A 260,213-nucleotide genomic window follows, 5' to 3' on the forward strand; every position below is an offset into this window, starting at 1 on the left:
CTTTTGACCACAGCCTCCTCTGTTCCTGTGTAGTTACCTCATAACATAAAAGTAGTCACAAGCAGTCATGCATACTCAAGGTTAAAAACGGTTTCTCACAGTAGTGTTATACAACCTGTAACTAGATGCCAAACCCCCAAAGTGCACTGAATCAATAAAAATTCCTCTTGGTCTGCACTGAATAAAGTGATACTGAAGTGGAGTCGCCATATCGTTTTATGTACCCACATCCCTCAGTACTTTCTTGCAGGTGACAGAGTTTCAGCATTCCTTCCCTTATTTCCAGCCTGCAAAGGAAATAAATGGTGACAGACAAATCTCAAAAGAATTAAAAGCTCAATTTCTGCAGTTTTCTGTTTAGAATATTTATTCATATTGTTTTGACCCAGAAAGTAAGATGAGAATTTCATGAGAACAAGCATTCTCATGAGTTTTCTGGGATTTAATTACCTTCTGTTTGAGTACAAGTTTTACATGTCGTGACATGACTTTAATAATGCTCTGTGTTTATGCTTTTTAGAAATGCATTTCTTATATAGTCTTCAGCTACGTGCCATGTAAATGGATGGCCTCAGTTTGCATGTTAAAAGAGCCCTTTGATTATAATATTTTGAACCCTTTTGAACCCTTTTGTTTTTATATGTTTTTTTTGTGGGTTTTTTGTTTTTGTTTTTGTTTTTTTTTTTAGAAAGGAAACTAGGACTGGGGCCTCTTAAGTGTCCTAGTTTGGACATACGAAAAAGTGTGTTATTCCAAATGCATGGAGGCTGAGGAGAAAGTCCCATCTCTCCAAGCTATTGTTCTCTTCTCTGAAAACTATTGTTTGTCTTGTCTGTAGATGACGATGGTAGTTACGGCTTGCGTTTTCATTTCATCGTGTTATTGTTACTCAGAACATTTAGAGACTGGAGCTAACTCTCCAATAACAATTGATTGCTAATTGCAAAACTATAAATTCATTGAAGAGCCAAGACCTGGATGTTTTGTATCTAAGAAAGTTGCCTGCATAGTGGATCACAGGTAAAAGATGGCTATCTTCTTCAACAGTGATGAGGTTTGAAATACTGAGTGCACCTTTTTAAGCAGAGGTAAAGTTGAGGCTGGAAATGACTGAGGTATTAGTATGTTTTGTCTTGTGTAGCTCCAAAGTGGTTGTTTAAATTGCAAGTGAAGTTAGGAATTATAAAGGTCTTAAAAATGAAAACAAAATTAAAAACCAAGTTAACCGATACTTCAAAAGCTTTTACTTTGAGGGAAGATTTATGTAGGTTTTTAGTTTATTCAAACTGCTTCACCTATCTTTAGAAACACTAATAGTACTTTGGACTTCTGTAGCACCTTTCTTCTGAGAACCTCGAAGCACTTTGCAGGCATTAATTTAATTAAGTTTCACAGCACTCCTGTGAGCTAAGTAATGTTTAAATAAGATCACTTCACCCAGTGCTGAAACAGAGCCACCCCTGGGGTGGAATGTGGTAAGTATTCAATAGTACATAGCAACACTCCACAACAGTTCAGGACACAGTGTGGAGAAAATACTGTATCCCACTGAGACTGCAGGGTGAATCGTGTTAGACAGCATATCTCTTTGCCTGTTGCTTTTCCTTTTTAGTGGTAGATTGCATTCCACCATCTTTTTGATGACTTTGAGCATCCAGGAGCTTGCTTCTAGATCCCCCCAAATGATCTTTGCCTAATGATCCTTGCCTGACAGCTCAAAGGGCTGTGATGCTCTATTCAATAGGTTGTCCCCCCTAATAAACACAGTCCCTCTTACTTTCATGCCTTGGTACTATGATACTGGTTTAAAAAGAGGAGGATATCATCTGTAACCAGTTGTAAGAGTGGCAGCACTTTTTTCATCTGCCTCATTCTTGTAACTGATAACTACTTTTATATTCAAAACTGGGCAAATGCATTGAATCAACAAAGTCTGAGACCCAAAACAATGCATTTTTCCAAGGAATCTTAGCTTTCTGTATGTTCTCTGTATGACATCCAAGCTGGAAAATATAGCTGAGGTGAGGAAAGGGTGAAGGGATTTTTGCCAGTTGTGCTTAGCTCTAAGTTCATGCCTTGGTAACCCAGATTGGGACATTGATAGGCCAACAACACATTGGTTATTAAAAGCAGATGGACTTTTTTTTCTATTGTCTGCAATGATGACATTATCTTGAGATAAAAGGAAATTGCTGCAATAACTCTTACTTTCTATTTATTTTCCATCACATTTTGCACTATATGTTTTTGTTTTACTAACCCACAGAGGTGCTGAGTGTACCCACTATGAAAAAAAAATAAAAAATAGAGTACTCTTTTGTTTTTAACCTTCTTTGTATGCATTTTTCCTTTGCAATTGTCTTTCCTTTTCTAGCATGATACTGAAAATCTCCTGTCTTGTAAGGAGTATAGGGGAATATAATGAGAAATTTTGTTCTGTCATAGCAAAGGCACAGGTGGTTTCCATTATAAGCTCAGCTGGAGCTTCCTTCCATGCCAGCAGCTTCCCACAACTGAACTGCAGTGCTCATCTCTGCCCTTTTTGGTGGGAAATGTGGAGAGGAAGTGGAGTACAGCTCTGACAGATAAGGGATTACTCAAATGGCTTCTGTCACAGTTTGGGGATTAGGTTTAGTTTTGAATCCATTTATTTTGTGAGTCCTGTTTGTACTTGTGACAGTCATGAATGAGGGCATTCTGCTGGCAAGCATTTGGCATCTAAGGAGGAGGGTTGGATGCACAATGTCTGGAAGGGTGCAAGAAAGCAATCTAGCCATCTTGGTATCTCCTGTCTCTCACCTGCTCAGAGCAACAGGGCCTTTGACAAACACAAGTGTTGTCTGTACCTGTGCTATCTCCTCTTGGCCTGCTGCGGGAGGAAAGAGTACGTGACTGGAAATCTTTTTGGAACAGAGTCTGACTGGGGGAAAAAACATAGTTTTCCCAGCTATAACCGCTTACCCAAAAAGGGATAAATTCCTTTTTGAGTTAGGAAATTGGTGTGCAGAGTTGATAGACTTACCAAGGCATTTACAGGATCTATTAGAAAACAGAGAGGGGAGATGCTGCTCCATGAGGACAGGGAAGACAAAGAAGGGGGAGGAGACTGATTCAAAGGATAACATTTAAGCTAGAGCCAAGGTGCTTCATGGTAACATTTTCTAGAATAGAAGAGAGGTGAATATGATAGAGACATAGTAGGAAAGCTTGAATGGTGTTCAGTAAGTCAGGACATGTATTGCATTTGCGGGGTCCCTGTGGCAGGGAGGAAAGATGACTCTGACTCCATGTTCTTAGAATTCTAATTTATTATTTTAAGGTACTATATTATATTAAAGAATACTATACTAAACTATACTAAAGAATACAGAAAGGATATTTACAGAAGGCTATAAACATAATAATGAAAACTTGTGACTCCTTCCAGAGCCCCGACACAGCTTGGCTGTAATAGGCCATTAAGTCAAAACAATTCACATGAAACCAATGAAACAACCACCTGTTGGATAAACAATCTCCAAACACATTCCAAAGCAGCAAAACACAGGAGAAGCAAATGAGATAATATTGTTTTCCTTTTTCTCTGAGGCTTCTCAGCTTCCCAGGAGAAGAATCCTGGGCAAAGGGATTTTTCCAGAAAATATGACAGTGACAGACATGTTCAATTAGATCAGTTTGCTTTCAGAGCCCTGTCCAGCCTGACCTTGAATGTGTCCACTTATGGGGCATCTACAGCTTCTAAATTCTCAAAAAACTAAGGGCAGAAGGATGCAAAAAAATAAAGGGGATGTCCTTCTACATGGCCTGTAAATTGCAATACACCTTCCTGCAGGATGTTGTGGAAACCCAAAATGCAAATGAACTGGACGAATTTATGGAAGAAACATCAATTGAGAGCTAACAACTTTCCTGTGCTTTTATTTAAGTAATGTTTGAAAGATTATTTTTATTCTTAAAGGTAAAGAAGGGTTTGATTTTAGGCAGAAACAGAAGGCAGGGAGAGAAATGGAAAGCAGAAGTTACCCAGTTTATTCTAAAAAATTGGATCATGCTTAACTTTAAACTTGTGAGTACTGACACAGAAATAAATGGAAAAATGTGTGTGCTAAAATGTAAGCATAGATTAAGTTTTTCCCAGGTTTAGTGCCATGGCATGTGGCACCATGTGAACATTGCAATTGCAAGTCAACAGATTTTTAAATTTTCATTTTCCCTTCACTTCAGTGTGAAAATAAGTCTAGTCATTGCCCAGAGATGTTTGGGGTTTTTTTCCCTCTATTGGTTAATTAGGAATTGGAATCAGTAGATAAGGAACAAGATGTGTAGCTGTTTTGGGGCATATGAAAGCATTTCTTTCTCTTCCCACTTACTAGGAGGACTTATGTCTTACTGCCTTCCTGCCACGACTGAGCATTATCAGTCCAGCTTACAAAGGTGATAAAATATGCTTGCTCTGTACTTTCTGGAGATAGATTATAAGTGCCCACTGGATTCTTTTCAGGTTCTCATCACCATGCTAAAAGACTGCTAAGGAGCATAATCATAATCATGTTCCAATTAGATTTGGGTAACTCTGAACTGATTTGTGAATTAAAGTTCTAAAAAGAGTTTTAAAATGCTGTTGTTCCATTTTGCTTAATTGACAAGTTGTATTTTTAAGCAAACATGTTACCTGAGCAACTTCAAGCAGGCTTTTGGACTCCAGAGTTTACTTTAATCCTGAAACTTAATTTTGTAGGAAGAAATAATCCCCAAGTTAATTAAAAGTGGATAAATGAAAATTATTAGATATGAGAGATTAATAAAATGTTACAATGGATTTGTTTATTTACAAAATGCTTATGGTATTACAGTTCTAAATGCAATCTTTGCAATACAACATGCATTTACCATGAAAAGATAGGAATCACAGCTTTTTAATTCAGCAAGTGACTTTTAAGGTCATCAACAAAATAAAAATTTGCCTTCTATCCACAGAGAAACAGCTGAAATAATTAATCATGATATTTTGGAGCCATTTTTATTCCTGTGTATTCATTCACAGTGAAGGAAATAAGCAGAATGATATCTTCAAACTTTAAGAATTTTTCCCAACTTAATTTTCTTTATATTCCAGAAATCGCTGGCCTCTGTGTCCCAGGTTTTGAATGAACTTCCAGTTTATTTACACAGCTGTTCTTAAATTTGGTTTTCTATTTCAGTGATGGAACAAATCTTTCTAATTGTCTGCAAGAGTTCAGCAGATGCTTCAAACCAGAAATATTGGCTTAGCTGGCAACTGGTCTGACCTGTGGCTTAGGTACCGGAGAATGTATGGCCCCAGCTCCTTGCTTCTCTGGTCACAAACTGCAAACTGGGCAGTATTCTTGTTGCTCCTTGAGAGATATTGTTTATTTTTATTTTTGCAAATCAAATGTAAACCAGGTGGCGAAAGACTAAATAGCCAAACTGTAGTCAGGAAGTGGTTAGAAACAAAGCAACAGTAGCCTGTTGATTCTCAGCCGGGTGACCCAAGCGGGGGACCTGGTCCCAGTATCTATGTATATCTAAATTACTGCTCCTTCTGTGGAGCAGCTGCCAGGAATGACTTGAGGATTTGAGGCTGTGGTAAAAGATGATGTAGATGTGGGTGTAACTATGTTCCTGGTAGTGTTCTTGGTTTGTTGATGAACATGGTAAAATGATATTTTTCTGAAATGTTATGTTTATACTGTGAATTCTGCTACCTCAGTTCAGCCAGTGTCCCACAGAGAGCTTGCATTGCTCTGTCCCTGCCTGCCATTTAATCTTGCAAGCCTGGCTGAAGGTTTCACTGCCAGCCACAGTCTTTGGTCAGTGCCATCCATCAGAGGTGACGGAGAATCACCATGGTTCAAAACTGGTCTTGCCCTTCCCTCTTCCACCGATGCAGCTTGGTGCAACTGTATTCCCATACTACTTGTTTTCCTACTTCACGTGCTCAAATGGTTTTTAGGACACTGGTATTATATACAATTGGTATTTTTAGACACTATATAGTGTGTCCTTATCTCTCTACATGTGGCTCTTCTGACTTTGCTAATTTCTTCTTTATTGATAAAGTGTGTATCTTTCTTAACAAAAAGCTTATTCTACCATTTTTACTGTGTTATGGAACTGAAGTTGAAGGCTTCTGGGGAAATATGTCTGCCAGTGCCTTCTAGTGAGGAAAACATCAGCATCCTTCCTAATCAGCAGGAAACCTTTTGGTATAAAGTTTCAATGTGCAGAGTAGCAAATTTGGTAAACAGAAGTACTGTTATTTTATAAAGAAGATTATCTTGCAGTAGAATGACTTATTAAAGCAAAACTTTTTGCATAAGCCAGGTCATCTAGCTTTCAAACTCACTGTGGAAAAAAGAGAGAGAAGTCCACCAGACTACTACTTTTCCTTTGGAGAAAAATCTGCTGAATCTGCAAAAGCACAGTGTAGTGAGTGTCATTTCTCTCTCCTTTATTCCATAAGTGCTCCCTGACAAATGAGGAAACTGTCCATGTTGGGCATAATTTGCTCGGATATGTGCTTTACCTAGACTTAATCCTTCTAGTACTGGCAAATTGAGCTCACTATCCAAGCAATGGCAATTTCAGTAGACAATGTGTGTTATATTCCAGATCGCTATCTCGTAGTTTGTATGTCACTAACCATGAGATTAAGTGCTCTGTAATGTGCGTATTACAGCTATTTTTTACTTCCTCTTGTGTTTTGTTTGATGTAAAGTAGAGATGAACAAAAGCAGATAATGATTTCAGAGCCAATGCATTGCATATGTATGTGCCTGGAAGGAAAAGCAAGAAAAATTTGGACCTAGAAATAAAGGAAAATTTTGGGCAGAGAGGAATAGCTTCCTTACAGATGTGATTCATTCTTCATTTGAAATTTTTACTTCAAAAAGCTCAACTTGAAGTTAAGGGTTTGTTGAGTAAGTTATTGGGTGAAATTCTATATTCATTATTATTCCAGGCATCCAACTAGATGGTTGTGTTGAGAACGTCATAGTCGAAGCCCTTTTGTTCTTTAAAATCTGTGAAAAGTGAGGGTGGCTTGCATATGTTTTCATGTTAGCGAGCTTTGTTTCCTGAAGTGGTGTGCCCCAGTGAACAGCAGCATTCTAAAGGCTGCTCAATAATACCTAGTATTCCTTTAAAATAGACAAATTCTGCTCAGTTTAGCTCCAGCAGGTTTTCTTTTTCACTGACACAGAGGTGCTCTGTGTTTGCTGTGCATGTGCCTGATGCATAACTACATGGTCCTTTCCCCACTGATCCATTAAAGTGTCACTTTGGTGGTGCACCTGTAGGGTTGTGTGGTAGCAGCTGAAAGAACTCCGCATCATTCTTACACTTCTGAGGATAAGGACCTTCCATTTAGTCTTCATCCAGAGCTATAGGTTTAAAAAAACAAAAACCCCAAAACTTCATTATTTCCTTTTGAAAACGAGCGCCTGTTTGCAAACCCTTACTGGGAAGTTTTTGCTCCATAGATTCCTGTTCTCTCCTTTTTTCTGTGGGCAGCAACCCACTGAAATTGGTTTCTACCTTTTTCCTTGAAATTTTCTCTATGCCTTGAGAGCAGCTGAGGGCCAGAAGGGTGAGCAGAGGGATTACAGCTCTCCTGGTCACATCTCATGGGGGCTGTAGAGGTGTCCTCTGTGCTCAGGACACGTGGGGTCTCCAGTGCTGGCACTTGGTCTGTACATGTGCATGGAGGTGTCTGATCCTGCCAGGGTGTTGTTCATACCCACGTGGGACAGAGCTTGTGAGCCGCATGCTCTGTTCTGCAGAAACACGATGGTAAAAATTGGGCATCTCAAATGGTGTTGATTCTCCTCTCTTCAAATGATGCAACTTTCAGTACAATCTTTTTACAAAACATTTACAGTCAGGAAGGAATTTTAGAGGTATTGATTTGACCCTGTTTTTTAAATTATGATTGTTCTTTAATGTGTGGCATTTTTATAAAGCTGACTGGTGGCAAAATTGTAGGGTTATTTTTTAAGTTTAATACCAGCCTCTAACTTCCTCATGGACTATTTTCCTAATCATATATGTAGTTAAGTGTCATGGTGTGGCTTTTGATTTTGAAGGGTTTTTTGGTTCTCCAAAATTTCTCATCTAATGTTACTTTTATCCAGGGAAAGTCATAAATGCAATTTTTTTTCCCAATGAATAGAAATTAATGGTGAATTAATTTACATAAACTTTTTCACACAACTTCATTGACTGAGATGTGGATTGTAGGAAGCCAAGCTGAAAGTACATCTATTTTTATTTAACATGAAGGAATTGGACTTATTGAAATGGGACATTTGGATTTGTTGAACTAGAACATATCAAAATTATAATTTCAAAATGGTTTCCATCCTGTTTTTTTATTGAAAAAAAAAAAATAATCATTTTTAATCTGCTTTGAAACCTTATGTAACCAGGACTGTTGATTCATGTTCTCTCCTCACCCTTTTTCAACCCTCATGGCTAGTTTCTCATGAAGAGAGATAAATTTCTCAAAAATATATAATTTCATACAGTTTTCGTAGAAGTTTCCAGATGGGCATAAAGGAGAAGTTCAGATTACTAGAGGGAAGGCTCAAAAATAATGAATTTTGGTCAGAAGTGTGGTTTAATATGAATTTGAATAAGTATGGCTTTACCTCAAAAGCAGCCTAATTTGTGGTTCTTGCTTGGGAAGAAATTAGTAGATGTGAAAGCTGCTGTCAGGTGAGATGAGAGGAAACTTAGGTGGCTTTAGCTGGGCAAACTGTGGGAGAGGAAGTATGTAAATCTGACAAAATAATCAGATACGGGAATCAGCATAGGAGCTTTTAATTCCTGTTCTTTGTAGCATTGCTGATCTGAAACTTAATAAAAAGGTTCTTTATTTGCCTTATTTACATGTTTTGATATAGCAAATACCAACATTTTCCATAAGGCAAGCATTCCATTTCCAGAATTGAGTTGCAATTGCAGACTTTGCATGGCTCCAAGTATTTAGTGATACACACACACACACACACACATATATATATATATATATATATATATATAATGTGTGTTTTTATATATGTGTGTATACATATATGTATGTCCAGTACCAGTATTGAAACTTAGCCTTAAAAAAATTCTGATTTTGTTGATCTGGCCTCTTAGTGTTGTATTCAGATCTCAGAAGAACTGCCTTTGCAAAGGCAGTTTTGCTCCTTGGCAAGTCAGATTTCAAAGAAAAAAAGCTGTTTTTACAGTCATCCCTAATTTTAGTGTTTGATATCTGCCATGAGCCAAATGTATGAGTTTTTAATGCAAATAGATAACTTGAAGTAGGAAGAATGAAAGACACTAGAAAGTTACCTGGTCTTTTTAATACTTCCAAGTGTTTCAAGTTGATTTATGGCCCTTATTTTATCTCAATATGTTCAACAATCAGCAGATTTACCATGTAAACCTCTGCTTTGTCCTCTTTGTTTTTCTTTCTCACTGTTGCAATTCAATATAATGAGATGCAAGTTGTCCTTTTATCTTCTTCCTTCTTTTAAGTTAGCAAGAAATGAACGTGGTAAAAGTTTTGTTAGCAACTTGTAAATCTTTAATGATTGTAAAAGATTATGCTATCTACTGTTTACAGTTTTAAGGAAAATGGTCTAAGGAGTGTCTTCCAGCTATCAGATCAAATATAAATAATGGTGATGGTGCAGAATTTGGCAGAGTGAATGTAAGTATGTACATGATTACCTGATGATATATGACTGTATAGGTATATTTACATCATGATAATAATCTTTTTCAGTTTTAATCTCAAGTATATTATCCTTTAAGTTTTCACCAGTAATCTAAGGAATTTGAAGAAAGCTGACTTTAGAAAGTTTTCTTTTTTCTTATAGATAATGTCTGTTCGTAATGTAAAAATCGCACAAGTACAGCACAGTTCACTAGGAAAATGAGCTTAGTGTTCTCAGTTTGGTCCAAGTTGGACAACGCATTACTTGGCACAATCAAGGGGCCTCACTTTAAGAGAACTATAAGACTGAATATGTATAGAGTTTTTATTATTTGAGTGAGCTGAACTGTACACTTAGAGCTGAAAAACCCTTGTGCTGCATCCCACCTTCTTTCAATTACACTGATTTTATAAGCACTGGATTTACAGCAAAAAAGTCTCCCAGAGAAATGCTGTTCTTTCTTATTGTGTATAGATGAAAGGATACATAGTTCTGCCTTTTATGTACTGTGTTTGTATAGACAAGAAAAGTTGTGTAAGTTTCTTAGAAACATTTTGATAAAAATGTTAGTGCATATTTTAAACAGAGGGTGTTTTTCAGAGAATCCATGTGAGATATTCAACAAAAAATAATTTTGTTTTGTTGTCTATTGCTCTTGTGACTTGCCCATTGAACAAAATCTACTTTTAAGTGAAAATGCCCTTTTCTTTGTCCAATCTTAATGGCTCTTTGAAAAAATGTTTGCTTCTATTGGGGTACAAGTCTTAAATTATGCATTCAGTTCCTGTGAAATCTTCTGTGAAGAAGGATGAGACTCATGCATTAAGAAATAAGCTGTTCCAGTCCATGGAAAGTGTGTCCCGTGCTGAAAGACTATGACAGAATAAACTGCCAGTAGAGAGCTTCCCATTGTGGAGGTCTACACAAAGTGTCTCAGCTACCAGTTGGAAAGAACTAGTTCAAAGACAGGATTTAGTCAAAGCATGACAGAAGTCCTCAGTCTGGTGTGTCTGATGCTTTGCTTGGTGGTGTTGAGCATGAGGGCCAGAATTTTCAGACAGTGATTGCAATAAAAGGATGGGATTATTAAATTAGGCCCTTGCAGTTGACTCATGGGTTGAAGAGGAGCCATTGAATATCATTTCAAGAGGGAAATGAAAGAGTCTGTGTTCTGTATGCAGTTCTGTCTTGGACCTAAAGTTGAAATGCACCGGGCATTTTAGATGGCTTGAGCTGAGGTTAAATAAATAAACTGTGTAGTTAAGTGCAGTTATCAACTACTCAGTCAAACAAAAAATAAGGCAGCCTTTTTCATATACTCTTGGCCTTCTTGGAGGTGCCAGAGGAGGAACTTCAGTATTAAGGGTGTTGAAAATAGCTAGTAAAGCAGAAGCCAATGCTAATAAACAGTTTTGGAAGTACTATGAGTGGTTTAAGCATAGTCTGGATTATTGTTATTACTGTGTTAAATCACAGCAATCAAATGGCCAAGCATTGCTTTGAATGATTAAGTGGAACGGCTGTCAATGAAAAGCCTTCAGGCTGCAAAGCAGACACAGGGATGGGTGTGGTCGTGGTCAGCTCTCCCAAACATTACTTTGGATGCTGTTGTAGATACAGGGCAGGGTGTTACATGATATTTTCAGGACCTGGCAGATTTTAGTTTGGTTTGGATGTTTTTTATGTACCTTGGCAGGCATGCATATCCCTGCAGCCATACAGCACTCTGCATTAATGGCTGAAGTAACACCTACTGGTGAGGCAGAGTCAATCAGCAACAGACTGCTGTTGACTCATGACTTCAGTTGACTCATAATCACATTGAGCTTTGAGGGTCACTTTTGTTCCCACCCTGAAGGCCAATGCCAGTTCCTGTCATGAATTTGAGTACCCATTGATTAAGAAAGTAGATGATGTGCTTTGTGGACAAATGAGCCAGGGCCTTTAAGGAAGATATGGCAGGGCCTTGTATCATTTCCATCAGTCAGTTAATTAAAATTATTTATTCCTGTTCATAATAGTCTACACCCAAGGTTTTAGGTAGATTGCACTAATAATAGACTTATAGAAGCATAGAATCGTCTAAGTTGGGAAAGACTTTTTAGATTATCAAGTCCAACCATTGAGCTCAGTGTGTCATTGAGTCCAATAAGGAGCTCAGTGTGTCAAAATGATACAAAAAGATCTCACTGAGAGAGGGATTTATTTCAAACTGTATTCAGAGTTTGTCTTCTTCCTCGTATATTTTTGCCTTTCCTGGAGGAGCCTGGAAAAACAGATGAGGCTTGAAGTATGCCAGGTCTGGGTATTGTCTGATGAAGATAGCATCATATGCCAGATAAGGGGATTTTTAGATGAGATTTAGAGAATGAATAAAGGAAGAGGGCATTTTGATCCTGGAAATCCTGGGATTTAGAAGGTAAAAAAGTATTAGGAGCTTTTCTATGGTGTCGTTTAAGACAGTCTTGGCTTGAAAGGGAAGCAACATTGCAGCGTATCTGAAGATAGGTATCTCAGTATGATCCACTTCAGATTTACGAATTTAAAGTCATTTAGCTTATCATCTTATGTATGATGGTAATAAATATGAGAACAGCTCATTCTTTTTTAAATCTGTTGCTTGTTAAAATGATTGGCAATCCTTTTCCAAGCTACTGCACAGGAACTCAGGCTGGTAAAAGCTATGGAATCTTTTAGGTAAATACTACTGCTGGTGGCACAGTTTGATTTCTCCTGTGTGGGTGCAGAAGATATGGCTGTGTTAAGCCTATTCCACCATGCCTAAAGGAGCTATCTGTCTTGAGCTGCTGGGTAGTCCATACAGCAACCCATTGAATTTGGATTCTAATACCTGGACCTATCAACAGTGCTTCAACAGTTTTATTGCCTTCTGAAAGGCATGAGAGAAGAGTAGGTGCTACTTTAAACAGTTTATTTAAAGATTTGATACATGTTGTTGTTCATATGTTTTGCTGTTTCCTTGTTCATCATCTATGGATTAAACTAGTTATCTTCATGCTTGAAGGAGTGGTTTTCAGTCGTTCAGTCATGCATTTCTGCTGGCCTGTTTCATTCAGGTCATTTCATATCTTTGCACCTTTAGCTGAAAATACTGTGAGGATGATGTTTATTTTCTTGTTTAGCGTGATTTCATGGATGAGAGGCTGCAAAACACTTTCACCATTCCAAGTAAGGATTAAACCAAAACTGTTCTATACCTTAACTTGCAACTCCTTTCTAAACATTTCTTCCAACAATATCCTTGGTTGCAGCAACAAGACCTGTAAGCTGCAAATGCACTGGGAGAGAAGAAATAGCATCCAGCTTACTGTAATGTCCTCACAGGACAGGCACAGTAGGAATATGTCTACATTTTGATAAATCTTCATCTACTGTATTTGAATTTCAGTTTTGCTGTAACAAAATGTCTCTCAGTAACATTTCTCTCACTATAATTTTGCTGAAACTATCACCTTGAGAGGCTCCAATGGAGCTTTTGGAGCTTTTGTGAACTTTGATGTAAAGCTCTCCTGCAGTGAGAGATCAGAACTGCCATGTGTAAAAGCAGAGACTCCTTTGAGAACACTTTCTTAGGAAACAGATGCTGTTCTGTCCCAAAGATTTAAACAAAATTATATTGAGTTAAATGTAATATAGGACTTAGGCATTTCCTTGGGTGATGTCACCAGATTCTTCTTAGACTTATAACCTCCCACAAAAACCCCATATCAACATTACTTGCAAGTCATGGGCACGGTAAAGTGTAAAAGATTAAAAAAGAAAAAAATTGTTACTGAATGGATGTTGTTATCAGGGAAACCTGAATTTCATACTTTAAGAGAGATCACTATTTTCATTAATTAATAATATTTAACTGGCAATGTTATACTACTCATCAGAATAAAAAGAGAAAACTAGTTGGCTGGTTAAAAGACTGTATAGTATGAAAATTAGGCTTGACTGCATGCATTTACATGTGTGAGAATTCCTACAGGACTCCTTAAGTTCAGTTGAATTACTTATGTGTAAACCACAGTAAGTGTTTACAGTACCTGACCTTAAATCAAGGATTTTTTTTTTTTTTTTAAACTATCTGTGGTATACCCTTTAACTATGCTGGAATTCGGTACTCTGTTTTAAAATGTGCCAAGCCACTGATGTTGTCTAAACTTCCTCCAGATTTGGAAAGAACTGCACTGATTGATAAATTGAAACACTGCACAATAAAAGGTCTCCTTCTCCTTGCACTTCAGTGTATTTTCTGGAATTTTTAAATCTTATTAGATCTCTAAGGATTGTTTTTTGATTTGGCATGTTTGTCTTTGCTTTCTTAGCTTTATTCAGGCACTTACCCTGTTAATCAATAGTCAATGTTATATAACCACCAGAATGAAATCCTGCTTTTCCTAGCATCTTTTGTATCCAGTTCTGTGAAAAGTCTGTGATCAAGGAGTTGTGTTGCATTGTAAATTCACACCATTTACATGGCAGGAATTTATTTTGAGCAGTGTCCTTGCAGAAAACAGTAATTTCAACATAACCTGCATTTGTTGTGGGAATCCCATAGCAGTGACATTTCCTGAAAATTTGTAATACTGAATGGCTGTCTATAAAAGTTGAGTGTGTTTTCCCTAAAGTCACAAAAAATTATGAAAGCTATATTGGTTTCCTGCAGTCTGACTGTACTTAGTTTTTATTGCTTCCTGAGCCCATGAGAAAATCCATAATACATTTAAAACTGTTACTTTCATCATTCCAAGCCTTAGATGCTGGTGTGTTGGCTTCTACTCTCTTTCTGGAGGTGATAAAAGGCTCAGTCCAACGAAGTGCTGCCCTCCTTCTGGTTCTGCTGATTGGTGTGGGGTTGTAGGACACAGAAATTTCTAGTTGCTGTTCAGCTTTGGGCTATAAGAATCCTTAATTGGATCATCAAATCTGAGTAGCTTTACTGTTTTTGTTGTGAGTACTGAACTTCCCATTATAGTTACTATGGCCAAGATATGCCTGGAAATATTCAGAGGTGTAGCAGGAGGTAACTCACTTCTATTTGTGTGAGAGAAGACTGTTAGCAGTGGGAAAGTAGTGGATATAAGGAGGTCTTTATTATGTTGAGATATTAAGACAGTTTATAATACATATCAGATAAAAAATACAAAGTGCTTTCATGCAGGAATTGGACTTGATGGACTTGATCCTTGTGGGTCCCTTCCAACTTCACCTGTGCTGTGATTCTATTACACACTGCCACTCCCTCCCTCAAAAATCCCCTTGCATTTGCAAATATATGATTTTAAGAAAAGGGGAAATGGCACCAAAAATCCCCAAGACAACAACAAGAAAAATCAGATTCAGAATGTTGGTGAGCAATAGAAAGGAGTTAAGTGTCCGTTTGTAAGACATTTAATCTGTTACTTTAGTACAGGCTCTTTTTATTTTGTTCTTTTGCTTTTAAGCCAACCCTGAGATTGATCGAAAGATTGCATTGGGGAAAAATCTCCTGAAAGCATTTTTCTGATATACTGTAGCTTAAAAAATGTGTGAAATTCAAGATTGGAAAGTATTATACAGAAGTAGTTTTTCCTTCTTTTTTTTTATTAACACATTTTTTTCAAACCTCTTTCTCTACCAAAGTATTTTTTCCCACAAGACTCCAAAGGAAAAATGACATCAAATGGTAAAATCCTGTTGAATGTTATTTCCAGAAGAATCCATGGAAATCTTGAATATGATTTTATCATTTGCACTGTAATGTTCCATTTTAACAAGGAGCAACATACTGAAGAGTATTCAGTTGCTGAATACTTGATGGTAAGCAAAAGCTGATGTTTCTGTGAATTACACAGCACTTAGGAATTTGTAGCACCTCAGATCTGTTGTACAATAATAGAAGTTAGAAATGGAAAACTCTTGTTATATCAGTTTGACCATCTCCCTGACCACCAGATTTTTGTCTTCATTGTGGTACTAATTTGAAAATGTCATAAGCCATGTGGCTTCCACTACTTCCCCAGGGAAAATACATGACATTAAAGCAGCCTTGAATATTCCTTTCCTTGACTTCATCTTCTTGATCCTTTTTCATATCTGTTTTACTGAACAATTCCTAATGTTGCTCTGCCTGTAGCTATTTTGTTTCTCTCCCTCTTTTCTGTTTTCCACAAAATCACACAATAATTTATGCTGTTCTTTTTGAATTTCTTCTATTTTATTATATCTTTCTGGTGTTGAGGAGCCATGGGCTATAATGGATACACTGGAAATCTCTGCTGGAGAAAGTGATGTTTATGTACAAAGTACATAATGTACTGAGTTTTGTGGCCCTACAAGTTAAACTCATTCAAGAAGCACAGCACAGGCTCTAAATACAAGTTTGTACCAGACTCTTTATTCCACAAAAAAGTGAGGTTTTTTTCCCCACTATAAACTTAGTAGACTTTTTACTCTATGTTTTACTGAAGATGGTGTTATCTAAAGCAGCCTGTACTTTATATGGATGTATCATAAATAAGTTTGTTGAAAGCTTCATTCTAACAATGATATCAGGCATGTTAAGAGAATAACTGCACTATTTTGACTTAAGTTACAGGTACACACTAACAAGAATAGAGGTCTGTGAATAGCTGGCTGGTTTTGGGTTTTTTAAAAGTTTCTGGCTTGAAGAAAAAAAAGATTGGACCATTTGTTTTTTTTTGGGCCAAGCTCCAATGATTTATTCAGGTTTCTTTTTTTTCTCCTCAAATGAAGTATTTCACTTAGACTTCATATCAACTAACTTATTTTAAATATATATATATATATATATATATATATATATTCAAGGAAGTTTATTTGCAATGCTTCAGTGTGGAATGAAGATTCAAAGGATTTTAATTTTTTTTAAATGCTGTAGTTATTTAATTTTTAACCAAATAATTCTGATAAATTCAGCAGAAAATAGACCTATGTTTTATTTGACCCGTATTTATAGATTTCAAATGAAAATAATCTCAGCTGAAAAGTTTGCTCAGTATTAGCTCCAGTGACATTATGTAGATGAGGAATGTTTGGAGGTTGTAGGTCTTCAAGACATTAATTGTGAGCTGCAGGCAACCTGTAATAGATAAATATGTGTGTGTATATATATATATATATGTATATGGTATCAGTGAAGGCTCTTAGATTCTTCCTGCAGGCAGACTCTGGGTGATTCTCTCCAGGAGTAGGATTCACTGCTATTCATATGAAAATGGTGGAAAATCTTGCCCTAAAGCTACCCTGCCCCTGGAGTTTTGCCTATCTGTCATGGTGATGGAAGATAAAGGATTTGTTAATAGTCAGCTGACTGGTCCTCCGTCTGGGAAGTCAACACAACAGCACAACGAATCAGGCAGGCAAAAGACTGATTGCTAGGGCACTGCTTCTCCCCAGGAAAAAGCCAAGAGCTATGTCCACACAAAAAAGACCCTGGTTTTAATATATTATAGTCTGTTTAATCTCAAGGTGCATGGTCCAAGTGTTTTTTTTCTTCTGAAAGCAAATTCTTAAAGACCCAACTCTTCTGAAAAGCTTAATAGGATTGTGGGTTGCAGTGAATGGGAAGATATAGGCATGATGAAGAATAAATTGAAGCAACAGTGTTTGTATGGCCATAATTACTTAAGTCTTAGATTTGTATTGTGCATATTTGGCTTAGAAGCCACTGAATTAATTTACCTCCCTGACAAGGGCAGATAGCTAATGAGAAAGAAGGGAGGTTTGGCTACTGAAAAGCAAACTCATTTGCAGAATTTACTTCCTGGCAAGAAATATCAGTTCCAGCTGAAATGTGTCATTTGTGACTTCTTGAGATCATCTCTAAGTGAAAACAATCAATTTTCTAAACCTTTGCAAGCTTTCCGGGAAAAATGTCCAGGATTTGGTAGGTGATTGTGAGATGTCAGGTATTTGGAGAAAATGAGTATTTTTCATCCAAAATTTTGGCTTCATCAAACTTATGCTTCATATAATAATGATCCTTGACATGATTTTAGATAGGTGACTGTTTTTTAAACAGGTTGTCATTCTACAAGCATACTCAGTTTGCTTTGTAATAATTTTTGGATTTTTTTTTTGTTGTTGTTCCTAAGAGGAACTTAAAACACTGTTACTAGAGTCCTGTTTACAGAGCTCTACATTGCTTCAAATTAACTAGTATCTCATTCATCTTGATCTCCTTAATATATATGTATGTAAGCTGGGTTTGGTGGTTTGACAGCTCCTAAGTTCTTAGAGAATGTGTTTATTCCAACTCTGTGTATGTGGAATGTGTGTATGTGTGTATTTATATTTACATGTGTATGTAATTGGAGTCATTGGAAGAAGCAGGTTTGAACCTTGGGAAATTTTAGTGATGCCACTGGATGTTTTTCCTGGTTTTCAAACTTTATATGAGAAATATTTCATATGTCTTGGGAATTTTCCAAATACCAATCAGAAGAAAATCCTAAAGAAACCATACTGACGGCTAATACATAGAGGCATGAGTGCACAAAATCTTTGTAAGTTGTTTAAAACTTAATTAAAAAACTGTGGACATTTGGTAAATGTCCTTTGTCATTGTAACCTCCTTATTAACTCCATTATGTTACACGGCTACTACATGCCACTATTAAGTCAGAATGACAAAAGGAAGACTTTAGGAAGGTTTTTGTGAGTTTTGTGGGAATAGACCCTCCTCTTTCCCCAAGGTCAGAGCTCTGCCCCTCCTACCCCTGCTATTTTGTGGCATTTAGAAACGTAGCAGGGGATACCTTCGTGTAGGTTGGATTTGTCGTGTTAGTCGCAGTTGGTGGGGGGCACATTTACAGGGGTGGAAATGGTTGTTTCACATTATCCACCCTGTGATGTATATAGTCCCTTAGGACAAAGCAAAGTTCACTCAATGAAGCCCTTTCTCTCAGTCACACTAAATGAAAACCAAATTTATTTGTTTTACACAATTCTTTAATAAATGAGTCAGCTATGCTTCCCACTTATTCAGCTACCATCACTCCACTTCCTGATACAAAACTCTGAGCATTTTTAAATAATGTGTGCAGTGGTCAGTGACTCACTGGTGACTGGGGGAGGCAATGCTGGGGCCCCTCTCAGCTTATTAGCCCATTAAAAGTGATACAGAATGCCAGTGAAGTCCAGTTTCTCCCATTAAAGCAGTACAGGAAAGTTTGTAGCTTGTTGATTTTACAGTAATCTAGTTTGCACTCACTCTTACTAAACTGTGTCTGTTTGATAAGCAAGACTGGTGCTTTCCTCAATTTTTGAAAAGCCCTTTGGATTGTGTTTACAGAACGAAAGTTAAATACTAAGAAAAAGGAAGTGGTATACATTTCCTCAAGTAGTTTTTAATGAAAAGAAAATTATTAATAATGAATAGATGGGCCTTCTTGAAAGAAGAATTATGATTTTCAGAAATATGACTTAAAGGTGCTGGGAAAAATCTGTCATCTTTTGTTAACAAAAAAGCAAAAAGCTATTAACATTGGTCATTTGGAACATTTAGTTTTGAATCCAAAATTTTATGAAAAACAGTTATTTTAAAGCTGTAGTTTGTTCTAAAGCTGTCTTATGTCAGGTCTAGAAATAGCAATACTGACCATTAGGCCATGAGACAGGGTGGGTTTTTTCCTCTTTTAGGTGGGAATAGCTGAAGAACAGGGTGCCTCCCTTTTCTAACTTAATCTGAACTCAAAATAACTTTTGTCTTGTTATAACAGCTCTTTTCTGAGTCACTGTATGAAAAAGAGACTGGAAGTATTGGATATTGTAGATCAAACACTTCAAAGCCAACTTTGACTTAGTTTTATGCATGCTTTAGAGTAGACTAATGTACAATAGTATCCAGGAAACTCAGCCAGTAATTCAAAAGGGTCCAAAATGTTCTCCTCAGCATGAATCATAGCAGCATAAATGATAGGATTGGAGAAGATCCTTTAGGTCATCCAATTCAAAACCTGTGTATCTTCCTTTTCGCTATCCCCACTAGGATTTCATCTGCCCTATCTCTGCAAACTTCCCATATCCCTGACTTAGCCACCTCCCTGGGTAGTTTCTTCCATTGCCCAATTATTTAACCTGAATATCTTTAAACCTTACAGCATCATGCTGAGTGTGAACAATTTATGACTACAGAAAATGATTCTTTCTCCTCCCTACTGCCATCATGCTCAAATATCATCTCTCCCTTTAAATGTGTCATTGGGGTTTTTTGTTTTTTCTTTTTTTTTTCTTCTAACTGCATGAATAATAATCCCAGGAAAGTTGGGGGTTTTCTGCTGTCTTTGGTGCTTCTGTCACTGTAACTGATTTTCTTTGAACTTTGTTTTCAAGCCTCAAAAGTACATTTTGATCTACAAATGAACTTTCTGTGACTCAATGATATGTGTGTATTAAGTCATGCTTTTGAAGAGGTGAATAACATGATTGAAGTATTCTGTCTTTGTTTATAGAAGCTGCTTTCTTGAGGGTGCTAATTGACAAATACATGGCATTTGAGGGATTTAAGTGACTTTCTTGGTGTCAGATATCCTCCATCTCATGTTACTAATCAGGATATTAATATAATAATGTATTCTGGCTCTGTTTTGAAAACTGAACTCCAAAAGCTCTTGGAGGTGCTTGGAGTTGCCTACTGCTGAGTTAAAACTTACCACGATCATTTCCAAAAGCAGCTTCCCAGTTTGTAGCTGTGTTAATAAACAGAGACATAATCCTTTCAATATACATTTCTCTAAGTGTATGTGCTCAGACCAGTGTTATTATGATAGGATTTTTGGATACTTTCTAAAACAAAAACAGAGAGAACTTCATAATGGGGGATATGAAGATGAAAGGAAGCTTTTTTTTCCTGATGAAATGAGGTAAAGAAGCCTTAATCTTCAGAATTTATATTTATACCTGGTATTTTTTAGGATCTGCCTAAGCTTGTTGGAATATGCTAATGAGAAACCTCTCTGATGTTAATTACCTCATCTGCTACAATGTAGAATGTGCCAGTTAGATCAATGTGACATTTATGTTGTTCTCTTAGATGATTAATAAAAGTTACATGTCAGAAAAAATACAGGGTAGAGGTGGGAAGGCTGGTTATTGCAAGCAGTATTTTCCTGATTCTGCATTGCCTCCCATTTTGGAGTTGCACAATAAAAATAGCTGCAATCTGTGCCTCACCTGGCAGCTCACCTCTCCCAATTTACTCATGTAGTAGTTCTTTGATCCATGCAGAAGTATTCCAGGTTCCCTATAGCTGGAACCTATAGGGCTGTTGTGCAAACTTGTGTGAAACCAGGGTAAATCCTGCTCTATGACTGCAGTTCTGCCAGCCAGTAATTAGAGTAAATGTGTTAGATTTAGTGGATCCATGGCTTTTCGTGAAAGTAACCATTCATGGTTCACTTTGGCACAGCAATTTGTAGAAATAGACACAAGGGTTACTTGTAAGAAGTTAATTTCAGGGAAGTAACAGATTTTGAAGGCAGTGTCTTGGGCACTGGGCACTATTTTTTGTCTCAAAGAATTTTTTTGGGTAAGTTTATAATTACTCTAATTTTTAACAGGCCATGTTTTCAGCCTAACAAAGGAAAAAAATGCATTATAATATAGCTTTGAGAGGTTTTTTTTTATTGAGTTTTTTTTTTTCTCATTGAGAGGTATTTTTCCCCCAGATATTTTTGTAAACCTCCCTTCTTTAATTTCTGTTTTGTTGTGCTTCTTAGAGGTCCAGTAGCCAGCCAGTCCTCAAATGCCAAGAGGCTGAGGGCACTGTGCAGTGGCAGTGTCATGGCTTAAATGTGCTACACCAATGCACAGTTGGTAAACTCTTGGTCTCTGGTAAATCTGCAACCATTCTTTTTGGGTACAAAGAGCTGACCATAGCCAAACTCATTTTTTTCTGTTTCTCATTCAGATTTTGTGTGTGTCCAGCTTTTATAGGAGTGTGCAGCAGCCAGTTTCATAATTCTGGCACTATTTTCATTGACTGTGGTGTGAAATCAAGATATTCTCAGGTACTTTTTTTAGGCAGATCTCCAAACAGCTCAACAAAGCTATGTAGTCAGGAAACAGTGTTAACTGTAGCTTTGCACTGGTTTCTACACTGCATGGAGCTACATGGTGAGTGTTTCACTGCCAGTGCACAACTTGAACACAGATACTTGCTCAGGAAAGCTCTGCAGAAGTAGCACAGTGGAAAAAGTTAAAGTTTGTTATTTCCGTGGTGCATTTCAAGCAGTATCCCCTCTACCTTATATTTGTTAATCTCTTGGTCCTAGAGCAATATTTCTTTATCCTCCCCAATGTTTGTACCTCATCTTGGTTTCCTATAATCCATAAGTTTCCTTATCATGCTACCTACCTCCTTCCCCATGATCACTGATGAAACAAGACGGGACCTGCTGCTGGTCCCTTTGGCATCCCAGCGTGGGCAACGTGATGAGAGCTTTGAACAAAGGAATGGCCACTCGAGGGCTGACCTTTGGAGCCCCAAGTCAGCTCTTAACATGAGACTTTTAATTGTCCTTAAAAAAAAAGTGGCAACATCAGTAAGGGGAACTTCTCAGACCCTCAGGGCTTTGGGCTTCCAGCTGTTGCCAAAATTTTACTGCTTTAGTCTTTTTATCTCAAGGCTTGAGCTAACATTTGTTCAGTTTAGTACCATCACCCATGAAAACCACTGTAAATTCTAAAATCCCCAAGCACCAAAAACATTGGAAGTGTAAAATAAAAGCTGGAAAATAAATCTAGATTGTTTTGATCATGTGAAATTGCAAAGATATAAATGAAAGCACATGGATTTAATTCTATGAAGTTTGTTGGTGCTAATTCTGTGTGAACATGATTGTAAAAGCAATTAGGCTGACAGGAGACTGGTGGCTTTGGTTTAGAACATTGGATGTTCACATTTTTATTCTACTGATCTGCTGGATCATTTCATTGTATGTAGAGGGTTTTTAGCCTTCTTCAGAGAAGGAGGAAAAAAAGCATATCAAAACAAACCTCATAAAATCTGTGTGTTATTTTATTATTTGTCATATATCATTTGGAAATCGTGTCAATTTGTTTTGGATTGCTTAAATTAATTAGAAAAGGATTTAAATAATTTTCAATCTAAACTAAGAGTGCATATGCAAGAAGCTTCTGGGTGAAATAACTTCTAATTTTAGTCATTCAAGTATGTGTGTGTAAAAATTTGTGTGATCATCCACTGTTTTCTTTCTTCCTAGATATTTGAAGCAACTTTCTATGAGTCCCTATCCCCTTTTCAAATTCTGTCAGGTTCATTATTGCTAAGATTATTAATCAGTCTTGGATAGGATAATAATCTTAGCAACAATGAACGTGACAGAATTCTTGGCTTATAGCAGAAGTTACCTTCAATGTAAGAGTATGGCTATTTGATAGTCTCTTCCTTTCCTTTTTCCTTTTTCCTCTTTCCCTTTTCCTTTCCTTTCCTTTCCTTTCCTTTCCTTTCCTTTCCTTTCCTTTCCTTTCCTTTCCTTTCCTTTCCTTTCCTTTCCTTTCCTTTCCTTTCCTTTCCTTTCCTTTCCTTTCCTTTCCTTTCCTTTCCTTTCCTTTCCTTTCCTTTCCTTTCCTTTCCTTTCCTTCTCTTTTCCTTCTCTTTTCCTTTCCTTCTCTTTTCCTCCCTCTTTCTCTCTCTCTTTCATCTTTCTATCTATCTTTCTATATATCCAAGTAAATCCTTGTTAATGAGTGTATGCATTCAATTTTCTATTGTTTTGCAACTTGTATTGTCATTTTTTCCCACAAAAAGGTACAGAATAAATGCAAGTAGTAAATTGGAGTAACTGTGTCTCAGATCATGTGCCCAGTTGTTCTGTGTCATTTTTTCTGGTGAAAATGTAGTCCATGATTTTGTAGTTTGAACTGTTACTGAACATGATAGGTATAGAAAAGCTGATGTGAAATTGCCTTTATCGCACTATTTTTTTTTTAATTTCTTAACTTGTGAGCACTTGAATTTGCAAGTTAAGCTTTTTTTTCCTAAGTGTTTTGCATGTAATAAATTGTTTCCTCCAGCTCTAACCAAGACTTTCACAAACTGATAGAATCAACAATATAGTGCATGTAGTTGCCAACTGCACTAAATTTTTAAATATCTCCTTTTTGCTTTACAGGTCTGTCTGAGGATGTAGAAGAGGAAACAAAAAGCCACGAACTCTGATGACAACCCTCAGGAAAAAATTCTATCTTATGCCAGATGCATTTATAATGCAGCACTACCAATCCAATTTACTCTGTAGTGATTACAGCTTCCAGAAGGAGAGAACTGTGCTAATTTATATAAAAACAAAAAATTTCCACTCTAATAATTTGGTTGGGTCTCCCTGCCAACTGCTATCATCCTTTCTGTGAGCAAAGTTTAAGCACTTACCCAACTGTGGTAGGGGTGTTTTGTTGTGTTTTGTGATATATCATCCCTTTCTAAGGATTCAGTTGATTGATCAAAGACTGTTTATACATACTTAAAAGCAAACTTTGTTTCACGATCTGTTTTGTCTTTTTAAAAGATATTCTGAACTGTACCTCCCTTTGAGATTATATTAACATTTGTTATATCATAGTTTTGACAAAAGATAATTATCTTGTTTCCTCCTGTACTAACATTCATGATTCCAGACAGTTGAATTCACCACCAGGAGAAAAACTGGTAATCCATCAACTCTTTTCCCCTCTCTCTCATTGCTTATACAGACTCCTGCTCTCTAGAGATATAGAGTAAAATATGGTTACTGGACATAAAGGGCAAACCCTTTTGCCATTAACTATGCCACTATGAATGGGAGTAAAGTTTACACTGTAAGTACCTTGAGCACGGCAACACATGGATCTTTTTATGGTTACCAGTGATTTCTGCTTTTCTTGTCAACCAGTCTGCTCTAGTTATGTGTAAGATTTCCAAAAGTAACTACCAACTTCTGAGTGCCTTCATTTTTATTAATCCAGTTGGAGGGTGCTTTGGGTGTTGTGTATTTTGAAAGTTCTGAGTATTTGTCTTCTGAAGGTCAGGCCCATGCAAGGTTCCTGAAATACAGCACCCAACAACCGAGGCAAACTTGGCCTCGAGTTTGGAAGAGTCAGGCTCATGTCTGGATTTCTGAGCATGAGTTGAGATATAACCAAAAAACACTTGGAACTGAAAATAACTGAGACCAGGATCAAGTGTATAAACAGGCATTTGAACAACTGTTGCTAGTTCATACCAAAATATAAGTTGCAGTCTCTTGGATGGCAGATACAGAATGCACTGATAGCTGGAGTTTAGTTTGTGGAAGATGCAAGTGCATGAGCCATCTCCACATCCCACACTGCTGTTGGTTTCCTCAACAGGGATTCACCAGCTCCTGTTCTAGCTGTAGTAAAGGCCCCTCCAACTCACTTTTGAGCTGTTTCAAAAGAGTTTGTAATAGTTGCTGTGGTCAATGCTAGCTTGATCTATGGCTAATGAGGAGACATTATTTTTCAGAATGTCTTAAGCCATCAACCTTCATCATTTCCATGTCTACTTTCAATTTCTTTACATCCGCCCACCCCAAAAACAAAACCAGCTTTGCAGCTCTTACGCATCTGTTGCTTAACCCTCTGGCCCTATTCTGGCTCAGTACCCAATATAACTGTTTCAAGAAGCCTTTTTCAACATGTTAGCTATTAAATAGCTCAGTAGCCAAGGAACTGGGTAAGGCCTCTGATACCTCTAGGGCTGAAGTGGGCTGTAACTCCCAACAAAAATTACTCTGTCCCCCAGGAGATCTCAGATTTATCTACAAATTGTGGGGCCAGAAATCTTGCTTCTTTCCCAGGAACGAAAAAGTCCTACCCCCTGCTTGTTATGGAGTGATTCTGCTCTCTGAGTTTTCTTCACTCTGATCCCTCCCCCGTGGTGTTTTGTCAGGCGGGTGGTATCCAGCCCATTGTCAAGGTACCCTGCTGCGCTGTGAAAATTACACAATAAAATAATCTCCTGTAGTCTCTGTACACACCTCAGTGACCAAAAAAGTCCATGGAGAACTAATCAATTACTGTAGCTATTAGGCTTAAATGTTAACTATAGATCTCAAATCTTCTTTTGTCCTCTTGTCAGCGGCTACTAGGGAATCTTAAAAAATCAAGCACAGTTACTACAGAAAGCCCATACCACAATGGTGTAGAATCCTGGACCAAAGAATCCTAAATTATGGGCATATAATATATCTGGAAAGTACACTGCTATGAGACTTCTGTGAAATATATTACTCTGTCATGATTCCCATTATTGAAAGTGATCCCAGTGCTCAGAGCTGCCTGGCTTCATTGGGACTTTAGCGTAAATGACAAGTAGGCACTCAGGTCAATTATATCATCCACTCTTATTTAAGTTATTTTCTGTCATTTTAAGATGTAATGTTCAGAAGCACTCTTATTTGCCTTTTCTGCTCCATGCTTAGCAAAATAAGGTCTCATGAGGATAGTTTTACCAAAAGGAGAAAATATGCTGGTAATAAAGGGGAGGGGGGAAAGGAAGAAAAAGGTAGAACTGTCTATAGTAGTAAAGTATGACCTCTTTGTATATTGTGCTAAATTGCAGTATTTGATAGTATCATCAAAACTTAAAAGTTGGATTGAATAAAAATTACTTACTTTCCCCCAATGCCAAATAGCCCATCTAATTCAGAGGAAGGAAGTAATTGAAATGTAGTCATTTATGCTGCAGCCTAAGAGGAAATATTGTAAAGTAATTCTTAGCAGTTCTAAAATGTAGTTTGAATTTTTAAGGAAGTTCTTTTTGGCTGGGAAAAAATCAGGCCAATTACAGGAAGTTTGGAAGCTAGAGAGGTGTAGGGAATGTAAGGAAACGTTGCTAGTTTGGGGGGACCATCTGTTTGGTTCTCATCAGCGATGTTTCTGTGGCTGAGAGAGGCACTGGTGGCCAGTCCAACTGTTCTGAACAGGATTTTATAGTAATGCCTGGTCAGCTCTTCTGGTCAGCTTAAATACACAGCCTATCTGCACATTTAGCTATTTGAATAGGATTTCATATGGTTAAGTGGCTCAAAGACTAAAATTAATTTTAAATTGCAATTTTATTGAAATAAATCTAAAAGGAATTTTGTGACATTTTGAAAATAATGCTGTGATTCATGGCATTTTTATTATCTAGAACTTTGAAATACATTTTCTAAAAAAAAGTCCTACCATAAAGCATATATTTTTGTGTTAAACAGGTAAATAATTCTAAAGTTTATTTTCAGAAGTTTATTTTCAGAATGTTATTGTCCAGCGGCTTTTCTTTAATTTTGTTTTTCTGCCATTGCATTTTAGAAAAACAGATTAAAACAATTACTACTCTGATGACCAAAATCTGGATGTCTGGATGCTGCTCATCTTTTGGGCTTTGTGCACAATGCTGAGTTCAAACTAAGACTGTGGTTTCCAGCCCCAGATTAATTCTTCTGTCCAACTATTATTCAACTGCGACACAGAAAAACAGCATTTCTCTGCTTTCAAGGGGTTGGGCTTTCCTTTATAATGTCTTGTTATTTTCTCTTCTTCAGCATTTACTGTACAGAGAGAATTAGAGATAAATTTCAATATTCTTGTATTGCTTATAAAGAGTAATTTACTGCCATAAACTGAAATTTGTTGAGCAGAGATTGTATTTCTATGTGAAGTTCTTCCAGCATTGGAAAAAAAAATTAAAAATTACTGGGTATGCATCATATTGAGAAAGTATCTTTCCTTCTTATCAGAATCTTCTGTTCATAAATAATCTACTAAGAAAAAAACCCAAACTGCTGCAAAAGTGCTGTAAAATATATGACATACTCCTGAACCCAAGCTTCTGTATCACTTCTTCATTTGAAATTAACCTTGAGTTTCCCACAGCTCTGCTTCACATCTTGTTGCTTTCTTCATTTACTCCTTAACAGCATGAGGTTGCTCTGGTATTTATGTGGTATCTTCATGTGCTCTTTGCAGGTGGCTTAGCTCCTTTGCAGCTCAAAGGTAAAGTTTGCACAGCATTATGCTGCTTCATGAGCCTTGATCTGTTTGAGGGCATGTGCCCACAGGGGCAGGCTTATAATTAACAAAATTCACCCAGGAGAGGTTATGAATGCATTGTTTCAATGAGAATTTATCTAATACTCTAGCAGACCAAGTTCAACATGAGTTTGTTTTTTAGGTAAACAGTGGAAAAAGTTGCTTCCTCTCTATTTTTTTGTCCCCTGTTGTGTCAATATTGTAATAGTCAATAGTATCAGGAATTATTCTTTCTGTCCTCCTTTGCAGGACAGCTGGTTGTTTGCTGCATAGAAGCTGCTAACCTGGGGGAACATGCTTTTTCCAGGAGACTAGCAGATCACAGCAGGGATAATTTGCACTTCTGTTTGCATTAAGTGTATGGTGGCAAATGCTGTAGTTAATGATGGGATGGAAGCATAACCCAGCTAATTGAATTGCCCTGGTCTTGTCTGACAAAGTGTCCTGCCTGCTCTATCTTTACATCTGCCATATCAAGGAGTACAAACAAATGAAACATGAACATAGATTTAAATTAGTATAATTATTGTTTTAAAACACTGCGGTATTTTCCAAGAGTTTAATGTTATTGCAGTCAGGAAAGGGAGTAAAATACCAGTTTATTTTCATGTGCAGTTAGTGTAGGAAAGTTTCTTTTATATGTGCTCTTTGCTATGTGTTCAGATTTACTATGTCTGTAAGAGGCATTCATAGTTTCAGATGAACCTGCTGTATTGGAGATTTCAGTATCTATTCTTGTGCATTAAATGAAAGGATTCTTATATATCAGGTAAAAAATCATGAAAGTAAGCAGAAGCCCTGGAAGAGATCCCCACCCTCAGGCTACACCATGTAAATTGATGTTAACTCTGATGGGAGTGTTTTCCATTTGATAAAGCATCAACATATTGTATTGTTCATTTGTTTGCTAGCACCACTGTAACACCACACTGTCATCATAAAAACTGTTCCTTTAGGAAATTATTTTCTGCAAAACCAGTTATTGCTGTAGAACAAGGGATAACAGTGTTTGATAATTTCATTTGTCTTTATAAGCAGAATAGAGACTTGGAGGCCTTCCTAAGTGGGAATGATTAGTGCCAATCATAGCTCGCCCTCCACCACAGCTCCAGCAGACTGACAGTATATTCAGATGTAGAAACAAGATAAAAGCTGTTCCAATTGTGTAAGCTGCTGCCTGGCCTGAAATCTTGAAGGGAGGTCAGTCATCCTGACTCATTACTGTAACCTGATTAGAGGCCCAAATCTACTTTTGATAAATTTAAGTGAGTATTTTGCTATTGATTTTGACAGGAGAGCATCCATAGTGTCCTGCTAGGGGCTGCATGTCAAAATAAGATGACATATTAGCACCCCTGAACTCCTAGCTAGATGATGTAGTAGATTATGAAGGTCTTTCGAGAAGGTACTGTTCCTGTGATACAATATGCATGAGGCTCAGCTAGTGGGTATTCATTAAATAGCTGCCACTCTGCACCCCAGAAGTGATTGCTTCTCTGCAGAGAGTGATGCTGAATGTGAAACAGGCACTTGCAAAATAAAACCCCAGAGCATTTTATTCATGTTACTTCAGTCACTTATAGATGAAGTCACTCTTAGGATGATGATAGCAACTTTTCAACAATCATAGCAACACTATTAAATAGTTTAGGAAATCAAGCAATGGGCAGCATGCTCTCTTTGCTCCTCAACCAAGAGAATGTGGAAAGAAAGTATTTCCAAAACACATTCTGTTAAGAAGAATGAAGTTATTTAATTTGACATTTGATCAGCACAAAGCTTGGCCCTCTGTCTTTTAAAAGTTGTGATGGTTTCTCTAAATTGATTTGGTTGTTACAATTACTATTTCCTGAATTTCACATACTATTTAAACATTGGAAGCTCCATTGTCCTCTGATTAGACTGAGACATTATATCATTGTTAATGAAGGTGGCACAGGTGCTATTCTTAGACAAGCAAGGAACCAGCAAGGGTATGATTCAAGGATGACTTAGACCAGTCCTCCTTACTTTGCAAAATCTGATGAGATCATTTGCAAAGTTTACAGATTTATTGGGAAAGAAAAAAAGTTTTTATTCTATTGATTTTATTACTGCATTAATTTTAAAGGGTAGCTTAGTCCTACAGCATCTTGGAAGTTTTAGAGAATGTATGAAAAAGTTGGTCTATAACAGATGATATTCCAATTCATTATGAAGAAAGCAGTCAGTAATTAATAGTTACTTCAAATGCTCACATTATTTTATACTCATGGTTGGATTCAATTACAAGAGACATAAAGGGGATTATTGTACTTTTTTTTTTTTTCCCCTGATGGCATAATGAAGTCAAGATCCATAAATATTGGAGAACAGTCAAGTTACTGCATATATAACAGGAACTGCTTTTTTCCAGCTGCCTGGAAGTGTAGTGTCTTCCTTCCATTTGAGCTGTGGTTGGGCTTATGAACTCGCAAGAATACGTCTTGGTTAATATGTAGTGATTGCTTCTGATCCAGTAGAAACAAAGAGAATTTCTCTTGGCAGTGTATTTGAACACCCTGTTCCAGCATTAACTGGATATTTCATGGTGGTACGACGTGATTCCGTCATCATGACTCTGGACTGCCTATTTCAGGGCGCACATCTCAGAGGCAGTCGGGAGGAGTGTCACTTGTGAGGGGAGCATTTCCCCCATTGTTCTGGGCAACACTATTTCAAATGTAGAGGTTTGTCCCTTCTGGCTGTGCTTAGAAGTCACAGAAGGAGGAAGAAGAGACCCAAAGAACTGGATTCCCAGCAGAATCATGTCGAAATGCTCCCATGCCAGCTACCACAGAGAAATGTTTTGTTTTGTTTTTTCTATTTTTGTCTCTTTTATTAAAAGATGATTCCATGTTTAACATTTATTAGCTCATTTAGTGGGAAGAGGAGTCTTTGCTTTTAGTCCTTGATCTCATCATCTGCATTTTTGTAAGTAGCAGTCAGCTCTTGCGATCCTGTCATTCATTTCTTTTTCCTTTTACCTTTTTTTCCTACCAAATTCCACTGACTGTAAATTGATGATTTTGCCCAGCAGCAAACACACCACTTCGTAGGTGTGTTTTAAAAATCCTGAAAGAAGGAAAATTTGCAGCAAACTGCGTGTTTTGGTTAAACTTTTGAAATACAATGTATCTATTCTTCTCTGGGATGAATAACATTGCTTTCACCATCAGGAAAAATATGAATGGAAAACCAAATGTGCACTAAAAAAGCCAATGTATTTTTTTAAAGGGCTACTGCCCAAGTATGTCATCCAATGGAGGAAAGTTGGTAGCTGCATTGTTTTTTGTACGACAGCTACCCAGACGGTGATGTGATACCTTTTATTGGGCTAACCAAAGTTAAAATTAGAACTGAGCAAATAAATCCCTAACTAAATGACTAACAGAGCTTTGTGCATTTAACCTTTTTTGCTTCTCACCAAGATCAACTACTTTTTCAAGCCTACCCACTGGCTTTTGGTTTCCAGTTTACAGAATGCTGAGAGATGCTGAGCCTGGTGAGCTCCCTACATTCAGCTTGACAGTTTGATTGCACAGAAACACAGTCTGGTCCTACTTGTTCAGGATCGTTGCACTGAAAAGAAAAACATTGCACTGAGGAGAAAATTAGGGATACCAAAACACAAGTCTGAACCCTGAAGTGTTTAGCTGAATTAGGTTTCTTAGATCTCAAACCAGTGGATGTGTCCATACCTTGGGGACTGAGCTAGGAAGTGAGTTCAGGAATTTACCTGAATATTTGTTTACTTGGATTGCTGCAGTAGAGTTGGGGGAGGCTTTCTCATAACATTTATGGAAATCTACATGCACTGTGACTATGCACTGTGACTTTTTGTATGGCGGTTCCTTACCAAATAATTTCCAGGTTGACTTCTGATTTGAAATTTGTTTGTCTCTTTTTGATGATGGCCCTCACTACTGTGAATTTTTATTCACCAAGTTCAAAGACAAATTATTCCTTCTCCATATTATTTTTACTCTTGGTTACCCATCCTTCAAAACTGGTTGTGCACAACTGCGAGCAGAGAGAGCAGCACAGCAGAGGTAAGTGGGTGAAACCTCCCATAAACAGCGAAGTTGTATAACTCTCCCTGATTCACCATCCCACGGGTGTGGCGGAGCAGCTCCCAAAATGGTAAACTTACTAACCAATGTGGCCAGGGCACATTTCTGTTCAAAAAAACCCAGCCATAGGGTACAAGCAAAAGGAGCACCCTACTTTTGCAAGCCTACTTCATCGTTGCTTGAGGCTAGACTTAGTCATGTGTCTTCTATGGAGAACAGAGTGTGGGTTTTATTCTGAGCTAGGACAGAATGAATCTGGGTTCAGTCAAGGCTCAGACAGTGTTCCTGTGCAGCCCCTGAGCTGTGCAGTAGCCCTTTTCCCCCTTCCCCACAGCTGCACAGGCTCCTCTCTGCTCCTGAACACAGCAGAAATGGGAATGCTCAGTTTTACTTCCCAAGGGTAAGTCTGCTCCAGCACACAACTCCAGCAGAGGTTGTGCCAGCATCCCTTAAAACTCACCACAGATTCCTGCAGCTCTGTGCCTTCACCCAGTTCATGTCAGAGGTGAATTCTGGCTCCCCTTTATGTATTTTCCACCCATTGTAAACTGTACACAGAGTGGTGCTTAGCAAATACTCATAAGCTGGTATTAGAGTTTTTTGCCTTTCCTTACAGTTTCCCACACCTCTCTTCATCTTCACTGTGTGCCCATGGGAATATTGTAGGGTTACTGTGCCACACTGCTAGGCTTGGTTCAGTTCCTGTCCTTTGCCTTGCTAAGGCCTGCATTATCAAAGCTAACCAATAATGTTTTGGATTGCACTCAGTTTCTAATTAAATTTGAGGCCTGCGCTCAGTGTGGGAAACCAGAAAGTGAGACTCCAGATTTGGAGAAATTGGTTGTGGGAGAATAGAGCTATTGTTTGGCTGCTCCCATGCTCATACCTTTGCAATCTGGCTGGATCTTGCTAGCTGTAAAAAAACTACTTAGTTTGTATTATCCCTCTTCTAGGACAAAAAAAAGTATAGTCTTCAGAGCCATCTTCCTGATCCTTCTAGTTTGCATCATGTAAATTCAAGCTGTCTTGCCTTAATCCTTCTTTGCACTTGGGCCAGCAGCTGAAGGCCTGTGAAAGCGTGTGCATTTCATCCTCTGTGTGCTTGTGTGCTCTGCAGAAACAGCTTTACAAACCACAGACTATTTTAAATTAAATGACCATTTTTTAAAATCCCATCATTACAAAGCTGAGGCTTGATTGTTGTCCTCAGTGTGCTTCATGGCAGCAAAATTCCTGCATTTTGGGAAATGTGCTGCCTATTCATTCAGCTGGAGTGGATCCAAAGGCAAATTGTGGAATTGTTGTGAGTGCTGGCTAGTGCTCACAGAATTACTTTCTCTAATAGATGGCCTGCATTGTCATTTTGTGAAATGCTCAGATGTGAAGTCATCATCATTTGGATCATGAGGTTGATTTTTTAAAAAATACAAATGCACAGAAATGGTCTTTTAAGAAGTCCAGTTGTTTTCATTACTGCTGGCACAGCAGCAATTGAAAGCAGCTCTACACTGGGATAGAGAAACCCTCAATTCTGTAATTTGTTATTTGACATTTTTCTTTCCTCATAAGAGCATTTATGAAAGTAAACACCTACTTCAAAACAAATCCATCTAAGAAAGTAATTGTGGAAGCTTAGAAATGCCATCCTTGGTGATCTCTAGGGAAAGGTTGGGATTCTCCATCTTGCTGCTGTCCCACTCAAGCCATCCAAGGGATGCCAGTGGGCAGCCAAGTCATGCAGCTTGCATGGTGTAGTCTGTAAACATGGAGCAATCACACATCTTTTCTCCAGAGGCTTCCAGTTGGACTTTTGGGTTTCTTTCTGTCTGGTTTCCATTAAACCGCTCTGTCCCAGGGAACACTGGGTGACCCTAGGTGCCGCTGAGCTGAGTTTGTGGATTGTTTTAGGTCTGTTGCCAGCTGGAATGTGAGGGATAACTAAATGGGGTGGAGTGTCCTCAGTGTCCTTCTGGACCATGATGGTGTATCCTCAGGCCAGAGGTGTCGCTGGCTGGCTGCACAGCACTCACTGCTGGGTAATCCAACACAAAGTGAGCCTTGAACACAGGGGCACCCTGATGCTGCAGCCACCCCTCTTGTGAATGGAGTTATCTTGGCTTCCCATGGGCACCTGCTGCCAAAAGCGCCTGCAGGAGAAGACCTTCTGCCCATGATGGGATTATTCACACTGACCTCATTGGGACTACTCTAATGTGTGAATGTTTCCAGGGAAAAAGTCTAAATTATGTGGTCTATTAGCATGGTGAGCAGTTTCCAAAATACTTTCAGCAGCATAATTTTCTCTGTTTAATACTAGCGGTCTTATTTATTATCTGACTTCCATACTAATACAAGCTACCCTACAGCCATAGAGACTGACTTCAATTTAATCCAAACATAAGAATAATGAAGATAATTAGATCAATATTAAAATAATATATAGCAATATTAAAACTGATTAGAATTTTAAGTAATTTGGTAAAGAGGCAGCTCAATGTTGTTTTTCCAGTTTAAACCCCAGAACCCCTAGGCCACAAATTCTGTTCTGTCTGAAAATAGTTTATCACCAAGCAACCCCTCAGAAGATGTTTTCCATCTTCTGCCAACTTCAGACTTCAGAGTCTAGGTTTAAAGATACCTAAAATAAATAGTGTATACCACATGTAAATACATATTTAAAATTCTGTGAAGCCTTAAAACTGTTGATTAATTGTTTTCTTTGGTCACAAGTAATTCAGCTGCCTCTCCTGGGTTTAACCTGCTAATATATACAAGACATGTGACTGATACTTTCCCAAAGTAAATACTATTCCCTGTCTCTGTTCACCTCATGCTTCTGAATGATGTATTTGGAGGTATGCTACTGTTAGAAAACTCAGGGATTTGGCAAAACTCCCTGCAGATTTGTGTAATGACACCAAAAGCCCACCTCTGGCACATTTAATGTTGCTCTCATCTCTTGAAAGAGCCTTAGATAGTTCAGAGGCAGGTAGATGAATTACACTGCCTTCTGGAAGTGCATTTTTTTCCCCTTGCCCGAGTGGCTCTGTGTTTTCTTTTTGGTGAAGGTCTGAGATTAATCTGACCTGGGGAAATCAGTAGCAAAATGAAATGCAATTTTAATGAATTTCTGCTTTGTTGCTGGAATACTTTCTTATTTCTGCCTTTTTGTGTGTGTATGTGCATCTACTTGGTTTAAACATAGGCAGAATATTCAGGTTTTAATTAAGCCAATAAGAGTGGTGGGCAGCTCAGTTATAGTTATTAAATCTTGCAGTATTGCTTCTTTAATAATGGTCATGTTACTCATTATGAAGCTGCATAACTTGCAGAAATTTCAGCAGATCAGTGCAGGATTGCCCCAGTTTGCTCAGGTGCATTATTTGGACATATCCTGATTGATGGGGCTTTACAAGGCTGCTTATGATTGTCGGATCGTTGCTTTCTGTGTGTGTGGTACAGTCAGCAGGACCGATTGGGTATTATTGTTTAATTGAGTGTGCTTCACTTCAGTCAGAAGCCAAGAAGGAAGGGTAAGGAGCTATAGACAGCATTACCAGCTGTAATGTTGTATAGCCAATATACTGAAGATAAAAGGTAATCAGTAAATTGATAAGGGTTTGTATTTGGAAAACAACAATAAATAGGGGTTATTGTATTGTAAAACTCTTTGTTTCCGGATAAAATAAGGTGTGTCGCAGGGATAGCAAAAGCGAATGTCCTGTACAGACAAAGCTAGAAGAGTTAAAAGAAAAGCCACATTCCGAGAATAAACCAAGAGAGCACTTCGCTGGTGTAGGTGGGACCAAGACACGGTCACACAGGGATTCTCCCGCTCGCTCCCAGCGGACCCGCGGCTCGGGATCTCCCGGGAGCGGCTCCCGCTCTTCCCGCCCTGCCCTCGGCGCTCCCAGCGCCGCCATGGTGCCACAGGGATTCATTCTCCCGCTCGCTCCCAGCGGACCCGCGGCTCGGGATCTCCCGGGAGCGGCTCCCGCTCTTCCCGCCCGGCGCTCGGCGCTCCCGGCTGCGCCCCCTGCCGGCGGCGGCGCGCACAGGCCCGGCCCGCGGGCGGCGGGAAACTCGCGGGGCTCCTCTGCCTCGCGTGGGTGCAATGAGGGCACAGGGGCAGGAGAGCAGGCTCCGAGTGTCCGTGCATTTCGTTCCTCAAACCTCACCGATGAGTTTGCAAGCGTTTGGTTGTCGTTCAAAAGAAAAAACAGTCCTGGGAGAAATTCTGCTGTGAAGGAGACCAGCAGCAAGAGGAATGGACTCATGGGGTACACTCTTAGTGGGTGAAGTGATGCTCTTACAGCATGCATACCATGGAGACTTGTCTTTTAGCAAAAATGAAAGCCTTTGTCTTTCTGTGCCGGGGAGAGGCAGCTGCTTCTCAACTGGATCCTGGCTGGAAGGAATGTCTACTGTCACAATAAGCATATTTTGTCTTCTGCAGGGGCAGGCAATGGGATAATGAACCTGTCTAGTACAGACAGGGTCCATCCTCATCTCAAATCAATCAATTAATCAATCAATCTTCCATTTTATAGAGTGTTTCTTGGGTACTCCTTGTTTGCTGCACTCACCAGGCAGTAGAACAGGCAGGCAAAATGCAGGGTTTGGTTTGTCTCACAAATTGGAAACAAAGCAGTTCTCCATGTATGCCACTCTTCATGTGATTTCATTAGCTCTTATCCTTTATCAGACACAGCAGATGTTCAAGGGTAAATGTAACAAAACCCCACATAACTCACATAAAATAATTTTTATTATCTCTGTAAGGCAAGCTATATACAGCAGTGAAATAACAGAAAGGAGTATCAGCAGACACTGCTTTACTCTGTTTGCTTGGCCTGTGGCCTCTGGAACAGCTTCTGCTGGGAATCCCATCACTGGGATAACTTCAGCATTTCTGCTGTAATTTACTTCTTTTGTTGTTGTTTTAGCATATTTGATATGGACTATTTCAGCAGTCTATTGTCTCCATATTGGAGCCATATTTTCTGCTGCACACAAGCATTTTTCAGTTTGAGGTATGGCTGGTGCTTGTATCCATTTTAGTTTATGCTGTTTGGTTGGTTTGCTTTTCCATGAATACAAATGATGAGGATAATTTTGAATGCTTTTGCAATCAGAAGCTCCCTTTTGTAAGTTGGGGGTTTTTTTTGAGTTCTTAGAAAATATAATTTAAACAATAGAAGTATGTAAGTATGACTGTGCCAGGACATTTTATGTTAATAAACTTTTAAAATGCTGCTCATTATCTTTATCTTGCCACAAATAAATTAAATGCTTTGCATGTTCCAGGGGTTTATGGAAAACTGTCAAAATTATGAGTTGTTTGATAAAATTTATAAACATTTATGCAAGTAAGTCTCACTGTAAATTTTAGATACTTCTTGTACTTTACTTTTATTTAAAGACTTTGACCATATGTGATTTTTAATCCTGTTACAGTTTTAAAACCTGTTGGTGGGATCTCCAGACCTTGCTTGCATCCATTTAAGTTTCCTGAATATTTTGCAGAAGTGGAGCTTTGTCAGGAGCACCTCTCTGACATAATCAGGCCACTCTTGGGGTTTATTAACATCATCTCCTAGAGGAGAAGTGGTGTGCAAGAAATACTGTTTGTTCACACTGGCAGATACTCTTAACTTTAGAACAGGATTAAGCTCTGAAATGAATGCAAAGACATTTCAAAAGCTGCAGCCCACTCAGAACTGAGGAATGAACTGTAAACTCCCAGCTGCTCTCCTGCAGGAAAGTGCCATGTCTTCATCACAATCCTGTGAGTTACTACTGAGCTTCTCAATTGCTGTGTGCTGATGCACCATAAAGGTAAAACAGTTTCCCAAATTATAGGTCTTTCTGCAAGAATTTTTAGGGCTGAAGCTTATCAGCCTTCAACTACAGCAGATGTGTTCACCCTGACCTTTGTTTTGATGATGTAAGTTACTGGATGGAGAGTTCCTTATCTTTTGCAAGTTGTTAATAACAATAGAAATGTGTAAGCTTGATCAGATATGCAAACCACCTTCACTACCTTGTAAATGCATAGTTCTTTAGCAAGCCAGAACTGGAAGCAGCAACTTGTGCCAATCTACAGAGCCTTAAAGACAGTGTATATCTGGGTCATATTTTCTTCTTTATGCTAAGAGTCTCATAAACACAAAGAAACTGTATTAGAATAAGGTGAAACAACATAAAAGTAATAAAAGCAGGGACACTTGCAGTGTTGATGTACATGCAGCATGTTTATTGCACTCTTTCTTGCATGATAGGGAAACTCTAGGACAACCTATGCCCAAGACCTAGAAAAGTGACTTCCCAAAAGAAAAAGAAAAAAAGAAAATATATGCTAATGCTAATGACTCATGGCTGCCTTCTGCCACTTCTGGAAGAATTCCCTAGCCCGTGGAGAATGGGCCTCCTAGCGATTTTGACTTGCAAAAAAAATCATGAGGAGAAATGTGAATGTGATCACTGTCTTCTTCAGGGTTGCTGTTGTTAAGCATAAAGCTTTGTTTTTCTTTTAGGGTGGGTGCTGGGTGACCATGACGTTCTTTAATGGCTGACCACTGGGACAGCATCCCTGGAGAAGGAGCTGAGCTCTGCACAAAGTGCTAATTGTGAACAGCTACTGCTCCATCAGCTGGAAGAGCCAAGGCCGAGCACTAAATAGAACTAATGAACGTATCCTTTCAATAGCAGCTGATACCATGCAATGCTTATACAAAAGAGGTAAGTGGTCTGATGACATGACTGCTGTTTTAACTGCTGCCATAGCACAAAATCTCTGTGTGTATCTGATAGCAGGACACTGTTTTTCAGTGTGACCCTCTGATTTTGCTGAAATGACCGCAGCTTTGAATGTTGCTTGGAAAAATAGGTCCCTCTTTAAACAGGGATACAAAAGGGAAAAAATTAACCAACCCACCTTGAAACTTAACTCAATGAAAAAGGATGCTGATCCCTGATAAGGCAGGCTTGGCAGAATGGGTATAGGAGAGATAAAAAGCCAAGACAAACCTGTAGCACTGAGCTGAGCGGGTGAAACTAAGGTGGGGGAGGATTAAGATGGCATATTTCCCTCCCAGGCTGGGTTTTACTTCATGAGAGATTTAAATGAGTGATCTTCCCCTGTGATATGTCATCATTATCAATACCAAGGAAGCAACAAAGGTTGCTGCTAAGGATGAGTGTCTCTCTCATCTCCCCTCTTCCCCGATGACAGAGGAGATAGGGAACCAGGGAGACTCGGAGGCAGCATCACTCCTCAGCAGGCTCTTCCACTGGACAGCAATAGGTGTGGAGTAGCCATGGTACAGGGAGACCTAAAGTCCCTTTTCAGGAGATGCTCCAAGCAAGGAAGACGAGCAAATTCCTCTCCTCAGCACTGCTGCCGCAACAGAAGATGCACAGACAGAGTGAGCTCACCCCATGGACAAGGTTTTCATGCTGCACATGTTCAGAGGTAAGTTTCAGGCCTAATCAGTGTGTGGAAGGTGCTTTAGTGATGATGACAAGGGTTTCTTTCCATGGAAAAAGGAAAATCACGTCACAAATTTGAACACATTGCTTTGTGACTGCTCTGCTTTAGTATGATTTCATGAAGTATTTGTCTTAAGTGAATGAATTATGGCAGGGATTGAGTGTGATGCTCAGTTGTTGTCACCTCCTGTCTTCATTTTGTAAAGAACTTTCCTCTTTGCATTTTCCAGACTATTTTAGCATGTTCCCTGCTGTTACTTGGATGCCTGGATTGTTATTTGATGCCCTCATTGTGATTTGTGTGTTTCTCACACCGGGTGATGTTAATATTTAATGAATTTTAGACCAGCATAAAGAGAAGATTCGATGCATTTGATAATATAAGTACTCTCCTGTGGTAGTTGTCACTTAAGAAATTATCAGCGTAGATTTATTTTTCCTATGGCTGTTGCTTTAGAAAGGCTGTGGCTGCACTGTAATTAGAAAAGGGAAATGTAACCACTGATTACAGATAGAGAAGTAAGAAAAGGCCAGTTTACCAGAAGATTCAGTACATCTTTCCAATGGAAAAAACATCTGGATTTGTGAAAATCTGTTCTGGAGTAGTGTGTAATAATATGTACCTCTACAGGCTTATCTTTGTTTAAAATGCATGGAAATGTAAAAATTATATTTCCCAGAAAAAAAAAATATTTCCAGGTTACATGCTTTGTACTTATATACTGAGTTTATAATGTATTCTACACAGCGTGGAGAAAGTTTTGGGCCTCACTTGTATTTTTAGGGAATACAAAACCCTTATAATGGCATCTAAATTATTCTATGTTCCTAAGCAGCTTCAACCTGTACAGATTGAGGTTGGAAGAAAAAAAGTAGGTTTCCCTTCCTCAGGGAGAGGGATTTTGATAGTGATGTCCAGAAGGTGATCGGTATCAGTTTTCTGCAGTCCCTCCCATAGGTGCAATTTCAGCTGTTTTAGGACTTTTGCTTTCTACCCTAAAGGTAGGTGACAAGTTGCGTTGAAAGTGAGGTGTACGTATCTTGCTTTTTAGAGCAAGGGTGTAGACTTTTAGAGGTCTTGGCTTTTGGGTTTTACTCTCAAAATGAACTTGCAAATCAGCTTGTCTTGGAAAATAAAATGTATTTGAAGCAGTCCTGTATACACCAGCCTGCCATGCACCTGATTTTCCACTATTTGTAAGCATTTTGGAAATCATACCTCACATGCAGCCCCCAAAGAAATTAAATCAGAACGTGCAGAAATATGGAAGCATTTTTCAGCTTGTTGTCAGAGCTGTAAATTTCAGACAGTGTTCATTTCCCCACGTGAAACATCACAGTTTGAAAGGAATCGATTTGTAAAGCAGGCTGGGGAAGATCTGTCACAGAAGAGTCTCCTGCCACTCTCCCCGAGTATCATCCCGTCCAGACCCCGCGCCTACTTGTGCGCACAAACGCTGGGTGTGGGGATATCTGTCGCTAACACTGCCCGTGTTTGCACCTGGGACAGCAAAGCGTGGACCTGCAAGTGTTAGGGAGGAGCTGCAAAGGTTTCACCGGGAAGCGACGGGCCGAGGGACGCGCTCGGCGGGCCGGGCTCGGGAGGGACAGCGCGGCCCGGGAGCTGCCCCCGGCCGAGCCCGCGCCGTGCCGAGCTCCGGGGAACCCGAGGGGGACAGGCAGCCCTGGGGCCGGGCGGGAGGGCCGGAGGAGCCCTTCGGGGAGCGGCCGGCTCCGGGGAGCGGCTGTGGGAGAGGGAGGCGAGGGAGAGCGGCGGCCCCGGCCGGGCGGGCAGCGGGGAGCGGAGCCACTCTGCGGAGCTCTCGGCGGGCAGCCTCCGACCCCTCGCTCCCTCCCTCCCTCCCTCCCTTCCTTCCTTGTTTCCTTCCTTCTTTCCCTCCTTCCCTGTCGCCGCTCGCTGGCGGCTGGCAAAACCTGCCCGCAGCACCGAGGGCGCTGACACCAGCCGGGGACGAGCCCGCCGGAGCCGCCGCGCTCTGCCCAGGTACCCCGGCCCTGTCCGAGGATCCGCGTTTCCTCCCCTGCTACTCCTCTTCTACCTTTTGCTCCTCTTCTTCTTTCCTCCTCTTCTCCTCGATCCTGTCTCTCCCTTTCCCCCGCCCCTCCCGCAGAGCGGCCGCGGGCGCAGCCCCCGACGCCGCTGCCGGGCCGGGAGGTGCTCGGTGGGGCCGGGAGGGAGTGGCCGGGCATCTCCCGGCAGGGAAACGGGGTCTGGGGCTGGCAGCCTGTCTGTGCGTGTGTGCCGGGGGGGAGGGAGGCATGGGGGCCGGAGGGTGCCGGAGGAGGGACTATGGGGAGAGGAAGGTATAAGAAGGGATGCGGGCGAGGGAGGGGGGTGATGGAAAGAGGGGGTGCGGGGCCGAGGGGCAGGCGCTGACAGCCGCTCTCCCCGCGCCCGCAGTCCCCTCCCCCGGTGCCGCCGTGGGGTGGGACTCCCCGGCGGGCCGCGGTCTCCCGTGCCGCTCCCCACCCCCCGCCGCTGCCCGGCGCCGGGGGTCGGTGCTGGGCCGGGCGTGCCGGGGGTGGGCGGGCTCCGCCGCCCGACGGCGCGGCCCGGACGCTGCCCCGCAGCCGGCACCCGGGCGGGCAGCGGCACCCCCGGGACGATGCCGCGGCTCTCCCCGGCCTCCGCCGCCGTCCTGCTGGGCGTCCTGTGCCTGCCCGGCGCGCCGGCCTCCTCCCTGCTCACAGGTACGGCGGGCGCGGGCGTTGCGGGCCCACCTGCGCCGGGTGGCATTGCGCGGGAAGGGCGGCCCCAGGTGCGCCCGCCTGCGCTGGGGCAGGTGAGCGCAGCGGCCGTGCCTCTCTCCCCCCCAAAAAAAGGTTTTCTTGTTGCTTTTCCTCCCCCGCCCCATTCTCCCTGTTTCCCCTCGAGGGTTTTATTTTCCTGGGATCTGGGGCACGGAGCGAAACGCAGAATCAAATTCTAGCGCAGGCGAGGAGCCATTAGGCTTTGAGGAGTGATTCCAGCGTGACAGAATACCGACTAATCAGCATTAGGGCCGTAAAGGCTTTCTTAATTTGATTCAGTTTGACAGTCAGCCTGCTAATTTTGACTCATTTGCCAAGTGGTTGCCACGCATTGAAAGGATGCTTAGTTTAGGGCTTGTGCTGGTCCGGTTCCTCAGAGTGCTGTGGACAGCTTTCGGCTGATTTCAGTGAGCTCTGGATCTATCGTTTTAGACGTATCCTGCTTTGCATGGAGTACTCGTTATTCTCCACACGTCATCCGAGAGAAGAAAAAGCGTCCTTCTTTGCTATAACTGGGGCACAAAGCAAGTCTAGGTTTGTGCAGCAATAAAAGGCCACTCATTCCCTGTTCTCTTTAGAATCTTGCAGAAATGCTGAACTGATTAAATTGGGCAAATTACGGCAGGGTTTAAAATCGAGGGCTAGGAATGGAGCAAGGGTTAAACATGAGTGGACGAGGACAGTTTCCAAAACTGTCAGGGCGAAATGAAATATGCTAGTATTTTAAAATTTTTATTTCTATTTCAGGATCGGTTGCAAAATGTGAAAATGAAGGGGAAATTTTGCAGATACCTTTTATCACAGACAACCCTTGTATAATGTGTGTTTGCCTGGTAAGTGTGTATTTCAGCTAGTAAGAACATCCAGACGTGTACTAAATGTAACTGCGCAGAGAGGGGAATGTTTCAGATAATCGAATCTTGGGTGACTCTGTTGCCTTTATGTAACACAAGGTTATCTCAGAGCTGAGCTAATTGAAAGTAACCCAATACATGATCTGGCAATCATTTCTTTGACTTTAAAACCCGGGCACAAAGTTGTACATGACTTTATTTCAGGACGTTGTGAAACCATGTTTACCATGTGAATTTGTGGGGAGAACTTTCACAGAGTTGGGGGTGCACCCAGAAGTCTTTGTTTGTAACTCAGCAAAAAGAAGGAAAGGTAAGGATTGGGAACGCTGCTGCTTTGAGCTCCCAGCTGGTCCCTGTCACAATCCCAGTGGGTGAGGAGCTCACAAGGGTGCGAGATGAAGGCAGCAACGTGACTGAATGTGCTGTAATAGCACGACAGTGAAAGGACAAGTGATGCTTTTGTCAGAGTGCTTTGCCTTCTGTGCTGGGAGTACAGTGGTTAATGGTGTTGTTAGCTGATGCACATTTTGGGGAGAAACATTCTGCTTCCTTGTCGTTCTGTTTAAAGTTAAGCATTTTTGGGAGCAGTTCAGTTGGACAAGCCAAGGCCTAGGAGTTATTGTAAAACAGTCATTCTAAATAAAACTTCCTATGATATTTTTAAATAAAAGCCATAAACCTTAATTTACTGTTGAATGCAAAGAAAAGTATAGGCTAGAAAGCCCTATGTTTTACATTTTGGAATTTACAGAGTAGCTGAATGTACAGAACGTGTTCTACTTTAGGACTGAAATATCAACACCCCCCCTCCCCTAATATTATTGATATTATTATTATTATTATTGCATGCCTATAAAAGATGTAAAGAATTGTTTCAGACTGCCTTTTAGAAGGCAGTTTTGGCAACTCTAGGATCAAGAGCATCTTGAACCCCTCAAGGCTGATATCTGTCACTGCACTGAATTCAGTAGATTTTAGTGAGATCATTGATAACTTTATAGGTTATATTGATAAAGAATACCTTATTGATTTCTTCTGAGCATAGTCAGATGGGAAAAAGAGGAGCATGGGATGTGACGAGTAAAGAAATCAAAGGGAAAGCAAAGAGAGAGATGAAGCTGTGTTTTATCATGGATCACCTTCCCAAATATGTCAGCCACCACTTTTGCTAATGGAAGCTGGTGTTAACCAGCGAGGAAGCAATTTATCTGTGAAAGAGCAGAAGTTCAGTCTTGGGCATCAGGGCAATAATGCATGAGGGTAAAACACTTGTATTTATAGATCTCTCTAGACCTTGGCTTTATTAAATCAATGAGCACCCTTTTAGTGTGCGAGCATGAAGAACTGCAAAAAGCATTGGATGTAAGTACTCTAAATCCCTGTGGTTTGCAGGGCTTACTTTAGTGAAATGGCAGCTGAGGGCATTTGGCTCCTTTCTGTGCCAGGAGAACACTATGTTTTATTAAGCACGCAGATGCCTAGTGAGTTACTGCAGTTACCTGCCCTGGCTGCACTCGGCTTTATTTCTGCCAAAGGATAAATGCAATCTCTGTTTCTTGAGTTGGAAGCTGGGAGACTTGGTAGAGGAGATGGAAACCAGTCTGGAGATACTGGCTTTAGTGCTGTGCGACATCCAAAGCATTGACTTATTGGACTGCCCCTTGCTGAAATCTTTGTTTAGGCCTGCCACTAGGGAAAAGATCAATTTTAAGAGGTCTAGGGAAAGAGGAAACAAAAGAAAAAAATGGGGTGATTTGTGACCAGGAGGGAATAGAAAACCAGACTGCCTTACATTCAACTAGAAATATTGATTGTTTAATAACAATTCAGTGAGGAACTTTTTCTGGAAGAGTGATCATACTCTTCAAGGGCAAACCTGATGGAAATTCATACTGTAAGAAGTGAGGAATTAAAAAGAGAGCTTGATCAGCTGTTACAGAAAGGAAGCAATTGCTGTTTAGGAGATGACAGAAAATTCAACAGCGGGCACCTATATTAAAAACACCAGTAAAGAGAGTCACTGGAATTGCAGATTGGATTCTGGTGTGTCTTCCTTAGTGGTGATGCATTTCCATGACCATAGGCTGCCATAAATAACAACACAAGTTATGGAAATCTGAACAGCTCTGGGATGAAGAGGAATATCTAAATAACTCTGGGTGCCCCATCCCTGGCAGTGTCCAAGGCCAGGGATGGGGATCCTGAACAACCTGATCTAATGGGTGGCATCCCTGTCCATGGTGAGGGGTTTGGAACCAAGTGATCTTTGGCGTCCCTCTAATCCAAACCATTCTATGATTCCATTAACCTCCTTCCAGGACTTTGCCCATCTCACAGATTAGAGGACACAGAACTGAAATGCAGGAAATGTATCATCAAGTGTTTGACAGAACTTTGCAGACTGTCCTGTGGAGCATGCAGATACATCCTAGTAAGAGGGAATGAGAGGCAGCACAAGCAAAATGATCTCTGGTTTTCTCTTAATAGGCTAAATTATTTTGGAGGGTAAAGCAACAGGTAGTGCTCTAGGAGCAAATGTGGTAAACATTGGAAGCTCATGGATAATGAGTAAGTTGCAATAATGAAATGAAGACTGCAAAGAGCAATTACAAAATCAATTCCTTTTACACCACTGGAAAGTCTTGGCAGGAAGACCAAAACCAAAAGTTTTCTTTTCTCATTGATTAGCACAGACAGGGTGGACTGATTTTCATGGTAGGAACATGAGCAGAAGTAAAGCAGATAGAGCACAGACTGCTGTATGTGGACACCTCTTTGGTGGAAGGTTCTATCTCTTGTTTTAGAATTTTATTGTTAACACAAACTCCTGAATCTTGAATACAAGAGGGACGTTGATGGGGATGTCCTAGAGATAGCCAAGTTTAGCTACCAAACCAGATCTGCTCATCCTTGAGCACTTGCTCTAACATGTGGAAAGAGAAGTTGAGGTAATAGAGAAGTTCACATAGAGGGTCATGTGCTGGAGGTTTCGTATATGGTGTGTGGTAAGCCATTCACTTCGGAACTATGGCTAATGCTTTCTAATAAAAAAGGCATTGCACCCACAGTGAGATAGTTCTGTTTTGGATGGACCTCCTTGTCAAAATGAAATGTGTTGGAGTGCATGGAACAGTTCTGATGCTGGCTTTTAATATAAAGAAACAGGTAAGAGTAAGGGTGTGTAGGTGTGTGTGTACATAAACACTGTAATGCTCTGCGTGCAAAATCTACCAGCTGAATAAGCCTCTGTGGGCAAAGTCTCGAGTTCCCACATTCATAATTTATATGTCTCTACTAAATGGTCTTAATAATGCCATAAAAGTGGTAATTTTTAATACCTCTAAGACAATAGTTTCAATGTGAACTTTTACAATTACCACACTTTAACAATGACATAAGCATGAGTGAATTTGATCTCCAAAGAACTTGTCATTATTATAGCTGAGTGCAACAAATGGCCATTTTGTTTTTGTCCTTTTGGAGACAAACATCAAAGTCAAAGAACAGAATGTGGTTTATCCACAAGGAATTTCTTGTAGGACTGATGAAAGCTCGGGTCTCCTAACTCCTGGTCTAATGGTTTGACTACAAAGACATTGCTTTTTACTTCATCCACTTCCACTTTACAAGTGATGTGGGCGACACAGTCACAATCTGAACATACTCATTTTCTTTCGTGTCTCTCTGGCAACAGGCAGGCTGCACAATGCCAGGTTTTTGGTGTGTCTGTTCTCCTGAGCTTCTTCTGAGGCATGGATGGACAAAAGACAAATTAAAGCTGTCTTCATGATCCAGAGGTTTGGGGAAGCATGCTTTACACCTTGCTGTTGCTGTCTGCAAAATGCTGTCAGAGCCAGAGTGCTCTGGTGCTCTGCCCACTTCCACTCTGAATGTCTTGTGGCTCTGCATCTCCTCGGAGAAGCACTGCCTCTGGAACCAAAACATCCAGCCTTGTTTTCCATAGGATTTGAGATATTGGAAAAGGGCAGAGAAGGCTGAAGGCAACTGAAAGTACCTGTTTTTAAATGCTTTCACCTTATATGCTGTTAAACACACATCCTGGGGAAAGTACTTAGAGCTGATGGGTAAAACAGATACACAGAAGTTGCACTGGAAAATTGTTTTTCTGATCATGCCATGGCTGAACATCCCATTGCAACTATGTTTATAGCTAAAGACTTTACTGATTAAAGGATGGGAATTGCTCTCAGCTACACCAAGTTGGGTATCAGATGAAGGTAAACGCTGAAAGGAAATGCTGGATGTGATGGGCAGTAAGGTAACCAACCCTATGAAAAAAAATAGTCCAAAAAAGGGAAACTGTTATTTCAGATAATGGTGTGGCCCCTGACAGTACAAAAAATGTTGGAGAACATATGATTGTGACATTATGTCATGCTTAGTGGCCAACAGTAAAAATGTCTTAAGTCTTTTTGGCTTCTGAAAATCAAAGTAGTGAAACTGTGGGTCATGAAGATGAATGAAAGAAATTTGTGTTTTAGGGAACTAGCCTGAATTGGTAATGATGATTGTAGGTAAAAATACATAATCTTGATGGTATTCATAATGGAGTTCTATTGATTCACTTGGAGAAATTGATTCCAGTTATTACATGCTTTAAGACTGCAAATGATTATAGCTACACTACCTAATGCAAAAATTATCTTCTAAAATTATCCATCTGTGGAAAAATGATTTTTTTTTTTAATCTGTAGGAACAATTTACACATTTTGTGCAGTTTGAGAAGCCCAAACATGTTGTGCATGACAATTTCAGATCTTGCTCTGTTCTGTGTATAAGTTTTGGGCTGAAGGTAGTGGAGGCATAAGTAAATTTCTGTTAGTAGAACCAAACAAGGCTTCATAAATATAAAAGCCTAGAACATTTTGGTAATCTTGGGACTTTTTGTATATGGAGGATTTTGAAATGTTAGGGGAAAAATGCTATTAATGGACTATTAAGGGAATTTTTGATTAGGTTTCTTTTATTTAACTGTCAGCATTTAAAACAGGCATGGAATATTTAAGTTCAGATCTGGTACAAGTACGGTAAATGATGAAATTCAGTAGAGTTTTTGTTGGTACAGCTTTTTGGCTGGAAGGTATCTAGCTCTCAAAATAGAAGTAGGCTCTCAACTGATATTATGGCATTTGCTTTCAAGAAATACGTGCTTCAACATACACGTGGAAAAGACATAAAAACACCGCAGTCCGTCGGAAATAGGTGAAATGAGAACCTGTGCATAATTCTGGAGCGAGAATGTGAAAAGACCACAGAATTAACTTAGCCCCAGTTAAAGTTCTGAGTGCTGAGTTTTGTGAAGGTGAGATGGGCTCAGCAGTGACAACGATGACAGGTGGTGGTGCCAGCAGCGGTGGGGAGAGCTGTGTCATTTCATGCTCGTTTGTCATCGACTCCATAGACCCTGAGCATCTCGCCAGAAGCAAGCAGGGATCCAAGAATAATGTATCCATTGGCCAGTGGTGTGTGTAATTCCAAAATGAACATACCAAAAATGCCAGCTGAAAGGGACAGGGTGGAAGTGAGGAACTGCAAGGAAATAGATAAGTGTACCTCAGCTAATGCTGGCCTTGCCATTGCAAGGGCTTCTAGAATTTTTTTGAAGAGAATGAATGATTTGAGTTTTTGTATGGTTTTTGTGGGGAGAAAAGGTCTTTTATTATTTTTTCCCCTAAAATAGTTTAGAACAAAGTGAGCTGTGTCAAGAAATAGCTGATAAAAGCCAGTAGTAATCTTGACAAGCCACATCTAAACCAGAGCCGTTTTCCCCACCTTTTCTCCTCCCCGCCATCCCTCATGCTTGTGCCTCAAACTTACCATTTGCACCTGAGGAGTGGTAATCATATGTCTCAACCTTTTATCACCTAAATCCAGACCAGAAGGAAATAAATGTGAGCCAGAAAGGATAACCAAGTGTTGGAAATCTGAGAAAAGTTTGGAGACAGGATCTCAGAAAACTAGAAATCAGAGCTTTGATTGCCATAAGTTTTATTCAGCATGAAACATCATTCTGTAGTTTAAATTTCCTCCTTTAAGTCCAAATGAGCAGTGTGAAATTTGACTTTTGCTCATAAAAAATTATGTTAAATTTATAATTATAAGACCTAGTGCTCTGCCTAGCTTGAACTAATAAATTGGTGAAACCAAGTGCAAGCAAACCAAAAAACTGAAGAAATAACTTCGACATTTGTTCACCCCTGCATGCACACACTTCCAGCCAAAAAGAAGCCCAGTCCTGAAAACCATGTCTTCATTGCAGACTAAAGCAAAACAGCCACTAGATGTGCTGGGGTTCTTTACCTATGGCACAGCTGATTTCTGTGGCACAGTACACAAGTTAAAAGCACATAGCTAGCCTGAGAGCAAGTGTTTGACACATGTTCAGTGAAGATGGCAGTGTTTTAGTACATGAGGATTCAATTGTTGTTGCTTCAAGGTATAATGCAGCCCAGATGACTTTTAGTGGAGTAGTGCATATTAAAAACCAAACAAAAAATCATCAAACAATTCTTTCATACCTATTTTATTTAATTTAATTTCAATAGTTTACGTACATCAGCTACAGAGTCAACCAAGACTGCATCTTCTTTCAATTTAAATATTCTTGGTCTTTATTACTGTATAATACAATCAGCTTTCTCTTCACCCACAAAAATAATAAACAGAGAGACAAAAAAGCCTATGATATAGTAGTGTACTGATAGTTTTCACCCCCATATTACTCCAAAAGAGAATGCTTTTTTGATCGGTGCATGAAGGGTTCCCGAAACCCAAACAGGCTCCAACATGATGAAAGTTTTATTAGTTTTTTTTCCTTAAATACAGATGTATGTGCAATCTCTTAAATGAAAAAACCCAACACCCCCCACCCTAAAAAACAAACCCTGAAAACAAAAACCAGACATAACGCCATGTCTGGTGCAGCAGGGTGTCCCATATGTGCTTTGTCATAGAAATGAAAGAAATTTATGTATGAATATGTGTATATATGTATATATGAAGGAGGTCTTGCAAGAGAGAGGTGACTTGGAGCAAGACCCAGAGGTGGATTGTGATTGCTTTGGTAAACTCTTCTGGAGGATGATTCTGGTAGGTTCACCTGAACTTGTTCTTAATTCATGCAGAACATCTGTGAAACAGGAGTTTGACCTGCCTGACAAGCTCTCTGTGGTAGAGGATGGTTACTCTGGCTTGATCCTTAAAATTTCCATCAGCAGTTTTGAAGAATGTTCAAGTCAGTTTAGTTCCATTACAGGTATGCCCACCCTGCTCAAGTAGTACCACATGCAACATCTCCTCCTCTGGGGAATGAGCATGGATTATATAGTATTGTTTGTTGTGTCTGTCCATCCATGGACCTTTTGATGTCCACTTTCTGCACTTCATATCCAAGAGCTGCCTCAGACTGTGGCACATCCCTGCACAGGTATGTTGGCCTTCAGAGCACTCTGCTTTGTCGCGACAATGATTTTGGGGATGTGGTACACAGTCATGTGTAACAGCTTATGATGAAACCTTTCTGCAAATCTGCAGGCTGGAAGAAGCTATTTCATGTTGTTCTCAGACCACATGGGCTAGTGAAGAGTTCACTACTTGCACATTTCCTACATAGGCAGCTGTACTGAGCAAATACACATATGCACACAGTGCTGAACTGATTATAGGTCTTGGCAAAACCCTCCTGGAAGGGAGGTGGTGATATGTCACTGTAATGATGATGAAGATACAATCCATCATGTATGAAAATGAGATTCTCTTTGGTGTAACTAAAGGATCAGATATCTCAAATACAAAAGAATATGTATAAATAATACATGGAAAAATATGAAGGGCGCAAAAATGCCATAAACTAAATGGAAAAATGTAATATAACTTGCAAATGTCTTTGGAATGTGTCTACAATAAGAGCAAAATGGATCAGTCTAAGTTAAGACACTTTTTTATAGCCAATAAGAAAAACATTATTAAAGAGCTGGTCCAATATCAAAATGGCATTTAAAAAGCATACAGTTACCTGTATGTAGTTTTTATTAGCTTTCAAGTTTCTTCCATTGAGTTGTTAATGGTCCTTTTAAGAATTATGGTTCTGTAAGTGAATGGCTCACAGTGTCAGTACTTCTGCTGCTCTGCTTTGTGCTGCTGCATAAAAAAAGAGATATGTTTTCCCCATCAAATATCTGGTTTTATTTCCCCATCATGATTTAATAGAAAATTTGAAGGAAGAAAAATATTAAAAAACAACCAAAAAATCAAATGAAAATGCAACCTCTTTATATTGAGCTTATGGTCACATAAAAGGCCATTGTGAAGAAAAAAACCCAATATTACATAAAAGCTTTTACCTGTATTACTACTATTAACATGACTATCATACTGGTACTTATCCATAACCAGGGGGATGCAAACAAAGATGTTGCATGGCCCTGGCCAGGAAAATCAGATTTCTGACAGCTCACAGGTTAGAAGTCTATGTGTTTTGGATTATGTTTCCTTGTTTGGGGTTTGTTTTTTTTCTACCTGCTCCTGACATGTTTATGTTCAGTTATGCTAAGTGGCTTCAATAGGAAATGAGAGTTTCCCAAGGCTTGGAATCATCAAAGTGTATTCTGATGGCCAGCTAGACTCATATGTTTGCATTTGTTTTTCTGTTTTGTCTTAGGATTTATTAGTGGATGACAAATAACAGACCTTGGTTGTCCTGAGATTGTCTCCCTGTTCTTTTTTATGTCTGGATGTACAGCTGAGGTATGGTTTGAGAGAGATGGAGAAGAGCTGATAAATGAGTGCTCTAGGGCTACATGATGATGATCTGATTGTGCCAGTTAGTGAAACATCTCAGGGTTGTGTCACCCTGAAACCACTGGGGCAGGAAGGAGCCAGGAGGGTGGCTGGCTTTGAGATAAGGCTGTTAGCTGAAGGATTGCCTGTAAGGCATAAAACACTGATAAACCAGAAGGCTCTCCTGCTACAAGGGAGGCTGTTGAACATTTGCTTGTTACAGAGAATATTTTTTTTTGTGTATGTGACAGTGCACAGATGATAATTTTCATATGTAGCACTTTACCCTTCTACCCAAACAGTCCTGAGGATAGCTAGCCTGGTGATTCAATTTGAAAAATCCTTTTGATTCAAATAAATGGATGAAATTATTTTGGCAGACAAAATGCAAAACATGCAAGTTCTTTAGCTTATAAACCAAGTCTTGGTGGATGTTTGTAAGTGCAGTGGATAAAAAATGCTGGGAAATGAAAATTGCTGCACCTTAAAATGTTGTGGGTCTGGTAGTGTAAGGAACTCTCTTAACAAATGCATGTTTGAGGCATAATCTGTCCATCATCTATAGACATGAAGCATTTCTGGAGGAAATTCTTGATGTAGACATTTAAGATGCAGCAGAATGCACTGATACTGAACCAGAACTTGTTTAACATGGAAATGCAGAAGAAACTGAAGAAATCTGCAGTTTGTATGGCTTCTGAGAAAATGCCTGCGTATGTTCAGTTTAAGTTGGCAAGATTTTCAATCCTCAAGAAAAAATCATTTGACCCAAAAATCAATCTGAAGCTGAAATTTGTAAAATATCTAGAACTTGAGGCTATGATAGTAAGAAATTTGAATTGTTTAATGCACTTGTTATGTGAAGCATATACATATTTGCTGCCTAAAACTTTGTATAATTGTTTTAGTATAGAAGGAGTACCTTTGATATCATTGTTGTTTTTTTTTTAATAATTAAACCAGTTAACATAAAAAGAAACATAAAAAGGTGGAAGCCAAAAAGGGGAAAAGGAAGCAAATCTTGTACTAGAAAAGGGAGTTTTGCTGGAAGGAAGCCTTTTGGAGAGATGAGCAGGCAGCTCCAAGCCTTTTCAGTGGGCACAAGGACTGCGGGCAGGAGAGGATGTGGATGCAATGTGATTTCAGGAAAGTTATGCAAGCTTCAGGAAAGTTATGCATGGCCCTGGAACAAGAGGTTTAGAGGGATTTGAAGTGTCTTCTGGAGAATTAATACAACTCCTGTGTGTTTGTAGACAAGTTGTGTCTGTGCCCACAAGGTACTGGGCCCATTGGAGAATTTAGGTTGACCTGCTGAGTGGTGCTGAGGCTGGGCTGCTGGCCCAGGCTGCCCATGCTTTCTGTCTTCCTACATTGGGAAGACAGCTCTGAAGAGGAATTCCTTACAGCTGCCATGCTGAGCAGGGAGTTGGCAGCGTTGCTGAGTACAAGGCCTTTCCCTAAACCCCCCTCTGTTTTGGGGCCAAGCACTTCATGCTGTGCCATTCAGGGTTCACTGCTCTGACCTGGGTGACAGGAGCATCTGCTTCTATATCATAGAGCTTGATAGTGGGAGGCTGGGGGAGAACAGCAGTTTATTGTATAAAGCAGTGTGTCGAGAGCCACTGATGAAGAGATTAGTGATCTCATCTTGGTCAGGATCTCTAGGGTAGAGAAGTATGTTTCAATTGCTCATGTAAAACTCAGCAGTGTGGACAGGCTGGATGAAACAGTGTTTCTATTCTAATCCAGACCTGGCTGTGACTTGGCAGCAAGGACTTTCTCTAATTGCAGAAGAAGGTACAGTTAATAAAAAAATAAAGTTTCTAAGACCTCAAGTGGATACTTCTTTAGTTTTCCTCAGTCCAGCTGTAGGTTCTCTGTTTTACACGACTCTTGAATCTCTCATCATAAAGAGCCCTTCTTGTGCTAAAGGTGTGAAACTTTTGGATTTCAGATCATCTTTCTGCCTCTCCTAGCTGTCCAGGTAGAAGAATTGCTGCCTGAGTTCTCGCTCAAAGTGCTGTCCCACACAATGAAACCTGTCTATCTGCCTTCAGAGCACTGTGGACTTTAAGCCAGGCATAATCTGTTTCCTGACATTTGAGTCTCATTAATTGGGTTAACAAGATGCTATCTACCTTCCATACTTATGTAAATAGAACCTGCTAGCAAAGATCTTAATGGCACCTGATATATCACACTGCCTTTACATCTATCAAGAGGTACCACTGCAGGAGTCACTTCCAAAAGCAGGTTGTGTTCTTGGTCCCATGGGTCCCTTTATAAGCTGTAAGAAATGCTGGTGGTCAAGGCCAACTGTTCAGATGTCTTTCAAGTGTCCCACTGGTGACCAAATCTCACTTTGTCAAGATGACAAATGACTTGTGCATACCCTGTTCACCTTCGAATTTCGCTCTAATGTCAGCTCCATTTACTTGTCAGAAACAGGTATTTTTTTTACTTCCCGCAGTGCAAGTGAGGCAAGGGAAAGGAAGGAGTGAAGGGAACAGAGGCTGAGGAAAAAAAACCTCCTTCTATAGCTTCTATTCAATGTATTATTATAGTTGCAATTTGCAAGGTTTGGACATACCAGAATCTGTTTGTTTGTACATGTGCATAACAGAAAGAAGGGAATTTGCTTTTCAGAAGTGAGAACTGTCCCTGCAGGGCTACGATTATGCAAAAACATGTTTTAACCACTGGATTTTTCAAGAAGAAAGTGGTTGTGTAAGATGAGTTTCTTATTTTGGACAGCAAATTTTTTCCAGAGCAGCATTTAAAAATAAGTGTTTAACAGGGTCTACCCAGAGCATGGGGCATTGTGCATGTGTCTGCACTAAAGAGCTCGAGTCAAAGCTCTGAGCTCTCATGGGTGGTTTCATTGACTGCAGTGGTATTGTTATGTGGCTAAGTGATCACTGCTGTGATTGAGGGCTGTTACATCTCACCCAAAAGCAGCCATGGCCAGGCCACAAAATATGGTCAAATTCAGCTCAAGGACTGTGAAAGTGACACTGACAGATTTGGCTTTTAGTTTCTTCTCAATGACTTCCATATCGCTTTTGCTTAGCCCACAAGTCAAAATATGCTTTTTCTCCTATTAGCTACAGTGTTGGCTGAAGTTTTGAAAGTCACAATTCTTACTGAATTTGGCAGTGTGATTAATCACAACAAAGGAAAGCTTATCCTACCTTTCTTCTTTGCATCTGATGGAAGCAAAGGAGTTTCAGTAGATAGGAAATAGAAACACCCAGAAGTGAGATGTGTCAAATTAAACATCACGGTGTCATAAGCTTTTCTGACTAATTCTCCCAAGACCTTGAGCCTTCCTTTGCTGGCAGCAGCTGGATGGAGACATCTTGAGAGTGGTGCCTGCCATGGGTTGCCCATGACCCAGGATTACCACAGCCCCTACAAGATTTACTGCAGCCAAGCAGCAGTTGCAGCAAAAATGAGTGTGGCTTTGCGAGTTGCAGGCAGCATTAAAAGACCCTGAAAGCTTTTGCCTTCTCTGGGGGGTCCTGCCTGAAATGTTCCTTTTCCTTGTCTCTTCCCGCTCTTCTCTGTGCTGACTGACAAGTTGAAGGCTGTGCCTTCTCTCTGCAGACTCTGCTGTGAATAACCTATTTTTATTTTCTAAAACCACTGCGTAGCACGGGCAAGATCACGTAAGAAAACAAATTCAGGGTCAGTTCTCAGTTTCCTTGCAAGTTCATTAAAACAGCAGTGTCTGGAGGCCTTTTGCCTAAGTAATTTCATAATAGAAAACAGACTCTTGTTGCTTCTTTCTTTTGGGCTACTATTTTTATTTGGTTGTTGTTCCTCAAGCATTTTGGTCCTATTTCAAAACTTGCTTCAATTAAATGAAGAGACTGTTTTTTTGGTGCTTTCTGGTTTAAAAGCTGAACAGCAAAAACTTCTAGGAGTCCTCTGGATTATGAAGCTACGATTGACAGGGATTTTCCTCTCAAAATAACATTAGAAAACCCCAAAGTGTAGCTTAAACGTTTGAAAGAAAATAAAAAACCCTCCCCTTTCTCTCCCCCAGCTGAGATCTCCTGTCCCTGCTTCTGGCATGCATCACATCTTTGAGGATACAGTATCATGAGAAAACTGTCACTCGGTGATGTATTAGGGTAATATATCATGAGAGCATCGTTTCTTTAGAGGATATGGGCAGTAAAAGACATGATTCTGGCCAGACAGAGCAGCAGGGGACCCTGCTCTTTTTCTTTCCTTTTCTTTAATCTAACCCTGTTTTTGTGTTGTACAGGAGCGAGTTTCTTCATGGGATATGACTTGTTGCAGAGTAAGTTAGGAGGCCCATTGGGCTTTTTAAAGTCTCTTTAAGAAGTACATGGCCTCAAGGGCTGCTTTGTTCAAAGTTTTTAGAACAGATTGAAGCCCAAAACTAGAGCATTTGCCACTGCTGAAATCTCCAGTGTAAAGACTGAGTAAGCAGGCCTCAGACAGAGAAGGTAATAAAGATGCAATGACAGGTAATTATTGTTTGGATAATATATTTGTAGATTTACCTATCAAATAGTGATGAAATCATAATTATTTTAAAAGCAGTCAATGTATTTATTTTAAATACATGTCAAAGAAATTTTAATTCACAACATTAGAAGAAAAAATACTATTGGTCAGTATTTAATCTCTGATAGAAAATACAGTTACCAAAACCAAGAATTCTGAACTGATAGATTTGATTTTGAGGTGCTTTGATTTTGATGTCCTTTTTATTGTTTTAATGGCTTTGTTTATCTCTCACTGACATTATCTACCAGAAAATAGCAGTGTATAGTACTGGGATAACATTAGTAAAGAAAGAAAAGCAGAATATTTTTAGGACACTCTTTTGATGGGCAGGGCTAATTTTTGAGATGAGCCACAACATGACACCCTGGCTTGATCTAAAATTTTGAATTAAAATAATTTAATAATTTATTTTAAACCATTGGTGTAACCTGCTTTCCCCTCTATCAAATCAGCTGGATAATCCATGAGTGTCATCTTCAATGATTTTTAGGAGTAGAATTTATTTTGGGTGTTTTCAGAACAATTTTCTTGGCAGACTTCTCCTACTCTAAGCCATCCAATGGCACTTAAGGGTGACCAGTATGCTCCAGGATACACCCAGGACAGCAATGCTGTTCCACATCTGCTGACTTCAGCTGTGTTTGGTGGACCAAGCTCAGATAGCAGAAGCTTTTATGGCCTTCCGCTGCCCATCACTTCTCTGGGAGAATGAATTCTCCACCAGCTTCTGTCAGGGTAAACCAGACAGGACCAGGCTGGACCTTGCTTTCAGCATCACCCATTTAGCTGAAAATGGGCTGGGTAGTAATCATCCAAAAGGCTTTTCTGACTGATCTGAGTACCTGTGAACATCCAGCAAGGGGTAGATCATGAACTCACAGGGCTGGGTCAGTGAGCTTTTACAGCAGCATGGGTACCAGGTTTGCAGCTGGAGCTTCAAATCGATAGGTATTGCCTGTGATTACCTTTTTCTTAGGTATTGTCATCAGGTTTAAGTAATTGATAATTGATTCAAACTCGTCATTGACAAAGTAGAAACATAATCCAGTGAATTAAAATTCACAGAAAAATATGTGAATCTTAAAAGTGTGCATCTCATGAAATATGAAGGTGTGGTCTCCCACAGGAATCCCTGTGTGTAACCCTTCCTTGAAATCTGGCTCCTGGATTACTATGGGTATTTTTTTTACTACAGTATGAACTGCTGGGAACTTGTGAAGGCCCTGTCTCTTTTTGCTAGAAGACTGCCATGCTATTCTGCTGACAGGTAAAGAGTGTTGCCTCTAACTGTGCAGCTGAAGAACTCTAATCTGAAGCTGCACTTGGATGTTGAGGTAGAGACAGGGAGACTGAGAGCTACATGGTCTGGATCCTGCTCTGGCTTTCTGACTGAAATGTCAGTCTGCAGTTACAGTAATTCTGTCTGGCCATGTCTGCCTTGTCCCTGAGCTCACTGGAGCAGGGATGTGCTGCAAAATGTTTGATGTTCTGGGACCCTGACCTCAGCTGCAGCCTAGGTATTAATGCCAGCAAATGTAGGAGGAAGAGATGGGCTTTCTTTTCACCAAATGCTGGTGCACAGGGCTGCTGTCAGGGAGTGTAGGGATTGCAGCAGGCCACCAAGGTCACTTTCCTTGTGCTGGTGTACATCATTAAGCACAGTAAAAAAAAAAAAAAAATCTGTTCAGACTGTAAGGGGTTGTGAGGGATTTGTCCTGAATCACTTGCACATACTCATGTCTTCCTCACAGCAGTGGGGAATACCCATTTGAAGTGAAATTTGGTGTCATCTTTCAGCAGGGCCCTTGTTTTAATCATCTTTCCTAGGGAGCAGGGAGAGCTCGAATTATGAAGGGGGATGGTTGGTGCTGGCTGAGCATCACCGCAGGGAAGGCTGCAGCCTCCTCCTGCTCACCCTGAGAGGCCAGATAAGCTAAACAGATTACAGGGATCAGGGGGGAAATCAAAGGCTACTGAGTGGTCTGCTCAAAAAGGAAAGAGACACTGTGAACTGAACTAAAATACTGTCACTTTTATCTTATGCAATTCATGCTGAAATTGTGGTCATGTTCTGCCACAGGCAAAGACCTAATGCTGAAGGTACTGAAGTGTTTGTTTGACTTCACTCCTGTGAGTTGTCCCATTACAATTTTACGTGCTTAAAATAATGGGACCTTTCTCTCTCTTGGTGAAGCATATGCCTTGGTGTTTGTAGGTTTATGTGGAGAGAATGCTATCATTTTCCTGAGAACAAACATCATTTCATAGGGAAATATTTTTTTCACCTTGAATTTAGAAATGCATTTAGTGTGCTAAACCACTTTTTACTGTACCCACAAAATTTGTTTTGCAAGAGAAAGAAACACCAGCAGATGATTGGAAGGGAATAAGGGAAATGTGACCGTATCCTCATCTCCCTCATCTTGACAGTGATTCAAGGGTCTGCAGACATCTCTCCTTGAGGAGTGGTGTCTCCTGCCTGAAGCCTAATGGTGTGACTCTTGCTCAGGTAGAAGAAATGCTCATGGAAGACAGCAGTCCCACAGCTTTAGCAGGGATCTCTTGCTTGCATCAACTCTGGTTTGTAAATCGGGCCTGAGACAGAGTTCCAGGCAGGAGTGCCAAAGAAGCAAGGGTGCTATTTTCAGAAAGAGCCTCAGGTTTTGTCTAGACCATGAGTTGAGCATGTGTCTGAGCCTGTTCTCGAGTTCAAGCTGGCCTAACATCGGGGCTGTTTGCACATAAACATAGGTGCAGGCACAGGCTTGGGACTCCCAAGCTTTGCTGAGGGACAGAGCCTGTGGGCAGTGCTGGCCCCGACCTTGGCTCCCATGGCCTGTGTGGTGTGAGTGTCGCTTCTTGTGTGCTTGAGAGGATGCTCTGGCTGTGTGCAACACCTGGCAGAGAGCCCAGCAGCGTGGCCTGAGAACATGGGATCGTGGCACGTGGCAGGGGCCTGCCCTTTGCCTTGGGTGGAGAGGCCGCCCATGTGAATTGAATACACTTGTTTCATTAATTTTAAATGGCTCTTTCTTGTCCTAAGGCCACATGTGTGTATTTGAAAGCTCCATCCCATATTCCTCAGGGGCAACATTTGACATTGTTTGAAAATTGTTATTGTTTTCATGGGTGATCCCACAGCCTTCTCCTAGCAGAAACTTAAGGACACCCTGAGCTGCTTGCTGAGGAGTCCTATCAGAATTACAATGAATAGTGGTAAAAAATTAATGTTTTCAGGATTAGTCATTAATGGTAGTTGGTATTCCTACCTAATCTCTCTCTCTTGCTTTTACTTTTTTTCTCTTCACAGCATTCTTTTGGTTAAATGAAAGTTTAAGTAACATTTTTCCTGTTCAGTATAAATAATTAATAGCCTCAGGGTATTAGAAATGCAGCGCAAGCTTCCTAAAAGCATTTTCAATACATAAAAAGAAAGAAAGAAAAACAACCCCAGACCATCACTGTGGACATCTGTCCCCCTGAGAAACCACATCTTCAACGTCTTCTGCAGCCAGCTGTTACAGCATAAGAGTGGGCTCAGGATACCATCGATGGAAGCACTCCTTGGTACAGTCCTGAATAAACCAAGCAGACTCCTATTTTGCGTTCTTTTTCTTCCTTTTTTTTTTTTTTTTTTTTTTTCCCTCTTGAAGCCAAATCCAGGTTGAAAAGAGCCATCCTCCTGGTGGCTGCTGTGAGCCGGCAGGAGTCCAGTGGGGAACCCTGTAGAAAGTTGGCTGTGGCTTCCAAGCTGTGGTTTGGCACATATCCTCTCCAAGATCTCTGCCAAATATTCAGACTCCTTTTTAGTGTGTGGGTTTTTTTTTTTTCTTTCCTTTTCATGTTGGCATTCTATTTAGCTGTACCATATGAGTTTAAGGCTGTTAGTTTGATATAATTTGTCACCAGAATGGGGTGTTTTGTGTGGGGTTCTTTGATGGAAGGTAAAAAATATGAGGTGCATGTAAAAGCTGAACAAATTGCATTGAGGGGAGGTTGTAGTAAAGGTAACGTGAAGCAGTAGCAGTGATAGTGGGTCTGGTTAGTGTATCTCTCTTGTGTGGGAATTTGACATCACCTCTGCATGCCTACTTAAGGAGATCCTTGATTCTCATTGGAAAAAGGTGGGAGAGGGGAGAAACATGGACACCCAACACAATTTCTGATCTTTTCCCCAGATGCATTAAAACATGAGTTCTCCACAGCTGGGCTTGGTGAGTGCAGTGAGGAGTCCAGGGTGACCCTCCAGCACTTCCCTAAATTTTCCTTTTCAGGGGAGTCTGGGATCCAGGGTGAGCCCTTTGCTGAGCTGAGCACTGGCTGGGGAGTTGCGTCAGATGCGGCAGCATTGTTCTGGATCAGCCTGACCTCTTTTAAAAAAATACCCGTTTTTCCAACACTAATAGAAACCTTAGCTGAGGTTCTCTCCCCTTCTGTGTGTGTGCCTGAGCACTAAATTAAAAAAAAAAAAAAATCCCAGATGTGAATCTATAAACCATCTGTTTAAAATAACTATTGTGCAGGACTGTAATTAAAAGTTATTTATTATGAATCTTGGGATCCTATTATGGATTTGACTGACTCCCAGCTTTCTGACTTAGGAAAGGGTTTATGTATTTATGGGCCATGTGTCTCTTCCGCACTTCTTGGTGCCAGAGTGCATGTCCTTTAAACAAAAGGGAAAAAAAATCCCCTACCCTCCCATAACTGTTGGCTTCTGACTGTTGCCGTCTAAGAAGTTTTCTCTTAAGAACAGCAAAATTCAAAGTATCTGAGAGCTTTCAACAGATTCAGAGACGCTGTTGACAGCCCAGATGGAGGCTTGGTAATACAGCTCTCCTGCATGCAGCTACTTAGACACTCTCTAAATGTATGGCTGGGACAAGTAATGAAATGTTATGGTTACTGGGGGTAGGAGGGGACATAACTGGGAGGAAAGGATTTGTTGCTCAAGTCCCATTTGCTCTCAGCCTCCACTCTGCCCTTGTGAAATGGGAGGGGAGGAGGCAGCAGAACTGAAACAAGCAGATGGATAGTAGACATTAAGAGCAGTGTTTTGGGCAACTGGGTGAAGGGAAAACCCAGCCTCCAGATGACAATTACTCTTTTGTTTTATTTTTGTACTTTTACACCCAGTGGACTCAGGAGATCTGCACTGGATAATGCCTGACTGCAACAGACTAAACAATGATTTACCAGCCCTGCTTTATCTGCTGCAGGCCTGTGATGGATCAGCATGGTACATTAACCCTTTCCTCCACATCTGCTGACCTTGTTTTCCACAAGATACAACACTGAGATAAAACAGCAGGACTTTTTTAGAAAGAATTTTGGGATAATAGTAATAATAGTAGTAGAAGCTGTAGGAGGATGCACTTCCCTGGAGTTACGTTCATCTCTTCTTACTTCAAGAGGGATTTTGCCAGGAGGACAATGCCAGGGCAGCAGTATGTTGCAATTGGGGCTCTACTGTATGTTTTTTTTCACCAGAAGACCCCACAAGGAGTGGTGGGGCTGCAATCCTGAGCAATGCTGTACCTCACACCCTGGAAGAGCAGCCCAGCCCTGATGGCAGGGAGTTAGGCAGCATGGGATGACATGTGAAACAGCCTGTTTTGGAGCTATAGCAAGCTAGAGAGGATGAACATCAGCTTTGCAAATCCTACCCTTTTTTAGTGCTTAGCTGCTCTTCTCCTTTGTGCTGGCAAAGATTGGCTCTATTTACCTGGGATACATGGAGCTGTCCTTTAAGGCAGGAGGAGCTTGCAGCTTCTGCTCCAAGGGACAGAGCTAACCTTCCATTTTAATTTTGGGGGGAAAAAAAACCCAAACAAAAGAAACAAAACAAAAGAAAAACCAAACAAAAAAACCCCAACAACAAAAAAGTGCAGTGGGTGATGAGTGTGGCACTTCCTCCCTACCTTTCAGCACTGTGCTGTAATAACTGAGCTTTGAGTCAGTGATCCAGATTTGCTGCCCTCCACATCCAGAGGCAATTCAATGACTCATCTCCTGCTTTCCCCACAAGTGCCCTTGCTGTAAGAACCAGTGACTTGTGGGGGCATGAAGAACAAGCCCCTTTCTGCTGAAGTCAGACCACTGAACAGCAAATAGTTCAAAGCCTACTGAGATAAAGGAAATGTGGATCTGTAGCCTACTGCTTAAGACATTCTCTAGGGGGAAGGACCCTTCAGGTCCTGTCACTGCACTGTGTCCACTAATATTCTTCATGTGGAACAGCTGTTTAATGCAACACAGCCCTTGGCATCAGCACATGAATTCCAAAATCTTCCCTCCCAGAAAACCTGCTAAACCAGCAGCTTTGCTGGTGATAAGGAAAGAAGAGCAAGACCCGAATTTGGCTGGCCCCCGGGGGTGGCTCAGTGATACCAACCTCATAATTGGGGAGAATTTTTCTGATTTTAGCAATGTGGGGGAAACAGGAGGCTTCTACTGGGAACAGTAACTAGCAGGTATCTCCTGTTTGAAATATGTGTGTTGGGATCATCCTTAGGAACTTCTTGCATTGCCAACAGGAAGATACCATGTTAGGATGTACCTGAGGGCAGAAGGAGGCAGACAGCACTCAGGGAAGAAATTGCCTGGGAAGCTGGGCTGCATGAGGAATTTGCCTCCGGAGTCCTCTGGGAACCAGGGAATTAAAAAAAAACAACAGAGCTCTGTTATTTTTTTTTTTTTTTTGTCCCTCTTGCTGCCATCTGCAGCAACAATGTTGTCCTTGAAGAGGGAGTCCAATGGGCAGCTGCCCACTGTCCCCCCTTGCACACACCCAGCCCAGCCAGGTTGGATCTGAAGGGCACCGTGCTTCTCTCAGAGGTGCACGATGCATGCTGCAGCTGGGTAAGCCATGTTCTCCACAGGAAAAAACTCTAAACTGGGTTTTGCCCCTCCTTCACACCCACTTTCACCAGGCAGAAGACTTTCCCACAGATAAAGGTAGTGGGGCTGATAGGCTTATTAAATCTTTCCTTAAGCAAATTCATTAGAGAGAATCTTAGTAGAACCCTTTAAAATACAGACTGTAGTTGAGTTGGTAAGTTTGGTTCTGCTGCCCTTCAGCAATCTTTATGAAGCAGCATGTTCCTGCAAAGGGAATCTAGATTCCTCTGAGCGCTTTAAAAGAGACATTGAACCACTTGAATTCCGTGTCGTGGCTGCTTTGTGCCAGTCCAGAGCTACAGACCAGCCATAAATTCAGCTTAACCTGCTGGTTAAATTGCATTTATGGTTGCTCTGCAGTGCTGGAGTGATGCAGAACAGCCAGCACTGCAATGACCTGGCTTTTTACAGTAATGGTTTGTGTTGCTGCAGCTGCGCTTTAGGGCCTGATTCTCATTTGCTGATTTCACACTGTCTTGGTGAGAGTGAGTCCTCATTTACACTGATAAGACTGAAGTGCCTTTATAGCTCCCATCAGATCAGGCAGTGACTTTGAAGTAAATAAACCTCTGATTTTAGACAAAGAGCTGGAGTGTAATAAAAGCTGTGTGTTATTCTTCACAGGCACCTTGAATAAGGCCACAGGGAGCAAAAGTAAAAAGACTGGAAAGCACATCTTCTTTTTCTTGAGTTTTATGATTTACATTTTTCTAGCCCTTTGATTTTTTGGTCTCTAATTAAGTCATAAGATGGAGTGAGGTGGGTACTTGCATGTTCTAGATGGCCACCTGTGTAACCTAATGAACTGAGCTACTAATTATAGGTGGAGGTCACTTCAGAGGGCCACTTCAACAAAGGAATTTGAAGTAGCAAAATTTTACTAAAAGAAACGCCCCAAGTATTTGTTTTCTGCACCTATTTAATGGCAGGGATAACCAAAAGGGTTGACACCACTGCGGCAAGGTAGGCAATAAATGGAATATTTCTGCTGCCTGCTGTTGCACATCCTCTATTGACATTCCTTAATGTGGTCAATGTGCTCTTTGGCCTTGGGAAATCGCTGGCTTTTTGCCATAGCAAGATGACATTATAATGTACAGTGATTCTGTCTGCTCGTGGAGTTTCATTGATTCTCAGCATTTTGGGGAGAAAGATGAATTACATTAATCATCTTGCCTGGTATAATACACAGTAGCCTCTTTCAAAGAACCTCTAGGCAAAATTGATGTTCTGCAGTGGCAGAATTTTGTTTTCTCTGAGGTTACTGCCTTTTTCTCTGCTGTTTGTCTTTCTGTTACAGTGAGAAGTGATTCCTAAGCTGTGCAGTTTATGGGGTAGCTCCTCAACACCCTGAGGATATTTTAACAAGCACATGATGTAGGTAGTTGTTCATTTAAGTAACATGGATCTCCTCAGTGCAGCACATTTTCTGTATGACACTGGGCAGCAGTTATGGATTACTGTCTAAGTGGGGTTTAAACATCATTTACTTGGGCTCCCGGATTATTCTGTTTTCTACTGTGTTCCTTCAAGAGAAGAAAGATGCATTGAATCACAAGGACCTCTCCTGAAGCAAAAGAGCAGGCTGCTGGCCCCACACTTTATTTTCTGAAATGCAAGAAATGGTACCCTTGGGTTTGGTTTGCTTGCAATAGCTTTTGTCTTTTTTTTTTTTTCCAGAATAAGGAAGTGACGTGCAAAAGGGAGAAGTGTCCAGTGCTCTCCAAGGACTGTGCTCTCGTCATTAAGCAGAGAGGAGCTTGCTGTGAGCGTTGCAAAGGTGCCATTCCCTTCCTGTCATTTTCCCTCCTTTTAAAAAGCTATCAGTGCACATTTAGGTTGCCAAAGATAGGAGTAAACTCACAGCTTCTCAGCTGGGACTTGGCTGTCACCAGAGGCTGGAAGAGGGCAGTAACCATAATTGAAATAAATTTGTTTGCAAAGCTGAGGGAAATACATGAATTCACATATTTGTCCTCCAATTATTAGTCCTTGCACAGCAACTGTCCTTTAGAAATACATCTTTATTCTTCATTGCTATGTTGTTGATATTTTAGGAGTTCTAATTTTATCAGACTTATTTTAGGTCAACATCAATGTAGTAGCAGTCACTAGTAGTCACTGGTCAGTAAGAATTTCTTTAGCTTTTATCTGGTTGGACAGAATAAGAATAATACTTCTGATTAATAAAGAGCAGGGAAATTAATTATCCATGGCTATTCCTATTTCTCCCCTTGAAAAGAAACAAACGAAGCAAATTTTATTCATTTTATTAAACATTTCCTGATTAAAACAATAATATTGTGGACATTTTTATGAAAGCCAAATAAGCAAAAATCTGAATATTATACGTTTATTTATTGACCAACACTATATATTCCAATCTGTTTAAAATGAGATAATGATCAAATAATAATAAATAAAAAAAAGTGTAAGCATGCATGGCATGTATCTGCTGTGTTTAACCACATGAAAAATAAGCAAGTAGATGTAGTCTTTTTTTTTTTTTTAATATTGATACAGTAATAATATGCTCTAAACCAATAATTTTGCTGAGGGACTGCTTCCATAATCAATGAGGTGGAGAATGTTAAATTCAAACAGCTCTATTTTATTTTTCCTCTGTCACTTTTAATTTCCACTGGTGATTGTGTGGGATTGAGAGGGAGGTAGGATAAGATAAATTGTTGGGAAATAAAAGCATTTCTTGCCTTCCCAGAGGAAACACAAATTCAGGAAAACAGATTATGCTGAAATTTAGATGGAAGAGGCATAATGGATGTGCATTTTTCCTGGAAGGTTGCAGAGGTGTGTTAGATGCTTTGCTTCTGTGCTGCAGCTTTGGAATAGGTTTGGCAAGCTCCAGCTTGAGGATTTGTCTAGAAACATAACACTTAAAATTGAGAAGGAAGTGAACTGGAAAAGAAAATTAAACCATTACTGAAACAATAAGAATTTTAAATTAAAGATTTTACATAAATTAAATGAAATTTATTTATTTTGTCAAACCATGTTTATTATCAGCTTTGTAGGAAAAGGTTGCTAAGTGTCAGCTGGATTAGGATGGAGTTTGATTTTTCAGTTTCAAAATAGGATGTGTATTTGCTCAATGGTCTGAAAATTCTATATACATACATATGCATATGTGAATGTGCAAAATGAAAAGAATGAATGTTTCAAAGCTGAGCAAACAATATTTTAATTCAAACAGTATTTCAATTCAGACTCCTTTTAACATTTTCTGTTTATCCTGAATTGGGGTGGGTACCTACAGAACACTATGGATAGGCTTGAGTCTGGCATCTGCAGATTGGTATGCTTGACATCTCTAATGGGATAATTAATATAAACTATTCAAAAACAGAATCAGGAGGCAAATGGGTACTTAAGATAGAAGAGGGACGAATTAGCTAGAGGGAGGAGTTAGATAATATAGTAGTTAGCTAGTAGTATGTTGTTTTCATAGTAATTAAATGTTGCCAACATATCCTGGCAAAGTTCTCAATTTGCCAAAGTGCTCGGAAATGACCCAGAGAAGGGGTGAAGAGGGACAGGAAGTTTGCTGCTGGTGCCCTGATCTCTGCAGCATAGCAAAGCAGGAGGATGCCCTGTGAGGAGCTGCAAAAGGCTCTCAGGGCACTGAACAACTGATGACAAAGCAGCAAAGGAAGGTAACGTGGGTGGGAATAAATGGATGCCCAGAGGACAAAACAGTCATAACTTTACAAATACAATTCTGGGCTCTGAGTTGACAATAACTGAATAGCAACTGTTTCTGAGTGTTAAAGAGGATACTTCTGCGGCACAATCAACTCAACCTTCAGCAGTTCTCCAGGGGGAAAATTGAATTCTGAGTTTGTTAGGAAAGGAGCAAGGTACAAATCAAAATGCCCTCTTTTCCCACTGAGTCAGACAGGCTGCTTATTCTTGCCCTTCTGGAGGCTAAACTAGAGCTATGGACCTTGGTCTATATTTTTCACACTTCCCAAGGTGTCTCATAGTAGCTGCTATGAGAAGATTATTGACTAGAAGGGTTTTTGGTCTGATCTAAGATGGCAGTTTCTATGTGCTTAAAATGCAAGAAGAACATTAAATTTCATAATTCAAAGGGGGAAAAAAAAGCTCTCAAGGACTGAATTTTCAAAGTAGATGTGAAATTTCCGAGTAAGTTTTTCTGTGCTAACTGAAAGGCAAAGCAAAATAGGCAACCATTTCAATCCCACAGTCTTGACACCGCCCTCTGTCCCCAGGTTGTTCTGGTTCCAGGGGAAGAGGCTGATGGAGCCACCTCTACCCCAGGGCAGGCTGCTCTCCCAGCACTCTGCTGGAGATCCTGCTCTGTTCTGTGCCAGGCCTAAAACGAGTGTGCCGTGGGGGTAGCTGGGGAATGAAGGCTGCAAACACCAGGCTGGCAGTGCACAGCACTTCAGCTGCTCCCTTTGGTGTCCCAGCACCTCCCCAGCACTCCCCACACAAAGCTCAGCTGCAGCAGGGATTGGCCCTGCAGCACTTATTCTCAGTTACTATTTTGTCAAGATGCCAGAGTGCCCATGGGAAATGCAAGCAGGAAAAGGGAAACGGATTTTTTAAAAAAAATTTTTTACTAGTTGCATTTCATCTAAACATGAACAAAATGTTACCAAGGAAAGACATCAGAACCCGATGACTTTTTTCTTGGCTTTGTTCCCAAAGCCTGGGAGAGCTTTATCAAGCCTTACAGGCTCTTGCCAGCTCTCTTTGATAGCTTCACATCTTCCTACCTTGTGAAGAAATGAACGAGTGAGTGAGTGAGTGAGTGAGTGAGTGAGTGAATGTATGGCTGCTGTCATCCGCGTGCAAAATCAGGAGGATAACTTTAGGACCAAAGGGCATGTTCCAGAGCAGGCTTGTGTAGAAAGGAAACCACCTCTCATGACTCATTTGTGACATTTCTGCCAGTGCATTTCATTCTATCGTGAGGAGCACGAGGACATTCCCTGCCCACTGCAGGGGGGTTGGACTAGACGACCTTTAAAGGTCCCTTGCAACCCAAACTATTCTGATGGTACCTGCAGCAGTGCACCCACCTGAACTCTCCTATTCAGAGCTCTGCATACAGGAGAAACTGAATTGTTGGTAGAGAACTTTTCCTGCAAATGGCTGTGAGCTGGGCATAAGTCCCATGCTTCCATGTGGGTATTTGTATGCTACTTAGATGATTTATAGCACTTTTTTTTTCATATTTTGTAATAAACAGAAAAAGTAAGGAGCAGCTACTAGTAGAGCTTTTGCAATCAGAAAAATCACTGTGCTGGAAAGTAGCATATGGAAAGGTTTGGCTTTGCTTTGTCACAGAATCACAGAATATCCTGAGCTGTAAGGATCCCACAAGGATCATCAAATTCTGACTCCAGGCCCTGCACAGGATAAGAATGTGCCTGAGAACATTGTCCAAATGCTTCCTGAACTCTGTCAGGCTCAGTGCTGTGACCACTTCCCTGGGGAGCCTGTTCCAGTTCCCAACCACCCTCTGGGTGAAGAACCTTTCCCTAACATCCAGCCAGAACCTCCCCTGACACAGCCTCATTCCCTCAGGTCCTGTCACTGCTCACCACAGAGAAGAGACCTGTGCCAGCCCCCCCGCCCCTCTGCTTCCCCTTGTGAGGAAATAGAAGGCTGCAATGAGGTCTAAGATTTAAATTGGGATTTGAGATTTAAATCCTCCAGAATAGCCATTTGTTTTAACTTTCTGTTCTTGACTTTTGGGCCATAGGACCTAAATTGTAAAGTTGGTGGGGCAAATCTCACTCTTGCTGTGTGTTTGTGAAAAGTCTGGAACAGAGAAATGTGGGGCCCTTGATTATGGCTCCCTGCTGCAAGGAGAATGTAGGTGACTCAGTCTAATAGGAAAAGTTTTCAGTAAGGTTATTCTTTTGACGGGTATTTTCTGTAGTTTGTAAAACATACCACGTACCTCTAGCATGCTATTAATTTTGAAAATACTAAAAAATTAAGCCCTCTTATTACTTTTGCATGGCATAAATAGGTCACTTTTCATCTCTCATTTTACTTCATATATTTAATGAAAACCTTTAAGGTCACTGAGATTATAGAAATAGATTTGGCAGCATTATCTTATTTAGTTGGATAGAGACCTATCACTTACATATAGAGCTCTCTACACATTGACTAGTAAGTTATTTGCACTCTGAAGAAGTGATAATACTGGCTCAGGACTGCATAAAGTTTGCATTTCTAAAATTGTGTGCCATATTCTACTCTCTTATCTTAAGAATCTTGATCTTCTATGGATGTTCAAAGAAAAAGTTGGTGGGAATTCTTTTACAACAAAGGAAAGATGTTCAGAATTCAGAATTTTCTTTCACTTCTCATATGCAATTTTGCATTTTCTGTCCTTGTTAACTTTTGAGAATTTTTGGGAGGTTTTTTTTTTTTTGTTTTTTTTTTTTGTTTTTTTTTTGTTTTTTTTTTTTTGTGGTTGGTTTTTTGGTTTTCCTTTTAGTAATTAATTATTGATCTTAGAAATTCTTGTGCTATGCTCCATTGAAATGGAATCTATCAGAGAATGGAATCCCAGTCCAGGCAACAACAGTGCTTGGTCTACTAAATATTGAATATCCAAAGGTATCATAGTTAATTGTGCATTTCTTGGAAAGGATATCAAATACTCTGGTTGAGGATTGCAGCCAATTTCAACTATTAGGCTGGCTTGCAAAAGGAAGTTAGAGGGAGGCTGTGAGATTATCAGTGTTCTGGCTGCTCTGCTGGCACCCTGCAGGATCCATATGTACCTCTGCACTCTGTTTGCCTCTGGACAGCCCTAGTGTGAGGTGCCCAACACCATTTTGGTGTTCTGCTGCAAGACTGACTGGGGAGACCTTTTTGTGGGGCACTACAACTTGCAGCCCATCCTTGCATGCTCTAAGGCAAGCTGTCAGAGGCAAGGGATAATACATGGATGGAGGGGGATGGGATGTGAAGACAATATGTATATTTTCCTAAAGAAATTTCTTTCACCTTCAACTGAATAATCTAGACCTGGCTTCTGTCAGGGACTGGCTATGAGAGATGGTTTGAGAACATAATCAAGTCTTAGCTTTTCTTTTTGCCCTTCTCAGTGCTTCTGAGTCCCTTGCTAGAGTGTTCCAGCTCTAAACCAGAAGGTCTGTTTCTTGAGGCTGGAAGTCCAGGTTCGTCTCAGTGTTCATTCAGATGTTGGGTTTGTATCTGAAGAAAAGGCAGAGGTTTTGAAGCTGTGACAAACAGCCACCAGGGACAGTACCATTCAGTATCACCACAGTGCCACCTTTGATTACTTCTGGTTATGCCTAAGAAAAGGACTCTATCTCTCCATCCTTTCTTTGAGTTGACTCTTCTTTCAAAGGTCGTAGCAAAAACATTTGACATCTCTTGAATGTCTGGTGTATACTGTTGTGTTCAGCAGTGCCTCAAATTTCAGATACTCTTATTTACCCTGGTGAATATAATTTTCCATTTATGTAAGAAATGTCAATGAACACTCTTGTCGTGTTGTTGTAAACAGTTTTTCAGTCAAATATCAGTTACACAGATTTTCACATTGATGGTTTTACATGTAATGTTTTTCTGTAACAAAATGATAAACATCTTAGGACATGTAGTACTGGAATAGGAATTTTTTTACTATTTAATTTTGAAGGTGTAAGCTGTACAGATCTTGGATGATTTTGCTGGTGTGGGAAAATTGGGTACAAGAGCAAGTAATTTTATCACTGAGCAACATCATTCATGGCAGCCCTCATAACCATGAGAGGTGAAAGCTCTCCAGCTGCCAGGCTTGGCAAGCACGATGAGTATCAGCTCAGGATTCAATGGCAGCTCTCACTGTATGCCATTTTGAATTGCAAGGTTCTTAGGAACCCTGCAGGGCAAATTTTTTTCACCCTATACGTGGAACACAAGACATTTGGGAAGGTAAAATTCAGTTCCAGTTGTGTGCAAGGGCCAAAAACAGCACTGGGAGGAGCTGATGTCTTTGTTTCTGCTGCTGTTTGCTCAGTGAATATGGGCTGCTTTGCGTCCTCTGTGTGTGAACTGTGTGGTCCTAGCACAGCTCATCCCCATGGCCTCCTCACTCTGCTGTGGTGGGCAGCCTTTAAATGGCCCCTGGCATCCCTTGGGTACTGTAATTGCCATGGTTCAGCTGCAAATAGGTTTGCTGGACTTGGTTAGAGAGGAAAGAGTTGGATTTTTCACTGTTTAGAGCTAGGCTTGATAAGCATGGGAGGTTTTGTATACATTTTCATGCTTCTGTGTTGACAAATGAAGACCAGGGTTACTCAACAGGAAGTTTAATTTTCTGGTAGCTGTCAATGGCTCTACCATCACTGCTACATGTGAAAATATATTTCATAATAGGTATATGTGTGATTCACAGTTCTTTTAGTTTGGCTAACTGATTTCCTGCCAGAGAAATACTGCAGAATGTGCAAGTTATTGGTGTGGTTTTTTTGTTTAGGGTTTTGGGGTTGGCTCTTTTTTTTGGCTAGAACTGGTATTTAGTGTTAGCATGCCTGGATACCTCCCTGAGGATTAATTTATCAAACACTAAATAAAACATGTCTTCTGACTCTTTTCTTTTCCCTGATGTTTATTTTCCATGCCAAAAGAGAGGTTGGATTTTTAAACAGAAAGTGGAGAGAAAGCAAAAAAAAGACTTAATAGGAGAAGAAAGATGCTGAAGAAATGAGGGATGAGGAGCCAGTCTATTGTGCACCAATCTATCACTTTCTCTTGGGAGAATAAGGAAATGACTTGTCTATACAATTCTCATTAGACTAAAATAAGCACAAGTTTCTTCTGGAATCTAATTAGGCTATGTCAAATTGAGTAATAAAGGGTTGTTTTTTAATGAACTCCTGAGGACACTGGCAGAACTTTAGCACTACTAAACTGTCTCTTACAGTCAATTTCCCTATCTTCATGGTACTGTTATATGGGTGGGTGTCTGGGGAAGAAGAAAAAAGGTCATTTATCAGAGTTGTACAATTTGGAAAGACAAATGTCTTCCTGATCGTTAGCTTGTCCACATGCCAACAGAAAAATCTGCTATAATTCTCCTCTTTTGTTATTCTAGTCCAATTCTCCATGAGGATGCTTGTTTAATAATGAAATTGTTCTTTCAAATTAAATTGGCCAAGGGTTGGTTTATTATATTTGAAACAAAAGTGCCCAAGTATGGCATGCACAATATTGAAACAAAGTAGCTAAATCATTATATTAGAAGTTATTTTACTGTTTTAGCATCATTCTTTTTTTGTGTCAGAGGAACTAAATCTGGAGGATCATTTTGCCTTTAACAGGTGACTAGAAGGTAATTAGCATTAGTTTCCACTGCATATGCAACAATTGACCAACTTCAAAGTATTTAGTGGTTTGGTTAGATTCAGATAAGCAACTTTGGGCTTGCATGTTTATCCAGGACTTATCTGAACTATTTGGGTTGAAGGAGGCAATGGCAACAAAACCTACAACTAACTGAAAGTTAATATTTTACATTAATAAAACACCAGCTATTTTTAAAGAAAGGAGCAGGAAAGACTGAAAAATTAGGACACACTCCTTGACTGATATGAATCATTTCAGCATTTTTAAAATTGATGTAGACCACTAATATTTAACTTCCTTCCATATTTGGAATCCTAAAGGTTTTCCTTATGGAGTATATGAGTCAGGATCAAATTTACTTATTAATGTCAAATTTTTTGCATACTCCTTAGAGTGTTCTCAGGCTTTTTGGGTTCCCTTTTTGAAAACTTCCTTTGTAACCCTTTAAAAATTTTCTTTAAAGTAGATATTCAGGCAGAAGTAAGTAGATAGCATTTAAGTGATCGTCCTAAGCTCTGATCTTGATTTATTACTTTCTCTTGCTCTTCCTTTGAATGGTGGATGGAGAAAGTAAGTTAATGTACTTATATTTCCAAAGGGCTTTTGGGGAAAAAAAAAAAAGCTTTAAAAGATTTTTAAGAACTTCAAGGATCTTCCCTCATACTCTGTTATGGAAACTAACATCAGGGACTTCTGAAAACAAAATATTCAGTGACTTCTAGTTTCTAGGCCAAATCTGGTGGACCTTTAACCATGGATGAGCCAGAACACCTTGACTGAGCTGGCACGTAGAATGCAGCAGGTTTCACTCAGATGAATTTAGTTGAGGCCCAGAAATATCCATGCTATGAGTAAAGGGACTAGGAAAGTCCGGCTGTATGTTTGCAGGTGTCAGCTGAGGGATTTGTACATTGAAAGTGAGGTTCAGAAAAACTAGCTGGTATGTGGGCTTTGTTTCTTTTTCCTTTTGAAGAGTGAGTAGTGGGTGTAGCTCTGGGGCGTCCAAAGGGCAGAGTGTCAGGGCACACCTGTGGCCAGAGACAGGTCAAAGTGTCACCCTGAGATTGTCAAACACTCCTTTCTTACCCTTTTCAGTTTTGCTTGACTTTCAGCGTTCCCCCATCTCTTCCCAAGGATGCTTTTTACACTGGCTAACTCTTCCCTTTCTTCATGCTGCTCCTTCTGCTGTGCATCTGCTGAAATCCAGCTCCCACCACGCCTCACACTGGTGCTGGATGGGAGCTGCTCTGTCCCCCTCATTCAACCTGCTGGCCCACACCAGAGAGCAGTCTTAGTCCCTCCAGTGCTTCTGCAGTCTTTTCCATTCTGGTTCCTATTTTTAAACTCCCCTTTGGGGCCTGCAGACTCTCCTTACCGTGGGTGCTCCTGGTGTGCTGTGCCTTTGCTGCTTTCCACAGGGACAATGCTGCAGGACAGAGGGTTTTGCAGCACAGTTTGGAAATGCCCTTCAAGCAAGAGCAGTGCTGACTACATGAGGGCACCACCTTCTTGCTTTGTCAACCAGACTAATCCTTGAGCTGAAAATTTCACTTTAATATGCTCATCTGTGCATGCAGATTAGCCCGGGGTCATTAGCTTTCTTTTAGAAGCAACATTTTACATTAAAGAACATAATTGCTGAGCAAATATGTAAGGTATTTTTGCAGTTGCTATTTTCCAACCTAGCCCTTGATTGATGATTCTGGTAAAATATACACACAGATATTTAACAACACAGCTCATTCCATGTTCAGTGTTCTGCACACTTGTAAATTGTTTCTCAGACTGGCACCAGCTTGACCTGGGCTTCAGCAGCTTGGGGATGTTAAGCACATTGAATAGGCTCTGCAGTCATCAGGGTTTTCAGTGAGCAGTAAGTGAGACTCTGCTGCAAGATTAATTCAGTGGTTTTCAGAATGGAACTTCAAAATGCATAAGGGTAGTATAGGGCTGTGCACTCTTCTTTTGATGTGCTGTCCTGCATGTATGAGAGCTCAAAGAACTGTATTTAATGCATTGAGAATCTGAATATTTCTTTATTATTCAAAATAATTTAATAGGGGCTTTTCTACTTATGACTATGAGACTCAGATGTATACTTTGTGCCTTTCAATGTTTGTCAAAGATGAAATTATCAGAGCCAACTTTGAGACTATTAATCATCCCTTTCCAAAATATACCTCTCTCAGCTTAGGTAAGCGAAATGGCCACAGCATCTAAAATTTTCTCCTGTGTTGCTCTGTATTTATCCTGAAAAAGAATTTGATTACTGCAAATAATGAAGTACAAGTCTTCTATTGTTTAGGAACTGAAATGGAGGCAGTTAACACATTTGCAAATGATCTTCATATATCATGATTCCTTTAAATTTTGTGTTGAATTCAAAATTATTTTAAAGAGATTTTAAGGTCCTGAGTACCTCAGAGCTGTGACTCTTGATCTTTTTTTTACAGTAGGCTCAAAGATTTACTGGTGTAGGGCTGATAAATTGCCTTTATTTTCAGAAGGACATAAAACTTATTCCAAAGCAGGACAGTGCACCCTACACAGCAGAGAAAGACTTAGAGTAGTTGCTGAGGTAGGGCGTGGAAACAGAACGGTGCCCTGGGCATTGTTTGACTGGTTGTAGTTCTGTGGTTCTGCAGCTCCATGTACACGTCTGTGTTTCAAAGTCTTTGGCAAGACTCCTGTTGGTTTCATGGGCTCTTTGAACCAGCTAATTTTGAATAAAATATACTAGGAAAAAAACCCCAAAAGCAATAAATGGAAAATGGGCATTTTTCCCACAGAAAATGGGGTATGTGTTATTTGCAAAATTTTTCTCAGAACCACTCTAGGTCTCCAAAGAATTATTTTTTAGTTGAAAATATTTTGCATTAATAAACTAACTCTTTTTAAACAAATATTATATTTCTACTTTATAAGTATTTTCTGGTCTTGCTTTTCTGGTGAGGTATTTTACTATTTTCTTCGTGTTCTTTTTTGGTTTTCTTTTTTGCAAAATACCAGAAAACGGCAAAAGAGAAAACCAAAAAGGAAGAAAAACTAGTAGAAACATATAATCAAAAAAGTGAAAATTAATGTTTGTTTTGGTGTTTGCTTTTTTCCAAATGGCTCCATAAAAATTCATTTTGCACAAAACAAATGCGGGTCGATCCAGTGCATGAGCAAACAAACCTGTTTTCTGTTAGCAAAGTTGTCATATAGCACAAAAAGATGAATAAAGCCAAACTCCATGAGGGACCAAAATGTCTCCCCTTGAGATTCACCCCACACACCTGAGAACTTGATGGCTTTCAGTTTGTGTGGATGGTGATCCCTCCTGTCATGAATATGAAAAGGCATTAAGGAGAGGCAGCTGTGACAGTGTCAGCTCATCCCTGCTGAGCTGTGCTTGCTGAAGGGCTCTCCCAAGGGCTTTGGTTAATGGAGGAAGATAACATGGCCCAGCTACATGATGAATGCTTCCAGCTCTTCTTTCACCCTCTTTCCTCCCTCTCCCCATTCCAGTGCTTGGGTAACCGTGTAGCTCCTGAATGGACTGCAGAGTAAGCACCGGCATCCATTTTTAAGTGAATTGTCACTGATTTTGGTTTCTCTTGACCAGTCAGAGTTAGTAAGGAGTTTGGCCAGTTGGGCATCAGCAGCAGGATGATCCTCCCAGGACATGATCCTTCTCTTTCATCCCAGCTCCCAGCTCTGCCTCTTCTGTCAACCCAGGGGAGAGGATGGTTGGCATTTAGGATGCCACCCTGTGATCCTCAGCAGCAGCCTCCCACAAGATTTTGTTCAGCTGAACTGACGGGCTTCTCTCTCATCCTCTAGATTGCAGTTTTGAAGGAAATACGTACAACAGCTCCATGAAATGGCACCTCCCCAGCAATCCCTGTGTTACATACCAGTGCCAGGTAAGGATGTTATAAAAATTGTGCTAATCGAGTTATAAGCTTTTCCCAGGAAATCCTGAGCCTTCATTTATCCAACCTAAATAATCTGAAATATTTTATGCTCAAAGCACAATATGGACTTTGCATTTAAAGTAATTTAAATCCACTTAGATGCAGCCAGCTATAACCAAATATTCAGAAGTATGGGTTTTAAATGACTTGAGTACCCCAATATCCAAACTTTGCTGAAGGAGAGGTACACAGCCATGCCATTTCCTGCTGTCTTGACTTTGAATGAAGTCCTCTTTTCTTCAGCATTCGAAGCCCTTTTGTGAGATACAAATTATTTTAGTAATTGGACACTTCTGTGTGCATGTGTCCATGAGTTTTACCTTTCTTTAAGAAAAACCCACAACCAAATCTTTTTTCCTGGGCTCCTGAACTGTTAACACAGTGCTATTTTTGGTAGCTTGACTATCTGCAACCATAACATTTTCAAGATTGTTGCTTGTCAGGCTCAAACCAAGTAATTATGTAGGCAATTTTAGCTTATGTCTGTAAATAGGTCTGCCATTTTTGCTGACAATTTGATCTGGTTTTAACAGTAACATTCAGGCAGCTACTAAGAATGGCAAAGAAGAGATTTGTGAGTATGAAGAGCTTCTACTAAGAGGAGATGAGAGTTTCAAGGCTTTTTTCTCTTTTTCTCTAAAACTTCTGCTCTATGAAACGAACTCATTTTTGAAAATAAGTACACTGAGATGACTGAAGCTGGACCAGTAGTCTGTATTCTTGTACCTAATGAAAAGAATCTCACTACATCAATTTAGATATGTTGCATGAAATGGTCACTTCTTTATTGCCTGTTTCAGTGTCAAAATGCAAAACTGGGTGATTCTGTTTACCCGAGATCCACACATTTAAAAAACAATTTGGCCTTGCCTCAAACACCTGTAAGCAAAAAAAAAGGTAGCAGCTTTTATGCATAGATCCTCACACCCAGGTTTGTTCAGGACTCTTGACTTCTCGAATAAGTACAGGAAATGTTAATTTACTAATACTTATCAGGCAAAATATCAAAGATAAGCGTCTCCCCTCTACAGAACAAGATGCTTTTATCTGCTTACTAAGTCCATTTTCCTCCAATAGGAGAGGGAGGAGAATGCCTTGTGTCTGGCCTGTTTTCACCAGAGCTGCATGGCAGATTACTGAGGTTAAGGATTCCTGATAAAGCAGGATTCCTTTCCCTAAGAGGATGCTTGGTTTTTTTACTTGATGCATTTTAAGGCAAATCCCATGTCTGGAGTCAGGGAGACTGAAGTGGGTCTTTTGAGTGTGGATTAACCTGAATCCTGATACCAGGCAGCAGGTACAGAAAGAAAAGAAGTTTTGAAAGCCAGTGCTTTGCAGCATGTGCTGGGCTTTAATTCTACTGAATGTAATTGTGAATTTTTGCTTGTTAAAGCAATCACAACGCTAACAATAAATGTGCCGAATCTGCTTCTATTTCAGGAAGGAGTGATAGTAGAATCAGAAGTACAGTGTGTTGTTCACTGCAAAAACCCTTCCAAACTCAGGGGAATGTGTTGTCCTGTGTGTCCAGGTGAGATTTTCTGGTTAATATGCTATTCTACATGTGCAACTGTATTTCTAATGATACTAATCATCATCTGGGAGGCTGGCTCTAATCTGTTATACTCAACAACTTACTAAAATGTGGGCTGGTGATTCACAGTGAACAATATGACACAAGATTTATTTAGTATGTTTTAGTAGAGGACATGCAGACCAGGGGATGCAGGGGCAATATCCTGTGCTAATATTCACAGGTGTGTTTATGTAATTTTTTAGAGGGTCTGTAAGGTGGGTTTGCATGACCAATCACCATGATTTTGTGAGGAAGGGAAGGATAAGAGTAATCATAAAAAGGGAGATAAACTTATGAAGGGGAGCGAGAATGGGTTGCCTCTGTGAAGCACAGTGGCAAATTGCCATATTTTTTTAGGTTAATTTGATTTTATCAGAGATTTTGAAGGTAAGCATTGCTCCAGTTGTGATATAATGGATTTATTATATTTTGATTAGTTATAATAATATCTGCTAATATTTAGTATAAACTCAGGGGGTAAGAATGAATTATTAAAAAGCAAACAGCCAAAAAAACTGTTTTAAAGGCAATTCTTATGGGAGACTTGCCTCAACTTCATTTTTGCATATTTATGTGCTGTGGAAGGATGTTTGCTTTCCCCCTCTCCCCCCACAAAGGCCGTTTAGGGTTTCTCAAGGATTTGTTTAGGATTTGTTTTCTTCTGAAGTGATCCTGTCTCTCCAACTACCTTAAAGGAGGTTGTAGCATGGTGGGGATTGGTTTCTTCTCCCAGGCAACCAGTCACAGGACAAGGGGACACAGTCTCAAGATATGCCAGGCGAGGTTCAGACTCCCCTGAGGGAGGAGTTTCCTCCCTCCCAGGAGGAAACCCAGGAGGAATTTCAGCATGGAAAAGTAGTGGGCCGTTCAGGGTGTTGGAGTTACTATCCCTGAAGGTGCTCAAGAAATGACTGGGTGTGGCACTTAGCCATGGTCTACTTGACTAGATGGTAATCAGTCAAAGGTTGGACTTGATATTTTGGGAGTCTTTTCCAACTGAAACAATTCCATGATTCTGTATTGGAAACGATGGTACGATTTACTTTCCATATTGTTGTACAGTGGAGAGTGTAAGGGGGAAAACTCAGCGTGCTACCTTGAGCCAAACTTATTCAAATGCTGTTTTCCAGGTTGTGTATTTGAAGGGAGACTTTACAATGAAGGAGAAGAATTTAGGCCTGAAGGAAATAAATGTACCAAGTGCTCTTGCATTGTAAGTATTTGCCTTTTGGCATTGTATCTCCCTGTATGAACTTCAAAAGGCACATTATTATTGCCATAACAAAACAAAAAATATAAGGAATCCAACACTATTATGCTTTCTTCTCTTGGAATTCAGGTCTCTGTTGAAGAATTTATGGCATTAATACATTGTATCACTCACAATTTGAGTTTATAATCTTTTCCACCATATGCAGGTGGAGCAGGTTATTTGGAAGAGAGCTGATCTGTTGAGTTAGTGGTGCCTTTTTTGTGATAGGATCATGCAGGAGGAGACAGAAATCTTTTTGGCCTTCATCTATTGATCAGCATTTATTAGATGCTTCCTTAAGCCAAACCTTTCCAAGGATTCCTTTCAACTATATGCAACAAGGGCCTTTGCTCTGAATTACTGAGTGAAAGAATGAGGGTTGCCTCCTGTGGCTGTCCCAGGTGGATTTTTGGCTTGATACTTGATGAAAAGGTCATATCCTGGATTTTATTCTTGACTAGCAACAATATAGAGAGGAAGTAATAATTGTGTCCTTTGAGTAATGAGTGCAGGCTTCTTTTTCACTTCCATTAAGTTAAAATATAATGCTGTTTGAGTTGGGGCAGATAGCTTTGGCTTCCTTTCTGTAATCTGTGAGATGAGTAAAACACAAAGTTCAAATCGCTGCTTTTGTTGCAATTTGTGGGCCTGTTATCAGCAGAATATGTAAGGCTTTACATTTCAGTAGCATGCCAAGAAATTAGTCAGTACCAGATACAGTTCTCTTGCATCATTAAAATCAAAAAAGGAGGAGAGAATTATAGACTTCAAAAATTAATGTAACTTTACCCATTTTAAATGATTTTTAATGATACACACTGATTTAAGGAAGCTGCTGCAGAGTACTTGAACTGTTCTGTGGGGAAAAAAACCCTGGTAATCTGCAAAATTAATTTACACTGTTCCTGTGGAGATCAGGGTGCTAAGGTAATTTTTATAAAAAGTTTTAATCCTCTAATAATGAAAACATGCCATCACACATGTCACAGTGACGTATGCCCTGGGCTCCCGCTCTGCTGAATGCCTTTAGTCCCAGGCTGAGAACTCCCTCTGTACTTGGTGGGTCCCTTCCTCACTTCAGCTTCAGCTGTAAAGCAGTAGCTTTACTCTTGCTTTCCTTAGTTATGTTCCTCAGGGTAAGGCAGGTCTGAATAGTTGAGAAGTCAATGGAGACGTGCTTGAGTCTTTTTGGGTTCTGCTTTGCTCTTTCATAAGTACTGTACAGACATTGCCTATTGCCCAGTTATTGGTGTACCAACATCTCCTTGGTCAACTTTCCTTTGTTCTCTGACTATCAAAAGCTTCTGTGTGAAGAGCATTGGAGGGAGGTACCTTTGCACTGGAGAGCAGTGTAAAGAAATAAAAGAATAAAGGGTCACACCTGAAGATCTGACCTTGAGAGTTACCAGTCTCATCTGTGTTAGAGAAGGGAATGCATCAACTATGGAGAGTAAGAAGTTTAAAACCACTTAACTATCCCTTCCAAGAAAGACACCATGATTGTTTTGGATGTTAATGGCATCTGTTTAAAATGTCGAGCTCTCAGTCTGAATCTTTCTGACAGCTAAAGATCATCAATGTATAAGCCACACAAAACCTTCCTTTCGTCTTTCTGCAGAGTCTTTTTTAACCTCTTGTCAGTTTCCCCCAGAACTGGAAACTCTGCTAATTCCTATGTGATTTAAATTTGAAGTAAATAAGGGGGACACCTTCAGGGCTGTGATAGCAGTTTGTTGCCTGCTTTGCATCCCTTTTGGGAATGGGTCCTCAGTGAATCTCTTATCTAAGCAGTTGGTGGATGGATGTCGTATTTGAAGATACCTATCTATTCATGCAAAGTGATGGAAACAGGCTTGTGTGTGATGTGCTGTAATTTGTGCAGGCTTTAACAGATGGATGGAAGCTCTTCAACCCAAGTTAGATTTTTTTCTGGGATTTCAGTCTTTTGTGGAAACTTAGCATAGGAAGTAGCATAAACTGTTGCTAAGGTATTTTGCAGATATTATACCTTATACATGGTATCCAGATACTCTCACTTCAGGGTGAATTCTGCATTTTCTTGGGAGCAAGCTCTTCAAATGTTAGAGGATTCTGGAGTCCACAGGCCATCACTGTCCCTGGGGTAGTTCAAACTTGGGACTGCAGATGCCGCTGAACAGGAAGAAAGTAAAGAGGGATGGCTGTGGTTTGTTCTTCTGCAGAGATGTAGGGTTGATCTACTAAGTTTGACCTCACCAAATGTATTAAAATGAGGAATTACTTAGATAGAGTATTTTTACTGTTGCAAAATTATGTACTCAGAAGTAAGTACACATCTTCAGATCAGGACTGTGGGAACACATTTTTGGACAGCACTTTGGTAGGTCAGGTTTGTGGTATTATCAGCACCAAATGGTGCTGACTAGATACTACTGAGCTCCCAAAGAATGAGAAATGGCTGTTGTTTGTTTATTTGTCTTTAACACATTGTTTGTGTAAATAAGGACATAACTGCGATCTTGGGAGCTGGGAGTCCCCATCTGGGTGAAGCAGGCTGGCCATTTGCAGGGCTTCCTATGTGTTCCATGGCCCTGGTGGCCAGAGAGAGCAATGGCATGGCTGCACCTGGGCAATCCGCTCGGTCCTTACCTGCTGGGTGCTCAACTCATTATCATGGTTCCTGTTTAACACCACTTGTGGTCCTAGCTATTGTCTACTGAAAACCAGACCTAACCCACCAAGCTCATCTCATGGAGGTCAGCAAAACCAGCCATTAACTAATAACTTTTGGGCTGTTACCGAGCCAGGCGGTGCTCGCGGCGGCGAGGTGGAGATGAAAGGCCCTGTATTCCATTACCACTCTCCTAAGTGAGCTGCTCCTTGGGGCCACTAAGATTTCTTGCTGAAAATGAGAATGTATCACCTCTCACTCAATGCATATTGCCTGTCAGGAGTGAACGAGCTGGCTTTTAATGACTCAGTTTCCCTGGGGAGAGGCATTTGTGTAGGAAAGGTGGATGGGATAATAGGGATCTCCTCGCACCCCGGCTGAAACCCAGCTGTCTCACTATAATTCATCTGTCTGGCCTGTTCCTGCTTTTCGTGATAGGCCAGTGGCCTGTTCTAGAGAAACCCTGGCTGTTTTCCCTACCATAAGCACCTACTTAAATGAAGGACTGGCTTCTTTAATCAAGTGTTATTTCTCAGATACTACTTTTATGAGGTTGAGAGTGTGTTTCTGCTTGCACAGTAAGAGCACTTGGCTTACATGTTTCCTTTCCTACAGCCTGCATTAAAATAGTCAGACTATGATTATTGTAAATGTTTTCATTTTCTCCTTTGATGTAGCACGTTTGGGAAAAAAAAAAATAGCGGAGGGGGAAGGAGACAGGGCCAGGGAGGGAGGAGAGGAGTTTTGGCAGGAAAGTGACCTTGCGTGAGAGCGGTAACCATGGAGAAGCTTATCTTTAGGTGGTAGTATCCAAACTCATAAGTAGCCCCTTTTGACTCCTTTGAGCGCTGTTGCCCAGACCGTGGGCGCTGCGTGTTGCGGCATGCGAGGCATGCGGCCGTGCGAGGCACCGGGAGCGCAGCCCGCACCGGCCGCGCTCCGCACCCTGCCGGGACAAGGGGAGCGGACCTGCTTGGGAAATGGAGGATGGGTTATGGCCTGGGAGTGGGAAAAGTTGTGCTGTCTGTCTGTCTTGCAGAGAGACGTGTCCGAGGGACGAGCATCAGCAGGGTGGTTATGTGTGTCAGGTCCCCAAACAGCATTGTTTCACAAAAGCAGTGCTGTCCTCCTAGCTGCTCTTCCAAAATGGTTTGGAAGGAATAAAACCCAAATAGCTGGAAGCATAGCACAGGGATTGGAGGCTCTTGGAGAGCTGAGTCAAAAACGAGCCTCTGCTCAATCTCCTTTGCATCATTTTGGGCTTTTAGACCGCTGCTCAGAGGGGTTCAAGATGTGCCCAGCTACTGGTCTGCAGGTGCACTGTGGGGGTGTGTGCGTAGGAAATGTCTTGTCACTTATATTCCTGCATGCTAGGATACAAATACTGAATAATAAATATTCTGCACAAAGAAAAGGAAATCACAGCGGCAAAATCTGTTTCTAAATCAATGAGTAACAGACGTTTCAGCTGTGATAAGTAATGAGAAACTACATATGTGACTGTTTTGGATGCTGAGGGTGGAATTAATCTTGTCTAGCTGCAGCTATTCAGAAGTAATATGTCTGATCTGAACTACTTATCTGGGCTCCTCTTCAGTTAATTCAGCGAGAGAGGGAGAGGTGGGAGAGATTACTCTCTGCAGATGCTTATCTTCCTCCACTAACTGAGGAGGAGCCTACCCAGCTCCTGGCCCCAGAGATGGCTGAAGATAGCCAAGACTGATCCTGCCCCTGCAGTCAGCTGGGTGATTAAGCACCCTGATACTGCTTTAAAGGCTTGGCTTTAGCTGGTATTGGGAGCTGCTGGAAAACATTCCTACCACAAAAGACAGTGGGGGAGGTACGCCAGCCTACTGGGAAGCTCAGGGGAACGCGGAATTAAATGTATCCTCAGTGAAGGCTGAGGATAATTCAAATTCAAATTTCCATCCTTAGTGCAGTGCCAAATGCTGATCTCCCCAAATTTCCATGTACTTCAGCTGCTTTGATTCAGCTCCAAACTGCAGCAGACACTGTCTGCCCTTATGCTGGGGCTAAGGAACAGAGACAAGGAGTTGTAGTGAGGGGTGGAAAAGCAAAGAGTTGGTCTTTTGGTAGGAGCAGTGTTCACATCTTCAAAGTTAGTGGCATAAGTAAAGGGGTTGGTTTATGGGTGGATTCAAATGGAGATGCAAAAGGGAGTGCTCAGAAATGGGATGTGGAGGGTTGGTCACTGTGTCTCTCTGGGAGTACCCCATAATTTTGTTTGCAGGCTTTTTGCAAGGCTAGAGAGTTTGGCTTTCCCAGTAGCCTAATAAAAAAACAGTCCTGCAGGTAGGTGGAGTGTGGTTGTGAAGGTGGGTGTGGAAGACCCAGGACTTGGTATGTGCTGAACTTCAGCGAGAAAAATAATGCAGCATGGAGACATAGGCATTCTCCTGTTGTTTATATTTCATTTATCTGATTTTCTTCAGGCTTTAAAAGGTATACCTGCTTCCATAGGGATTGTACACTACCTGGGCCATGTCTAAAATATTAAATTCCTTAAATTTTGGAAATACCAGTGTTTCAAATAAAATTTGGACATTTAAAAAGAAAAGGTTAAAACCAGTGTGTTTTTTCTTTTATCAACATGCATAGCCATTTAAAATATTTTTTTTCTGGTTTCTCTCAAAAAGCACACCTCTGAGGAAAAGTTAAAAATTATTTTAATAGGAGTCAAGAAGCAAAGTTAAAAATAAATACTAAAAATATTAACAATTTTTTTGAAATAGAAGTAGACTGTGGCATAGCAGTACAAGTGGGCATGATTCAGTGTAAATAATTTTTATTCATAAGCACTTAGGATCTTAGAATTTCAGAAACATTTTTCTGTGTCAAAGTCTCATTTCCTCCATCTGTGCATACTTGACTTTCATCGTATGTCTCTCCTACCTGCAGAGCTTCCTAGCTCACCTACTCAGAGTGCGTTCCCAGCTCAGGCTGCAGAAGCCCTTCATCATAACTTTAATTTTGGTGGGGATCAAATGAGTCTTTCTATGCAGTGAGAGACTGTGCCCTGTTTGGATGCTTTCTGAAGGGAATAGAGGTATTGAGCAGCTCCCTGAAGGTCTAGAATACTCTTTAAGGATCATGGACTCAGAACACACAACCTCTTTCTCATAACCCTTTCTTCCTTGAAGCCTTTTTCCTTGTCTCTCCTACTTTCAGAGTTCAGCTCAAATTTGCCTTCCATGCGTCAGCATGGTCCCTGTTCTTCTGGCTGTGCAGTCAGAGGAGTCTGCCTCAGCTGTTCTTCCTTGTCCATTGTTTCATATAGGTAGCACTACCCAGTTACTATTTCTGAGATGACATGAATGAGCAGCAGGAAAACATGAGTGCCTGTTGTGCTTTATACTCTAAGGATCTGTATTCTGTCCCTGAGAGGAAAAAAAAATGTGGAAAAAGAAATGTGAAGAAAGATGGAAGCATGATTTTGGAGATTTCTGTGGGGAATTTTTCCTGTTAGAAAACGAGGGTAGAAATGCTGAGGAATTGGAGGAAAGTGCTCTAACTTAATAATGCTCTTGTTTAGACAGAGACTGTCTTTCCAGTTTTATGATCAAAGATGGTATTGTGATAGTGAATTAATCAAGTGACACTAGAAGCCATGAAAGACTTAAAGCTTCTTGGCTACCTGAGTGGCCCAAATGAATGCTGATTAACAATACTCCTGAACGGGGCATTGCAGTACAGAAAAAAAGTGTCCAGAACTTCTTGTCATTTAAAGGAAATAAATACACAAAGCAGGGTGGATTATGCATTCCAAAAGCATATAAAGAAAACAATAATGCTGACCACTTTTAAATGGTGTTAATAAGGGCTTATACCACAAGTGCAGGTTGCTGTTGTTCCTGACAGAAAAGGAACAGAGCTTATGCTGTCAGGTGTCTGTCCCCTGTTAAACTGTTCCTAATTAACAGGCTGAGATTGATTATTCTTACTGACAAAGAAGAATTAACTACACTGAGCTTTAGCAATAAAGGAGAGCTGTTAACAGGCAGCTTCTGATGAGGGGACTATTTTTTATGGGCATTGGGGTGCAATGAGGACTCCAAACATCTCTGCTGTAACTCACTCCTTGCAAAGGCCAGGATCTATCTTCAAGTAAAAACAAAGCAGTAAGATGGCAGAAAACAAAGAACCTGGTTCAAGTAAGCAAACAAGCAAAAAAAGAACCTGCTGTCCATCAGGGGATGAAAGGCTTGCACGTGGTTCCAGAAGTGCCCAGTGAAGACAAAGGTTTTATGAGAGAGGCTGTAGCAGTTCTTGTAAGTGGCTTCAAATGGGAATGCGTGTGGCATCTCGTGGGAACGCTTGTGTGCAGAATTGATTTGGGTCTAAAAGATTCCCACAAATTGTGGTAGGAAGCAGTAAAGGCAATAGCTTGTCAATTAACTGGGCCTTTGTTTGCCAAATATTTTATGGAGAGTCCAAGACCCTTTTGGCTGGTGGCACAATGAAGGGAAGGCTGAAAAGAGAGTAGGAGTGCTTGCCTTTCGTGTTTGGCATCCTTTCTGTTTAAATAAACGTGGATGTCGCAGGTTTGGGGCTTGTTATCGGATAACAATAGTTAATGATTTTAAACTTGCACACAGCCCTCTGTGTCCTTAGACAAGATGGTTTAGTACACACAATCCTGGTAAATGAATTTACACGAGTCCTTAATTAACTGTGTAGCACCTACTTGTTTTCCTCTCTGTGATTTCAAAAGCAAAAAATGAAATAAAGTATTGGAGACATACATTGTTACATGTGGGCCTTTAGGTTTTATCATAGAATCATAGAATGTTAAGGCATTGGAATACACCTTAAAGGTCATTTAGTCCTACTTCTGCTCCCACTAGACCAGGTTGCTCAGGACCTTATGCAACCTAGTTTTGAATGAAAATGAATATTAGCTCAGTTGGCTACAGCATGGTGCTAATAACACCAGGGTTGTGGGTTTGATTCCTGTATGGGCTATTCACTTTAGAGCCTTAAGGCACTTGAGAGACTCAATGATCCTTGTGTGTCCCTTCCAACTCAGAATATTCTGAAATTCTGTGATTTTCCACCCCTCTTTCTCAAGTCTGAACTTGTATCACTTTGGGTATTGAATTATTTTAGTTAATCATGTTATTTTTGTTGACATTGTTCCTATTTAATATATTTTGTAGAAGATGTAAAGTGAAACTTGGGATCAATAAGTTCGAATTGCTGTTGAGCTCTAGTGTGCTTGCCAAATTCCATTTTGACTTACTATCACTCCACCTAAATTCTCCTTGCTCTTTCTACTGCATCCTACAGCATTGTTTTTGTTTTCTGTCCTTGAAGCATTTTGCGTTGATAAAGGAGTAAGTATCCAGCTTTAACTGATAAACTAGTCTCCAGCTGGGATATGCGATAAATTAACATTTTTAAAAACAAACCAGTTGTATTGAAAGGATGGCTAAAGCTCCTTGGATTCCATCAACTTTTTAAATGTTAGCAAAAATACTTACTGGTTTTGCCTTATTTAATGATTGGAGACAAACACATTGGATAGTCATGGGGAGTAAAACGATACCCAGCAAATTATTTTCAGGATTGTGACAGGCTGTAACTTTTTCATACAATGCATCCTGTTAGGCTGAGAGCAGAATAGGCAGAATAATTCATTGGCTGTCAAAATAGACATGGGAAACAGAAAAGGAAAAAAGAAAGTGATTTGAGACATGACAGTGATTTACTCCCTTGGGTTTAACCTGTCAGAAATAGAATGTGACTAGGTGCTAAAATATCAACATCCTTGGCACTCTGCTGTGGGTCCATCAGTGTGAAGCAAAGTTGCAGAAATCCTTGCAGGCAGCAAAGGGTCAGGAGTGGGACATAACACCCAGCTTCTGGTGTGGGTGCCTGAATATGAAAGGTGATGCCTTAAAAATGCTTTCTAACTCTAGCCATAGAAATTGCCTGGATGTCTTAGCTTTCTTCCAGGAAGTTCCACTCCCACGGTACCTAAACTTCTGTCCCAAACATGACTAGAACACCATTAAACTTAACAACTCCAAGGTTCATTGAAAACCCAAGAAGTTTTCAGCTCTCTGCCAGAAGCTTTGTAACGAAGCATTTTCTACAGAAAGCAGATGTGTGTGTGTGTGTGCATGTGCTGGTTTTTTTTTTTTTCAACTGGAGTTACTGGCATTACTTGTTATTTTGTGCTAAAATGATTGGCATGGAAATTTCTTTATTGCCCCTACTTGGGTGTCAGAGTCGATGCAATTGAAAGACCAGATTTCCAGCACTCAGATCTCATGTTTGAAGCATTGGGGCCCAAAAGGATTTAAGTAGCTTGCGTGCTTTGTATGGTTCCTTTTCCCTTTTTTCTTTTCCTTCTCCAGAACACAGCATCAGGAATTTTCTGAGAGTAGGACAGAAGCTAATGTGCCTTTGCCAACAGAATTCTTCTTCACAGGAAAAAACAGAGCCAGTCCCAACTCTGAGAGCATAACAATGAGGAGAGTCTTGTTCCTTTTACTACCCTCTGCCTTGCACCCATATATTCAATATGCTCAACAAAAATTTGAAAATGAGTTAATGCATGTGAAAATAATTAACTGCAAGAAGTGTAAGAATTTTCTTCTTTTCAGTACTCTGTCTGTTCTCTGCCCTCTCTCCTAGGGGCAGCATAACTTTCCTTCTCCTGGATGCAGATGAATAGCAATTCTCTTCCTAGCAGTCTCAGTTGTTGATGTACTATTTATTCTTTCAGCAGCCAGCTGAACTGCCCTGCTCCCTGTCTTTTGAGGTCAGTTTTTTAAATTCCCAAAGGTTCTTGCAATTACCATTCCTCCCCCATCTAGGTTTTTTAGTGCTGCACTTAAGCAAGTATGTGTATGTCTGGGGTGATGCAGGGAGGGAAAATCCCATGTTTATTATATCTTCTACTCTCCACTGCTTTTTGTAGTTGACAGGCACATGTAAAGTCTTGTATCAGCAAGACTTGCACAGCATCTGCTGCTGTGACTTTGTCTCTTTTGACTGTGAGCCTGATTCTAACTCTGAGAGCATTTTATAAAGTAGCTAAGTGGGAATAGGGCCCATAAAAGCTGACACCTGGTGGAAACCAAGCCAGGGAGGCATTTTCTTTCCCCGTGGTGGTGTTACATTCCTTGTGGTCTGCAGTAATAGCTGTGCCTCCTGAAGTACGGGCTGTGGGGTTTTACTCCATGTACAAATTGCCATTGCTTGAAGCTTCAGCATTTGTGGTATTTGGAGGACACATTTTCACTTCCTGAGTATTCAGTGAACAGAGGTAACAGCAAGTGATTACATAAAATGAGGAGTAAGTTACAGGCTTGTGTGAGGATGGAGGGAGGAGAAACACGCCTGTACACCAACCACAGAAGTATCATCAACCTGTGTAACACATTTGCTGTCATTCTGTTGAGAACTGCATCTTGCAGTGTTTCTCTGAGTCAGATAAGAGGCTAATGAGGATACTATTAATATATCTAAAGGTACTTTTAATATGACCAAAGGGACTTTTTGCAGTTTTCATAATGAGTGCCTGTTTCTATTTCTAAGTATCTTATCCGTGTGCCTCTCATTGCTGAAAGTCTCTGGGAAATCCTTTATCTCAGACTTTCCTCAAACTTATGGAGAGATGGCAAAGTTCCCAAAGCTGACTTGGATTTGACATGCTTGTTCCCTGATACTGCTCTTCAGTGTGTAGCCTGCTATACTCTGATTATAATAAGTTTTTGATTGCTAGTCTGATTTTTCTTGTAGGGCAATGGGCTCCAAACAGAGAGGATGTTGCCTTCTCTCTCAGTATGAAACAAGGTTTAGCAGAAGGGAGCCAAGTCATGCCAGGGAATAATTTTGTCCTTCATGATGTGGTGGTTGCATAGCAATGTGTGAAGCACACGGTGCTCCAAGGGAGCAGGCAGGGCTCAAACTGGCTGGCACCCCAGAGCTGCTACAGAAAGCAAAGGTGCTGGCTTGCCCAGGAAAACCCAGGGATATCCAGACAGTACAGAGATTAAAATCTGTAATTTCCAGCTCTCCACAAAATCCTCCATCCCTCCTTCATTTTGAGCTCTACCTTTTTTAAATACTTACATTTATTAAGGTGACGTAGCATGCATAAGCTATATCCTAGAAGTGGGCAGATGAAAGCAAAGGCAAAAAAAATTAATAATTTCTGATGTACAGGATTTTATAAGGTATTTGTGCTCTTGCAAACAAAGTAAACCAGTCATGATGGGAGTAGGAGTTTAAGTCAGTATCATAAAAATAATTCTAAAATCTCATTTGAAGTTCATATCAACTTTGATCAGATAGCAGATTTCTCCTAGGGATGACAATTGCCCACAGAAGGAAAACTAAAATAAAACATAGCATACCACACATGCCTAGTCAGAATAACCTGAAATATTCATATCTGGAATGCCAACAAGCATGCTTGTGGTTCAACTACAAAATAAATAACAATTTAATACTATTAATTCAAAATTATTTAAGCACACAGTCTCTGGGTAGTGTAAATATAAAATGCATTAACTGCTTCCCCATTTCCCCCGTGTTGAACAGGAATTTGAATGAAATTTAGTCTTTTATGATAGCTTTCAAAATTACTGGCTTAATAAATCAGAACCAATATGTTGAAAATGTGTAGGAGTTTGACAATTTGTCTTCAACAGCCATAATACCAGAATGAGGATGTGTCAACCCTGTGAAATATTATCAAGATTTTTTTTGCAGTCTGTTGACAGAAATGAAGTTGCTGGAGTTTGTTTTTTAGCGTTCATGGTTTCAGCATTTCAGTGCAGGAATGAAAGCAATGAAAAGAAACAGGGTGGAATTTTAAAAAAAATGATAACTTATGATTGTGCTCTTAGTTTTGAATTTGGCTCCAAAATCTACGTGTCTTCAAATAAGGCAGTGATGAATTCCACCACCTCATTCTCAAATTAGAAAGTCTCTACAGCACTGGCTTTGAAATGGTGCTGCTTATAGAAGTTTCTTCTAGTCCTTTTAATCCAAATTTCATTTAGACTCCATGTCTCCTCCTTTTATCTGAATTAAACAACGCTGAACTTAAAAAGTTACAAATATTTAAAAGAATGTGGTTTTCCATGATAAAATTGAGATAACTTTGTTCATAAAAATGGAATCCAGGAACTGAGTTGGATGGGATAAAAATGAGGAACTAATTATGTCCACTGCATAATTTTATCACCTATTGCTAGTATGCTGTCAAAACAGCAGACTGCTGTCTTTGGAGATAACTATGTGCTATCTCTAAATTTTGAAAAACAAACTGGTTTTTGTGTAATCCCACACAACCCACGAGTTCCTGGTTTAATTAGGTTCATTTCAGTAGTGCTAACCCAGGGACAGATTGAGTCCTGCGTTTGTAACTTACTGTTTTGATACTCAAGAGCAAATACTGGCAAGCTTTACCTTAACATCCTGCATGAAGGCTTGGAGGCCAAATGGAAAGTTTCATCGAAATGGATTGCTTTGCCATATCGAGAGAAAGGGATATGAACTGGGGGGAGGGGAGCGGTGGTCATGGGGAGAGAGGGAATTTTAAAACAGTATTTTTTTTGTTCTTTCATTCTTGTTCTTTTGCTCATTCTTTTGTTCTTTCTTGGAGCAGCCCCAGGGGCATGGAAAAGGGGGAGCGTGCGTGGGTCCCTCTGTCTGCGCACGTGTGTGTGGATCCGTGTCCTGCACGCGTGCTGCTGCTGCGTGCCCACGGAGAGCGTGCACTTGTGTGCATGGCCCTCGGTGCCCTTGGGGTCCCCATGTCCCTGGATCCTTGTGTCCCTGTGAGCTCCCCGTGTCCCCGTGCCCCTCGCCGGCTGGGTGCGCGTTCCCGCCCTGCCACCAGGCGGCGCTGCCGGGCGCGGCCCCGCGGGGTCTCGGCGGGCGCTGCTGCCCAGCGCCACCTGGCGGCCGCGGGAGGAGGGAGCCCCGCTCCGCAGTCCCCGCGCGTTTTCAAGGGGCCGCCTCAGAGAACAAACGACATGGAAACCGGCTTGTGATGGCAGATTTTGTGAAAAAGACCAGGAGCCGTAAAGTGAGAAGGAGGTCAGAGAGGTGAAGCCTGTCAGGTGAACAGTGACCCATTAAGATGGGTGATGTTGATCCCGCAGGGACTTGGCAGAGTCACCTCAGGCACGCCTTGGTGGTTCAGCCTGAGCCAGGGCACACATGGCACCAAGGTGTGCCTGAGATCCATAACCAAGCAGCAGGGAGACAGCAGAGAGGGGAAATGGACACCAAATTATCCCCCTGGGCCTGGTGCAGCACCTGTGTGGGGTGTAGGGAGGTTGAGCCTGGCCTGCCCCGCAGCCTGGCCCAGGGGTGCTGGCCTTTGCCAGCAGCACAGGCAGCTGCAGAAGGCAATATGCAATGCAGAGTGATAAAGAAGGAGTAGTCACCCCTTGTGACAATAACTGACCAGTAGAAATGCATTGTGAAACGCTACAACAGCCTGGTGGGCTGCCCTTGAGTTCAGCAGCTCCTAAGAAGAGAAATAGCCAACTATGACTAACTGGGCAATTAATAACAGACGTTTAATAGGAGCCACATTCAGAGATTCCAGCAGCTCTGTTTCTGCATGCAGTGAAACCCTGATTTAAATATAATTCTCTAGACCCTGAAAGTACTTGACCCTTTTTTTCTGTAGGAGCTGACTTCCCAGCTGGTGGTGTTCCTGTGTGTGTATTTGTGCTAGTGAGGCCTTTTACGAGTGCTCCTGTTCTCTGCTTTCACCTCTCCCCGTCATCCTTTCTCTGGTAATGAAACTCAGGTCACCAGAGTAAAATTGTTGGATTTGATTTCTGGTGACAGTGCAGTTTTTGAAAGAAACTTTTGCATATGCAGATTGATTAAAAACTGGCAATACTGGAACAACAGGCATTAACTTATGGCTTTTGGTTTTCAGCCGAATTAAAATTATAGGAGAATACAAAGGAATGAAACCTGAGCAGTTGTGCTCTGCTGAGGAGAAAGGCAGTATTGAGTGGGAGGCTAGTCAGCTGCAAGTGCTAAGTTGGAGTTGTTATTTATTATCTGAATGAAGATAAATGAAATCACCAGTCATTAACTCACAATGTGTAAAGAGCTCTGAAATGCCTTTCCACACATGCAGACTCCCAAGGGGCAGCTGCAGCCTCTCTGCTTCCTTGCAGAGGATGTTAATAGGATGCAACAGCTTTGCTGCAGGGTTATCCACACTTGTCATATCTTCCCTTGGGCTAATTTGATGGGTAAGGTGTGCCCAGGTAGGGAAGCAAGCTAAAGACAGCATGGGATGAGTGGGTTCCTGGGCAGAGGAAGTGGTGGCTGGTCAGTGGGTGTGTCAGCTGGTCAGCGGTCACATCGCCACTGAAGTCACCACCTAGGGGGCAAATTTAAACTACAGCCTTAAACGCGACAATACTTCCATTTTTGCAAGGCTGGGAAGGATTTAAGGGACTGGGGGCATTTGCAACCACCTGGAACACAGAAAATAGTTTCTTGGTGATGAGCTTTCCTCTTTTAGACCTAAGGGGAAGAGTGCCAGAAGGCACTTATTATTGTTCTCTCAGGTGAGTTAGCAGGAAGATCCACCCCATGAAGTAAGTAATTAGGAGTGCCTGTCCAAAGTACTGCTATAATTTAGAAGAACTAGTCTATGCCCTAGTAATTCCCATTTACATTTTATTTCCCTTGTCTCTGACGTGAAGGGCGTGGGGATGGTGTAGCAAATACGTAGAACAAAATGTAGACTTTTTTTCCTTTTCCACTTTTCTTTCTCTCCTTTTCACTCTAGTAGAGAATGCCTTGCTAACCCTGGGAAGAAGCACCCACATGGGTTTCTCTGGGGGCAGCTCTGGCTGCCCCGTGCTTGACTTTTCATAGGGAGACAAGACAATTGTTTATTTTGAATCATGACCAATTCACTTGCAATTGAATATTTAAAAAGAAGTGTCTTGGTTACTTAGCCAGTTGCAGCGACAAGTGTCTAGCCTTCTAGAGCAGAGAAGGTCGGAGTCTGGCTAGCTGAGGTTAAGGCTGACACCTCGCTGCATGGTCTGCCAGCGCCCCTCGGCGTTGTAAGGCCTCGGGCTGTGCTGGCTGCGGACTGCATCGCTGCTAAACGACGAGAAGGAAGGAGCTGGACACTCGCCGGGGGGCTAAACTTGGTTTATTGGAAAGCCCACGATGTCCCAGCCAATGACCGAGAACAAAGGGTGCTTAGGGGTTATAAAGGGAAGGAGTGGACCCGGGAGGGGTTTACAGAAGACCAATAGGGGGAGAAGAGGGGATGAACTTAATACAAATGACATAGTGGAGAGCCCAATAGGTACCAGGTATGGGAGGGGCCCCGGGACCACAGCCAACCACAACCCCCAAAGAGGAGAAGCTTCTGGAATACTAGGTGGAGTGGGGGGTGATTGACTTGGCCCAGGGAGGAGAAAAAGCATACATATAAGGGAAAATGGGGAGGAGGAATTATAAAACCTAACAGATTGACAATAGAACTGGCAGGGCTGTGGCGGGAAAACTGAGGACGGCAGAACCATTTTACACAAAATGGGGGGGAGCAGATACATAAAATGGGGGAGGAATTAAATGAACTTAATGAACACACTACAACAGCCAGTGTCTTTGTGTTCTCTAGGACTGCTATGGCCATCTTTCCATTGTGCCTGCTGCTACAATGGCCTGTTAAGGTGCTTTGTGTATCTGAATCCTCTGTTTGCTTGTTCAGACATAAGGATTGGCAGATTGAGGCAGAAGAATGGTTCATCTGGGCATTTGTCTTGTCTCAAGTACTTCCTATAAGCAGGTGTTAATTTAATATTCTTCCTAATACAATATATCAAGTTTTATCACCGTTTCTTCAGCTGACTGGAAGAGATGCTGAGGCCAGGAATGTGGTGATTAAAAAGCATAATAAAACTATCAATTACAGAACCTTGGGTAGGCCTGGTTGACTTCATCCCTGAAACATTACATAGAGCCCCATCATGCAGTAAGCAGAAGTCAGAGGGTCAAAGGCATTTTAGGGTTGGATGTAGTTTGAAGAAACGCCACGGGTTTGGCTCCAGGCCATCCCACTCCCCTGAGAGAGCACAGTGAGAGAGAGGAGAGAGGAGGAGGCCTGTGCTGTCTCATGTAGCAGATGCCACAGGCTCTCTTCAGGATGAAGAGGGAGACTGGCTTGATTTAGAAGCTGAAAAGGTGCCTGAAATGTTGGGGCAGATGAAAGAGCTAATTAGTTATTTACTAAATGTTTAATCATGCATTTAGGGTTTTGTTCTTTATTTTGCTCCACAACTGCTATAGCCTGTGCTTTCAGTACACACACTTTCTTAACCCTTGTTTACTCTTGCTGGTAAGGTTGCTTCTGACTGATGTGGCACATATTTACTGTGCAGTGGTGTCCCTTTAACTGGGATATTAGGATGCTCTTAATAACTACTAGCTTTCCAATGAGTGCAGTGTGGCCAAGCATAGCAGTGAGAACCTTCCTGGGTCACCTACAGAGATGACATTCCAAGAACAAGGAGAGGAAGAAGTGCATTCCAGTAACTAGCAATAACTGAAAAAACTCTGGCATATGGCATGCTTTGAAAACTTAATTATGCTTTTAAAGAGAGAATGTGACATACAGATGTTGGACTACCATTCAATGGCTACAAATGAAAACTGGACAAACATGACAAGTTCTGGGAGCTTGCATCCTCTGAGCAGAGCAATGCCTCATGTTGAAGGAGCAGGATTAAAAGTTCTATATGAGCTTTGAGTTTAACTGTGGGTGATGGAACACATTATTTGTAGCTTTCACGAATGGGATAAATGATTTTGTGTTACTTCAGTGATAGCTCTAATGATGAAAAATTTTGGGAAGTGGGGAAGGTCCATATGACTCAGCTACAGCTATATCCCTGGACTGGTAACACTTTTGGGGAAAATGGGCATTTGGCCAGCCAAGCTTTAGTATGAGCTCACCTTCCACTGGGATTGCCTGTCCTGCTTTCTTGAAAAGCATCTGTATGCAGGACCTATTCACAGTGCTCTTTCCTTAGTTTTTGCTTGTCCTGTTGGAGACAAAAGAGGAAGCTTGATCTGGTTTCACACCTTCTCCTTTCTCCCACATGAAGACAGGCGGAGAGCAGCAAAATACATTTCAAGCTGGAACACTTTATCTCTATGCATTTTCCCAGGAAGCGTTGCTTTTCCCTTTTCTTGCACAGTATTTCATGGTACTGAACATTGTCCATTAATCTGATATCCTTGAGAACTGTCAAAAATAGAACACTCGTGTGAGTTGCAGGATTTATTTACCTTCCTCTGAAACATGGAAAATTCTCAAGACCACAGGAAATGTATTAGAAGAAGGAATCATTATACTGAGAAATTTGGTGAAAGAATGGTTACTTTTTTTTCCCTGCTGCTCCTCCAGCAAATCAGACCATTAGGAACAATGGCAGAGGTGTATTTAGCCAAGCATGGAAAAAACAGAGCAGAAATGTATTTGTCTTTCTCTGCTGGTAGAAAGCACACAATTTCTGTGTAATTTGCAATGGTGGAAAGGGAACTGGGAGATGCTCTGATCTGGGCTGTACTGAGCTGGAGGGGAGGCAGGAGGTGAACAGGCAGAAGTGCATTTACTTGGGAAGCTGAATGGGATTTGATAGAAGTCATAGTGAAGCAGCCAGAGAGAAGAAGTGGCTTCTTATGTTCTCAGGCAGGAATTCTCTCCCCAGACACAGTTGTTTGAAAACTTTGTTGGCTAATGAGAGCAAGAGACTCTCTCGTTGGTGTCATGAGACTAGGAGAGCCTAAAGGCATCACCAGTAGGAATGTGTGAGTTGGAGTAAAATAAGAATTGATTGCACCTTGGAGCGAAATAGACTACTGTGAGACGCAGGCAGTGTTAGTGGTGATTTCATGCTGGGTGAAGCCAGCAGTGCCTGGGAGGCATGAGAATAGGGTATTTCCAGGCCAGAAAGATTCCTGATAAGCACTGAGTGGTGTTCCCCTTCCACCTGACACTGCTCTTTCTGTAACACGGCTCACATTCTCAGGTGGGATTGACATCACACTCAAGGTCTACTCTAGGGTTTGAATTTGCAAATTCTAGAATTCTCTGTGTCTTAGCCAACATTATTCACTTGTGGTAGTGCTTCCCTTCCATGATGCAGGGTGTACATGACATGGTTAGCTGTGTCTAAGAAGCTTCCAGATCTTCCACTGTGCTAGAGAGTGGGCCCCAGACAGTTTGTAAGCAATGTCTTTGGCTGTGTATAGGACAGCTGCTTGATGACTTACTTAATTACTGGGTGGAAAACAACTTTAAGTTTTAAGAACCAAACCAGGTGTTCTGTTCTTTAGTAAAGAAGTAGTTTGAGGTAATCACGTTGTTATTATCCAACATGTATACAGTACTGGTCATGCTAAAAAGTCATACAGAATATTCTCCTAGGTGTTGTTTCCTCCTGGGTTCTTTTCTGGCTCATTTACACAAAACTTGCAATAAAAATAAGTTAGTGTGCTTGATGCTGCAATGTACTTAAGTTAGCTGTTGGTATATAAAGGAATCTAGCCATGGTAACACAAACCATTGCATGGGCTAATTTACACTGTGGACAAACTTAACCAAGGTACTTTGTGAAGGAGCAGATACTTGTATAGTATGCAGATGAGTCTGTGGGAGAGAGCATTTTTCTTTGTGAAAGGAGGCCTGGACAACAGACAGATGTTCACTTTGCCAGCAGCTGTGCTGGTTAAAATGTTACCATACCCAGATGCTCGATATTCCCATCTTGCATATGTTCCTGTCTCCTGAGTTCTGCCAGTGGAAGGGAGCCAGAAAGCACTTGCTAAATGGGCTCCAGGCAAAATCAGCTGCAGAAGATCAAGCAGCTGGTATAGGTGGCTTGAGATAACTTGACCATGTTTTTCTGAACCTCATAGACTTGGCAAACTTCTGAGGATGGGATAGCATCCAGCTGGCAATGTTCAGATCTGGAAGACAACCATCAGCTGATGGTCTTAGAATCACAACTGCAACCCTTATTCTTGCTTATCCCTTCTCTTGTGTTGATCAGGAGTTAGGTAAATGTTTTATACCATCTTCATGGGCCTTACATTTTTTAATTGTAGGAGGCTTTGTTCAGGTAATGAATCTCATTCAGGGCTTCTCCAATTTATTTCCTGTTTTTAGGTCTCTCTGTAAGATTAAAATTCAGTTCTTGCTCCTTACTTCCATCACTCAAAGCAAAACTGGAATGAGATTCTTAAGCTGGCCAAGCCCTGAGTGTGGAGGACCTTGTAGTGATGGGGCCATGGAGAGACTGATTTTTCTTGCAGTGTTTGACATTGTGCGTTCTTACCTGAGCAAAGCATGATCCAGACTCATCTACATTCAGCCTCCCCTCCAGCAGAGTGGAGAGGTGTCTCCTGGAAAAGAGTGGGCAGAAGGTTACCAGCTCGAGGTTCATCGCTACAGGCATTTGGAGGTTCTCAACAGAATTCTGCTGTGTACTGGGAAAGCAGTTTTCTAACTAAACTTAGAGATTCTGGCCACGTCCCTGAAGCTGTCTAGCCATCTTGCCTAACTTGACTCCTGGGCAACAAGCAGCTGAGTGAAAGCAAACAAGGTCTGTGGTGGCATCAGAGAGAGAGAACTCACCTGGGGCTTGCTCCAGCACAGAGAGGGAAGAGGAGAGCATCATGGCATTATAATTGGTACTGAAGTCATGTAAAGCAGGAAAAAAGGAAGAAAAATGAAGCATAATTCAGACCTGTCTTGATTTAATGGGATTATTATGGAATAGACTGACTCTATTAGAATTTGCCAGAATAAAAGCAAAGAAAAAAAAAGGAAAAAGAAAAAGCACAGTTACTATCTATCAAGTTAGAAGTGTGTGTAAAAATTACATGAGGAGTCCAGAGTTTGCCTCAGATGCAATAATGGCCTCATTCTCTAGAGTGATAACGTGACTGATTACCCTTCCTTGCTTCCTCTTAGAAAGAAGGGAGGAAGAAGAAAAAGAGAGAATAGTAATACATCTTCTGTTTCTAATGTTGATATGCAATCCAAAGGGATTTAAGCCAATGCTGAGTGCTCTTTGAAACCAGCAGTAAAATTAATTAAGAAAGTTTGAGAGGGCTATGGATAGGAGGGATAATACAGAGAAGATTTCATTTGGCTTTGAAGAGGAGCCCTTCCTAAGCAAGTGTTTCACATTTGTGTAGAGGAAGAAATTGCTAAATAATCCCTTTCTCTGTACATTTATTTTGGTTGCACCCAATTGTTTGAAACGAGTGAGTTGAGGGGGAAGGTCTCACGTGCAAATTGTAGTGCTGTTTTCTAGAGTGCTGCATTGTCTTCTGTGTCTTCACTTCAATAACAATTCTCTTGCTTCTGGTCCATATACTTACTTAAATGACATGGAAAGAATAGATAGTATTTTGAAGGATGCTCCTGGTAGGAATTTCCCTTAATCCTTATTTTGCTGTTTCTACTTCCTGTATGTGTATGGAATGAGCTGTGTCATGCCTGTGCCAAATCAAGAGCCCTATGCTGCCTCTCCTAAGACACTTCTCTTGCTTATGCTGCCTCAAGAACACCTGGGACACAGTGGGCATCTTTCCTTGAAAAACAGGGTGGATTTCAAATTTGGTTTTTCTCTTTGCGTAGGTCTTAATTAGTGCTGGGGCAGACAGTTTGTGCTTACCAGTTACCATCTGAACAACCTTATTGCATGATTTTTACAGAGGCCTTGAGAGAAAGGGAGGTCTCAAAGTTGAAAATGACCTTTTTGTCTAATCCTGTTTTCTCAATACTAACCAGGGCTTGCAAGTGTACAGGATTTGGCAGAGCTGCGCTCAGGCTTGCAAAAAGTTCAAACTGACCTTTTTTCTGCAAACTGAAAATGCATGAGAGAAAAAACATTTTCTCCTAAAGAAATCATAAAAATATTTTGAAAATAAAGTCCATGCAGAGTCTTTGAACCATAAACAAAATGGTGTTGCCAATCAGACTCCCCTGGTGTTACTGAAGAAATACAAGATTAATGTCAGTCAGAATAGCTTTTCTTTTACATTATATGCATGATCAATCCTAATAATTAAGAGTTCAGGGATATTAAGTGTAGCCAATAGAAGAAGTGATTGTTAACCACAGAAAATAACCAAATAGAAAGCCATTAGCAAAGGCTGCTGTAGAATCAGTTTAATTTGGACACAGAATTGCAGAGACCTCATGCAGACCTCTCTTGGCAACTCTTAGTTTCTTCAGTCTTCTGTTTCTATCATTGCTATTTTTAGCCCCATCTGTAAAAATATGTTTTTGCCAAGAAACAAAAGCAGGATAAATTGCAGAAAGCTTGTAAGCAAACAAAGAGATCACATAGCTTACAGGACAGTCACAGTTGCAGTTTTGTCAAGCTGCTTCCCATTTGTTCCCTGGCTTTGTGTTACCTATTTTGATAATAAGACTGCCCAGGCAAGAACTTGGTCTTTAAGCTTCTTTACTTATGCTTAAAGCCTCCATCACATTATTTGTACCTATGTAAATAAATTACTTACTCTCACAGGAGAAGATCTGCACTCCCCCACTCCAAGGAAAACTGGGAATATTTTGTTAAGTAATTTAGTGGTAGCACTTTGTACAAAGTGCCCCTATAGTGGATGTGGACAGCCTCAAGTTCTCAGCTCATGGTCTGCTCTTTCTGAGATGTATTGCCTCGGCACACTGCCATGCTGGGAGGTCAGTGTGGCCTGCAGGCAAGCCAGAAGCGATGTCTCATCTCTAGCCAGCTCACATTGTTGAAATATAGAGATTTGTCAGCACCTTTCTCTGCAATCATGCTGGAGAGGTTTTACTGTCACTGAAATGTTTAGGATAACAACCTGAGCGTTGTCTGAATTAAAAATATCTGGCTGTGGAGAGCAGCTACCAGTTAGGATAGGACAGCTTTTGGTTAATCAACAGAGGCATCTTTTGTGCAGTCAAATAGAACACCTGGATGATTGCTGTTGTGCCAGGAAGGTATGGATCTTCAGTGGAAAATCCTTCAGCATGTCTGCAAGTGCTGCGACAATGTCTTGGATAGTCACTGGCGATGATGTGGCACCAGTTAGCGACATGTAGGTGGATTTTGCCCAGAGGGACTTTTTAGCCAGTGTGGTCCATTCTTGCAGCAGCTTTAATTTGTTTGAACTGGTCACTAATTGTAAGATGGTTTATCTTGAGTTGCTGATGGTTAGCATTCACCTTCTAATTGCTGTTTGTTCGTGTGTCTGTTCATGGTTTGATTGTACAGAATTATCCTTGAGTGATGTTTTCTATTGGAATGCATTTCTGTGGGAGGCAATGTGAGTACTGCAGAGCTCTTCTGGGCTGTAGGAAGTGTTCTCTGTGCATTTGTAGTGAGTAAGGTGTAGGGCTTCATCTGCTGTATCTACTACCAGTACTATGTAAATTACTAAAAGAACAACAATTACTGTACTAACTACATGCAAATGAATTATAGAATGGTAGCTGGGTGGGCCAGAAGACTGGACTCCTTAAATTCAGTAGAAAATTTAGCTTTGTGGGGTTTTTAATTTGTTTTGTTTTGGGTTTTTTTGTTTGTTTTGTCCTGTTTCTTAAAAATCTTAAATCTCCAGTAACTCCAGGAACTACATACAATATTTTTGTACTGCATCTCATAACTTTAGCAAATACTGATTTGCAGAAACGGAACAGTCAGGTGGGAAGCTCCTGTCAGGGAAGTGCAAGCCTTCCTCATTGCATGGGGAATGGGCAGTGGAAAATGCTCTCTATGTCTAATCAGACCTAACACGTGTAGCACCAGTGATGTGCTAATAAAAGTGTCAAGCCCTAGGACCAGTAATTTACACCCATGTTTTCAGATTCTCTGTGCAAAAAAAAAAAAAAAAGAAACTCTCGTTGTGGATGAAAAATGATGTGTGAATCTGTAAGGCTAGGCTGAAAAGAAGCAGATGCTGACATTTCTAGAATTAATATTTTTCGCCTTAAAGACGCATCTGTCATCAGTCTCCACTTTATAAGAGTGGAGGAGCGCTTATCTAAATAAACATGGCAGCTGTTTTATATGATGGGTCTGTTTTTTAAATAGTAAGAAAATATTGTATCATTTTGAAAGGTATAGCAGCCATTAATGTTAACTTACAATAATAGTTTGGTGTGTGTAGCTATTCTCTGCTGTAGAATAATTTCAAATTACACTTTTTCACATAATCAGAGAACCACCCTGCATGAGTAGAGGGAAGGTTAATAACTGAAAGTGTGTGCAACTGCAAATGGTGAAAACTTGTTGAGAAGAGAGTTCTGGGTTCTGTCCTGCAATCTCAGAAGCACGTTAAATAAAATCAAGAGTAGGGAAAAAAAGACAGGAGCTTTTGGAGAAGTAAATTATCAAAGTTCTCTGCTTATAGATGATGGCTGCAATATAAATAATTCACATTTTTTTCAAATGTCTTTGCTTGGCCAATTAACATACCTTTCTCTAGTACTTCAACAAATCCTACACATAAAAATGTGTGTTTCTGTTTCCTATGAGAGTCTTTAATGAGTTACTTTACACTGATTTTAAGACTATTTTACATCATTAGACAGGTACAAAGGAGACTTAATGAGGCCAAGGAGACACCTACGCTTGCAAGCAAACCCAGATTTTATTTGCTTGCTTATTATTTCTTTGAGTGACTAATAATGGTTTTTGATGATGAAGCAGTAAGCCAAGTATAAGATTGTGTTGTAATTTGCACTTCCAATTGCATGTGGTGTGACCCCCTTTCTTAGTGTTGCTATAAATATTTTCTGTAATGTAAAATGCAGGAAGATCTTCCTTTGTGAGAAGTCCCAGATGTGAAAAATTCTTCTTGGGTACATGCCCCTTTCACTCGCTTTTGGAAAGATACTCCTCCTTTCTAGACAGCCTCATGGTTCATATGGTTCTTTTTATTTTTCACTGCTCTGTACTTCTATTTTGAAGTGCTTTGGTTAGCAGGACATTATTGGAAAGGTAGGTACAAGTGTTTCCACCTATTCTGCCCATCTCTTTGAACAAAGTTGGTCATGTGCTGTTGCCTTGCAAAGAATTTAGGTATGGCCATACACTTTGGGAATGCCACCTGAGCTTAGCTAGGAGATGAGTTCCAAGCTGGTTAGCTTGCTGTAATGGGGCTGACCCAGATCAAGAAGAGCAGCAGGCCTTTAGGCAGGTGCCAGAAGAGCTGGCCTGCCCAAAATACAGCCAAGTCTGGTGTGCTAGAAATGCCTAAATGGCACTGTATTGCTCTAGAGACTTCACCATGCCGAAGGTGTCCCTGAGAAAGTTGCCATCTGGGCATCAGCCTTTGACAAATGGCTACCAATAAGAAGCTGTTAATTAGCAACAGGATCCCATCCATAAAGAACAGCAATAGCTAGATATGAACTTTACTGTGAAAAAATAGGAAGCCATGTCTTGGAATGTCTGAATGGGTGTCATGGTGCGGTGTAAAGGACGAATAGATTTCTTAGGGTTTCGTCCACCCTCTCCCCATGAATATGCAGATTGCTTGCAAGCTAAGAATGAGAAAAAAAAATCCAAACCTGTTATTCTTCTATCAGTCTATCTATCCAGGACTTGGAAATGTCAGCATTTGCTGCTGATACTTCTCCAAGTCATTACCCCTGGAGGAAGGAGGAAGTGGTAGAGGAACTCTGACTTGTAAATGATTCCTAATCAAAATGCTTCCCAAGGCTATTTGTGGAAAACTGCAGATTCCTTAGCACCCCTTGCTCAGACTTGTGTTTAAGACTAAAACATGTTACTTTACCTTGATCCCAAGCCAGAGTGTGCCCTACCCTGGAGCAGAGCCAAGTCACATCTCTGGGGATGGACAGCTCTATGTAGTACAAAGCAATGGAATTATGCACAGTGCTATTACAAATGTTGCTACAGATAGGTGCCACTGGCTGACAGTGAGTCTAATCCTATACCATTTTGGGTAGACTGAAGCTATCCCCATGAGTATTTCACTGTAGGAACAGTTTCATAACCTACTGGTTTCATAAAATTAGCCTAGTTTTCCTAAAACTTTATTTTCCCAGAAATCCTCTGAATGAGCTGCTGTTTACCTCTTTCTCACATAACATTTTAAAGTGTATTTTTAACTCACTTTGCTAAGTGCCTAGGACAAACAGGATCTCCTGTTAATGAAAACCTTTGATGGATGCATTAAGGAAGCAGTGTGTATGTAATCCTATATTTCCTGAGGTTACCTCACCGGTATACATGGAGCATAACATTCAAGGAGTCTAGATGCATGTATAAAGGTCCTGTAAAAACCTAGAAGTAGTATCCTTGCCACTACTATGACAGTATGATTTATTTCACCATGGATGTTCTACAGATACCAGTGTGCTTTATCAGCAGACCTTGAGGCAAGGTCATTCAAAAATTGTAGAAATAACTGGTGAAGGATTAAGTCTCAACCTCCCCAATACTTCACTGCCCTGAATCACAGAGGGAGATTTGTTCTCTTTGCTTGTGAATGGAACTGTGATTTGATGTGAACTATTCTGGTAGGTCTTGACCTAGCAACAGCTTTTCAAAGTTAAGGTGTGTAGGTATCTGCTTCTAAATTTTGTGGTTTTTGCTCTTCCGAGAACAACCCTAATTGGTTTTACTTATTTGCATCCCAAAACCTGAAGTTTCAAACCATTCAATGGAATGATGTTCATATTGTCTACGAGAAAGTATCTGCTGAATAGAAAGTCTTTACTTTGTATCTAAATGCCAGATGTCAGAACTTGGGCATTTGGAGATTTAATTCGCTCAAGTCTTGCAATTTATTCTCGCAGATAACTTAAGGGGAATTATTTAAAACTAGTGCTCTAAGGCAAAGCTGTGTGGATACATCTGTAGAGTTTCTGGTTGTGACCAAGTATTTTAAAGAATGATGATGAAGTGAGAGTCAGAACTGTCACCTTTCTCAGGGTCACAATGGTACTAGTATTCTGTGTGTGCGAGGAACACACTGGGGACACTGGAGGGATTTAATAACTGTATCTCTGTGAACAAGCTGTTCAGAGGGAAAAGCTGCTCTCAGAAGAGAGGTCAGTTCTGCACTGTAATGTGGGAGCTAGAAGTGGGGGTGAAGGGTGTTGTTGATAGTTGCCAAAGTGTAGGGTTTATAGGAGTACCATTTACTGTGGGATGTAGTGAGAAAAGCTTGTGAGGTACTATCACAAAGCTTATATTTTAGAAAAATAAGCCTAAAAAGGAGAAAAAACCCTTTTGTGGAAGTTTATCTTATGAAAAGCAAATGATCCTTATATAAATACATTGTGGCAGTGGCTATCATTTTGCAGTCATTGAGTTAGGACTTTGAAACCATATGCAAATGCACTGGTGGTGTATACACAACTGTACACCCACTGGACTGTACTTCATGTGTTCTTGATGCCAATGAAAACAAAGCAGGCTCCAACTGATTCAGGGGAAAAGTCATGGCTGCAAGAAGCCAGGACCTGTTTTACAGAGCTACTGCTCTGCTTCTAATAACTGAAGTTAGGAAAGTCCCTTGGATTTAACCCTAACTTTCTTATTATCTGGAATAGGACATGAATAAGCTGAAGAAGCTTGTTAGTGGTTTTTAATAGTTTTTCTGGCCACAGACAGTTCCCAGCTTAGCATGTTTTATTGCAATTTTTCATAGAAACAGTTCTTTTTAGAAGAGAAATAAATAATCATGTGACTTACAGCAAAGCTTCCATAGTCACTGGAGACCTCTGGTGCAACAGCTAAATTAATCATGAATAGCTGAACTCCCTTCTGCAGTGGTGTGCCAGAATTGTTTCCTTGCCAATGTCTTGGCTTCCCATCTGCTGTCCCCACAAAGCTGCAGCTCTTTTCCCCCAGGGTGCCAAAGAGCCCCCTTTCTGCAGTGTGCAGCTGCCTTCTGCCTTCCTGGCCCATTCCTGCCTAAGTGGTTATCTGGGCTCATTTTTCACCATTGCCTGTGCAACTTCTGGGACTTTTGTTCAAAGTGCTGTCATCCAAAGTGGACTGAAAATCAGTGGAAAGACCCCCACTGTGTTGTATGAACCTTTGGGGCAGTGCTTGCCTACATCTTGCCTTAAAATTCCCTTCTTCCATCTGGTGTATATGTTTTAACCTCCAACCTTGGCTCTATTTGAGTGTGCCCTGTGCAGCAACTGGCAGGGAGATTAGAGGGGAAGGCATAGCCTGTATGAAGATGGCTGGTTCATGGAAAACACCAAGATATGTGGAGGATAGGGGCTGTGGTACTGGTGGTTGTGGCATTGGTAGTATGTAGCTGCGTATTAATGAGCTATTTTTAATATCAGAAGGCTAAAGCCTTTAGATACTATTACCCATCATGAACTTTGAAAGGCACAGTGACAGCAATCAGTTTAATGAGACCTGCAGTAAGGAAGAGTTTGATTAGTAAGTGAATGAAATGGCAGCAAGGGATGGAGATGATGTGAAAGGATTCAGGCTAGAGGAAAAGCTGGAGATGCTGGCCAGTCATCTGTATGCTGAAAGCAAGAACTAACATGCTATGTGGCATTAAGTGTAGTTGGTAAATTTGAGAAAAATTAAAGTAACTTTTTACATGGTCTCTCACTGGGAAAAAAAAATATGAAAAGTGTTGATCTGTTGCTGGAGATAGTGCCTGGGATAATTAAACAGTCCACAAAGGTGTTTGTGGTGCAGTGTGAATCCAGCCATCTCTGAATTTTTGAGATACTGTTTCTGTTTTTTTTTAAATTTTCTTTTCTTAACTCACTATCAACTAGCAAAAGAAGGAATAGATTACGTTGTTGGAAACTCTGCCTTCTGGATGAGACTTCAGAGACATTAAAAACCACCTAATGAAAGACAGAATAATTTGTGAGATACATTACTTCTGCTTGTAGGAGACATTTGTTGAGAGAAACAGATCTAGCCCTGGAAAAAGCATCAGCTCTCCAGGACTGTCCAGGGAAAGGATCAATAAAATAACAGCTCTTACAGCAGAACAAATACATGGGCTGCATCTGAAAGCATCCAGCACTTAGGAAAGTTGATGGCTAGTCTGGAACCACAGGTATCATGAATCCTTGTAGATACTGGGAGTAAAACACCAACACAGGAATGGCATAAAGAAAAATGCCTCATCTCACGGGAAAATCTCATTAGCTATGGGACACAGACCTGTCTTATGTACCACTGTTCCTGTTAACCTAGGAGTAGATTATGTTCCCAGAACAGCAGAAGCAGCAAAGATTTATTTCTATAGATGTGTGGCACTTGATCTGTCCTATCTGCAAAAATCTGGTTTTTTTCCCAACACCTCCATGACACAAGCACTGAATGAAAGGCAGAAGATCAGGGAGATGCTAGCTGGAAGGCCAGCTGCTGCCTGACACTATAGGATGCTTTCTGGAGTTCATGCTAAGAAAGAAATTGGGGGCTCTCTACTCTGTGCAGCAGTCTGGCTTTGAAAAAAAACTTGTAGGAACTTAATGTCCCGTCAGTTTGATCTTTGCTGTTTTGTCTCTATATACGTTTTTCAGAGTAGTCCCTTGATCATTTGTGGCTGGAGCTGGTCAGTGATCCACAAACTACAGATGTCCTTGGTTTCCACCTGCATAAGCTTTCTTTCCTTAGGAATCAGCCTGAAAGAGACAAAGTATGCACCACAATTAAACCTTTCAGGGCTTTTAAGAGAAGGGGGGCTATTTACAACATCACTTTCAACAGAGCCAAGAGCACAGTGTGGAAGCCCTAGAGGCGAGAGGGCTGCTGGCTGTTAAGCTGTGTTACTTTGCGAGTAAGCAATTGGGTCAGCAAACAATTTGATTTCAGCTGGATTGTGGAGCCAGATGCAATATCATCCCAGCAACACTTCTGCATAGTGCTATTAGACTGGAGAAATGTGGCCAAGTGCTGGTTGCACTGTCCCCCAGCTGAGAGCAGAGTGCTGTGACCTCCTCCAAGGAGCCCTTCTCCAGTTCCAGCAGCTGTGAAATTTAGGACAAGTGTCTCCGTCTGTGCGTACCTTAAAGAAAGTTACTTTGCAACCCTTAATTTCCTATTCCAGAATGGTCCCTTTCACCTAAGGCAGCAAATACCCTGGTCTTCCACCTCCTCCCACAGGACACTCAGTGCAATTCATGTTTTTGTGAAACTTGAAAGAAGCAGGACCAGCAGCTCCCCAACAGTCTCATTTCAAAGTGGAGAGCTATATCCCAGAAGAGCGTACTTCAGTCTCTGGGACGAAGCTGGGATATTTCAGCAAACAAACAGCAACACTCTCCCACTACAGAAGAGAGATCTATTCTCTTAATCTAACCAATCCCAGGAAAAGTGGCTCTTGTGAATAGGAATGGATGGCAAGACTGGATAGACTTGACACCTACATGTCACTTTGTACACACTGTGTTTGGTTAACATAACACATAATTTGGAACACATAACAGTATTTAGAGCCCTCATTCTATCCTAAATAAATAATTAATGAATTAGTGTAGTTGATTCTTCAGCAGATGGATACAATAATATGCACAGTAACTTCCAAAGGAGGGAGAATTCTTGGTTTTTAGGTCAAGATCTTCTAACTCTGTGAAACTTTGCAACAGCGCTTGCAATTTGCAAGGAACACAGGGACATGAATTTACATTAGTTGGAGACAAGTAGCCAGACTTTTTGGTTATTGTAGCTTGTTGGTGACACAGACTGTACACCTAACAAGTTGTATCATAAGGGTGCATATGGAAAGAGAGGTGGTGGAAGTCAAGCTTTTACCTGTTAGAAATTGCTGGAATTTTTTGTGCTTCTTTTGCTGTGTCAAGGAATTAATTTCATCAGACTGAGATTAAAAATTGAAATAATTTCAAGAATTGTGCCTTTGCTTTGCCCCGACTTGGTTTAGTAATTTATTCACAATAATCTTTTCTCTTACTATTTCTAATCTGTCTAGATTTTAGGTGATTTTTAAGCCATTTAATAAGATTTATTTATATCCACACCAATCTGTATGACCTGGTATTAACATATATGTGAGCTCTGTAGAGCATTTTTTTCACATGCAGTTCTTAGGACACCACTGTAGACTGTCACCAGGGCCACTTTCTAAAGCCCTCCCATAGGAGCAATATTGCTGAAAATGTGGTTTGAGATCTAAATCCAAAGTTTAAAAATCTGGCACATACAGTTATAAATACCTGCAGTATAAATACCTGCTGTTTTGAATGGAAGCTGAAGATCTCCCCATTCTGAATTTTATCCAATGCTTTCTACAGAGGCATTTTAAAAATCCTGATCTAGACAATAGATTAGGCTGCAGGGCTGTGGGAAGCTCTGGCTTGTCTGTCTGATTGATGTGCTGATTGCTTTTATGCTGCGAACTGTATTGCTACTTTGTTCATTTCCTAAAAACCTTCTTCCTCCTGTGACCCTTCCAGGGAACTCTCACTGTGCATGACATGGGTGTTTCAGGGGCCCTGAAATACTGTGTAGGGGTGAAGTTATTTCCAGAGGCTGTCCACCCCATGCTGCACCAGCATTCTTACAAGAAGTGGAGTGCCTTTCATCTGATTTGGGAGAGGACACCTTTCCGATTAAATTTCCAGATTAAACCCACATTCTAAGTACAGTATCCTCTCCCTTTTGTACCTGAAGTCTACTTACGTGGTACATCAGAGACTGTATAATCTGATTGTAAACTCAAGGTATGGGTTTTCATGGCATATGATTCCAGAGGCATTTTGGAGATGCTTGCATAGTACATGTTGCTGGCCTGGCTTATGTTTTTAATGCACGTTTGGGAGGTGGTCAAAATCTTTATTATCACACAGTAGTTAATAAGTCAGATAGAGTTCCTGGAGACCACCAGGTGTATGCAAGCCAACACACTGTCCAGTTCACCTAGGAAGCCCTACACACATTAGCCAATATGGTGTAATGAAATGAGGCCTGGAATGACTCAACATTTTTTTAATTCCACAATGGTAATACTCATTTTTATTGGGATCTCAAATAATATGTCCATCTCTTTATTGGAACATGTCTATTTATTGCCTTTATGCCTTTGCTGTCACAGAACTGATAATGTTTCTTATTATGTTCATGGTGACTGTAGTTGCTTGCACTGGGACAGAGCAGTTGAAGACAAACAGTCACACAGTTGGGTGTTTATTTGGCTTCTCTGGCCACTGGCATGGGGCAGACTTGCTCAGTAGTGACCCTGTTGAACTTTCAAAGTTTTTTTTTTCATGCTGGTGGCGTAAAATCTTTCTGCATAGCTGGAGACAGCCTTGAACATCTGTCTTAGTTCTTACAACAGCCCTGCTGAGTCTACAGTGTGTGTCTGACCTTGCTCTTAATGTCTGGAATATGTATCCCAGAGTTGAGAGAAATGTTATTTTGATATTTCCTTTTTTTTTTTTCCCTGTAAGGATAGGCTCAGTAGTAGCAAATGAAACCTTTCACACTTCTTCTAGAATGAAAGTTAAAAATAAATGTTTGCAATCCACTGACTCCTCACGCTAGTCAGTACTTAGACAAAATATTCTGCAAAATCAATGGAAATTTTATTTCTGTTAGAGGATGAGAAGCTTTTGAAGTGTAAGGTGAACAAAGGGTAAAACTAAGAGGAATCTTTTTTAGATGATTTATAGGTTCACTAAAGCGCAGAGATGAAACCTGAAAGTCAAATAGAAAAATGAGATACCCACAAGAAACCTGGTTCTTGATAATAATGATGTGAACCTTTAACCTTAAAAATCATGCATGTAAAATGTTATTAACTTTAGACATGCTCATTATCAGTAGCAAACAAATTGGGAGTGTGGAAATCTCTGTCCTACTGGGATTTCATGAATGCTTTAAAAATCTGCTGAAGAAAAGCTGTTGGTGGTGATCACTTTCTTGTCCTCCTGGTAGATGAAGCCCAAGGCTTTGGGGATTAATTACAACAGACTGCCAACCTGCAGACTTTTTTCTGCAGACAATTTTTTCTCTGTCTGCCCCAGAACACAGGCTGCACATGTGCTGTGCACCAGGCATGTGGGTAGCCTACCCAGAAATTGCACTTTGTCCTCCATCCAGTGTGTCCAGCAGTCAAACATAGCCTGGATCCTCAATGGGTGTGTCTCTCAACACTGCCAAGTTACTTGTGTCCTTATTGAGCAGCAAAATAGCATAATTGAGGTAGGCGCTGAGCAGAAGTGAATGGATGGCTAGATGGACCAGCTCCATGCTTTCCTTTAAAGAAGGCTTTGTTATCTGTCTTTCTCAAAGATGGACCTCTCGTGGGAGCATTAGAAAGTGCTGTTTCATCTCCCCCTCTCTTCTGTCTCTTGAGAAAACTGCTTGGACAAGACGAAACCTCAGTCCACACCACCTGCTGAGCTGTGGCTTCAGAGCCTTTTGGTTTGTCTTGCAGATATGAGGTGGCAGCAGGAGATAAAATGTTTTTATTTGTCTACAAGGTAGAAAGTGAATCTTTTCTTTGTAGACAGTAGATTTCCTACAAAATCTGTTACCTCCAAAAGACTGAACTGCAGCAGGCTCCTCTGATTCAAGTTTCATGTTAACAATTGCTCAAGGATTTATTTGCCTAGATCTTGAATAGCAGTTCTCACAGGAAGCAGATGTCACTTGTACTTTATTGGTCTGTGCAGGCTTCCAATTCAGATTTGGTTTTACTGAAATAACTGGAGGGTGTTGCTTCTGACCTGGAGCATTCTGGCTGCCTGGATGATATCAAGCAAGGAAATGTGAGCTAAAAGCTGTAGATTCAATTGAGAACTGGAAGAAGAAAGGTGTTCACTGTGCAATTCCCATCCTAGCTTAGGTCATCCAAAGCCAATATTCTTCCTCTCCAGAGTTATTTTTCCCATTGATTTTGGGTTTTTTGTTGAACTTTTGTTGCACTCATTTTTTTCCTACCCAGCTCTATTCCATGCAATTTAAAGCACTGGCTGCACCAGCTGCTTTGAAAGCAGGTATTCTGAATGCTTTGTGAGTCTTGAATTACAATGACTGAGGCTTTTAAGAAAATAGAACTGTTGTGTGTTTTAACATTTAATGAGTGCCCAATGAATTATTTTCCTAAGTTTGGTAGCGCAGGTAGAATTATTCCCACTTTAAAGGGTATGGGTTGTTTTGTTTCAGACTGTTTTTGAACTTGCACTAGCATGGGAGAGCCTATGTGGGACAGCAGCAAGTTAGAAAAGAGTTTGGTGTTAAGAGGCAGCATTCCAGCTGGAAGCAGGAGTAGCAATGAGCTGAAGAGACAGGTGGAACTAGTCTTCGTTTTGTGCAGAGGGGCCAGTACAATAAGTAAGGCAGGAGCTATAAACAAAAGGCTGAAGTGAGAAAATATTTTACATTATCCATGGCATTTTCTATTTTTAAAGATACTTATGCAAGAGGCTACAAAGGCTCTCAATAGTGTGCTAAGCCTGAACTTTGATTCAATCTATCAGAGAAGCACAACTCCATGACAGTTGTGCAGAGCCAGAGCTTATGTGAGTATTGAATGCAGCAGTAAGATTGTGAGTAAAAACGTGTGCTCACCATGTGTTGGAGTATTGCTTTATCTTCACAGAGTCCTCGAATAGCTTGAGTTGAAAGGGAACTTAAAGATTATCTAGGTACAATTCCCCTGCAGGACACCTTTCACAAGACCGTGTTGCTCAGTGCCCCATCCAATCTGGCCTTGAACTCTCAGGAATGGAGTACCCACTACTTCTCCTGGCAACCTGCTCAGGTGTCTTGCAATTTTCTCTGTAAAAAATTTCTTCCTAATACCCAATCTAAGCCTACTCTCAGTTTAAAGCCATTTCTTCTTTTCGTGTTGCTAAATACTCTTCTAAACACTCCCTCTCCATCTTTTTTGCAGGCTCCCTTCTGGTGAAGGTGGCAATTAGGTCACCTTAAATCCCTCTCTTCTCTGGGCTGAACAGTCCCAGTTCCCTTAGCCTTTCCTCATTATATTCCTGATATATCCCTGATCCTGTCACCAGTCTGGCTGAGACATCCATGCCCTGCTTTCCCTTTTGCTGAATTGTCACCGAAATTTGAACTTTGGCTTCTTGCAGCCTTTTTCCCCGGGGTGAATCACAGCATTACTTCAGAGAGCCCTTCTTAGTTTTTTTCTTTCATTCTGCACCTGTGTCTCTTCTCACAGAGCTATTCCCTAAGCATACTAAGAAACATCACTAAAGAATTAATTTAGTTTTGTCAAGTTTCTGGTCTGACCCTTAATTTAGAGCAGTCGTTTCAGTCTACAATAAGCTCTGTGTTTCTGCGTGCTGCAGTGAAAGAATTACGAGCAGTCCTCAGCCATGTGCACTCAGGATGCTTTGGTAGCCCCATGGGACAGCTAGACTTCAATGCATGAAAACTTATTATAGAATGGGGGTACAGTCAGTATGTTATTTTCTGTGCAACAGTGGGTCTGCCTACATGTAAAAGCTTTTACGTGATTCACGGAGGCCATTAGGAGTGGAGTGGTATGCCATCATTTCAGGCACAGAGCTCTTCAAAATGAATGGCTTTTTCCATCTCTCCCCAGGGAGCCCCAAGAGCCATTCAGCATGTAGGTTGGAGGAGACTGTTCATAAGCCTTCAATCACAGCATCAGGAATGCAAAGCTTATTTCTGGGATGAGCCTGCAGCTCTGAGTGATAAATAGGGCAAGACAGCTAGATGAAAAAACCTGACTTTCCTTGCTGAGAAAAAGGTGGACTGATTTTTAAAGTTGGGCAACCTGGACCTCTCAAAAGCCTATGGAGCACATGTTGGTAGAAGGTCTAGAGCTAAACACAGTGTTCTGAAGGCACGATGAAGTAATCAGGCAACAGAGCAGAATGAGAAATAACATCTTTTTTAACTGACTCAATCTTTGATATATTTTCTGTGCTTTTGTCTTTGCCTCTGATATATCTAGTCCAGTTTGCTTTCTTTTTCTTTTCTTTTTTTCCCCCCCCATTCTTTCCCAAAATTTCATGTACCTACTTGGTTTTCAGACCTCTGAACAAAGCAGACCTTCTGGCTTTGCATAGTTGGCCTTGGAGGCTAACAAGAATGTGCTTTCTTAACTGATTTTTGCTTCTGAGGTCACAGACATAGTGGAAGAACACCTGCTCTCATCTTGCTTCAGCACTTAATCCCTGTCCCAGACAAGCCTAGAAGGGCACAACACAGGAGATGAAGGGTAATATTAAAAATTGCTCAATAACTTTTTGGAACATGCAGAAGTGTTCGTGGATAATGATTTTATTTTGCCTGGTTTTATCATATCCACACCAAGAAATAAGATAGAAAGACACTGTTTCTTCTATTACTGCATTTGTTGTTTGAGAGATTGAAAAAAAATATAGATAATCCAAGGTCTCTGCAAGCAATATAGAAAGTCTTGAAGGACAGTTTACATGTCCTGTATGCCTGATGCAGGCAGAAATTTCTGTTGGCAAATACGGCTTTGGTAAGGCTTTTCAAGACTGTTGCCTGCTTGTGTGTGTGTGTGTGCGTATTTACTTGATATTTTGCTTTAATTTTTTCCTAATGAAGCCTATTTTCCTTCAGGGTGGCAGGACACAGTGTATCCAGGAAGTCTGCCCCATTCTTTCATGTCCCCAGCACCTCAGTCACATTCCTGCTGGACAGTGTTGCCCCAAATGCTTAGGTGAGTGGTTTTTCCCCCGAGGAATTTTGTAATTAATACAATATGTTTGTACATAACATCTTTCAGACCAGTATTTCGCAATGCTGGTAAATTCCAGAAGTTGAAAGAGACTCTATTGCTCAGAGTTTACAATCCACAGATTTTGAACGGGTATTCAGGGTCAGTGTTAGAGTTGTGTTGGGTGGTACTAAGCAAGCAGCTGCAGAAGAGCATTTGAACATAGACCAGTTGCCTTGCTTAGAAGAACAAATACAGGGATGATTTCCAGCTTCATTATATATTTTACAAAGGAGGTTGAGGTGTGAGGAAATGCCACTCCACTTCTTTGGAGTTTGCCACAAGAAAAAGGCCTCATCATCTCATATAATCACTTAAGTGAGCATTTGCATTCTTAGTTTTGAGGAAATACAAGTCAGAGGAAACTTCTGAACTTCTGCATTTTTAGAAACTGTTGTCAGAGAGGCCACAGATCCAAGAGTCTATCTCAGGATTGCCTTCTCAAGATGGAATCACACTGTCATCTAGGAATATTTTCAATTATGCCTTTCCAACACATTTTAAAGCTGTGAGTCATAAGCCTCTTAGAAGGGCTGGTTCTTCCAGGTCATGACAAGCAAGGCAGTGACAAAATAAGGCACTGTCTTGTTTTGTTCTTACTTTGTCCACAGATCCCACAGGTTAATATTCCATCTATCTCATAAACAAGGAGCACTTACATTCTAGCAATTAAATTGACTTTAGTTTGGTTTATGGGGTTATAACTAGGTTTGGAAAAAATTCAGAGCCAATTATTCCCAGTTCTTCAATGGAAACTTTTTGTAGTTTTGACTATATTTTTATCTGAAATCTCTTAGCAGATCTAGGTTAGGGATATAGAGATATCTGGCCTTGGAGCCAGTAGAGCTATATAGAGTTCTGGGTTCTGATAATACTTAACATTTTTGACTGCTTGAAACTAACCTGAATTTATTTATTTGCTAATTGAGAAATGCTACTGATAAATGAATGTCTGCCTGGAACATTCAACCACAGTACCAGAGAGTAATGCAGTAGAGGAATGAAATGAAAAGAAGTCCAAATGCTGAGCTTCTGTTTTGGCTGAGGACATTTTTTCTTTCCTTCTGAAAACTCTCCTTGTCCTCTCCTCCTCATGCTTTTCCTGACTGAACTTTCCCCTCCTTGAACTAGGCATTCAAACTGCAGTTTGACTAATTTTTGACTCCTTCAAGGGGATCTTTCTACAATTTCTTTTTTCCCTCCAAATTTAAACAAATTCAGTAATAATAATGAATTTAATTTTATGTGGTTTTTACTCTAAAGCATTTAATATACCTGGGAATAGATTATGTCTATTTACAGGAAAGCGTTAAAAGTTTTGGTGGGGAGGTAAAGCCAAGGGATGAGTAACACACTGCATGGCAGTTGGGAAAGAGAAAAGTTTCCAGGGATGCTGAGGCATGGTTTTTAAAGTATCATGTGGAAGACCTCCCTGCAATTGAATTCCTGATATTCAGCATACATAGCTTAGAAGAATGCTGTGGACTCTACTGGGACTTGAATTATTAGTTTAACTAGTGGTTATGAGCCAGCAAAGACAACCATTAAGCCAATATCTTCAACACCACATCTTTCAAAGTGATGCCTCCTTTGACAGTGGTTTTTAACCAACTATTTGAACTGGGCTGGCCACCCAGAATTGTGCTGAGTGGTTTGCAAGGCATGGCAATAGGGTGTGGGAGAGAACTGGACTTTTGTTCACTTGCTGACACAAGCTCTGCAATTGAAGTCCTGGCCCCACAGAGAGCAGCAGAAGTGTCGTTACAGCCAGGACTGTGGCATGGCTTTGCAGTACATGGATGTAGAGCAGTTCCTTTTAGGGCTGCTGAGCATCCTCTACTGATTCCTTATGTCAGTTCTGCAAGAGAAATTAAACCTCTTGAGAAAGACACACGTCCAGTGAAAGGAAGTCTGGCTATGCAAGCACAGATTAATTCCAAGTAGCTAATTTGCATGAAAGTGATGTTTAAATTGTGTCTAACTGAATAAAGGCAATTATTTAATAACTTTTGTTTAACATTCAATTTGTAAAAACTTAAGGCAAATCCAATGGACTTTGCTGTGTGCTTATCCTTTTGTTCACTTATATCTGAGAGGAAAAGAGAACTTTTTTAAGAGGCTCTAATCTAATCTAATCTAATCTAATCTAAATCTTAAATATTTTTTAAGATTTATCAAGAATTATTGAAAAAGGAAGGAATTACAGTGTGCCAAGCCCTATGGTTTGAAAGCTAAAATATTGGCCTAGTACTTAGTACATCTAGTATGTACTTAGAGTGGGCATTCCCTACTTTGGATTTGATGCCTATTAAACATTAGACCTCAGAAATTATAAGGTAGGAGATTGACAACCACTCATAAAAGAGCTTATTAGTTGGCTGCCTCCAAAAGTAAGCAGGGCAATTCAAAATTAGAAAGATAAGTGTAGTGTTTTTGTGAAGAGCTCATGTGTATGTACTATAATGCTCTATTTTAAAAAATAACTTACTGGGAAAGAAGCTGAGGAATAACAGAAGCTTACAGGAATGCAAACTGTTGTAACTTGGATGTGAAAGTGCTGCAGGATTGCACGACTTCAGGGATGATTTGATTTTGGTGTTGCCTTCCCTGTTTAGTGCCCCAAGCCCTTGCGTCCCTCCCATGGAACCCAAATAGTTTGCAGATTATGGAAACTGAATATCTTTGTTGCCTTCATTCTGTTTATAAATGATACAAATTCCTGTATTTCTTGCAGCCTTATGTGAACACATGGTACAAAAAACTATCTTAATGAGATGGCACAACAACTATGATTTTTTTTTTGATCAGTGTCACTGAGTTGATCTAGCTTGGTTGCTGTGAACCCCTGAGATAGATATGCTAAAAGAAGTTAAGACTGCTCTATTTGAAAAGTTATTGCTTTAAGTCAAAGATTGTTTAAACTAGTTTAAGTGTACCTACCTTAAGAGTTTGCAGTGCTTACTTTTTATTCCTTTAGTTGCACTGTGCACTTTATGATGAGAAGGAGAAGAAAGATTTTTCCTTCATAAACATGCTATAAATAATTTATATTCCATCCCACAGAATTTGTGGGAGATGAATGTGTACTAAAAGAATAGTGAACTGTTAAAAGTACATATTTTTTCACACTGAAGTGGAAACACATAGCAAATGACACACTGCACATAAATTTGGTCTGGTGACAATAAGCCCTACTATTTTTGTTGACAGTGTGGCATATTTTCAACCACATTTTGTTTCTGTTACTGTTTATTTATATTCAGGACAGAGGAAAGTGTTTGACCTCCCATTTGGAAGCTGCCTCTTTCACAGCAACGTGTATGATAATGGTTCCTCATTTATGTATGACAACTGCACAGTGTGTACATGCAAGGTAAGTCCGTAGTGCTTGGATACTGTGTGCTGATGTTTGTCTGGCTTAGCAGTAATTTGTAGGGCTGTGGAATTGTAAGCCTGATGCTGTTCTTTGGCATCTTGTGTGGTCTCAAAGAATCTGATCTGAAGAGTGCTTGCAGTTGTGCTAGGAAAGTTTAAAATGTTACTGGCTCCCTCAACTGGGACATGCCGCCTCACCCTGTGTGATGCAAAATAAAGTTGCTCAGATTATGTCGTCCTCTTTTTAAGACTGCATTAGAATGGAAGAGGAGTTTCTAAATGATGAATTACCGTGTTTCTGATCAAGGTCAGTGTTTTTTATTTAGTTCCCTAACATGACTGCAACAACTTACACTTTTTTACCAAGGCAAAAAAATGAAAGTGCTGCCAAATCAGTGAGATTTTGCAGGCCAACAGAATTAGAAGCTGGGCTTTAGCTTCACAGACCATGAAAGATTCCCTTTAAAGAATATTTATGATATAAATAAATAAATAAATAAATAAATAATATCTATAAATAATATTTATTTTCTCTGAGCTGGCCTATTCCAAGCAACTGGCCTTGGATGGATGCAATGACTAAGCAAGCAGAAATATACAAGGACAAACAGGAGCACAAACATCTTGGTGACAATTTTATGATTTCCTTTCACCCTTGTACCTAGGATTCAACAGTGATATGTAAGAAGAGGTGCTTACTTCCTGGTGAATGCAATAAAAACAAAGACCACTGCTGCAAGGAATGTGTCTCATACATCTCTCCTGAGGAGGTGAAGGTGTGCAAGTTTGGTAATAAGATCTTCCAGGTAAGGTTTCAGAGTGGCTCAGGGGTAGGTGCCATTTTAACAGCCACAATAGCATGAGTTTGCTGTAAATTGTGGTTTGTTTTTAGCAGAATCCTCACCATCCTCATTGATGATAGAACAACTCAGAGGCTAAGCTTTGCAAAATTTGCCATCTGTTTTTTTTTTTCTGAGTTTGCATAAATTCTGCTGATAGTCAACATATAAAAATTAGCTCCTCCTTGAATGCTACATGTGGTCTCCCCATCTGTATGTAGATGTTCAAACTGCTATTTCATGACAATTGATGCATTTTTAGTAAGAGATACTAGTGCTCTGCTTTCCCAAACAAACACTGATACTCATGGAGAAGATATTCTCAGTGGTATGTAGGCTTTATTGGCTGAGCCAAAGATTCTTTTCCATAACTGAGCCAACAGGAGCTTTGTGAAGTTCATTTTGGCTGAAAGTTACTTGATTTACTACATTGCACGTCTCTGCTAAGGACAGCACCCCTGACATCTAATACTGGGGTAGCCATGTAATAACTGTTACCTACTGCACTCTCACCCAATGTATTCAAATCACAAGGGATTCCCTGCAGAACACTTCTGCTGTTCTTGAGACCCCGTTTGTTTTTCCAAGTGGTGCAGCTTTTTTTCACACTGTGTCAGAAAAAGATTCTGTCACCTCATGGGCCATCTGTGAATTAAGAGACCCTTGAATCAGATCAAATGTTAAGTCCTGTGTGAATACTTGGTTTGCTCAGCCAGAATTGCTTCCCATTTATTCCATCTTTTGTGTACATAGCAGAAGTGTTTATTCTGGAAATTACATGTGAACCTACTGTACTCTGAGACTATGCTCCATCTGATTGGCACTTTCACACTGGCGCCATTGTGCTTCACGAACAAATGCCTACTTCTTAGGCACCCAACTAAAATATTCTGCTTCTTGTGAAGATTTTATTATATTACTAATATTATATGGAGTGTGAAAAAATAACGAGACAGTACGTCCATTTCTGTTCTTGTGTGCAAAAAAGTAAATTTAGTGTTGCTCTGTTGAAGTCAATGGTCTAACACAGGTAGAATGGGTACAGCAAATGTATTTTTGCACTCCTGTGCAAAACCAGCTGTAAGACAAAAATTCAGGGCAGCTGCATGCAGTCAGCTGTGATGTATTCTGGTACCTTGGCAGATGCCTGGTGAGTGGTCAGTAGAGACTGAAGAACATCAAAACCACCAGGCAATAGAAACATGCCCTAGAAACAAAAAATAGGAGAGAGACAGCCTTTGATGAAGCAAGCTGAGCTGAATAAGTTGGCCTCCTTGGCATTTCAGATATAGTCTGTTTCTGGTCAGAACATCATGTTGAGGTGGGCACGTAATTATTCACAGCTGTCTTGTTGAACTGCCTGTTCCTGTCAGGTCTATCCTCACCCTTCCTTCCCAGCAGCCCTGTAAACAGAAAACATGCACAGTTTGGCTCTAAGCAGACTAGCATTGGACTGTAAGTGGGTGAGACAGAATGTTTTAGGAACCACACTTGGCAGAGGCAACACCATGTAAAAAGGAGCCAGGGCAGTTCCACAAGCAATTCATCCCAAGTGGGGACAAGACCACAAGGCATATTATGCTCTGCACTTCATATTTTCAGAGCAATACATAGGCTGTCTTACCTGCTCTGCTTTTGAGAGATTCAGCACTGTATCTTTACTAAATATTTTCAGATGTTTAGCAGATCAAATATCTGTGAAAGTGCTGTAGTAATCTAAATTAGAATTATTTGACCATTCCTGCCCTATGTTGAAATGATGCTACTTTATATGGGAATAAATTTACTGTCTACTGACATCTTATCAAATATTTTCATGTGCAACAACTTAAAGACGTCACTCAACCCAGTGAATCAGGTTTTTCTAATTATGTGAACTTAAATGAAAATTTGTGGTAGGTGTGATCACAACTCAGACTCTTATTGGAGAGAAAACAATGCAAATAATGAGGGCACTGTTGAAAAATGCAAATGTGATTTGGTTAGCTTTGGAAAAATGAATTTCTTACCAAAAAGGCCAAAGGGAAGAAAACCTGGCTGAATTTGATCTCTGTCTTGAATCCAACTGGCCATGGACAGACACCTCAAAATAATTTAGACTAAACAATGACACAATGCCAACAGGGAAATTCATCCTTTCTTGTGCAATGATACATTGCTGAAATAGCTTCTTGTTGCCACCCCAGATGATACTATATCATGTTCCCTCTTGCAGGATGGGGAGATGTGGTCCTCTGTGAACTGCACCATCTGTGCTTGTGTGAAAGGCAAGACAGAGTGTCGCAAGAAACAGTGCATTCCAGTCAGCAGCTGTCCTCATGTGAGTTTTTTAAAAGAACTGTGCTTTCTTGTCTTTTTTGCTCAACATTATCTTTTCCAGTGTTTCTTGGAAGTGTGTGCATGACAGTGGGGAGTGCTGTTTGGAAAGAAGGGATCATCTGGAATGTTAATCTAGGTTGGCATTCCACAAATATGCTAATGTTATCCTGAATATGGTCTTTCTGCCTCTGTCCTTACTCTGAAGACTCTGTGCTCCTCCTCTCCTTCTCCTTTAACCTTCTCTGTCCCAAATATCTGTTATTTTTGACTTTTATTTAATAATTTTATAGAGTGGTGAGGTGACTGTGTTAATATTTCAGTAGTGTGTATATTGTTAAGGCAAGCCACAGGATGTTGTAGTATTTGCATTTGTCAGTGCATCTGAGGCTTAATACTTGGTTGAAAATGTAAATTAGACAAATTGAAGAAAATTAGTTCAACCAAACCACACTGCTTTCACTAAGGTTGTGGCCTGAGTATTTTTTTTTTTTTGAAAGTCTGAAGTGAACCTAAAGAATACTGTAATTGTTACTTAAGGGCATCAAAAATTAGCTTTACTTGAAACCCTGGGCTAAAATCAGCCTTTGTTTCTTGGATTTCTGACACCAGCAAATGATTTTGGTCTTATGGCTCAAGCTTTCACAAGATGGAGCTCTACATAGCACCTCATGTAGGGGAGGATCTTTGGGCAAAACTGTAGATGAGAGAGCCAAGTTGTTAGCATTACACCTTCTCAGTGTTTCCTTTTCAATCCTGGAAGCCAGTGGGGAAAGTGTGAATCACAGACACCTAAATATAAAATTTTTAAATTAAAAACTCTTAGTTTGTACAATTTTATATGTGTAAACCTTTGACAGACGTGGTGGTAAAATAAAGAGCCTGCACTTTAGCACCTCCCATTCTGGTGGGACAGTGGGCTTCAAGATCCTCAGAAGAGGGAATGTCCTTTTTCTGTCACTCTGGCACTCGCTCCATAGGGCAGTTCTCCTCTTAATGGGCCTCACACAAGATGCTGCATACACATCAGGAAGTGTGAACAAATGGAGCTGTTCTTCTGGGAATGTTATATGGCACATGGCAGTCAAGTTTGCTGCCTTCATGCCATTCACAGTATAAGCAGGAAGTGAGAGCTTGGCCTCTTCAGGTCTCACACCACTGCATTGCGTTTATATTTTCCTTGTGCTGATGCATTTTAAATGTTTAAGATGCTTCTGAAATCAGGTAGCTAATATGACTTAACAGAGATCTTCAGTTAAGTGCATTGCTTCATCTGTATCCATATGTAAATTTGAGCATTGAGATGATCAGTTGAAGTGGCTTCTAAACTGAAAATAGTGGTTGGTAAAAATTCACCACTGACAGCGCTGCAGCATGGAAGCAAGACTGACAAACTCATTCAATGCTGCAATAGAATCTGCTCCAAGGCTAATGTGAAGCCCTAAACTGCCCCAAACTCTGAGGTGAGTCTGCAAACCAAGGTCTGGTTCCTTAGGGCTGGAAAGAGCAGCTTTGTTACCCTGCAGCACCATTCCCCCCAGTATATTACCAGTCAGCCACATCCCTGCCTTAAAATGCAAGCTGCAAGCAAACCAACCCTCCTCCACAGGTACACATTGCATTTCTTCTTTTCCAAGCTGAACTGGAAGGAGAAGTAGGAGAAAGAATGTAAACTGTAGAGTAAGATTTATTTTCCTATTCCAAGTGGGTACTTAGTAGTTTTAAAGCAAATAATGTATGCTAATTGATTTAAATCTTTTACTTTTCATCTCTGCTCCACTATGTCTGATGAGACTTTCTGTCATAAATCTATAAATATCACTTAAACACACCACATTGTTCAATATAAGGATATATTTATAGTTCTGATACTTATAGTCTGAATATCATGCATAGAGTTGTGCTGCTGTCTCTGCAAACTGTAGATGTGTCCACTCCTTTTCTCTCTTCACAATATTTTTGACAGTAATCAGTCTCTACTGACTGTTGAAGACTGCTGTGGACTAAAATGTGGTTTAGTGTCCCTTAGGTATCAGGCAACATGAAATTATCTCATTAAACGTGTATTATTATACAGACAACCGAGTGTGAAAGGATTGAAGATTCAAAAAGAATTTAGAATATTATTCATTGACTTAAATGCTTTACCATGCATGATATTGTGGGTGGGTTTTTTTGGTTGTAGAATTTTACTTTATTTTATTTATAATAATAAACTTTGACCAATTATTTCTTGAATGTGTGAGTTTCAAAGTGGTAATTCTGCAGAAATTTCTGATACTGCACAGCCATTTGTATTATTCAATCTATTGGTTGCAGGCTGACATATTTTTAAGACTGTTTCTGCCATTTCTTTAGTTTTCTTGATAGTGCTGGACAAAAATTTCTGATTCTTTTGTTATTTTCTTTTTGAAGCATTTAATCCCATATCAGCCATTGCAGGAAATGTCTTAGATTCTTTTCATCTGCTGTGGAGGCAATATATTTTTCAAATTTAGTCCCTCCTCTCAGATTTATAGCAAGATTGGTCCTCCTTGGCATTCTATTGAGCCTTGTGGCTTGTGGTTTCTTTTTGTTGCTTTCTGACCACTGACTCCACACAGATATTTCCTCTCTCAAGTTACCTGGAGTGCCAGCCTGCAAGGTGTGATGCATACTGCCCCCGTTCAGCAAAGCTATTAAGCATGTGTCCATTTCTGCTGAAGTTAGTAGGCCCTCCATGTGTGCTGAAACTTAAACACATGCTTAAATACTTTATAGAGAGGGAACAATCTCAACATTTGGCAAGACTGAGTTTCAGAGATCCTTTAGACTTCTCCTTACTGAATTCACTACTTACTTGCCCTAGCTCAGCTCTTGCCTGTTCCTTGTCTTGTGCCATCTCCTTTCTATTACCCATCCTTATAATTTGTCACCTTGCCCGCTCTCCTTATGTCTTTGCATTCCTCACTAACATCTTAAGTCTGTGGTAATGATCGGTGGTCATGAACATGTCTCTTTTTGTACTGCTAGAGGAGAGCTTGCTGAATTTTACAGCCTATAACCTTTTCTGAGCTCCAAGGCTGTGCAAAAGTTAATGGAATTAAATTCACAGCAGGTGAAGACATTTGCAGGGTTTGAGTCTGAGGGTAAATTTTGAACCCGTGAACTTCAAGTGAGCTGAAAATTTATTCAGAACACGTTCTTCCATCTCTAGAACAGACTGCATATAATGTTATACACATCTGTTATTGTTGCAAACAAAAAGTTGCTGTTTTTACTCTAGTGCCAAATGAGGCACAAAAAAACAACAGCTGTTGCTATTGCACAACCAAACAACCCCTTTCCCCCAGCAATTAGTCTTGCCTTAAAAAAAATAGAAAATGAAAACCTCAGACACAAAATTGAAAACCCCATAAAAAGGAAGAAAAATCCCTGAAAATAAATAGACTCAAATGTGGTCTGCTTATAAATATTCATAGGGAAAAATGGGATCACATCACTTAGCCCACTCCTAAGGGAACCCTCAATGCTAACGAACTCTTGCAGCACATGTTAGCAATAATGGGTTTCCTTATTCTACAAGACAAAAACAGGATCTCGGGCCAACATGGTGGCTCAAGTAACCAGCCTCAGCAGGCTGCCTTGGAGATTTCAATTTCACTTGAATTCTTGCCACTTCCAGCTCGGCTGATGATTTCAGCTCTTTTATTGAAACAGAGAGGTAAGGCTGTGTAGTGCAGTGTGTGGCATTCAGCTGCATGTCTCCATTCCTACAAATATGTGCTGCTATTTCCATGTGGTTTTTCTGTGTGGTTTTAAGGGTTCCACCTTTAAGGGGTTCTGTTCTAGCAGCTGCTTGGTAGGCCTCCCTGCTGCAGCCTGGTCCTCAGCTATTCTCTTTGCCCAGGGACCTGGGAGTCACACAAACATTTAAGCGCTGCTCACTCTGCCAGTGCAACTCTGATCCTGCCTTTTTCTGAAGTCCAGGTGTGTCTCAGGTCTGTTCACATGAAGTTACATATTCATAGACAAGCTTGCCCTGTGGATGATGTGCCCAAGTGCATTCATGACCAAGGATTCATTCATGCCATGTGTATATCAAGCAAAAACAGGATTGAACATGCTCCACTCCAGTTTGCTAGAAGATACTTTGAGTTCATGCTTCCCCGTGCACTTTGTCAAAGCTTGGCAGCACTGTAGGCAGAAAACAAGACAGACAGCAATAGGGCTGCCTGTGCCCACTTCCCCACTCTGCATAGACCTGTCACCAATTTTTTGTCTGTTTTCACAAGTTTTCTATACTGCTCAGTGCACAGCACAACACAGCTCCATTTGCTTGCTCTTGCTGCCCTCACCTTGCTCAACCTATTTGGTGGGAATAGGAGCAGTGGTCACACAGAGGGGAGTTCCTCTGTGTTCAGCTGCTGTTGGGGCAAAGGGTCAGGGCAAAGGGGAACAGTACAGCTCCATATACCTCTTCAGTCCCTCTGTGGGAATATGGGTGAGCTCCAATATCACTGTACATTCTGTTATAACCAACACCAGCTTTTGCTTGGAAAAACCCATTGTTCAGTCTGAATTTTTTCAGGCTTCTCTGATAGCTTGCTGATTGACTATAGGTAATTTAAGTAAAATCAGATAAAACATCTTTTAAACTGATGAAGACTGACAAGGAACACGAATGTACATACACAAAGGCATGCCTCCTGCCTAGTCAGCCTTGTATAAGGTACAACAAGAAATAGAATTGACCAAGTTCCTTCCTTCCTTCCTTCCTTCCTTCCTTCCTTCCTTCCTTCCTTCCTTCCTTCCTTCCTTCCTTCCTTCCTTCCTTCCTTCCTTCCTTCCTTCCTTCCTTCCTGCCTGCCTGCCTGCCTGCCTGCCTGCCTGCCACAAAGCAGGGAATACATAGGAAAGGTATATATTTTGGGAAGGTGAGAGAAAAGGTAGTGATCTTGTTAACCCAGTAACTGCTTTAGCTATCTGTGGAAGTCCAAAATTCTCTCACACTCTCTAAAGAGAAAAATGGTAACAGAGAACCCTTTTAGTATTTCATTTCTTATAAGACTGCCAGGAAGCTTGTTGAATAGCTCTGTCTGTTTTTAGCACCTGATATTTGAAGTTGTAACCAGGGCACTGAGTTCAAACACAACTTGAATTATTTTCAAAGGCTTATCCAGTCTTACAAGATGACACAGTCATTGCTCCAAGAACTCTCTCATTAAAACAGCCTGTCTTTCTCCCAATTAGGGTAAAATCCTGAACAGAAAAGGATGCTGTCCGATTTGCACTGAAAGTAAGTCCTTTCTTTGCATTCTTTAAATTCTTTTTTATTCTTTATGAGAAACTAAATATATAGAAGTATGCTTGCTTTTCTGCCTTCTTATTAGAGGCAGCTAAAGGGCAAATGATTATTTTTAGCAATGGATTTTGCCTTCTATAAATCTGTAATTTTAAAATAAAATGTCTGGGTATTTTGTTTTCATTTTCTTTTTCAAAATGATGTTTTTTCTCAAATCTGAGGTGCTGCATTTTGAAAGATATAGTTGGTCTGTGACATTTGTATGCAATAAAACAAGAAAATGAATAGACTTATAAATTTAAGGACTTGGGTATATTTTACACCTGTAACTAACAGTCCAGCTATGTGCATATATAATCACACCTTTGCAGATTATTTGTGAGAGTTAAAAAACGGTGTGCAGAAATCTGAGACACGGTCTGGGAGAGCAGTGGAAAGTAGAATAGAAAACTATTCTTCTTTGTTTATGATGCTTAGTTAAAACTCTTATATTCTTATCCCTTTACTCCTCTCTTCAGGAATGATCATTAAATTGCAACATCACCCTCCCAGTCAGCAAAGGACTTACACAAATACTTATCTTTAAGTTTGTTCTATTTAACTCAACAGGGAGAGCTGAAGTTAACAAGATACCATTACATATTTCCTTCAGTACATACTTAAGTATTTTACCAAGTAGGGACAGACTGCTAAAATGGGGTTTTATGACCTATGAGAAGGCTTTTGAAAGGAGAAAGTGTTCCTCTTCTTTTGTCTAAAATCAAATGTTTTTGCTGTTCAACTCAGTTCTGGATTCTCTTGAATTGCACAAATCCCATATCCTAAATATCTGTTTTTTCACTCTGTGGCTCAATTATTTTGAAACGTGTATCTTGGGATAAAATACATCAAGCTTGCAAGTCTTTATTATCAAAATAAGAGCAAATACAAGGGACAACACACTCAGAAACACTTGAAATAATACTGAGCAGAGGAAGAAGTGAAAGAGGATTCAACTGACTAGCAGTTGATTTCATGTTAGCTCAGTTGCACAGCAGAAGAAATTTGCATAGACCTTTGCTTAGATATGAGATACCATAGTGCCATGATGTATCAATCTCTACCTTGCCTCTTTTTTTTTTTTTTTTTTTTGTTTCAGTCTCATTTAATTTAACCTTTCTTGTGTGTTCTTCCTGTGTTCTTCTGTAACTTGAGAGGGGAGGAAAAGAGTGAGGCCAGCCATTCCATCAAAGGACTGGAGACCCTCTGGTGTAAGAGGTTCAAAGGAAGACAGTACAGTGACTCCTTCAGAAATACTGTCAGAGAGTGATGACTTGTGATAATTGTTTCATGGGAGAAGGAGGCAAAAAATTGCAGTTCTTCAAAGTTAAAGTAACTTATCTAGGACCCAGGTTACCTAAAATCTCAAAACTTACTGGTGATATAAGAAGGAAATTCTCATGACTACAAACATGTAAAATTAAGGGCAGATCATTATTGCTTGTCCTCAGGCCATGCAGATCTGTAAAGAGCCTGGGTTCATCTTCCCAGTGACCTCTTTCTATGTCCTGGCAGCCTGCTATTAGGTCTCCCCGCAGGATAAACAACCTTGTTCCCTTATGGTAAGGGATCAAGGGTGTTAAGGGTCCCATCTGCATTGCACTGACTGTGCTGGAGCCTAAGAGGCTCGTCCTGTCTCACTGTCCCATGCTCCACCATTGCACATGAAACAGAGGGGTCTTTTCTTTACAGTTATCTCACTATGGACCCTTTCAGTACTTGGAGAAGAGCCGATTCCAAACTTTCATGATTAACAGGGCATTCTCTTACAGAGAATGTGAGCAAGGAGCTTAAATACCTAGTGTCATACAGCAGTGGTGGCTACCACTAGCTGTTTTAACATTGACATTTTAACATTCGCCATTTGCAAAGAATTAATTCCACCTTTGCAGCAGAAGTGCTGTAAGTCTCATCACGACTATCATCTGACAGTAATTGGAAACTTTGCTATTCAGCCAGTTTCTGATAAGATGTACACACAGCCCCGTCCCTCACCCACTTTCTCATGTTGATCCTGATCCTGTCTCCAAATACTAACACACCAAACATTTCTGGTGCTCCAGCCGATATTAATTTTCCAATGTAAAAACAACATAGGGAGGTACAAGAACATACTGTACATGGGGGAGCTTTGAGTACAGTTTAAATGCAGCCAATTTCTATGAAGTGGGTCAAAACCAGTCATGTTGTGAAAGGATACACTTTAAACTGAAAAAAAAAAATAATCAAAGGATTATTTTCAAAGCAGTTTGTTACAAAGAGAAAAAGTACCTCGTCTCCTAAAGGGCTGGAGAGTCTCTTTTGTCTACTGTTCCTGAAGTTAGCTATAGTTAGTTTTGGCATGTTGCTTTTTAAGCTCCATGGCTGGCGTACAGTTATCACTAATTAAACACAGTGGTCATACCAGTGGAAAATTCAACAGTTTAGTTTATGCTGCTGTAAAAAATGTAATGAAATGTACTCTTTTGGGCTTGATTTAGAAAAATCACCACTGACGTCAATTCCATAAATTAGTAATCCTATGTTAGACCAAGGTCATTTTCATATTAAAAATAAGAAAAAACTAAACCTGGGCTCAAATAACATTTACAGACTGCTCTCAACTTCAGACATAGATAGGAACTTGCAGTGGAAGTAAAATCTTTGTTCTTGACAAAGAAGAATTCATAGGCCTTGCTGAAATTACAGTACACAGGATGAAAGCTTGTTACTAAAATCATGTAGATATACTTTAATCATTATTAATAGTCCTAGCACAGTCTTATGCCAGTCATTGTGAGATTTTGTGGATGAAGTTTTTTCAAAGTGAACTGCAGTCATCTAGGTTTACATGTGCAGTACACATGATTAATATTGCAGTAAAGGCTGCTTTTGGGACAGAAAATTTCGTTCATCACAAATCATTCCACAGCTTGTTTAATTGACAGAATGATCAACAGAGCTAAACCAAATTCAAGGGCATTTGGACCCACCTTAGGAGTAAGAGGTTGGTACTTCCACTTAGTCCAACATCCTTTTTATGTGTTTTTATAGAATTACTGAAAAAAGTGCTGACTTTCAAAGAGCAGAAAAGAAAAAGAAACAAAGTGAGGTTATGCATTGTGGGCACCTGTAAGAGCAGGAAGTGGGTCTAAAGCACCACATAGGTCCTGTTTTTTCTGTTATTTCCTTTCCATGAAGAAATACAGCAACAAAAAGACTGCAATTATTTATTCATACTGGAATACTGTTCGTGATTTACCTCCAATTTCAGCTATGATGGTCTACTGTATAAATATGTATTTGGACAAATTGGAATAGCTATTTTATTTATGAAATAGACCATAAAGACTCCTGTGGAGTTTTTGACACCACACCTTGTAATGTGTATTATATCAAGCTGCACTTTGCAGCAGTTATGAGGAAAGTCCTCTATGGCTTTGCATTTTTTACAGAAAACCTAATGAAATTCTATTATGCGTGTTCTGTAGCTAGTTTTTAGAGGTTAATAATGTGCTCTGTTTGATTTAGGGCTTAATTCAGCATACAGGCTAATTACATTCAAAGTTTCATTTTATTTTTAAAAAGCTGAGATATTTTTGAATTATAGATCTGCAACCAGAACACCCTTCACTGGTAAACTTGTGTTTTTTATTCCCTCTCCTTACTTAGAACATATCCAGACCGATTTTAGTTGTAATTTAAAGTATATTTTTCTTGGCCACTCTTAACTACCTACAAGCCCAGCAGAGTGTGACCAGACATCTGGACATCTTGGACTTCAATTGACTGCTCTGATCTCCTGAAAAAACAAAACAAGCTATTCCATGAGCACCAGAGCTAACAGAGCCTGGTTTCCTATGGATTTGTGTCCCATTTCCTTTATATCCCAACAAATAATAAACCCAGCTAGAGACAATATATCCTGTGGCTGGTCTGGAGCTACAAGTGTGCTAATTGCCCAGCCAATATGCTTGTGCTCTCAGCTGGTCAGGATGTGTGTGCTGACTGTCTGTCTGGCCTCCACCACGCAGTATATATATTTTGCCTTTCTTAAAAGGCTAAATACTGTCTGGGGGAATGGAGGCACTGGGTGGAAGTCAGAAAGGTTCTTTTTGGCAACCACTTAGTTTAATAAGTGGTTCTTACCTGTACTCAGCATACTACTTACTAGAAATGAGTGGTCTTTCAGACTTTTATCCCTCCACATTGGCCAAATAGGTTTTGATTTTTTTTTCTTTATGAGAGTATGTTGAAACTTAGGAAATGCTAATGTGTTCTTTTCCACGCTGTTGCTTTTTCAGCTTCCTTTTTTGTACAGTTACATGTGTTTTCAAAAACACTGCCTTTTTTAATGAAAGTCACTATTTCATTTGAATTGAGAGCATGATTTGAAAATTCAAGGAAAACATGCCAACAGTTCTATAGTATTCACTTTTAGCACCTAAATACTATTATTAGTTGGCAAGTGAGCTGTAGAGCCTTAGGTGGGAGCTGAGCAAACTGCATTAATCACACACGTAGTTTAATATTTTAATCAAACGTGAAAGTGTGAAGTCCGTATTTAGTTGCTTGAAAAACAAATGTAAAAACTGCCAAGCTCCCAAAAGTTTCTATGAAGGTCTGAATATTGATTTGGGAGCAACATGCAGGATTTCCAAAAGAGATTTAGTGGTGTTTGCATCCAGCTCTCAATAATGTTTAATCAGAGTTGAGTGCATGAGGTGTTTTGAAAATCACAGCCTCCTAAACATAGCTCTGGGGCCCTCTTTTGAAAAATCAGTGTTTTTCAAGGATAGAGAGGGAATGGGTAAATTTGCATTCATGTGCATATCTAGGTGAGCAAAAGAAGACACCAAAGATCATGAATACCACATTCAAAAGGAGAAAGAGGCAATGATTCTTCAGTTCCTTTGCCCAAGGATGTTGTAGATGCTAAAAACAATTTTGGACTAGAAAAAATCACAGAAAATATTTCTATCAAAAGTTACTAGATTAATAGAAACCACATCTAGCTCCGAAAGTCCCTAATTTGAAAGTAATTGCAGGTTGAGGGTGTCTCAGGGGGAAATATTGTATAGAATAGCCCTTTTCTAGCTCTGCCTTAGACAGCTGACACACGGAGTGTTGGCAATAAGCTGGGAACAATTTAATCTAGAGAAAAAAGGAAAAGATCTACATCTGTGTCCCTATACCTTGTTACTATAAGCTAGAAAAATTCATACTCCTGGGTTGGGGAACATAACTTTGGTGATGCAGCAGCACCTCTTCATCTGTTATGCCCCAATAGAGAAGAGGATCAGTGCTTCCAATGGATTTTAAAAATTGCCAAGTAAAAAGATTGGTTTGTTTCAAAAGGGAAAAAGAAAAAGGAAAAAGAAAAGAAAAAGAAGCAAACCATAAAATATGATGTGATTGAAACTCTCCCAAAAGGAAATAAATAACAACTCAAAAGCTAAAAATGGCAGGAATTCTTTTCATGTTGACAGTCTTGTTACACCCAATATTTAAGGTTTATTTCTAGGCCAACCAGTTTTTCTTACTGGCAGTGCCTGAGTTATCACACACACTTGCGGGGTGTGGATTTATTTTTAAACCTCACAATTTTAACAAACCTTTCAAGAATGTTTTACACAGTGATATCAGAGAATCAATTATTTGGATTGTTTTTAGGTGGATTTTCCCTCCTCCATTTCCTTGGTTATTAAAGAAAACAGCAAAGTTTGGATCAGACCTTCAGCTATCCAGTCCAAAATACATTTTTAACTGCACGGCATCAAATTGACATATGACGTGACATGATGTAACATAACATAAAACAGCATTACTCTGCATAGCACATTAGAAATTAAAAATAAATATTTCCTTTGGATCCCATTGGTACTATCAATTTTACTTGCACATCTCTAAATTATGTTTGTTCCTCTCATGTCTTGCCTCTTAGTCACTTGCTTAGGTGAAGAACCAGCCTCCTCCTCCCAGTAGGTTGGTAAAAAATGTGTATAACATGTCCACATTCTGGGCCTTTAGAAACACAGAGAAAAATCAGATCTTTCCTCTAGAATCTTCACTGATGTTTGGCTGATGTTTTTTCATAAAAGTTTTCATAAAAGTTGTCATTAAATTTAAGAAAAATTTAAAGCTGGAATAGTTGAAGTACAATCTGAGCTGATAATAAGATGTATCTTAATACTCGTCATGCAGATACTGAGATGTATACATAAGAAAATCATAAACATGTTAGTGTGACTTAGTAACGGGTAAAGTCAGATGGTCTCCATACAAAATCTATAGATTATTTTTCCTATTGGTAAAAATGATGTTATTAATTAAAATCCATATAGTTCCTGCCAATTTATGGAGAACCAATTAATCTTTTAATGAACTTTGGAAAGCAGTTATTGATGTCCTCTTTGGTATCAGTGAGGAAAAGAAAACTCACAGAAGTGCGCATTTTCAAAAGCACTCTTTTGTCTAAATGTCTCGGTTTTCAGGTTCTGCTTAAAGTCTGTCAGACCTGTTTTCTGGAGATGTTGATCCAATATGGATCATTTTAATTTCTGATGGAGTCAGAAATGTCAATATGATGTCCTTAAGAAATTTAAACTTTTGCTCCCTAGTTGCCAGACACTCCAGTAAAGAGGAGTAATAATGATGCCAAGATGAGTTACTGGCATAGCTAAAGAAGCATGTATGTGGTCAATTAGTGGTAAATTACAAATCACCCAGATACCTCTGTGATGGCTCTGCACCATGCAGTGAGGAGAAAGTGAGATTAGGCTTTAGGAAGACATTTGTTGTAGTATGGACAGACCAAAACTGCAGCAGGTTGCCAGAGGTGGCAATGGAGCTGCTGTTACTACTCCTCTTTATGGGCAGGTTAGATAAACATCTGTCAGGAATAATATAGGTGGAGGTGATTCTTCATTGCAGCTGGAGAAAAAAAAGGTAATGTCTCCTAGGGCTCCTTCAGCTCCATTTTCTGTGTCTCCATATAGATTTCCTTGGGTGCTCTTTACAGCTAGAAAAACAGCAGAAAGTTTACAGCTACTCTAGCATAGCACTCTGCCTAGGCTGAAAAAACTCTGTTGGGAAAGGTGTATTGTATAGTTAGAACTGCATTGCACTCCATGGGAGGAATTCCCTTCCCCTTCTCCATAACATTCATGTCTCCTTCTTTTTGGTAGATTTGAATTTGGCTTTTTTAAGTTGGTTTTTCAAGCAAGCCATTGTTAATTAAACAGACATCATCTTTCAAAAGCAGCCTTAGCCCATGGGTATACAGCTGGCAATAGCAGTGTGCGTTTCTCTGCCTTGAGACTCCTTCCAGGAATACCAGCAATGTGGTTAGAACCTATTGTTATACGAGTAGGCTGCAAGGCAAATATATTTGCTGCTATATTTGGTTGTGAGGCAATTCAATCAGTTGCTGGGTAGCTGCAGAATAACTCAGCATCATTGCTATGAAAATGGAAAGGCTCTGTCTTTGGGCTGTGAGTTCTCTGACCAGCGTATGGCTTCAAACATCCATAAGAGATCTTCATGCATTTGTAATGATGCAAATGATTGGTAGAACCTCCATGCTCTTTGGCAGTCATTACATCATGTTAGTCATGTACCAACTTGTAGTTGGCAGTGTGATATCAATAACTACTACAAGTCAGTTGTGTATAAACATATACAATATCTTGTAACACTGAAAAAAGATGCTGGTTCTACAAGTATTTTGGGGAAAAAACATATAAACACAACTAGTTTATAAATGTACAATATTTATAAGTACATATATGTAAAATATGAACTGACCCAGCTCCTGCTAAAATGATCTGATGGTTTTTAATTTCAGGGAGTCCCTGAAATTTGAAAAAGTTCACAGGCATTGTAATAACCTAAACTGTACGTTATGTTTAGGGAACAAAGTTACAGGTTAGCCTTCCTGTACTGCCCCAGGGATGAACTGGCCTTGCTTACCAGCCGCTTTGGGAAAGACTTCTAAAACAATGAAGCTTTTGTTTTTCAAAGATATATTTAATCCTGTGGGCACCAGTCAAAATCTACCCTGTAGAGCAGGTAGATTAGGTGAGAGCAGCATCTCTAAGTTCTTATCAACTACTTTTTTCCACCTTTGATTGATATGGCGCTTTTGTTTCTCACTCACCTGCAGAGCCTGGAGTTTGCACTGTATTTGGAGATCCTCACTACAACACTTTTGATGGACGGACATTTAACTTTCAGGGAACATGTCAGTACGTTTTGACGAAAGACTGCTCCTCCTCTGCCTCGCCCTTCCAGGTGCTGGTAAAAAACGATGCCCGTCGGACCCGTTCTTTCTCCTGGACAAAGTCAGTGGACCTTGTGTTGGGCAGAAGCACAATCAGCCTCCAGCAGCACCTCACAGTGAAGTGGAATGGGACCCGAATTTCACTACCTTGCGAGACACCGCAATTTCACATCGATTTGGATGGTTATATGCTGAAAGTGACAACCAAAGCAGGTAAGACAAGTATGTGTGTATCTATGTATGTGTTTGTGTGTGTGTCTTCTTTCTCTCTGAAGAACTGAAGTTCAGCATGAACAGTAGTCAGTAAAAAAACATGATAGCAATAATAAATAGCATTATAACTCTTTAGAGATCAGAGAAACCCACAGCGCTTTCAAAATTCCCACAGCCCACAAGGGGACAGAAATCCCAGCTATGAGTTTGAAGCCTGGACGATATTGCTAAGCAGTGTTTAATTCTGCAGCTGATAATTAGCTGCCCAAACAGACAAATGTGCCATGACTTTCACTTCCAGTAACTTAAAAGTGACTTATGGAGAGTATGGTGGGTTGACCCTGGCTGAACATCAGCCAAACATGCCCACCAAAGCCACTGTATCACTTTCCTCCTCACCTGGACAGGAAGGAGAAAATATAGTGGAAGACTTATGGTTCAAGATAAGGACTGGTAGATATCACTGTGAGAAAAAATAGACTCCATTTGGGGAAGTTAGTTTAATTTATTGCCAATAATATTAGGGTAGGATAATGAGAAATGAAGTAAAATCTTCAAAAAGCCTCCACGCTCCAAATCCCCTTCTTCACAAACTTAACTTTACTCCTGATTCTCTCTACCTCCCCCTGCCCTGAGTGGTGTAGGGGTATTGGGAATGGGATTTGCAGTCAGTCCATCACATATATTGTATCTACCAGTTCTTCCTCCTCACACTTATTCGTTGCTCCAGCATGGAGTCCCTTCCACAGGAGACAGTTCTCTGCAAAGTTCTCCAGTGTGCATCCCTCCCATGGGCTGCATTTCTTCACAAACTTCAAAAACGCAGGTCCCTTCCACAGGGTGCAGCCCTCCAGGAACAGACTCCTATGTGGATTCCCTATGAGGTCACAAGTCCTGCTAGCAAATATCCTCTAGGGTGGGCTCCTCTCTTCATGGCTTCCCATGGAGTCACAGTCTCTTGGCATCCCTCTGCTCCAGTGTGAGGTTATCCAGGGGCTGCAGTTCGATGTCTACTCCAGCATGGACCTCCATGGGCTGCAGGAGGGCAGCCTTGTCTCACCATGGTCTGCACCCTGGGCTGCAGGGGAATATCTGCTTCAGTACCTCCTCTCCCTCCTTCTCTGCTGACTGCAGAATTGTTTATCTTATACTCTCCCTACTCTTTCTGACTGCAGTTGCACAGGGCTTTTCTCCCCCTTCTTAAATATGTTATCCCGGAGGTGCTGCCACTGTTGCCAAGGCCGAGCCTATCTTGGAGCCAGCTGGAATTGGTCCATCTCAGAGACAGCTGCAATTGGCTCTGTTGGACATGGGGGAAGTTTCTGGCAGCTTCTCACAGAAGCCACCCCTGTAGCTCTCTCCTTCCAAAATCTTACCATAAAAACTCAATGCATGGTATTGTTTGATACAGATAAGAACAGAGAAAATATCAGTTCTTAAACATAAAATTCATGTTTTTCAGAGTTGCAGCAATGTATCTTGCAGTTGAGGTAATCAATTATATATTCTTAGTTATAGATGGCTGGAATGAGTTTAAGTTGTAAAATTATGGAAATTTTTCACTGTCCAGAAAAATGGAGGCACCGGTTTGAAAAGCAAGGCCTAATTTACTGTTCAGTGCCATTTTATTTGGCTTGCTTTATGCTCAAGTAAGAAGTTGTCTGCAAGGAACAAACACCACAAGCAAGAGGAAATGAGAAACTTTATAGAATTTTTTCACCAGGCGAAAAAAAATTGGAGAAATTTCTGTTTCAGAAGGATTTAAAAAATGTATGCTTTCCCAGTGTAGGGTGAAAAGAGAGAGGGAGGAAGTAATACAAAATAAGCAAAACTGCTGTACTAGAAGTAAAATTTCTACCTTATTTCTAGAAAGGGAAGGGAAGTAGCATTCTCTCAGGTCTTTTGAGTCTTAGAAAATACATTAATTGTCAAAATGCTAAAAATTAAGAGGAATTACTTTTATTTTGATGAACTGTTCTGAAACTATAGTTTCTTTGCATAGATAAATACTGAGGGGAGTTTAAAACTTTCTCATTAGCATGTGTTAGGTAGTACTGTAGTCCTGAGAGATTTCTCTTACACAGTGAAGTACTGTTTCCATGAGGATACTGTTTACTGTTAATTCAATTAAATGCCATGTGAAAGCAGTGAAACCAGTCTTTCTTATGGAGTGACATGGTCACAGGCGTGACGCATTGTCATACTCATTATCTAGCATAATTTTTTTTCAGGGGGGACACTAGCACCCGCTGTTGAGCTGAGAATTTAGACACCTGTTCATATTGCCTCTGGAAAAGTGAGTCTGCATAATGTAGATCCCAGCTCTGGGCTCATTCCTCAAAGTGGCAATGCAGATTTTTGTGGCTGTCTGTAAAATGCACACAAGTTGACCCTTATTCACAGCTTCTAATTAGAAGCATCTTGAGGGTTTTTCTTTGCAGCCAGCTGAACACCATGAATTCAGACGATGTGGATTTCATTAGCCAGCCACAGGCCAAGGAAAGGTTTTCAGCCGAAGATGAATGACAGCTAATCCTGCTGCTATTCCATTTGTCTCTGGTGCAAGCCTAACAAATGACTGCACACATCTTTGTCCATGTGTTGGCAGAGGAAGTGCAAACATGGCATATGACAACATACCAAACAGTGTGTAATCACTGCAAATTATAGCCTAAATAATTCCTCCTCTTAAGGGAGCAGGATCAGGTTTCTCTTGCTGAATACAGCATGATGGGCCAAGTCCTACTTTCTTCAGCACATAAGGCCTGAGAAGTAGCAGAATGACCTGGCTCCATTTTGCTGGGAGAGCTGCAGAGAGACTGTAGAGAGGAAGAACGTGCTGAGTAGAACTGGTTTAAAGGCAAACATTTTGTTCCAGAGGAGGTTCTGAGTATCTGGGGAAAAGAATTGGAGAAATTTCTGTTTCAGAAGGAAATATGGATTTTTAAAAATATGTGCTTTCCCAGTGTAGGGTGAAAAAAGAGAGAGAGGAAGTAACAAAAAATAAGCAAAACTGCTGCACCAGAAGTAAAATTCGAAGTAAAATTGGGCTGGGAAATGCAGGGTCTGTTCCTTACAGCTCAGCCAGCATTCCCACAGATTTTGGTTTTCCTTTTGCAGAGCTGGGAATTGAGCCTTAGATAAAACAGACAAGCCCAAAGATTCAGGAAGTCTTGTGGTCCCTGGCTACAGGGCAGTGTGCATGGCAGGGCAGTCTTGGAGTTTCATACCCTGATCATTCAGGCTTCCAGGCAGCCCACCAGGCGAGCTGGCAGGAAACCAGCTTGGAGCCTTGCCGGTGCTGTGTTGGAAGTTCATTGAATACGATATGTCTCCCTGAAGCATTTCAGTTCTGATGAATTGGCATTTTCCAGTGAAAACCTGTTTTGTTGCTAAATTCCTCACCAGCTGTAGCCCTGGATGGCACGCAGCAGCAGTCCTTGTACTCTGCACTGGCAGCTATGGGTGTGCTTGGGGTGTTGAGTCCTTATCCAAATTTGCATGCTACAAAGACAAAAATGTCTTTGGTAGGTAACACGGGGCTGGTGTTACTTACCCATTCCTCTACTGCACAAGCATTTTGTTGTTCTTGTTTCTGCACTATCTTCTGCACAAAGCCATTTTGCTGCATTTTTTCTGTACTACTTTGGCATTATATGTCTGGGGAAGAGCTGTTTGCGAGTTCTTGAGGATGCCTTTAAACCTCAAGGATGCCATGAAAAATCATGCAGAACAATTGATGAGAGGTTCTATAATGGGCAACTCAGTGTGATATGCTTAAATCCAGAAGGATTTTTTTTAATGGAGTAGAGCAGACAATATGCCAAGTTTAAAAACCAAGTAACAAGTTGGTTGAGCATCCTTCAAAGAGAGGGAGTAATTGGAAAAAATGAAAAAGTAACTCAGAGAATATTCCTTTTCTGCGCATCCCCAGATGGGACAGATGTTGCATCCTTTGGCTTCTCATCTCTTGGTTTCTGATTCTTATCCAAGTGAATGGGAAACTCATTCATTTTGGGTGGGGGGAAGAAAGGGGGGGTATAGGCACCAAGAAAATCTTCCAAACAGTTTCTGCCTGCCAACGAGACCATTTCAAACACTCCTCTGTAGCATAATCCCATCTGTCACAGCTCTTACTGGTTTACAGAAACTAACTGGACTTTCTGCTTGTGAACAAACAAAAGGCACACACTGCACAGTGTGATCAGGCTCCAACAAAATTATCATGCATGTAGGGGTAAATACCCTTCCTTGTTACTCCAAAAAGGAATAAGCTCTGTTATGGACAGAGCCTTTAGGCTCTTCATCAAAGCCAGAAATTACACTTCCATCTGAGCAATTACAGCAGAATAAAGTGTAATTAAGCCATACCAGCTAGAGAAAAGTGCATCCATGTGGCAGTTACACAGTGAGTCTCTTGAATGAAATCCAGTAATCAAGGCAGGAATCTCTAGATTTAAAAATGTGCATTTTTATATGTTGAGAAGAGAAGCAATAATTTCATGTTATTTTTCTTCTGCATACCTGCATTTCTTTTGCAGGTCTACAAAACATGTAACAAGTAACTCAGTGAAAGAGGACATAAATGTTCAGGAAAATTTTCAAGTTGATCTTTCACAATTAGTGTATTTTAACTGAAGGTCAGTAAGTTTTGTCTTAAGAAAAAAATAGTCTTAAAAGCAAACTTGAGGCAGAATCCTTAGCCAGTCTTTTCTGACTTTGTTTAAAGTAGGGAGCTTCTGAGGGAGCTTCTCTGGGGGAAAAACTTGAACATAGCCTTAAAGCTTTAGTTATTTTCTGAAAAGAACTGTCTGAGAATTTGGATCTTGATGTTTTAAACTTTGAGAAAGTTTATGTGATTCTCAAGTCTGAAGAAATCTTGGTTTATAAGTTAATGGCAAGTATTTTCTAAATGCCAGCACAGCAGTATTAATCTTGTGTCTGCAAATCAAGCTGTGTTTTGTTTTGTTCAGTGTTGTCAGAAGCAAAGACAGCTGGATTTTGAATTTGTCCAGCAGTGATAATGTATGAAGCAGCTTAAAAGGCAGCTTTCCCCCTTGCCACTGTGCTGGCCTCATTAACAGTTGTAGTCTTGCACAATTTCTCAGTTGGCTGAGTGTAAAGTGCCTTTGGAGGAGGAGACAGTGGCCCCATCCATGCTGGGTTTATGAGGTAATTTGAAACTGATTTCAGGCATAGTTAGCTCAGGATACTTTTGTGCTACCATTGCTAAGCTATGGTGGTAAGAAAACAGTGTAATAGACTGCAGTGACAGGTAATGCAGAATTACCTTCACAGCCTTGATTAGTAAATCATTCCCAAAGCTCTTGGAGACATGGTGTAACCTACACAAGCACTGGGGCAGGATGTTAAGATGGCACCCTTCTATAGCCATAATTTCCTCTTGACCCTCACCCTGTTCCTCTGCAGCACGGGTAGGAATTGTCATAGGAGACAATGGGATGTGTTGCTGAAGGAAGGATTCCAACTTTGAACTGAGTCATTGGTGTGTTAATTACTTGCATGAGGACAGGGCAGGATTTGGATCACACAGTGACAAGCACTGATTTACCAGGGGAAAGGGTGGTGCTAAGCCAGCCCACACAGCAAATGAAGAAAGCTGGAGCGAAGTCCTGGTTCTGCACCACAGAATGATGCTCTTTGGTATTCTTGGCTAAACAGGGGGAACAGGGTAAAATCTGGATTATCCTGTTGAAAAACAGGATCCTGTGTCTGTCCTTAACTAATGGCTGCTCACAGGTATTTTATGACAATAAGTTAATATCAGCAAAATTATTTGTGATCTTCAGATGCAGGGTTCCTGCAGATGTGACATAGGAGGATTCAGGAGACAGTAGAAGTAATTACAAGTAAGGGCATTTTTGGGTAGAAGTTAAGCAGCAATGTTTCTTAGTGTTGTTTTTATCCCAAATGATATCAAAATGTTTTCCCTTATGAGCTGCCTATTTACTCCTCAAAGAATGGAATCAATTTAATTTACAGTCACTCAGGTAAAAACTAGAAATTTAGTCTCCACCTGATCTCTGGCCTCACTAGAGTATCTCAGGGAACAGAAGGACATTCAGAAAGTAGTTTATTTCCTCTGCATTAGACAATCCTGTTGTGATCCAGCACTGCCTATTTTACTCCATCAAAGGGCCTAGACAGCTGACTTAAACAAGACACCTAGCTTTTAGATGGGTACAGACAGATAAAATGGGTGTCACTCACAAAAAGTAACTCTGATTTTGATGTTCCAGAAGTACCAAACCTTCCTGTAAAGCAAATTGTAGGAGAGGGCTTACATCCCAGCCACTAGATGAAGGTTAGATGTTTACCATAATTTCTCAGTTTTGCTAACTTATGCAGACAAAAAGTTGTTGGTAATTAATGCCTTTTGAGTGAACAGTTTGAATCCAATTCAGAATGCTTTCTTACAACAGTTTTGCCATCTGATATATCTTTGTTGTAATCTTTTAAACTCTTTTTACTCCCCCAAAATAAGGTAACTTGTATTGGAACAGTTGTATTCACCCCAATGAGCAAGCAGTGTCAGCTTTGTAGGCAAGAGTAGGATGTTTCCCATAAGGTTATAGCTGGAGTCTCATGGATCACAAACATATTTGTATTACCACTACCTGTGCAATGGGTAACAATGGTTGAAATTCTGGGCCCACTGCAAAATCAGCTAGAAATTTACCACAGCAAATTCAATTTGCAGAATTTTGCACGAGCCCTGCCTTGGCTCCATATTTTTTAGGATAACCCCATTTATTAGCAAGAAAGAACAAAAATAAGAAGAGATAGGCATGCATGTATTGTAATTGACTGTAATTTAAGAAACACTGCACTAGCCAGAGGCACTTACTGGGATATAGAAATCTAACAGCATTATCAGAAGTAAGCCAATGTGTTTGTTCAGGTTCCCATTAACACCGTTTCACAAACATAAGATGCAGTTTGTTATCCTCAATTTCTTCTTCTTCTCTCTCTCTTTTTTTTTTTTCTTTTTTTTTGGTGAATTTTTTGTCTTACCTTTTTATCAGGCTTGGAAATCTCGTGGGATGGAGACAGTTTTGTGGAAGTCATGGCTGCACCTCATCTGAAAGGCAAACTCTGTGGTTTGTGTGGCAATTACAATGGGCACAAGCGAGATGACCTGATTGGAGGGGATGGGAATTTTAAGTTTGATGTGGACGACTTCGCGGAATCCTGGCGCGTGGAGTCCAACGAGTTCTGCAGCCGCCCGCAGAGGAAACCCCTGCCCGAGCTGTGCCACGGGACAGTCAGGGTGAAACTCCGAGCTCATCGGGAATGCCAGAAGCTCAAAGCCTGGGAGTTCCAGAGCTGTCATTCAACAGTGGATTATACCACCTTTTACCGGTAAGTGTGGCTTGCTGTGGAAGGAGGTACTAAGTGACTGCGTGATGAGGAAAACCAGGTAGGAGTTTCAGTAGCACTTGAACACATGTTGAGATATGTTTGTCAAGAATTAATATAAAGCTTATATTATGGGAGGTTTTCTGAGTCCAGAACCAGAACATGGTCCTGAGCAAATAGAGCTGAGCAGCCAACAGTGAGAAAGGAAGGCAAGCTTGTGATAACCTAGAGAAAATGTACTTTTGGAGACTGAAGGAAGAGGGGGAAGAGACTTCAAAACATTTTTGTAAATTCTCTCTGATTTCAAACTCAGTTGTAAAATTGAGGCTGACTTCAATTGCTATTGCTTGTGGTCCACAGAAGTGTGTCTTCCCAGAAACATTTTGAAAATTACTTTATTAAAGCAAGGATATTAAATATGTCTAATGCCTCTTGGATGGTGTGGTTTGTGGGTTGAGAGTTTGAAAGGGGACTGTTAACAAAAAATTCCATGCATGGCCTGTCCTGCCCTGGGAGAAAAGAAAGACAGATGAGGATCTAGAATCCTTGTCTGAGTGAATTATTATAGATTTTTTTAATCTTTAAAATGGTTGAAGTCTAAGCCACAAAGACATATTTTCTGTTCTTTAATTAGCATGAGTTTATTTTCCCCTCACTCAGTAAATACAATTGTCTAGTCTTTGGATTGCCTGACATAAAATGTAAGAGCAAGCTGAGTCACAGTTGTATGGTTGTGGATGAAGCTGCCTGATCTCTGTGCTCCCAGCTTTCCCCACTTGGTCGCATTCACTATTTGATTTATTAGGAAAAGCTTTCTAGAATGACTCGATTTCCCTTATGAATTGCCTTTCCTCTTTTTTTATAATGAGACAGAAAGACGTTTATCTAATCCAGCAGAATACATCTGAGACTGGGAAATGCTAGAAGAAGACATACAGCTTGGCTTGTAGTCTGTATGCCTCTGCACTTATTTTGCTATGGTGTATCCTGTGCTAGGAGCCTGGCAAAGAGTAAAGATTATATTGTATGTAGGTTATGATACTTTATCTTTTCCAATGGCTGAAGGCACAACAGAGAGCACTAGAGAAGCTAACACACACACAGGTTCTGTTGAATGCATTTCAGCAACATTCCCATCTCACTTCCATTGTCCTTTAAAGGTAAGTGGTGACAATGCAAATGGAAAACAGGTGCAGAGAGATTTGTTTAATTTTGCAGTGGATTTTTTGTTCCTATTTTAAAGTAGCTCATGATTAATTTAGTGCAATACACTTCCTGACACCAGAGCAGAAAGTGATTTATATTTTGGCTACAACAGTCAAAAAAATTCTACATGCTTGCACTCAAGAATTACCATAGAGCTTTTCTGTTCCTTTAAAATGATATCTAATGTTTGTCCTGGAAAGGCAATAAAATCAAGGAAGTACTTAATTTGTGTCCTTTTGTAGAAAAGAGTATTTTTCCCTCAGGAAATGTTACATTGAAATGTCCATAATATTTTGTCAGAAGTAGCTGTTGTTTCCATTTCGATGTTGCTAGCTGTTAAAATGCTCAGCTTCCAACACATACTGATAAAGCTGTAGCAAGTAATTTCGTCAATGACCATGGCCATTTTTTGTACCAGGAAGTGTCCACAAGAAGGTAATGATTTTGGGACACACATTCAAGAAAGATTTGCATTTTTCATTAATTCTGTTCAAATAACTCATTACTGGTGATGTGCTTTTGCAGAAGATTTAGATTTCCATTGAAAGAAATTCGAATTAACATAGCTTTTAACTGAGGGATTTTTTGGAAAAGCATATGTAGCCAATGTTCTCTAATTTCAGGGTAAGTTCAACTAAAATTTTTAAAATTCTGCTTTTTTAGCTCTGAGCAGGCTCTTAGCTGTAAGAAAAGGGAGGAGGCAGAATGATAGGGTTAGATTCTTTTTTTTTTCTCCCAATATCCTCTTTTAATTGAATAGCTTCTCAGTTTTTACCCTCCAACATAATTATGGAATTTTTCCTTTTGAAATACTATATTTTCAAGAGTTAACCTTTCTTTGTCCTTTTTGCCTGTATTACTGACATTGCTTCATTTTCATTTTGCTGCTCCAGTAGTGACCTGCTATTAATAAAAATTCTCAGAAATAGAAATAAACTCAGCAGGAACATTAGGAATTAGGGTGTGTTTTCTCCAAATACCAAAAAAGGCAGCGAACAATGCATTGCAAACTTTTGTTTGACATTGTGTTACTGAGGAGATTTGTGTGAAGATATCTCAAATTCATTTGTCTCATTCTTTGTACAGCTGTAGTTTCTCCTTTTGTTAGCCATCCAAAAAACATACAGTGTGATTGTCATGACTGTTAAGTGAAAAGGATATAGCTCATGTTTTAGAGAGTAGAGATCTAGCTGCATGTTGATTCCTGTGCTTGACCTTGAGAGATCTTGATGCCTTAGGTTTTGCACCTTGCCCTTAACACTTTTTTTGTGACTTTGGTGACTTGTGTTTCCCTGCAAAGTGTATGGCAGAAGAAAGTAAAATGTAAGCATGTGAGAAAGGATTTTGAAATAGTTCTGACTGCCGACTAACAAAATTTTACACCACTTTTTAAGTTCTTTGTTTTGTAACTAAACACATTTTATGTTTTTTTAATTGTGGTTTGCTTTGTTTAATTTGGGGCTGGTATTTTTGTTTGTCTTTAATGCATCTCTAGTTGTTCAGTACTCATGTGTAATACTCTAAAAATAACCCTTTGGGTTCAACTTTTTGGAGGCAAGTTCATTAAGCAGGGAAACTATTTTGAATTTCTAGGAGACTTTGGTAAATCCTGTGTGAAGAAGAGATTAACAGTTAGTGTCATCACCATGCCACTAGTCTATTTTGGTACTTCATTATGACTAATCATCCTAGAGTGGTCCTTAAAAAAAAAAAAAGTTAAAAGAAAGTTACCAAGGTTACTCAGTATCAAATTGTAAGGAAGATATTTAAACCATGTATGCAATAAAGCTGTTACTCAAACTCCTGAAACTGCTCTTGGGTATAAGCAGAACTAAAAATAGGTGATACTATCTCAATATCTTGTGTTGTTGTTAACAGAAGAAGCTCTATCATATTATTGGGAAATATTATGGTACCATTTAAGCTCATGGATGAGGATTTGGGGATCTTGGGGAGCTTGAAAAAGAAGAAGGGGACTTTCTGTTCTCACCAAACCCTACCCTATGGCTGATCTCATTGTGCATCTTTGAGCTGTGCTGTAGCAGGGGCCTGCCGGTGACTCCAGCAGGTGAGGCCAGGGAGCAATGTGGTCATGCAGGGCTGGTCACCAGTGTGACCCCATGCCTGCTGTGCTTGGTCATGACTGACCCCTCTCAGGAGCCTCCTTGAGAGGAGCACGCAGCCCCTACCACAGGTCTAGGGGCTGCAGTGAGGGAGCCACAGCAATGCTGCTTTATGCAGGGAGATATGTGGCTGCAGGAGACACTGCAGAGGAAGACACAGGCCTCACATTCCCTGAACACCTGCCTTCATTGGCATCCATGGCTTTCTAGTAGCTTGGTGGGGTCTTTTAAGCAGTTGCATCAACACATTTGGAACATGACATCGACATGATATCAGTGTATCACCCATCTCTAACACACCTACACAGCAGCTGAGCTCATAAATGACTAGTTAGACAGTGCTTGAGTCTCTCACTACTGCCACAACTTTTGAAAAATTCAGTATCTTGGTTTTGCTGTGCAGTAGATTTCTCTATTTCACATTGGAAAATTTGTGTCGAAACTCTTAAGAGAAGTATTTTTATGATTATTACTCTTCCCATTATTAATATGTATTTTTGCTATTGTTATTATTATATTTCAGCAGACAATAGCACTCTGAATAATTGCTTACTCTTTTTCTCTTTTGTAATTGTCCTAGGATGTGTTTTTCTCTTAAACACTTTAATCATCAGTATTTTAGGGCAAGCAATAACCAACATACTAATAGCATCATTTGTTTGAATCTGTTAATCACATGCATTCAAAAATTGCAAATCTACTTTATTGCAAGTCTTTACTTAAATGTTCTTTGTGATGTGGTAATATTACTTCATCTATAGTTCTGGGTTAATCAGTTAATGAGTTTCTGTCTCAGTTAATCTATTAACTTCATTCAGTTAACTGCTGCAGTCTTGCAGTTTTTCTAAAAATTTCCACTTGATTAGAGAAAATATTACTGCTTAGAGTTGAGGCATAATTTGCAACATTGTGTAGCCTGTTAGATCTCTGTTATTAAGATTGGCAATGATGCCATGAAATGGCTGCAGAGAACATGTGAGCATTGCAAAGATATTTACAAACTGTGTGAAAGATGGGGACCAAAGGTTTGTGGCTTTGAAGCAAAAAGTTTGAAGGTCTTTTTCCCTGTTAACAATGATGTCCTACAGCTGTAAAATTCATGTGGTTGTGCCCCTATGTTCACTCAACAGGATGGTACAAAAGGAATGTATGCTAAAGAATGACTTAAGAAAATCCTGTTTCAAGAGTTTAAGGAGTAGATGGAGATGAGATCTCTGAAACCCTCAGTTTACTGCCAAGATGCAAATTGAAAAGATTCTGGCTATGGATTAGGGCACAGCAGTTGCTCTGGCTCCTCTGTGGTGTAAATGCAGGGCAGCTGTAGCTCTTAGTGCTCACCAGGGTGACTCCTGTCCTGGCTCCTGCTCCTGAACCAGCCTCCACATATGTCTTTCCACCCACACCAGGGCAGAGCTGGCCTGTGTCCCCCTTTTAAGACAAAGCCAGTTGTGTTGGCTCAAGAAAGGGACTGATGGCATGAAACTGTGACTGGTCCTCTTACAGACCTGGCACAGAGCAGGGGTTGGCTCTTGCTTCTGCTGGCCCTTGTGCAGAGGAATGGATGTTTCTGTGCCTGTCAGACTATCTGCCTGAAGCTGGCCCTGAGTCTGGGTACTAGCAGCAGTGTAACCACAACAGAGAGGAGCTCAGGATGAAACAATTTATTCAGCTTCTTGGGCAAATTGTCATAGAGCAGCTGCATGGCCCAGGGAACTTCTGGTTAGAAAGGAATTTAAACATATTTGAAACAATTACTGTTTCTTTTTTTTATTTTTAAGGAAATCTGCATGAGGATGTGAGTTTTCTATGAATCACAGAATCAAAAAATGAGTAAGGTTGGAGGGGACAAGAGGGGGGTCATCTGGACCAACCTCCCTGCTCCAGAGGGATCATCCTAGTGTACATGGCACAAAGTTGTGTCCAGAGGGTTCTTGAATATGTCCAGTGAGACAGACTCTGTAGCCTCTCTCGGCAATCTGTTCCAGTGCTGAGTCACCTGCACAGCAGAGAAATTCTTCCTCATGTTCAGGTGGAACTTCCTGTCCATCAGTTTCTGCCAACTGCCTCTTTTCTTATTGACTTGCACCACCAAGAAGAGCCTGGAAACATCCTCTTGGCACCCCACTTTTAGATATTTATACACATTAGAGAGGGTCCCTTTCAGTTGTCTCAAGGCTGAACAGGCCCAACTCCCTCATAAGAAAGACACTCCAGTTCCCCAGTCCTTGTTGCCCTCCCTGGACCTGCTCCAGGAGCTCCATATCTCCCTTGTACCCAGGAGCCCAGAGGTGGACACAGCACTCCAGATGTGGCCTCACCAGGCCTGAGCAGAAGACAGGATCACCTCCCTTGACCTGCTGGCAATGTTTTTCCTGATGCACCTCAGGACACCACTGGCCACAAGGGCAAACTGTCACGTCCTTCTTTGCAGAGCTGCTTCCCTGCAGTTTGGCCCCCAGCCTGTGCTGGTGTATGGGGTTGTTCCTCTCCAGGCACAGGACCCTGCATTTGCCTTTGTTGAACTTGAGACACTTCCTCTCTGCCCATCTTTCCAGCCTCTTGAGGTCCTTTCAAAGGGCTGCACAGCAATCTGGTAGTAGGTGCATAGGCACTGGGAGAGCCAGTGTGTCCCCAACCTTTGCAAGAGCTCTGGTGCTTGGGAATCAGTTCTTCACACCTATCTGTCTGGGCTGCTTACTGCCTTTCCTTTATGCCTCTATATGAATTGACATTATCCCCCAAACCACTCAATGCCAACTTGTGCATTTTGTGTAAGACTGTGATGAGCTGCTTGAAAAACAGGTAAGAGGCACCATGACTTAGATTGTTGGTGACTGACAGTGCCAACAGTGAGAGAAAATGGACTTTGTTGTGTCCAGTGCATTTTGGGATTTCTAGGAGCAAGCATCAAACTGTCCTGTCTATATGCTAATGGTAAGGAGTACTGCAAAACTACTGCATAGATGTAAAATCACCACTCTCTTAAGCCCCTTCCTTGAAGTATTTTTCATCTGATATAGCCTAGAGTGAGTTCAAGCTGCCTGAAAAATACTGTTTAGATTCAAAGATTAGAAGTTTGGATTTGGACAAATGGGTTGAGTGGTCAGAAAAGATAAATCTAAAGCCAAGCTGAGCTCAATTATCTGCAGATCATGATTCCTCTTCATCTTTCCCCACACCCCTGACCCTAGTGGGGTATTTTTCATGTAACCAAGTCCCATCCACTTGTGTCTGTTTAGAAAAGTACCTCAGGAATTTGGGGCTAGAAAACATTCTTCTCTTTGTATCAGTGGTTATTACAGCTGTAAAACATTGAAGCAGTGCCAGACGATTCACAGATGTCTCCTTTCCTGTTGAGGTATTGGGATTCAGTGGGGGGAAGGGATTAAGGTGGAGAGGGCTCCAAAATGACAAAACAGTGGTGTTGGATAGACACCATTCACCTGGGACTGTCCATAGCTTGCTTCCAGCCAAGGAGAGCATGCTTCCCCTTGTACTTCCCTATATGGAAAGTTAATTTTTTTTTAAACAAGGAGAGATCTGTTACAGGAAAACCAGATGAAGCAGCATACTACTATGTGATTAAACCCCTACAAGTTTCCTTTCCTTCAAAGGATGGCATTTCTGGAATGTATTTGTTTTGCTTACGTAATTACATGATCACAACCCTACCTGTCCTTTTACACTGAATGAAATGTTATTTCCTACTCCTTGCAAGTGCATTATGAGGCTTCATTTCTCACTTTTCCAGGAAAGAACTTCCTTTGTCATTATAATGAATGGAGGTATATAGAGAATTATGATGAAAACCTTCTTCTGCCTAGTAAAACTTCATTTCTTTCTGGTTTATTACCAGGCTCAATGAAATTCAAGTCAGGTGTTTCATAACTGATTGCTGTCTTGCTCATTGTCCATTGTCTGACAGATGTGAGACTCTGCATGTGGAACTGTAAGGTCAGTTTGACTGAGACAGAAATGATCCTGAAGGATGGTAGGCACTATGGAGTAGGGAGGAGGTGGGGAGATATCGAACAGAAAAGCAGGGTGTGCCCAATACCCTTATCATTTGTCAATATGGACTGCATTCTTAGAGCTTGTTGTTCCTGGATTACTTTTAATAGAGGTTTGGTAGTTTGGTGTTGTTTTTATTTTCTACAGTGCCTCGATGTCATGAGGTACAATTCTGATTTATTGAAGTCAATGGGAATTTTGCTGTATTTGAGTGACAATTTTTCATCATTATGAATTTTCCTGTCCCAGGAAGCTGTATTACAGTAATCTTTGCATCAGTTAGTAATCCTTGTTTTGTCTTCCCACCATTTTCTGTACCACAGATAATTTCAGAAAGCTTCAGCTAGTTTCATTAGCATTCTTTACTAGGGTAGGCAAAAGAAAACACATTCAAATCTGGACACCCATATCCTGTTTGCTGGTCTCTTTTTTCCTAGGGCAAAATAAAAGGGTGACTTTCCAAGGCAAAAAACCTAATTTGTCTGGACACAGGCAACTGAGAGGTTTGTTCTGTGTTTTGCTGACTAGAATTCACTTGTGGTTCTTTTTCTTTTCTGTAAGGAACTTGTAGAAAAAAACCTGCAATGATAGGTCAGTTGTCTCTCACATTTTTCAAAGTTTGTTGGATAGGCTTTAAAACATGCTCTAGGAATAATTTCTTTAATCTAGAGTTCAACATCATAAATATTGCAGCTACAGTATTCAAATGCCACTATTTCACAGTGAGCATGAACATGCTGTAGGACTGCCATGGTGAAATACAAGCACATCCTTATTGCAGACACTATAAATGGTTTTTGAAAGAGCCCTTTTCTATTCTGGAAACCACCACTGATGTTTCAGTATTATAATAAAATGCACAATTCTTAAAAAGAGGAGAGAAGGTGTGGAGAGGAACTGGTAGAAACGCAGAGGGATAGCCTCCCTTGTAGAAATATTTTAAAAAGATACCGCCTGCCAGTTGGTACAACTTAATCCATTGCCAAAGAAAAAATACCTGCTACTCTGCAGTATTTCTTTTTAGCTGCAAAAAGAAATCCTATTTTTGGAGAGATGCTATTTGGAAAAGTTTTAAGCATCGTCAGGGGAAACCACCATGTCTCTATCAGGTACCACAGATTTTTAACTACAGCTACTGCAAAATCCAAGATCTCTGTTCAATCTCATTTTAATTAACCTCTACAACAAGTTCTCAGCAGGGCTTTCTTTGAAAATTTGTTTTAATTTTAGCTTTTTATGTTTTAAGCTTTATTGCAGTATTGACTGTAAATAAAATGCAGAGATGCTTAGCTGATGGCAATATGTCTATTTCTGTACATAAATAATTCAAGAAACCAACCCATCAGATCTCACATTCTGCCTTAAGGAGAGGTCAGTAAGTGTTGCAAGGAAGAAGAAACCCACCCATATGGTGGCTGGCCAACTGTACCATGTCATAAATGTGGGAGAAATCCTTTCAGACCCTGAGATGATCAGTTTACATCTCCATAACGTGACATTTTAATTACCTTTCCTTTAGCATGCATAACTGCAAAGCTGCTATATTTCAGTTCCTATTTTAAGCCACCTGCAGTATATCCTGCCTAATTAGACACAGATCAAAGATGAGCAAGGGTGTTTGTAAGCAGGCAAATGAGATGAATTTGTGGGAAATATTTTAAAAATAAGCTTAACCTAATCCTCCTGTTATTCTTATGAGTTCATTTATGTTTCTGGCAGGATAACCAGACAAAGCAGGACGTGAGCTGTGACCACTACAAAAAAAATTCTGTAGAAAGCTTGCCTTAGGAAGGTTTTGACAGCTCCAAGGAGCTTATCAAGCTTGCTCTCCCTGTATTTTGGAGAGCTGACTTGCTGTACATGAGGGGTCCATTCTAGAAACATTTTATGGGTTAGATTTAACTAAAAGCTTTCTTGTGGGTGTTTTTAATAGTTGCAGATTTTTATTTCAGTTTTGCTGTCTTGTTTTCTCAATCTCACAGGGCATCCAAAAAATCTGGGATGTTCCCAGGCTTTGAGATCTCTGTGGACCTCTGCATAATGTCAGCTTTTAAGTAGCTGTCTCTGGTATAAAGCAGCAATCCGGGGTATGGGCAAATCTCCTTCTTTCCTGTCTGTCCCCTTAAGGGCTTGCTGTACTGAGAGGTGTGTGAAGATCCCATACTCCACATTTGCTCTCTCAAGTGTACAAACCACTAGTGTGTAAAGCAATTATCTTCTAATTATTCAAGCCTCATTTTTCTATTGTTCTTCACAGCACATGAAGGAATCATCACTTTGCAGGACTTGTGATTTACACAGTGCCTCAAACAAACACAGTACAATCCATTTTGGGGTCCTCTCCCTTTGCTTTTCAACCTGCAAAATGTTTGCACCCTGGCAGCAAAGCTCTGAGATCAAGAGCAGATTGAGCACCAGGCGCCAGCAGTGAGATGCAGTCCTTGATTAACTGTGAGCAAACAGGTCCTACATATGTGGCAGGGCAAGTTCTGGTGAGGACTTGGGACATGACAACAAAAGGTCCTGACCCCCCCATGGCAAGTTTTAGCACCTAAGGATTATTGTACCCTCAGGCATTGCAGCACCAAAGCAAAGAGCAGACTCAGTGGGAGCAGGCAAGAATGTTTCACAGGTACTTCTGTGAATTTATCCATCTTAAAAGTTTCCCACTACAGTCCCTAATCTTAGGTAATGTATGGGTGTATGTGTTGGGTTCACCCACTGTTAAACTATTGAGATACCCATTGCAAACACACGTGTGGCTGTGCTCCCATAATTAACTCTCTGTGGTGGATTCTTCAGAGCAGACACAGACTTTGCCAGTGTCATCCTGGAGCAGAGGTAGAACTAAAATGCCACTGCATCCAAAATACACTGTGACGAGTACCTTCCTCACCCAAAGGGAGCAGCAGGGTTATATTTTAACCCAAAATAGAGGGATGTGCATATATGAGAGCCGGTGCTGTGAGTTCACCTCTTCATCATGATAGGCAGAGGATGAGAGTGTTAAAGTCTCTCTCTGACTTCTCCACTTAAGCCAGTTGAAATTAAAATTGTTCGTGAATGTGCTGGGAATACTGAAGGGAGTTGGAGCCATATGTTTTCTTGCATTCTGGGGTATTCCTACAACTAACATTCTGTTTGCATAATATTTCTGAAACATGAAAGCTAAAATAAATCTAGTATGTGAAAATTAATAACAAGTAATTTCTCTTATGATAACTCCAGAGGAAGCTGTTGTAAGTGTTAAGGTATTCAGACAGCTGATTTTTGTACATCAGCTCTCAAATGAGGTATGTAGTTTACAGAGAGTGAGTGCTTAAGGTTATGTAGTCTATGAGTACATGAAGTAAGAACTTGTTGAGAATGGTGGATACCATGGCAGCGAAGAAAAAGATAACAAAGTTCATTTCCTAAGTGCTCCTTCTTAGCACTTTACATTTTCAAATCACAGTGTAAACATTTAATTCTCACTGTACCCTGGTTTGAAGTTGTTGAAATGAAGAAAGACTTCTTTGCTGTGCAGGAAGCCAAGAGCAGAGTTGAGATTAAAATGTGAAAATGCCTGCTTCCTGGCCTCAAGCTCAAGTCCTTCTGATGGGATTTAAGAGGTTTCATATGCACAAAAAGTGTATTGTCTTATTATTGTCAAAGCAAAAATTCTCAAACTTTCAGAAAAAAGCATTGCTAGTTTTTTTAATACACTAAATCTTCTCTGCTCCTTTAAGGCCCAGTAGAGATGACAACCTCATTAATATTCCATTTAGCAATGTGTCTTTGGCAAGTAAGAACCTTAAAATAAGTCAAAATCTAGTAATGAATTGAGGCTTGGGCTATAAAAGACTTGCAATTGGAGCAGGAAGAGACAATATGCAAGAAAACCCCCACTGAACTTTGTGTTCAGATATCAAAGATTTGGCTGAGGTTTGAAAACCCATTTTTGTTGTTCTGCTCATCAGTCTGTCTACATGGTTTTTCTCTGTTGTGTTAATTTTTCATCCCATTGTTCATGAAAAAGAATTTCCATACTCCTTGGAGTATGGCAAGGTGATGAAATAGATTATAGATATCCTTGTTGTCCTCAAAGGATGATGTAAACTTTCAGTAATTTTAGGATTTGCTGTGGTTATAGAAAACATTGTCAAAAATATCTTATGGACTGGTTGGCATGAAGGAATACCCTTCCTGGCCTTGTGTCTGAAGGCAAAGACTATTTGCTGACAGTATAAAGATCACCAATATATCACTAGAAAGGGTTGAATGTTGTTTGGTAATCAGAGAAGAACTTGAACAGATCCCACAAAAAAGTGCCCATTTTATCTGCCATTGAACTTGTTAATATGATCTCAGGTTCTGTAAGTTAATTAGGCTGTGTTTTGTCAACATTTGAAAAATGTAGTTCCCACTATTTGCATCACAGTTCCTCACTTTACAGAAGGCCCAAATCTTCATGTTACCATTAGCAGTAAAGATCTGACTTCAAAATATCCACTAGCCCAAAATCAAAATACACTATGCAGGCATTTCAGCCCATTTGTAAGGGATATTTGGTTCGTATTCCATCTCTCCTTTCACTCACCTGCTCTGATTTCCAGATCATTTGTCTCTGTGCTTAGTTTGATCTCTACAGTCATTTCAAAGTGGTATCCACCGATACCCTACAGATGCAGAACGCCACTAACAGGCATCTGTGAGCTGTGTACTATGCACAGCTGGGTGAGATCACACCAAACATAGTGGCAGAGAGACACCAAAGGAACAAATTTCTCTGGCAGAGTGTACTCTCATGAGCCCGTGCTTTCTCCCAAGATGTCTAGACTGCTGCCTTGACATAATCTATTCCATAGCCATAGTCCGTATTATGTGGTAGCCAGTGATATCCCTCGCCAGGATTCCCATCTGGCTTTTGAGGCAAGGAATTCACACTGCATGGTTCTTTTTATCAGTTGCATGCAAACTGTGCACTGTAGCCCCAAGAATTTTCTTTACCTGCATCCTTTATTTCTCTTTGTCTCTCAGTGCTGTTCATATTTCTTTACAAATGATAAAGGAACACCTTTTAGTTATAGAATACCACAGGGATTTTTGTCAACTTTCTCCATCTATAGAAATTATAATTTTATATGGGTGGAGGATATTTGACTGTGGCACTGGAAGTAATAACGTAAAAAGATGCTATTTATTTTCTTCACTGTCCTTGCAACAGATGGGGGTACATTCAAAGCCATGCCAGAGTTTAAAATGTAAGTGCTCAGAGAATTGTTGGTGAAATATGTTTTAGTTCCATAACTGTGATGGGAATGATCGACAGTGGTCCGTGCAGAATGTCTAAAAGCTTTTCCATATGACTAAGAAGTCAAGACTTGATAAATTTTCTCAGTGTTTATAATTAAAACCCAGAAGAAGATATTAAACATTTACTGGTTTCTATGTTGTGGTCAATATTAAGATTTATTGACTTGAGGACCAATATTGACTGGGGGGAAAACTAGGCCTGATTTTTCTCTTAAGACCTACTAAATCTGGATGGTGACTGAAAGCAGAAGGTTGCATGGTTTAGACATCCAATAGCAACTTGTTTCAACGATAAGAACTTCTTTGTCTTTCTGAAAGATTCCAAAGTTTTTTCTAATGTTTTTTACAGTGCTTTAGGAAAACTGGTATTGCAGTAATGCTTTTAGGAGCCTTTTATTTGTGGAAATGCCCCTTTGACATACAGTTGGAGTTATGTGGAGTGCATGAGAATGCTGGATTGGCAGCCTGAGGGAGGGAGTTTTGTGTGTTGGGTTAGTAGACTGTTGTGTGGATGCAGTATGAACAAGAGCAACAGAAGTTTCTTGTGGTCTCTCACTGTTATGTTTCCAGCTCAGGGCAGCTTGCTGAAGTCCACAGAATCATCCCTGTGGCTATCCAGTCCTTGACTGTCTCTGAATTACTGCAAACAAATGATGACTTTTGTGACATGAACTACTCCTTCCTGAGAAGCGTGAAAATGCACCTGGACTCATTCCAGGTCACCACTACTTATGCTTTTGTGTTAAAAGTTATAGAATTTGAAAACATCAGATGCCTGAGAGTTTGAGCCAGGAAAGTCAGAGATCAGAGACTGATCTCATAAACCAACTTATTACGTGACTATCACTCCTACATGCACAACATATGTATTTTTGCCTGCTCCTAACTGTTGCCTGAATTTTATGCATTGCTAAAGATCTGAACGCAGAAATTAATCTCTTGCAGATGCTGACTTGTGGCTGGCAGCATCCTTCATTTTCAGGCTTAAGGTACTAATAAAGTGCTTAAGTCTGCTTTCCATTCAGATGTGAGAAATTCATCCAGATTGACATGAACCAAGTCTTTGATTCATTTTTGTTGGTGGCGAGAGTGGACCTAGCTCATGTCTCGGGGTTCTAGACAGGATGGTATTTCATGAAGTAGCCCAATAACCTACTCAACAGTTAGATCCAGCAAAGTAATTTATCCAGCAGCTTTTGCCACCTCCCTTCCTGGGCAGTTTGGAGCCCATCAAATTACATGTTCAGACTCAATTCAGGCTTCTTGGTGGCTCAGCAAAAGGATTTCTTATGAGCTGAGTGTGAAATGACCAAGAGAGGATTACTGTGCTTATGTGCAGTAGGAACATAAACAAATTTTTAATATTGAGTGTCAGCTGCAAGAAAACCTGTTTTATCTTAAGGTTAGTTGTATATCTGAAAACTGGCAGACATAGGGATTGATTTTCAAGACTTGTATTGGCGTTGTGTTCCTCTCCTGTAGTGTCCACTGTCTGCTTTGAATGGAAAAGTGACGCCTTACTTATCCTAGGAAAACGCATTATGTTCAGGTAGCTAGTGTTTCTGGCAATTTTAACTTCTTACAGAGTTTACCTGAAGACAGTTGCCTCAATGTTAAAAATTTTTAGTGCTCTTTTATATATCTTGTAAATATGAATGCTGTCTTTCTGTGCAGTAATCCAAATGAAAGTGCAAAAGAATATATATTCCTTTTTCTTTTTGGTTGACCCTTTGTTTTCCCCTGTTGTAGTACAGGTGTGACAGTGATGGAGGAACATGTTTACAGGTCTGTGGGCTGCTGGAAAAAAGGTCCCTCCCAGGGCTGTTCACAAAGTGAATCATTAGCCTGACTGTAACAATAAATACCATGACAGAGAACATGGAAGGATTTATCCAAAGGTCACATTCACCCAGAAGGTTTCCCTGCTGAAAGAAGCTTGCAGCTGTGTTAAGATTAAAGAGTGTCAGAGAACCATAATGTGTGTGATTTTTTCACTCTGAGTAAAATATGAGCTGTTTGTCTAACAGCCCCAGATGAGGGATTCTAGTGTCAGACTGCCTAGGGGCTGTCATATATATTTCCAATGGGTTTTTAGTGTTCAGGAATAATCTCCTCTTTGATACATTTATCTGACACATCCTAAACTCTTGTGATGCCCAGGAGGAGAGCTTTGTCCTGCTATTCCGACTACTTTAATAGTTACTCAGAAAAGGGAAGTGTAGTGGGAGCAACTCGGACAAATAACGGAGGACTAAGATATGTCCCAGAAATGGAAGTAGTCCAAATGAATCACTCACCTTCTTACTTGAATATGCTGGTGGGCCAGGCTGTGATGTGATAAGCATTTTATCTGCAGTAACAGGCAGCTGCTTGGCTGTCTCATCACTGGTGGGCTTCAGTGTAAACCCTTGTGTGGATTTTTATGCATGCATGGAAGGATGCAGTCATGTAGTTCAGCATGTGGCAACACTTCTGTGGTTAATCTTGTTAACCTGCTTCTTCTTACATTGATAACATTTAAAAGTCAGGAGCGGTGTCATGAGTTTAATACTGATTTAGAAGCAAGAGTTTTGCCTTTAGTGCCACAGGGTGCACTGTAGCCCACTGTTGCTTGAAGTCTCTCTTTGGTCTGTTCTTAGGAGATTACATCGGTTTTCTCCTCCACTGCCAACAATGAGCCTGGCTCTCTGAGCTCAGGCAGGACATCTTGAGCTTTCAGAATCATTCTCAGCAGTGGCAGTCACCAGTAGATGCTGTGGAAAAACAGTCGTGGCACAGAGGGATATGGAGTGTTGCTGTACTGAATGTTCCTTGTTCCAAGTAATTGTGGTTTTTGTTGCATTTGTGGACAGTAAACAAATTAATCTTCTGACATGTTGCAGAAAACACCAGAGAAAAACCATGAGAAAGTTTTATATAATTTTAATAGTGCTTTGTAATTCCCTACCCACAAGTAATATAATTTTTTCATCAGAGGACTCGGCATTGGAAATGCACATGTGGTGAACATGAAGGAGAGAAGATCTGCTGGTCCTTCCTCCTGGGTTCCCATTGTGATTTGATTTTTCTGAAAACACTTAAGTGGCATTCTTTTTACTTGTATTTTATAGAAGCTTTAAGTGATCACCTCGTCAGAAGTGGACCCTACTAAGGCTGCACAGCAGGTTATAGGCAAATATTTCAACAGCCTGGCAAGAACACTTTAGCAGCCATTTAGCAGGTTTTGTATTTACAAGTGGGATTAAAATTGACCTTGACTGACAGCTCTCCCAGCAGTGTAGCCATGCTACAAACAACCATTTGGATCATCTCTGAACCTGCTTTCTGACTCTGACTCCACATGGTTCTTATGTTGGCTTGATCTAGGGAATCACATAAATGATTGTGGATTGTTATAAGAGATGGGTTTCCATGTATGATAGCTTTTAAATATGGAAAGTTGTCATGAAACACAACATGAGGAAAGAGAAAAACACCTGGGGCTGAACTGGTGTCAGTTTTCTGTTTTACTTCCGAAAAACCTAAAATTATATTCCAATTGCACAAGATAAAGTACCTTAAATTAGTTGTCTTAGCTTGTGCAGAGCTCCTAGAGGACCTTAATCAAAGCAAAGCACTCAACTTTTGACAGGAAACCCAGAGCTTTTTGTTGTTTGAGGGGTTTTTTTCACTTGTTTAATACAGAGGTGATTCAAACCTAGTGGAGAGCAGTCACTGTAATGAAATATTTCTCTGTGTTATTATGCTATTAAGTAAAAAACCTGTAAGTGGTACAGCTACTCTCAGCTGTAGCCTAGTTAGACACAGGAAAATACCAGAGTCCCATTGTACGGAAGTGATCCCTTTTCTTCAGGTGGTCTTCGTCTTTCATTTTGAATCTCCAAAGCTTTTTAGTAAGCATAATTTTTTTAAAACCTTCAAGAGGTGGCTGGTGTTTTGGAGGTGAGTGAATGAGAGGCATGAGGCATGGCCCCAGCTCTGTCCTGTGTCACATCTGAACCAACCAGGAATGCATCACTCAAAGTCTCAATATCTGAGTATGTGTCTTGTTTTCAAAAGACAGGTGTCTGCTGAGGAAGGCAGGAGCCTCCCCTGAAATGGAAAATGTAAACCCTCTCCCTCTGAATTGCTATAAATTTTAAATTAAGAGGCTCTCAGGCAAAAACACAGGAGCAGGAATAACAGTTCTTTATTAGGGAAGAAAATAAAAAGATAAAATAAATAATGTGGTAAACCAAAACAGCACTAACAGAGTCAGAAACACAACCTGACACCCTGTTGGTCAGGGTGCTGGTAGCAGTCCCGTTGGAATTGTGGCTGCAGTCCTCCTGGAGAGTCAGGTGTGGTTCTGTTGGAGCAGGGATCCTGTAGAAGGGTGTAGTTTTCCTTGAAGATCCAGTGGAAGAGGCAGCTGTTCCTCTGGGAAATCCAGTGGAGAATCTGTGCTGGTGTTCCAGAAGCTCAAGATTACATCAAGGTAGGAATGCTTGGCTCCTCCCTCTGGGCAGAGCATCTCACAATGGGATGCTGTAGTTCTTATCAGTCATGCAGTGACATTCAATAGCCTGTTATCAGCAGCTGTCTCCCCAGAGGGAGGAGTGGTTGTGAAAGAGATGAGGAAAACTGCCCTCTTAACAGAAGACAACTGCCATACAGATGGCAAAGTGAATACAGTTTGCTTGGCAATCCAGGACAGTATGCAAGATAAAGCCTCCAAAATCAGAGAGAATTGGTTGTCAGGTGCTATGGTGGAGTCTCCACTGACCTTTCGGTGCAGGTGGGTTATCAGCTGTGCAGAACGTGGGCTGCCATTTAAACCACTGCTCAACAGTGCAGAGTTTTGCAGATACACCCATTGCACCAGACTGAAATATGTGCCTGAACCATCCAGGCAACAAGTACTTCAAAATTTATTTTTATTCTCTTTTATAAACCCACTTCTTCTCTATCTCTGGTACTCTAGCTTTATTGATGAATGCTTGCAAAAGAAGAAGCATAATGAAGTGTCTCTTTAGAAAAAGATTTTGAAGCAGTGACCTTCTTCTGAACTTTATGTCACAGTTTCCATTTGCCGTCATGCTTGGTGCAGTTTGAAATTTCCTGGCGTCTTATCCATTGGCTCAACACTTCAGTTTTCACTTTTTCTTCATTGTCCAGTTAGTGGGCAGTGACTAGGAATGTGCTTCTGGAGTGGCTTACTCTGCTGCGTTTAGGTCTCCAATGAAGCAACCCAACAGCTTTGCTAATGTTGGTGGGAGTGTAGCTGAAGAGTGTTTCATGGAAGAAAGTTGAAGAAGTAGACTATAAAGTTTAGATTTGCCTCCTTTTTCAGTTTGATGACTGGAGCGGAGAGGTTGGCACCAGATTTCAGAGTCATTGTGAACTGGAGGTAGGGGAGGAGTCCAGTGCTGAGGGCAGCAGCTGGCCGCTTGATCTAGCAAGTGAGAGGTATTTGCCGCTTAGATGATCTCTGGTGTCTGCATTTCCTGACTTGCCTGCTGTGTGATTCCTGTGATGGGTGGAAACGGCAATAAAAGTGGATTTAGAATGAAAAGATTCCATTCTGGCATGTGGTCTTTTAGAGTGCCCTGGGTTTTCCTATGGAGGTTTCTGGGAAAAGGGCTGCTCCAAGGGGCCAGAGGTGTTTTCTTCATGTTGTAGGAATTTGCACTCCAACCAGAATATGAAGCTGTTGGAAGTTCCCTGGAGATAAGACCATGAGTGTGACTGACAATGTCAAGGGGATATCTATATGAAGAAATTTACTTTGACTGTTGCGGTTTAAGTGGATATTTTTACAGGGGCTGTCCCTTTGCAGGAGAGAATGTGCATAGAGCTGGGACTGCATATTGCCAGTTTCACTGGCTCCAGGAGTTACTCTCAGTACAAGTACAAGTACATCAGCTGTAGGTCAGACCTTCATGGCACATTTTTCATCTGTCTCATTGCAGGTGAGATGATTTGCTTGAGGCCATGCCAGAAAATCACATGTCTATTTAAGATTAATAAGGAAGTGTTTTTTAAGCCTACCCTAGACTGCTGTGCTACTGCATGCAGTAGATCATAGGGTCTGTGAGTTCTGCAGCATAAAACAATAGAGGTATTTTGATTGGCAATGCAATAATTTTAACAATAATTATAAACAATTATAATGGGGAAGAATTATTGCTCTTAGCAAAGTTCTTCTATTTAGCCTTTAACCTGATATTTCCCTATTGTTTCTTATGAATGGAAAAACATCTCTGGGTCACTTTATTGCACAGAAAACAGGAAAAAGAAAATAAGTGCTGGTATTGTCATCATAGTTGATGAAATCTAGTCAATTTACAGATTTTTCACAAAGTTGTTGGAAAAGTGCTGCTGTTTTATTTCAGATTATAATATGGGATAGCACTTGCTGCTTCTTCTGTTGTCAAGAGAAACTCTATGTTTTGAATGTCACCCCTCATGACCCTCTTTTTGACCTGGATAGCTCAGGGCTGATTAATCTAAAATGACAATGCCAAGACCTTGGGCCAGGGGAGTGTATGTCTGTAAAATCTGGTAAATACTAGACAAGTAATATGATTACAGTGATGAGGCAAGGGCATCTTCCACCTCTGTGCATATTCCCCTTTGCTTTTGGAAGTCAGATGCAGCAGACTGTGTGCTGTGCTTCCCCCTGCAAAGGGCTGGGATTTGGAAAGGCCAGTTAGCACATCTGCTGTGCTTCAGGCAGCATCAGAGGAAGCTCTAGGAAGCATGTGTACCCCAGAAATGTGATTTACGTTTCACTCTGTGGTCACAGAGTGTGATCTGTGCATTTTGTTCATCGTCATGAATGCGCTGGAAGGAGAAATAAAAGGTGAGAGAGAGGGTCTGGTTCACTCAGATGGTCTGAGGCAAAGATTTGAAAGCAATGAAACACCTTGCAAGACATAGCAATGGGAAGATCAGAAGGTGGTGTCAGGGCCAGCTCTGCCATTCCCCCACTGCTGAAGACATGATTTGTGAGTATGTGGGAGAAATCACTTCCCAAATTGTCACCATTCCTGTGCCTCCCCATGACTGGGTCCCAGAGGGGAAGGTGCAGGTTCCTTGGTTGGGTCTGCCCGCTGCCATGAACTTGGAAAGAACAAACTTAAGACTTGGCATAATTTCCTTCTTGCATCCCACAGATGTGAGATCTGACTGTGAATGCACATAATTTAGCAACTGCCTCTGGTTTGAATTGAGCCTGGGGCTAAAAGCTGTTTGCATTCAGTGAGCAGTACGTAAATTAAATGAGATGGTGACTTCCCTCTGTTATTTGGCATTTGTATAAATAATTAGCAACAAAGTGGTATCCTCAAAAGAAGCTATGTAAAGGGGCTGGAGTCTTTCCCCACCTGTACAGCTGGATCATTTTTAATACTGTGAAATACATTTCATTTCTTGTTAAATAAGAGATTTTAATGCTTGGGCTTTCATCTTGCCTGTGTTTTATAAGTGAAAAATGTAGGATTTTTCACAAGTTAAAAAGTATAAAAGATGCACAAACTTAGCAGAAAACAGATGGGGGAAATGACATTTCAAGCTAGTCTGACTTTAAAAATATTTACTGTAATAGCACATGAATGAAGGTTTCAGGCTCCAGATTGCCCACTTACTTGTGTCTAAAATGAAATATGGAAACAGAACATGGAACAATGGCATGCTTCTGAGGCTTTATCTGCTGTTCTCAAGCATTCAAGGTTGCTTGCTATCATTGCAGCTTCTGACTGGCATAGAACCCACCAAGTGTTATAATGGCTATTACTCTCATGGAGTTCATGGTGCAAAACCACAACGCTTTTTTGTGTGACCAGCTGCCTACTTGCCTTGCAATTTGCAGTCTTTGGAGCATGTCAGCAGTGTATTTCAAATTTCCTCAGCTTTTGGATTCTGTTTGAATGTAGAGAGAAGCACTTTCTTGAGAAGAGGAGGAGCAGTAGAAGCAGGGAGGAGATTGGAGGACTCCTTTATGTGGCATCACCATGAAAGCAGTTGAGTCATGGCCTGAGATTAGTTAACTACCAGACCACTGCAGCTCCCTGGTGAGTGTCCCAAAATGACTGGCTGCCTAGCTGGAAGATGCTTTGACCCTGGCTCTTTGGTGCTGCTTGGCCAAGCTGCTCCACAACTGGGCAGCAAGGGGCTGACCCCAGCCACATAGTCCTGGGGTCCTGTGTCCCCACTGAGAGGTTCAACCTTGCTGTTTTTCACAGCTCTTCTTTTTCCTCTTGCTACCATATTGCTAAAACAACAGGGGTTCAAAACAGGGTTGAGAGAAGATGTGGTTTTCAAGTGATTTCTGAACATGGATACTAGCTCTGTGAAGGACCAGATGTAGAAGAGTTAGAGGAAACAGACTCATAAATTGTTGCTGCGGAGACTGTGATCACATGTGATATTATTCCACTGCTGAAAACAAATATAATGTATTGCTGCAGAGCCAGGTTTGGGGTTAGGAAAGTTGGGTAGAGATGCTTGCCGGGGGCTCTCTGTGAATCTTCGCTCTTTCTAGTGAAACTGAACTGATTTATGGTCATTTCTGGAAACTAGAAGTGACCCAGTGTGGATCCAGCGGCAAATGTTTTTAAAACTGAGTGTTCCATTGTGAGTATGTGGAGATATGCATATGGGGGATGGAGAATGACTTTAGTTTGTGACTAAGTTGGAACAGATGTCAGATCTGGGATTGGAGATTTCAGTTCTTCCCCTTGTTTTGTGGAAACAGTGCAGTCCTATCATTTCAAATGGTGAGTTGGAGATGGTGTGCAGCTTAGGTCTCAGCTTTGTTACCCTGTGAGCTCTGAGCCTTGTCTGAACTGGAAAGCAAAATACAATTCAAATGTTATGATCCTGAAAAACCAAAATGGGAATTGATGTTGGGAGCAAACATTGATACTTCTATGGACAGGAACCTCCCACCTTACTACTGTCCTTCTAAATGGGTCAGACTGTGTGGGCAGCTTAGTATCATATATCAAAAAGTAGATGAACTGCTTATCCTCTGTGTGATGGAATTGAAAATGAAGGATTTTTTAAGACTTAATCCTTCTATTCACCATTTTGAAATATGGCTAAGGAAAATCCTGTGTGAGTCAAACAGACAAAACCAGCATACAAGAGAAAAACTAATGAATGTACATACTGAAAGGGAACATTTTATTCTCCCCAAGTAATACATGCCATTTTATGGTTTATTTGAAATGAAGTAGTCAGTCCTGGCGGGATCATGAGCTACTTGGCACATATGTTCAGTTGCATCCATAGAGAAAAGAAATAGCTCTTTCTGGAGAAAAGTCAGTTTGTGAGCATGAGAGAACTTTTTCAGAGCTGGTCATGCAGGATGAGACGTCAGAAGCAGGTGGTGCTGGCCAACCATACCTGGCATTACAGACAAACAGAATTTTACCCTGGGCTTCAACAGGCATGGAGTTATACCAAGACCAAATGTTTCTGGAAAATGTTAACCATAAAAGAGCCTTCTTTTCTCAAGCCAGGCTGTGTCCTCCTATAACCAGCTTTTCAAGAGAAGGGAGAAGTTGGCCTGAGGTTAACTACCTCATGCCCAGCTGAGACCAGCTCAGAGATGCTTAAAATATAATTGTAGAAATGCTTAAAATATAATCCTTTGCCAAAGCTAGGGCTATTTGCCTAATATCCAAACACCCCAAATTTTCTAAGAAATTCTATTTCTTAGAAATACAATTAGTCATGTCCAAGTCCTAGCTAATATTATTATTTAACTGTAACATCAAAAAGCCTTACTCATATGTTAAGATCCTAGGGTGCTAGTGTCAAGCATATATTAGAGTTTCCTTGCTGCCCTCAAAAAGTTTATGTTTGTCTAGCTGTCAGGACAGCCTGTCTGGCATTGTCCTGCCGGTACTGAACTTCATTTAATAAAGAAACAGCCTGCTTCACTGCCACAGCTTCCCTATCAAAGCATTTCCTCCACTAACATTTCAACAGGATTAAAATGTGGGTGTATAAGAAGCAGAAAGAGGGAATCATAATGGAGCGTCTCTAAGATTTCCTATTTTCATTGGATATATGTCATGTTACCCAGCTTTTCTTTTTGTTCTTAAGAAACATAGTCAGATCTCACTAACTCAGCAGAGTCAGGTTAGAATGCTGCTTACATGGAGTACCCTGTGGGGTTGAAAGCACACGCAGCAAGAAGTTTGTTATAGGACTTACTATATGGCATGCTGCCTTGGAAGGGAGATCTGTAATATAATCATCAAGATGCCTTATAAAAACAGATCTGAATGAGTACAAAGGAAAGCTATTTGCAATGCACAGCAATACATTTTATTGAGTATACACAACCAAGAAAGGTATTTATCTGTGCTTCTGAGCACATCTGGAGACACCCCTACAAGCATACACCCGTGAAAGTTCTCTTTTTCCAATGAGAAATTAAGACCAAAGACTAACCACATGTGAGCATAAAAATTAATGTGACAGTTTGCATTAAAACTAAAGGCGGGGAAGGGAGGGAGTGTTAATACTATGTTTGTCTGAGTTTCTTTTCTAAGCATTCGATTCTGACCACCTCAAGTCTTCCTCCACTTTAACTTAACCCCACCCTTTTTGTCACTTACCATCATGAAAACTGTACATTTCTGTGAGATGATATGCAGGTGTTACTTTTCATTCTGGCAGCAATGGCATTTAGTGCAGGATGAAATAATCCTGCCATTAAATAAGAAGCTCACAGTGGTGTTGTGAAGCTTAATTTGTTTGGAAAATGCTTTGCAGCATTCAGATAAAAGGCAGTCTGGATATTCAAAGTATTATTACTGCACAGCTGGTGGTCTACATGCTGCAGATGTTTCTTCCATGCTGTTGCATGGTTACTTAAGTGGCTTCTTAGTGCAGATGTTCATGAGTGAGCATGCAGAACCTCCTCTGCTGATGTTTTTTGCCACGGATTTTATTGCTGCTTGACTTTTGATCTTGAAAAGAATATTCTTCTACTGGTGAGGTGCTACGTGTGTGTATGACTACATCCCTGTTGGTTCAGCCCCCACTGCAAACAACAGCATCTGCAGATATTTACTGTGGGCCTTTCTCCTTAGCCTCCATTTCCTTCTGTGGCTTTTACTTGTTCCCACAGTGTTTGACTCTGGGGATTCTGGCTCTTCTGTTAATACTCTATCACCATCACTCTCTTCATGCAGACGTGATGATTCCCTTTGTACTGTTTGCCCAGATGGGATCAAGAACTTCATTGCATCTTGATTTTTTCTTTCCTTGGTTGCTGCCACTGTTACATAAATGGATCTCTAAGGATTTCTGGGCTTGCCATTCACGTTCTCTTTGAAAAGATTGGAAGATAAGATGAACTTCTAATTTCTTCATGTTCTGTGTTTCTCTTTCTTAGAAGTGGAGAGAGTTAAGGTATGACTTCAGCTGACATCCACATGGAATGTGCTGAACACGTGCAAATCTCTAAGGCTGTATGATTTCATCAACCTATTTGGTGAGAGAACTAATGCTAAAATTTGCCTTCCCCTTGCTCTGCTTTATTTCCAGCAAATGTCAAGATATCCAGTCCAATACAAGGGCAACTAGTTAACAAGATTTTTGTCTAACTTGAAGTGCAATATATTACTGACCTAAGAGTAGAAAAGAACCAAATCTGCACACACACTCATTGCACACACAGAGAAAGAGGAAAGTACAGCAGAATTGTACTGGTTCTGGTTAACATAGACTTTATTCACAAGATTCACATGGAAGACAGAGAGAATTTGGTACAATATACTGGAGCATTTGTTGTGATAGGTATTAAAAATACAAGCTTTCTGGGCAGTGTATTAAAAAGCCACAATCTTGCAGCTTAGAGGAATGAATTTTGGCCTTTGTGAGAAGGCAGATGCTTAAAGCTGACTGCATCTAGACAAATAACTTCAGAAAGAGAAATCTTACTACTTTTTGTAGCATTTTATGCAGAACTCAGCATAAATCAAAGCAAAAGGCTGTCTTTACCTGTAAAAATTAGATCTGAAAGAAAGGCAGCTTGAGAAGCCTAGACCCTGGCTACATTGTGAGGTAAATTGCACCTTAAAGACTTTCTCCTTTACCCTGATCTTTAAATGTGTAACAATTTGTCAGTGCTCATGGAATCTTCTAAATTATATCCATGGAGACTATGGCTACCTTTAATACACAGAACTGATAGGGTTTATGCAGATATATACCCTCTGACCCAACTGAAGTGTCTCATCTGTTCTCTGGGTTCATCTTGGTAGGCATAACTTTCATTCTGCCTCCCTAGTGTCTCTGAACTATAAAAGTTGCTACACAAATGTGTAAGAGGATTTATTCCACCTAACTTCCCCACTATTGCTGCTCTAAGATGATAGACTTCTAGTATTTCTACTTGTCCTGATTCCCATATTTTTTCATCCTTGACTGCTAGTACTGCAGTTATACCTCATCTTTTGGTACACCTATTTCTAATACTGGTGTGCCCAGTATCACTGGTGGGGTAGAGGGAGCAGAGAGGGATGGGGAAAAGAGGAAGGAAGTCATTCTAATGTTCTCTCATTACTCAGTTCATCACCCCTGTTTCATGACCAATACCTCCTCCTCTCTTCTGATATATTCCTTTGCTCATTCTGGTTAGGAATTCCGGCTTAAATCAAGTCATCATATGGGTAACATTTGGATTCACGTAATTTTGTTCATTATGATGTAATTATTTGTGATTTACTATTGCTTGATAACAAAAGATTCTTTTGCACATTATAAAAATTACATTCAATCGCTGGCCTCAGAATGGAGGCTGAAAATCAGGAGGAGGGGCTTTTACTCCTGCCACTTTGGCTTGAGTTTGAAACGTTTCACACAGTAGCTCTGGTAGGAGTAAGCTGGGCTTCCTTACTAACCTAATAAAACGCAGACCATCCTAAGGGGATGAGGGAGTTGCATTCCAAAACTTGCACTGCAAGCAACCAAAGTTTAATGGAAAACATTGAAAAGATTCTATTAAAAAACTATTTTCCTCCTATATATCATAAACTCTATTTTATGCTTTCCCCACTCCCTCCTTTTTTTCCTTACTGGCACAAAAACAGGATCTTTGTTTTGACAGAGATAATCTGCTCATGCTTTCATATGGGCCCTCAGGATCCCCACCTGTGGAAAGATCCATGGGAGCAGAAAAACTACTGAGTTCATTCCACATGCTCACCTCAAAGGGAAGCAATCAGTGGCCTCACAGAGGTATGGACACTGTGGTTCCCAAGGACCCTTGGAGAACATGAACACAGTCTCCTGCACAATCTGCCCAATTCCCAGCGATAGCTTTTCCTTCTTTATTGCCTTCTGTGATTTCTCTCTCTATCTATCAGATGGCTTCTTCGGGAGAGGTGCTGTATGGGCTGCTTTGCTGCAGTTGTGCTGCCTCCCCTTTCCCAAAGTCTGTAAGGCACACTTGGGGCTGACAATTTCCACCCTCAAACTTTGCTGGTGAGAAGGGATATAGTAGCTTGCAGCCGCTGCCAAGTTTGACAGTAAGCTTCCTAACAAACTGGTACAGCTCCGAGATCTTTCCGCTGCTTCTGTAGGAAGGCCAGGGAAGATTTTATGGGGTGAGAAGTGATGGAGAGAGAATGAATTGCTTTGTGGCTCACCAGGCAACTTGTTCAAGGTGGCCAGCATGGAGCACTGATCTGTTCCATAGTCGCTGCCCAGCCAACAAAAAGAGGCAAAACCGTGTTTAGTACTTTGTATACAAGACTAAGCCCGGAATTTATCTTAACATCTTTGCCATTGGACATGACCCACAGATTAACAGGAAAAAAACCTGATTATTTTGTGATAGGGAGAGTTTGCTCATGTGGCTGCAATTTCTCATTAAAGTCTGCTGATTTACGTCACAACTGCCTTTGTATCTAGCCAAGTGAATGACCATGCCCAAACCAAGTCACTGGAAGGTAAGTTTCAAGAACAAACCTTGTCTCTGTCTGCTCATATCGTCTCATCCCACTTCACCCAGAATTAGGTCATTCTGGCTTTATAACATATATGTGGGTTTCTGTGGTTCCTGGGCCAGGCTGATATGTCTTGGAGTCACTATGTCTAGTACAGGAAATTTTAATTCATAGCATTTAAATTCAGAATGCTTGAATTTAATGTTCAGCGATGTTCTGAATGAGTCTGGATCCTTCAAAGCCTTGAAGTACAGAACTGAAAAAAGAAAAAGGCTGATGACAGTTCTGAGTCTTGGCTCCTGTGTTGTGAGCAGGAAAATCCCCATCCATTTCACTGAAGCCAGCTTTTCATCCACTGTGTTTTTATGCTCTGTGTGGTGTTTTGTACTTGAAACCTTGCAGTCAGGAAGGCTGAAGAACTGTGGCACTATGCAAAGCACACCTTATCCAAAGCTCTCTGTGAAGTAGCAGGCTATGTCAAACTGACTACAGAGCACAAACTATGTCTCTGCCTCCTGGCTGAGTCCCTATCACTCTGCTCACCCTCTGCCTCTGTTATAAAATCCTGAATGGGACATGGCAGCACTGCTGCTGTTTTAAGACAGCCATCCTTGATGGGCCTCAGTGTTGGGGTGTCAGTCAGGCTTTATGCCTGCCAATGCCCACATGGTTATGAGAAGATGTAGAACAAAAGCCGAGGTGCCTGAGGAGATGTAAGGCAGGAGCTAAATAGCCATCATGAAAAAGCTCAGCCTTGCTGGAGTCAGGGTAACCCCTCCAGGACTGCAGTTTTGCATTCATGTGTTTGAATCCTGTCTCAATCATGCTTTATGAGCCTATGTCTTTGTATGGGTCTGGGCCAGGACCACACAGGAAGCCATAAAACCCAGAAACAGAGTGTTTTTCTGTATTTTTAAATTCAGGTAAGCTGTCTGTTTTGCCACTTCATCCAAGTCCTATTTTTAGCAACTACTTTGATGAAGAGCAAATAGGGAGACCTCAGAGGTGAAATGCACTGTGAGGATGTGACTGGCTGGAAAGTGGCATTCTCAATGAGTCTGTCTTTGCTGAGATGAGAGTTTGGCTCTTGTTTTCTAAAGAGAGCAAGATGAGGGAGAAAGCTGTTTTCTAAATAGCAGTCCTATCAGATCTTTCCATTGCTGTCTTTCTTTCTTATTCCATCTGGAGCCAGCAACTTTTTAAATGCTCTGCAGCCACCTAGAGGAAAAATACTGCTTGATTGAAATTAATTTTATATGGATTAAGCCAAGGAGTGGGCTCTGCAGAGTTTAAGAATGTGAGTTTCTAAACTAGCCAGCCTGTTTATTATTATATCACAAGACCTCCTTGGAAATATATACAGTGAATCATCATCAAAAGCTGAAGATAACTTCAGTTTAGGTTTATAGTTCAGAAATATTTCCTGCTTCATGCTCTCATTGTGCTTGTTATTGGATAGGACATATTTTTATGACAGATAGTATAGCAGGGCCACAGTACATTTTGTCAGCAGACAGGAGGTTTGAATTTTTATTTTGAAGATTTGAAACCTGTATCATTTTATATGTTTATCTAATGACTATGACAATATGTTTTTGGTATATCTACATGGTTTATATTTCTGTAGGGCCATAACTTCAAAACCTCCCAATAATTTTTGAGGTTCTATCTAGGATGTTTATTAGCTCATGCAAAACCTCTGGCTTTTCTCAGATGAGAGCTGTCACACAGAATACACTAATGGGCTCTCTGTCTACCAGAGTGAAAGTTGATGCAGTCATATTAGAGCCATTTAGTCCATGCAATGTTCATTTTCACTGTATGAAACAGAATAACAAAGTTTAAGTGTTGATTGAAAGTACTTTAATGTATAAAGTTAGACATTAAAATGTGTCTGTCTTTTTGAAATGGAATTAAAATTACTAAGTTTTTTCCTTTTCTAGATAAGATATGGCAGTTCAGTCTCCACTTGACTAGAGAGCTGGGGGAGGTATTCTTTAAAAATCAAGTCTAGACATGGTAAAAAAGATAAAATTTTATGTCAGTTACATAATGTAAAAGTTCAAAATGATGATGGATTTTCCTTGGTAGCTGTGCCAGAGGACACTGAAAATTCCATTATGATGGAGTGTCTCTGTCATAAGGCAAATTCACTTTAGCAGTGTAAGTGCTAAGCTAAGTATTGCACGCAGTGAATGGAAATGCAGAATACTAATATGGATATTGAAAAGGTCCACTGAAACATTCTCTGTTTCTTTTCCTCTCTTAGGAAAGACTTGATATGTGCATGTGATGTGGTCAGTCAAATAACTTGAATAGTGCTGTATTATATCAGAACAGAATCTGTAATAAGGAGTCTTACTGGCTTAAAAAATCCTAAACATTATGAAATTTAGGAATTTTTCTAGGGTGTGGCTTGCGAGGGAGGTGATTCTGCCCCTCCACTCTTGTGAGATGGAGTGCATGCAGTTTTGGGTCTCCAGTATATGAAGAACATCAGCTTTTTGGAGCAATATCAGAGTAGGGTCAGCAAGATGATTAGATGAATGGAGCACCTCTTGTATGAGGAAAGGCTGACAGAATTTGGATTGTTCACGTCTGGAAAAAGAAGGCTTCAGGGTGACCTAGTTGTGGCCTTCCAGTATCTAAAGGGAACCTATAAGAAGGATGGAGAGGGACGTTTTACAAGGACTTGGAATGATAGGACAAGGGGGAATGGATTCAAACTAAAAGAAAGTAGGTTTAGCTTAGGTAGTAGGACAAAAATCTGTACTGTGAGGGTGATAAGGCACTGGAACATGTTGCCCAGAGAAGCTGTGGATGCCCCATCCCTGGCAGTGTTCAAGGCCGGGTTGTATGGAGTTTTGACCAATCTGGTCTGGTGAAAGACATTCCTGCCTGTGACAGGTGGAACTAGATGGTCTTTAAAGTCCCTTCCAACCCAAGACATTCTATGATAAATGATGGCATACCAGATACACAAAGAAGGTCAATTTGGCCATAGGAAATCAGTGATGAGCATATAGGCTGCACACCTAAGGCTCCTGGGCCTATGAAAGATGGGATTTTTAGAAGAAAATGCTTTAGGAGTTAACTTTCTTCCTGAACATTAAACCTTTGCATAAATGCATGATAAGCCTTATCATATAGGTTTACATATACAGATACTGTTGCCTTTACCAGTTATGTGATGGATGTTTGCAAGTGGATGACTATGGACATTAGTTAACTGAAGATAGCATATCTTCAGAAAGCAGGCTCTAGCTTTTGAACCTTCAGTTTGAGATTCCAGGTCATACTCCTAAATTTGGTTCTCTTATATTATTGTTGATCCAAATATTTAATTGCAAATTACTTCTTGATGAGGGTTTTGGATACTCTGCTCTAAGTGCAGTGTTATTATGGTCCTGGCATTTTCCAGCTAGATACACAATCCACAGATCATACAACATACAGGCAGCCAAATCCTTTTTGCAGTAGTCTCTTCAAAGAGGGTGGAATAAACTTTATACCACTCCAGTACGCAAGTAAAATGAGAATATTTTTGATGGCTATTTCCAGTGTTCTCTTGGGCAGTTGTTTGAAATGGGTTAAGAATCTTATGCTGCATTTCCTCTTTATTCCAATAATTCCAGTTACAGAGTCACGTAAACACGAAGAGTGTTTTTTAATTGTTCCACTTCAAGATATATGCTACATATGAACTCAAACCACTGGAGTTCTCCTGCATACAGATTTTTTTTTCAAATGCCAGGACTGTTTATTTCAAATGCCATGGCTGCACAATGAAGGTGAAACTCTGCATGGTGCAGAGAAACAGAAACAGAAGAGGAGGATGTGAAAACTCTTTTCCACTTTCTGAAAAATGTGTGGGAGTGCAAGGGGTCAGCTCTTCCACAGCTGTGGGTGGCATTTCAATATTTTGTTAAGAGTTTTTTGAGCAAAAATCCACTCTTTCTAAAGGTGGCAAGTCAGCTGCTCAGCTGTACTGTAACTTTCAGCTCTAGGAAATATTCTGAGTCATACCAGATGCTTCTTGGAGTCCAGCATGGGGCTACATTGTCCTTCTTAGTCATTGTTCAGCTATTTCCCTGTGGAGGGATTTTAGCCAACCTTTCCATTCTCAGGACCAGAAAGTACAATTAAAGTCACAGATGCCTGTAAGGATCCAAGCACGAGATGTAAAAACCTACTTGACACATTATCATGACACAATCATCATGAAGAAGGAAGTAAGTAAGGCTACTGTGCCATTTCATTCTTTATTTGGTTCTTCTTCCTTCCTCCCTTTTAAGTGCATGTACCACTGGTACTGCATATTGAGAGAGATTATAAATAGGTGTCAGAGTAGTCTATTCTATTGACAACTTCTATTTCATGAGATTTTAGAAAATTTTCCACAATGTTTCATTGTTAATTTTGCCATATTCTTGTGGGTAATGTTGGTTAAAGCAATGAAACACATTTCTGGCACAAAATACTCTTTATATAAAAGTTAAAAATACATGCAGAGCACTCTTTTTGGCTTTATCCAAAGGCTTTTTGGATAATATTTTTAGCAGCACATAGTGTAGGCTTGAGGTGATATTGTGCAGCACAATATGGTTTCTTTCAGAGGTCCACATGGACATTCTTTTATTCAACGTTGGGAAAATACCATTTTTGCTTATCCTTTGTGAGGGAAATATGGGTTCTGATGTTTTTTAAGAAGATGTATATGCAAAGAAATCAAAATTGAATTGCTGTCTGTCTTTACTATGTTGGAAATTACCAGCAGTAATTACCACTTGCATTGAAAGCATCCTTTTCCAATGTTGACTCTAAATAACTGCTTTGGGAGGGTTCCTTGGCAAGGCAGAGAAGGGATATGGGTATCTTGTGTGATTCTGTTTCATTATCTGAGTGCCACATCTATATCTGGACCAGGAATGATGATACTCAGAATTAAATTAGGACTCTTCAGTGTGTGTGTAACAAGACTGCTATGCCCCAAAAATCTTAAATCGCATGCATCTCTTTCTCTTTGATTGAATTATGTATTTTTTAATTCTCTCTGCTTAGCTTGGTGTGAAAATACAGTCCATGGTTGAATCCAAGTTCCAAGTTGCACAAAAATCAGGAATCAGAATGAGCTTTGAATGCCTGATTCAAATGCCTACTGCTGCAAACTTCTCCTCTGCATTCTGCCAAAAAACAACAGTCATATTCTCAAGCATTATAGCCAATGCTTTCTTTATAGTAATGAGATTTCCCCATGGAGAGGATGTGCCTGCAGTACATTTGCTATGTGCAGCCCACTGAAGATGAGCTGCGACTTCCCTTTCTGCTCCCACACTCGTAGCAATGTTTTGGAGCCTGTTGAGCAGGGAGTTCTTCAGCATGGGGATTTGTCCCGTACAAAGTGCACATTCTCCAGTACAAAGTGCACATAAGCTGCTTCCCAGTTTTTGTGGGGTCTTATTTTCACACTTACCAGAAAAAAGGGTCGGGGCAGTGATGATTTAACTTTGTTATGGATGCCTTTATCTGATCCCCAATTTAAGGCAATGTTACCAATGTTAGGATGTGTGGGAAAAGCATAGAGGGAGTACAGACATGGTTACCTGGTCTTGGAAGAAATGGTCCTTGAAAATGACTGACTTTTCTGCATTAAACAGTCAATTCCCCAGGCAAGTGCTTTGAGTGAATACTCAATAAACTTAAGAATTTCTGTGTTTTCAGCAGCCTCCAAAATTATTTCTTTGAGCTACTTGCTGGTTGTGCATTAATATTAGTAAACTCTGGAGAAAGAAAGAATGATCTCAGGCCTTTGATCTCAAGCTTCAAAGCCATAATAAGTCTTCAGCTCTACATACTATATTTCAGTACTTCAGTAAGGTTAAACATGCACATGCAGACAAGAGAGAGTTTGAGATAGCAACAGCATGAGACTTTCCGTTATACATTGGAAAATGGTTCATCTTCTCATTTTCTTACTTTGTGAAATACCTTTTCTATCTGGGGCCATAAATAATGGCAACTCATTGAATTTTGTCTAAAAAACAGCCCAAAGAAACTTTCTCTCAACTTAACTACTGACTTTAATTTACTAACTTTAAAGAGGCTTTAATTTTTCCTAAAAAATTAGGCCAAGCTTGTGCTAAAACTGTGATTTGGCTTACCCAATAAAAATTTATCCCAAGAAGTCATGTCTCACAGGATGGTGGGGCTGGAAATATTCCTCTATAGGCAGATGACTCTTCAGGCTTTGAAATTTGAAATTTGCAAGTGTACAGCTTATTTCAAGTGTAGGAGAGGACAAACCCTGTCACCCTCTGATGCTTCTTCATATACACAAAATGTATGTAGTGATGCACTATCTCTAACTGCTTTTGTAAAACCTCTTGAGATCTACTGATGGAAAGAAGAAGATGTTATTGTTTTTTATCTGTGTGGAACAGCTCAAAGGTACCAAAATGTTTGAAAAATGCACTGCATCATACTACTGTTATGATATGTGGGGGAAAAATTAAGCCCCTTTTAAAATGGTTGGTTCTGGGTTTGGATTCATGTGTATTGCAGAGGAAAATGAACTGCTGATGTTCCCCAAGTGAACATCTGCAATTTCAATCTCATGTGGCACAGACTAAGGCTGTAGGCTTCATTGCTGCGATCTTTTCTTTTTCTTTTTTTAAATACTGCATGTAGCACAGGAGTCTGTTCTTTGCCCTTTGTGGGACTTGGAGACTTTCCATAGTTTAATATGAAAAAGGGCTGTTGCTGAAGGAGTGTAGTCATCCAGTTTGCTTTGAAGATGTGGCAGCAGAGTGTGTGTTTGTCTCCTTCAAGGGTGTGTCCCACAGCTGCCGGATGCCTTCACTTTCATGGATTTCCCCTTGCAACAGTTTGTGATTATACACACCCAATTAACACCATCTCTGACACATACCCTGCAGGCAGCACAGACAGCATCAAAAGGAATCACAGCGAGGCATTTGGTACCAGAACTCAGAGGCTGGCTGTTCTCTGGTGCTTATTTGGAGCAGGGAGGCCAGATAAAGTGTACGGTCACATCCAAGTGTTTTTCTTTTTCTAAATGTAAATATGTCCTTAAAATAAATGTAATTTTCTTTTAGACCACAACATCATTGCATCCCTATGATTTCACTGAGGGCAGAACTGAGGTTGCCTGAAGTATCTTGTTTGTATTTCCATGGCTAGTGAAATAGCTTCATTTTATAAGTAACTTGCGCTGCAGCTTTCTTGTGGAATTATGTCTGACTGTAATGTTTTGATGTTTAAGTTTCTAATGTTTTTACTTCATTTACACAAATGCTTTTTTCTTGGTAAAGAGTCACAATACCCCACAAGACCCAAAGTCTCCATTACTGTGCAGTACAGTAAATTGTCAATAGAACTTCATTATTGGCATAATTCCAAAGTTTTATTAAAATGTATTTTTTTGTTGTTTGAACAGTCCAGTCAGATTAGAGTACAGATAAGATGTGAGTACATGCAGTTAGTGTCACCAAATGTCTTTTTCCAATTCAAGGGAAGAATGATAAGAAGGCAGAATCTGGGGAAGCAGAGAATCTTTTTTGAAATGTATCACTGGAGAGGATAAAAAAATAAAAGCTATGAGCATGCCAAAGTTTCTTGCAAGGGGAAAGGATTAGGATAGCACACAATAATCCGTTTTTCAATTTACTTGGTAAATCTTCCCATAATAGCCCTTTAACACAACTGTAGCAATAATTAATTGAGAAATGTAATTAAGTGCAAGAAGTAAACAAGTTTTGCTAAAAAACAGACCCTAAGTTGAAGCTTGGCCATGGGCCATCAGCAGGTCACCCTCAGAACGGACATCTTTTACTTCTGTGTCCTTGCTCAGAACTGCCCTTTCATTAGGAAATAAAAGGAGGTTTTATTTTTATTCACTAGGCTTGGCAGCTGTAGATATAGTTTTCTTTAAACTCCTTTTTGATTTAACATTAATTAATTGATTTAATGAACTGTACAAATAATTTGAAATTGTAATTAATTTATAAAACTGCTGCAATCTGACAATGTCTCCTCAGCTAAGTCTAGGGCTTGAACCGAGCAGCTGTCACCAGGATTAAACACTCGGTGAAAATAAAAATTACACCAGCAATTTGGTATGTAATTAATCAGCAGATTCTTTGTTGCACATGGCATGCTACTTCCTCGGTGGACACCCATGCTGAACACTGCAGCAAACAGTGCTGATCCCAGCCAAAGCTCAGATGTTTCACTCTGGAGCATGCCTGGATGTCCATGACCATTTCAATGCCAAGGGATAATGGTTGGTGTTGCTCACATAAATATAGGAGCTAAGCTATGTGCTCCCAAGGAGCATGGCTGCCCTCCCACAGACTGGGAATGCTGTCCTCCCTTCCCTGATCCCTCAGACTATGCCTAGGCTTTGCCAGGTCTGTGCTAGCCTTAGCATGAGCATGTTAGCTTTTAAAAAGCTTGGGTGATTGATGGTGAGCCTGGAGCTTTCCTGTTCTTGCATCTTTTTCTGATGCAAGCATCTGAGGTAGCTGTAGGTTCATTGACTCAGTCCAAGACGTGACATCTCTCTCTGAGTAATGGTAAAAAAAACCCAAAAAAACAAAATCAAAAGGTATGCTCTAAAAAGCAGAGGAGGTACCTCAGATTTAGGGTTTTATAAGTTCTTAGTCAAAGAAGTTGCTGAACATATAGCCAAGCTGATACTGGCAAGCATCCCTAAACACCATGGACATCAATAACAACTAAATCTGAGTGGAGAGCGGTGAAATGTGTTTCATAAAGGGGGCTGGCACAGAAACAAAAACATGATAAAATGGTACCTGGACCATCAACTATTTATGGAGATTATATACAGACTTTCTTTGTGATAATGATTTGTTTCAGTAGCAAGCAAGCATCTACTTCACTGTAAAAATGAGACAGGCACCTCTGAAATTACATGGGGTATATGGAGCAGTGCCTGCTGCTGAGATAATAGGAAGAGATCACAAAGAGATGTTGTAGCCAAAGGAAAACAGTGTGAAGTTATTTAGTGTGCCATGTAAAAAGGTGACCCTTTGTGCTTAAACAAGGTCTTTTATCAGCTGACAACATCAAACCACCCCAAGGATGTTGTGCTAATCTATTCCTTGCCATTCAGCTGTGATATGCATACAGCAACATCTGTTACTGGAAAAGATGTAAGGGGACCTACCACAGGACTAAAGTGAAATAAAATGACATTGTCCTTAGAAAGTAAAGTTATTGCAAGTGAAAACAACTGGTCTGTAAGTACGAGCATGTTATATATTTGATCCAAAGCAATTCTGTTTATTCACAGCGCATATATATCCCAGTAACGTTCGACATCAGCGCTTGTGTTACTTATTTGTCACAATTATTTCATAGGTAACTTCATATTGAGGGTCCACTGAGAGTAAATCTATTAAAACTCATGAAAATGTCAAGCAGAAATGTCTGGTCACTGAAGCAGATGGTGACTTTGGCATGGGGAAATATTCTTCTTTCAGAGGCACTGTTGGGCTTACAGAAATGGACTTGTCTGTGTTCAAGGGATCACTGATCCTTTCTCCTGGTTTTGAATAAAGGCTTCTCAATTACTCTAGAGTATGGGCATTAGGGCTCCTGATTACTTTGTCTGAGGTTTTTGCATAATTTCCAAGCTATTACCTCTTCTGCTGTGGAAAAGTTTCTGGGAAGCTAAGTCTATATCTATCCTTTTCCTATAGACAATTCATATTATGGTCCACAGAAAGAGCAACTAACACGAAGAGCACATTTTTCATTTCAGCCCTTCATCTTTACAAGAGGATTTGTGCCTTTGTCCTCTCAGAAACAGGAAAGCCCCCAAACACGCATGGAACAGGGGGGCTTTGACCCCATGGACACCCAAGGTTCATGCACAGAGCACCTTCATTGGCAAGCAGATGAACTGAGGGTGTGATTTTCAGAGTATGCCTTCCCTTTTCCTTGTCCCTGCCTTTTAATGATTCTGCTGAGAGTAGTAGATACTCAACATTTCTGAATTCACATTGCTACACATGCAGAACCATCTAAACATTTTGCATATGGAGAAACCACTAACTGCAAATCTCTTGGCTCTTGCCAGTTATATTTTAGGTCTGTGCCAAATAGGCACATGTTCTGAGCAAGCTAACTTGAAATATAGCGGTGACATGCACAGTAGCAGTTTCACATAGGGTCATGTTAGCAGCTTTGCTCCTTGTCATTGTGGTACTTCCTCATAAGAAGGGACTGGGTGGTATGAACCGTGCTTGAGGGATTTCCTAGCATGAAACTGCTCAGTTATGCAGCACCAGCCCTGTTGCTTTGGAGTGTCTTAAAGTCTGGCACTTAGTAGTGATGCTGCTGAGAAAAACAGGCATATAGCTGTTTTCACGCCTTCAAAGGAGGAAGAGTCTGGAGGTAACCTGAAGAGGAGGCATCATTGCTTTCTTGGAGGGACATGTGCTCGTTGCCTACAGAATTCATACACTTACCACTACTGTGATGATTGTTGGTAAAATTATTAAATTATTACTTTCTAGGAATAAAAAGTTTTTGTCTTATGTTGACACAAAATCATTGCAAAAATGGAGTTTACCTTCCCCCATTATGGTCTCAATCCTGTCTGCCTGACATTTCTTGGATCTTCTCAACTCCCTGTTTCTGTGTGGTTCCCTGGTGCTCTGGAGGCTTCTCTGCATTAAAGTAGCAGGCCAAGAAGGAGATGAGCCCTTGGGATGGAATCTCAGGGATGCCTTTAACTTTCTTGCCATTTAGCACAAGTTGCTGTGGCATTGAATGCCATGTGACTGGAAAGTAAACAACTCCAGCCCTCGGGCAGATATCTGCCAAAGCATTCCTTTCTTATTTGTTTTGTGGTTTTGTTCTGCAGGTCCTGTGTGACAGACATGTGTGAGTGTCCGATCCATAAAAACTGCTACTGTGAGTCATTCCTGGCATACGCCCGTGCCTGCCAGAGGGAAGGACTGAAAGTCCAGTGGGTGCCCGAGCAGAACTGTGCAGGTAAGCATTTTGCTTCTTTGTAAGCTGTTGCATAGGCTAATTGGCTGTGATCATACTATCCTTTTACTGGTGGAGCAGTATGATCCACGAGTAAAAAGATAGTATGATCAAAAATGATACAGGAATTGGATCAAAAATGATACAGGAATTGTAGCAGCTTGGAAGTTCTTGCAAGTTTTTCTTTCAGGATATGTAAACTGTTGATTACAGAAAAAGTTTAAACTCCTTTGACCTCCTGTCAAACCATAGTTATATTTCTGGGGACAACATGCACATATAATTGCAGTTGGTTCAACAAGGAAAGAGGAGCAAATCTATTTAGTGCAAATATTAAAATGTAAACCTGCATTAATAATTGCATTTGGTCCATTCTCACTGTGTGATTTGGACTGAATTAATTGCAAGTAATTGTGAGTAATTGCCTCCATGAGCAGCAGTGGCCTGTGGCTATGGGCACTTGAACTAAAATGCAATATTGCAGATGATTATTTCCCCTGATGATGGTCTCATTAATTTCGGACACTCTGTAATGGCATTGGTTTGCCTGGAAATGTATTCAGATTTATGTAAAGCAATTAAGAGTAGTTGAAAAAAAACAGTAAAGAGTGAGAGGAGGATACTCAGTGCTGTTCTAAGAGCTATTACTCTGTGGTCCATTTTGGTGATTGCGTGTGGTTCAGGATCTGCTCTCTGAACTTCAATTTCCTTTTCTATTGAAGGCATTTTAGCAGGGGTGGGTGAGTGACAGAGCAAAATACGTTTGATTGACTGTTCCCAAAAGGTTCGTTTTTTTCCTTACAAAGCAACAGGACAATCCAAACAGGGTGTCATTAAGTGAAAACCCTATTCAAGGATGTGGTTTTGGATAGCACTAGTAATATATATAATTTTAATCTATCTATCATGATAGCTGATCCACGCAGAACACGAAGCAAGCATTGTGATTTTTTTTTCCAAAGCACTTCAGACTGAGACCTCACTGTGGCAGATGCTGTAAAAAGAATAAAAACTTCTTGCAAGCAGCTCCTGCCTTAAGGAGTTTATACAAGTGTTGACATATCACGACTTAACTAATTGAGGCTTCATTTCACAATTTTTTTTCTGGCATCTTACCAAAGAGAAGAAAATTTTCTGAGGCAAAACCAGTCCTTGAGAGAACATTATGAAGGAATTTAAACACACAGCCTCCATTAAAGCTAATGAAAGACATTTTTATATCAACATGAATTTTTTAATCTCTTCTAGAGAGAAAGGAGAAATCGTGTTAAGCAGAAAATGTAAATAAGCTGTATAAGGCTAAGTACCCTCAAAACACTTATTTAAGTATCCAATGTTAGATAAGTAGCACCATCTTCTAAGTAAATAATACAGTAACCATTAAATTAAAGTGGATCCACTGCTTTCCATATGGTACCAGTGGCCAGCACCAAGATTTAATCTTGAACAGACTTTTTTTCTCTCCAAAACAAGTAGTTGCAATTATTGTGTCTCAATTACAGATAAAAGTTCATAGGTGGAAAACAAAATTTCTGTAATAAAACTTTAGCATTCTATGACTTTCATTTCCTGCTTGACATTTCATAGCTGGCAGGATACTTGCAAGAGTTGTGTTCTGATGAAAATGGAGTATACTTATTAGAAAGTCAGGTTTTAATTATATTTTTGTGTGTTTTAAAACTAGATCTTGTGTGGTGGCCAGTTGCTCTGCCCTAACTGCTGTAAGCTTAGCTCATCTTTATAATCTTCAGGAAACTTTTGTTGTCTGGAGGGCCAGCCAAATAGGATGCTCAGGAGGCTCAGGAATTGCATGCCCTGTCCCCTGCGTGCTCTTCTCTCTCCCCCAGTGCAATAGCTTATTCTCCTCTACATTATTCTGCAGAACACTGCTGCTCAAGGTTTGCTGTCCTATGAGGTTGGCTCATTAAAGGGAATGTCAGCTGTCATTTATTGAAGGTGTGAAAAGTGGAAGATAACGAGTAAGGAAAATGGTTAGAGGAGGAAAAGGTTGGTGAACATGGGAACTGAGAGGGTTAGGAAAAGGATGTGGGTTGCCATGGAAAGTAGTGGGGACTTAGACCTGTCAGGATGAGCATAGGAAAAAATATGGTTCTTGAAGGAGAAATTAAAAAACCAGGACAGCCAGTATGAGGAAAAGAAGAAATAAAAATAAAGTGATACATGCAAGAAGAAACATAAAGGATAGAAGTGGAAGGAAGTTGTTTGAAAAGGAAAGGAGAAAGAAATATTTTTTTTTACCCAAGAAAGGCTAGACAAGACATTTATAAAGTACAATTAAGTAAACGGAAGTGCTAAAAGGCCTTGGGATATAGTAATTTAATGCTGCATTTTTCACGATACCAAGAGAAAGAAGACTCAAGGATGGTAGAAGGCAATAACTCCCTGCCATGGGCATGACTACACATGCAAGAAAATGAGAAAAGGGCCATAATATAGCGCAAAATGCACTGATGTGCTGACATGCTACAACAGTTTCATAAAATCTGAACAATTTTCTCTTTTCCTCTGTGATCAGTTGGAGGAATATGAGCATATATCAGATTTTGACTCTTCTCTTTTGGGTCCCTTTTCTGCTGGAGAATTTTATGGCATGTGTCACTCTTTTCCCCTGCTATATGTTGCTTTCCTTTGACTGCTTTATTGCCTGTGTAAATGTATCAGGAGGGCTATTCTGGCTTTCCAGTGGATACTTACTGAAAACTGAAAACTGAAAATATTAAAAGGAGTGTACCATGGGAAGGTCAGTGCTCAGATCCATCACCTTTAGCTCTGTTAGAAAGAGGTGTTGTGAATTGCAAGCACTATTAGTCAAATACCATGGAAGTCTTACAGAAGACTTCCAAACTGTGTAACACTGACAGAACAAGCCAGAACATTCATTGATGCTCAAATATTAGTTCAGAATTTTCAGTGAAATCAGATTTATCAGATATCAAGGGAATCCTTCAGCAGTTATGCAACATATTTTGGCTTTTTTGTTGGGGAATAAGATTTCCTCCTGAATAATTATGGCCATGTCTACAAAGACAGGCACAGAGGCCTTCTCTGTGAAACTGCCAAAGTGGCTGGGCTAAACCAGGTCTAGTCTGCAAACTGTAGCCTTATTAGGCTGGGTTTATTAGCTCAGGCACAGTGCTGTATTTATGTGACTATATGGCTTCTGGACTGGAGCTGGCTATTATCCCGCCAGCTCAGAAAGTGGTCTGAGGAAGCTCACATCTGTCATGCCAAACACATGTTCTAGAAGAAGAGTGGAAAAATCCTGTTGGGACTGGTAATGTTTCAAAATACAGTATTATTAGTAACTTTTGTACGTTGGACTTGGGTTTTGGATTTTTTTTTTTTTTTTTTTTTTTTTTTTTGCTAGTGTACTAAGGAAGTTATTAGTAACAGAGCTCAGTTCTTTAAGAGAGGCATTTGTCTTAGAGGAAGAGTGCAAAGACAACACTTCTGTTTTCCATGTTTACATGGTAGCGAATCACTTCAGCAGTTCCTGGGAAGCCTTCTGCAGAATGTCTTTATTTTTATATTTTAAGCTGTTGATGAAGTGGAATGTTGGATCAATCACACCACATGTTAACAGCTGAATCACTCAACAATAAAAGCCATCCAGGGAACTTAAACAGCAGCCATTTTACTTTTCTGATTTTTCCCTTGACAGTGTGTTAATAATGCCATTATGGGCTGCCTACAGCAGAAAATAGTCATCATATCTTCTACGTGGCATCGTCTAAAGGATAAGGAGGTGTTCTGACATCCCAAATGTGTGTGTGGTAAAGTAGAAGGGGGAGTACATACAGATGCCATGGCTGCTGAGGGCAGGCTGTAATATGTTCTCCTTTGCTCTGGAAAGGAGCCCTTAGCCAACTTTCCTTAAAACCACCAGCTGAGGAACAAAACAGAGCTCAGGTGAAAGGAATGGGCCAGCTATTACTGCACTTAAGCTTTGTGGGATGAAACCTGTGCAGCCTTAAAGCTGAAGCTTGTATTGCCTTCTGTATGGAAACTGTATGAGCTGAAGTCTAATGTTTGTTTTTGGTTGGTCAATTAGTGATCCTACAAAGGGGAGCTCATTTTCAGAGAAGAAGGATAAAAGCTTCTAATAAACATCTCCTGTAAGATAATTCACATTGTGTATGGACAATCACTAACTATCCTTGAATGTCTTGGTCTACTTTCCTAATCTCTTAATACATTGTTTGCAAAGCACTGGCGAGATCTGCACAGTTTCATTTCCCCTCTTACAAAGATTCAAACTCTATTCTTAACACACTATGTAAGTGTAGAGATTCCTGGGAATCTAACATTTTATTCTATGCTTAATATTGCTTGCATATTTTTTCCCACCTTCTAAATTTCATGTTTAATTTAATTTTTTTTTTAGTTTTTTCTTTTGTTTGTTCATTCTTAAGTATGCATGGAAGTTATCATACAGAGCAAAACAGAAATGTAAAGTTGGAAAATTATTCTGAAAAGATCTATGCTCGAAAACTGAATAAGCCTATCTTGAACATAGCTGACAGACAGATATTTGTTTCCAGCCTATTCTAAAACAATGTTTAATTAAAGATGTCTCAGAGAGTTTCTAGGTCGGTTGCTCTTGGTGATTTCTTATGCTTAAGGATAGAAGATTGGGGTTTTTTCTCCCCTGATATCTTATATCCAACTAATATTCAGCATTTGATTCTCTGTAACACCAGGATAATTTGCATCTGTACTATTTTTTTTTTTTACAATTTTGGGTTTTTATTAATATCTGTGTTCTGAGAATTGTGTATGCATAAATTCCATAAAATGCACAAGTAAAACTTGAAAGAAGCTGATGCTGTTTTAAAGATCCCTTAATGGTGAAAAGGAACCCCTTAAATTTATTATATCTTAGCAATAAGACTTCCATTCTCTTTGATACACTTATATATATTTAATCAATTTATTTCTGTTTTTTCTTTATGAATAATAGCAGTGCTGTAATGACTCTGTAGGCCAATTCTCAAAACAAAACAGTGTTTTCTGTCCATAAGAAAATTTTCACTTAAAAAATATTGACCTTCAGTCTCTCTCAAAGTTGAAGAAATCTTCCCAATACAATCACCTTTCTGAAAATAGCATGAGATGATTGTGGATGCTTGAGAGTCCCTTACCATCTACGAAATATTTAATCAGTCCCTGTTTTTGCCATCAGCACAGCTGTTAAAAAGAATAACAGACTTTTATTTGCCATTGAACTGTGTATTATTCTCCATACTAAAAAGGCAGGATATAAAATGTTGAGAGTTTCAATATTGATCTGAAGGGGTTTTAGTGCTTTTAGCTGAGCTTTCAGTGATCTTTTATGTTGAAAATGCATTGAACTGTCAGCTCCATAAATTAGTGAATAGATACTGGAATCATTAAGTACAAGAGCCCTCACTGTCAGCGATCCCTTGGTAAAACAGTGTGGATACAATTGATTTTTAATATTTGTTTGTTTTAGAAATGGTGCTTCTGGATAAAAACATTGATTTAGTTTACTGCAATATGAAATATAGAAAATATAATCTTTAGAGTCAGAAATTCTAATGGGGTGAATGACTCTTCTTTCTCTTCCTCTTTCTGTAGAAATGGAACTAATAATAAAACTGTCTGTCCCTGTAAACGTTTCAGAAATCTTTGATAAAAGGCATTGTAATGAATAAACTGTTTTAATCCTTTAACGTAAAGCATACATCTGCATATAGACAGAAACCTTGCCAAAGCCTTATATACCATTGGTTGTGTTAAAATTCTCAAAAACTTCAATACTGCTGTGGATTTGATACTTTTGATAAGGAATTTTGCTACTTTTATATTTATTATGTAATATAGTGGAATCGTTTTACAAGTAATTTTTTCCTCTAGGTAATCATCATGCTAAAATGTGCTTTTTGATATTTGCAGTAGAAACTAAGCAAACAGATAAGTAAATTTCCTTGTGGGGCTGTGTGTAATATGCATAATTTGTTCCCTTTAACTCTTTTCAGCAACCCAGTGTAAACACGGTGCAGTTTATGATACCTGCGGTCCGGGATGTGTCAAAACATGTGACAACTGGAATGAAATTGGACCATGCAACAAGCCCTGCGTTGCAGGGTGTCACTGCCCTGCAAATTTAGTTCTTCACAGAGGAAGATGCATCAAGCCAGTGCTGTGCCCGCAGCGGTGACATTCATTCTTTTTCCATGGACATTAGTGCATGTGGTCACTGACCCCCCTGATGCTCACAGCCAGTGAAGGACTCCAGCTGTTTGTGTGCAGATTCTGCAAAGTACATGTCTACTCACAGAGTGTAAATATGCTCCTCTGTGTGCATTTGTGTGTCTCTAAGTACACACACGTGGCACCTAGAAAGGTATATAAATGTATACTGTGTGTATTTGGACACACATGTCCATACACAAGTGCCCTAAACGTAAGTACAACCCATATATTTATATATATGTCCACATGCAAATATACATAATTTCTATATACCATAGAAGGATGAATTATAATATGTATATTTTTTGCTATAAAGTTTATGTATTATTATTTCTAGAGCCCTGATCTGTAAGTCATTGTATAAATAAACCAGGTGTTTTTAATATAATATTGTGGCATGAAAAGATTGGATGACTTTGCTGTTGCATAAGTTTGTCGTTACCAAGGAAACTTTTCTAGGGCCACAGCACTGCCAGGCTGGATTACTTTCAACACAGAACCTGGATTTACAGTTGTACAGGAAACACATTTCTCTGGAGATGGAGGATTTATCTAGGAATATTTCATGCCTACCTTAGAGCTGCATAGTGATTGGTGACAGTGCTTAATCAGGCAGAGAAAGCTGAGGATTGGCTTTTATGCTTTACTGAAATAACTGTGCAAAATGATTTCCGAAGCTGGTTGGACAATGGCCAGGATAGAGATATTTCTTTCTGGAACGGCACCAAAGAGTCGGGGCCAGATTTTCATAAGTGTTAGGCACCCAACAGCTCACTTTGAAAATCTGACCACTTCCCATTTCATATCCTAATGCCCCATCTCTGTTGTGTTTGGCAGTAGCTGTGAATACACAATGAGGAGCTTGAAGAAAATATTCATTTGCATATTAGCCCCTTAAATATGTTTGAATTGCATATTAGCCCCTTAAATATGTTTGAAATGCCTAGGTTTGTTTCATGTCTCCCCCAAATATTATGCAAAAGCAAATCCCACGCTGAAACGTTCTGTTTCAGCGTGCCTTAAAACATCAAATAATGCCAGGCTTAGTAACTCATTTAATTTATCAGCATGGTTTAGAGGAAAGACAAATTCACCCCACTGAAAACCAGTAGAGAATGTCAAATACTAATTGGAGAACTGCATTTTATTTCCTTAGTGGTCTTTTGGTTGAGGTTTACGAACATGTGGGCTCTGTGAAGTTTGCATGACCTTTGAAGTCTCCCAGGGGAGAAGCAATAATATGGGATTTCATAAGAAACGGATAAAAAAGCCAAGCAACTTTCTCAAGCCTGAAGGGACGGGGGGCTATTTTTCTTCACTGGAAAAGGCTCTTGTAGAGCCTGATGGAATGGTCTCTGGAGATGATAGAAATCTTTGTGCATCTGATTTAGGTTTATAATGAAGTAATATCTTCCCACACAGCTACTTCCATCATGCCTTGCATTGAAATTGCACATTGCAATGCTTTGAACAACTTTCTCCTTTAATTCTTTTCTTTTGAGGAAGTTAAGCAGGGTATGAGTTTACAGTAAGTGAGGGGGTAAACACACTTGGGTTATACAGCCTTTCTGTGATCCCACCCTGGAGGAAGATGCTGAGTGAACCTGGTTAATTTAGACACCACACTATCCAAAATGCTGTACCACCACAGTGTTAAACAGAGCTGGGCATATAATGCCAAGAGTGTTGCATGGATGTTCATCCAAATCTTAAATAAACTCAGCCTGATCTTTTTATGTCCCTTTTGTGTTTGTTTTCTTGGAACAATCAAATAATTCAGTTTAACTGGCAAGAGAGGGTTATGAAGACTCATACACAAGTGGATTGGGAAGCAGAATTGAAAATATGCAGATCCCATCAGAGCAGGAAACTAGAAGAGTTTTATGTGGCTCATGTGCTAATTGAATGGCAAAGTTGAACTTTAGAACAATTGCAGTGGGCTGAAGGAGTTAAAATATAAAATAGCAGTCATTAAAATAATTTAAAGTGTCAGTCAGACCACAGAGCTTTTCAGCCTGTAAGCTTTCAGTGCTAAGATATGGGGTCTAAACAATTTAAAAGAATATTTGCCTACCTTTAGTTTAGGGCATATTGTAATTACTTACTGCTCGATGTTTCCAAAATGAAAATACAGGCAATGTGAATTGCATACATGAAGGGTGTATACATCTCTCTTTCTCTCTTCTTCAGACTTATAAAGGTGAGTGAAAGGTGAAGGGAGAGCCCTCCAGCTGTCCAGTCCACTGATCACATTCAAGCAGTGCTTAATTGATTTTAGGTGAAGAGGTGACTCAGTCTTTCTGTAGGATGAACTTTTTTTTTTTTTTTTAGGTCTTAAAATGATTCCGTTTGAAACCTGACCAGGTCATCTCAAAATGAGGACTCATTCCTTGGTTTAAGTTTTTCATGTCTGCCTAATTAAGACTAGACTCATGCTTTTAAGTTTAGTGAGGTAGACTGAGGAATAGAAAATGGTTTTACCTCTAAGCCAAGTGGTTGTGTCCTTATGGTGTTGTAGAGCTTTTTCCTCCAAAATCCACCATTTTCAAGGCAAGATTAAGTGCTATAATCTCAGTTCACATGTACCATCTAAAAAAAGATTGTTCCACTCTTCTGGACATTTCCCCCAGTTTTCCACTTGGCAGAAGTTTTACATCTGTATCTGTGGTTGCCCTGTGCCTAACTGAACTATTGAGACCCTATCAGGCCCAGCTGGGTCTGTTGCACTCCACTCTGCTCTTTTTCTCTCTCTTTCAAGGCCATTCAAAAGTTGAAAGTCTAGCCCAATACCATCAATACCATTATCATCAATGGCCTCACAAAGTCTGGGTTGAAGCTCATGTTCTCCTTCTGTCTTTCCTCGTGGAATATTGCCCTTAGCATGCTAGAGCTGGAAGTTTCCTTTATATCACTGGGGATTTATTTTTTATGAAATTAACTGCTAATCCACTATTAGAATGCTAAATGTGTTTAATGTGGAATAATTTTTAAAATAATAACATAACATTGGTAATTCATATGGCATATGGTGTATTCACTATGCAAAACTGATGGTTGTGTAAATTTTGATCTTGATAATGCTTATGTCAATCTGTGTATATAACTTTGTGCCAGTTTGTAAGGTGAAATATATTTGAAGGAGCAGAGGTTCCAATCAAAGAATGATCCAAAAGGGAAGTCTGAAAACCACTTCTGTAGTCCAATGGAGAGAGTCAAAACCTGGATCAACAGTTTCACAATTAATCTGCTGTGTGTTCTCTGGCAAGTCATTTAATATTCTAACTTCAGTGGGGAAACAAGGCTCTGGATTTGTGCATATTTTTAAAGTTTATGGATGGAAAATGTTCTAAAATGACATACCAGGGTAATGTCAGCTGCTATTTTACCAATATACTCAGGTCTGCTTTGCATCAAGTTGTCCCATCTCTCCCAAATCATCATCACTTGGAAATCAGCTTTTAGTTGGCATATGTGGAGGTCAAATGTATTTACTTCCTTCTCATGTATTTGTGTCTTTGTGTCTACTTTTCTATATTGAGTTTTATAAATGATGGAGACAAGCCATAGCCAAACAGAACAATTTGAGTTGTAGCCCAAGAGTCCTGCATCTTCCAAGAACATTTTTCTTCTATAGAGTAAGGTTGGTTGCACATAGACAAAACAAACAAACAAACAAAACCACCAAACAAACAACAACAACAAAAAGAAATAAAATCAGAAAATACTGTGTCTGACCCAAATGTGAACTCATCCACCCATCCCTGTATCACATAAGTAGTTTTCAGCAGATAACCTAAAAGAAGTAAGTTCTCATATTTTCTGCTTTTCTTGAACACAGGATTCAAATACAGTTTGACACTGCCTGGCTTCTCACTGACAGAACCTGACAGTTGCAATGGCTGGACTGATCTTCAACAACTGTGTAGGGGTACGACAGTGTGCTTTTTCTTGCCTTCATCAAAAGTGGATAAGGTGATATCAGAGCTAACAGATATGATAATAATAACAACATTTTCAGCTGGACAGACTGGAAAGAGAGTCAGTCAACAGCATTTAGCACTGAAGTGGTAAGTTGTTCTACTATTTCAGGAACAGTCCCAACTAGAGGATATTATTATGCCATGATCTCAGTATCTGACAAAGAGGAACTTTATGTTACATAACACTGATCAAATGCTTGTCCTTCTGTCTTAGATTTTATCATTTTTAGAAAGCCCTGTGGCAAGAGAGATGTTTCTGCTTCCTTACAGAACCATTTCTAGTCCACCTCCGCAAATGTTTCAGGACAAAGGCCTTACTGTGCTGCCATAGTAGTATATTCCTTTTCTCCATGTTAAAAAGTTGTTGCACAGATTGATATTTCTATGCAAAATAAGTGTGACACATCAGCATCAGAATTTCTAAAAACAAAATAAGGTTCTCCTCCTGTCAACATAAGGTAACTCTTAATCCCTCACATGCCCATGGCAAAAAAACCACCCCACCAACCACTCAAAATCCCAATCCAATGGCAGTGTAGTCATGTGTTGAGATCTGATTGAAATAGATACATTGTTAGGTGTAGAATCCATAATTAAAATAAGATTATTAATCTATTCCTACTTTTCTCACAACTGTTACATCTCCTTTGAAGAAGTCACCAAAGGGAAGAAAAGGGATTTTATTTCCAGGGTTGGAAACTTCTTAGCACATATTTCCTAGCACAGCAAACCTGCCTTGATTTCCTCCAGGATTTATATTTTAGTGAACACACATTGCCACAACTGTCAGAACAAAACCTACAAATGTGCTTTTATAACTAGACTTGTTCCTGGCCTTGAGATAAAATTGCAAGTTCTCCTCACTGCTGAGAGAGCATCAGTCTTTTTTTTTGCAGCAACATTACTCACCATCAAGGACCATTTTAGAAACTGCAAGTGATTTAAATATGACATGTAGCATCTGCTATTTGCATGACTTTACCCTTTTCATGGTGAGTTGAGTTAATGCCAGCCCTGCATACAGGAGGAAGCTGGCTCTAATGGGGTGCATATGTGTGGTGGGAGAGTGATGGCCTGATATAATTATCATTATCACTGATAGCACTTTCTGTTTCCCTCAGTGATGCTTATACCTGGGCATCAATATAGTTTGGTTTTGCACATGAAAGTGAATTGATGGGAATGTAGGAAATTCCTGTCCAGACAGACCCACCTTTTTTTTCCCTTACCCAGCGGTGAAGAAATGCTTCAAAGCACACTTCAGAGAGCGTTTGTAAGCCTCATAATGGACAGCTCTGCAACAACCTGCTCATAGTGCCAATTTAGCATTATATTCTGGCAGTAAGTGGTTGGTACTTTAATGACCCAATCATTCAAAGCACTTATCTGTGCTCAAACTTTGAATAACCTCCTTTGCTTCAATGGGGCAACATGCATGCTGACTTCTAACCATAGGCTTAAATGGCTTCCTGGGCCAGGGCCAAAAAGTTCAGCATCTGGCAGGATCAAATATTAAACCTTGTGATATTTTGTATTTCTTCATTATTTCTACACATAGATCTATTTTATGATTGTGCTGCTATCTACTGCTAGAAAATCATACCAGTTAAGGCTTTTTGGAGGCTTTTGTTTTGAGGCTTTAGAAGAATTTCTTTCTATTGATTTCCTATGTCAATGTAGTAATTTCTTCCATCACTTTGCAATTTCCTACTCTATTTTATTTGCTGTTATTGTTAAAACACAGGGATGTAGTGGTCTCGATTTTTTTCTTTTGCACTGGTAAAAGTAGGAAATAATTTCAGTGAATTAACAGTTTCTAGCTATAGTAGTTTTAAACTGGGTTGAGTTCACATTTACACTGTCCTGACTTTATAGCTGTGGAGGTAATCCACAATCCTGGTGTGGCTGTTCTCAGTTATTAAATCCTCAATTGCTGTAGCTCATTATAAAACTGTGATACCACTGTATTAGAATAAAAACACCTGTATCCCAAATCAATATAAATAATTTGCTACAAGAGTTTGTAAATGACAAGGAAAAAATTAATTTCTTTTCTTATTTTCACAATAGCTTTTATAAACTGTATTAATAAGGAAAAGCAAATTAAGACTATAGAAAGTGATGAAGAAAAGATAATGCGGAAAAGATTTTTTTTAATATTTAGTGCAAGTATTCAGCTTCTTTTACAAGTATCACTGAATGGCTTTCAAACCCCACAGATAAAACTTGATTGGGCTCTACAGAATATGAATCAAAACTCAGAAGTAGATATGTGCTGATGCAGTTTTGCAGTTAAAATTTCACTGTGTCTTGAAGGGACTGAAATAAATGAGCAGTGTGGAGGAAAATATATTATCCCATCTTAGGCATCTGAATGTTTTCTAGTTTGGGGTGTAACTATGCAGGTATTTGAACTCCACCATGTTGAATATACAGCCCTGACCTTCTTCACATTGGTATGCATCAGGGATAACTTTAGTGGAACTCATAGGATAGTATCTATATCAAATGACATGTTTGGGATTTTTTTATTTGTTCATTTCAATTAAATGGTACCCTGCAAGTTATGAACGGGAAGAGAAGCTGCAGGGAGAATTGCAGAGTGTATCACATTTATTAGAAGCCAATAATGTATGGGTGGGTTACATGACATATTTTATATGCAATTTATGGAGAATGCTCTGTAGTGTCAAGAGCATTACTGCAGAATGTTTACATCTAGTGTTTAGAATTGCTTTGCTTACTTGTGCTAAATTTTTGATAGATTTCACCTGAGGTGCATTAAGGTAAAATGATACCTATTTAAAATTTTCCTGAATTTTTGTCTTCATCAGGATGTCTCAGTTTATGTCTTTGTTGAATTTGAATTTTTTATGTAGTTTAATGTCTCACAAAATCGCAAATGGTGCAGTAACCTTCCCATGGCTTGTCTTTGAGTATCCATATAGTATTTGTAAGAATATTGTACTAATACAATTTTGTAAAAGTAGAATTGTGATGAGTATGTTTGTAAAGACACTATTAAGACACCCCTATAAACAGAATATTTATTATCTTTATGCAGATAAATATTGATGCCTTGTTATTTCATAGCTGTCAGCAAAACTTGTTATGATTTGCAAGGTCTGACTCAGAAAAGCAGCATGTCCCATACAATGGTTGATGCTGTGTTCTCCTAAGAATTTAAATACTCTTATTTCTTGGGATGGGAGGAAGGAGCCATGCAAACTCTTTTCTTTACTTTCACCTGTGATTAGGGAGATGGAATTTTGGCACCCTTAGTTCAGCTGGTGAGCCATTCATGTGGTACTGCTTGTCCAAGTTACTTCACTGCTATTTGTCTTTGTTTTCTCACTGGTTGAACAGAAATGATGATGCTTTACAAAAATCACAGGAACTTTCGGAAAGAAATCCACTGATCTGTGTTTGAGCAAGGCTGCTGTTAATGCCCATTGGGCTCCAGATCAGTCCTTACAATAGTCAACTGTTTTTATGCTTTTTTCTTTGCCAAGAGCAGCCTGTTCTGCTTCTGAAAGTGTAAATAGGTCATGACCCCAAACAGCCAGGACTGAGAGCAAACCTTGCTCTACCCTGAGCGAGAAGACTTTCTTTGATATGATTCTTCTTCCTGGAAGGAGGAGATGAGAGGATGAGGAGAGCACAGAAGGTAAGAGATTTGGAACTTTCCTGGAAATTCATAGGACTTCTGTGCTGCATCCTCTGTAGCTGTGGGAGACCTTGCTCAGTCTGTACTAACTAAATTCATGTGAAGCCCCCAGTGACAGGCTGCTTCAATATCACAAGACACTGAATGTTCATTTTGGGATGTGCAGGCTGGTCCCTTCAGACTCTGTTCCATTACTGAGGGCAATGCAGACATGGCAAGGGCAGTACTTCAAAGGCTCTGTGATCAGGCCCTGCATGCTCCTTGTGCTTGGTGATGACTCACTTGGTCACACACAACTTCCACCCCAGAATAACCACTCAGTGGTCACAGGGATTACATATTATTTTCCCCACCCATTTGGGATGCAGCCTTTTCACCAAAAATGCTGCAGTATTAATTCTCATTCAAAACAACGTGCATTTATGGATTTTATCCCCACTTCTCTCTTTCCAGGCTTCACTTGGCTCCTGGTGAGATCAAGCATATAAACAATCAACATTTTGTCTCTGCCTAGTGTAGAGCTTTACAGACTGACCTTTTGCAAAACCCTTGCACTGTTTGTGAAGGCAAAGTATGGGTGTCATGGGCACCTCTAGCAGAGCACTTTGTGGGCTCCTCCACTTCTACTGCCTTGTTCATTTGGGCAGCCTGTGCCTTGCACATCACAGCAGTAATCCTTTCCTCCCTCCTGTGTGACCTTTTCTGAGCTGAGCAGCTTGTGACACTCTTTATTTTCATAAAAATGCTCAGAGAGAAAAATTTTATTTAAGAAAAGTATGGAAGATCTTACATGGAGAACTAGAAAAAAGTGTGGCTGTTTTCCATTTAAACAGTCTCTAAATTAATTTATTTCAGGCTATTTGCTTAATTCAGACTAATAATTGAAGTACTTTTCTTCATCATTTACAGTTCATCATCAATTCATCTTTAATGTTTGAGAGTATTGATAATAATTGTTTTTGTAATTAAACCATACTGACACACTAATAATCCTCATTTAGGATTTTTAACTGGCGCATAATTTCTGTGCTTATCGTTGTGTACTGCAGTTAACACATGTTAAATTTGCCCTAGAAAGACAATGCTTTGTCTTCAGTTGTATTCATCCTGTTTTATTTAGTACATCTGGAAATCAGGCTCAACATCACTGTTATTTCCCCATCTTCTTCCAGTGTTCATTTATACAACACAGTGTTTTGTAATGCAGTTTCTCCCCCAAGTGTCTATCCCAGTCTGTGGTCTGTATATAACTTCACATGGATAGATAATGCATTTCTAGGACTAGATAAATACTGTTTCAACATTCTAGAGGTGAAATAATTTATTGGACAGTTGACAACATTTAAATAATTTATGTCTTTTTTTAAAAGATGGAAAGAGAGTAGCAATTTTGGTTGCTATTTTCTGAATAAACAGCAGATGGGGCTTAACAAATATGCTTTACAACCAATGTCTGAAAACAGCTAAGCCTAGCAACTTGAATTTTAATGATACTTCCCAGTCTTTTCAAATAGTGGAGTTTGAATGGAAGGCCCCCAACAGGATTGACTTACATCAATGTACAATGTTTGACTGAAAGGGATATAACAACAGCTCTTCAAAAACCATCTCTTGTGTGCTATGAGGAACTATATATTTGGAAAGGAATTAGGCATTAGCAGGATTATTGATCTTGATCATTGCCCGTTTCCTCCAGGCTCATCGTAGTTCACTTAACTAATGGGAAGGATCCAAGCCCCCAGGTACTCCTTTCCACATGGACAAAAAGAGGTGAAGAGAATGGTGTGATGAGACCTAGTCTGATGTCCCCAAACTCTCATTCACACACCTGTCAATGAGAGAAGATACTTTTTCTTCTGTTCCCAACAGATGATCTTGTGCTGTGGTTCTGGGTAAGCCTTTCTTAGCGTGGGTGGGACCTGTCTCAGGACTGTGCAAGAACTTGCATCACTGTTACCACTCCTGGCATCTTGTTAGCAAGATAACGAAGTTGCTGCATCTCTGAGGTGCTGTTTACATTCTGCAATGTCAAAACCTCAGGATTTATCTCTAATAAGGCAGCTGTCATGATAAAGAAACACAAGCTATCATGAGCCAAGGGAAAAATATGAAGGGGGGCAATGAGTCAAAAAGCTAAAGAGAATTTAATGACATGCTTAGTAAAGTTTTAACTAATCGTTATTATTTTTAGGCCTGTTTTTTTCTTCCAAAAGAATAATAATTTCTTTTTAAATGTGCATTTTAAAAATTACTGATTAAAGGGCTCACAGTTAATGTCTCAGAGAGGGAAATTCCTCCTGCACAAACACTTATAAGGTATGAGCAGCAGGAATACAAACATTTACACCAGTCTATAGCAGTGGTGTATCAACCCCAACCTTGTTGGGTGAGTTCTGAAGCCTGAAGGGTACATGGCTGCAGACTCGGCTGTAGTGACAGCCAGCCAGCCATGCAAAACCCATTGGGAAGACATTTCATGCTCACATAATCAACCTAAAATCTCTGGAGTTACTCTAATTTTCAGATGCCCTGCTTGCCTGCTAAATAGGCAGTTATGCCACAGTGCTGCCCCAATTTCTTTATAGAGTCAAAGCTTGATTCCCTACTAGAACTGAAGCTGTCCATAGGAAAACAATAGATCTTATGTGCAGTTGTGGGGGATGCAGTCCATATCCTTGCCTACAGAAGTTTTAAAGGCAAGCCAGCCTTTAAGTCAAGTTAATGCAGCTGCAGGCCAAGTGCCGGTGTTAAGACTCCTTTAAGAGCTTAGGCACATGAGTTGGGTGCTTTTCCAACACATCTGCATAGGGATGCACATGATGACCTGCCAGTTGGACTTGAGTGTAGAAGTCCCACATCTGCAGTAGATTTACTAGGATTCAAACCCACAGTGATTTCAAATACAGACCTGATCAGATTAACTTTGAAAAATACATGGTGCCGTGAGATGTTATGAATCATACCTACTAGTCCATATGGGGAAGAAAAAGCATCAGCTTTGCTGTTTAAAACAAGCCAGAATCCAGGTTTTAGCACAAAGGTGAGTGGTCCATCAGTGACTCAGATCTCCTGAGACCTGAGTGGAAAAGCTGCCATCAATTCAGCAAAGAGGCTGAAGATCTACCGGGACTGTACATGTGCAAGCCCTGTGAAGGGGCCCTTGTTCCTTGCTCCGGGGCAGAGGAGGGAATGAGAATTCATCTCTCTGGCATACGACGGCACGATTGTTTATGGGCAATGGGAAATGATGTGAATTTATCTGAGGTGCTGCCAAACAGAAATGGCCAAATTCTCTCTGAAACCTTTATAATACCAGACAATTAAAGGAGCCTCTGTTTCCTGATCCTAAGAACATTTCTTATAGGAGTAAGTGATTGCAGCCAAGATTGCTGGGAGCCTGTGTGCAGCTCAGTGTCTGTTTAAGCACCATCTGCAGCTGTTGGCCCACGTTCCCCTTTTGTTTAGATTTCTATTCTCCACAGGCTGTTGTAAGCAGATCACAGTGCTGCTGAGGCAATAATCAATACTGCTCTCATTTTAACTCTCTTGCTACTGAGAAAGCCAAGTCTAATATTGAAGTTTCTAAAAACAAACTTGGGCAACAGACTACATTGTTTAAGTTGCTGCTTCATTGCAATTACAAAGCTGTAGGAAAAAGATTAATTGATATATTAATCTGTCACAAATTTACAGCATCTACTTCCCTTTCATCAGTCCCATTTTGTAGAGTACTGGGTAAATGCCAAAGCAGACTGTAAAAGAAATATTTTATAGGCTTCAGAAAGGAACTCTGATTTACCCAGTCCTGAAAAGGGTGCGCTCTCAGGCACAGAGTCAGGTCAGCCCAAGTGTGTGTGCACATGTGTGTTGCGTGTGTACCTTCAGTTGGGATGGGGGAAGGCAGAGAAGCAGGATTGCTGTGACTGTATCATATGATGTAGGATGCATTGTCCATTTTCATGGTGAAGGCTGTTTCTCTTCCTCAGATCAGAATATTCCTTTTTGGTATGGAGAATTGCAATGTTTCCCTACTGTGAGTACTTAAGCCAAAATCCTCCTGGCTACTTCTGTCCCTACCACAGTCAGTAATGTCTTCCTGAGAGCTGAACAGAAATGTAGATTTGGCTCTCCACAAATCTCCTTCACAGGATGGTTAATACTAAAATAACATTAGAAAAACCACTAAGCAAATCCCTGAAGGAGCTAAAAGAAACAAATTTTACTGCTGAATCTACTAGTACCTGATCAGAAATTGTATTCTAATATTTCATATTTAGGAAATTTCAAAGCTGCCATTCATCTAAAGGGAGGTGTATTCAGCACCACAGTTTCCAGTGGGGGAAAAAAAAAATTAAAAGTGGAACCAAGGTAGTTTGCAGCATCATTTTCAGTCTAAAATTTGTCCCCTTGGCCAGGAAAGAGTATGCCCAGATACAGTGAGAGGGGAAGAGCTTGGCTGCAGGTGCAATTTAGAAAGGTATAAAAGGTGTCCTGTTATTTACAAGATTGGTCTCTATAATGCTTGCCTAAATGTAGCTAGAGTTCACAAGTTTACCCTATTCTCTCAAAAGTGGAAATGGTAATGTGGAGTTGAGTGTAATAAGGGTGTTCTCAAGAGCAGAAGGTATTGTGCCATATAATTTAAAGTTTTAAGAGCTGCTGTTTCTTGCCCTTGGGTTTCACTCTACCACTGTGAACTGCACCAAGCAAACACAAAAAAAGTGACTTACATCAGGGAAGGTAAGTAAGTGTGAACTCCAAAAGACTTGGAGATGTATGATAGGAATAAATTCTTACATCTACTTTTAACACTGAACTGGCTCTCAGAGTGTCCTGTAAGGCTGTAGGTAGCTGCAATTCAACCTACATCCAAGTTCAGCTCTCAGTGGCACTAAAAGAGACTTTTAGTTAATTTGGACATTTAGTTAATGCCATGTACTTTTTATACAGAGGAAAAAGTAAAAGGGACATTCAGTTAATGCTACATACTTTTTATACAAAGCAAAGAGAAAGTCAATTACACCTCTTTGTTTAATTTCTCTTTGATCAACAGAAATCCCTGTCCCAAGGCACAGAGTGGAATGGTTAAGGTCTGAGCAGAAACTCTGTGGTAGGTCCTTTCAAACTGGCAGCAAGGAAAGGCACTGGGGCACTGGCTTCATTGTGGTTGTGTGTGACTGGAATCTGAAAGTGAGTGAACAGCAGAGGCAATGTGGGAGCAAGACTGAAGAGAAATCTTGACTGAATTGTGTTTAAAATAACTGCTTTCTGCTATGTGTGTTTGTAAACAAGACTACAGAATCGAAAACAGCAACTCCTTACTCCAGTCAGAAAAACATGTCCTACACAAGCAATTTCCAAGAAGATTCCCATTGTGGCTAACTGCTTATGGACTAGTGCTTACAAAACCAGGTGTTTAGATTTGATGTTTACTAGCATAAATTCACATAATATGTTTCTTGCACAGCTCTAATGACACGAGATACTCTACTAGCCTGTATCAGCTGACACATTCCTTTGGCTCCCCTCATTGGTAACCAACAAACCATCCACTGCCCTGTCTACATCTCATAGATACACCTGCCCTGTCAAAACAGTGATCTTCTTCCTGGAAGGTGTACATTATGATCAGGAATCATTAGAGGAGCAATAGATCCAGGGATCTGATGTTTCACGTGTCTCCTACAAGTCTCCCAAGCACAGGGCTTCCCTTCACAAGGAAAGGAAAACTTGTCCTTTCTTTTTTCGAGTGGTCTCTAATCAGCTCCCATCGCTCATTGACTGCTGTGGCTGTGTTTGGGGTTTACTGGCTGTGATTCAGTTTCACAGGAGGAAGATGGAAGAGCAGCTCACTCAGATGAATGCTATGAAGTGTCCACTGTGAGTATGAGGTGACTGCTTTGTGCCAGTGCTCTCTGCAAAGACCCTAAAGAAATGTGTCCAGACCCTTCATTTGCAGTGTTCTATAAGGAGGACAATGAATAGGATAGAAACAGATGTCTTAAAGATAACTTTCAAAAAAAAAAAAAAGGCCTACAGTTTTGAGAAAAGTCAGAGTTACTTGTCAAATAATCTATTTGCATAAATCAGTAATATTGACTCCTCCTGACATTTCCTGACTTAAGGAACTGGATTCCATTTGGAAGGAAAACAGATACAAATCCATCTTTACAGCAGCCCAAACAACAAAGCTGGATCTGGACACTTGTCTGATGAAAACTTAATTGAAAAATCCATCTTATACTGCTGTGGGACTGACTCTACAGAGGCTCTATAGGCAGCTCTGAATCAGAATCAGGAAATTTAGGTCCTGCTCCAAAGCTGCTCTCTTTACATGTCCCTGCAGCTATACCACACACATGCAAAGTGCAAACCTCAGGTTATTCTCAAACCTGAGCTCTTGACTAAAATGTTAACCCAATAATTATTTTATGTATATATACTATTCTACATCAAATTCACTCATTCTTGTATTGTGGTACTTCCCACACTCATCTGCTTTAACTCCTGAGGTATAGGTGGCCATTGAATCTTAGTATGTATTGTATAGGTGGCCTTTGAGCCATAGTGAAATCTATGTATTGTATAAGTGGCCTATGAGTCTCGGAAAAATATCTGTATTGTATAAGTGGCCTTGCCCCAATCCTTGTTGTTCTAAATGGGCTGCAGCTGTGATGTCCTTAACTGGGTGTCAGCTGTAGCTAATGAAGATAACTGGGATAAGAGGGGGTGGGTTGGCTGGTCAGGGAGAGCCTTGGAGGAGCCCTGATGAAGAAGCAGGAACAACAGTGCTGTGAAGAGCTGCTTGTGAGAAACCACCCAGAAGGTATGAGACTGTAGAAATATGATAATAACAACATGATAACAACACTGAGGCTCTTCTAGACAGTCCAGAAAGTCTAATTCTAGATAGCTTAGTGAAAAAGGGGATGAAAGCTTTTTACAATTGAGGGAAATTCCATGAGAAGAGATTCCTGAAAATTTATTAAAAGTAATGTCTAAAACCTAGGACAATGCCAAGTGTTCATCTCCAGAGAGGAATGAAAAAAACTATTAGAGTGATATGAAATATTGACTACAAACACTTTGGAAATACATTTCCTCCTGTAATTGTATGGGCAAGCTTACTGAAGTTCTACACAGTAGCTACATTTTTTTGTAGGGATTTATAACAATGCTCTATTGATAAATTACCTATACCAGGAGGAAATAAACCAGAATAATTTTCAGTTAAACCATAAGCCACTGATAGTGGGTTACTAAAAAGCTATATACATTGTTTATAGCATTTAAAACAAAAAAAAGAAGGGTTTTTTTGTGATTTTGAAGACAAGTAGCTTTGTAAATTACTCTTTGCAGATTGTTTTCATTGTCTGTAAACAAGAATTTCATAGCCATGCATTTGATTATACAAATAATTTGATTAGAATGGAGTTTAAATGAATTTCTAAAATACAGTTCCTTCATGAATTTGATTTTAAGGTTTCCTTTACTGACTGTATAGAATGAACAACAGAAATGATATTTTAGATGGATAATTTAGATGAAGATTTTATCTGTACAAACTGCCTTTATTAAATATGAAGTATCAAAAGTTTTCCTCTGAATAATAAAAGGCCATTTAAGTTATTCATAAACCAATTAGTTCTTAACAAGTGGTAATTGTCAAGGGGAAAAAATCGCAACAACTCCTAACAGATTAAAGTTTAACCCTTGCAGGTTTTTTTGAGAAATGTCTTAATTCACAAAAGATGAATAGATAAAGAGATTTTTCTTTGAAGACAGTAAGCTGGGGTAATCTCTTTTGAGGTCTCCATCTTCAGCTGTACATCAAGTGTTTTTCTTTGAGGAGTGTTGGGCCTGGATGGCCGTGTCCCCAGGAGCAGCAGCTCCCAGCCTGGGAAGCGTTTCACTTCAGGGATTCTTTCAGCAGGCAAAGGGATGCCACAGGCAGCACAGCAAATCGGGAGGGCTCTGAAGGAAGGAGCTGTCAGCAGAGCTGCCTGGTGGCTGTGTGAGTCAGACGAGGTGTGCACATCTCCCTCTGTCAGATGGAACCAGCGATGCCCGGCCGCGTGTCCAGGAACATCCACCTGGAGCAACAAAAGGGCACCTGCTGCTGGTGGCTTCATACAGGGCAGCTTGTGTTTCCACTGTCTCTTCACACAGAACTGCTTCTCCCTGCTGTGCCAAGACTTGCCTTTTTTCTCCCCACCTGCCCTCAGAGTTAAAATGCATCTCCTCTCTTGATTATTGCCATCTGTTTTGTTGCAATCTCCATCAGGGTATGCAAAATAATTACCAGGCTCATTTTCTGCTGGTCTGAAAAACAAGTGGTTTCTCCCAGCATGCTGAGCAATCCTCTGTCCTGTGGAGTTCAACTGCTTCTATTTGAAGGCCCTGGCAAGAAATTAATGAAGCCTCCTTTACTGAAGTTTTCAGCTGGAGTGAATATTTTTAAAATTCTGATCATGCTGAATAAAACTCAGTCTTTTCTCTGAAGGTTTTTTCTCTTCTATTTCCCTGTGTATTTAGAGGCTTCTTGGTCAACTTTTCCATCTGCCTTTGTGTGTTTCTGCTGCTGATAATGGTTGAAATTTGGAGTTTGAGTGGATGCCTCAGAGGGAAGAAGACTGAGCCTCTTTCTAGAGAATATTATTGCAATTTTAGTATGGAGTGTTTTGACCAACAGTTGTTGGTCAAAACTGCCAGCTACAGCACATGTTGATTTTCTTTCAGCTCAGGGTCACTGGGAATATGTACAATGATGTTCTCCTCCTTAAGGGGGAAAAAAAAAGGATTTTGGGATACGGAAGAGCAAGTTTTGTGTAAGTGCTTCTGTGGAGGTGAAGCAGTATTACAGCATTTCAATGTGACTCATTTTATTAGTCAAAAGCCTCCAGCAGGATGAGCTGCTAGGAATAGCAAAATGTCTGAAGTAAAGGGGAAAAATGGTTTCCAGAATGAAAACAGAACATTTATTATAAATTGTCCCCATTTGATATAAAGTTGTTGGGATATGTGCAGTTAGTGTGTACATACGTAGCACATAGCATAAAACAAGGATTCCATAAAAATACTACAGCACCTATGTATTAAACCATTTATTAGCTCATCATGGTTACAAGAAATTCAGAGTCTGAAGTTACACTTTATTTGCGATAGGAAAAGAAGGACTCAGTATGGCCTATTTAACTTGGTGCAGAATAAATTTTAATTTTGGATTAATCTCTCTGGGAATAGTTTTTTAATTCTCTTTAGCATCTGTGATTTGCATTAATATATGCAAAGCATTGTAACAGTGTATTCTGCCCAAAAGCAGTTCTCTTCAAAACTCAATGCTCCATTTTGAGAAAGGGAATTACTTTTGTTTTAATAAAAATCCCTAAACTTTTTTTTTAACCCCCAGTAATCTAGACTTTACAGCAAAATACACAAAATGTCTAGAAATACCAATTTTAGAAGTTTTCATGTTGCCTGTAATTAATTCCTTCACAATGTATGCACATATGCATACACACATAGATACTCTCCGTAACACTCCAGTGTAACCAGCATATGTATATATAACTATTTTCTACTTATTCTGTGCAAATGGCGCATCATGCTATTCTTTCCTTTAGTAAATCTGATTTTTCAATCCTGAGTTTGCTATGCAGCCTATTTAGGACAATTTCCTGCTGATTTCACTGAGAGTTTTGCTCAGTTGCATCTGAATGGGAAGTTAATGGTGCCCTCAAATTCTGAGTGACTGTGACTTTTTTCCTGTGGGCTTCAGAGACCAGATATCCTCATGTACTCAGCACTGGTGAGGCTGCACCTCAGATCCTGTGCCCAGTTCTGGGTCCCTCACTGCAAGAAGGACATTGAGGTGCTGGAGTGTGTTCAGAGAAGGGAGCTGGGGAAGGGTGTGGAGCACAGTTTGGATGAAGAGTGACCGATGGAGATGGGGGTGTTTAACCCTGAGAAATGGAGCCCAGGAGATACCTCACTGCTCTCTACAACTCCCTGAAAGGAGGCTGTAGCCAGGTGGGAGCTGTCTCTTCTCCCAAGTAACAAATGGTAGGACAAGAGGAAATGGCCTCAAGTTGCACCAGAGGAGGTCTAGATTGGCTAACAGGAAACATTTATTCACTCAAAGGATGTTCAGGCATTGAAGCAGGCTGCACAGGGAAGCGATGGAATAACCATCCCTGAAATTGTTCAAAAACCCACGAGTGACTGTGGCACCTGGGGACATGGTTTGATGGTAACATGGCAGTGCTACATTAACTTGGACTCAATGATCTTGGAGGTATTTTCCAAACTCAACTGTTCTGCGATTCCATAATTATTTCACATTTCCTGATATCCAGAAATCTTTTTTCCTGTTAGTATGGAAACACTCCCATGTTTTTTTCAAATTTTGGTGTATGGTCAGCTTGTACCCTGCTGCAGACTTCTGGATCATGAAGAAGAATTTAAAAAAAAAAATCAGATACCTTGTGGGGACTGTGCCCTGCTTTTCTTTTGTCTATTTAAGTATTTTCTTCAGATTTGAATCTGTCTTAACTGCATAGATGTCATCAAAAGGTCAGAAGAATGGCTATTTGGAAAGGTGAAATGCTCTATTTAAGGCTGTATCACCTTTCTTTACATCTTTTTGATTGTTAAGTTTGGTTTCTGTGACTGAAGAATTCATAGTCATGTTAACATTTCCCACATTTAGCTGAAAGAGCCCCATGGCCTGTAATTAATGGGAAATGCTATAAATGTCACCAGTTTGCTCATGAAACAGTTCTATTTTTACTTGATTCTTGACATTCAGATTCGTTAGCATGGTGACTTTTGTTTTACAACATTTCTTATTTTACAGCTAACACAGCATCTCAGCTGTGCAGGCTAAATGGCAAATACATTTTCATAGATTGGACAAATGCAACTTAGAATAATCTTCTCTGTCGTCAACCATATTTTCATTGTTATCAGATTACTGGGACTTTTTTTATTCACTTTGACTGTAAGTTTAAGTTTATTTTTCTTCTGGTCTTGCAGTGTCTGGAAATGAGACCAATTTTCCCCAGTTTTGGAGATGGGCAGAGCAGTGCCTTCCTCTTGCACATGAGGAGTGCCTAAAGCCCAGTAGCATCTGGATATAGAGAACCATAACAAAAATTTAAAAGCCAGTTTTCAAAACCTTTGGTTTTCTTGTGCAGATACTTTCATAATAGAATTTGAGAAGTGCAAGTACAGAAATGTAACAGTTTGTGTCTTTCAGCATGAAATTGTTATTCTTGAAAAAAAGAGCTAGGTATTATGGTCCTGTTCTGATGTCTGATGACTAATGAAGGATAAATGCTTAATTAGGATAATTGAAGATCCAATATGGGTTGGATTTTAGAAATCATTCTCAGTCAAAATCACTCATTACTGTGATTTTCCCCTTCTGTTTATTTTGTTTCTCTTGTAAAGGTTTTAAACTCCAGTTGTGCCACTTTGCCCACTGACTATATAAGATATTAAAGAAATACAGCAGTTTTCTGCCATAGTTAGGGCTTGATCTTCTCTTCCTTTTGTATGGCTATTTGCTTTCTAAAGCAAAGGTTTTTGGTTTCGCATTTTAATTTTGGTGTCCTCTTATTTTACATGATCAGGTGAGCTGTGCTGTTCCTTCCCTCACAGATAACTGGAAGAGAAAGATTGCATTTGTATTTGGAATTGTGGCTGAGACAGCTACATTAGCAACTCACCTGGAATAAGGATAATATCAATGACTGGAGTATTATTGCCATCTCATATTCAGAAAAAAGGGGTGTGAGGGAGATTCCAGCACCAATGCCTTCATAGGGGCTGATCCATGGTGGGTTTATGGCTGTGCAAACAATAATGTAGAATACAGAGTCCTTGAAGGTGAGGAGATGGGTGCAAGGCACAAAAAAATAAGGGGCTAGCAGCAGCCCAGAGAAAACAAGACTGTTTCCTCATCAGTATATTTAGAGATTTTTTTTCCCCAAAAAATTTTGAAGGAGATCACACAAACCTCTGAGCTTCTTAAACAAGCTGCTTTAATCTTAAGTAGCTTCTCTATGATGAGATAATAGTGTGCTAGCTCTGAAATGTAGAACATGAATATGCTCTTGATACAGCTATTTTTATAAAGTAGCACATAATTTTTTCCTATTCTAAAAGCATGTATTAAACCCTTCAAAACTGAACATCTTTTAAGATGACATTTTAAATTATTCAATCAGCTGGAAAGTTGTTTTCAACAGAACTTGTGGTTTAAAATACAGGAAGAATGCAATGTATTCATATATAACTTGCTGCCATTGCTTAATCTGGTAGTGATTTACATCCAGAAGATTCCTCTCTGTTCATGGTGTGCGTTTCCAATTCTTCTTCTATTAGAGGAGGAAAAAGAAGCTGAATTTTGACTCAGAAAGTATATAAAATGATCACACAAATCAATGCAATGCTTTCAATTAGTGTTTCTAATTCTGCATCACTTTTCTCATCATTTTCTCTTAATGAAAAAGCAAGGATTTGGATTTCAACAAGAGCTTTGTTATTTGCTTTGTTCATTTAAACCAGTCAGAATTTCATGCTGGGACAGTAAATCTGATGAAATGATAGTGCCTGCTATTTCTCTGGTGGGGGGCTGGGAGATGGGGAACTTTTTTTTGCTAAAATCTTCCCCCTTGAGATCTTGAGATTTTGGCAATGGTGGGGGGGGGGCGGTTTCCTTCCAATATTTTCCATCCTTCTGTTTTCTCTGATGGATTTGTGAAGGGCTGTGCAGGGATGCAGGATGCGCATCCAAAGGAAACCGATGCCTTCGAGTACTGCTTCTTTAGAACCAGGTTTTTCCTCTATCTGGCTTGCTCCTGCCAGTTCCACAAAAAGCGAAGTGCTGGCTGCTGCCGGCCCCCTGCACTTCCTAAAGAAACAAAAACTCCTGGGATACTCGGTAACAACCCTGTTTGCTGAGAGCTGCAATTCTGCCCTTCAATTTCAGAGAAACCTCACAGACAGTAAAATATTTCCCTCGGAAGTCAGCAGGGAATGCTTGCGTCCTTGAGGACACCCACTAGAGGGAGTACTGATAATGTTTTAACGTTGAAGACATTTAAATTGCATTAGTAGCATTTGTGTAAATCTGGGGCACTAAGTAAAGATTTGGATTCTTGCCTCTCCTGAAAGCCCTGTTACATACTAAATCAGGAATTAGAGGGTTTCTCAGTGCTCTGGAAACACTCTGGATAAAATGGTTTTGAAACAAGGCTGATGTTTCCTTTCGAACTCACATAACTGCGTTGTTGAAAGACTGCACTGAAGAGCATTTTCAATGATAAAATGAGCTTTATTTGCCATCAGGAATGACTTAGGGGTGGAATGCAAAGGCTTTTTTCTTCATGGGTAATATTTGTATGTCAGAGTTTAGACCTTCTGATCTCCGGAAGCAAATTTTTAAGCTGAATTTAAAATTATGTTGGTAGTTAGATGTTTGGGGTTTTTTCTCTCTGGGGTTGAAATAATTACTAGTTGGAAGAGAGAAAATAAATTAAATCTTTATTTTCTCTTAAATTGATTTTTTTAAGCAAATAGCTTAATGTTAATATGCTGTGAGTGAAAAAGCAAGGCAGCTTCTGAAGAGTGCCTAGACACTGAGGGGACTTGGGGACTGCAAAGCCTGAGTATTTATGCTTGTTATATGTGCATCCAGCCCCTAGTGGGAAAGCTGAGAATCCAACGTGGGATAGCTGCACTCTGCATACAGACAGGGGAAGAAGTGATGCATTCGAACAGGAGCTGCAAAAATTTGGGCAGTGAGTAGGAACCAGTTAGCACAAGTTGTCACCTCTGCAGTGCTGGTGGGAATGCACATGAGTAGCTGTCACAGTAATTCCTTTTTGCACTTGGTCGAAAACCTTTTACATCTTTGGGAAGTGTTACTTAATATGAATCAATTTTTATTTCACCCCCTCACTTTCCCATCCTTCGGTAGCTGTGTGAAACGTGACTTATGTACCGACAGCTATAATGCCCATTTGAGTATCTTCTGTTCTTTCTTTTTCTCTTCTTTTATAATCACAACCCTATGAAATACAATTTTATTAGTGTAATGCTGAGCAAAAAGTGTGATAGCAATAGATTTCACCAGACAGACTTCTGCATTTTTTAGACATTTTTCTACAGCTAGCAGACAGGGGGAGCAGTGTAATCAGTGATTTACTGCCATGGAACTAGCTCTTTAACCTGTTTGGTTTCCCTTTCTCCCTTCCCAGACTCTCTTCCTCTCTCAAGATTTCTGTCTCTGGAAGTGTGCAGGCAGGGAGAAGGGGATGTGGTGCTTCCTGAGCCGTGCTCAGCCTGGCAGACAAGGTGGGCATCCTGTTGGAGAGGGGGCCCAAAGCACCTCACCATACACTGGGTTCAGAACAATCCCAACCCCCTGAAATTTGAAGAGAGGAGTCAGGAAAGTAGAAGTAAAAATGACACAGATTTTCACAGGCAGCGCAAGATGGAAAATAATAAAGTGCTGGTCCTGAATTATTTTATATTCAAATTAATAAAATATTTTATTCTGAGATATGGAACAACTTTTACATAGTTACTGGTCTGTTTTTGACCCTGTACCAAAAGTTACTGGTGTGTAATTCTGTAGAAAACAGCAATAAGTATTTCTTCATGCCAAGGAGCTTCACCTTCCCGGTTAGAGGCGGGAGTAGCATCTTCTTGTTTTTGACTCTTGTTTCTTTGCAGAGATTTACTCTCTCAAGTTTCTGTCTGTCACCTTTGGACATGGACCAGTCACCAGACCTGCATAGCACAGCAGAGCCAAGTAAAAGCTGAGGCTGGCAGGGACCTCTGGAGATTGCACAGTCCAACCTTTTGCTGAAAGCTGGGCCTTTAATTGAGTTATGCAGGTTCCTGTCAAATCTTGTCATTTCCAGAAAGGGAAATGGGACAACCTATTCTAATGTTTATTTTTTCTCATGTTGCACAATTTTTCCTTATCATATGGCTTTTCTTCCAAAATTATTTGCATCCATTACTTGTATTTGTCCCTATGCATCCTTGTGGAAGTAATTTCTGTCTTCCCTCTGTAAATTACATTTCAGGTATTGGAAAAACGTGATTAGATTCTCTCAAGACTTCTCTAGGCTGAACATACCTTGTTCCTTCAATTTTATTTCATCTGTCAAGCCCTACTACCCTCTCATCATATTGGTGGCCCTTCCCTCTCCAAGTTTTTAGTGTCTTTTTGAAGTGAGGAGTCCAAGCCTTGACCTGGTGCTACAGGTGTGCCCTAACAAGTGCCAAATGGACTGGAGTAATCACAGCTTTCCATTGGCTGATTGTCCTCTTGTTAATGCAACCTGTGACAATGTTTGCCTTCCCTGCTGCTGGAGCACCCTGCTGAAACACATCCAGGTTTTCACCCATCAGGACCACCCAAGCTGTGCCTTCAAGTGCTGGCTGGGATTGCTGCATCCCACGTGCAGTGTTCAGCATTTATCTTTGTTAAACTTCACGCAGGCCTTGTTGGCCTACTTGCCTTTCACACTGCCAAGGTGTGTCCGTGAGGAGGCTCCTTCTTCCAGCAGATCTGCCTCCTCTCCCAGTGTGCTGTCATTTGTGAATTTTGTCCATCATCATCTGGCAAATGAAGGTGTAGCCTGGCAGGAGGGGCTCTGGGATGCTCACAGGTAAAGGCTCAGCTGTCTGAGTTGGGTCAGAGCTCTATTATGTGGTTCTCCAGTGTGAGCTTAATGCTCAGCTTCCCTGAGAACTGGGAGAAAGAGGAGAGCATTTTGATAAAAGCCTAAATAGCCAAATGGGTTTTTATTTTCAAATCTGACATAAAGTGACTCAATTTTGCAAAATCAAAGTCCTGTTTGACAGTGCTGTCTTGGAGAATAAACTATATTAGTGTAGCTTTCAAAAAAAACTAAAACTGTATGCAATTTTTCAGCTGCCTTTGGAAATGTACATAACATCAATCTGCTTTCAAAGTCTTCTAATCATGAAAAGAGAGAACATGATAGATGGGCAAAACAGCACTTGGGCAAGTTATATTTTGAAGACAAAAAAAGAGTCACCAATATGAATAGATCGTGTGCCCAGAATAGACCAAATAAGTGAAAACTGAATTTTAAAAAAAGGACCCCATAACAAAGTATATATTTTTGCAACTCAATTTAAATCTTTTCACAAAAGTGAAGCATTCTAGAGTAAATAGCATAATAGGAACAATAGCATTAGGGGTGTTACTTTTCACATTCTTCTAGAATAGAACAAGAGAAAAGGAGTCTACATATTCAAGTCTGCTTTTGTCACAAATTGTTTCCTTATTGTAAATTCAATCTGATCTGAAAGAGCTGTAATCTGAGTGTCAGGTCTGCATTTTATCAGAATTGCTGTATCTGATTTTGGAATCCTTGCAGTGTGTCTGGTGTGTCCTCGTTACAGGCTGAGTGTCCAGATGAATGAATGGATGAATGGCACGTGTACCAAAACCACAGGCTCCAGTGAATGCATGGCACCTTCAGATATTTACTGCTTAAATTGCAGAAATTGCAGATAGATAGCCTGGCTATTCTCTTTCCTTTTTTTTTTTTTTTTTAAACTCTGGATAATGTGTGTGGACAGCAAGCAGGCTGTTGTATTGCCAGATGGCATCTGACTGCCTACTTCCTTATCACTACAAGAAGACTGTAACTTTGTTAAATTAAAGGAACTGGATAAGAAGAAAGAGAATTATTATGCATTTGGAGGAATAAAACAAGGTTAAATGCAATATGTCCATGTCATAATTATTGAAGTAATGATGCATTAAAATCTCTCAGAGAAATCTTCAGAGTGGGAGAAGAGGGAGTTTCTAGTACATCACAAGTTTAATATGGAATGAGAAACACTAATACATAGTAATTGTTCTGCAGCCATCTGTGCATAAGCTATATTTTTTAAGCATGAATTTATTTGCTCTGTGACTAGTCATGCACGAAAACACTCCCTCTCATCTATTTTCAGAACAAAACCATGAGACTTATCAAATGTTTAACACTGATGCTTTGTGCTGAAACTAAAAATTCCTGCTGTTGTTGCTTTCTTCTTCCCCAGCAGATTTCATTGCTGTTTTCTACTTCTCCTTATGGACAAATGTTATAAAGGTTTTTGGTTGCTTTGAGAGACTTGCTGTTCTAACAATAATTTGTTAGTCATGGTCTCCTTGAAGTTTTGAATGCCTTTGGATAAAAGTAAATTTGAAGCTGGTATGAGATTAAAAACTGTTGCTAAATGTAATAATTTTGATAAAGGAAAAATGCAGTCTGAATTATTGAGTGTTACTAGTGATTGCTCAAACAATCCAGCAACTTGTAATATTTTTTCCATTCACCCTGACAGACGCACAAGTTACTGCTTTTTTTTCTGCCCCAGATTTCTGTGCAGCTCTTGAGAACACTTCTCTCCATTGGCTGGATGATTGTCAAGACTTCCCAGAGTGTTCCTGCCAGAGCAGCCTCCTGCCCAGCCGGAGGACCTGTGTGGCACAGATGCACTGTGGCATCTCTGCCTGGAAATGTGTTAACATGTTTGTCTTTTTCACAGAAATGTGCTCTCCACTACACTGCCTTTGGTTTTTAGAGGAACATCATGGGCCTGCTTCTCACCTCATATGAGTTAACAGGTTTAAAATCAACCTTTAAGGGCACTGATCTGTTACGTGATGAAACTGGAGTTTTGATTTATAAAACACATCAGTAAAATTCTTCTAATACTAGATGACATGTATCAGCTATTTTAATTTAAGATTAGGCCATTTTAAGGCCTATTCCTAACTTAGGGCTTAATAAAATACCCCATAGGCATAAACTGTGATGAGTATGTTGATGAGATGGATGGTAAATGTATCTTATCTACATGCTGGATCTTTATCTTTGTCTTCAACAGAACTTTAAATAATTGTAACAAGGTGTCAAAAAAAGATTTTTCCCAGAGAAGTACTAAAAATATCTACAGATCTGTCATATTGCCATTACCTTTCATACTGAAAGAAGAAATCTCTAAGAAGATAACTCTGAGGGATATGAACAGGTATGCTGAAAGAGTACATCTCCCAGTGCTACTTTTCTAGCAGCTTTCCTTGTTTCTGGTGGAGGAAGAGGGTGATGGCAGGGTTGTCTCTGCTGGGGTTTTAAGTCTTGTACAGCTCTGCCGCTTCCACAGATGAGTGACATGACCTGAGCAAAACTGAGAAGGCCATTGCAAAGGGTATTGGGAGAAAAAGTATTGTCTCATCTCTCAGCCCTAGTACAAGGAAAATGTTTATGCAGAAGAATGGATTTGCTCTCAGAAAGGCTTTAATGGTCACAAAATTATATTCTCAAACTCCCAGTCTCAAAAGGTTAAGTAATTGGGATGCTGTTTGCAATTGTGAATTTTTTTCTTTACTTATGTATATGTACTATCAAAGACATGAGAATGAGGTGTCCTACAGTCTTTCTTTTCTGCCTGATCCCCTTGCAGCAAGTAATAATACGTAACAAAAGCCAGCCAGACAGTTTTTCTCTGTACATATAGTCCCTGTGCTCAGTCCTTGCTTCTTCATAGAACACTGACCAGAATAAAGGCAGTGCCTTAAAAACAGGACTTATGTCTGGTCAGGTCTAGATGTTTGTTGATTTTTTATTTCTTTTGGTGAGAGTAATAGGTTGGCAAGGCCCCTGAAAGGCAGTATAAACAACCATACTGAAAGGAAAAAAGTCCCTGACTTTCTAAAGTGTACCATAGAATTTTAACACAGGATATTGCAGGTCATGTTATTCACAAAGGTGATGTCTCTGTGAGCCCTCAAAAGCTAAACAAGGATACCTACCTTTTATTGAATGCAGAATTTGTCATGTTTGACTTAAGGGGTTTTGGTAGTTACCCTTGGTAGGTGTGAGTGCTAATTAGAGGATACTTTATACCAGACTTCTTGCTCAAGGTTTTCTATGATCTAGTGACACAAACTTGTGTGCAAATAGAATAGGAAGCAGATTGTCTGGCTTTCTGCACTGCCCTTGGAAATGGGTTTGTCTAAGGCACCAGGATGTGTGACTCACAATCACCCCTTGGGAGGACTTAAGGTACAAATACCTTAATGGCATTGGAAGCACAGTTGAATTGTGCAGCACCACACTGCTCCCAGCTCACTCAAACATTCAGTTTATGATGGAGAACTTGGCTGCAACACCAAATTCAGGCACATAGGAGGAGTTTGCTGGTGGAACACAGGGCTACATTAGTTTATGCTGGATGTGGAGGGTGTGTATTTTATCATTCTCGGAGCTTCCTTTGAAGATTGCTTGTCACAGGAGTAGGGAGAAATGAATCCTACAAGGTTGTTAATGAGCTCAGACTAAGAGGGGATGGAAAATAAAGGCTTTTGATTTGTGTAGTTTTGAATGTTAGGTGCAGAGAATTGTGGAGTCTGTCCAGAAGACTAAGTGGCTTTCCAGATACTTAATAGACTACCTACAGTTAAACTGGGATATTGCCATGTACTGATTGGAAACATAAAAATCTTGTCTGTGTTCACTTAAGTCATCCATTATTGTCAACTTCCCATAATAGTGTCTTGAATAAATGCAATTACTATTAAAGGAGGGGAAAAAAAGATTACAGTACTACATGATCTGGGTTTTGTTAGACATCTTTGGGGTGGGAAAGATGTTAACAGTTAGATCAGGAGATTATTTATTTTAATGTGTACCTTTGGCAATTAAAGTAGTGACATACCTCCTTTCATAGAAAGTGAAGACATGCTCCAGACTGAATCTCCTCTCCCTTGTGAAATTGGGGTTTCCATAAGATGTCTGTTAAATATCATGTGGAAGACCTGCTGTGGTCTGCTGTATGGGAACACAGCTGTTTGCTCCCTATGTGGAAAACTGGATGAGAATCAGAGATCTGCTGGATATGGAAGGAAAATTTTCAGTGTGAGGGCCACATTCTATCCAAGGTCTTTATAGCTCCTGAGATTTCTATTAGGAATTATTATAATATTGTGATGGGACTTTTAAAAGCATTTACAGGTTGGATGGCCTCCTTCACCACTTGAATAGTTTGCTCAATGTAGCTGTCAAACAATAGGAGAGCCTCTCTCCAGAGCACAGTGTCAATTTCCTTAGCTGATTCCTTATTAACAAAACAAATTTGGAAACCTGCTCTAAGGAGAGGGGCTGAAGCTTGATCTCTCTTATCAAATCTTACTGGAAAAAATAAGTAAGTCAATACTTTATAAAATATTGACTAAATGCCCACAGAAGACCTTTTATCCTCTATTCAAAGGTATCATGCATGAGAGTTTTGGAGGCATAGATTAATTGATAGACACCTGTAGTATAAGCTGTGTCAGAGTCTAAGCTAATACTTCTAGAACTGCTGGTCATCTCTTATAACCTGAAAGATGCAGATTTATTTCATAATCAGACACTGATTAGACAGGAAGGAGGATGGTTGCCAGTGCACAGTGCCAGGGATTAGTCCTGGGCAGGGTGGATGGGCTGTGGTACTGTTAAATTTGTAGGAAGGCCTTTGATAGCTGTAAGTAGCAAGTAAAGCTCTCCCAGACAATTCCTGAGCAGGGGCCAGAGGCCAGCTGGGGCCAGGGGCACTCTCAGTAGGCAGTTTAGATGGGACCGTCTTGCTTTGGAGGGTGGGAGAGATCCAGAGTATAAAGTCAGGCGCTCCTTTGCACATTAGACAAGCTGGTTTTAAAATACTATTAGACCAAATAGTTTTTTAAAATCTTTCTGGCAAATGTATATTTGCTTTTATCTTGGATACTACTAGTACTAATACTAACACTAAATACCTACTACTGCTGCTGCTGCTACTACTATTATTATTGATATAATTATAATTATTATAAAACAGTAAGAATAAACCATAATGTAAATTTCCATTACATTATAATTCATCAATTTTTCCTCTTACATGTAAGAAATGCTTTAAGAAATGCCATTTGTAACCATAAATCAGATTATATTAATTTGCTCATTTCTTTGTTCTGACACTACACCTGCAATGCACTCTTGAGGGAATTTCTTCTTCCCCTCAAGCAGCTTATTGAAATTCTGCCTTGTGGCACAAAATATTGCAATATTTGGGTAAAAAAATTATATATCTTATCAGGAAATAGTTATGCTATTGGTGGGTTGCTTGTTGTCCCATTCCCTGACATCTGGTTTCACAGGGTTAAGCAATTTCTCTGCAGGAACCAGTATTGAATTTTTTATTTGTTAACAGAGATTGTGAAGGTGATTTGAAACATAAAGATCATGAAGTACATTTGACTAGTTTTGCCCTTGATCCTTCTCAGTATTTTTTTTTCATGACTTTGGTCAAAGCTGCATTCAGTGCTTCTGCAGACAAATGATGTTAATAATGTGTTCTTTCTTCTTTTCTTTTAACTTCTGAATAATTGTGGTATATTGGTATATACTTCTCTTTTTTTTTTTTTCCCTGCTTTTTTATTCAGCAGGTAAAAGATTGATTGAAAGAGGACATATTAATGTTCTGAAACTCTGATCAGCTAAGAATCTCTTGGTTCTGTAGATGTTGAATGATTGTGTTTTGTTAAACTTTCATTAGCCAAACTCTCTGTAATGTACCAGCTTTTCATATCCAGAAATCAATTTAATAGAAGTCACAAATAGGAAATTCTGATTGGATTTCCTTTTGACTTCTCAGTGAATTATTCATTCTTTCAGCCATTTCTTTACTCTTGAAGCAATTTTTTGTTTGCTTGTTTCATGTTTTTCTGGTATTTGTGAATATTAAATGGATTGTAGAATCCCTTCATGATGAAGAAATCCTGCAGATTATTATTACCTGGCAGTTAAGGAGGTTATGAATTCTAATCCATCTGTCTAGACCAGTATGCCTGATTGATAAAACCTTGGAACAATGTATGATGTGATATTTTTACCTAGTTTCCATGTCTTTTTGCTTTTGTGCAACCTGAGGGTTATGTCAGAGACAGAAATAATTACAATATCCAGGCAAAAAGAATATATGTGCTGAATGCATCTTTTTAGGTGGGAAAATACTGCATATCAAACTTGAACAGCAAGAGCATTTTTACCTACAGCTCTCCTTATTGTGAGAGCTTCTTACGAATGTCCTATTCCTGACTTTTCCTCACATCCATAACCTCAAGAGGTAAACTCTCTTGCCATCCCAAAAAAGTGCATGTGTTCCTTCCTCTGTTGGTTAGAAACGGAATCCCTGTCATACCTTTAGTGCAACATGCCATGGGTGTAACTCCTGGTACTGGAAGGGTTCCATGCCAAAGGTGATGGGCAGGGTTGTTTTCCTGTGTGTCCACAAATAGCTGAGGCCATTCAGAGCAGATGGAACGAGCAGGAGCCCCAGAGCATCTCCTGGGCTGTGGGAGCAGCAGGCCCAGCAGCATCTGGCTTTACACAGAAGTAATATCCTTCAATCATCTACTTGAGTGTTTTATATTATTATCCATGAAGTGGGTGATCAGCACACATAAGCATATAGTCTGAAGAGAAAAACTGTAACTATAATTATTGCTTTCATAGAGCTATAATTTCTGTAAGTGGATATTTAATCTGAATATAAGAAACACTAAACTGTAGAAAGTCTGGGTCTTTTGGAGACGTAGGCATTGAGAGGGGAGGAAAGATGCTGTAGCTGTTGAACTACATTTCCTTGACTTCCATTCACTGCTACTGTAGTCTTTGGGTTTGTTTAATGTAATTTTAAATGGAAGAAAACCAATTTGGGTGAATTTTCCCCCCCAAAATTGACAACAGAAATTTAGCAGTTGAAAGTATTCTTGCATTTTAAATTGATCTTCTAGCACCAGGTGCACAGCCTCCAGTTGACAAGTTGAATGGTTGCCAAGAAACACAGCTGGAAGGTACCTGCTGTTACTGTGCTGCATGTGCAAAACCAGATGGGGACATGTGCTTTTGGAAATGTGTGTCTTTGAGCCCACTCATTATTTTCTGCTAGCCAGTGGAGCCAACTTCTGGGTGGCATCTTGCTGTTTGTAAGTCTGACTACTGCCAACTATTTTCTGCTCTGTGGTGGTGTCTTGATTGCCTATTTCCTGTCAAATGGGAGTTAAGCTAAGCCTTTTTAAGACTTAGCTTCTTGTCAGAATAGGACTGTTCTGAGAGAGAGAAAATGTCATCTGTCTATGCTTTGCTATCATTTGACTTTTCCAGAAAGCCCTAAGGCATGTCTGCTTAACACCTGCAAAATACTAATTATAAGGCTTTTGATACTCAGTAACTACTCTAACAGTGCACACATTCACCAAACGTTTAATTAGAAGTGTTTTAGTGCAAATCCCTTGGCCACAGAAAGAATTCTAATGATCCTTGTCAAATTAAAGGAAAAGCTATTACCCTGTGCAAATATGACAACATGATTGAAGTCCCTCCTGGAAATGCAGCAGGGAAAGCCCCTGTGTGTTTTATTATGGTATCTATATTTTAATATATAATATTGTTTTATCACAAAATTTTGATTTGAGAACCTTTTCCTAACAAGCAGTTTTGCAGAATGTTGATTTCTGATGCTACCAAGCTTTGAAAACAATTACACAAAGTGCAAGTTTGTTTCCATTGTACTGATCTTAGAACACATCCAAAAGCATTTTAGATGACAGTTATGTATGCAAATGTTGATGAACTGCTACAGTTTACTGTGCATTTTACTGTTGTTATTGTCTTACTCACATTTAAAATGTTAAAGTGTCCAAAAAGCTAAACTGAGATTTTGTGGGATAGATGAGGAAACTCCTTGATCTTCATGAAACTGTTCTGTGATAGTGTCATTAAACAACACAAAGTGATGCTATGCAGACATTTGATAGATAAATCTGGGCTTGGGTAAACCAGCATTTCTTTCCTTTGATCTAACTGAATGTATCAGTTTGCTTGACCTTCTGTTCCATGCTATGTAATTATATGATTTTAATTGCTTTAGTGGTCCAGGAAAACATCCTGGGTGGAAACTTGCATTGGATCTGTGTCTTGCAGTAAGTTTGACAAAACTTGAACTTGACACAGAACCATTCTTGGTCAAACATGAGTAAACCTTGATCAATCTTTTGTACAGCTTTTTATAGCAGCTTCCACTAGAAAACCATAGAAAAAGAGGTGGCAGGTGAGGGTGTTAATGACCAAATAATTGATGATCCATGATTGAGATTATGATGGAGACAGGATAAATTTTTCCAAGACAAATTTGTTACAGAAATATGTCTATCTGTGATAGTATAAGCCTGTAAGTGTGGATACAGATACCAGTATCCCAGTGCCTTTTCCTAGACCTTACTCTTGTGTCCTGCCATGATACTGTGAACCAAGTATATTCCTCTCCATGCCTGCTTAGTGTGGCAGGCACTTCAGAAAACATGGTGTCCCACAAGACTATCTCACAGAGAGGGATCTTCTACAGTCACAATCCCACTAGGACAAAAAGACATAGGTGCCAGGTGGAAGGAAGGTTATCAAGGACAGGCTGCTTTTCTCACCTGCCTCTCATGTAATATGTCTCTTTTTAAAAATCTTTATTCCTGTGGTATTTGGTATAATATTTAATGGTGCTATTTTTAAATTTCTAGCAGCTTAATTCATGTTATTAAGTGAAAGTCTTAGTCACAGAAGAAGCAAAATGCCTATTTCAAAAAATTATGAAAAAACTTGAAGTCTGAAAATGAGACCTAAAATTTGCACTCCAGATGGGGAAAGCAGTAATATCCATGCACTCCTGCTATACTTCTTGCTCACCCACCAAATGCTCTCTCCTTTGGTCAGTGTTGCTTTTCTCAGGATTCATAGCTTCCAAAGCAGACAGGAGTGAGGAAGATTTGTTTTGTGTAGGAGGCTGAGATACCACTGTAGTTTTGAAGACAGAAAGGCTTGGTCCAGGTCTAGTACCTTTCTGCTGCAGTTCCCCTATTTGAAAAAAAGGAATAAGATTTCCTTTTGCTCTTTTATTATTTTCTTGATTTAGGGGGAACTATATATATAACTTCCTTAAGGAAGTATGTGACTGATTTTAGTTATCTGAGAAGCTAACAGCTGCCTCCCGCATGTGGTAGAGTTAGTTATCTGATTCAGGAGAAATCCCTGAAGTCCCAGTTTTGCTGTTCCATGACTGCACCACATACACCTCACTGCCTTCACTGCTGGGGGACTTCCAGCTACGTGGCAAATAGCCCAGAATTTTGTGTGCTTTCTGCATGGCAAGGCACGTGACAAGCATCCCATCTGGGACGAAGGAAAACCTGCCACCCGTATGCTCCCTGTCTTCTCAAACAGGAGCTGTGCAGTCCTGCAAGGAGCTGACCACCTTCTCATCCTCGTGAAGCTCTGAGCACTTGAGAGCCCCGAGACATTGCTGGATCTTGGTGAAGTGCATGAGGAAGAGACCAGCCCATCACAGCTCTGTTCACATAACCTTCAGCTTTCATTGCTACACATCTGATTATTTTTTCACTTTGCGTTTCATACTACTTTCCAATTTTCATTGAAAATCAGCACTTCAGGAGAAGGTCCAAGTTTCTCATGCCTTTGGCATTGGCAAAATCAATTGACATAGGCTCTGAATGCTGTGAAGAGTCCCAGAGGAAATTCTAGACTGACACACAGCCAAAGGATGTAGGGACTGCCAGTCTGCGGACCTAATTTTTGCACAGCAAGTATCAAAACACCACTCTTGGAAAATCATGTGGGGAAGCCATTACCAGATACTGTGATAAATCACACTCCCTTTGTAGTTTTCATGTGAACTTTTAAATCAGTATGAATCTAGCAGTGACCCTACCACTTTGCTGGTGATGTTTAAAATATACCTTCATCTGTAGTCCTTGCCTGAGCCTGTTTTCTGCAGCATTTGATTTTGCACAACAACATATGGGACTCCAATGCTGGTTTTGACACTTGCCAGTCAAAATCCCGTTTCTGCCATCACCTGTAATGATGCTCCCTGTCAGCCTCTCCTTGCTGCTCTGTTGTCTGTGGTGTGAATTGCAGAACATCCCACCAGTGCTCACTGGCACAGAATAAACAATGAAATGATCACCATGCTTGCAGCCAGACTGGCATGTTCCCTGTGCCATAACATTGCAAAGCTATGCCATTTTGAAGAGATAGATTTGTCCTGGGAAGGACCTGAAGAGTGCCAGAGCTGAAGCTGGGGAGGAAGCAGGACCATATGGGCAGGAACAGGAAATGATGTGCCAAAAGTGTGGATGCAGCATCATTCTCTTTTGGCAGCAGGGAGCCCCTGTCCTGGCTCTGCTGCCTGCTGAGGCCTGGCCTGGGGGCATGCAGTGAGCACCTGAATCTCTGCAAAGCAGACAGGAGGGCTGTGTAGCCTGAGTGGGAAGAAAAGGCCCTTTCCAGCAGCAGCAAGTGTCAAGCAGTCTCAATTCATTCAGTTGGTGGTCTTGAACTTACCCTAAATTCTCCCTAGGCTCCAACTATGTCATTCTCTTAAATGAAACAGATCTGCAACAACTCTTAGCTCAACTCCAAGCTCTCTGTTTTCCATCACAGGAAATCTGTGTCCCTGCTTCCTAATATGTGTATGTACATAGCATAGGCATCTGTCAACTGCATATTCATTATCTGGCTGCGTCACATCTGTCAGGCAGATTCAATTAAGTGAACATGCCTCCATCTCCAGTGGGACTTTGTGTGCATGCAAAATGCATCAATGCCAAATGAGGCTTTGGTAATCAGAAAAATGAGCAATGAGCAGAATGAACCAGTGGGAAAATGAGAACTCAATAGAGTTGGTTACTTTTTCCTGGTTTGATGCAGGAAAGGCTGTGTCTCCGGGTTTTTGGAAGTGTTTGCAAATACTGGGCTGTACAATGTTGTGCAAAGAGAGGATGCTGGAGACCAATCAGACAGTTGGAAACATTTAACTGTTTATTATCTGTCATTTCCTTATTTTGGTAATTCTTAAAAAAAAAATTGCAGTTTAATCTGAGAAGCTTCCTCTATTAATGGCTAAGTGCTGTCCATCCTTTTGAAGCCTGAAGTGCAGGCATAGTTTTGGGTGCATCTGTGTTTGATTTTTACACTTCACAGTTCAGGATTCTTATGAACCATCGTGAATGTGCAAGGTTGTGCTCTGCCTCCAGAATCTTTTTCCAGATGACATGAAAATGAAAACAGTCTTTTCTACCTCACAGGGCAATACATGGCAGGAATGAGGCTCCCTCCTCTTGGATCACCTTGAACTGAAAACATTATATGAGAAACTTTGGCACCTGGCTGAGCAATGATCACTGTAGGATCACCCAGGGAGTGTGATGGAGACACAGCAGCATGCACAAGTTGCCTGTGACGAGCAGCAATGCAGAAATGTCTCTTTACACCTTCAGCCATCTCCCTGCTGCTCGGAGTGGCCACTGATGCTCGCCCCAGGGCAAGGCAGAGCAGCCTGGGACTACCCCAGCTTGTAGTAGGTAGGCAATGTAATGCCATGATTTCTTACTAAATTGACTTCTGCCTTGAACTCTGAAAAGAAGGAAATGCAGCCCTGAATGTCTGAGGAAGCACAAGAACTAACAGGAGTCAAACGCTCAGCTCCCAGGTGGATTTTACGTGTTCTGCATACCTGCCTGTGCTCAGTGTTATTGCTCTGGACCTTGAATCCTAGCAGGAAAAGAATTCAGGTTGCAATCCCTGATTAGGAATGACCAAGGCAATATGAAGGCAGAATTCTGTATTAGGAGATGCTGGAAAGGAATTTATGTGGTCAAGTCATAGAATAATTTAACTCTGTTGAAGTCCAACAGTTTGCATAGGTGCAATAATAACATAATTATTATTGCTGGAAAGATCAGTCCTAAACTGCCCTATATTATGCTAGTTTTAAATAACTTTCTTGGATTGGCTTCTATGTGAACAAGATAAAGGTGCCACATTTCATTAATTTTTACATTAAATTTATTTGATGAGTCAGTTTTGTGTGTTGAACAGTCTAACTCAAATATGGATGTTCTAAAACTCTTTTGTAAAACTAATTTTAAGATCTAGAACTGCCAGAAGGTTTTGGTTTCAGGAAAAAGAATTTTGTGGGATCTAATTATAATGCAATCTTAGGATCCTTCTAGGACTAGATAACTATTCAGAGGCAGGCACAGTAACTTAATTAAACAGTTTTTCCCAGTGGATCAGTGATGAAAAGGTTGCTAATATCCAGCAGAAACATTTCTTTTGAGGGGGAAATTTCATCTGGTGCATTCTTACCAAGAAGATTCTCCACTCAGCTGGGACTAGGGACTGAAGGGCAGAGGGGTCTCCTGTTGCAGTAGCAGGTCTGTGTCAGGAATCCAAGCAGTGCAATCTGTGGTTGTCTCTTTTAAAAAATCTCTATTCCTGTGGTATTTGGTGCAATATTTCATGGTGCTATTTTTAAAGTTCTAGCCGCTTAATTCATGTTATTATGTGAAAATCTCAGTCACCGAAGAAGCAAAATGCCTATTTTAAAAATTATGAAAAAACTTGAAGTCTGAAAATGAGACCTAAAATCATTACCTGAACCAGAGACTACAACTGCACTCCTTTCCAAGATTTTACCATTTTCTAATGCTCATACTTTTCAGAGCTCTGTCAAATTTTATGGGGAAAAAAAAAAATCAAGAGAATTTAAAAAATGAGAGTTTAGCAGTACTACCAATTTTATCTCATCCAAATCACAGTTGGCAGAGTTCTTGCTCCTGAACATATGTAGGGTTATGTTAACCCACCCCTGCCTTTTTTTGTTGTGGCACAAAGATAATTTCACTAAAATGTCCACCTGCCAAAAAGCTCAGAAACACTGAACCTTCAAAAGGAAACAAAGCTGTGGAACAAACTTGTCCGTGGCCCCTCTGTTCCATGGTCCCTGGGAGCTCTTGTCCGGCTCTTCCCTGTCTATTTCTGCTTCAAAGCTCTTCTGAAAGTTCACAGGAGCTTTTAAACATAGCTCAGTGCCCTGGAGTGGTTCCATGTTCATCAGGAGAAAGAGATGTCCCATTTTCAGCTGTGATTTTTATGGATGCAATATATTATTAATTAGGTAATTTCAGAATAGACACTTGAAATCAATTTAAGTAGCTGCAGCAATTTGAGCTAAGGTGTTTTTGACATCACTTTCAGCTTCTTCTGTGTCTTCACAAAGTTTAAAGGCTTAAAATGTGAAGCCCAAGTGTTTGTTTGTTGTAGGAATATGCATGTGTTGTACATACACTCATTCTTTTATGTCTGCAGCTGCAGCCCTGTGTAAATTGCTATTTCTTGAATTCTCCCATTCATGGTCATGGTGGTAGATTACACATTTCCTTTCTGGAGGGCTAATTAAAGTCATCTAAATTCTGAACACTTAATTTCTAGGTAGTCTCTTGGCAGCTGCAACATCTATAACCAGAGAAACACTCTTTACTTGAATAAATGGTCCGTATGCTCTTTGATATTTTATCAGGCCGACTTGGGAAAGGCAGATGTTTAACACTCAGATACTGCTCTAGTGGATGGGCTTCATCTGGTCCCTGCTGAAATCAAGAGGATCCTTCTTAAATTGTGAAAATGTGAGATTAAAATCACAGGAGGAGGTGAGTGAGGCAGTCAAGTCAGTGCTTTTTCCAACAGAGCTCTTCTCTGGTGGCGATTGCTCTTGCTGTGTGCATGGGGGAATAGGGGTCGGAGCAGTTCAGGGATCCTGACAGCCTTTGTGTCTGGGCTTAGCACTTGGATTTCCATGGCTGCTTCAAAGTAGGAAGCATACCTGTAATCAGAGACTTCAGCTACACATCAGCTCTCCTTGTCTTTTTCTTTTTAAACTTGGCGTTTGGGAGAGGGTTTCCACAGTGTTTCCTTTGGCAGATGATTTGCTCCAGTGAAACAGCTGCCTTATTTCAGGTCAAAGAAAAGATTAACAGAAAAGAGCACATATTTAATGTTTAAGGTTTTTTAGGTTTAAAATGGGTATTTTATATGAACTCTGTTTGCATGTAGTCATGATGCTCCTGTCATTTCAGCGGTCTCTTTACTTTGTGTTCTCCTTTTAACAACAGTAAAATACCTGCTCCTTCTCCAGCTTAGAAGATCACCATATTTTTGTTTTCTTTTCCCCTCTCTGTATTGCCACAGAATAAACAGGGAACAACCAAGCTGTCAAGTGCCTTCCTTTTAGTACATAGTTCCATGAGTGGTTTTTCCAGCACTGCAGCTGAGAGTAGCAGGTGGCTATTCCTTTCTTTAGCCTCCTGGCAGGAGCAAGTTGCTGTGAGTCCAAGGAACAGACTAATATTCTTCAGTTTAGCATTTGAAAGCTGGATATCCAGACTGAGTTTTCATCTAGACTCTCTCCTGTGGATAGGCAGAGAAAGGCAATTTCCAAGGTGATCCAACACATCCAAGAAGAGGGGGGAAAATTTTCTATAAAACTTTCTCTTTCCTGAAAACTTGGTGGTTTTTTTTTTAGTCTGGAGGTTGCATTTCCTATCAGGGTAACATTAGCAGGATGGATGCTTCTGCTCTTGTTATGGTTTGGGTTTGGTATAGAGTTAGTGTTTTTATGAGAATATTTTTTTTCTGGTGTTTACTGTGAGATGTGATTAGGAATAAGTAAAGCAGGCTTTAGCTTAGAAATAAAGAAAACTTTATTACTTAAACTACAAGAAAATAGGAAAAAACTATAAGGGAAAAAATTGAAAACTTTACAAAAAGCACTTTTTTCTTCTCTGCTACTAAAATTTCTCAATTTGATACATTCTCTTAAATCACTAACTGTTCAGTCTGGCACTACTCTTTAGAATACTCAAACTTCAGTTTATGAAGAGGAGAGGAGTCTTTTTTTCACTATAGGCTTTTTTGGAAACACGCTGAAACTTTGTGTGCTTCTGTGTTACTCAGCACTACTAGGAAAGTCTTTTTGCTATTTTGTGACATCTTCTTTCTATGTTCAGTGCTCTTATTAATGTGCATGGACTAGAGCTGTTTTTAGGGTTGTCTTATAAGGATGTTTTGTCTCACTCTAAAAAGGTACAGTTTTTGCTTTGGGACATCTGTCTCATTTTTTTCTACTTTTTGGGGCTGAGGGGTCTCTACAATGAACTTTCTTGGTTTTGAGGTACTGCTTTCTCTTAAATGCAGTCTCTGTGTTACAGGAATAAAACTGGGTGAGTCTATGGCTACACAAGAAAAGTTTAGCTAAAAGGTTACTCTAATAATTTCTACTCAGCTAGTCTTTTCTACGTTTCTTGGGCTTAGTTTTTGGTTATCTCATTTCTTATCTTTCTTTTTATTTAGCTTTGAGGAGGATCAGCATTTTTGTAAGGTCTCAATCATGTAAGAAAAAGGGTTAAACATTTTAGTTTCTGTTTGTTTTAGAGCTCTGGCACTTTCACACTTGCTGCTGCTCTCGCCGGGCACCTCTTCGCTGCATTCCCCCCCCTTTTATTTCTTGGGCTGGCTGCTATCACATTTTGTCATTGCTGGCCCTCTCTCTCTCTCCTGGGAGGGCTGGGGACGGGGTGGCTGCCCGATGCCTCCTGGGGCTCTTCTACTTTTCTATCTTCAAGGGCTTCTTCACTCTTCATCTCTGTTTAGGCTCAGGCTTACCGCATAGCTGGACGAGGGAGGGCGATCTGACTCCTTTCTTTCGAAGTCTTAAGAGAGCTTTTCGGGGCTGAGGCTCTGGTTTCTAACCTCTGTGTGTTCTCGGAGGTGTGTCTAAACTTCACTGGCTACACTAGGTGCCAATATCAAAATTTGAGCACCTATCGGTTTGACCACAGCATCTCAGAATTCTCACTTTTTCTTGGTCAAACCACCACAGCTCTGTAGCCAACATCTCCTGGAAATGTTCCTTCAGTCCCCAAATAAAACCTTGTTAGGATAGATCTGTCATAGCTGAGAGCAAAAGAGGAACAAGGGAAGCTATTGTCTTTACCACATTAGTGGAAATATAAACTCTACATCAGAGTGATAGAACAAAAGAATGTTTAAGATTTTCAGTTCAGGTTTCCCCTGAACTTGCACCACTACATTCATCAGTGCAATCAATATAACAATTTGTATGAACACATCAGCAACAGCATCACAAAAATCCTTGCATGTCAGAGCTCTTTAGCCTTGCCTTCTTCTTATCTAAGTGGAGATAACAGTATTTATCACTGTATTTTTACACTCATACACTTCAACATTGCTTGTAGTTTCAAACACAGACACTAGAGATGATAAATCTGCTGGGCAAGATTTTAGTTTTTCCAGAAGATTTGTTATTGTGCAATAAAAACAATTCTGGGCAGTACTGATATGTTAAAGTGCTACTTTAATACAGGGTAAGGATTGGATTTCCTTACTGGGATGACTGCAAGAAAGGGGATAGATTGTTTGAGGCTGAGAAAATACTAAACAATGAAGCAGAAAAGACAGAAATAGTAAATCTGATGGGCTTTTTTACAGATCTCTTGAGGTAATTTCATCTCAATACACAGATGCCTTGACTGTGAAGACACAAGAAGTAGTTGAGTCAAATCAGCAGATCTCCACTCCATGAGGCCACAAATTTCAACCTAAACTATTGGAGAAAAAGTTGCTTCGGGAATAATTTGCTTTTGACAGGAACACTGTTGACATGCCTGGTACTGATAAAGCAGGAGTGTTAGCCACAGAAGGCATCAAGTCAGAAAAACAGTGGGATAAAAAAAGACACTTGGGAGTTTTTATGTATAGGTCAGCAGGAAATCTACAGATTTGCAGAAGTGCAGGTGAGTAAAGAGTAGTTGCATGATGCTCTCAGTTCCCAAGTGTGCAGCACAAGAATAATTAATCTGTCTATATGTTGGTGTCCCATTTGTTAATGGGAGATAGTTTAGTTTATACATCCCTCCCCAAGGTGTGAATTTGGACTCTCTGAAGGCCGTGAACTCTGTGCACTGGAATGTCTTTGGTGGATTGTTTTTAAAAGCCAGAGTAAATGCAGAAGGAGTCAAGTAAGCTGCTAAGTCTTTAAAAGGAAGCATATGATCATTTTATGTATTTGTTTTTTTCCCTGAATATATTGGATTTGTGCTTTGTTTTGTATTGCAGCTTACACTGCGGCATATGCTTTACCGATTACAGCAAGCTGAGCCTGCAAAATTCACTACCTAGCAGAGGAAGGATATTTACAGCAAAGGTAAGAAAACTGGAATGAAAGGACAGATATCCAGGTTAGTTTTAAATATGTCTCACCGCAAGATTAAGTTGATTGGAAAGTTCAGAGAACATATCTGAGCCTACTTATTAGCAAATCCATTTCAAAAGGCTCAGGTGAATTTTAAGAGTTCAGTCTTAAAGCTTTTTGTTTGACGTTGTAGAGCTGTGCAAATATTGGAGGCACTTAATACTTATAGGCAGGACTCAGTGGACTGATTCCTTGCCAACTAGATGATCAACAATTCTGCAGGGACAAAGCTTTAATCTGGATATATGCACTAAACCATCACAGCAGTGTGTTGATGGTTACTGTTCTGAAGAAAAAATAGTATGACCATTTCTGTCATCTCTACTTGCATTTGCTGAGCTTTTGAGCCACAGGGAAGTGTTTGGTGCTGAACTCTTTGGTTATGAAAAGTGGTAGTGTTCTTTGATGTCAAGGACAGGGAGCAGAAGGATATCTCTTTGGCAATAGTGAGAGAAGCTAAGCTGATGTTCTTCCAAGACCAGCTCCCTAAAAATTTACAGTGCCTATAGGTCATTATGGCATAGCTGGCAGTACTGTGAGAGGCTGTACATTGCACTCCCAGGGCAGCAGCACTGCCAACTGAGTTCTTGGCTCCTTCTTAAACAAAGATTAAAACTTCCCTTTCTAAGCAATGTGAGTCACTTATTAGCATCAAGCAGCCTATTAGCATTTCTTTCTCTTGATGAATTTGTACTCAGAGTCTTTTAAAATAAGGCACTACAAGCATTGTGCACTATTTGCCTCCTTCTGGGTCAGCCTAGAAAAATGGGCCTCCAGATATTGGTGCAGTCCTGGGGACAAGGTGTGTTACCAACACTGAGGTGTAACCAGCAACCCCACTGAAACTTTTTGTCATCATGGTCTTTGCTGTTCATCAGAAAGAAACACCATTATGTACACTGACAAATACTTTCTTTTTCCTTTGTCAAGGCTGTGTATGTTGGCGTAATTGAACTGAGGTGAATTAGAAGTAAACCACCTTTCTCAAGTCATCTTTGATTTGATACAAAACCTGAAGGAACGTTTCAGTGCTGATAATTAGATACATGGGTACCATACAGCAGTGGAGTCCAGGCAATCTGCCCCACTACAGACATGCCAAGTAGACTACCATCAGATTATAAAGCTCTGAACCATGTCTTAGGGTTTAAATGACACCCCAGAATACTGCAGAGCTATGGCAGGGAGGATAATTAGATAGGCGGAAAAGTGTGACCTTGCTGCCTTCTTTGCTGATTGCTGCGTGCCCCAAGGGCATGGGTAAGGGGCAAGGTTTCATTAAGGAAGTTTTTGGTGCTGCTCCATTGCACCTTCACAGCACTAATTTAGAATTTGCTGTTTCTGGCATTTGGTCACTGGAAGGACCAAGGGGATCAACAGAAATAGCATCATTTTAATTAAAAAATAAAACTGGTGCTTGGCAGGAAATGCTAATGACTTGTATTCCCTTCAGCCCTGATTTTAAAAGTATTTAGATGCTTAAAGATACAGGTAGGTACTTGGAAGAATTTTCTAAAGTAGCTGTATGCTCAGCTCCAATTATTTTTAATGAGCCTATTGTGCCTCCTTATTTCAAAGATGTCTGATAGGAACATGTGTGAGGGCTAAAGCACTGGAGGGCCTTTACAAATCTGCTACAATGTCACTATTGAAATGAGACTTCATTATTTAAGCATTACAAGACTGATTTGCCATTAAAACAATCTGCAGACTGTACTGATGCCTTTAACATTTTGGTGGGCTGATGGCATCCAATGCTGAGTAGCCAAACTGGAAAATTATAGTGCTTTCCAGCTCCTCAGTAGAATGAACAGTTATGGCCTGAAGGCATGGAACTGCAAAATGTGGGGGAGGAGGAAGGGGCATGTGTGTCATAACACATGAGAGTTTGTGAGTTCTGTGGGTGCTGCAGGGAGCCACGGTACCTTTGTGGTGCTGTCTGAGGAGAAGTGGATCTCAGGTTGGAAGAATCTCCTTTCAGTGGCCTGAAGGTAACTCTTGGTAACATGGAGCAGCACATGGGGCATACACTTGGTCCCCGGGGAACCAGGGTTCTGCCTGATCACTGATACTCTTTGCTGGTCCAACATCACCTCCCACAGGAGCTGTTTTGAGATCTCCTGGTGCATGAAGCTAATTGCAAGAGTCACCTTCACGTGGCAAAAATAGTCAGTGGAACAGGCACATCATCAGCCAAAGAGGGCAGGAAGGTCTGGGTGTCCCCACAAGCAGGGACTGTGAGAAGCTGGCCTGTGCTCACCCATCCCCATGGCTCATTTTACACTCACACACACACAGAGATATGCACACATCCTTTCTTCACCCGTTCATGCTCCCTTGCATATTTACCAGTGTAAATATGAATTTTAATGCTAGAAGAAAGATGTGCTGATAATGATGCCATTAAATGCTATGGCTTCTAAAAAGCATGTTTTTTTTTGAATGATAAATGAAAAGCAATGATGGAAGTGGGGAGGAAAGGTGGTTAAAAGCAAACAGTGCAGGTAGAATATTAGAGCATGAATCTACACAGGGAATGCGTGCTTTGATTTGATCCTAATTCTTTTGGAAGAAGAGGATACTGGAAAACAAAGTACTGAAATCCCAAACTGAGACAAACATCAATATGCAGTTGAATAATAACAGAAATTGTTACAAAGATCAGGTTGGCCATGGTAATTAATGAGATCAAAATCGTGATGGCGATGATTTCTTTCATTACTGACTTAATTTTGATGTGACTCTGAAGCTGCCTGCCACACTTTGATCTAAAAAAAATCTTTTTCCCTAAAATAGTGACTGAAATATTGTATTACTACATTTAATTGCTTAGTCACGAGGTTGCCATGGGTGCAAGATGTGCTTGCAAAGGGGTGGCAAGGGCTGTGGTATTGATATATTAGCACTGCGTGTGCCTGTATGGAGTTTGGTGAAGATTTGGATCAAATAGCCTTTTAGTTTTAAAAGATGTGTGTTTTCAGACTAGTTGAAAGAATTTGTGCAGAAGTCAGTGAATAGTTTTATCTATAAGCAAAGATAAAAATGAAAGCAGAAGAACTACAGCTCTTTTTTTTAAAAGAATTGCAATATGATGTGTCAAAATTGCATTCTTCACAGCCTGCACTACTGTGCCCCTGAAAAACAGTGCAAGATCCTCCTGTCATTAGTGAAATTATTTGATTTTGTATGAAACAAACTATGAGTAATATTAACATATTGTTTACAATTTTCTATCTTGACGAAAGCACAGAAATCATGGTTCTGTGTGCCAGAGTTGTGTATGTATGTAACAACTGAATTAAACCAAGTTAATAAAGACCAATGTTTTGAAAAGGAAGATAGCAAGAGTACAAGCTTATGATGGTCATAGCTGATGCCTTTTGTGTTTTGATTCCTTTTTGACATTTACTTCAGACCAAACCTAGCAATTAGCTATTCCTGATTTGCTTTTTTTTTCTTTTGTCTATTATCTCAGAGGGGCTGTCAATATATCCCTTTGAAATATTTCAGTGCAGAAAAATACCTTTATGCTTTTTCAGCCTGGTTTTTGTTTTCATATAATTGGCATTTACAAAAAATGCAAAACATTTCCATAACAACAGTCCGGTGCATCGCATTCATTCCAAGCACAAGGACAGATCTCTTTCCATTTCCATAGGAACACTGTAACATATCATTAGTGAAGGGCTGAGGATTTTTGTATATCTATAAGCAGTAGCTGGTAGTTTTCTGTACAGGTAAAGTCTGAAATTGTGGGCATTTGAAAGCAAATAGGACATTGGAGCTGAGATAGTCATCAGGCAGTGTTGCTTGAAAGGCCTGTGAGACAGAGCAGGTTGTTGATCTGGTAGGTACTGACATTGCTGGGAGTCTGGTCTAAATCTTAACAGATATGTGGCAGTTTACAGTTTACAAGGAGAGGCATTTGCATGTTCCCAAGATAGTAGTGTTATTCCCAAAGACAGTAATCTGCTTCTTGGCAAGCTGGAGCAATAAACTCTGTAGCAAGAGATCTATATCCAAAATTGGAGCTATGCCCATGAACATCTAGCTGCATGCCAAAGAAGGGGGCAGGCAATGACTTCTGAGTTGTGAAGAGTTCTGTCTAATGCTGTGCTTTGACTGTCCATAGCACTCATCCAGACAAGATGCAAACCCCCCACTCTTCCACTTTGAGAGCAGAAAGATCACTTTCTTTTGTGTGGGGTGAGCTGTCCCTCATGTCCTTTCCTGGTTTTGGACTTTGATGCAGTTCTTGTGGAACTAGAAGGGACTTTATGATGGTAGTCCAGCATTGTAGACAATGATGTCTGGCAGTTTCCTCTAGCAAATTATTGAATTTCACCTGGAAAATGTATCCTGGATTCTACTGGAATCTAGTTCTACACTTCCAGTTCTCCCATGATTATAAATCTCTCTTTTTTTCCAGACTGTTTACTCATTGCCATTTTGTGTCCTTTTCCTCTTGTTCCAATGACATCTTTTAATTTAAAAGCTCTTCTTTATGGTGGAGAATTGGATGCCCCTTTCCTGTAGTGTGATTATTGAAAGCAATCTTATTCCCTCCCAGCAGTATCTCAACAGTCTTCAAATGCTTGATATCGAGTGTGATTTTTCTATAAAAAGCACAACCAGTAGTCAATGCAATAAATGACAAGAAAAAAAGGTTGGGCAGCTCAGCAGAAGAAAAGATATATGATGCCATTATGACCTGTTTGATTAGTTCTTCGGTTCTTGGCAGAAAGATTTCCAAGTTGGCCAGACTTCTGAGTGGATTCCTCTATTCCAGCCTCTCTCTCTGTACCCTTCTCCCTTGCACACTGTGTGTCATGGACTAAAGCTGCATCTTGCTAGCGTCAATTAGGCACTAAGGGTCCACTTAGATTAATGATTTGTTTTTTGGATCAGAGTGAAGTTTTAAATTAACTTCCTGGTTTCCCACACTTCCTGCACCTAATTTTGTACCATGGGGTGGCCTTAGAACTCATGAGAGCTGTGTTGTTTCAAGAGGAAATGAAGGTTGAATATGCGCTGAAGTGCAGTACTTCAGCCAAAATGGGCATCCCGGCCAAGAGGCCAGACTAGAAATAGTCTGAAAGTAAAACCAAGCACAGCACAGTTGGGAAATCAGGTCCTCAGCATCAAATGTTTCGCTCTACAGGCCCACCCCCATGGGTCACATTCCTTGCTACTGCAGATGTGGGGTCAGCCTTCTGCCCCTGTGCCCTGGGTCTCTGATGGGTGCTAAAGGGAGATCATATCTACATGAAGTTTTCTTTGCCCTTACAATATCTTTGCATCAATATTTTTCACTTTTAATTTGCTATAGGGATTATCCTTCCTTCAGGCAAGCAGATGAAACTGTCAGAGGAGTGCAAACCAGCTATTTCTGCCATACATGAATGCAGTCTCACAAAAACACATCACTGGTAATCAAGATTAGGATCCAGCAACACATTCACCTCCTTGAAACATTCCTTTGGATGGTATCCCTTGGTAACATACTGACTCATAAATAGCAATTTGAGGATAAAGAAGACAACGGTACTACTAAAACACTGAGGTAGATTAATATTTTAAAGCTTGAGTTAATATGACAGATTTAAACCCTGCATTTGCATATATTGACTTTTCTTCCTTTGCTGCTGGAAGCAATAAAGACTTGTCTTTAAGTCTTCCTTATTAACTTAAAAATGCTCTTTTAGCAGAAAGAATAACAAACTGGTTATCTGTGTTTTAGTCAGGTGCATTTACCAGAGCATGGAGTAGGAACAGGTACTTTATGATGGTTTTCCATCTCATTCAAGGTGAGCTGTTCTTGGAGTCCCTTCATTTGGTGATATGCAGAACCGGTCTTGCCTGACTGCAGTGCTCAGGACCTGGTTCTGCATTAATGTACTCTGACTTGAGAAAGAAGGGCTTCAGAATGGCTGAAGAAATGTTTGCAAGACTTGTTAACAGCTGATTAATTAATCTAAGACAAGTCATGGCCTGTGGCTCTGGTCCTGCAAGTTTATAATTTTGCTTTTCCCCTGCCTGTCTGAAGGATTCCTGATAATGTTTAAATGGAAATTGAGATTTCTGTGTGTGGGCAGGAGTTGGTATTCCTGTGGCAGCAATGACAGGATGTTCCTGGTGTTGATACAGCAGTGAAGACAAGCCTGAAGCAAAACCTTTTTATTCTTCTCTTAATATGACTTGATTGTGGAATGACCGCCACTACCAATGAAAATGAACCCTAAGTTCAGTACTTTGTTGGCTGTCTGCAATATTGTACTATCAGTCCTTCTTTCTTTTAGTTTATTAAGTTTTTGGACTGGGTTATGAGATGGGAATGAGTGATTATGCAGGATATGAGCAAGTAAGTTGTATATTTCCATGTATATCCTTGTTCATATAACTTCTGCTAAAGTAATTTATTCTTGATTACTTTGCAGAGAACACAAGAATGGCTCTCTATAAAATATCCTAGCTATGATTATTGCCCAAGGTAACATCATGCTTAAATTTTAGACTTTTATACAACTCTGTTCTTGGAGTATGTTGTGTTTGGCACACTAAATCTTTGTAGATTTTATTTCATTGTTAATAACACTTTGAAAAGGGGGAGCACATACTCTCACTCTCTTGTCATGTTCATTGCAGGGGCTTGTGACAAAGACTGAGATACATATTTTGAAGATCTCTCCTCAAAATCAGTTTAAAAATTAATGAATCAAACATGTAAAATCTGACTGTTAATCTCTGAAAAACTATTTCTTTCCACTTCCTGACCCAAAGCTTAGGTATGCAATTGGTTGTCGTTTTGTCTTGGGTGAGTGGTTTCATCTTCTATAAATTAACTATTTTTATCTGTAATTACTTGTAAAATTTGGTGTGAATGTCAATGCACTAAATGCCATAGGAAAAGGACTCTCCTTGGATGGCAGATTCCTCCCTGAGTACTGGTTTGTACAATTTATGGATACTCAGAGCCCACAGGATGGGCCCCATAGGAACAGCAGAGCTGACTGGAACTTGCTTTAGGAACCTCTTGGAGCAGGACAGCATCGCTGCTCTCTCACTGCCAAAGGGAAAGCAAAGGAAGAGGGCACTGGTGTGAACCTGTTTATCGTAGAAGAGCACCCCCAGTGCTCTGACTCCATGATTTCCAAAGGCTGAAAAATTGCTTTATTAAGCTATGTTATGTTACACTAATACTATATATTAAAACTATACTAAAGAGATACTAAAGAAAAACTCGTGACTGTCTCCAAAAGTCACGACACAGCTTTGACATAATTGGCCAATCAATCCAAACAACGCTCAATCGGAGTCCAATTTAAAAAAAATCTCTCTCAGTAAATAATCTCCATAACACATTCCATATGTGCCAAACAACAGGAGCAGCGAATAGAGATAAGAATTGTTTTCATTCTTCTCTGAGCTTCTCATTGCCTTCCCCAGGAAAAATGGTGGGAGAGAGAATTATGTCTCTCTCTGTTCAGAGAATGTGAATACCACGCCTGTTCCCTCCTCATCCAAGACAGGAGGAGGCCAGGCTGGTGGGGGCTCTGCAGGTCTCTGCACTCATGTGTGCTGGCTTTGCCGTTGGACAAGGAAGGAAAAAGGGATATAGGAAAAGAATTTTTTCTCCAGTCACCTTTGCTGAATCCTTATCCAGTTGGGAATGGTTTTGCAGAGACTGCAGTGAAGGGAGAAGGGCCTCAAGGGGAAGCTATATAGGGAACTTGGTCTGTTCAGCCTGGAGGAGACTGAGGGGACACCTCATAGCAGTCAGCAGCTTCTTCATGAAGGGAGGTGCAGGGGCAGACACTGTTTTCTTCACTGTCAGGACCAGTGACAGGACTTGATGGAATGGCCTGAAAACAGGGGAGATTTAGGTTGGACAGCAGTAAAAGGTTTTTGACCCAGAGGGTGTTGGGCACTGGCACAGGCCTCCCAGGGAAGTGGTCATAGCAGCAAGACTGAAAGAGTTAAAAAAGCATTTGGACAACACTCCCAGGCACATGGTGTGATGTTTTGGCACATGGGCTGTTCCGTGGTGGGCCAGAAGCTGGATATTGATGATCCCTACAGATCCCTTGCAGCTCAGAATATTTTGCAATTCTGAGATTGTGTGGAATTGTTAAAACAGTGACTGTTACTCCTTCCGTAGGATCCTAGTTCTGGTTTAAGCTAACTTTCTTTCTTTTATGCTTTTTAGTGCAGACATTATTAATTGGGAGACATCTCTTTCATGGAATGTTTCTCCTCTTTCCATTAAAGACTCTTTTCTGGCTATTATAATCCTCCTGGCTGGCAGTTCAAAGGAGAGCTTATGTTTTCACCTTCTGAACAGGCTGACAGATATATTCTTTGGGGTTACTGATAGGAACAACCTAAGAAAAATAAGAGGGGAGGGGTGGTGGTGGAAAAGAAAGCCAAGTGACATATTGAAGATGGTGTCTCCCAATAATTCCTAGCTATCCATGGGCACTTGGCTACCTCTGTGCTCAGGTTGCAGACTCAGCAGGGGAAAAGTCTCCTTGTTTCTTTCACTGTTGCTTTGATACTCAGACGTTTAGAAATGTCTTCTCAAGAAGAACTATCTTCAATAATATTTTCCCCGAAAGCATGCACTAATTACAGCAGCAGAATTGTGAAGAACATTGGCTAAATATAAATTATGGAAGGGAATTAAATACAGCTCCCAGCTGAGCTTAGATTCTCAAAAAGTCTTTTAATGTGTTCATCTGTTTCACCACTTACCATACTTGATAATTTTATCCTAAGCTATATGTCGTCTTGGAGTTCATCCTACTGCAGTCTTGGTAGATATCTCTGCTTTGTCACAAAACTCATGTGCAGCTCTCTGGCAGACATCCTGTGTTTTATTCCAAGTAAATACAAATTTACAGCCTTTACTGAGCCATCTTCTTAGTAACATTACTTGGTGTCCATTACTTGGCCCAAGTCTCACCAAATCCTGGAATTGCACATGGCAACCCTCATGACATGTTAGTAGAAAAAAGGTTAAGCATCCATTAAAAAAAAATCACTGAATTAATGATTCTGCCACCCAGATATTAACTTTGCTTGTGTCCCTTATGTTGTATTGTGGCACCCCTATATCTCACTATTGTTAAGTTCTCAGATGAAAACCAAGGTTTTTGAACTTGGTGATGGGTGCTTTCTAAATTCAGTGTGTTGAATTTAGGATAGCAATTTAAAAGGAATTAATTCTCAATGTTTGGTGGTGCTTCTTGGACAGCCAGACTGTTTCCAGGTTGCTCAGGCCGAACAGGGAAAATAGGAGTATCCAGTTTTCTACAGGTTTCTCAGACTGATATTCAAATTTCATTTGTGGGAAGCTTTCCTCTCCCCCTTGTCCTTATAAAGAGGCTTCTGAGATGTCAACGAGACATTTTATTTTCTTCATTTTTTTAGATACTTATTTTCAGCTGGATGATATTTGATTTGGCTCACTGCCCTGAATTTTACTTATCATGTTTTCCTTTGCGTTTTCAATGCTTTGTAAATAAATTTGTTCATTTATTCTTAATGGACCTCTTTTAAGAAAGCTGATCACATGCCACACTAAAGGACACCTGTCCCTGCTGTGCAAGTAATCTTGCGAAAATGTATTAGCAAATGCATTTGTAGCAGTGGTACTCATGGAGGGCTGAGAGGGAACAGAAGTCATCTGTATGAAGCATCTGGAGCAAATCCCTGAGCCCAGTCTGGGACATCAGCCCACACCACATGTTGGGGACAGGATCAGCAGATTCCATGGCCAGGCAGTTCAGGGCTGTGTGGAGCTGGCAGTGCTACACATTAGGATACGGGGTAAAATGGGGTCCTGGGCCACAGGCAGAGGTAGGAGTGTCTCCAGGAGAGGTCAGAATGGGACAAAAAGGGCTGTTATTACTCTCAGGACCCTGCCTGCAGCTCTAATGTTATCAAGAGTTACAGAGCCATCAGTAGTTTGGGATTTATAGATGTTTGTAGATAATGTACTGACAGCAAATGAGGTTGAAATTTGCTAAAGAAGTTGGCCACTATTAATACCTTCCCTTGATCAAATTAATGCATTTCAGGATGATAACACATGGTAATCTCTCCTTAGAGACTGTTCTTGGCAGGGGATGGATGCATGCAGCTCTAGTTTCTCTGTGCGTGTGTGACAGGGTGGGATGAAATAATAGTGGTGAGCTCCTTATATGTGGTTATATTTGTATTCCCTTGCTTAAATGAGTAAGCCCTTCTGCTTTGAGTTTGGCATATTGGTGGTATTAAAAGTGCCTTATAATGCTGCCTTTCTGAGTCTTTCTTGTAAAGCTTATCAGGCTATGTGGCTTGTGCCCAGCTGTTGCTTTTTGCTGTACACTTCTGAGCTGCTGCATTGCTTCACCCCAGAAACTGCTGCTCACTAAGCTCTGATAGAAATGTCCCTCCTGTGGTGTTACACCCACCAGAATGTACATTCATCCCTCTGAGCCTTGTGGTACAAATGTAGCACAGCACAAGCCAAATGGGTGCTCAGAGATGCCCGTAAGGGATTTGGTTGGCTTGAATACAGAAAGTCTTCTCAGCATTTGAAGGCTTCAGGCTGATCTTAAGCACTGCATGGCCATATATTTTTCAGCTGGGACCAGAAGATGAGCAGGCTTATGCCTCTCCAACTTCACTGTGTGCTATGATTCTTTCTAGCCAAACAGATTGAGGGATGTTAGTTATTTCAGGCTTATTGCTTCCTGTTTATTCCTTTTCCAGGTGTGCAAGGAGAATTGTTGAAACTTCAGAAGTGTCTGCTTCATGTTGCATCCAGCAGAAATGCCACATTTCTGGCAAGTGGGTAAATACATTGTACTTTTAGTCCTGTTTTGCTGCCTTAACAGGCACAGATGCCTTTGAAGAAAAACCTGAACATTTTGAGGCATAGCTGAATTCCAGGTCTGAAATTTCTGAAAGTTCACAGCAATGAAGCGAAACAGTAGAAGGAAATTCTTGGGAAGCAAGACATCTGGATTGACCTGGGCTGTCCACCTGCATCAGTAAGTACAATGCAATACAATGCAATAGTAGTGGTGGATCTGCAGGGAAAAAGAGCTGACATGGCAGACTCAGCAGGAAAGATACACTTTTCAGGGGGATATGCTCTGGATTAGTCTCATCCTGAAGGGTCCACATCTGTCAGTGACTGGAGCACCCTATGGGCAGTTGTGGAAAGCTTCTTCTTACAGGTAAATTTTATTTGAACGACACCCAGTTTGTGTTCTACAGGACTGCTCAGCCATGTGAACCAAAATGTGGTAAATGGGAAAAATTGGGAGATTCACTTCAAAAGGGCACTCTTGATCTGAAACTAAAAGGCTAACACAGATGGACCTGTAATCTTTCCCTGTCTGTCATGATTTCTAGTAAATAGTCTAGGAAACTGCTGCACAAATCTGAAAGCTCTACAGAGGTCTCCCTTTTATTTCTTCTCACAGTGCTGGCAAAGGTACTGTTTTTTCCAAGCTAAATGTCCAGTTATGGCTCAAGTACTTTATTTAATTGGTGATAAAACCTACTGTGTGTGTTGGGGTTTTTAGAAGGGCCAATTTGCTGCAGTCTAACATCCCACACAGGCTGTTTGCTTGAAAGCCAAATTACTGGTTTTATTCAAGTATCATTAAGGGCAAGTGAAAACTGAAGGAATTTCTTAAGATACAGGGAGTAGAGAATCTGCATTAAATGAAATTTGCCAGAGGAAGAAAATTCTGGTTTATGTTTTCTGTGGCACTGTTTCTGCAATGACATTTCCAAGGGGATTCTTATGGAACTGTAATCCAGAAGCAAACAGATCAGCTTTAATTGTGTTTTCCTGTGGGGAAGAAGCACAAGCTCAAACACCCACCAGTGTTTCTTGACTGAAGCTTTCATCTGTTTTACACTGCAGGTTTTTTTTTACCAACTGAAGGTGAAAAGATTTGAAAAAGTCTTTCAAACATGTAAGAGCTGAGGGAGGTGAATGGGGTGCAAGGATGAATTAGTGTTTATGTCCTGAACTTGCTGGAGTTTTGTTCATAATTACAGAAGCTTATTCTTTGTGTGCCACGGTCTGAGTGGTGGGAGGAAGCTGAAGCCACTGATCAAAATTCAGAATGTAAAATCGTTTCCCTTCTGTAAGTTCAGCAGGGTTTTGCTAATGATCCCGGAAAACCAGGATCTCATGATGAATGCTTAGATGGTTCAGCTGTGGTATGGCTGCTTGAAAAAAGTGAAGTCAGCTGGGAAGAAAAAGAGGAATAATGATAAGTAATCCAATTTCAGGGGTAGCTTTTCAACAAAGACAGGGAAGGATGGATCATGTGACAAAACTCTTCAAGATATATCTGGACAAATGTGTAAACTTTCAGTCTTTTCTCCGGGAAGACTAAGTCATACTGGGACAGTCACAGACAGGGTGATGAGTGGAACAAGGAGCCTGATGCCAATGTAGAGGGCATAAAAGACATTGTTTCTTAAACAATGTCATAAAAGGACATTGTTTCTTTAGCCAAACAAAATAAACATGGTGGAACATTAGCATGTCAATAGTCAATAATTTTAAGTTCCCAACGAGAAGGACAAATCTGAGAGAAGTGTCAACAGAGGATTGTGAACAAATCGTTATCAAAGAGCCATACATAAAGTGAAGATGCAAATTGGATTCCCAACCATCAGAAACGTGAGGTTCTGAATCAGCTTTCTTTGAAAGTCCCTCCACAGTAGTGGGGGCAAAAATCCATGTCTAAGGCTGAGCTGGATAATACTTTGTGAAAGGAATAGTATGAGGTTGTGGCTGCAAGAGGAGGGGACCGGATACAAGCATCCTTCAGGATGCTCCTTCAAGTTCTGTATTCTGATACAGAGCTGTTGGAACACAGTGAAGAAAATAAAGGAAAATTCAACTCATGTAAAAGCAGATATTTTTATAAATAAGTCAATAAATGTGTTTCTGTAGGATCATGTGGTGAATGTGGAACACAATCAAAGCAAAGGCAGTGTTGTTATCTTTGCTGATAGAGGTGCATTATCCAATACAAGAGGTCAAATGATTATTGTATTCTTGCTTGTGGATTAGGTTGGGATATATTCTGGTTTTACTTGCCTGGAATTTTTCTTGAGATGTGTACATGTTGTAGCAATGCTGTTCATGCCTGTAAACAGGAAGGCTAATTATTACAGCAATATGGATGAGGTAATGGAGCGTGACTGTCAGGAGTGCAACTGGTGAGCAGGCAGATAACAGGCTAATGACTGAGACCTTGTCAGAAAAATGAGAGCTCTGTGCAAGATGCCTGCAGTATTGTGCACTGGGGAAATGGAGGCTGGAAGTGGCCAAGCACAGCAATTGAAGACACTTGGTTTGAGGTGAACACATACTGCTGGTGATGACTGAGGCTCACCCGTGTGCTTAATGAAATGAAGCATTTTAAATAATGGGAAAGTACAGGATGCAGTGTTTGAAGATTTGATTAAATATATGCAGACAGGACCTGTGATCTGGCTGCTTTCTTGGGTAGCTACATCTGGGTCTTCCTATATGCTGTTTGATTAAGCAAACACAGAATCAGTCATAGAATGGTTTGGGTTGGAAGGAACCTTAAAGGTTCCAACATCTCTGACATGGATAGGGACAACCATTAGTTCTAACATCCCTGTCATGGATAGGGACAACCTTCACCAGACTAGTTGGTTCAAAGCCCTATCCATCCTGGCTTTGGTCACTGTGAGGGATCAGGCATCCACAGCTTCTCAGAACAACCTGTTCCAGTGCCTCATCCACCCTCATAGTAAAGAATTTTTTCTTAATATCTAATCTAAACCTGCCCTCTGTCAGTTTGAAGCCATTCCCCCTTGTGCTATCACTACATGTAAAAAGTCCCTCTCCAGCTCTCTTGAAGGCCCCCTAAGGTACTGTAAAGATGCCATAAGGTCTCTTCTCCAGACTGAACAATCCCAACTCTCTCAGGCAGTCCTGACAGTAGAGGTGGTGCAGACCTCTGGTCATGTTCCTGACCCTCCTCTGGACTCACCCCTACAGGTCCACATCCTTCCTATGTTTGAGCCTCCAGAGCTGGATGCGGTGCTTCAGGTTGGGTTTCACTGGAGCTGAGGGGCAGAAATAGCTCTCTTGACCTGCTGGCCACATGCTAGATGTTGAACAGACAAAGTCTTTCAGGTGAAGGAGGTCTTGAGGGAAGACTGTGGTTAAATGGGATGGAGGATGTAGGATCTATCTCTTGTCAGTGAGAGAGAAAGACAGATAATTGATCTGCCAATTATGACTAGTGGGTATGCACTTGTGAAAAAAACACTGTTACACAACTAAGAACCAAGAGACTGTAGAAGTGGTGTATCCATCAAAAGCAGACCTTGATGCACATTTAGTTTAATATGAGTGGATTGCTGCAAAAGATGGCTTTCGTTGTCTCTCAAGATACCTGCAGTTCCTGCACTCCTGGTGTCTTGAAGCTCAAAACACACATAGAGCTCAGAGAAGGTTGTACAAAATTAATCCATATTGAAGAGGTCTTTCCATGATCAGTACAGTGGAAAGAGTTAAAAACCAAATATTTAAAAAAGGACAATAACCTTTACCTCTGCCACTAGAGGAAATACATGTCTAGCATGTTACGTTGCACACAGATAGGATTCTAGTGATTGGAGTCTAGCACAAATCAACTCATCGAGCTTGTTAATGAAAGCACTCCTCTGATTTAAATTGCTCAGTAAAGTGGTCATGTGGAAATCTTAATGGGCAGCACAGCTTGTAAAAGTAAATGAAAAGATGCAAAGCTTCTGTCTCATGTTGGCTACAGACGAGTCTAGTGCAGCACCTCAACAGATAGAAGTTCAAATGTGGCAACTCTGTCCCAGTAGGGGCAAGGCAGCTGTTTAACTTGGACATCATCATCATCATCATCATTATTATTATTATTAGTCTGCAGTGGCCTTGACTCTTGTTCTATGAGACAAGTTCCCTTAAGGAGAGTGTTCCCAGAAGGGTGCTGGAGGAGCCAGTCAGGAGAGAGCAGCTGGAGAAAAATTCAGCTGAGAATATGTGGAGCTGTGCCCAGAGCCTCCGGGCCAGGAGGAATATTCATAGAATCATAGAATGGTTTTGGTTGCAAGGGATCATAAAGACCATGTAGCTCCAAGCCCCCTGCTGTGGGCAGGGACACCTTTCACTGGACCAGGTTGCTCAAAGCACCATCCAGCATCATCCTGTATTGTAGCAGAGCCATCAAGTGAATTGCCTGAAGAGGCTTCTGCAGGTCTGGACTGTCCTCTGAGGAAAGTGAAAACAAGGGCTGTTTGGGCAGCAAATCTGGGTATGTACAACCAGCACGGCAAGTAGGATGCTGCCTAGCTCATTAAGAGGTGAATTTGGAGGCCCAGATTTGCTGGGTCCCACGTGCCTGGGGAAGAGGCAGTTGCTCACCTGAGATAACCTTGGTAAGGCTGTTGAGATCAAAAACCAACCCTTTAGCCAGGGTCCAGTGGGTCACAACTTTTGAAGTTGTTATCAAATACTCCTCAGCTTACAGTCCAGCAAGGAGTTAAAACAGAAATTTAAAGGGGATGCAGCTTTCCTTTCGGACCACAGTGTGTCTACCAAATCCAAACCGGAAAGAAAATGTGTGTGTGTAAGTGAATAACATCTCAGATGCATTAAAAAAAAAAAATCTAACCTCAAAACTGTCTTATGCTTGAAAGTGGAAAGGTAGATTTTAGTAATGATTTTGGTAGTTTGGGTTTGTGTGTTTTTATTGTCTGGTTGGGTTTTTATTTTTGGTTGTTTTTTTTTTTTTTGTTTTGGTTTGTTTTGGGTTTTTTTGGGTTTTTTGGTTTTTTTTTTTTGTTTGGTTTGAGTTTTGGGTTTGATTTTGGTTTTTGTTTTGCTTACCTTTTCTTGTTGGGATTTTTGTTTGTTTTTGTTTGTTTGTTTTATGCGGATTTTTTCCTTCAATGCCATCTAATAAAGGCTGCTTTCTTCAGCTATGCTAGGAGTGACAGATGCAATAGAGGTGATATAGAAAAGTACATAGCCCCCCAGTTGCCACCTGAGGTGCAGTGTGGAGGGCATTTTTTACTCAATATACTCCCTTGGCCATGTATGGGTAGGAGAAATCTTGTGTACAGCATTGGGATTTGAAGTGGAAGGACCACTCATGGAGATCATTCTGCAGCCTCTCAGACCCCTTTTGTTATTAAAAAGGCCACATTGCTATCTGTAATTCCATTCTGTGCAAATGTAAACAGACACCTCTCCAGCCTCTGGTTAATTCATACAATGGTGCTTGCAGTGTAAGTTACAGCCACAGGTGAGCTGCAGTAAGGGAGAGAGTGGCAAAACACCCCCATTTCCCAAGAATGTTCTTAGAGGTATAACAGTCATTAACTAAAAAAGCAAAGTCAGTAGTTAAATGTGGGAATCAGTCTGTGACCACTCGCTCAAATACATATTCCTGAGAAAATTGCTGCACTTTCTTTCAAATCCTAAGTATCTTCTTCTCTGAAAAACATATTCTCATTTAAATCCATATCCAAGAAGGATACTGCAACACAAGCTTTGTATTTCATGGTCACCTCTTTGTATTTCACAGTCACTACTACAAAAAGTGCAGCAAATTACTTCCTGTGCCCTCTCCTTGATTCAGTCACTCTAAGTGTTTACAAATCATTATCCTGCAAAATAATTGACTCAGGGCTATTAGGACTTGAAACTTTGAACAAATGCTGAAATTACGAACACTTGAGATGTATAAAAATAGTGACAATGGTCATTACCATCAACAAAAATAAAGGGAAGATGGGTTTTACTGATTGAGCATTTTGCCTCAAGACTAAAGAAATAAGTGTGCTGTTGCAGAACAGAATGTTCTCTGGGCATTGAAAGTGATGCATTTTAAATTAGAGGGGGGTGTATTCCCTCTGTGTTTCGAAGTTAAAATTAATGCCATCTCTCATAAAATTCTTTTAGCATGATATGTATGTCTCCTTAAATACCATACAGTACTCACCACACTGTTCTCTTATATTTCTTCCTGTCTTTTGCAGGGAAGAAACCCCCATGTGCCATAAATTGTTCATGCAGTTTGGTGGCTGTTCCACACATTTTGGTAGCTTCTGTGTGTACTCATCTGTGTATATGCTGGGTGGCCTTTTGTTGCTCAGGGAAATGGAAAATCATCCCAGCAGAAAAAAAAGTATTCTCCTTTGTGGGTCCTCTATGAAGACACCAGTACTTTCTGTAGCTGGTGTTTGTGAAGTTGCAGGATCTTCATGTCTTAGACACTTTCAGTACTCATGACTGCTGTTTGCTGGTGGACTCAAAAGGTAAGAATTGGAAAGATGTGCTGGGTGTTTACAGGTTTTGGCTTTTTTTTTTGTTTGTTTGTTTGTTTTTTAGAAACTCAAGCTAAAAATCCTCTTAGTTTGTCTTACAAGTAACATTTAATTTAAAGTATTTTTAAGCAACATTTTGAGCCCATGGATTCCAGCCATGTTATAAAACACCTGCCTGCAACATAAAGTGATCTGAAGTACACATCCTGAAACAGAAATGAGCATAGAATAGCACCAAAGGAATAAGTGATGAAGCCTGCTAAGACAGCAACAAAGACTCTCTGATGTGAACAGTGCTATGAGGAACCTCATGGTATTTTATTAAAAGGTCAGCTGTAACCATTGGGTTGTTTCTTCTACTGAAGCTTTATAAAATGTCATTGGAAAAAAAAAGATAAAGAACAAAAACTGTATGAACATATGCATTTCATCAGATGTGTATAGTGGTCACAGATACTAGTCCTACTCTAAAATTTAGGCAATGGTAGCACAAAATTTTGTCTAACACCCACATAAATGAAGAGAGACATCCTTTGCTCATAGAACAAAAATAATACATCACAGAATCAATGTTAAACATAGCTGACCTTGAAAGTACAGTTAAAGAACTGAAATTTCTTCCAGTTTTAAGATTTCATGAGCTTTACACAGAGACCTCGATGCTCTGAAAAAGAACCCAGCCAATGCTTTGCAGGTGAACCAAATCTCAATAAGCAAGAAGTGACACTAAGTCTCTGAGGCCACTGCTGGAAGGATGCAACTTGGATATATCAACTACCAAAAATCATTCTGTCTACTCCAGCTATGTATGCATATGTTGCTGGCATTCAGTATTATGAGTCTTTTTGAGGGGTAAAACAACTGAGCAAATAAAAAATATGTTGTATCAGACTCCTTAATTCTTCTGTGAATTTCTCAGTTACATTTTCAGTTGCTGAAGTCTGTTACTTGTGAAGTTTAAAAATAGTCAAAAGACCTGTAATATTTTCATTTTCATTTCCATCTGTTAGTTGAATAGGGATTGAACCTGAATCCATTAAATACGAATTAACTAAAATCTCTGCTAAACCTAAATAAACCTAAACCTGAACTCTTTCCTCCCTATATTTATAATAACAGGATATCCCAGCCTCTGGATATGCTGGCTCAAGACATCCTGGCATTTGTTGCTCTCCAGTGGAAACTGTTTGCATCCTTGACTTAGGTAGAGGTAAGATGGCTCCTGTGGCCTTCCCTTTTGCAGTTCCACCCTGCAAAGCTCTCAGAGCATTTAAAAAACCTTGCATAACTTTCACAGAGGTGTGTAAACGTGTCTTTACCTTTTCACTGAAGCCAAATTAACTTTGTGTGTTTTGAGATTCCACACATGTAAGTCCTTTGCTTGGTCATACCCAAAAGGGTATGTGTGTTGTGGTTTAACCCCAGCCAGCAGCCAGGCCCCATGCAGCTGCTCACTCCCCTCTGGGGTCAGGGACAGAATGGGAAGTGTAACAGCTAGAAAAGCTTGTGGGTTGAGATAAAAGTAGCTTGATAGAAAAAGCAAAAACTGCACGCACAAGCAAAGCAAAGCAAGGGATTAATTCAGTGCTTTCCATGGGCAGGCAGGAGTTCAGCCATCTCCAAGAGAGCAGAGCCCCCTCACAAGTAACGGTGACTTGGGAAGAGAAACACCATCACTCCAAATGTCTCCCCCTTCCTCCTTCTTCACTTTATATACTGAGCATGATGCCATAGTCTGGAAGGTCCCTTTGGTCAGTTTGGGTCACCTTTCCTGACTTTCCTGGCTCCCACACACCCCCAACTTCCTGACCAGTGTGGCCGTATAGAAAGCAAAAAAGGGTCTGTGTAGCCCCCCAATAACAGCAATAAAAACCTCTCTATATTATCAATCCTGTGTTCAGCGCAAATCCAAAACACAGCCCTATGCCAGCCACTGTGAATAAAATTACCTACCCCAACCAAAACCAGCAAAGTGTGAAAGGGGTTTGGTTTTCCCTTTTCTTAGTCTTTTTTTTTATTTAATTTTTTATTTTTAATCTGAGCTTGCTTGTCACCCTTAGAGGGAAAAGAAGACATTCTGTCTGCTTCCCTTCAGTTTCACTGTACACTGGGAGCCACAGAGACGCTTTCTCACTGAACATTGAGACTCAAAACTTTCACAGCCTTGTATCATGTAAGCCAGGCCAGTTTGGTAGACTGGAAAAGGAAGGAAATTCTTGGAGGTCCTGACTTGAGGTTCAACCAGCTGATTAGGAAGCAACATGCCAAAACTTTGAACAGAGTGTAATAACTGTTGACTTAGTGTTAAAGAAATGGTGACAGACCACTTAGTGTTAAAAGCTGCTGACAGACAGCAAATATTTTTGTCACATTCTTTTGCCCATACCTTGGTGGGAAGAGAAAGAAGTAGTGGAAAATAGGAAGGACAAAACAATATTCCATTGCAGAGAAATGATGAAAAGGTTATGTTTGCATCTTAGCAACTAATTTCAAGATTGATGCCTTGCTGGAGGGTAGCTGTTGACTTATGGCAGAATTTGACTGCGGCACTGAATTTATGTTACTTGGCAACAGTAACACACATTAAGTAGGAATGCAGCACACCTCCTTGGCTGGGCCAGCCTGCATCCCTTTAATCATGCCCACCAGCATGTGAGACAGGTTGGATCTGTGGCTTCTGCCAAATTCCTAGTAAAATTTAAGTGCAGATACCTCTCACAAAATTAAAGGTTATTTTAACTATATTTATAGTCCAAAGATACTTGTCATAACACAGGGAGCACCCTTACTTTTCTTTCAAGGACATGAAATGCTTAGCACATCTGAGCTTGTAATGTCTCTCTGCAGGGCACAAGGCACTGAGCTACCCAAACTCTCAGGATACAGCTGACCTTTCATGTGGTTTCGCCACCTTAGAGGAATTTGTCCTTTCCAGTGCAGCTGAGGAGGGAAATGTTTCTTATAGTGTTAAGGGACACTCATAGATGTATAAAGTAAGTCACATAAAAAAGAAAAATCACTCTAATTAAGAATAGCTGATGTTTACCAGTTTGTTCAATGAATTTTCCTATTTTTATGTTGGACCAATTTGCTTAGGTGCTATATTTTTAAAACTGTTGCCCAAGGTAATAAACAGCAAGCAAGTTAAACTTTAGAGCACCAACAATTAGCAGGTACTGCTCAGAGCAAAAAGGAGAAAAGGAGTCCCATGTATCTCTAGATGAAAGCAGGTAGAGCAGGACCCCTCCACCCACCCTCATCTCTCTGCCTGTGATGGGTTGACCTTGGCTGGCTCATTTGCCCACCAAGCTGCTCACTTGTTTTCCATCCTCAGCAGAACAGAAGGAGAAAATAAGATAAAAAAACTCCTGGGTTGAGATAAGGACAAGGATGTCACTTATCAATCACTCTCATGGGTGACTCACCTTGGGGAATAGCAATTTAATTTACTGCAAGTTAATAACAAAGAAGGATAATGAGAAATTAAACATAATTACCTTCCCCCCACTCCCCACTCAGTCTTTCCAGGCTCAAATTCAGTCCTGAGTCTTCCACCTCCCCTTCACTCCCCAAGTGTCCCATGGGAATGGGGAATGGGGATTACAGTCTGTTCTTCCTTCTCTTCTCCTTCCTCCTCTCATATTGTCCCTATTTCATATAGGGTTCCACCTATGGGAGACAAACCTTCACCACCGTGGGTTCTTCCTACAGGCTGCAGTGCTTCAAGAAGTTCTCTAGCATGGAGCATCTAGATGTCCTGTTCTTTGGGAATGGGCTGCTCCAGTGTGGCCAGTCCCCTATGGGCCACAAGTCCTGCCAGAATGGTCTCTGAGCGGCCTTTAGAAACTGTCCTGGGAGAGGTGTTGCAGGCGCACACCCTTCTGGCTCCCTGCCATTGGTGGGAAAAAGCTGCCTGGAAGGACAAATAAGTTGTATCCAACACTTCAGATTGGTTCAGTGTAGCATTTAGGGCTGTATAAAAAGATGCCTCCTTGAGGAGAAGAGGAGATAAAATTCAGGAACTTTAGGCAGCGGCAATTTCAGCAGCTGAGTGTATCCATGTCAGAGATTTAAAATGAGTGGGCAGAGAAAATAAATACCAAAAAACTTCCACATGTGGAAGAGAGGAGGTGTCTCGCCTCTCAGACAAACCTCATTTTAAAACATTTGAAAACTATTTAGAAGAGTTGCAACCTAAAAGAGGAGGAGAACTGAAGTTGAAATGGAGCAAGGAGTGCAGAGCATTAACATTTCTCTCTTGTGCCATTGATTGAACAAACATATAAATAAACTACATTCTGACAGATTGGTTTATAGCAGTGGATTTAGAGGAAAAGGAAAAGGAGAGAATCATGACAAAACATTTATTTTACATTTACTTTGCAAAATGAGAAAACTATGTAGCAGTTTAATAAAACATAGTTTCCATGATAATTAACTTAGCTTCATTTGCATTACAATACAGTGCAGCTTGAACACTCTGCATATATCCTAAAGATTTCATGAGAAGATCAGTTTTTAATCAGCTAAGGTATAAAGCTCTACAGTTACACTGAACCAAAGTTCCATTGCCAAGACCACTCAGTGGAAGTTTTCTGAATGTCATTCCTATTACTCATTCATTAAAAATCATTGGCTTTCATTAGAAGCAGGATTGAGCAAAGCACTTCAAAAAACAGAAACCTGATGATTCAATCTGAGGGATCAAAGTATCAGAATTTCTTGAGCTTTGCTTGCATTATCTCAACAAAAGTTGAGCGTGTCAGTTTAGTTTAGAAAACAAATACTTTTTTATCTTATTTTCTTTTTTCAAACAAAGAAGAAATATTTGTGGTTAAATTCTGGGTGTTTGATCTTATGAAGATTCTCTGCAAATAAAATAACAGGAGCAAGACAACTGCAGTGATACACTAGTTTTAAAAGAATTCCCACCTTGAACACAGTGAGAAAAAGAGGGGAAAACCAAAATGCCCCCCAAAATAAATGTAATAGCAAAAACCTGATAATAAAAGGTGCTTCTTGAATATGTCCTCAAGCTAACACAGCTGGTGGAAAAACTCTCTTTGAAAAAATATTGGAAATATGGTGTGATTAGACAGAATCCATGTGGGTATTTTTTGCTTCTTTTCTGCAGAAGAGTATTGCTATGTAGCTTTACATTACCTTAAAATGATCTCCAGTTTTGAAACTTCTAAATAAAAGACTGGTTAGAAAAACTACTGGAAAGATGATGCTTCATGATATTAGACTTAGATTTAATTTTGAAGTTATGACTAAATAGCTTTTAAATTAATGGAAAAAATGGCAATCTATTTTTAAAATACACTGCCTTTTTCTGACAATACTGTTTTCATTGTGCTCTTTCTTACTCTCTGGCTGACTTCTCAGAAAGGAAGAGATTAGAAGAGGAGAATGGAAGCTGAATAATAGCACATCTTGTTCTTTGGGAAAAAATCAGTGAACAAACATTTATAGACTAGCTACAAGGACAGGGAGAGAAAAACTGTCAGCATTGTGCAAAAATCTATAGCAAAATAAAAACAATTTAAGAAATGTTATAAAATTAATCAAACATCTTATGATCCATTTTTTTAAAATTTCTGCTAGATAATAGCTTGTAATTGGAAAGTTATTTATTATGGTGACAATTGGGCACCAACAGAAAGCAACACAATGTGCTGGTGAAGTGACAGTGCTGTTGTTGTGTTTCTGGGCAAATTAGAGGTCTTTGATGAAGAGCTCTGCAGCTTATGCAATTGGTGTGAGTTTTGGGAGAGCAAAATCATACTGAAGTTGTCTTTCCCTGCTCAAAACCTTGTACCTGCCTACTCGCAGGGCTCTTGTGGAAAACTCTCTTTGGACGCTAGCAACTGTGTAACAGTGGCATGCTGGCAGGGCGAGGGTTAAGAGGTAGGACTTTCTGATGTCCATGGTAGAACTTTCTGATGCTGAGATGCTTCACAGTTTCACAGATGAAGGCTGAGATGCCTTTCACAGCTGTCCAAGCACAGAAAAGATTCCCTGTCTCATCAGAGGAAGTGTTCTGTCAGAAACGTGCAGTGAATGGACTGAGTGGAGGCAGAGGAGAGAATCTATGACAGGTACAGTCTTATCTGTCAAGACTACATTAAGTGGTATTAAAAGGTGCTTCCAAATATTTTAATGGTGGGTTTTGTTGGATTTCTTGGATGGTTAATTGATATTTCTATCTCTACAGTGCCTATTACTGTTTTAAATTCAAATAGTGTGTTGATTGTAGATGGAGACATTAAGAAAGATATATATGTGTAAAACCCAGTGAAAAAAAAATGTATCCATGTGTGTCTAAAACCACATCCACTGACCAGCACTAGAATATATGCTGTTTTTTGCAGGATGGAATTGTCACCCTACTGAATTTATTGGGAAGTTTTCCACATATTTCAGAAAGCCCTTTAGCTTTTTTTTGTTGTTAGAAGGTAATTAATATTTTAATTCTGTTTCTCCTATGAGATGCCGGTTAAAAAAAAAAAAAAGAAAAAAGAAAAACATCCAAATCCTTACCCATGAAAAGACCCAGAAGAATGATGAGGCAGTTTGCATAAAGAGAGAAGATCTAGATGGTGTCATGGATTAAAATAGCTTTTTTTTGAATGGAGGAAACAAAGTCATCATGAAAGTGATTCTGGGTAGCATAGAACACATGTTCAAAGATGGAGGATTTTCAAATAGAATTAACAGCTTGGATATGAACCTTAAAGTTTGTTCTATTTAGATTTTGACCCAGCATGTGAATGGAAAAGCTCTAAACTGAGTAAATTTGAAGTGAATTGCTAAAGACACAAGAGGAATTACGAAAGCATGTCCCTTTCAGTGCAAGACAGAGAAATTCAATAAATAAGAATTACTAGCCTGTCATATTTTTGCTATCAGCAACATTCCCTCTAAAAATCAAACAGTTCTATAATGATCTCTAATATCTCTGTGCTGCTTCTGGGTGAAAACTGTCAAATATGTACATAGGTTGCAACATTTAAATAAAATGGCACCACATTTAAAATGTATCCTGAGGTACAGCTGAAGAAAATTACAAAATGTTCTTTGTATTAGAAAATAAAACACTGTTTATTAAATTAAAATCAGATGCATAAAGTATGTCCTACTTGCAGGAAGGTCAACTGCTAAGAACTGTGTCACTTCACCTAGATAATTTCAATCCTGTTAGGACTGCCAAGCACAGACCATTTTTACAGCTCAGTATGAATAATAAATGGGTGGCAAAAAGGGCACAGCAAATCTCATTGTCTTCTCTTTGCAGTGTGTTGTTTTGTGCAGCTGTTCAGAGCACGTATAAATAGCTACCATGCCGTGTTGTGTTGTACATCACTGCTGTAATGGGCTGATCAAAGCACCAACTGGTGGAGAGGTAATGTCTGATAGCTGAAGTGTGAACCTTTCTGTTCATTGCAAAAGCTCTTCAGAAGGCTGCTCTGGGTTCCTTCCAGGGCTGCACACAAGGCTGTGAGCTTTGGTGGCCAAAGTCCTATAGATTTGCACAGTGAATGAAGCAGATTTTGAGGAAATAATTTAAAAATTTCACTTGGTGTAATTGCAGCTGGAATGAGTTATCTAGAGAAATACCTAGAATAGAGCAGATGTGCAAAATTGCCCTGAATGTGTTGGTCTTTAGATAATTCACAGAAATTCAGTTCACAGAAAACTGAAAACTTGCTAATCCTGCAACTACTTGGTCTTTTTTGTTCGTTAATATCAATATCAATATAAAGATCACTGATTTCAGCTGATATTGGAATAGTAGCCTAAAAACCTTCTGAAATGGATTTAATATAAAGGTATAGGAAAAGCTGCCAACAGAAATGTTGCTTAGAGCCTAATTCTTCTCTGAAATACACCCGTTCTGGCATCCTTAGGTGTTGTGTCTTTGAGGGGAAAAGGTTGTTCATTTCATATTACTTACACAGAGCAGGATGAGCTTGCCTTAACTGCAACCAGAACAGCAAGGTAATTGCAAACATTTTCAGGCAGGTCTGTGAAGACTATAATTTTTGCTCCCTTTCAAACTTCACTGAGTTTAAGGAATTCACATATACCTATGTTCTTCAACTTCTAAGGGATCAGTGGGAGTACCAAGCAAAGCTATCAGCAGAGGCTGAAATTCACTGAAGACAGTACATAGCTTCACTGGGAAACTTTTATGGGGTCTTCAAACTGAAAAATACCAGTGACTTACATCAAAGACCAGAAAACATTTTCTCCTTCTGGCCATTTCTCATTTGATTCATGGAGTTCTGCTTTATTTCTGTGCAAAGGAGGTTGTGTGCTCAGATTCATTATATAACTGAGTCTGAAACTCATTTCATGACTCACACTTTGATGCTGACCTCTGCAGCTGCTTGGATTCTCAGCATTTACAGAGGGAGTATGAGTCAAAAGGCTTTCATTGCAAAGATGCTGTCACATTATTATAGACTCAGGCTGAAACTAATTTAATGAATGAGGATGCTCTCTGTATCAAAGATTGCTTCCCACGGTCAGATACATCACCTCACATCACCAAAGACCAGCAGCAGCTGCTAGTTTTGCTAAGCTAAAACTTATATATATATGTATATATATGAAAATTGCAAGGAAACCCCTATGGTCCCTCTTGAGCAGAGAGCAGGCCTCCAGTAACACACAGGAGGTGCTTTTGCATTTATCTCAACAAATGGAAATTACCTAGAGGCCTGTCAAGTTATCTGTGGGAGATATCTCAGCCTGTGCCAGCCCTATGGGGTGTTTTGCAGACTCCAGGACATCTAGGCAGCTGATTCATACTGCTGAGGTGATAAAAATGTGTGCATCATTAAGGGGTACTCTGAAGAGCCACAACTCTCCAGGAACAAAGTAGCATCTGTCTCTTCAGTCTGGCATAAAGAAACTAGCATGATTTTTCCTCCATTTTCCTTTCTCTATTACTTTCTACTTAAATTTTACCCTGGAATTAGGAAAAAAGCCTACAAAAAATGGATGAACCACATGCCAAGAGACACGTCTCCTATCCTCATGGCAAGAAAAATTTATTCCTAAACTCTTCCTGATGGATGTTTCATTAGCTGAGCTAGAAAAAACCCTGGGATGGGCTTACATTACATCCCCAGGCAACCTGTCTCAGAGATTTCCATTGCCTTACAAGTAGAGAAATTTTTGTGTCCCTAATGTCCACCTTAATTGTTGCTGCAGTTTGTGTCCCTCATATCATATCCCTTCCCATGCTGATGGATTTGAAGACTGGTTCTGTGTCTTTCTTCACTCACTTTCTCTCCTGATTAAACTGTTCTTTTATGTTATGTATAGGCCACATGCCATAAGATTCTGATAATTTTTACTATTGTAGATGTGTGCCTTAAATCAGTGAAAAAGTAATTCTTTGTATAAAATAATCATGCTAAATATTGTAAAGACCAGATCCTCATGGCTTGATGATCAAAGATTTTTAATGAAAGTGATGATTATGGAGAACTCTTAGAGAATCAAAGATTGATGCTTAAATGTTATTTAAGGCAATACAAATGCATTCGCACACAGAATACACATAAAGGATTCCACACATATGAAAATCACAGGCAGTCTGCAAAGATAGAGACTGAATGGATAAATTCTGTTTCATTCCTGACTGGCTTGAATTGTTGCTCTAGAAAAGCATGAAAATCATAGGTAAAGAGGAACAGCTTATCTGTAACAGCTCTTAGATATATTTAAGTCTCCTAAAGCAGTTTTTCATGAGCAAAAGCACTTTACTGGAAGGTGAAAAATGAATGCTTACAGGAATGCCACTTATGCAATCTGAAAGGAGTGCTAATAGAGTTTATTTTGTCAGTGATATTTGTTGTTATCAACTGAGATGTGCCTATGTGTTTGATGGCTCTATGAATTTCCCTGAAAACATTGTTTATCCTGTAGACTTGGATGGAAGTCACCATAAATGTCATCCTACTTTAGATCTTGACTCTTCAGAGCATTTAAGAACATACTTAATTCTGAATAAAAATTCACTACTTCAGTAAGAAACAAATATGTACTTAGCATTAAGCACATCTTAAAGGACTTTTGCTAAATCACAGTGTTGTTTTCAGGTAGTTTCATTTTCTTTAGCACTCAATGATTCAGTGCTGTATGATTTATTGCTTGTTACAATGCATCTTTCATCACTACCTTTCCTGCTCCTTTGTTGTTCAGATGTGCATTGCTGCTATAAATAATGCTGTTGTGTGAATATGAAAAAAGAGTTTCCTCCAGCAACTATCATTGTATGCTGTCACAAAGTTTGTGAAGGTTAAAGATTAATGCTTAAATAAGGTACTTAATACTGTTCACATCATATATCATATATCTTCTATGCACTGGCATTATTTTTTCCTCTTTTGCTAAGGGAAGATGTGTTATTGAGTAATGATGGTTGCAATAGCTATTTGAAAACGGTGAACAGTTGTTTTTATAGCTGCAAATGATGCAGACCTTTAAAGTTTGGACCATTTACTGAAGAGATTATGGGCTTGTCTTGCTTTGCTCCTATTACATAAATTTTCTGGATGGAGAATTCATCTTGCAGTGTGCTAGTGCTCTGATGCTTACCTACACCTAAAGGAGGGATTGCAAGTTTTAAATTTCTTGCAGCTGAGAATACTTAAATGTAGATGAAGGTTTCAGCAGCATGAAAAAGTGCTCAGTTAGCTGAGCTCAGTTTTCTGTAATTTTGTTTGTTGACTTTTAAGATCTTTGCTCTAAGCAGCCATGTTTTCTGCCACAAACCATGTGGATCTTGCCTGCTGAAATCAGTGCTCTCTGCTCTCCTAGCTGGGTGTCACAAGGGCTGATGGAGAGCAGCAGTGCAAAATCCTCTTGTGAGTTTGTAATTGCTCTGACAAATTGCTGCACTGGGTAGGATCTATAGATGAGAAGATGTTTCCAGCAAACCCCTGATAAGAGGTTTAGGAGATGCTGTCTTTTATGGCATTGACACCTTATGGACAGTAAAAAGAATCATTACTGACTGACAGGCAGAACTTGACAAAACAGCTGCTCGTAAAGTAGGAGGTATGATTCTCTTTTATTAAAAGACAGTGATTTATTTGAAGGACTGGATCTCACACACATCAGGCTTAGTGTGTGTTTTCTGAATCCCAGGCAGTTCCAGCAGAGCCACGCCAGAGCTTGCAGTGTCTCTGTTTGAGTTCAGGAAATCGAAAGCTCATTAACTTTTGGCTCTCAACAGACAGCTGCTCACTGAAGAGCCCTCTCAGATCTTTGGCTTGTCAATTTGTACAAGAGTTTGGAAACAGGAAGTGGAAGAATAGGTACTTGAGGAGCGAAGGGAAGAAAGTTTCCATGAGCTAGAAATCCTGCTTTTTATCTTCCTCCATTTCTAGCTAGGATAATGAAACATGTCTGTGCAGCAGCTGGAAATACTTGAAAGTGTAGGTATGCCCATGGATACAAGACAGTAGAAAATTCAATGATGTGGGAGGACTAGGTGTGAGTAGTGTGACATACTGTGGTGAGCTTTGTGGAATTTGTCAGCTGTGTCATTCTTTCAACTTTTGGCTGGAGCCATCTGGAACCACCAGGATCTGTGTTAGTAACCTGTAACCACCTTGAGAAACCCACCCCGCTGTCTCCTGCACCTCTGGGGTATTTTCTTCTGGTTCCAATGGGCAGCATGTAGGGCTTCTGTTGGAGATACTGAGGATGAGTGCTGCTGCTGATTTTTAAACATCAACAGAGATAGCTGTCCTTTACCTTTTCCACGGGTAAAACTCATGGAGTACCTGCTCTTCCTGCTGTCACTGATAGTCTGTCAAGCCTCTATTAGCTTTTCAAAACAACCCATCAATGTTTAGCTGCTTTTTATATGCTGGATTTGTCCTCAGAATTCCACCTGAGTTTGAAAACAAGCATGATGCCTCACACATAGGGAGCAGCTGATTTCTGCCTTTTAAAATGCAGACCCTGTACTCTGTGCTTAATTTTCAGAGAATGCATGGAGTTAAAATGTAAAGCCATGGAGGGGAAAAAGTGTCATGATACTGCAAAATGCTAGAAACTGCATTTTCAGCCCCTTGCAAGCTGCTGTCTCCAATGTTTCATATGCCTGATTGAGGTAGTGGGTTTCTGGGAAAGTTGGTTTTGGTAGCATCAATGTACTTTACAATAAAGGCAGGCCGTAGGACAGCTGTGTCTATTGATTTTTTAAATAGAATCATGGCACAATGATTGTGCACAAATGAAATTTCATCTTGTTTCTTCAGGTTAAGGAACAAACTAAATTTTCACTGTGAAATGGGAAAAAAATTCACATTTGCTTTGGTCTCCAGAAGAAAGGTAGGTGTCAAGAGGTGTGAAGCTTCGTTTTAAAATCATGCAGGTCCCAGGAAGCCTTTTCCCCACTGCACAGGTGTGGGGGATTCACCAGGACAAGTTTGACAATTCCCCTCCTTCAGTGGATTTGGTTTGTTGGCTCCTGCAAGCAGGTTCCCTGTCCCCAGAGAGTTTTTCCTGCTGCAGCTGAAACCCTGCCATCAGAAATCAAATGCAAATGTGTTAATTAATGAGGAGTCTTTATGGAGTGAAGTACATCACCAGAATGCTGCCACTCAGGCAGTGTGGTCACTTTATAAGCTGGCCCCACTAGCAGGTGTTACCTTGGGTGGCTTTCAGGTTGTTCCATGCTGTAAAATTAACTGTTGCTCACTTCTTTCCTTTTAATTGCTGGTGTCAAATTGTTGAGTTCACTCTTCCATTTGCAAGGCAGCAGTGAAGGTGCAGAAACCACTGATAGCTGAACTCATTATTTATCCACTTAATAGTGTTCAGGAGGGACATTCTGTGGTTTAACGGTCTCTGCTATAAAAAAGCATTTAAAAATTCAGTCACTGAGTTGATGCTGAACGTAGTGGCCAGAAACCTTAACCTACATACCATTGGAACGATATCCCTAACTTTGCATGACTCTGTTCCCTCAGCTGGGAAATTGAGGCTCCTGGGGGACACCGTGCATTGGAGGTGAGCTCTGTTTCCTTTGGGCAAAGGCAGAAAGGCAGGAGGATGCTCGCTCTCTGTTACCCAGATCTTCTTACCACCCACCAGCTTCTTACCTGTTTGACACCAGGAACAGAGGAGAGGAGGAAAAATGCTCTGCCTCTGACCTGAACTGAAGGGTGCTGCTCTTAAGTGATGACACACAGACAAGATCTGGGTTCATCTTCAGGCAAACCACCAAGAACCAGTAAGAGGCCAATGCGATAAAATCTTAATGGTGTTTTTGCTTTCACAAGCAGTGTTCAAATTAGCAAAGACTTTCAGCTAAAATAACAGGTCAGAGAAATTTCAACTTCAGCACTTTCTCTGTGGAATATTTGATTTTCTTCATTTTACAAGTTTTGAAACATTATTGCTGCGTCTACTTGTAATTAAAGTAAGAAAAGCTGTTACCTGACCTAAAGCAACACAGCTGAAATTTTTTATTTTCATTTTGAGTGAGGTCATACCTCCTGTCCTCATAATTTATTAGCACAGGTCCAAAAAGTAATGCAGGAGAAAAGATACAGAAGGTGAAATGCATACCCAGTCTCAGCCAGACAGAGCTAAGGATATGCTATGATGTGGTACAGGCTCAGGTTAATTTTGGGCAGGTACCACAAAGATTTCACTGTAACTTATTTAATGTAATTGCTGACCTAGTATTGAGTATCTAGAGAGTCTGAGATGAATTAATAATATATGGTTTTTTTCTTTTTTTTTTTTTCAATTACAAAAACGGAATGAGAAATTTACACATATATTATACCTATGTATAATTTACAGTTCTGTCTTTGAAGTCTAATCTATTTGATAGTCTGGAACAGTGATTTCAAATTCAGCTATGCCTAATTATTTGATCTTCTCCTTTGACTCTCTCTTCTCCAAACAGAAGAGATTTATCTTTGGACCATGTTGGGATTTGAACAGAACAAATTAGATGTTGACTGGACATTTTTTAAGCATAATTAAAATGCAGGACCAAGTCACACTTCCATACCTTTAAGAAAACTTTTTATTACATTAAATATTTAATGCTCAGACAGTTAATCCATACTAATCTTACAGAACCATGCAGTGACTGTAAAATTGCAGGCCATCAATCCTTTCCTGAGCTCCTTGGATCTGTGATAAACATATGGGCTAAGACTGCCTTATAAAGTTCAGGCAAACACTCCTTGAAGTTGAGCCATGTTTAAATCAGTAGACCAGATCATCCAAGTCTGCTCCATCCAAGAGATGCTGTTCCCTGCTGTACTATTTGGTAATTGCTGGAGCGTGCTCATCAGGAGGAGGATCACCTGCTTTCTTTGCATGCTCTGATGCAGGGCAGGGACCTTGACCACTGGACAGTGATGCTCATCAAACAGGGCAGCAGAAGGGGACAAGCCTTTGCCTTAGACTTCCTGCGTGTTGGGACTGAAGAAATGAGACAGATGAAAGACAAAAAAAAATCCACTTGAGGTCCCAGGTTTTTAAGCACAGAAGCTGTAAAAAAAAACGTATAAAGTTCTCCAGTAGAGCTTTTGTTTTTGTTTCTTTCTTTAGATCTTACTTTCAGTTTGTTGCTCATTGCTTTTTACTTTCCTTCTGGTATGGGTTATGCACCTTTACACAGATTTTTGTGTGATCAGGGTATTTTTTTTGGTTTTATTTTGGTTTGGGTTTTTCGTTTGTTTGCTTGGTTGTGTTTAGGTTTCTTTAAGTTGTTTTTTTGTTTTGTTTCTTTTTTTTTTTTTAAACTATCCATTCATTGTGTCTTAATGATTTTCAGTACAGGAAGTTCTGAAATGTAGCCTGTAAGTTAAATTCCTACTATATATCTATAGATGTATAGATATATATATAGAGAGAGATATACATATGTGTGTATAAATTTATGTAAATTTACCAGATATTTAATTTTTTAAAATGGCGCAGTTAAAGGATCACAGGTGTCAAACTCCTTATAAAAGGAAAGGTTAGTTTTGATAAAAAAGTTATGAATCATAGCTTTTCCACTCTTATGGCTCAAAAAGAATATTTTTAATGTTTTTTTTTTAATTAAATTTGTTCAGTAAAATATCTATTCCTTTCATATCAGTGCTGGAGGGAATTCAGACATGTCTACTGGCATTTCTATCATGAAACACATAATGCAAGATTTAAAATTCTTTTTTTTCACTGAAACTGTCATAGATTGCTGCTTTATAGAGAGAAATAGAATAGAAGGGGCCAGGAACCAGCAGGTATCCTATGAGATGCTCTAATTTGTGTCATTCCTTTCTCAAGGTGGTGAAAGACATTTCCAAACTTTCACGCCCTGAGGCAGGGCTAGATTACTTGGATTTTAGTTCCCTAAAACACCAGCTGCTAAGGTCTGCAAATAAACAAAAAACAATTGTGTGTGTGCATGCTTCAGCTTTTTGATGGCAATCAAGGCCTTTTGTGGAAAGAGAAGTAAAACTTTTTGCAGTATGATAATGAAACTAAAAATGCAGTTAGGTCTATCACTAGCCAGTAGACTTTCTAACCAATTTAACAATTAAG

At 40.1% G+C, this 260,213-nt stretch overlaps 2 protein-coding genes across 3 annotated transcripts in view; both read left to right on the forward strand.

Moving 5' to 3' along the window:
• Positions 1 to 27,570, forward strand: part of BBS9 (Bardet-Biedl syndrome 9) — a 286,159-nt gene extending 258,589 nt beyond the window's left edge. The window contains exon 23 of the mRNA XM_059481140.1: positions 23,879 to 27,570. Within this exon, the coding sequence (XP_059337123.1) occupies positions 23,879 to 23,925 (47 nt within the window). The 3' untranslated portion in view covers positions 23,926 to 27,570. The remainder of the gene's footprint in view (positions 1 to 23,878) is intronic.
• An 11,585-nt stretch (positions 27,571 to 39,155) lies between these two features.
• BMPER (BMP binding endothelial regulator) lies at positions 39,156 to 186,762 on the forward strand. Of its 2 annotated transcripts, none has more exons than XM_059488713.1 (15): positions 39,156 to 39,344; positions 42,881 to 42,966; positions 64,910 to 65,009; positions 76,421 to 76,503; positions 77,995 to 78,085; positions 79,261 to 79,343; positions 114,648 to 114,747; positions 118,068 to 118,177; positions 118,845 to 118,985; positions 121,234 to 121,338; positions 126,567 to 126,612; positions 134,801 to 135,130; positions 142,177 to 142,513; positions 180,010 to 180,140; positions 186,158 to 186,762. In XM_059488713.1, exons 1-15 carry the CDS (start codon positions 39,311 to 39,313, stop codon positions 186,337 to 186,339), a joined length of 1,959 nt encoding a protein of 652 aa, XP_059344696.1. In that variant the 5' UTR covers positions 39,156 to 39,310; the 3' UTR covers positions 186,340 to 186,762. The 2 variants fall into 2 exon arrangements, with proteins under 2 accessions (XP_059344696.1, XP_059344685.1); XM_059488702.1 differs by lacking the exon at positions 39,156 to 39,344 and adding an exon at positions 41,853 to 42,073.
• Positions 186,763 to 260,213: the final 73,451 nt, after the last annotated feature.

This window comes from Ammospiza nelsoni, chromosome 1, assembly GCF_027579445.1.
Source record: "Ammospiza nelsoni isolate bAmmNel1 chromosome 1, bAmmNel1.pri, whole genome shotgun sequence".
NCBI classification, from domain to species: Eukaryota; Metazoa; Chordata; class Aves; order Passeriformes; family Passerellidae; genus Ammospiza; species Ammospiza nelsoni.

Coding starts and splice junctions, on each gene's coding strand:
- BMPER (XM_059488702.1), top strand. CDS start 41,989: ATGCCGCGGCTCTCCCCGGCCTCCGCCGCCGTCCTGCTGGGCGTCCTG. Junction 65,010..76,420: donor TTGCTGTGAGCGTTGCAAAG/GTGCCATTCCCT, acceptor CTCATCCTCTAG/ATTGCAGTTTTGAAGGAAAT. Junction 78,086..79,260: donor GTGTTGTCCTGTGTGTCCAG/GTGAGATTTTCT, acceptor GCTGTTTTCCAG/GTTGTGTATTTGAAGGGAGA.